This window comes from Eptesicus fuscus, chromosome 11 (genome assembly GCF_027574615.1).
Source record: "Eptesicus fuscus isolate TK198812 chromosome 11, DD_ASM_mEF_20220401, whole genome shotgun sequence".
Classification (NCBI taxonomy): Eukaryota; Metazoa; Chordata; class Mammalia; order Chiroptera; family Vespertilionidae; genus Eptesicus; species Eptesicus fuscus.
The window spans coordinates 39,193,902-39,482,259 of NC_072483.1; the positions used below are offsets into that span (position 1 = coordinate 39,193,902).

Below are 288,358 nucleotides of genomic sequence, written 5' to 3' on the forward strand. Positions count from 1 at the left end.
TCATTTCTAAGTCTCTTTTCTACTTCCTTCCTTTCTCTTCTTCTTCCATACACTCATGTTTTTTCTTTACATCTCCTTTCTGGATTTCCTACTTCCACATCATTCCTGCTCTTCAGTTCTGTTTCAAATCTTTTACCATGTTCCATCTGAAAGTGAGAGGTAACAGACATCATGGGGCAAATCAATGGTGTCACAAAAGGCCCTTCCTTTGGAGAACACTTACCCTGTTATGGCAGAATCACTCCTGTTTCTTGATACATGGTTCCTGTATCCTTGTGGGCAGAGTAGGAGGAGGATGAACTTCCTCACCACCCCTGACTCACACACTGATGAGAGCCTGAGCAGGGGGAGCGAGGTGAAGGCATCTGTATGGCCACGACGGCAATGTCAGAGATGGGAGGTTGGTTACATGCAGGGGAACTGATCAAATGGCTAAGTTGATCAAGGATATTGGGAGCCAGGTTTCTTGCTGTTAGAAGAAAAGAGAATTACAAATGTGGAAAGGGAAAATGGACCCTGTGGTGATGGACTGGAATCAGAGGTATGGATGTGCAAACATGTGTTTTTCAATATCCTATATAATAAAGATGTAATATGCAAATTGACCATCACTCCAACACACAAGATGGCCGCCCCCATGTGGTCAAAGACGGTTGCCCCCATGTGGACACAAGATGGCCACCACAAGATGGCCTGCAAGGGAGGGCAGTTGGGGGGAACCAGGCCTGCAGGGAAGGGCAGTTAGGGGTGACCAGGCCTGCAAGAGAGGACAGTTAGGGGCAACCAGGCCGGCAGGGGAGGGCAGTTGGGGGGAACCAGGCCAGCAGGGGAGGGCAGTTAGTGGCAAACGGGCTGGCAGGGGAGCAGTTAGGCATCAATCAGGCTGGCAGGGGAGTGGTTAGGGGGTGATAAGGCTGACAGGCAGAAGCAGTTAGGGAAAATCAGGCAGGCAGGCAGGCAGGCAGGTGAGCAGTTGGGAGCCAGCAGTCCTGGATTATGAGAGGGATGTCTGACTGCCCGTTTAGGCCCGATCCCACTGGGCAGTCAGACATCCCTTGAGGGGTCCCAGATTGGAGAGTGTGCAGGCTGGGCTGAGGGACACCCCCCCCACCCCACGCACGAATTTTGTGCACCGGGCCTCTAGTTTATAGATAATGTAGAAAATAGAGATGTAAATATGTGTGCACACCTGCACCCACATCCCTCCCCCTCCCACACACACATCCCCTAACCCTGTTCACTAACAGGGCTTGGGAACAGTGACATATCAATATAAAAAGTACACTTAGTGACCAAATATTACCTTCTACGTGCCATTCTTCAGTAAAAGGAACCAGGACTCTTTGGCGAAGTGGCTGAATCCAGGACTAGAAAGGGAAAGTACAAGATGAGCTTGGGGCATCTGGTGGTGCCAGAAAGCAAGGAAGTGCTTAAAGAATAATGGAAACATGTCTTAAAAATACACAGAAGTGCCCTGGCTGGGTGGCTCAGTTGGTTAGAGTATCACCCCGTACACCAAAAGGTCTCAGGTTTGATCCCCAGTCAGGACACATGCCTGGGTTGTGGGTTCAATCCCTGGTCAGGGCATGTATGGGAGGCAACTAATCATGTTTCTCACATTGATATTTCTTTTTCTCTCTCCATTCCTCTTGCTCTAAAAATCAATAAAAACATATCCCCAGTGAGGATTAAAAAAGTACACAGAAGCTGGCTTGTAAGGGGAGCCACTGGCCAAATTGGGGGCAATTGGAACATCAAAGCAAATAATAATTATAACAGATTAGACCCCATTAACTAAAAGAGGAAATCCTGAGCCCATACATAAAACAGTAAATGAATCAATTCAAAGTGTGAGCAAGTCCAGGGTACTTATGTGGTTACAAAGCTCCTCCCCACAAAATATTTAACTGCAAAGTGGGAAAGAGTGACTTTATAGTGGAAATGCCAGGCAGGCACCACTTTAATTAAGTGATCAAAGGGAACCCCTTCGGTAGGGAGATAAATAGAAACCCTTCATCACAGGATGGAATGCAGCAAGGAGAACAAGCTCCACGTTGGCCGTATTCCTGCCAAAGGTGCAGGGCCAACGGAAACTTCCAACGAACTGACCTCAGCACTCGGCTAACTATCTGGCCAGGAATCTTCAATTGTGTCCAAGTAATGACCATCAAATAGAGACTGAGGAGTTATTTCAGAATGAGGGAAAGTAAAGAGACACGACAAGTAAATGCAACGCATGATTTTGAACTGGAGCTTTTCACTACAAAGGACATTCCTGGAATAACTGATGAAAATTGACTGGTGTCTGAGGATTAGATGACAGTAATGCACCGGTATTTTCTTTTCCGGGTTTTGATGGTTGTATTGTGGCATTGTAGGAGGAGGTCCTTGTTTGAAGGAGATAATGGAGCAGTGGGGTCAATAATTGGCTCTCAAACACATCAGGATAAAAGTTCTTTCTATTGTATTGTACTTGCAACTTTTGTTTGGATTTTTTTTTTAAATGTTAGGAAATAAATAAAAAGGCATAAGCATCTTGGGGAAAAAGAGATGTTATAAGGTTAAACATCAAATTGCCATTCATTGAGGAGAAAATAAGAGAACTTTTGTGTTTATGGTGAGCCACACGGACTATGCCTCAACATCCCTAGAGTTCCCTATGATCTCTCCTCAGCAGGTAATGAAAAGTGCCATGATTCTACCTTAACTCACAGACCTTGCTCCGGAGGAGTGCGTGCCCGCCCAAATCAGCCAGCCACGGACTTGACCGCATGCTGCTGCTTCCAGAGAAATGGGAGACTGGACAGTGTCTTAGGTGTCATCTGAGGTGCTCAGGAAGCAGGGGGATGACTTTGTGGGGTGCATTTCTCTTCTTATTTGAGGGGCTGAACGTGAAAGTGAAAGGAGCATCTAGAATGTTTGTGATGTTTCAAAACAGATCTTGCCCTTCAGAGTCAGAGCAATGGGCTTGGTGACAGGAGTAAAGTACATCACGTAGGAACGTTTGAGAAGAGACTTAACTGAAAGTGTCCATTATGAGTCTATTACCTCACAGTCACTACGCGGTGCTCTGATGCTTTGGTGTGCTGTCCTTGGCTTTCATTGAAACACCCTGGGAAAGCATCATTGTATTGGCAGGAAAATGTGGTAGACACCGCCTGTGTCCCCTTTAGGGGTCCCTGTACAGAACTAGCAAATACCATCTTTCTCCAGAGGATCTGGGAGGCTTTGCTCCCTTTGGTGAGAAGAGCTATAGATGTATGTACCTGTCTCCCCTTTCACCCTGGCTGCCAGAAAACTCAAAATTATTGAGGTTCCACTAGAGAGATGGTGGAGGCCTTCTGGTTTGCAAACTTTAGTCTGTGCTCTTCGTACCTCTCTTTACTGTTAACCTCCCAAGCCCTTATTTTAAAATTTGTTTTATTGGGTTTCCTGTAAATTGCTTCAAAATTTTGTAAAATACAAGTTTGTGAAATAAATAGAAACAGAAAGTTATTGGACGAGTGAAAGTTGAGGGAAACACCTCCTCCTCTGTGAAACTAAACTAAATGTTAGGAAGAAGATCATGCATATAGCAAGGATGTTAAGAAAGTTCCCTCAGTGCTTACAAGAAAATAAGAGACAAATCGGCAGGAACAATATTCATGGTCTCGGGCATGTGCCAAAGCACAGCATGTGATGCAGAGGATATGAGAGGATTCCTACGGAAACTTTTGGGAAGAAAGTAGAAACTGTGGGCTTTTAAGATATAGTGGAGGGTGTCAGAAAACTACACAGTTGTTTGCAAATCCACAGCCTGGAATGTGGAGAACATTTGACCAAGGGTAAAATAAGTCAAAATGACATTATTTGGAAAGTATCCTACACCCAGCTTGACTGAAACAAAACATGATACATATTCCATTATTTTCAGAGCAGTAGTGACAAAGGAACATCAACTCCTTGGACATCTGCCCCAGGTCTCCTCCTGGCAAGACCAGACCTACCAAAGACTTCATCTGTCTGCCTGCCAATTACACCTCTCAGAAGGCAGAGCAACCAGTGAGCAAAAAGGGCTGCTTTGGAGTGGTTTCTGATCAGCAAAAAGGAACTGGTTAGTAATGTGGCAATGAGAAGGCCCTCAGGAGAGTGTCATTGTAGTCTTGGCCCCCTCACATAAGTCCCAAAGCTCATTATTTAGAACAGACTTTTGTTACTTTTCTTCACAATATTGTCACTTGTATGTGTGTCTCCTCATAGAATGTTCCTTGAGGACTGGAACCACATTCTGTCATCTTTGTGTCTTCTGAGATCTGGTGCATTATGTTTTAAAAACAAACAAATAATCAAATATGCCAGATGGGAAGATAACACACCAACTTGCATAATTTCAGGATGATCTGACAACAATCTTTGTTAAAACTTCCTTTTCCCGATTATAAAATGTCATTATAGAAAACTGGGAAAATTTGAAAAAGTATGAGAAAACACAAACTTCCCACAATCTTTCTACCTATATAGCTAAGCATTTTTAAAAAAAATCCTCACTTGAGGATATGTTTTTATTGATGAGAGAGAAACATTGATGTGAGAAACAAACATTGATTGGTTGCCTTTCCATACTTGTCCTGACTGGGAATCGAACCCGAAACCTTTTGGTATGTGGAACAGTGCTCCAAGTGAGCTGCACTGGCCAGGGCTACAGCTAAGCATTTTGAATTACCGTTCATATTTAAGTATTGCTTCATAGTTATGAGCATACTACTATTATGTACCTAACACTTTCCCTTCACTTTATATCCTGAGCATTTTTCATGCCATTAAGATGTCTTTATTTTTTAAAAATATATTTTTATTGATTTCAGAGAGGGAGAGGAAGAGAGATAGAAACATCAATGATGAGAAGAATCATTGATCGGCTGCCTCCTGCACACCCCACACTGGGAATCGAGCCTGCAACCTGAGCATGTTCCCTGACCGGGAATTGAACCTCCTAGTTCATAGGTCGACGCTCAACCACAGAGGCACACTGGCTGGGCAAGTCTTTATTTTAAATGACTACATATTTCATTTTGTGTCTGTTATAATTAATCATGACAAAAGATAAAACGACATAGGGATTTTAATTGGCTGCAAGTTTTAAGAATTGTGGTGTGCCCGAGAAGTCAAAAAGGAAACCATTGTACCTCTAACAGGATGGGCTGAGCTGGGAGGTAAGTGAAGACTCAGGATCCCTTCTGCGAGTTCTGGGTTTATAACCCAGAGATCTGTGGAGTTTTTCACACTTGAAGAATGACCTACTCATCTCATTAAAAAAATTATTTTATAAGTGGTCACATATTGAAATAGACTTTTGGTGTACAGGTCCATGGATTTTAGCACATAAATTGTGTAACCACAATTAGGATATAGAATAGTTTCAAAACCCCCCTTCCCCCCAAAAAAACAAAAACAACAAAAAAATGCTCCTGTGCTATATACCCCTATAGTCACATCCTCCCATCCCTTCCACTCTTGGCAATCACCGATACTAGTATGTTTCCCGTCACTATACTTTTGCCTTTTAAAGAATGGGAATGACCGACTTACTCCACACAGAGGTCCTCAAACTACGGCCTACGGGCCACACGTGGCCCACTGAGGACATTTAACCGGCCCACCGGGTGTTTTTACTGCCGCTGCCTGTCCTGCTTAGCAGCCGACTTAGCAGTGTGCATAGGAATTTGTTCATAGTTTTTTTTAAACTATAGTCCGGCCCTCCAACGGTCTGAGGGACAGTGAACTGGCCCCCTGTTTAAAAAGTTTGAGGACCCCTGCTCCACAGCATCTCAGTTGGCAGAAGTAAGGATGCTAAGTAGAAGTTACACAGACACAATTTTGACTCCTTCCTTAAGCAAGTTTGAGAGCTGTTCCCAAAAGGATGCCAGGTGAGGTGGGAAGTGCCCCATCACTAGGGGCATTCAAGCAGAGAAAGCGCCTTCAGGGATACTAGAAGGTAGGAGATATCTGCAGCGTATGGTTTATGATCTGTATCATGTATAAAGGAACAATTGAGTAACTAGATAAAATCTCAGTCTCTAGGAGTCACATTTAAAAAAATGAATAATAGCGTTAAAGTCTGTTTAATCTAAAGCCACCTGTTTTCAATTCTGAGCAACTCCAAAATCTGTCAGCACTTTCATGGGCCTTCGAGTCACGAGGTCTGGTAAGGCTTTTGGCGTCCGTGTGCCTTAAAATCACATTTAAGTTACTCCCCAGTATGGGCAACAATGGTCTTGATGAGAAAGCTGCCTGCATTGGGCAATGGTGATTATCTGCGCATCAGTTCTTACAATTAGCCCCCAATTCAAGAACCCTGTGAACCCCAGGGGTATAGGGAGGAGCGCTGGGACTGTGAGGCTGGGACAGAAAAGGAGGCACACTTCCCTCCTGCCCCATTTCTCTCCCTCCGAAGCTTGCAGATTGAATATCCACCAGCAGCTCCCCGCTTCAAGGCCACAACCCAGGGCTGCCTTAGAGCTCACAGTTGAAGAAGAAAACAAAATCCTCCCTCTAGTGGCTCAAGTTAGAACACCCTCTGGCCCGACAAAGACCCAGGAGACACTCTGGAGCCATTTCACAGGGTTGAAATTCCATTGCCTGGCGGTTTATCCCACACGGAGGGATGGGCACAGGGCACTGCCACTCAGCTGTGCCAGGAATCCTCGCTGGGAATCTGGGCACTCACCTTGCAGCCCCCACTCCCCGCTGCCATCTGGCATGGCCACCAGTGAGGGCATCAGCGTGCTCCTTGATGACTTTAGTGGTGACCTCATCACATTGCTATTTGAGGAGAAGGAACTGCCAGAATTTTCTTAAACCCTGAGCTCGGGGTTTTCCTCCCTCCTCATTTTCCATTTTCTGAAGCTTTCTGGTGATTGGGGAGAGTGGTGCTGGTGACATGTCCATAACCTCTCCCCATGAGGGAGTGGGATCTCTTCCTTTTCGGCTATTCTAGTGCAGTGAGAACACCATCAATCAGACCTGAACCTCTTTGGAGCCTCCCTCCGCCTGGGAGGCACCGCCTCTCTCCTGGTGGACACTTAATCAGTATTTGTGAAATTCAAGAGCGGGCACTCAGGCTCCAGTGGATTTACCTGGCGCCAATGCCCATGAAGGGCATGGATGGTGGTGGTGGGGGAGGAAACAGGAATGCCAGGAACCAACTGCCAGAGCTTCCTCCCTCCCTTCCAAGCCAACTCAATTGGAGGCTGATCCCAGCCCATCTTAGACAACGGGGAAATCCTGGCCCCTGACGATGACCAAGTAGCCATGCCTTTTAGCAGGTGTTTGTCCCCAAAGGCTCTGCACTGACTCTCTCTATGGGCATCTTTCTGAACCATCATCACCACTTTGATTTGGTCCATCTCTTTGGCACAGAAAGGTGATCTTGAGAAAGTGCTACTAGTTTCTGTGTAAAGGCAGCCACTGGATGTCCCAGGACTCCAGCGACAGAAAGCCTTCTTAAAATATGAGAACAAAAATAAGGCCAACAAAACTGAAGGCGCTTTGGTTGTTGGTCACACGGAGGAGGCTGGGACAGAAAGTGAGGTACACTTCCCTCCTGCCCGGCATCTCTCCCTCAGAAGCACTGGGTATCATCAGAGGACCCTGTCCTTTTCTGAGCCAGCCACCGAGGACCAGGCTTTCATGGCGCCAGCAAGGGAAGTGCTCTCAGCCCCACATATCTAGTTCATAGTCAACATCACCTACATTGCAGGGAGCGTGTACAGGAATGGAGGGGATGGATATTTTTCTTGCTCACTCCTTTCACCACCAGGACAGAGAAAACGAATACTGGACAGCTACGCTAAAACACTTAATCTGCCTTGGGTAGAAGGAATCAATTTCCTGTATTAAGTGCTTCCCATAAAACAAGGGTTATGGGAACGAGTTCTCCCTCCCCCATGAATGCTGCACCATAGCCTCCTACTGGGAACAGCCAAGGTCACTCAGGAGGCCCACAGCCATCAAGGCATGGATAAGATCATCTTAAAAACATCCCGAAATCCTTACCTGGGGGCTTGCTTGATGGGACTCAGTTTTTATTCTGTCCTCCTTGCTGGGCAATGGCAAGCAGTGCCACAGTCAGAGGGCAGCAGGAAGGAGGAGGAGGGACAACAGACCAAAGGTGCACTTTTGCTGAGATGAAATGTGGGGAGCTAATGGTTGATGTCTCTGGTCCCTGTACACAGATTTAAATAACCCCAAAGGGCATGGAAAGGTTTTTATAACTCTTTGGAAGAAAATGTATTTCAAGTACACACTGAATCTAAAATAATTTTCAACTCACTTTCAAACCAACCTACTGAGCTCAAGGAAGGTCATCTAAAACTCTGACACACTTTTAATCTACTTAAAAAAATGGACAGGAAAAATAAAATTTCAGATGTTTTTTATTCAAAGGTTCTCAAAAGAAATAAAACAGAAAAAGCTAACAATCTGATCAAATGTACAGTTCAAAAATGTCTTTTGGCGTTTAACAACAAGTCCTAGGAAAGAAAACTACAGAGTTATCTTGAACCGGACAAATAAGTTACCACTGGCAAGTTTGTGGCACTAGTAAAACAAAATAAAAAATTAACTCTCTTGATCATATAGATATCTCTATGAAAATCTTTTTTTTTCAATCTGTACAAAAGGTCTTTCTTCATAAATTAATTTTTTTTTTTATAATTTAATGGCTGTCTACTATGTGATGTTTAACTGACTTTTTTTTTTTTTTATGTACAGAGGTTATGTTTCCCAAATCTTACCCAGACGAGTATGGCACTTAGTTCAGACATTTCTAGCAGCAGATTTGCCCTCCCCTCTAACTGAACTATCAAATTTCTGTCTTAACTAATGCAAAAATATCAAGTAGTGAGAGACCCGGGTTTATAAATGTACTAGGTACACGGAGGGCACTGCGTTCAGTCTGGACTTTCACAAAGCAGTAATATTCCAGGGAGCATAGAACCAATAATACCACAACTTTAAAAAAGGAAACAAAAAACAAAAACAAAAACACATTTTTCTTATGACTACGTAATTTTCAATAGAATCTACACTTCTCAGAGCAGCAAGGACTTTTGAAACTATGAAATGTCACTGACATCTAGAATCAAATACAAGCATAAAATTTAAGAACTAAAAAATACTCGAAAGAAATAACTGCTTAGCCCTAGCTCCTGAGCTAGGAGGATTTGGTCTGTGGAAACAGGGAGGGCCAGCAACCTGTCCCAGCACAAAAGAAAATAGACTCTGAGGTAGATAACTGATCACACACAGTTGACCAGACAAGTACACAGTTTTGGAAGACAACTTAATTTACCGTTGCTTTTCAAACGTATGCAATTATCTTAATAAAAGAGCTTTAATAACAGTGAATCATCTTGTATGTACTAAAGTAGAAATAACTGTGTATTTATGAATCAGGAATTTCATAGTTTCAAAATTGTTTTTTCTTTACACTTAACACTTGTAGTGATGATGTAAAGTGTGGCACTGCTTGGATCCAAATCTTCCTTCATGCTTTTTTGTTTGTGTGTGTCCATACATCAATTAAAATTATAAAACCTAAATGCAAAGGTACAAAAAAGGCACATTCTCCTAACCGCAAACTGGTCCGGCAAAAATAAAGAGCACAGAAGATGTGATGCTGAGACAAGTTGGAGCTACTGGTTACTGGCTCTTCGGTCTTTGGTGAAGTTACCTTTAAAAGTGCCAAGTAATTTTTATTTCTCAAATTTACGTAATAGAGAGAGGAGAGAGAGAGAGCTAGTAGCCAATCATTTTGCTTCTACCCATATCTCAGCTTAGGTTTGAAGATAAATCCTTACTTTCAGCTTTTGCCATTTAGTCGCAATACCAACATTTTTCTGTTTGCCAGATCTCAGGCCTAATTCGCATTCTAAAGCACTATCATTAGTATAAAGGAAGGACAAAACATTCGGGGACTCCCCTCCCCCACCCCCCACCCCCAGTCCCAACACTACCTACACTAAATCTAGAACATCAAGTTAGGTTGTTTTTTTTTTTTTTTCCTGAAAAAAGGCAAAAAAGACTTTACATTGCATCATACAGCAGATATCCTAAATCAGTCAAACTATCAGAGGAAACTGTTGGCATACAGCCATACAAACAATTTACCCTATTAAAAGTTCCCCCGTCAGAAAACGTGTTTCACACAAATCGTTTTTCCCTTCTTGCATTTCACTACCTTACACATTATGTGAAAAAATCATTAAAAACACCTACTACATATTTAAAAAAGCCAAAATTTCAGCAACTTTTATTGACTACCTTTTAAAAGCCCTATGCTGCTGTTTTACAAGGCATAATAGACCAGCTCATTTGGTCAAAGCATTCTACATCATTAGTTTGAACTAACTTTTACTGAAACAGCTACAGCATCAAAAGAGTTAAGGCAAATTGGAATTCATAGAAAAGGATAAGACACTTCACACTACATTGAAAGAAAAACGGAAAGCGAAGAAAAGAGACACGGACGGCAACACTGAATTACAGCAACACTCGCACTGCAAGCACAGAACACCGTGGGTGAAGTCGGACTAGTGAAACGTCAGAAAGCCCATTTCATACAGCGGGAAAGAACACAAATTAAACACAAAATGAACAAAACCACAAAAATCCGGTCATGCACTTGGATAAGTCTTCATGGTCTTTGTGCATACCCAGAAAATTGAAGTTTTCTTTTTTTTCCATTTTTTCTTTTCTTTTTTTTTTTTTTTTCCTTTTTTTGCATTGTAACATTTGATAAAAATCTTTTTGTTTTTTTGTGGGTTTTTTTGTATTTTTTTTTTTTTTTTACTAAAATAAACCTGTTCAGGGGAACAGCTACTAGATGAATTTAAGGGTTTTATGCACCTTATAGAACTTATAGCAAAAATAGTTTTAGTTGATTTCATTATAAATAACGTTTTCAAGAACCTGTGCAAAACTGTCAATAATTTCCTAAAGCACAATTGATCAGAAAAATCCATGATTGTTCAGCCTTCACACCCTTCTTCATGTAAGAACACCCTTCTGTACATCTGAAAGAGAAAAATAAAAGACAAAGGCTTTTGTACATTTGATAGAACACACCACAGAGCTTTGTAATCTCTTTTTGGTTTTAAAGATAAAGGTGTTTAGAAAAGGCTGTGCTAATCCCTGGCAGTAGGCCAATAAATGCAAACTCTGGAACTGAGGGTCACTTTCTACGCTTCGAGTCCAACTTTGAAATCTGGGACCTGCAACATACTTTCGCCAGAACAACGAGAAACCCAAGTTCCGTCCACTTATTTTAGTGCAATCTGCATGGTCAAGTAAAAAGGTGTGAGATTTGTGGTCCAAGTGAGAGCTGGTAATGCAACCTCTCAATCTAAGGATACTGACATTAAACTCCTAAGTCAAGATATTGCTAACCTTGCAATGCTAGATTATGCAAACTCTTGTGCTATATATCCTTGAGCTTGTGAACATTAAAGTAAGATCAATGTGCTGTAGGACAAATTTGATGCCTGTTGTTTTCTAATGTTACACATTTTTGGGGAGAGTTAAGAAGGGAGAGTACATATATATTCGACTTCAACATAAGCGCCTTTTGGAAACAATACTTAATTGCACATCCACAAAAATCACTGCTTTGAACATTTTGATAACACTGGATTCCTTAGCCATGATCACAGCAGTGTGGGGAAATCTCAGGTACCCTAAGTACCATTTTGATAAAAGAACCATTATCTTTTTTTCTTGACCTGAGCCCTACAGTGATGGAGACCTCTCCCTCATACCTCACAGTTACTTATTGGGTTGAAAGGTATATGGAGAATGGTCATTAGACGTCTCTACAGCCACCTGCTGCTGACCACTCGCCTCCTACAACAAAGCAGAACAGATGAGACATGTGAGCAATGAGATACAAACGCTGCTACCCAGGTCTGACTGAGTCCAGCATCTTCAAAACAAGCACTCTTTAAAGTGATTTTTTTAAAAAGTGATTTTCTTAGGGTTATGTAGAACTTTCAAGGTGAATTATTTCCCTAAGAAGTTCAAATATCTGGTAAACCCAAAAAGCCTCCCACCCCCACATTTATGAGTTGTCTTTTCAAACGAAGCTACAACTTATCAACCAAATCTCTTATCCCTTGGGGCCAGATGTGACTTGAAATTCAGTGTTTTCAGATTTTAGGATCTGAAATATGGTATGCATATGCAGTACCTCACTGAATATACACAGTGGGGGTCCAGGGCTGTACCTCACATTAACAGGTCTGCACTGGAAGATATAAATATGCACAGTAAGTGGAGAAAAGATTTGTGTCTTGCGTAAGTTTGGGTTGGGTATTGCTGCAGGTCAAGTTATTTGCTAAAGTAATTACAAAGAGAATTTTTTGTTTTAATGTTTTTTGTGTATTTCAGAATTGCAGATAAAAGATTTTGGGTTTTTGTAACTATGATTGTCAATAATTGCACAAATTTAAATCGACCAGATGCAAACAAAACAACAATCATCCCCCTCACTCTCTCCTTCCCACCATATTCAGCCACAGTCCTAGGGCTGCTTCTGGAATTGGAACCTATGGGATCTGCTTGGAAGGTAGAATTGATTGAGTTGATGAATTTCCTTGGAATTTTAAGGGCACTTTGCTGGAAAACGCTATTTTGTCCAAGCTTAATTCAAATCTTACTTTAAATGTCAGACTTATTTCATGTCAATATTGTATTAGTATCTTCCATAACAAGAACTAGGAGTTATTTAGCTATACAAACTGCCTCTATGAAAACAGGTATGGTTTGTTCCTCATCCTGTAAAAGTTTTGAAACATCATTTTCAAGTATCTTAATTATAACTGATTGTTTTTGCAATTATTATGATTGATAGAATCTTTGGTACTAGGATTACTGACTCAGCTTTACCTTAATTTGCCTGCAAGTACCATTTTACAGGAGACAAGATAGAGCCTTGAAAGGGAAATGAAATGTGTTACAAGCTTGGAAAATGTTTCTGGGAGTCTTGCGGGGTGTGGCCTGGATGTCACTACACTAATTTGCATGCAGAGAATGATGATTCAGAGTTAAAAATAACTCTAGGTATATACTCCCTCTAAACTGAGATCTTTATGCAAATGTTTGACTTGATCGATTTTTCTTTGAATTTCATCTAATTTACCCATTTCTGAAACTATTCATTGCCAGAAGGGTCAGCACCAACCTCAACAGGAACTGCCGTGGTCTGCACGTGTGTGTACTGTGGCAAATAGGCTCCTTGCATAGCTGACGTTGCAGGCATGTACTGAAAAGAAGAGTATGGTCAGGATGGGCCAGGACAAGCCATGCAAAATTCTGAACACTTGGGGAATTTTGAGGTGGGATGACAAGTATTTGGAAGTCTCAAAGAAGAAATTAAATAGGCTCAAAATTTAATTAGTATGCTAACATCAATGTATCATATGAAAGGCAAAGCGAATGCTTTCTCCTTTTTGAATTTATCAAAGTAAAAGTCCCACCTTTCTTGGAATTTCCTAACAAAGAAGCACGTGGGTGAAGATCATTACGGTTTCTTATCCTCAATGAACTTCATTAATGTTCTATTTTAAAAGCTCTCTTCTCAAAGGGCCTCATTATTTCCCAGAAGCCTCCTGAGCTTGTATCCAGAACTGTCTCCTTAAGTGGAGACCCAAGGGGTAAATGACTTACTAGATCTCTAACAGGCCACTGCAGAATAAGAAGTGGACCCTTGCTGACAGGCATCCTTTTCCAAAGGCAGGGGAGCTTTCTAGTCAACCTCACTGGAGGTGAGTGGCCCGTTTAAGCCTCCACAAGAAGCTGCTGCTAGTTTTGAGTGTAAGTGGGGAAAACACCCTAATACCCTTTGTTCTTTTAAGCCACCATAGATATGGTCTGACTTAAAAGCCCTTGGTGGTTTTATCCAAACACTACCCATATTAACCCTGGAAGTTAATCGAGTGTGATATCAGCTCAACTTCAGTGCCCAATTAAGTCAGCTAGACTCTGGGGAAATAATTCAGTAGAGAGATCATGATTCAATGTCCCCAAATTCCATAAAAAACTTAAGGGAGGAGAAATCCCTGGTCTTTGCCACCATGTATCACCTTCATCTTTTGATTCAGGAGACCAGGTCTGCCAGGATGAATGAACAGGACTGATTACTGGGGCTGGGTGTAGTCATGTACGGGTGCTACATTCTGGTAAAGAAGAGATGCTCAGGGGACCAACTTTTAGTTCATCAACTAATCAAGAAATATCTGAGTATTTACTATGAGGAAGGCAATGAATGTGTGTGGAGAGGAGGTGTCAGGAGGTCAGACATATCGTTGACATCACAGAGCATGTGACTGAGAGGGAAGACACAGGCTGCATTAATTTATACTCTTCTCTTTGCCGAGACAGATGATATTAATTTGCCACCTACTGTTCCGGTGTTGCCTAGTGACAGATGACTCATCTGCTGGGCCAGAGGGTTGATCATAGATGCGGGCTGTAGTGACATGGTGTGCTCCATTGAGGGAGTTAACACGGCACCCTGGGAAGTTGGAGACAAGAGCCATGTAAGATACATGTTATGACAAGAGGGAGAGAGTTAAAATTCTGTAATCACTTTTTGCAAAGGAAATGCCTGTTTGTTGAGGAATGTGAAACAAAAATAACCTCCCCTCAAATTTTCAAATGGCATAAATTACCTCCTTAGACTCTTCTAAAGTGTAGTTTCCTGAGACTTTTTAAGGAGCACTCACTTCATGGAAATCCCTGTATTAACCACCTCTCCCTTTACCTTCACTTAACTATGAAGCAAAGCTAGTCCAGCAGGAGGAGCTGTAACAGAAAATTCAAACTATTTTTGGCTGGCTGGGTTACAAAAGGCTTACTTTTTTAAAATACATGGCAGTGGATGATTTATATGGCCACAAAATAATATGCTATATTGAATATTATAAATACCGTGTTTTATTTAAAAAATGTTCTATATAGAGAGTCATTTGATTCAAGATCAAGATCAAGATCACATTCTTCATTCACTCAGTATTTCCCAGCACTTTCAACTACAATTTGGGGCCAGGACAGGGAAACTGATTCAGATATAATGAATAAACCAATTTCAGATTATTTGACTTCCTATTTTAAAATTCTGGTCATTAAAAGTAAAATATAATTAAAAAAAAAAAACAGAGAGGAGAGGTGGGAAAAATCACCAGTCACCCACTCTCTCTCACTCAGTCACCCACTCTCTCTCTCTTACATCACTGTGAGCGCTGTCAGGCTCCCACTGCTGCCCAGATTCTAAACTTGGCATGTTTTTACAGAGTTGCAATGAAGGTACATAAACAATTTCATATCCCGGGTTTTTGCTTTTCACTTAACATTTCATTATAAATATCTATCTAAACTACTGCATAACTGTCATTATCACAATTTTCAAAGATTACATAATGGTACACTGATTGCATAAATCAAAATTTAATTAATTCTATTTTTGGATCTTTACATTTTCTCTAATTTATCCTATATAATATTCTTATGGATTATATAATTCCTCTCACTTTTGCAATCATCCAATGGCCTGAGAATACAATTATTCTAACACTACAAACTTAATGTTAAGGTTTTGGCATCACTGTACGGGACATATCCCCTAAATACAGTTATTTATTGATATTAGATGCACAACTGTGGGCCGAGATCGATGTGCAGGCACTTTAATTCTGGCTGCAGGCAGTCCAGATCTGGTGGGAAAGGAAATGAATCCTCAGACAGGAACCTTCTGCACACTACCGTCTCCTTAAAGGTGTTCAGCTGAACTATGTGCAGTTTTGGCTCTAAAAGTTGCCAAGAAAATATAGATGTGTCAGAAATAGTTTATTGTTAATACATTTCATAAAAAAATTTATGAACCAGGAGGGTCACGGTTCGATTCCTGTTCAGGGCACATGCCCCGGGTTGCAGGCTTGACCCTCAGAGTGGGGTGTGCAGGAGGCAGCTGATCAATGATGCTCTCTTATCATTGATGTTTCTATCTCTCTCTTTCTCTCCCTTCCTCTCTGAAATCAATAAAAATATATTTAAAATTTTTTTCTTTTTAAAGGGTTAATTGCATCATCAGAGTGTGTGTAACATAGAAATGACTCGGAAGTCCAGAATATGCTGAAGGAGGTTCCTGCTCATTTTTCCCATTCATCTGTAGGAACTACTATACCACGAAGCCCCCAAATGAAAAGTGAGTTCATTTCCAGCATTTTACAATAGGACAGCACTAAGGACCAGGGACATGGACTGCCATGAGCGTTTGTGTATGTGGGGGTGTAAATGTGCACACACGAGTTGGCATGTATATATATGTGGATGTATGTGTGCATACAGAAACATGTGTGTTATGTAGATACATAGCACGGAGCTTTTCTCCTGTGTTATTAACTAACCAAGTTTTATTTGCTTCTTCAAAGTCATCTCAGCAACTTTCTATTCAGAACTTATCCCTGGTCTGCTGTTTCATACACATGATCTTACCTTACATAGTGTCTTCTCTAGGTGATAGGAGAGAAATTCCTGTCTCATCTTAAGGCCAAGAAGACTGTGCTCTTCCCAACCAACTGATCTGTTTTTATCTTATGAGTACTGAGAGCTGTACTGCTTATCAAGTCCCATTTTGTGCCTGGCCGGTGTGGCTCAAGGGTTGAGCATTGACCCATGAACCAGGAGATCACAGCTTGAATCCCAGTCAGGGCACTGTCTGGGTTGCGGGCTTGATCCCCAGTAGGGAGCCTGCAGGAGGCAGCCAATCAACGATTCTCTCTCATCAATGTTTCTATCCCTCTCTCCCTCTCCCTGTTTCTCTCTGAAATCAATAAAAACATATTAAAAAAATTCCTATTTTGCGTTAGTTATTAGAAAGCTTAGGGCCAAAGGTGTGGTTTTCTGATGGCAAGCATGGAGGTCCAAAATGGGCATTCTTAGCCTTTTTTGTGTGCGATTTTGTTCTCCACCTTTATTTTTTCAATGTTAAAAAAGACATTTCTTTCTTAAAAAATTTTTTATTACATTTTTTTATTTTATTCATTTTTAGAGAGAGAGGAAAGGAGAAAGAGAGAGACAAATATCTATGTGAGAGCAGAACATCATTCCGGCTGGCTCTTGCACGTGACCCAGCCAGGGACTGAACCCGAAACTCCGGCATGTGCCCTGACCGGGAATTGAACCTGTGACTTTTCAGTGCATGGGATGATGCCCAATCAACTGAGCCATACTGGCTACGGCTATTTTTTTTTCAACTTGTTAAGCCCATGTTTTAATTCAACAATCTAGATTTTATGTATTTTTGAAAAACACATTAAAATACACTAATAAGGTGAAGGATAACTTACTCAACTAAAAGAAATATATTGTATACATAAGTGCAACAAATGATCATGTCACTAAAGAAATCACATTTATCTACCAAAGGAGGTGTTACTACTTTAGTATTTATAGTTTCTGTGGAGAGGCTAAGAAACTCCAATAAAAATCTCTACATCCATTTTGAACACTCTATATTTGCATTAAATAGAATGTAAAAAATGAGGGTTTCATCACAAGTGCTGAAAAAAATTAGCAATTAAAAAAAAACACCCTTATAACTTAAAAAATCTAAGAAGTAAAAAAGGTAAAGAAAAACAAAATAAAAATAATTTAAAAAGTAAAAAACTCAACTTAATGATCTCCTACAGAACTGGTAGGAGGAAGAAAATGGTGCCCTGTCTCCAATATGATATATTTTAAGTTCTGACAGACTGCAAATTTAACTTGTTAACTACCAACCTGTTTTAAGACAAAGGTGAGTGAGCGTTTTACAATGAGCTTATGCTTTCACATATTACATGCTTAAAATCCCCCAGAGAATGGTTTTAACATATACACGGTTTCCTTTCAAAGCACAAAGCCATTATGATGGAAACTTACCGGGTGCTGTAGGATATATGGTTGAGGTTGCATCCAAGAAGGACTTTGCACCTGGAAAAGGGAGGATTTTGAAAGAAACATTGATTTCCATTGGAATGCTACCTATTTCTCTAGAACTCTTTTAATCATGTTAAAATCTACAGAAGGAAATTAAGGAAACAATACTATCAATGATTAAAAAGATTATTAAGGCAGTTAGAGTTCTTGGCAAACTGGTCACTCTGAATAGGATGAAATGATTATTTAAAACAAAATTCCATTTGCCCACTTAACAAGTATTTACTGAGGTGTGTGAGTATCAGGCACCAAAAAAGAAAAAAGGTGATAAGACATGGGCCCCACCCTCAAGAAATTTGCTGTCTAAAGGAAGGGAGGTCAACAAGTAAAGAACTCCAATCAATAGTGAAAAGTGCTATCATCCAAGTATGAACTAGATGCTTCAGGAATACAGATGAATGAGAATTAATTCCAGCACATCTTATTAGAAACTAACTCATAAAGTATGTGCTTATTTAAAAAGAATAATCAAATTTAATCCCTCTTGGATCCCCGGACATTCATTAGGTTTTAGAAATCTCTTTTGGCGATCAACAATTTCTAGCTAGTGTGGAAAATAAAAATCTGAAATTCAGATTTAGAAAATGAAACTTCAGCAACTAGATCTTGACATTGACAGTCACTAGGGCATCCACACAGTAGACCCTCTTGGATTGAGAAATAAGATGTGAGAGTCAGGTTTTGTGGCAGAAAAGAAAGCAGTCTGCCGTTCAAGAGAAAAAAACAAAAACAAAAAAACAAAAACAAAAGTAAAAACAGTCCATTTCTTGATGCCCAGAACTTCCCTGAGACTATGTAATTTTTAGAATACGTTTCAGTCTATAATTCTTAACAACAGAACCCTCCTGTGTCTTATCCCCTGCTGTTAACTTCAGAGGTTCTATAGAGAGGATACGAGGGGAGAGTCATGGGGGAAGAATGTATTAGGAATTACCTTGATAGCAGAGCCCCGATACTTGTTTTCTCTGGTTTCCTTTGCCACCTAAGGCAGATCAAAGTTAAGTGCTTCTGCCTTGTTAACATTTCAGTTATCTGGACTGCAGCCTTTCCCCATCGGGGTATTGGTGGTTTCTTGTGGATGCCAATTTCTCAAATCCAATTGTATAAGCATATGGTGGTTTAGTGGAGAAAGGCCCACTCCAACACGAGTACAAGGCCTTCACTGAATAAATCACGGGGAGGCGAGCAGCTCCATAGAGACCCCAATTTGGGACAGATGCTCCCATTTTTTATATGTTTCAGTGGTCTTGATAATCTAATAAAGCATTATGGGGTTAGGGAGCTATGACATCTAAACCAATTTTCTTTTTTAAGCAGCAAATCAACTGCTGTCAATGACTAGTCCTCATTTTTCCCTAACTATAAAATGGGAATAATAATCTATGTTCTATGATTTTCCTTTTCTTTTTCCCCTTGATTCTTTACCCTTGTTTAGGTCATGGAACCCAATGAAAAACTGATGAAAGATACAGACCTCTTCTCCCCTCCCGCCCCCCCCCCCCAACTAACTGCACACACACAAGCAACATTTTGCAAACAATTTAAGGGAATCACAGAAAGACCATTTAAAGCTCATCTGCTGACCCTACCAAGCCCCTGAACTGATGGGGTTAACAATCAGTCTTTGAGGTTATGGCACTGAGTGTAAGGCAAATGAAAAGAATTCCACACGTATCTTAGGAAAACACAGAATGCCTAAGGAAAAAAAATCAGGTCTTTGAAATGAAATGTTGTTTCTAGTTAGGCATATCAAATTTATTACAAACACTAGTCTCCTGATTTTTTAATTCTATGAAACAGTTCTGTGGGCAAAATGTTCAATGCTTTTATAGAAAAGAGGTGGTGGGGAGATGCATTAAGAATTATATCTACAGCAGTACACATTCAAATTATTATGCACAATCTTTCATTCGCCTGAGAATAAGCTTACTTGTGCCTATTTTTATTAATATCCATAAATGGCAGAGGGCTCCAAGTTCAGATAGTTAAGAGAAGACTACCTTTCAATATCGAAATTGTTAATTAGGGAATTGTTAATAATTAGGGAAAACGCACTAGAGCAGATCTGAGTTTTACATAGGCACAGAAAACATAGAAATCTTAAATTCAAAATAATTAGAGAGGCGTTAAATGAGTGAATATTTTGTCCAGCAGATTGAAACACCAGCATAGGTAACATAACAACCCAGAGAGATAAAAGAAAAAATAAGAGACAATTCAGGGAAAGGAGGAGGAAAGGACCTGAAAGCTGAGGGAGGCTGTGAATGCGATTTTAAAATTTCAGTTTTAGTGCATTTGATCACTACTCTTCGTTATTCAAAGCGACTTTCATGTTTTTAAGCAAAACCACCTTTATGATATTGCTTATGCTGACTGACCTATTATTTTTAAAAAAGTATAATGAATATATTCTCATCAGCCAGCTAAACCTGCACATTAATAATGATGATAATCATCGCTATCATTTATTGATTGCTAATGATATGCCAGGATAATGTGCTAAGCTCTATACATAGTCTCATCTAGTTCTTATGACAAGCCTATGAGATAGAATCTATTATTATCCCCATTTTAAAGATGAGGAAACTGAGGCTTACAGAAGCAAAATAAACAGTTACTAGATACTACAACCCCCTAACCCCAGAAATCAGGACTACAACATTCCATTGTTTTAAAAACAAGAATACACAAGAGTTTAGTTTAGTCATACAGGATCTCAACAGTCAACAAAAGAGAACTATATCCCTACACGTCTGTAATAGAACCCCATTATAATGTTCCTGTCTGGGCCAATGCGGCAATCCAATTAGAGGCATTCTGCTACAGAGAAATTGTATGTACACACTGGGTTCACGAAGAACAGAAGCTAACCCTGCAATAAAACCAAATCAGTATTGTAACAAGGTGCTTAATGAGATCTTGGTTCTAAGTTGGGAATTTATTTAATATAAAGCCTTCTCACAAAAATAACTTAAACAGGGAGTGACCTCCTTTTTTTTTTGCCTACAATTTCACTGTATTGTTCATTTAATGTTACCTAATAGAGACACATCTTTATTAGCATGTTTACTTGCTATTTTGTTAGCTCCTGCTGATAAAGAAACAAAGGCAAGTGTGCAGACCTATTCGATATTTCGCCTGAAGGCAATTCTCTTCAAGCTTTAATTTCTGGGACATGGGGTATCCAACAGCAGGGCTCACCGTGGAGGAAGTACTGGGGTTCATCCCAATTCTGAAATGCTAAGATTTCAAGGACTGACAACTGGAAACCATTTTCCCATTTTACATTCTCTTATACATAAAAAGTAAATCACTCTGTCAAGTAAAAAGCAGCTTATTCTAAATCGGTATCCAAGCTACATAACATTTGACTTAAATTGCATTATAAATGTTCAAAATTTTAAGACACAAAAATGTAGCAAGTTTCTGTACTCTTGATGAATCCTAATGGTACAAACCTGGTAGGCAGATACAGGAGATGCAAGATAGGGTGCAAGAGAAGTTTGAGTGATCATTCGGTTTGTAGCAATACTGTATGGTGAAGGGTAAAATCTAGAACAAACACAAAAGCCTTTATTAAGTAATCCTTTAAACAGACTATTTCACGGAACAAACGTCTGATATTTTCCACCTTTACATTTTCCCTCAAGCCATTATGTATTTATCTTAATGACATACCCGTTCTGTATAGCAGCTGTGGTTGGGTCGTAAGTAAGTGTCATTCCAGCCTATGGGAATGAAAAGAAAGAGAAACATCTGCAAAGGCACAATTAAAAAATTCCATTTCTTAGAGTCAGGACAACATGAAACAGTGATGGTTTAATAGCATTTGATAAAAGTAGGAGTTTCTGTTAGCAAACACAGTTATAAACTCAACATGAGAATTAAAGCTCTAGATCTGCACTGTCCCACATAGTAACCAATAGTCACTCGCAGTTATTTAAAGTTAAATAAAAAATTGAGTCCCTCCGGCATCCAAGCTACATTCAAGTGTTCAAATAGCTACACATGGCTAGTGGTTATCATTGGTCATATTCCAGAACATTTATTTCTACTGGATGGCATTTCCCTAGAAATTCTTGAACCAGTATGCTACTTTGAAAAAACAAACAATTTATTGAAAATAAACATGGAGAAATGGAAGCCCAATATCTTAATTAAGGAACTGAACTTTCTTTTTTGTTAAATAAAGAACATTACTCAAAAGAATTAAGCAAAAAAAAAAAAAAAAAGAGAGAGAGAAAAGAAAAAAAAGAAAGAAAATCCCTCAATGACAAATATACTGTTTATTTTAATAATGTTATTTAGAATGACTTCTGAATAGTTGTAAATGTAAACCTCTCTCAGAATCCATGGCATTTGAAGTGCTCTGTTACTTGATGTGTAGTAAACATAGCTGTTTCCACCATCTATCTGTCCATCTGGCGAATTGTCCCTCTCTTAGCACCATTTCCACTGGGAAAGTTTTAATTCGACATTATGCGGATTATTCCAGGAGTGTGGCGGCCAAGTTCAGATAATGCTTGTGTAACTAGTCACAGGCTCTCACAATCATACACCCACACTAAAGTTTCAGGAAAGAACTTACAAGTCTCACCTCTCCTTCTCTATGCCATGGTCTTCCATTGGGGATGTATTTGTTGGGGTTCTGTCTCTTCTTCTGTCCTCCATCCGCAAACTTACACAACAAAGGTTCTGTTGGAGCTGAATACACAGGGAGAAACAATATGAAACCAAACTTATGTGTGTGTGTGTATACGAAAGACAATGTGACTGAATTGCTTCTTTAACAGCAGCAGTGTGAGTGCTGTAAGGGAACTAATACAACACTTTAAGGAAAAAGTTTGCTCAGACCCTTGTAAGATTATCCACTGGTGACAAATATATTAATTATTATTTTCAAACCAGAGTGTAATGAGAACACCTGAACAGCAATTCTGAGGACACGTAAAAATCATTTGATTCACTTCTGCCACTTAAGTGTAGATACACTTTTTAAAAGTTTGGGCCCTCTCCAATTCCACCTCTATAAACCTCCAAATGTAAACATGGTTATGTCCATCCTCTCCTCCCCACCTTAAAAAGGCTCCCATAATTCCTCAGAGAGGCCTTCACTTCCCCAGAAGAAACATGTTCCCCCTTTGACCCCTCACATGTATTTTTATTCATCCTGTTTATAACTACTGGCGAGTGTGTTGATTTGTTTGGTGTCTATTTCCCTTCAAGAGTGTAAGCTCCACGGGGCAGTGACATCTGTTCTGTTCATCGCTGTATCCCCAGAGCCTCAGGGTCTGGCACGTTATGGGTGCTTATTACATCTTGGTTCCATCAATGCATTTGTTTGGTTTTGGGATACAGCATTGAAGACAGCTGTTGGGAGAAAGCTGAAAACCTGTGAACACCCTATCTCAAGGTTTTTCTGTGCCTTTAATCACCCCACTCAGTGTGCTTTACTCTATGTCCACATCATAAGATGACCCAAAGAACTCAAGAACACAGGAAAGCAAAGGATGCAGGGATACATACACATGAACTAAAAAGACAGAGGAGAGAGAGAGAAAGAGAGAGAGAAGAGAAAAGAAAAAAAAGGGCGGCGACAGAGCTGGCCACCGTGACTCTTCTCTGCCTTTCTAGAATGGAAACAGCAGTGTATTCCTGAAAATGGTGCATGTTTTCTGTGCGTTTCTCCTTAAGGCAATAAAGGCAATCACACCTTCCTGTCTGGCTCTCACATTCCATCCTTTGTCTACTACAGAACTGTGATTACTACTTTCAAGTTCTGTCTCAAAGTTAAATAACCATGAAGAGAAAAATATTACTTGTGGAAAATTTACTCCTTTCTCCTTTGCCTCTTATTATCCTAATTCATCTCTCATTTTATATCACTATTACCCACCCACTAATGACAGGGTGGAAGCAATTGTGTCTTTCAACACTTCTCTGCCAAAATACAAAACACAACACAGAATCCAACTGTAATTCCTTCTCGGGGGCTGTCTAGGCTGTAGTTTGGCACGATCTCCTCCTCTCCCCTGTGAGGCCCACTCCACAGGATGTGCGGGAATGTGAGCTCACTTCTGAATGACAACTGTGCTGTGGGTACTAGGAGGTGAGAGCAAAACCATGAGGCATCTGGTGAGAATCCAGGGAGCCTTGGCCCTACCTTTCACAAAGGGGTCCTTTGTTTTCCTTCTGACTCCTACCACACCCCAACTCCCCCAGGCTCACCTGAACAAGGAACTTCCATGTAAGGCAAACTGGGTGTGATGGAAGATGGACTGGGGCCAAATCCTAGACAGTAGATGAGCTACTCTCTTTAGTCTTTAAAAAAAAAAAATTGGCTTTTAAAGTAAATGATTGCAATGAAGCAATGAAGCAAGAGAGCTTTCCAATCACTGATGGTGCTTTTAGTTCTACAACTAGGCCATATAGGGGCAGATGGAAACTACTAGGGCCAAGAGAACACAGACATTTGAAGCAAAGGAGGGGATAAAAAGCAAACCCTGCTGAGATGTGAGTGTCCGTGGCCTCAGATGTCTCACCTTGACTTCTAAGGACAAATCAGGAACTTAAACAAAAGAAGCAAAATCTCACTCTCCACAGATCTGGAAAGGTCCTTATGGCCCTAAATGTTTTCTCCAATGACATCTGAGGTTTTAGGATTCTGCTTTCCCATAACCTTGGAGGGCAGGAAGAGATAATAAATTCTGTGGTTGTTGGCACTTTGTGCAACCTCATGTTAAGAGGATGCTTTTATCTAGAGGCAGTATAAAGACTAGCTCCTGGACTGAAATTTAAATTAAAAAAAAAAAAGAGTTTGCTTGGCATGGAGAATAATACAAATGAACTATTTTCTTCCATTAGCGTCATTTCTTCCAGAGAAAGAAGGGGACCAGTTGGACTCATCGGCAACTTCACTACAGGCTGAATGAAAACAGTTGGTCAATCCCTGGTGAGTGCTGAAACGCCACATCTGTTCAAAGGCCAAGTGTCCCTGTCTGTGGTCAGGTGCTTCCAACACATTTCAATTCATCTAGAGTACCCTCTGTCAAAAAACCAAAATAATCTCAGGTAACAATAAAGTCTGCTAAAAACATAGAGGAGTCCCCAGCAATATCAAATCAAACTCTAATGGCTTCTTTCCTCTATTAAAAGTCCCTTTGGTCTGTTTAGCAGGTGAAACGTTTTTTTTAGTGCCCACTAAGTTTAAGGTATAGTGTTAAGAACTAGGGATACAGTGCTGGGTAAAATAGGCTTGCAGTCTAATGGGGATGAGAGTGTACCCAACCTTATGGAAACCCATTTGCCATTTATGACACAGAGTGCTGTTTTCAGAAATGTTATTTTTAATAAAAATGCCACCCAGAAGTGATATACTTGATACAGGAACAGCTCCAGTTCTTCTTTTTTTAAAACTATGTTTTTATTGATTTTTAGAGAAAGAGGAAGGGAGGGATAGGACAGAAACACCGATCAGCTGCTTCCTGCACGCCCCCTACTGGGGATTGAGTCCCCAACCTGGGCATGTGTCTTGACCAGGAATTGAACCAGTTGACCCCAGCACGGGACAACCCTCAACCAACTGAGCCATATCTGACGGGTGCTCCAGTTCTTTTACAGCTGGTGCTCCCTGCGCTTGGATGACATTATGAGAAGCAGCTTAACCCTGTAAATCCTCGATGTCTCTTATTCATTACAAAGAGTGTACCAGGTGCTCCAGGAAAGCAACCATGTGAAAATTTCTTTAAGACACTAATGCCTGTCATTAAGCTGAGCAAGGGTTAGATGATTTCAGTTAAGAGTTTTGAAATGAAAAACAAACACACACCCAGATCTATCATGATCCACTTGTTCTTTAGTGTATGTAAGCTTGTTACAAAATGAGAGATTCTTATTTGACTGGCATATCCTGTGGCTAATTCCAAACCAGGGAATAGTCTTTAATTTGCTTGTTTTTTGGAGCCTAATACACAGGTTTCAGGTATAAGATTGGGAGACACTATGCCATGTCAGTTTGTTCTACAGAGTGGTCCTTCAGGTGGCCTCTGATTGCTCTTTATAGAAGGGAAATACCGAGGAGGGCTGGCATGCAGAAAAGGAAGTGCCATGAATACCAGTGTAGACTGTGACTAATAGGTAAGTTTGGGTATATTATGTTAAAAAAGTTAGTATGAACTGTCAACCCGTAACTTCTTTATGGTCTCCTTTCTAGATTAGCAACTCTTTACCTTGATGCATAAAAAACAATTGTAGAAAGTTCTAACATGATTTATGATTTTAGATGTATTTCTGCGTTAAGGTGATATAAAAAAGATAAAAAGTTGCCCCTAATCAATTTATTTTACCAGATTGTGTACCTCAGATTTTACCCCAATCAACAGTCTGTAAAATATAAACTGCCCTAGACCAGTGGTCGGCAAACTCATTAGTCAACAGAGCCAAATATCAACAGTATAACGATTGAAATTTCTTTTGAGAGCCAAATTTTTTAAACTTAAACTTCTTCTAACGCCACTTCTTCAAAATAGACCTGCCCAGGCCGTGGTATTTTGTGGAAGAGCCACACTCAAGGGGCCAAAGAGCCGCATGTGGCTCGCGAGCCGCAGTTTGCCGACCACTGCCCTAGACAGAAGCGTTTCCTTCAGTGTGAAACACTAACCCTCTTCCTTTCTGATAAAGTGAACTACTTTCAAAATCTTCCTTTAAAAATTTCAACCTAAGCAACCTATTTTTTTTTTTTTTTGGTGAGATCTTTCAGGTCAGATTCTCTTCTTAGTATCCAAGACAGAAAAGTTACTTGCTTGTTCATCAGAACCAACAGGAACATGTACCTCCAAAAGTTTAACTACTGTCGCATAACCTTCAGCAGGCAATGCCACACAGGCAAACACTGACCTGACCTTTCCTGGCCCCTCTCAAGAGCCACCTGGGGTAACTGCATTCCTGGATTCTCCAACGTGCCCTCGACAGGGCTTTGCAAGCGGGATGATCTACAAATGTCTGACTGTGGGGCACTCCCATACCTCCCCTAAAGGACGATAAGCCATCTGGGTGATCCCCAGGATGACTCACTGCACATCTCCACCAAGCGGCTTCCTTATCTCTCTTTTGAAGCTCAAACGCTGCAGTGATTTATGCTCCAATATCTCCCCTTGATACCCACACTAAAAACCGCTTCTAAAATGCCTGCTCGGACTAAGCACCAAGCTTCTGATTTGCCCTCCTGGAAGTCCTCACATCTCTAAGTGCTCGGAGGACTCAAAACTGTGGTTTGTAACAGAGCGGACCTTTTTCTCACTGAGTTCTAACAGCTGGAGAAATGGCTACGTCCAAACAACCATTTTTCTAGGTATGTAGCATTTTATCCCAATCAGCATTCTATAAAACACACACAGCCCTCGATAGAAGCTTTTCCATCAGTTGTAGAAAACTAGCCAACTCAGCAACTGCAATTAGCTTTCTTCCTGATGCTGGTGCCTACTTTCAAACTTCCTCAACTAACAACATGCAAGCAACTATCTGGGACTTTTCTTTTAAAAACTCAACCTGAGGATCTAATAAAAATGACTATTCATTTTTTTTCCGGTGTGTGCGCACCAACGACATCCCTTCCAGTTTTAGCCCCTGGTTTCTAACCAAATCCTGCTGCCCCGCTCAATCACGACTCAGAGCTACAGATTCTCTCTACAGATGCCCATCCTTCCACACCTCTCGGTAGGTTTCCACCTCTCCTTTCCTGCTTTTATATCGTGCTTCCATCTCCCACTCAGCTTTACCTGGCAGTGAAATAATAATTCAACAATATTAAAGTCAGGTTAAGTAAAAAACAAAACTGTAATCCTTTCCCATCCCTCTAACATAAATATTTTACTATTCTATGTTTACTACTTTTCTAAGTCTGTATTTATTTTTTCATATTTGCAATGTTTAGGTCCTTTTCTTCCACCATTTCCATTGTGGACCTTTCGCTACCTTTTTAGAGAATAATTAACAAATGGTTACATAATGTGCTATTTGAAAAGGGATTGCATAGAGTTTCTCTGTTATTATAATACTGTGTGAACATCTCTGTGTGTGTATAATTTATCTCCCCAATCTCAGTGCCAACAGCTGTACTGGTGGTCAGATTGTATGGTGGTTGGAACACTAGCTCTGGATTAGTCTCCCTGGGGTTTGCATTGACTAGCTGGTGACTCTGTGCAAGTTATTTAACATTTCTGGTTTCATAATCTGTGAAATGGGGAGAGTAACTTATTCCAAAAGATTGTTACCATTAACATATATAAAGTGCTTTGGCCCTCAATGCATATCAGCTATTATTATTACTGCTACGATAACAGGAGGAGCTCAGATTTTAATAATGGTTCCCCCTCTTGCCTTTGAATTACTAAGGTAACTACCTTCTCAGGAGAGGGACTGGGTTCAGAGGTTACACGCTGGTGTGTTTCCCATTGAGATTTCATTCTGCGGGATTTAACAAGCCGGCGAGCTGCTGCCTTGGCTCCACATAGAATGGAAGGAGTGCTCGAGCTGTAGCTAAGGATGAAGTTACCGGCAAATGTTCTTCAGAAAACAGTTTCATAGTAACATCTATATCCTCCACCCAAGATCCTTATGCTTTCATAACATTTTTCTCCATTTCTTATTGTTCCTCCCTGGGACAACCTGATAGCAAAAAGGTGTAAAACTGATTCGGGGAATCTGTTGCAGGCTGGGTGTGATTAACGGCGACAATGAAGCCAGCCCCATCATAAGCCTGGCATAACAATCAATCAAACATCTTCAGCTAAAACACCGGCACCTTCCAGCTGTGGTCCCTTGTCACTTTTTAAAAATTGGACTTTCCTTCCTTGGAATTTTAGATCTGCAGGAGGGCGCTCAGCCCAGGGCCAGCCAGCACGCTGGCTCTTGTGGCAGTGACTGCTCAGAAGAGAGCAGCTTGGAGAGCACAGCACACCGGTGCGTGCATTTACACTGCTCTGCTGTGCACACGGGGTGAGGGACGTGTGAGCAGATCCCAGTCTCAAAGGTGTGATCACAATGTCCTCAAAGGACTAGGAGTTCGCACATGTCTTTGTCCTACAAATGCCAAAACTCTGTGTGTGTTTTTCCGAGTAAAACAATGCTTAAGACAAACATTCAGAGAACAAAATGGGCAATAAAAACCCTTGAAGGATGTCCAGTCTTTTTACTAGAGTCGTAATTTTTCTTTTTTCTTCCAAACATTACTTTTTCTGCCTCCTGGCTTAGGACAATGCCCTAACACTATCACCTAGACATACAGTTATGAAATGTGGTCAGAGCTGTTTTTAAGCCCTGCTGGGCACACACCCAATCAGAAAAGTCAGGGTAACATAGAAAGCAGACGTAAAACAGTCTTTGGATGGCGTGGGCCAGCAGTCACACACGCACTTCACTGAAGTTCCTCCATGACGCAGACAAAGCTTGAGCGACGTGGCGGAATGATCTAGCTCAATACTGAGAATCTAGCCAGCACTCCCATACCCAGTGACTGCACACACTTTATTTTTAACTCTCTGCCCTTAGCGCACAGGAACCTATTCAGACTCCATTAATGTCATGGAAAGGTCCAGAAAGAGAGATGGTGGTCACACTACCTCCTGCAGCACTGAACTCATATGTGGCCTTTGTTCTTATGAATGTGTGTCCTCCAGAGGCAAAAATAGTAGGTACAGGGCAGGCAGCTCGAGGACAGCTCAGGCAACAGGCCATGTGCATCAGCTTCTCAGAGACTGTACTTTCTGCTAGGAAGGTGCTGGAAGAGGAGTCTTTAGACATGTCTCTGAATCATGGCCACGAGTGACAGTGTTTTTGACTTGGGACTGTCTCTTAATTTGGACATCAGTTCTATCCAAGTAAAACTTCCACCCATTGTTTCTTCTTGTTAATCCTCCCGAGGATATTTTTTCCACCCGAGGATATTTTTTCCCATTAATTTTTAAAGAGAGTGGAAAGGAGGCAGGAGGGGGAGAAACATCGACGTGAGAGAAACACATCCACTGGTTGCCTCCCACACGTGCCCTGACAGGGGCCGAGGATCGAATCTGCAACCAAGTTACCTGCCGTTGACCAGGCATTGAACAATGACCCTTTGGTTCGAGGGCTGACACTCGTAACCACTGACAAAACCGGCCAGGACCCCTTGTTTCTGATGCTCACTTTGTGGGAAACCGCCACCACGCTAACGGTCCATAACAATAGAATACCGTATTTATCAAGTAAGTATTAAGTAGTTATTTCAAACCTCTACGGAATTTACGTAGATCTTTCACAAAGAAGTCGTTGGTTCTTTCACCCTGGCTGGGGACATTCTCGGCATATCTGACTTCCTGGAAACCAGCTGCACTCAATACCACAGTAAATCCAAATAAAGGATGAGGCTTCAACATTTTCAGGGGATAAATGAGAGACTGGGTGGGAAGGATAGAAGAAAAGACCTCAAGAGCAATTGTTTTTTGTAATGTAGATTTATAAAGAAGAACGTGCTATAAAAAAATGATAAAGCCTCTTTGAAAATATGGTAACATCAGACACAAAAGCTCCAGATTTTTAAAAACCAATTTCAGAATACAGATCACATTAAATTCGTGACGTGGATTTTTACAGAACTGTAAGCACGTATTGCGTTATGTAGCATGCCCCGGGCCAGGGTGGGGTATGTCTGGCACGGGGGAACCCAGCCCCCCACTCTGGGATGAACAGTGTGTTGGCAGAAGGATGGGAAGCAAAGGCGATGTGACAACTCATGTGTATAGTCAACCTCCTCCTGCTTAGCCATCTACAGACTTTCTTAAGAATGTCAGTCAAGATGAGTTCACTGTACAGTTTGCTAATTTTCATAAAGAGTCTTTTGGGGACTGTGCCGAACATGGGTTTCTTCTCTGTACTTGGCTCCAATGTCACAGGCAGCCTGCCAGTCGTGCAAGAACCTAGGTACTCTGACAGAAGCCATCCGGGTAATTCTGCTTCTGCTGGCTAAACACTCGCATCATTAAATAAATCACCCTCTGACCATATTTATGAAATGTTATGTCTGCCTAGCAATGAGCCTACATTATTTAAAGATTAAAGTGAAGGCTCACTCAATGTACCGTTGCCTGCCAATATGCTTGTTTTCAGCTGGTTCTACTGAAAATAATGTGCCCTCCACGGAGCAACCCATGTTTTGGAGTAGCCACTCAGGTAATCGCAGGGAGAGAGCAGCACCTGAATGAACAGACTGGGTGTCGAAGAGGATTCTCATTTTCTATATACACAAAACAGAGGGGGAGCGATACAGACAAGTTGAAAAGCGTTTCAAATTCTGTTGTGGGTTCTCAAATCCACTGGGGACTTGTTTTTGGGAAAAGCTGAGTTCATTGGGACAGTGTGCTTTCCAAGTTCTACAGTGTGCGTTTCAAACCGCTGCCGAAATGTAGTTCAGCCTTGTTTATATGCAGAAGGGTATCCCAAAAGGCCCTCCAAAGAGCCATGACTATTGTGATGAGCTCCACAGGAAGGACGTTTAGCCCCACTTGGTAACCTATACTGTTACAGGGTGATGCACAGGCTTCCTGGGCCTGGCACAGAAGCAAAACTAACACACAGCCCCTGCAGCCAAGGAACCTGCCGTCTAGTTGGGAACCAAGACCAACACACAGAAAAGATCATTCAACATTAGAAAATGCCACAAAATTACGTTCTGATTCAGAACAAAGAGAATGGACTTGACCGCACAGCGGCCCCCCACCCCCCTCCAAGAGATGACCTCGATGGAAAAGGAAGGGTCTGTTTCTTGTGCCTCGTTTGACACCTGGCACACCTTGGAAGGAGCTATTTTCTACTCGTTGCGAGGTACAGAGACTCCTACAATCATTCACGTGTGGTTTGGAAATCCAGGCCTTTTTTTCCTTGAATGGGTGTGACCAATAAGCTTCAAAACCACTTCCAAGAAAACAGTTAAAGGATACAACCATGGAGTCCTTCAGAGAAAAAAGGAAACTGCCCAACCTCCACCTAGGACACTCCGAAATCTGTTCCACTGGGGGAACTGGTAGATCTTATCTCAGACTGATAACAACATCAAAAACAAATGTGGGCTGGGGCGTTTCTTTTCTCAAACTTTCCTTGTCGCACGCAAGAATAAGTGGTCACAGTTGGGTGGGTAAGCAGCCCTTCAAAGAACGAATACCACGGGGCTCTGGCTGTGCAAAAGGATGACAGGGAAGTGAGGAAAACACCAGGGGGCAGTGCCCACAGGGGTTAATGAGGAGGCCCCATCGGGCAGGGTTTGCAGAAGGTGCCCGAGTATGAAATTTCTCCCTTGTCTCTACTTGGTTGAAGGGTAAACATTCCTATTTATTTTCTTTTCTTTCAATTCAGGTGTTGTTGATGGAAGGAGAAAACCAACTTAAAAAAAAAACAAGGGGAAGCTCGCTCACAAGGCTGAGTTCATTGGAATAGTTTATTTCCAGGTCTTTTTGAATATATTTTATTTATTTCAGAGGGGAATGAAGAGGGAGAGATAAAAACATCGATGATGAGAGAGTCGTTGATTGGCTGCCTCCTGCATGCCCCCCACTGGGGATCGATCCTGTAACCTGGGCATGTGACCCGACTAGGAATGGAACCATGACCTCTTGGTTCATAAGTCAATGCTCAACCGCTGAGCAACACCGGCTGGGCTACTTCTAGGTCTTATAGTTTATGCTCCAAACCTGTGCCTGTGGCAGTCCAACCTCACATACAGCCACACAACCCGTGTGCTGTTAGGTTTTAGTATGACAAGATGAATATAGTCTGCGGTATCACATGTACTTATAGACAAGTGTTCTATGAAGTGAGTGAGACTCAACTGGATATGGAAAATTAAAGTGAATCCCTTATCACAATCAGCAGCCGTTCAGTTAAAGATGGAACTTTGGAGCGATAGCAGAATAAATACTGATACCAGTTAAACTTCTGGTTTGTGGTCAGCCACTAGCACGCTAGCTTGTAAACAGGTAGTATTGTCTTAGTGAAGAGTCTAGTGAAATTCATACAAAGCCAACAAACATTTATTATTGCTTAGTATGGTCTAAGTGCTATGCTGGGTATGAAAACAGAAAGATGAGAGAAGTTTCTGCCTTAGAAGACCTTCCAGTTTAATGGACTAACACATGTAAACATGTTAGATGCTATGATACAGGTGCATGTCCTTGGGGTGCTAGGCAAACAGGGGGAGACCCTACTGGATCAGAGAAGGCCCTCCCAGGGGGATGCAAGCTTTGCACAGTCTTGGAGAGCGAAGAGGGGACGGCCAGGTTAAAGGGAAGCAAAGGGACCTGAGAAAGTGGAAACCACGTAAGAGAAATGGAGCAGCATGATGTGTTTGGAATACCATTTCTAGTTCAGCGATGGAGGAGAAACGGTGAGGCTAGGGACAGAGGGAGGCAGGACTGAAGAATGAGGCAAGGTCAACCTAGGAATCCTGATGTGCCTCTAGGAATCCTGATCTTTTTGCAAGGGGAATGTGTGGGGGCGGGGGAGGACTTTTAGCAGTCAAGTGACACAAGGCCTATATTTTAGGTAAGTCCCTCTGACCGCTGGCAGGGATGACACCTGAAGGAAAGGGCTAGAAACAGGGCAGACAAGCAGGAGGCCACTGTAATGGCTTAGGGGAGAGGTGAGGGGTTACACTACACCAGTGATGGGCAACCTTTTGAGCTTGGTGTGTCAAACTTCGCCAAAAAACTGAGCATAACTCGGGTAGTGTGTCACTTTGAGGAAAAAACATTATTTCGCAAATGTTTCATCCTCAGGAGCAGCAAATGTTTCATCCTCGGCATGCGGCCGCCTCAGCGGCCGCGTGTCATCAGAAATGGCTACGCGTGTCAGTGCTGACACGCGTGTCATAGGTTTGCCATCACTGCACTAGACAGTAGTAGGAGGGATGGAGGGGAGACAATAGATTCTAGAAATAATCAGGGTGAAAATGTAAGGACTTGAATGACTTTGTGTGAGAGATGATAAAAGGAGGGGTTGGGGGTGCCCAGGATAGTCAGTCCTGGGTTTCAGGTTCGGGTGCCTGGGTGGATACTGGTTACACTCCCAGAGGTAAGGAACACTGGTAGAGGAGTAGGATTAGATGGGAAGGGGCGCAAGTAGATAAAACCAAGGTGAGTGAGGCCAGCAGCCTGAAACTCAGGGAAAAGCCAGGATAAGCAATGAATGTCGGAGAGTTATCAGAATGGAAATAATAGCTGAAAGCTTGAGTGGATGAAATCTAGCAAAATCATGAGCCAAAAATGGAATTGAGGGAAACAGTAATAATTAAGGAGCAGAGGGAAGAAAACAAGCACACAAAAGAGAATGAATTAACATGAGATGGGAAGGAACTGGAGAGACAGCTAAAACATCAGGCAGAGGAGGACACATTTCAAGGATGAGCTAGGGATCAGCAGTACCAAAACCAGGAGGCAGACCAACCACAGAGAAGACAGGGAAGCCTCCAGGTCTGACCCCTGGGGGTAAATGTTAGGGTTGAGCTGTGTTCCCTCCATACAAAAGCACCCCAGAATGTGACCTGTTTAGACATGGAGTCATTTCTAAAATGTGTTTTTATTTATTTATTTTTTTATTGAATTCACTGGGGTGACACTGGTTAATAAAATTATACAGGTTTCAGGTGTACAATTCTATAATACATGATCTGTATACTGCACTGTGTTCAGCACCCCAAGTCAAGTCTCCTTTCATTACCATTTATCCCTCCTATACCCTCTTCTACCTCCTCCCAACCCCCTTAGACAGAGTCTTTAAAGTTAAAATGAGGTTCTTAGGGTAGACCTGGATCCAATGACTGGTGTCCTTATACAAAGGGGAAATTTGGATACAGAGACAGACGCGCCTAGAGGGAAGATGGTGTGAAGAGGCAGAGAGAGAAGACAGCCATTCACAATCCAAGGAGCAAGGCTGGAACAGATCTTCCCTCCCAGCCCTCGGAAGGAGCCAGCCCTGCTGACACTCTGATCTTGGACTTCCAGCCTCCAGAACTCTGAGATAATACATTTCTATGTTTAAGCCAACCAGCCTGTGATATGTTGTCACGGCAGCCCTAGCAGATGAATACAGTAAGTCTACCACAAGGAATTTCAGTTGTACCCTCGGGGAAAAAAGTCAGCTTGGAGAGAGTTGAGGTGGGCATGGAGACCTGAACAATCTGAAACACAAATGGACAAATTTCATTATTTACTAGAGGCCCAGTGCATGAAATTCATGCACGGTGGGTGGTTTCTCAGCCCGGCCTGCACCCTCTCCAATCTGGGACCCATCGGGGGATGTCCAATTAAACCAGTAGTCAGACATCCCTCTCGCAATCCGGGACAACTGGCTCCTAACCACTTGCCTGCCTGCCTGCCTGATCACCCCTCACCCCTCTGACTGCCTCTGCCCGATTACCCCTAACCCCTCTGCCTGCCAGCCTGATCGCCCCTACCTTGCCCCCCTGATCTCCTGATCGCCCCTAACCTCTCTGCCTGCCTGCCTGATCGCCCCTAACTGCCTCTGCCTGCCTGCCTGTCTGATTGCCCCTAACTGCCCTCCCCTGCTGGCCTGATCGTGCTCCCAACTGCCCTACTCTGCCTGCCTGATCTCGCCTCCAACTGCTCTCCCCTGCCGGCTTGGTCTCACACCCAGTTGCCCTCCCCGGCTGGCCTGATCTCCCCTAACTGCCTCTGACTCAGCCCCCACCACCATGGCTTTGTCCGGAAGGAAGTTGGACATCTGGAAGATGGCCGGTTGACCTAGTCTAATTAGCATATTACCCTTTTATTAGTATAGATAGATTATATAGGATAGGATTGCTTAAATGCGGGGTGGGGGGGGGGAGCTTTTTCAGCAGGAGGACATGCTCTTGGCAGACAAAAACACATAATCCCTATATCTGGACTGATAGCCAGACATTTGCACTATACTGACAAACTGGTCATTAAAAAATTGAATCACTTTCTTACACCTTACACCAAACAGCTGTTGCCCTTAAAACCTCTCCTCAGCCCCCACCTTATGTTCTGCCTTCACAGTTCACCCAGATTTGGTTTTGATTGGTCGGTTTCTATGCCAGTCAGCGTCAAAAAGCTCCGCCTCCTAGGCAGCCATTGGCTCCTTGCAATTCACCCAGATTTGGTTCTGATTGGTCAGTTTCTATGCCAGTCAGCATCTCTGGGCCTATCTCCGGGCCTGATCATAGAGGCGGGGCTGATCAGCAGCTGCCCCAGGCTGCTGGTGAGCAGGCTGAACTGCTGACCTCTGGGAGAGAGAGAGAGGCTTGGCTGCTGGCGAGGCTGGGAGAGAGAAGCAGGGTCTGATCACCCTTCTTCTCTATCTGGGCCTCGCCAGCAGCTGCTGCTGCTGCTGACCAGTCCTGCCTCTCTCTGTCTCCGAGAAGTCAACAGTTTAGCCCGCTCGCCTGCTGTGCGCGCAGCCTGGCATTTGGTCGAGCCTCCGGTTGTTGTGGATGTTATGACCCTTGGCTCTTTATATATATATATGTATTTGCATAAAACAGTTTATAGTTTTGTGCTTTTAAAAATGTCTATGGTAGTTATGCTCAGAATTTTTGTTCCTAGTATTATTTGTGTATTTTCTCCAACAACTAGTTTTGCCAGGTATCTATTAGTCATTAAAAAGAAAGGTTTTTGGTTTTGATGAAAAAAAGAATAAAAGCAAAAGACAGACTGAAATTATGAGGAGGGGCTACCTGGCCGAGCAAGGTCCCAATAGGATGGGATCAAGGACACAGCTTTGAACCCTTGGTCCTTGAGACTTTGGAGGAAGGGGTGGGGAAGAAGGGGAGGCAAGAATGGGTGTGAATATAGGTCTCCCTGTTGGGAGGAAGCAGGAAATTGATGATGGCATTCCTGATGGGTGATCTCAATTTTATTCATCAAATAGGAAGGGAAGTCATCTGCTTAGCCTGGGGGTTAGGAGTGAGAAGGGGACTGAGCAGGGTGAAGAGCTTCTTCTAGGGAAGGGTGAGGAAGCTGAGTGAGGACCAGTGACCCTGAGGGTCTGGTCAAACGAGACAGCCATTCCCTGCCCAGAGGTAACAGGAGCAGTAAAAGTGGACTGCTGTGGGATTAATCCAGTTCAACCTTCTGCCACGCTGGTATGACCATGGTATGAAGTACAAGGAAACTGAGGATGCTGCTAAAGAAACAGTTTTATTGTTAAAACATTGGAGACCAAATGGGATGGGAAAGAAGGACCGATAAAAAGTGAAAATGGAAGAATCCCTTTGTATGTCAGATCCAGTTTCGTGGGAATGATAGTGTGGTGTTGGGATGAAAAGCTACAGGCGTGCGGTGTTCTTGGTCACGACACCACCAGGCAGAGCAATGGGAGGAAGTGGACAGGAAGGCCATAGGAGTTGAAGTCAAGACGCTAAGTGGGGGAGGAGGTAACAAAAGCAGAAGCTGGGGTAGAAAGTGTCACAATCCTCAGCTGTGTGACTGAATGACAGGTTTGTTGAGGGTGGTGATAAGGTGGATTAGAGGATGGCTTTTGCATCCAAAGAAGAGAGGCTTCTTATGGCTTTACCAGTCAGACAGATCCTTAGAGCTGGGCCAGCTTCCATTTCTATTTAAACAACCAATGTCTGCAGAGAGGTGAACTTCTAAGTCCTATTTGTAGATCCAAAGAAATAAACTTTAAAGAGCTAAATGAGTGGGGGTTTTTTTGTTCGTTGACATAAGTCATCATGTGTTGAAATTGTACATGTATTATATAAAAAAGACCACTGATAACATTTTAGACAACATACCAGAAACTCCAGGTGGTGTCTTAATGAACTTCCCATTAAAATGACCAATAACAGCTTCACACTTTTCTGTTGATTCCATCCTATATTTATATAAAAATAAAACAAATATTTAGAGGTCTCTTAGTTTTCAGTTTGTTCTGGGCATGTGAAATACATTCTTACAGGTTTAGTGAATGCAAATAAAATGGAAAAAACATGTGAATAAGAAGTGGGTTTATCCTATCTTTATCTAACTGTGGCTTATATACTTCTATAGTAAAAAAACTGTTAACGAGTACATTCTGAATTACAAAAGAAAAAAACACCTGTATCTAGATTGTTTAAGACCAAACATACCAAATGTATAATTTTTATCTACTTGTTGGAAAACTGACATTCAATACACAATAGCTTTGTTAGTCATGATATTAAATTAAACACAAAAAAATAGTTTAAAACACGAGTGTATTCACTGTTTGCTAGAATATTTTAAAGATGGCTTTTCCCTTTACATGATCACAAAATGAAAGGCTCAAAAGATTCTATAAGAACCAGTGTCAATCAGAGGATGTAGAACCTTATATGGTTTTTGTATTCGCTTCAAGTTTAAAATTAAATTTAAGTCAATTATGTACCTTCCCTTTAATCTTGGCTTTGGAGGCATAATTAAAGGATGGAGCCTAACTTTACAACTTATTCTTCATCATCTGCAGGGGGCTAAAAACACTTGAGAAACATTTCAGGGGAATTAAGTGATTTTGACTTATGCTTCTTTAATGGAAGAAACACTGAATTATCTATTCAAAAGGCGCTACTCTCCCAGACTACCCAGAGTTACACCCAGGTTTTAATGGGTAATAATAGTTTTAAAAAGCAGTAGAACTTAATTGGATTCCATCTTTGGGTACAGAAATAAACTACTTGATCCGCTTTTAGAAGAACACCCACAGAGGTGACAAGTTTTAGATGGCACCGAGCTTTTCATTGCTTCACGAGGATCCTTTTAGCCAATCAAGTGCACACTGGAGAAGCTAGCCTTAGTGACTTTCGGCTGCAGAACATTTTAGTTTTATTATGAAACTAGAGGCCCGGTGCACGAAATTAGTGCACGGTGCTGTGTGTCCCTCACCCCAGCCTGCGCCCTCTCCAATCTGGGACCCTTCGAGGGATGTCCGACTGCACGTTTAGGCCCGATCCTACCTACTGCTGGCTCCCAACTGCTCACCTGCCTGCCTTCCTGATTGCCCCTAACTGCTTCTGCCTGCCAACCTGATTGATGCCTAACTACTCCCCTGCCAGCCTGATTGCTCCTAACTGCCTTCCCCTGCAGGCCTGCTCACCCCTAACTGCCCTCCCCTGCAGGCCTGGGTCCCCGACAACTGCCCTTCCCTGCAGGCCCAGTCCCCCCCAACTACTCTCCCCTGCAGGCCCAGTACCCCACAACTGCCCTCCCTTGCAGGCCTGGTCCCTCCCAACTGCCCTTCCCTGCTGGCCACCTTGTGGTGGCCATCTTGTGTCCACATGGGGGCAGCCATCTTTGACCACAGGGGGCAGCCATCTTGTGTGTTGGAGTGATAGTCAATTTGCATATTACTCTTTTATTAGATAGGATAGAGGCCTGGTGCTGGGTGGGGGCCGGCTGGTTTGCTCTGAAGGGTGTCCTGGATCAGGGTGGGGGTTCCCTTGGGGCGTGGGGCAGCCTGGGCAAGGAGCCTGTGGTTGTTTGCAGGTTGGCCACGCCCCCTGGCAACCCAAGCAGAGGCCCTGGTATCTGGGATTTATTTATCTTCTATAATTGAAACTTTGTAGCTTTGAGCAGAGGCCTGGGCAGGCAGGAAGCTTGGCTTCCTCCATCGCCAGGGACAACCCAAGCCTCCTGCTCGCTCTGTGGCCGCAGCCATTTTTGTTGGGATTTATTTATCTTCTATAATTGAAACTTTGTAGCCTTGAGTGGAGGCCAGGGCCGGCTAGGGCGGACGAGAAGCTTGGCTTCCTCCATTGCCGGGGCAACCCAAGCCTCCTGCTCAGCTCCAGCTCCGTGGATGGCCGCCATCTTGGTTGGGTTAATTTGCATACTCGCTCCTGATTGGCTGGTGGGCGTGGCTTGTGGGTGTAGCAGAGTGGTGGTTAATTTGCATGTTTCTTTTTTATTAATGTATATTATCTGTCCTAACAGAAAAGGCAATGGATTAAAAGCCAGAAGACCTTGCTTCATTACTTGGCAGCCCAGTGACAATGAAAAAGTCCCTTCTTTACATCAATTTTCTTATCTGTAAAATAGTAAACAATGCTTGCTTTGTTATCTCACAGGTCTGTGGGAGAACATGTGATTGACCTCAAATAGGATAATGTATATAAAAGTAAAATGTCAGCAATTTTTCCTCCAGAATCAAAAGTAGTACTATAAGACATATAGACATTATCTGTTACTACACAGTATCAAGTTCCTAAATAATGCACCATGTAAAATAAGTTCTTGTACATGGGCTTTCAGATTAGAACTATATAACAAATCAAACCTCCTTCTAATTAAGATTTTTCCTTTGGAAACCAAATTAACCACTACACCAAAGTATCCTTCCTAGGGAGGAAGGGAGTAAAAAGTAAGATGAAAGGAGTGACGGCACTTTAGATCTATCTGTAACATTTTACTCCTTCAGAAAATAATCTGAAGCAAAATTGTAAGATGTTACCATAGGTGTAACAATTGGTGCTTACACAGATGTCATATCATTGATTTACTTTTTTGAAAGTTTGAAATATTTTATTTAAAAATCTAACAATGTCATTGATTTTACTGATGTTGCATCAAATTTCTATCTAATGAGAAAAATCATACTGATTTCTGTACAAAATTTAGGAGTTGGAGATTGCTATTTTGAAGAAGTCATAGACATCCTGATCTAATTAATAAAAATATTAAGGACATATACTTTCAGAAAATTGCTGTTATAATATTTCCTTGCCCTCAGTCACTAAATATTAGTGTCCTTGGGTTCAAAAATACAAATAAACTTGCAAAAGATTTGGAAAAATGAAAACCAATATTTACACACTATTTTAAGTTCATGGTGCAACTAGCTCCCATAATCCTGGCTTAAATTCTCTTCTTGCTCAATATTTATTTCCCAGGAAACTTAGCAGAGCTATGGTTGTTAGCATAATAAAAATAGGAAATCGTGCTTACCTAGCAAAGCCAACGCCACGACTTGTACCACTGGAATCACGTAGTATCCTTGTAGAAATAACTTGTCCAAATGGTTTCAGCATGTTTTCAAGCTCCTGCTCATCCATGGACAGTGGCAAATTAGAAATATATAGGTTGGTAGGATCTTGTTCTTGTTGCTAAAACGGAACAGAGAATTGTCCATTTCTTCCCAATATAAGGTGAGATATGTTCCCACACCTACTTTTATTTAGCCACTCTCTTTGCTCGGGTAAGATCATGGGAGCTACAGAACACCCAAGTCACCGTAGACACTTGAAAATAGGATCTGAAGCCTGGACAACCTGTGCAGGTCAGACATGAGCCGACGGAGCCTTTCTTAGCAGATCTGGAAGTGGAACTGCTGGCAGGGACGCTGAGCTGGAGAGGATCCTCTCGTGGAACCACAAGTTTCAGCTGTCCGCGGTACTCCCCAAAATAACCCACCTCTGCTCTACTACTATTTTTAGGAGTCCATTTCAGGCCACTATTGCGCAGAAGGCGATTACTGCTAATCAATCCAGAGACACATGTGAGATTCTGGACCAAGTCATCTAAAGCCCAGTGCGGCTCTGCCCCAAATCCCCTCCTCTGCTCCATGGCAGAGTCCTTACTACTTTTGAGCTGTGATCACCATCAGGAAAAGGAGAGCTCCAAAATGAATGACAACAACAAAAAGAAAAAGCAAAGCCATACAAAATGATAAACTCTAGGCAGATCAAATTTTAGAATCTGGGTAAAATTAAACTTTAGAACAGATGGGGAGGAGGGTTTGCTAGGTCCTTGCTACTGAAAGAGGGATCCAGGGGCCAGCAGGGATGGCATTACCTGTGTGCATAATAGAAATGCAGAATCCCAGGCCCCAAATCGACACATAACCAAAAGCTGCATTTTAACAAGATTTCCAGGTGATTCATTTGCATATGAAAGTTTAAGAAGCAATAATCAGGTCATTTCCTATTCATCTTTCCTTTATTGAGATAGAATCAGCTAAAACCAAAGATATATAGTAGAATATTCTGAGAACCGGTAACTGCTATGTATAGGTAACTAAGAGTATGAGGTTCAAATCGTCAGGGAAAAACCTATGACTATGGGAATATTTTCCTACCAAGTCAAAATTTACCTCTGCAATTGTGAGATTAGGGTAGCCTTAATTTTAATTTTAAATCAGGCTTAATTTTAAACCAGGTTTCCTTTGATCTTATTAACCAACTAGAGGTCCCTCAGCCTGGCCTGAGAGGATCTGGCTGAAACCGGCTCTCCTACATCTCTCCCATGGGTCCCGGATTTCGAGAGGATGGGGCGGTAATCGGGCTCCTTCCTCTCTGCTTCTGGTGCGTCCCCTGAGAACTGTTACTGCCAAGTGACCACAGCTCAGCAGCTCCTGCGTTGATCATCTGCCCCCTGGTGGTCAGTGCATGTCATAGCTACTGGCTGGTTGGCTGGTCGCTTAGGCTTTTATATATATATAGATTGTACCTTTACACACTGAACTATGCAAGCTTATGCTATTTCTTTAACACATTGTGAACCAGTAGTTTTATTGCTAGCTTTACCCAGTGGCCAGATAAGTTTCTATTGAATGAGTACAAAAAACGTTTTACATACAGGTTAAAGGCACGCTTTAAAATTAAATACCCATTGCATTTTGAAGTTATTTATTATATATTCTTACAAGCTAATATCTTTTTAAAGAATTCTCGTGATTGGCCACAAGCCTTAGAACAGAAAACATGAGAATTCTTGTAATCCGTCCGCATCAATAAGCACTATTAGTGAAGTATTAATTGATGTTTTAGCTTTAGGCAACAAAATAGCACACTCATTGTATTTTAGATTTCCAAAATGCACAGTGCTTTAAAAATATATGGGAAGCATAAACATGTTTGATTTGTACAAAGTCTCTACTTTCAAGTGTATCCTAGCACAAATGAACCTCGAAGTGAAACTTTCCCTTTATATATAATCCAGTAAAAGTGAACATTGATTTTTCTGGTAAAATTTAAAATAACAATCTGGTATCCAGAAAATGATAAATATCCTGGTATTCCCAAGAATTAAAGTTATCAAAGACTGAGAAACTATGGGCGGAAAGTACTGTCCCTATGACTTCTTGGTTCCGACAGACAGCAGCATGGAGCCAGGCTAGTTGCAAAGGTACTGAGAGCAGGATCCCAGCCTGGTTGCCCCAGACTCTCAGGGGTGTGTCAGTGTGGTAGGGTCCAAGAAAACATTAAAAATTTTCAAATGCTCAAAAGCAAGCTGAATAGTTATCCTCTTTCACCCTTCCACAGACTAAACCAAATGGCAACCATCTTTGCCTTTAGCTGTAGATAAATTCAGTGTGGCATCACTGATTATCTTATGCTGAGTAAAACCTCCTAATGACCATTACATAAAGTGTGTCTTTAATGTATAAAAATCAAAAGTGATTTGTTTAACAAGTGCATGACAATAATAAGATAACATATTTCAAAATATGTGGAGAAGCAAAATGGTCTTACGCATTCAAGTTTTCAAATTCTTCTGAGATGGATGGGATGAGTGGTAAAATCCTATTTCTACTTCACTCACTACCTCCACCAACTTCACCCAATTCATCACGAAGCTCCCTGATGAGCCATTTCATGTGGGTTCTACCCTTCCAAATCCCCACGTTTTCCTTCAGTGCTAAAGACAGTGTTTGTTCCTACGGAAGTCGGGTCTTTAATTGGCCAACATAGAAGGGGTCCGCCCTTTCTGTCTGAAGGTGGGTATTTAGGGGCCCTGCAGCCTAATACTGCTAATTGACACTGACAGTGCATCTCACACAACCCAGACTCACCATAAACTCTGACTCCAGTCCTGTCTCCCAACAGTTAAGTCGGGGAGATAAAAACACAGGTAATGAATACCATGATACAGATGTGTACAAATGACTGTGGAGCACAGATGGGGACCTTGTCTTAGGAAGATTAGGGAAGACTTTTCAGAGGGCATGACTCTGAGCTGAAATTTGAGAAATGGGCAGAAGTCACGAGGCTGAAACCCGATTGGGAAAGGCTACCTAAGGAGTTTGATTTTACTCTGTCAGGGACGGCTACTTAAATGTGCCCACTGAAGCAATGCTATCAGCAGGGAGAGTGACTACGTATCCTGAGGGGTATGTAGACAAGGGCCAAAGTAGCTTTGCAAGAACAGCACATTTTCTTTGAAGCCTTGTGCTTTTATCTAAAAGGAGGAGGGGGGGCTGGGGGAGCCAATTTTGCAATCTACCCCTTAACTATTCAAGTTTGTTTTAATATAGAAAGAATATTTCTGTTCTAATACTTTCAAGTAATACTCATACTCCAGGGAGATAAGCCATGTTTATCCTGTGATTTCATGTACTCCGGTGGGTGAGGGGGGAGTAGGAGGAAGGAGGAACTGCCGACCACATACAGCAGTTAGAAAGCCACACTCTGAAAATGCGAAGCATTTGGAGGCACAGAGTAATACGATTAAACCTATCTAATTAGAAAGATTTCTGAATCATGCTTAGTCAGATTCAGAATACAGGTGGGAACCCCATAATTAAAGAGCATTAAAACACTCCTTGGGCAAAGATATGGCATAAAAAAATGTTACATAAGAAATATATATAATAAATATTGTGGGCTTTCATTTTAAGTTATAATCATAAAATCATAAATGACTAATATTTAAGAATTTCATAGAATTTGTCATATGTGAAGTTTGTTAAAAGGGCTGACAATGTAGGTACTACTTTCTACATCTGTTTTAGAGTTGCTTCTATTATTAAAATACAAAAAAAATAGTTTTTAAAGTCTTGATTCACCTTGAAAGTTTACCAATGAAGAAAGAAATAAGTGCTAAAATCAGAATCCAGGAAGAAGTTGAGTTCTTAACCCATTCTTTGATAAATAGTGAGGTAGAATAGAGTAAACACAAATAAATATTTTTTATGATTTTAATGTATTTGTTTTCAATAGCAACAACTCAGTTAGGTTTTTCATTTGGGATGACCCTTAGAACTAATGTCATTTAGTGACCACACAGTTACAATAATTAAAAAACACACACAATATAAAACTCCAAGCTGGCAGCATTGGCTACAGAAATATCTAACCCTCAAAGTGTCCATGCATTCTAATTACCCTCCATTCACAGGAACAAAACATACAATATTTGTAGGAAGTGGGGGGTTGTTCTTGAATGAGGGTAATTTAGTTTCCTTAAAATCAGTGACAACCATAACTGTTTTATTACATCAATGCTATGTCTGAAAAAACAATTCTTCTATAAATTATGGGTGGCCAAACATAAAAATGGGGCCAACAGGCCTCTTTATGTCCATGGAAAGGGTTCAATGGCTTCTCTAACAAGTAGAAAACTGGATCCCACATTGGCCATGAGAGGGATAAATGGCCACTAATGTTCATTTGAGTAGAAAAGCAGGACTCGGACGTCCCGCGTGGTGTAAGGCACTCAGTCATCATCTGAAAGAAATTAACAAAAACCTCCCTGTGCGTGTGGAATGGTTCCTAAAATGCAAGAAGGGGACTTGGCAGGAAGACCAGACATCTGTTTTCTCTTGTACTGAATAGGTTCACCAACCAGCAGATCGCTTGCTGCTCGCGGGCTTGTGAATGCAAACTGCCTGAAGCATGGTAGGCCTCAGTGAGGAAGGGGAATTCAGTTCCTGCTTCTTTGACTGCCTATTTATGGGGGCGGGGAGTGGGGGAGGGAGGGTGGATGCAAGGTACCACCAGCCATGTTACATATGATGATCTGCTGACTCCAAGCTGGCCTTAAGAGGGAGGCATTGCTGAAAGGCCTGCACAAGTCACTCTACTAACATATCACTAATGCTGATTTGAGTTTTATGTCCTTTTAGATCATTATCTGAGTTTTTCTCTTCTTTTCATAGATTCCAGGTGTTTTATTTTAAAAATGCACGCATTTGAAATAAACGCCAAGTGTAACACAAACAGGATTGGCCTTTGAGACTTTGGGAAACCTTTGGATAAATATCATCAGGTACTTGATGGACAGAGATCATTTTATTATTTTTAAATGTCCCATTCTTAATTCTCGATATCTGCCCATCCTGGAAAGAAAATTTTCCTCTCACTTAATTGGCTTCTTTAATTAAGAACATAACAATCATTCAATAGTTACCATATGCCAGGTACCAAATAAGGCACTGGAAATTAAAACATGTAAAAATAGTCATTGTTGTCTAATGCTTTTTTTAAAAAAAAGTATGTTCTCCTTGATTTTTTTTTTTTTTTAGAAAGAGAGAAGAGGGAGAAATAGAAACACTGATCAGCTACCTCCTGCACACCCCCTACTGAGGATCGAGCCCCCAACCTGGGCATGTGCTCTGGCTGGGAATTGAACCTGGGACCTCTTGATGCAATGGTTGATACTCAACCACTGAGCAATACAGGCCAGGGTGTCTAATGCTCTTTATCGGCAGTTTTGCAATTCAGTGTTGAGTGTGTGTAGAGTCCTTTTTCCACCCAGGTAGCTAATGTGTCAAACAATATATCCTCTCTTACCACCTGGATGGCTCTAGTAGAATGCCCCTTAATTTTTTCCTGACTATGTAACAAAACAAACCTTTAATACATGGGAGTGTGAATTCTCAACACCTTACAGCATCCTGATCAATTCCCTAAAGGAAAGTGGACAGTGATGAGCCCCTTATTACCCAACCCTAAACTCCTTTTAAAAATTGTCTCCAAAAAACTGTGTAGCAGGTGTTCCTTTTTACCCAGGCAACATGAAGGGGCTAAGTTCAGTCCAAATACTCAAATCCATGGCTCAACGGTATAGATCAATGGACTCTCTAGCATATAAAATAGCTTTTGTAACTTTGATGATATAATACCAGAGAAATCTGATCCAGGAAACTCAGTCATCCTACAAAGACCTGAAGAAATTCCTAAGGTGCAGAAGGTTGGCACACTGCCAGTGGCTCTGAACCTGTGTATGGTTCTTTCCCTACAGATGACGGAGGAAAGGGTCATTTTTCTAGCCTATTTACAGTACCAAGCCTCCTAAGGAGGTCTTTGAACAGTGCTCATTATCAACTCACAGGAAAGCTGGCATTCCAAGTACACGGTTGACATCCATTACATCCAGTCCAGTTTTGACTAACTGCATTGTAAAGACTTCTTCAAAACAGTATATTTAATAAACTATCCTGCTTAACGGCACAGACACTGAAAAGATGCGGAGGTAAGTGCAGTCTAAATAAGGCCTCTACATTTGTAGCTGGTTGTTAAATAGGCCTCTTTCTCCGATTCAGCAGAGGACACAACACAGTGGGTGAAGGGCACTCCCACATTCAGTGAGAAACCAGACCACCTAAAGAGAGTCTGCCAAGAGCTGGCTGAGACCTGGCTTGGGACTTTCAGCTGAACACCCACCTCTTGTCTGTCTCTGAGAGGCTGAAGAGGCTGAGAATGGAGAGGCTGAGAATGAACACAGCTGTGGAGAGAAACACAGTAATGGCTGGAGTCTCACCCTGGGGGCTGCTTCCTATCACCACCATTCAAACAAGAGAGGCTTCCACAGACCGTCAGGGGGCTGGAACTGTGTTCTGTGGGACATGGCGGATCGATGTCCAACTTGAGCTTGAGGAATCTAAAAGGCTAGTTGAAGGGCCCTAATAAATGTTGTTGGGAAGTAACTACTCTCCTATGGATAACTGGCAAAAACGTAGTTCAGATGTGGGCATGCAAGGTAGAGTTGGCCCAGTGTTGTGTTAGAACCTCCCAAGAAGGCTGCCATGAAGAGTGAGGAGGTCTCAGGAGAAAGCAGCTGAAGACAGACCCTTACAGTATTGGGAGCTGAGGCCAGCAGCCTGAGGACATGTATTCTCTAGCTTCAAGGGACCAGAGGGAAAAGATCAATTGGGGTGGCGATGGTGGTAAAAGGCCTCTGAAGAACTCCCGCAGTTTTGAGGGTGGGATGCTCTGGAGAGGTTCTCTGGCCAGAGAAGCCAACACCAGATGACATAACTGTCAGGTCAGGAAGCCTCATCTGTTACTACTGCTCCACACTAGAGGGGGTATGGGACCCATCACCACCCATGGCTCTCTAGCAAATTAATCAGGATACTGTAAGGTTTTTAAAAGTCACATTGCCATATATTAAACCACAGCTAGTGAGCGAATGGAAGAGTGGGAAAAACACAAGTTTGGGAAATAGGAAAGAAACTAACCATATCCCATTCCACTATAGGCTTACTGCTCTGAGCAGACCTTAGCTGGGGGAAGGGAGAAGTGTTACCATTACACAATACCCCAAATTTTGTCAAATAAACAGGACTGGACAGTAAGTAACAGGCAGCATACATTTAACATCAGTCATGTGTTCTTGAAAATCAGACATTCAGCATCAAAGGTTAACTAGAAACCCGTCTTACATGATTTCAAATAGGAAAAAAAGTTATAATGCATAATACATTAATTACAACCCCCAATTTCCTAAAATGTAACTATTTACTTTTTTGTTTTCCTATTTCCTAAAATGTAACTAATTACATTTGTAAATCTCTCTCTGAGTGTGTGTACACACACAGAAAAAAATGGTTATGTTGGGAGGTCAACCTTTAAAACATTGCTTCCTGAGCAGTCAATTGCTTTGTAAAATGTGATTTCTTTTAGAAACGGCAACATCCAAGACACACATTTCTTCAGCCGACTCAGCAGTTTCAAAACACCTACACATGATTTTGGTACTTAACTGTGTTTGGAATGTAACTTGAGACTTTCCCCATACAACATCTTATTTAAAATATTGTATTGCGGTTGGTATAACTACATACAGAAACAGATGAAAATGTACTGAAAGTTCATTATGTTCCATGAAGTTTGTATATGAAAAAAATCAAGAAGCGTTCTACCAAAAAAAAAAAAAATTATCAGAAAGACCTGAAATGAATGAAACAATTAATGGGACTTTTTAAAATCATGAGAGTGGCCAGAAAGGTCCTGGAACCTGCCCTGGATTTTATCCGTGAGAGGAGGAAGCAGGAGCTTCCTGGTGTGATTTAAAATGGCAAAGTAGAGGAAAAATTAAACATTCTACATTATAGAGTACAGGTACTGCATCTTCACAATTAAATGATCTAAAACCTCATAATCCCCATCTTTCAACAATGTCACAGGAAACTGCTCTATGTTATAAACAAATAATCTGAAAATCCTGATGCTTACTATTTACAGTTTCTGTTTAACTACCTACTCTGAGTTCAAGAAAACACAAAGTAAGTCCAACTCAATCCCAAATTTTACAAACATTAAGTGTTCAAGGCGTACTTTAGAAAGGTGACACCTTTCACTAATTCCTAAAATCTTTATTTATGTTGCTGCCTTTAGTCCATGTAATGCTCTAGCCTGGAAGCTGTAGATATGTCCTTCAATATCTATGTTCTTCTCAGGTAACTTATCTCTTTACCAGAGTCCCTGAACTGCATAAATCCTCTTTCCTTATGGAAATCTGACTGCTCCTTGGGGAATGATCACAGGCTACTACTCAGCAGTAGCACAGGACAGCACACAACTCCTTTCCTCTGTACTTCAAGAAGCCAGATAATATACTAGTAAAATTACTGACCTTTTGAAAAGAATGTACAAAATCTCAAACTGCTGAGTTTCAGGCTTGAAAACATTTTCCAAATCAATTCCAGGACCACAAATGGGGGAAAATACATAATTATGTGAATAACTTAATAAGTGCACTAAAGGTGCCAGGTATGATATAACCTAAGCTTACACGCAGGCGAGAAAGATGAGGGCATACATATCACTTCAACAATATTAGTCATGTAGATAAGAGTAGATTTATATCTCATAAATAACCAATGTCTAAAAATGTCTGACTTTTGTACAAATTCAAAACAGTAACTACCGCTTATACTGCGTAAAACTACTATTGAGGATGTGGAGTTACGGGACATGTGTCCAGAAGTAACCGTGGCTGGCTGGGATGGAGGGGAGAAATGTGAATGGTCATAGGAAAACAACCTGTCAGCTTCAGAACCAAAGTCAGGGACCAGAGAAGTGATCGCTGGCTCTCAACTCACCTTTGCCATTTGAGCTTGAACCCCACTAGCCTTCAGGGCGGACACAGCTTTCTGAGCAGCGGCAGGACTGTCAAAGTCAACAAAACCGTAACCTGAAATGCAAAACATACTTCGTGTTTAAGCCATTATTGTTTGATTATGTGAAGAGGGAAAGAATGACTCCATTTGGTTTCTGGTGCAGGCAACAAAAAATGAAAACCATGACGACCCGACGGGTCTCAAGAGCGGCAAGGCAGCAGGCATCCTCCTCGGATGGCCTTCCCTGGTGTCTACCACGGTCAGGTAAGTTTCCCTTCAAAGTAAAGACCCAGCTTTTCTCCTTTCCAGATCTGTTTTTCAGGTGTCCTATATTTACTGACAAAAATGACATCTAAGTTACCAACCAAAGTTAAAAGAAAGAAAAAAAAAATCAACTTCAGAGAAATAGCATTTTCAATGATTTGGTAAGAAAGATGAAGCCATGTACGAACCTTACAGAGGACCGAAATAAAATGGTGTTTATTCTGTAGACTAAACTTTATTTTTCAAAGAATTGAGTACAACCCTTAAACACCCAAATATAAAATAATCTAATTTTTAGAACCTGGTTAAAAATATCCTTACTTGTTTGCCTAAAATACAGCTCATCATGATCTCCCTTCAAAACAAAGGGAGGAAAACCTGCCTCTAGATACCCCAAATTAGCTGTTTACGTGGTTTATGTCCTAAAGTCTAAGAACAAAATAAACAAATAATCAAATACTCTCCTAAGAAAGGCCCTGGTTCAAAGCTCATTTATCCAAAGCTATATAAACATTTTTAACAAGCTGGTCAGTTATTTTCCCTGGCCACAACAAATCCAAACCAGAAATTAGAGAAAAAAGGAGTTGGGTTGAAGGTGGGACTACTATAAAGTAAATACATGGATGGTATTTATCAGTGAAATTTAGTAAAAAGCAATAAAAAAGGAAAACTATACAAAAACAGGATTTACGCTGCTTAAGAGCCATCTTTCCTGATTCAACCAATCCCATGAGCATCACTGTATTAAAATAGGCAATCAATGATTTTTCACTGTGGCAACTCTTAAGTTATTGAGTAAAGGTTAAATTATATTTAACATACTGTTTAAAAGATCAGGGTACCAGGAAAATATACCAACAGAGATTTTCTAGAAACTCAAACCTATTATTAAATCAATTTTATTTTAGAGAGAGAGAGAGAGAGAGAGAGAGAGGAGTAGAGAGAAACCTTGATTTATTCCACTTATTTATGCCTTCATTGATTGATTCTTATGTGTGTCCTGACTGGGGATTGAATCCAAAACCTTGGCATATTAGGATGATGCTCTAATTAACTGAGCTACCTGGTCAGGGCTTAAATTAATTTTAAATAAGAATATTTTTGTAAAAGAAAAGCACTGTTTGGAGGTTGCATAGAAGAGGGGCCAGTCCTATAATTTATTTATAGATATTATAACAGATACACACACACACACACACACACACACACACACACACACACACACTGAGTGGCCAGATTATTATGATCTCTGAATGCATAATAATCTGGCCACTCAGTGTGTGTGTGTGTGTGTGTGTGTGTGTGTGTGTGTGTGTGTGTATTAGAGGCCCAGTGCATGAATTTGTGCATGGGTGGGGTCCGGCCAGCCTGGCCATGGGGAGGGGACATGGGCGGTGGGCCGGCCTACCTGCTGGTCGAACTCCTGGTCGAGGGGACAATTTGCACATTAGCCTTTTATTATATAGGTCATACACTGAGTGGCCAGATTATTATGTGTTCAGAGATCATAATAATCTGGCCACTCAGTGTATATACAAGACCAAACAGAAGGCTCGGAAATAGTTCGAAGACCAGTGTGCAATATTAGTACCAAAAATATTGCCTAGTAACCAAGTAAGTTGTAATGAAATGAAGTAGACTATCTGTTATAGAAATAAATGTTTTAGGAGAGATGAGTGTTAAAGCTAAAACAAGCAGCAGTTTCTTTCTATTACTTGGAATGGGACTGAAATAAGGTTTAATTTGACTTAGAAGTGGCAAAACAGCCAGGTTGGGAATAAAAAGAGGCTGATCCTGGTAACAGCAGAGAACGTTCCTCAACTGCCCAATTAGTAATCAGGTTAAATGTATTTTGGGTGTTTTCTAGAAATCTGCTGTTAGTGTAACTCTCTTGGGAGACACACACCCTCTCTCTCTAACTTGTACACATATTTTATTACCAAACACAATGTAAGCAGGTCATAAATGAACACTCCACTCCACTGAAATGATGTAACTCCTGCTGATGGATGTTTAAATCCCCCCACCCCCAATTTTGCTGGTGTCATTAAATTATGATAAATGGAAGATCTCAATATTTATGTTATTGCAGTTAAAGTTATTATCCTCTCAACTACTATTAGTATTCCTTTACCTGTTATTTTATTTATTTATTTATTTATTTATTATTTATTTATTTATTTCATTGACTTCTTACTGAGAGGAAGGGAGAGGAAGGGATAGTTAGAAACATCGATCAGCTGCCTCCTGCACACCCCACACTGGGTATGTGCCCGCAACCAAGGTACATGCCCTTGACCAGAATCGAACCTGGGACCCTTGAGTCCGCAGGCCGACGCTCTATCCACTGAGCCAAACCAGTTAGGGCTGTTATTTTCTTATTAGGAAAACCTATAGTGGTTGCATTTTATTTAATTGTTTACATCCTTTTTTTTTTTTTTCCAGTCACATTCCAATTGTTTCATAAATATGAGCTGAAAATAAATATAATAAGCCTAAAAATAACCTAATGCTTTTCATTTTCTCTTATGTTACTGTCAAGTAAACTAAAGGCATATAACTTTGATTTACACAGGTTCTACGGGTTTCATTGACTGCACCATGGGAATAGCTATGTTTTCTATTTTTGCTTTGGCATCTAGGAAACTCAAGGCCATTTCTGTAGTAACTGTATGTTTCCTGCTCTTAGCCCTATTTTTCCTTTGGTATGACCCATTTCTATGTGTGAGCGTGAGTGTGTGTGTGTGTGGTGTGTGTGTGTGTGTGTGTATTCTGATCTTATACACATCTCTGTAAGCATTAATAATCAATCAGTGTCCCAATCAATCCTTTGGAAGTTTTTTAAGGAGGATCCTGAATGTGCCATATATATATAGTAGGCCCCCTTTATCTGCGCTTTTGCTTTATTTGCGTGTTTCATTAAACATGGTCAACCATGGTCCAAAAACATTAAATGTAAAATTCCAGAAATAAACAATTCATAAGTTTTAAACTGCAAGCTGTTCTGAGTAGCATGACAAAATCTCATGCTGTCCTGAGCCATCCTGCCCGGGACATGAATTCTGGCTTACTCTCTCTCCTCTGGCTTACTCTCTCACTGACCCACAAACCTACCAGGTACCTGTTGACATCTATTCCTGAAGCCTGTGTGAGACAGAGTCCTGAACAGTTTCTATCACATCCCTTCACCATGCTCCCCTACCTCCCAGGCAGTATCTTAAAGGTTTCAATACATGCTGTATAAGAAATCAGCTCTGAATTATTCCTACCCTTATTTCAAAGCCCATCAAATCTCTCTACTTGTCTTTCCAATTGTTATGGATTTGTATTATGACAATATGTTAGATTTAGCATTAGTATTTTTTTAGTCATACCTTTTCCAGACTGTGTTGAGCATTTTGGGGAATTTTGGTTTCTATGGAAGAGGGTCTCATTGGAGAAGAGTGTACATAGCAGTCTTCAGTGTAGGGCTGTCCTGGAGAATTCAACCAGGGAGGCTTCTGGGTCCTGTCCCTCACTTATCTAGGGCAGCTCTGCTTTTAACACACTGTAAGACTCCTTCCTTCCTTCCTTCCTTCCTTCCTTCCTTCCTTCCTTCCTTCCTTCCTTCCTTCCTTCCTTCCTTCCTCCCTCCCTCCCTCCCTCCCTCCCTCCCTCCCTCTTTCCTTCCTTGGGGTGAAAAGTAGGGTAAGGCTATAAAAATATCTAAAACCACTTGTCTACTTTGATTTTTCTCTTGGTTTGAAACTCATTTTTGAGAGATCAGCTTCCTGTTTTACATGCAACAGTCCATTTTTCTTTATAAAATGCAAAGATTTTTTTCTGTGTCCCTTGCTCTCCCAAGTCATTGACAAATATGTTAAATAAGACTAATTTTGGCAATTCAATGTAAACATTTCAATCTAGAATTTAACTCTCTTTGTTTAATTCATTAAAAAACTTATTGAGTACCACTCTACTTAAAGCAGCTCTATTCACTGTCCTAGGGCAAAACTGCCTTAATGGGCCATGTTGATTAAACATGGGCTTAGATACTTGCAACAATAGCTCCTTTAAATTTAGGAGCTTTGAAGAAGAGACAGAAATACAATGAACCACTTCAAGCCTAGATTAAAGGAAATGGCTGGCTTCTAAGGCCAGGCCCTACCATAGGGTTCATTTACATTCTTTGCCTTTTTCAAATTGTGCTAAGCCACAGCAGTCACCACTACTTGAAAAGCTGGGGTCTAATTAACGAGAAGATTTGCCTTCTCTGCCTATTCCTGTCAACCTGATTTCATTCATGGGGTCAGTAGTTAGACTCAAAGTCAGCTGACTCCATTCTTCCCCTTTCCTAGAAATCACATGCCTATTGTTAAGATGCTGGATCATTAAAAGTCAGAACCACGGAACATCAGGGCTGCCTACTGTAGACGCCTCTTCCAGCTCATGAGGCTGGATGAGCTCATCCTAATTACACAGAAAACTGAAGGTCAGTGCATCAAATTAATGCAGCAGCATATTTCAAAGGGGCGTATGACCTCCCCTCCTTATTACAGTTTGGTCAGTTGAAAATGGTTTTCTCCTCCCTGCTGCCAATATTGTCAACAGGCATTCAGCAGAGAACAATTGGGAGTATTGAAACATGTAATTAAGTACTGCTTAAAACTACTCTATTCTAATTAATGGAGCCAATTTGCACAATATGTAATCTTTTCAGTTCTTTAGTCCAGTCCAGTGGGCTTCAGTGAGCGGCTCTAATCTCCTCAGGCTCAGTAAAAGAAAGCTATTTTCTAACTCCACTCTCCTTTAAGAGCAGGGGCTAAATGCCAACCAGTATTTTGCAAGTTAACTCCACTGGCGTCAAATCTGGGATTCTGGCAAACTGCTAGCTGCTGCTGGGTTTCCAGCCAAAACTCGACCAGGACAAACGTAAGCAATATGCTGACATTGTGCAAGACGGAAACTGGGTGACATGTAAGATTTGGTTTTTAATAAAATGGAGGTATTTCTGAAACCAAAGATCAGGTTTACAAATCCATCATTTTCCTAAAGCTACGGTTGAGCAAATTATCAGCCAAGGAAACACACCTTTGCATTTGTTCGTTGTCTTATCCAAAATTGCCTTCGTGGAAACTATTTTCCCATATCTAAAAGACAAAAAGGGGAGAAGAAGTTATAATCAAGGAACGCTTATTAATGTCCAGAGAACACACATACTTTTTAAACATCTGCAAATTTTAAAGTACAAAACGTTCTTTACTAGGGGACAGGAAATGAGAATCCTAAACTCAAAACTGAAGTTAAAAAAGGGATCGGCTAGTCCTCCCATTGGAATATTTGGATTATAGTTTGATGTTTAGCTTCGAGGAGTGAGGTACTTACCTAACAATCCTGAGATTTTTTTAAAAAGTGGAATGTGAGCTCTATGAAAAATAATTTCTGTCCTGGCTAGGCGGCTCAGCTGGTTGGAGTGTCATCCCATACACCGAGAAGTTGTGGGTTTGATTCCTGGTCAGGGCACATACCCAGGTGGGAGGCTTAAGCTCCGGTCATGGTGCCAATAGGGAGCAACCAATCGATGTTTCTCTCGCATCACGTGGGTGATTTTTATATTTTATTAATCCTCACCTGAGGATACTTTTTCCATTTAATTTTTAGAGAACATGGAAGGGAGGTGGGAAGAGAGACACTCACATTGATGTGAGAGAGACACATCCATTGGTTGCCTCCCACCTGCACCCCAACTGGGGCCTGGGATCGAGCCTGCAACCCAGGTAGATGCCCTTGACCAGAAGCGAAACCAGGGCATTTCAATCTGCGGGCTGACATTCTAACTACTGAGCAAAACCGGCTAGGGCTCACATGGATATTTTCCCTCTTTCTCTCCCCCCCCGCCGCCCGCCCCACCTTCTCTAAAATAAGTAAAACAAATGAATAAACAAACATACATACAAATTGTTCTAGTGACACTATGTTTGTGGTCAAACACAAAACCCAATGCAAGGCTACAGAATTACTAAAGGAAAATACTATGATCCACACAGCCTTTAAAACTGATCATGAGGGGAAAATGCCTGCACTGTACCCATTCATTTCGGTTTTGCAAACAGCACTACGCAGCTCCAGATCATCACAGAAAGGTGCATTTGCATGTGTTTAACACATTTGATGAATTTAACACAGCTCTTTTTATACCTAAGATTTTGATAGCTATTCGTAAATAGTTTATTCACACTTCTTTTAACTCGGTAATAATAATATATCGCTAACGTGCATTGTATGTATGCAAGAAATGGACAATCAAGAATAGAAAACAATGGATGAGAAATTAAGCATTAATGGTATAAGGATTTTATGAGAATGTGTTCAAATTCCTTACTGTACAATGGAAGTTGGGGGAAAGAAGGACAAAATTGAGAACATTAAAATCTAGTCCACTGCTATTGAAAATGAAATGGCAGTATTGTTGAGATGTATGTACTAATTCCCTACCCTTTCACAGTGACCAGACCACAATGTAAAACATTGCTACCTATGTTTGACTTCTAGAAACTGAGAAAAGAAAGCTTTAAAAATAGTTCTTAAAAGTTATTGGGACTTTAGGTAACGTACATAATTTACTTCGTGTATCTGAGACTCACTTCCTCATTTATACAGGGTAAATTCCAAAATTTTACTTCTTTTTATATATATATATATATATATATATATATATATATATATATATATTTTAAGAGTTTCACATTTTCTCTAATATTGCTTTCTCATGATTGATTTTGAGGATTAAAAAGAGTCCTAAAAGTTTTAGAAAATAAAAAGTATCTGTGTAAAGCATTTTAAATCATTTTGAGTATTGTAGGTTTCTAGTTCATGCACTGAAGAAGCTGAAATTCATTTATCTAGACGAAACAAGTGGCTTGAGCCACCTCTCTCCCTCAGTTAAATTTCACTCTGTGTAATCATGTAATCAAATGATTACTAAGTAGGCATGAAAGTAAAGGTAATTTAAGGTTCAAATGACAATTACATCCAAGGGGCATAATGCTGCACAAACACCTTTAATTCCCCGTAGAGATTCTGAGTATTTATAGCAACCTTAACACAGGTCACTGAGCTTACAAAAAATAATTTTAAAAAATCTGCAAACCAGAAAAAAACACATGATTTAAAGACCACCTTTTAGCAATCATTTATCTCCCTAGGTTACTTACATGCTTAATATTTACCCACACTCTGTCACTTGTACAAGTTTTAGCTAAAATGTTCTCAGATTGCGTCCCTGCCTTCTACCTTTCCAGAAGTAAGGAAGAACGTTGGTATAACTCCAATTTAGGATAAGGGCTTTGAGAATCACAGAGATTAAGAAGCTTTGCTTGAGGTTGCAGAGTTCATGGTCTTTTGTGAACCAAACAGAAAAAAAAAAAAGAAATTTAGAGAAGGTCAGAGGCTGGCCTTCTCTCTCCTGGTTCTGCTCTCCCCACTAACGATGGAAAAGATGAAGCCATGGAGAAAGGGAATGGGGGAAGCAGGAGAAGAGAAAGGACTCTTGGGAGCACTGATGCTCAATCCATGCCACTCCCTTCTGGTTTGGGTTCTCTGATCTCTTTGCTACATTTGACATTACTCTTCATTTCCACATCTAAGTGACCAGTACCTCTCTCTGCCTCTGCCCTCTCCTCGGACCTCACCCACCTCTGGGCCTTCTTTCAGTGGTTCTTGGTTCATTCAGCATCCTCCTCTCCCTCCTTAACCAAATACTTTCATCACATTTAGTATTCCAGTCCGCAACCCTTCCTAATCCTAGGACATTCATACAACTACAAGGTTGTAATGAACACATATTTGTGGAATATGTCCATTTTTCCTTACTAACCACCACCCCTCCTCCGATTTTTTTCAAATCCCATCAAAGTGTGTGCTCCCTTCAGCAGCACATATACTGAAACTGGAAGGATACAGGTAAGGTTAGCATGGCCCCTGTGCAAGGATGTCAGGCAAATTCGTGAAGCGTTCCACATTTACAAAAAGAAAAAAGTCCCATCAAAGTTTCAGTTTTTGTCTCTTCCTCTTTTAACTTAAATATCTGAATACTTTATTAAGATAATTAAATATCCAGTTAAATATCACCTCGTGCCCACTGTTTTCTAAATCCCATCCCAAAGAACCCCAAACATCTTTTCTTATCTCCCCCTTTTTTTCATTTGATGGCGAGACATCATCTACTCAGACATTCCTGAATCCAGGCAGTCAACAACCCTTCTGGGTTTTGTCTCCGACATATGCCTAATATTAGCTCCTTCCCTTCACTGTGCCTAGATCTCTGCAAGGAGCACAAGCTAGTTTTCCTCGCCCCCAGTCTCTAGTCCTTCCAACCCTGTCTGCTGCATTCATTTACCTTACACATGTCCCTCATCCCACCCATGCTTAAATTTGAAGAACCAGTTCAAACACTGTCTTTTTATGAAACCATCCCATATCTCCTCAACCACTTAGTTGGCCATTTTATAGGAAAACCAGAAAGAGGATTATATTTACTCAGTTCCAAGTTGTAGGCACAGTGTAATTATAATCTTACTTAACGAAGTTCACAGCAATCTTATGAGGTAGTTTCTGTTACTCCCATTTTTGCAAACAGGAAAACAAATGCTCATAAATGTTTTGAATCTTGGGTCTCGTCTATAGCCACAAAACTAAAAAACGAATTGTGTTTAAGTTCTCACTGTAACTTATCAATAAAATAATTTTGAGAAACAACGTTTTCTTTATACACACAGAGTATGAAAGGAGAGGAACAAAATGGAAGATTTCTTCCATTGCAGTATTGGAATAGATTTTTTTCCCCCAAGTTGTTTTTGTTTTAAACACGAGAAATAGACATGTAGTAGATGGTTGAAAGAGGGATAAGTGTGTGTGTGTGTGTGTGTGTGTGTGTGTGTGTGTGTGTGTGTAGAGCATAGACATTCAGAAATGTATCAGTTTTACTTTCTACTGTGGTTTTCATCATGATCTGTGGTTTAAGACTGAAAGACCATGACTACCCAGAAAGTCAGAAGACAGTTTTCACTCTGAGGAACTTTTGCATACTGGCCTCCCTGCAATCTGATGGATCAGGAAGATGCTTATCTGCAGTTACCAAGGGGTGTGCAGGGGTTCCCTCTCCTAAAATCTCTGCTTTTTTTGGGCCATCCACTCAGTTATACCACTCACAGCACAACAGGTTCTCCTTAAAATACCTGGAAGACTTAAAACTTTCCATCACTCAGACTCTGCCTCAGTGGGAGATGCTGTCACCGTGTTGTCAGGACAGAACAAGCAGTTCTGATGATATGAGAAAGGAGCTAGAATACAGAGAAGAACTGTCTATCAAATGGCACCTCAAGGAACGGAGAAGAGGTGGCAGGGTTCAGAGAGGCCACATTTCCCCCTACCAATTTTAGTGCGGTAAGACTTAATACGGTGGGACAAGGGATGGGGAGGGGAGGAGAACATGACAGATGGCTAGCAGTTAGTGTAATTCTACTGCTGATCGGCCTGTAAGAGTAGCAGATACTTGGATAAAAACTCATAAAGCAACTGGATTTTCATAGCGCCTCCCCCCACCCCCGTTCCTCTTTTCAGCTTAATTTATAAAAAAAACACAAAAAAACAAACAAACAAGCAAAAGACATTAGGTAACGGGACATACAATGTATTTGGAGAAACAGGCCTTCTGATGTAAGAGTTCACACTCTCAGAACACCAAGGAGATGTGTACCCAAGAAAGCAAGCTGTAGAATTTTATGGGGAAAATGTGAATATAAAGATTCTTTGGGCTTTATCCAGCTTCAAAGTAACAAGTCTCAGACCACAGCCCTGACTACCTAAATATACTACTATTCTTTGCTAAGAGTAGATAATCCACTCCAGAGAAAGTTCTGACAGTAAAAGGATAAAGAGTAACTAAGAGACTTCTACAATAATTAGAATTTCAAAGGGAGAGGATAACAAGTAAAAACTCACATTTAAACCTACTGGCCCAAGTAAAGTTGGCTGATAAAACCTTTTGCTATGAATCTACCAAAATTTCTTTTGTTTGCACCAGGACTTAAGTCATCCTCCCCCTACCATTTCCATTTATCGCTCTTCTTTCATTTGCTATAATATAAAATCTAAGTATATTTTAGTTTGCATTTAGTAAATAAAGCTTAATTTTCTCTGCTACCCCATTATTTAGTTCCTCTTAAATTCTACCTTCTTGTTAATGTACTTTAATTACAAAAGAAATGCATACTTATTGTAATTAGAAGACACAGAAAAGTAGGTTGAAACATTAAAATCACCTGACGTCCTGGATATGAATATTTAAACATATTGATGCAAATCGTTATAGATTTTGTCCAATGTGATCACACATGTGTGTGCACTGGCATGCGTACACATATACACATTCATTCCTCTGCCAGGGAACTTGCAGCTTTTGAACATTCCCAGTTACAAGCCAAGGCTCTTCAGAGTGGTGTCTACTCCACCTACCGCCAACAGATGGCGGTAATGGTTGGTAAGTTATTTTAATATTGGTCATTCCAGTGGTAAATTCATTTAAGGCACCATGGACTCAGCTGCAGTATTTGTTAGTTTTAGAATACTGTAGGAACATTATTAAACCTGAAAAAGCCTAAGTGTGTAGGAAACAACAGTAAGAAGTAGATACTTACAATGTAAAACAAAAAAAGATTTTAAGACTGAAAGAGGGTAGGATACTGCTCATGGTTTTGTTTGTTTTAATAGCTGAACTGTCTCTGAAGGACACAGAGGAACTCACGCACCCTGTGCGAGATGCTGTGCCCATGCAAATGACAACACAAGAAAGAGAGATGGGGGAGAAAAACACACACACAAAACCTCTGAGCGTGTGGTTCTCAGATGAGCATCAACACTGGAAAGCCATGCATGACCTAGTGAGTTAATTCAGGGGAATAGTAAGAGCAACAGCTCACATTTACAGCTTTTATTTGATGCCAAGCACTGTTCTAAGCGACTTAGGTCATCTATTTAAAGCTTCACAACAGTCCTTTGAGTAGGTACAAGTATGACTCCTACTATGTAGATGTGAAACTGACTGGATATGGACCTACTAAAGCAGCAAAGATGGGAGGTAGGAAGTCCGCTTTGGCCAAAATGTTGACTGACATCTGTAGAAACTTTGGTCACCAAACACAGATCGGTCCAAAGATTCAAAGTAATTCCCATCTTGAGTCTGCACAGCTCCAAACCAGTGAAGGGATGAGGGCAGACTCAAGCTGCTACGGTCTCCAAGACAGATGGTGATAATTCAGAAAGGAGTCACGTGACTTTCTGGGTAGACAACTGTTCTATTTGGAATAGGAAACCCACCAACAGAACATACAAACATTATCAGGGAGGCGGCGGCACAAATGCCTTTAAAGCTTAAAAGGAGTAACTCATGCATCTATTTGGTAGGAATGGATTTGGGGACTCAAAGCCAAAACTCTTGTAATTTTAGACTTGTTGGGGGAAAAGAAAAAAAAAAACAAACCCCAACACATATACATATACACTTACACAAAAATGAGACTGTCTATGTAACTTTCTAACTTGCTTTCTCTGATGCTTTATTTTTTAAATGGCCTCCCAGGAAAAGGGGATCTCCTAAAATGTGCTTTAGCTCTTCTAAGAGTGGTTGAATTGGGGAAGGAAAGAAAGTATAAATTATGTGTATTTGTTTTGCTGATAGAAAAGTTTGTTGGAGAAATAAAAATAATGAAAAAGTAGAAAAGTCATTTATCCTTGTATTCTGAAACCTCACTACCTTGAGTAATTCTGCTGGATACATTTACTTTATTTAATTGGAATAGGAAGTGGTAAGCATTTGAAGATAAGATACAAGACATGTAAATTTTAAAATTAGGCAATCAATACCAAAAAGATTTTCTAAAGCTTTATCTTTTTGACCCTGGATATTTTCAATGTTTCTAGAAGACTAAGTATTAAATATATTCCACTTTTCATTCCAGTAGTTTTGGCTTAACTCTCCCATTAGATAACTTCCCATCCCACTTGTGTTGAATAGCTGGGTGTGTCTGTGAATCAGTGATTCCTGGTCCCTGGGATGGAATAGGAAGTGACATCTTCTGCAGCTGGAACTGGAGCCAGGATTTGAAGGAGGAAAATGCCTGGCAGGAAAAGCTGCCACAGCCCTAAAAGTCAAAACCAAACCTGGCGCTGAAGGTCAAGGAAACACAGGAAACACAAGTATAGTCAAGAAAGAGATCAGACCAAGAAATCAACCCACACATATTTATAGCACATTTCCAGTATGCCCTTCACCATACAGGGACAATCTTTGGGAGAATGTAAGGCATTTTTAATATTAAAAAATAACTAAGAATATTGTGATCTTGTATGGTGAATGCCAAAGAAAGGGGGCAGAAACACAGGATTAAAGGTCAAGTTCAGCAAGAAAGACTTTGGGGAAAGCAGAAATTCAGGTGAGCTATGGAGGACAATACTACTAGTAAACAGAAGAATCCAATGCCACCTGTGTGTGGGAGGCAGTGCAAGCTGAGATTGAAAAGGTCCTTAGGGGACTTGGGCTCCAAGAAAAGGAGTCAGGGAACGGAATGTGTCAGAGGTTTTGCAACTGCAGAATGATATGACGAAAGCAAGATTTTAGTAAGATTAATGAAAATCTTATGGCTAGAATTAGCAGAGAGAGATGTCACATTTTATGTTATTGTTATTTCTTTGATCTCTGACTCAAGCAATGACACTCAAGTTCAAGAAATTAAAATGAAGAAGAGCTAGAAGACGAATGGAAAAATTCTAAGGACAGAAAAAAAATTTTTTTAAGACACAGGGCTTCTTTAAAGTAGCCATAATAAGGGCATAACTTGACTTCTGAGAAAAACCACCCATGGTATCTGTGCCATGAAAAGCCGGTGGCTTGTCTCTGTGAATGTAGAGAAGATGGAGAACAAGTACTACCACCACGGTTCACTTTTCTGAGATGCCCTGGAAAGGACAGTGAGTTTCAGCCGCAATCACAGACCTAGAGCTTGCAGGTGAGAGATGACGTAGCAGAAGCTCGGACCATCGTCAAGTAGTTTAACCCTCCGTTAGACTGGTGGCCCTACAGCATGTGAGCTGATGAAGAATAGATTACAGAAGCTTTGGGACGGAATAGCCTGTTTTTCTAGAGAAAATATATATGTCTACATATCTGATTTTTCAAAACATTAAAATTTTAAGATAAACACAACCTTTCAGAATACAAAAAAAAAAAATTAGTAGTTTGCACCCAGTTTTTGGGATTAATAACCTCTTCTGACTAAATTTAGAAGCCATTCCTGCTAATCTGCCTTGTCGACATTTCTGGGTGGCACAGCTAATCCATTATAAATGCTACACAAAACTAACAATTGATGCTGTTGATTGCATATATGCCTTGAACTGAATAATTCATGTGGACTGTACATGAAAACTGCCCCATTAAAATGGCTAAGATGCGTATTTGTCGTATTATATGAAAACCATATACCTCTCTTCTAAATAAAAAGCACCCTGTAAAGCACTTGATTTATTACACAGATTTGCTATTATAGTTTAGTATCAGGTCTATTATGGTCTGCAATCAAAGTAAAGTAGCTTCACACTATTTTATGGTCTTTTAAGAGCACCTCGCACAAAGGGTCATTTACATCATCTTATGACACTATTTTTGCTACAAGCCACTGTACGGCAGCACTTACAGATGCAGCCAGAGGGCCAGACCCAGATTAGGGCTCCTAAGTACTCATATGCCATAGGAAAATGACACACACTGAAAACGGAACCCAGAAGTTTCCAAGTAAAATGTATAGTACCTATCACGGAAATGAATCCCTAAAAGTCTCAAACACTGGCTAATGTCTAACTTTTATAATGAAGGCCATTTGATGATAGAAAGCGGTCTTTTATTTCTAAATTGAATTTATGAACTGACAATGACTGAACATTTCTTAAGTTCTCTTCCTCTCCCAACAAAAACCTGCAATATATTTTCTTTGCTTTGATAACCTCACCTTCATGTTTATATAGCACTTCACTTTATTGCTCATAAGGGAGACAATGTTATATTGGAAAGAAGATAGACTTGCAACCAAAGACCTATCCTCAAGTGCTCATCTGACCAATGACCAGCTCTGTGATGCTGGCATCGTTGTCTGGCCTCAGTAACCCTCTCTGTAAAGTGGCATAATAACATCTACCTCACAAGATTATTGTCAAGCGGCTGGCACAGTGCTGGACACATTATAGATATTCAATAACTAATAAATGTTATCCTTTCTGCCATGCCCCTCCATGTAATGGTCCTTCTGATTCTAACCGCTTGAGAGCACTAAACTAAGCTACCTCTTTACCTTAATATGGATGTGATCCTATTACAAAATGTTAAGAAAAGGTAGGCCTACCTTTTCTTTTTCTTTTGTTAATCCTCACCCGAGAATATGTTCCTCCACTGATTTTCAAATAGCGTGGAGGGGTGGGAGAGGGGAGAGAGAGAAACACATCAATTGCTTGCCTCCCACACAAGCCCTGACCAGACTGGGATGGAACCTGCAACCCAGGTACGCCCTTGACCAGGAGTTGAACCCTCAGTGTGCAGGCCGACACTCTAACCATTGAGCAATGTCAGCCAGGGCTAGACCTATTATTTTATGTTACTTGTCAGCACATTTTTTTAGTTTCCCCCCTGAAAATGCTTGGTGTGGAGAATTAAGAGAGGTTGGCTGTGATGGGGAGAAGGGAAATATTACATTTTGCCTTGGAAAACTGACATAGCCTTGTACTTTATACCAATTTAGTTATAAAAACACACAAGGGAACCAAGGTCATTTAGGAGTTTAACATGGGATTAAAAATTAGTACCAATAAGAAAACTATAAAAGGTTGGGGGGGGGGGGGACGGCAGACCCAAAAAACTTAGAAGAGTTTTTTGTTCCTAGATTGTTTTTTAAGTATCTCTACATTTGTTGTTTCTTTTAAAAGAAATCAAAACTGGAAATCTTTTACACACACACACACACACACACACACACACACACACACACGACTGTGTTAGAGTCGGTAGAAACGGAATGCATTAAACTCCCACACTGAAAACCATAAATGACGGCTTCATTCAAAACAAGAACAGCGTGACAGAGGGTAAGAGTAAACATGCTCTCTGAAGCAAAACAGAGTTATCTGAAACTATTAAACAAGAGTGTGCAAATTACCAAGAAAGGTCTCTTGATTCCAACACAAGCTACAGAAGGCAGGAGTCAAATTGGACATTTCCTAGACTGAACACTCACTTGGCTTTGATCCAAAGCACAGCACCAGGGCATTGATTTCCAAATGCAGTCAGTCCATCCCTTTCTAAAGTAATAAATCCTGACTGCCCGCGACCTTGAAAAGCCAGTCTGAAGCACAGACTGGAAACGAAAATATCTATTTTAGTCACTTCGGCTCTAAGAATTCTGGGGATATACTATTAATGCATCACTAGTTAAAAAATACACTTGGATGATATAAGCAAGGGAACGCTACGGTAGCCTGCCAGCACAGTTGATGTTTCTAAACTTAGATTATTTTGTGCAAGGGTCACTCGTGACAATGGTCGCGGCTCTTAGAATGGATCTGATGGAAATGGGTAAATAGGACTCCCACATTGGTTTCCTACTGGTTTACCTCCAAATAAGACTGTCCTTAGACACTGTAGATAAAGATAAGCAACCCCTCCAAAGAGAGAGTAGTGCAGCTCTAAAAATTTATAATCTTTACACTTAAGAAAATCAGAAGGGAATTATCTTTATACTAGAGGCCCAGTGCATAAATTCATGCACGGGTGGGGTCCCGCCGGCCCGCCCCGATGTGAGCCGGAAGGGGGCTGGGCCAGAGGGGGGAGGGGCCATTGGCAGTTGCGGGGGTGCCATTGGGGCTGGATTGGGCTGGTTGGCCGCCGCAGTGGGCACCATAGCGGCCAGTTGTTCCACAGTTCGGTTGCTGGGCTTTTATATATATATAGATGTAAGAACGGAATGAAAGAGAACCAAATGCTGGAAGTTACTTCAGTATCAGTTTTGCAAAATTACCATATCCAAAATGGTGGTTAATATGCCTCACTCTCAAGCTAGCTAGAATTCACTGCATTTTCCAGATGTTCTGATTCTGCCGTGCAAATAAAGGGACTGTGAAGGGAGGTCAGGGCTAAGAGGACTTCTTATTGACATGACCTCATCAGGTGGGAAGACAGGGCCGCTGGGGAATGCTGCATGATAGATTCTGATCTGAGTTAAGTACAAACCACCACTTGCTCCTGGAGGCCGTCTGGGAAGAGGACATTTGGTTTGGATGTGGGGGTAACTGGTAAACAAGTGACTGAGCTGAAGTCTGCGGGTCAGTGTGGTCACTGTCAGCACGGAAAAAAGCCTCCAGTGACGCGCCACAAGGCTCTGCTTTTGGCCAGCACTTTCAACATTTAAACAAGGACATAAATCTGGTAATTGATAGCACACTTATTCAATATGTACATGTCCCAAAGCTAGTGGGGATGGTGAATGTAAGACGTCAAAATTAATACTTTTCAATTATTTCAATAGGCTAGAATGAGTACTTGGCCACAGCCAACACTATAATATTTAACAGGAAAAACGGTAAGTCTTCCATATGTGTTTCAAGAGGGGAAAAATCAACTGTAAAATTTTAGAGAAAGCCTTGGCTTATTCACATGAAAATATCTGAGTGTTCTGATTAGGAACAAGTTCAAGTTCCCTGAAGGAAAAAAAACAACAACAACAACCCCAAACCAAAACCAAAACCAAACAAACAAAACACCAGACTTAGATTACACTGAGGAAAATACATGATCTCCATCATTGAAATAACTTATGCTCTTGGGCCTTCATTCCCAACATCCACCATTATGGGATCATGTCCCCCAAAAGCCCCAGTCCTGTGAACGTGATCTTATAAAACAGGGTCTTTGCAGACATAATCAAGTTAAGATGAGGTCATTTGAGTAGACCCTGATCCAAGGTAGACAGGTGTCCTTACAGGAGAGATATATGGACGCAGACAGAGATGTGACATGTGATGACTGAGGCAGAGGGTCACAGCTGCAAGCCAGCACACTAAGGATTGCCGGCACATCACCAGAAGCCAGGAACAGGCAAGGAAGGAAGGACTCTCCCCTCTAAGTTTCGGAGGGGGCATGGCTCTGCTGACACCTTAATTTTGGACTTCTAGCCCCCAGAACTATGAGACAGTCCATTTCCACCTCCCCATGTTACAGCCACAGCAAACTCACAGAGCTCCAGCTTGCCGGGACGTCCTTATTAAAGTCCCTGTGTCTGCCCTGTTCCACCTTAACCTCCTGACCTTTAAGCTGTTACATCACCTGGGAAATTCAGTGTCATTCTGCAAGCCTCGGTTTAACGAGCTCTCCAGCAGCACCCTTTCCTGACCTTCCCTGGCAGAGCCCTGCCTCTGCACTGTGCCCATGGCAGCGTGTCCCCACTGAACCAGGTGCGACACCCTGCATGTCTGCGTCCCCGTAACGCAAAAAGTCCTTGGACGGCTTTCCTCTTTGCACCTCAGGCCGCAGCACAGTGCCTGACAAATAGTAAACTGTCAAAAATTCAGAAGAAAGGAGTAGAGGAATAAATACATGAATGATGATGGCCTGCTTTTCATTGAGTGCTTCCTACATGGAACACCTCTGTCCTGGACACCTCTCTTTACCTAGTCTGAGCTCTCTCAGAAGAGAGTGAGCACCACTGACAAAAATCTAGAAATCACATCCTCTGAGGAAGGATGCGGCGTTTGCTGCCCCTGGTAGTGTCCAAGCGGAGCCAGGTGACCATCTGGGGTGGGGCCATTCATGCTGCGGCAGAGAAATGTCTCCCAAAACTAACCCGGGAGGACAACACCACCAGTCTGTTAGTGGGAAGCAGGAAAGTAAGTGTGGTGCATTTTTCAAAAAATTTAATTTAAGATTATATACTTTTTACATTTTTGCTATTAAAGTGGCCTTTTTATGAAATAGTGATGAAAGATGATGGTTGTTTCCGGTGTGTCCTTTCTGACAAAATAAAATCTTGATTCTAGATGAGATCTCTAACTGTAACTATTTTTGTTTAGTGCACTGGTCCTTAAAACCAAAAATCTGGGACTTACTAAAAGATGACGGGTTGGTGGGTAACAGGTTGGGATCCCTGCTCTGAGAAGGGGACTGGACTGGATGATCAATAAGATTAATGTCAATAAGAATAACGGTTATGTAGACAGAATGACTGAGTAAAAGACTAATGGTGAAAACACCTTAAAAAAACACACCACACCTCACAGCATTCTATTTATTTTAATTTCAAGTTATAAGCTGAGACAAAACCAGTCCAATAAATTCTATACAATTGTATATGAATTGACCATGCTCCCAATAAAAATAAACATGAAAAAAAATGAGAAGAGGGATCAGGCTTCTGACTAGCTTCCTTCCCTCTAGTTCTCTCGGGGATGCTGCTGAAGTGGGTATTGTTACCTGCAAGGGTGCCTCCTCATACTTACGGCACCTATCCTGCTGAGTCAGCAGAACACAACCTGTGGCTCCCCAGATGTCCGCATTGTACCTTAACCTTGCATGCATACACAGCCAACCTAAAACAGGTCCTGAACGTAAATGCAGCATTTATAGATCCTTACCAAGGTCCTATAGAACCTGCAAAAATAGGATCCTCAAAAGGGAGCCAAAATCCTAGTAATTCTAGAAAATCACTAAAGACACAGTGTCAAAGGAAGTAACCAAAGAGCTTCATTACGTAACATAGTTTATGTACATACATACATACATATATGCATACACATATAATTCTTTTCAGGTAAGTGTAAAATGCTTCCTACTTTAAAGAACAAATGTATCATCTCTGGGCTTCAAATAGAAGGTAACCTGGATGGAAGTGAGTTAAATGTTCCTAGAGACCTGGGCCCTGGGTGGTGGGGATGGGAAGGATAGGTCGTTTGAGCTTGAGTTGAGAGTGAAAAGTAGAAATATGACATGATTATCTCTCCTGTGCTTATTTGCTAAGTATATATTATATATAACCTATATTAGGATCCTAATAATACTAACTCCCACTGTCTTGTAAGGAACATGGTATCTATTTTTAGAAGGTGGATCAAATAAAAGACTCAGTCCTAAATAAAAGTTAAGACCCCTAACTGTTCAGAGATCAGCTTACCAAAATATTTGTTTTGCTTTTCCCTGGGTGGGCCCCATCAGGCCAGTGTCTCTCCCAAACTGTGTCCAGAGGAAGGTGATAATTGCCCCCTTAACACCCAGGCCTTCCCTGGGCGCACTAATTACTCCAGGCCCTGCTTTGTTTCCTCACACAAACACCTGAACGGCAGAAAGAAAGCAGGGAATGGCCTTAAGCTGCAGCTCACTTCCTAGACCAGACTCCATGCCTTCCCAAAGCATGCACCTCAGAGGCAACTGGGCAGAGATGAAGGGCAAGTGAAGTAGGGGGCAGGGGATGGGCAGGAATAAGCACTTTTAGGTCCAGTAAATGACAAATTAAATTTCCTTCTACTGACTGGGCATAAACCACAGTAATATTCAATCACAGAAGAATCAGAGAGACTCTGCAATGGAAATTTAGGAGATGATAACAAACCAGTCTCTTTAAAACCAACAAATCTTTCAGAGAGACGAAACCAGGCAACTCTTGAGCATGAATGGTGAACTCTAAGGAAAACGGGGATATAAAGTGTATCATTTAAAACAAATGAAAACTTGAGGGGTATAGCACCTGTTCTAATACCATGTATAATGAGATGCTGACACTTGAAATTCCATTTTGAGCAATGATGGTAATTTTGAGCATGCAGTTTCATAAATACTTTCATCCTTTTCCATGAAGAATCCTCGATATACCTACAGTAGCTGAAGATTTCCATTTCTCTAACAAGACAATACAGAAGGAGCTTTTGCAGAAATAAAGAAGACTATGTAGTAATATGCTTTAGGACCTCTACAAAATATTTTTGCGTAAACGAATGAATTAACGAATGACGAATTGGTATGCCTAACAAGTGTACGATGAACATGTGGGCAGTTAAGTAAGAACCAGGGGAGAAGCTCTAACGAGTGTTTAGTTTTTATGATAAACTTTTAAAGAATTGTCACACTTGATATTTTATTAAGTCTTTCACACATGTATCTCATCCAAGCCCCACAACAACCTGGAAAAGGAGATCAGTCCCGTTCTACAGAGAAAGGAGAGACTCTGGGGACAGTGACTCATCTACCCACTGCTCTGCAGGAGAAAGGGGGTCAGAAAGGAAACAAGGTGATCCCGTAGGTGCTCAGTGAAAAGGAGTCCAGGTCTGGCTCCTCTTGAAGTTCACTGAGCAGCCACTTCCAGGGACAATGTGTGTTAAGGAAACTGTTGGCTGAAATGGGAAGAGTCCGTCACTAGAGCCAAGAAGATTGGACTTGTGCCCTGAAGAGTGTGCTGGGCCAAGGAAATAATGCAACACAATCCATCCACTTCAGGAAAACGAAACTAAAACATTTAAACCCAAAATTCATCCCTTTAGCCACCATTTCAGGCTAAGTTTAAAGCACAAGTTTTAAGTTTATACTAATAAAAGTAGACACTCAGGGTAGACAATTCAAGGAGGAAAAAACCAAAACTATGGTCATAGAGCCAAACAAAAAAAGCTAAAATGTATACCTAATACTTGATCCTGAAATGGGGAGAAAAGGTATTTATCGCAGAAAGTAAAGGCCAAAGCCCTTCAGCTAATCACATAACAAAAAGCAAAGTAATGAGGATTTAAATCTATCACCCACAGGCAGCAGAGAAAAAAAGATGTCTAGAATCTAAAGAATATGGCTTATACACATTAAGCTCAGAAAAAAAGAAAAACACACACACACACACACACACACACACACACAAAACGGTTTCTGGAGAAATGGTATGTGACCCGTCCATCGCCTGAAAGGGGGATAAGAGTGTGCATAAGCTATTATTTGGGGGGGAGAGGGGGAAATATTTTCAGAAATATTTATTTTAAAGCAACTGAGTGAAAAAATGAGAAGATATAAGGATTAGCAGTACCATCAAGCTCTACTCAGGGTATGGAGTAGCAGGAAGAAGGCAGCACAAATGTCCAGGAGCAAGCAATTCATCAACTGGCTGAGCCTCTTATTGTTACAACCGTGCAGCTAACCTGGGACATGACAATTACAGGGCAGCAACCTCCCAGGGAACTGTTCAAATTGTTGTGTGTGAAAGATGTTAATGTTCTGGAGACAACAGCAACGATCAATTTCTTGACACGCACCAGTTCCTACTCTTGCTAAATGAAAGAAGGGAAGCTAAGGTGTGTTCCAGGTTTCTTTCCATTTGTTCTCAAGTGCAGAAGGCACAGAAGAGATTTTTGTAAACTCTTGGCTAATTGGCCTTGCAATGCTGATGTAACTGCCTCCCAGGTAGCCATGCCAATTAAAAACTTCCCAGTTGAGAAGGACTCTTTCCCCCAGGATCTTCATTATGTGCTTCTAAAACTCCACGTAAAGTGCACTGTTTTTGGTTTCCTTTCACTTCTAGGGCACATCTATGGATTGGTTCCCACAAGATTAATCTGCCAGGTATTCCATGTATTTTAAATTACTTACTCATTAGGATCCTCATGGCTGGCAAAAAGGACCAGACATTCATTAAAAAGATAATGTGGAGTGGTCACCGAGTCTGCCGTATTTCTGCAAAGACTACAGATCAATTCAAACCTGTGTCCAATGTGGGTTAGATTAAGCTATCCTTCATCATTTTCTGTTATTTTACACAAACCAGCTCATGTCAGAGTGTCAAGTTTAGTTGTTTTTCCCTTTTCTGATAGGGATAACACATGATATCAAATTGGATAAGATGATAACTCACAGTGCAAAGAAAATGGCAAAAGAGGCATCAACCTTTGGTAACAGCAAGCTAGTCACACTTGAAGGGCAATTTGGAGCAGCAGCTTAAAACTATTTCTTCTAAGGAAATTATTAAGATGATGTACAAAGATCACTGGAAAATATATAGAAATATTTTAAGTAATCTAAATATTAAGTAAACTACAGAACAGCCATGGGATTGAAAGACCATGTAATTAATGATATTCCGCATCCTAAGTACAGTGGGGAGACAGCCCAGGTCTCCAGCAACAAGGGAACAAATTATTGTATTTTATGAGTTATAGACTATGAAAAAAATGATAGGCACATTCCAACCCCTCCTTTTTTCTTGAAATACTTAGACCAGTGCTGTCCAATAGAAATAGAATGCAAACCACAAATGTGACCCACATATGTAATTTTACATTTTGTGGTAACCACATTAAAGAGTAAAAGGAAACATGAAATTAATTTTAATATTTTAACCCAATATATCCAACATATTACCATTTCAACTTGCAATCAATACAAACATAATAATGAGATGTTGAACATTTTTTTTCTACTAAGTACCTGAGATCCAGCATGGATTCTACACTGCCTGTGCATCTCAATTTGGACTTGTTGCATTTCACGCACTCTACAGCCACACATGGCTGGTGGCTACCCGCAGTGTCCGCACAGATCTGGATGTATGTGGGCTGTTGCCTCTCCACAGTCCAACATTTCTCTTGCCATGGGAAACAGTAGCCTGATACAATTTAAATCATGGCTACACAGTTGGTCCCTACCACTTTAGATTGCTTATGGCAGTTGCTTTAGAGTGGACACAAATTAGGACAATATTCCAACTTTTGCATTCTGAAGTAATTTTTCTAAACTCGCTGTAAGGGAGATAATGATCATTCATGTTTTGGGACTGATCTTTGAGAAGTCTGAATAGCAAGCTATACTTGAAAAGTTCCAACAGTATTTATTTTCCTTTTAACTTACTTGGTAAGAACTGATGGTTACTCTCACAGTATAAATTAAGTCTTGGGGCACACAGCAGAGCCAACTGTAAGTCTTCCCTCATCATCCTTACTCTTGGGGCTTTGAATGAGCTTTCATCATCTACTTTGGGTGGAAGGAATAGCACAGATAACCTAGGATCGCATGTCAGAATGGTACGTATTTTTTTATGATCCTTATGTCAAGGAAAAAATGGGGGTGGGGACAGCCACATATTTATTCACTGTCAAAAAACAAGGAACTGACTAAATCTGAAACCAATTGGCCCTGCAAATCAGAGACCTCTGCTGTCCCAGACATCCTATTTTAACCATATGAGACCACATGATGTTAAGGGAGAAACCAGGACCACCGCTAGCCTTTAAGGCACCTTTCTTGTAGATCATTAAAGGTACCCTCTATGAGAGGAGGAAATCCCTTGGGCGTAGCACTTGGTGACTAAGTGTGAGATGGATTTCAGCCCCAAACACCTCCTGGGCCAGGCATTTCTTGTGCAGGTGACAATGTCCCCAACTGCACATGGGGTCCTGGGAACAATTTCCCAGCTGGTATACAACAGCAGGCATGGGTAGCAAGCTCTAGAGATAGTAATGAATGGAATATGTAGGTACCAAGAATGTGTTCCTTATTAAATATTGTAAAATGGTGACAGCTCCCCTTAGGGACAGGCGAGGCAGAAAAGAAGGTGCAGAAATCCAGAAAAGTAAAACTATTGTTATAAGTTGGAAATTAAAGTTTCCAAAGTTAAGGCACTTTTAATACGAATGAATACATGATGAATTCAATAAAAATGCTTTCTGTAAATCTTTGTAAGATACATAACAAAAAATTCTGAGGAAGTCCATCTAATGACACAAGTGGAAAAGCTGGAGCTTGTGGACCACACACTTTTCCATTCTTCCTTTGCTATAATAGCTTGATTATAACAGAATACAGAATAGAATACTCAATTTAGTTTTACAGTGTGCTGTAAAAAAACATTACAGTACATCCCACTGTCCATCTAAATAGGGTCTTAATGAAAATACACAATAACTTCAAGCCAAACTCATTATCTCCCCCCTTTCTTCCCCCCCTCTACCCTTCTCTCCCTTCCATCTGCTAATCTATCATCTTTTCCTCATCTATATATATATGAAAGCATAAGCAACTGTCCAACTGTCCGACTGGTAGCTATGATGCGCATTACCAGGGGGCAGACACTCAACCCAGGAGCTGCCATGACTTGGCAGCTGCGGTTCTCCAGTGATACACCCAGAACAAGAAAGGAGGGAGCCTGATTCCGGGGGTGCATCACTCGAGAACCACCCTCTCACAATCCAGGACCCCTTGGGGGATCTCGGAGAGCCAGTTTCAGCCCAATCGCCATAGGCCAGGCAGAGGGACCCTACTGGTGCACAAATCTGTGCACCTGGCCTCTAGTATCCTATCTAATAAAGAGGGAATATACTAATTGACCCTCACGCCATCACAAAGATGGTGGCGCCCACAGCCAATAAGGAGGGAATACGCTAATTGACTGCCCTACCCTCAAAGATGGCGGTGCCCACAGCCAATAAGGAGGGAATATGATAATTGACTGCCATGCCCTCAAAGACAGCGGCGCCCACAGCCACAAGATGGTGGTGCTCAGTCCCCTCAGCCCCGCTGGGGCGGCAGGTGTGCAAGCCTGCCTCCGGAGTTCCCCAGTCCCCTCAGCCCCCCAGCCGCCCAGGGCTGTCCCAAGGCGCAGGCAAGCCTCGGATGGTGGCTGCCCAGCCGCCCAGGGCTGCCTGAGGCTCAGGTAACCAGGGCCGGCTGAGGCTTGCGCTGCCGGCAGTGGCAGCAGCAGAGGTGTGATGGGGTGTCACCTTCCCCTGATTGCCAGGTCGCCTCCCACCCCTGAGGGCTCCTGGACTGTGAGAGGGGGCAGGCCGGGCTGAGGGACGCCCCCTCCAGTGCATGAATTTTCATGCACTGGGCCTCTAGTATAATATAATCTTGTAAAGGATAGGAACCACATCTTATCTCTATATATATATCAAAAGCTAATACACAAAGTATCCCCATGGGAGTTCAGCCGGGAGACTGGGAGTTCTATCGCTCACTATGATGTGCACTGACCACCAGGGGGCGGCGCGGAATGAAGGAAGGCCCTGGCCGGCAGCTGGACTCAGGGCAGGGAGGCCTTGGCCGGCAGCCAGAAGGCCCCGATTGGCCCTGATCACCGATCAGGCTTAGGGATCCTACCCATGCAAGAATTTCGTCCACCGGGTCTCTAGTTCATTTATATGTCTTATGCTTTCTATTACAATGCCTTTCACATAATAGATGCTCAATAAATGGTGGTTGAACTGAATGATTTAAAGAGTTAAATTGTGAAAAGAAAAGGAAAGATGGTGGCCATAAGGCACAGACAACAGAATGAGCACGGAGGAATATCTAATAACTACTCAACAGTAAGAGGACAGAAGGCGAGGGAAAGGAAAGAAAGAAACCATATTTGTTCCATGCCATTTGTGACAAGCACTGGCGGAAGAATTTTACATACATTGTCTTACTTAATCCCCCCACTTTATGATTGAGAATACTGCGGTCAGAAAGGAAAAGCAACTTGCCCAAGATCTTTCAGGCAGTCAGACTGAACTAGGGAACAAGGGCTGCCTATGCCAAATCACATTCCTCCTCCTTGTGCCCTCAGCTCTAGGAGGGGAGGCAGTTAAAGAAAAAGCCAGGATGCCAGCTGCATCTACGCTGGAGGACAATTCTGTGCTACATGAGCCAAGTAGTTATCTTTCTTTTCCCTTGACCTGTCACAAATCTCATTCTGTTTTACTGAAACAAGTTTATTTTCATTATGAGTAACATTACAATATGAGCATAAACTCTAAACTGATGATCAAGTTACTTTAATAATATTCAATATAAAATTACAGGAAAACAAATTATATTGAGCCTCTGAAGTTTATGATAACAATGGTTTTGACCCGTTGTTTTTCCTGGTTTCTAATGCAGTTGGAAAGAAACAGATCACAAAGCTATGTTGATGCTCTAAAATCATTTGTGATCTAAAAGTTCTGGGAACAGCAGTTGTAAATTAATTTTTCCGAAAGTGCCAGGAACTGAAACACAGGGGTGTTTTCATTACTCACTGTGGACTGTTCTAAAATAAGGTTCTTAGTAGAGAGTACAAAATAGCAAAATGAATATATATGTTTGTGTGTGTAAACAGGGTCTAAAATGAAAATAGCACAATAACTCCAATATGCCTGGTGTATGCACACATCTTTACACACATGTGTGTGATGCAATTAAAAAAAAAAGATATATATGAAATAGCCTTTGTGACTAAAGTAAACAGCAACAAGGTATAGTTAGTAAAAGACCAGTTCTTAGTTTGTAGCTTTTTTTTTTCTTATTACAAAGAACTATATATAAAGGCATTTATTTTATTATCTTTGGATTGGTGATGTGTGAACCATCATTAGTGCTCATTAAATATTCACAGTATTCAGAGAGAAATGGAACCATGTCCTTGTCTTTCAGAACCCTGTACTGCTTAGGTTCTCATATCTCAATCAATCATTCATTCTTATTCTCTCTCTTTCCTCCCTTTCTCTCTCCCTCCTTCCCTCCTTCCCTCCCTCCCTCCCCCTCCCTCTCTTTTTCTCATGTAGCTTTGATGCTGTGTTATGTTGACCTTATGAATCAGGTAAGGTTAACTGAATACACATATTTTAAGTATTGACAAACTGTAGAGAGGGGTTCTTTAACAATGGGATTACTTTTGATTCTTAGCACCTTCTTTAAACTACTGTATATATATATATCTTTTCATTTTTCATGAACATATATTATTTTGGAGAAAAAATATTAAAACATACCATTTTCCTTTGTGTAATGTATTAATGGATCAACTATTTAAAGAATGATAGCCAAAATATTGAAATTGTCTCATAAGTCTATCATCTAAAACATCTTTAATTCTGTTGAATCTCACTGACAGCTTTAAAAAGGGACATCTTTGGGCTATGTTGTTATGGTGAATATTAGAGGCCTGGTGCATGGATTCATGCACTGGGGACCGCTGTGGGAGCGCCGCTCATCCTGGTCAGCCAAGTGGCTGTGGACCCGCCCTCTGAGCTGCTGCTCCTGCTGTGGGAGTGCACTGCATCTGCCCCCTGGTGGTCAGTGAGCATCATAGCAACTGGTCGACCGGTTGTTCTGGTCGTCCGCCCTTTGGTCGCTGGGCTTTTATATTATAGGTGAGATTCTGGAAGACACTAGAAGTAAGAATTCCCAAAACATACTCCCAGAAGGCCCAACACTGGCTTCTGCTTCCTCAATGAGCAACCTAGTAACAGCAGAAACACACCAGATGACTTGGCACAGGGAAAAGAAGGAAAGAAAGATCTCTAAAGAAACAATGATAGAAATTATAGGAGGTTTGAGAGTATGAGGAATCGACAACATTCAGGAAAGATCTAAAGCAGGTGCAAATTCAACAATAAAGAGATGTAGAAAACCAGAATTTTCTGACACGCATTATAAAGATAGGCAAGCTACCACCATCCAGGACCACCCGCGCCCCCCCCCCCCCTCATACCAAGCCAAACTTTAAAGTCAGAGCTAAAGAAATTAGTAGTATATGTCCATCCCTTAATGAAAAGGTGAAACTTCTAATTTAATCTTTTAGAAAACTTGGACACTTATTGGCATGTCAGTAGGTATAGCATTTTTAAAAAAACACTTGCTCTTCTAAAACACATGTAAGTCTTAGAAGAGTGATATCCCTTCAAGCTAACTTAAAAACCCAACTATTAATAGAGTCATACCACAGATAACGACCCTTAATCCAATGATTAGGAACAGTTTCACATTTTATTCACATTTTTGCTATTATTTCTCTCCTTCTGTGAAATGTTCATTTTTAAAAAAATAATGTGATTGGAAAATTAATTTTCTTAGAGTTTTAAAACTGTATGTATGTGAGTGGGTGAATAGACAACTAAAATTTTTAACAAAATTGGTATAAGGTTGAATATGTAAGTACTGAATCTTTTATTGTGATAATTATTTTGCATAGCCTCAAACCTTCTTTAAAAACAAGATCTGTAATGATTATAACACGGTTTAATGGGCACATTATAAATACATTAATTATTTGTGAACATTTAGGTTGTTCCCAAATTTTTAACATTATAAATGGCACTGTCATAAACATCCTTTTACTGGTATCTTCACTCTGCCCAGCACCAACCCCTGAGAGTCCCAGGACCGACACTGAAGCTGACCACTTGGTACCATTATCAAGGACAGAAAGTCTCCATCTTGACAGCCCAAAAGGGACAAGGGAATCCCATGTTCACCATGAGGTGGGGAGAGTTAAGGGTCCAGGAAGAAATCAAAACTGAAAAACCAACCATAAATCTAGTGACAATACCGCAAAAAAGCGACATATGAATTAGATAATACCTGAGAATATTTTCCCCATTTTTAGGGGTACCTAGAAATGGGTATCCCTAAATACAGAGGGGATAGGACAGTTGAGCTATACTGCCATCTGTTTTCTGTTTTAAATCAAACTAGTAAGGTACATTACATGTCCAAATAATTTTATCACACATCTCAAATTCCCTTCCATTTCAAATCTCAAATAAATATTTGAGTAAATGAATGTGCGCAAGATCTAAAGTTGAACTTTTACTGCCAATGTAGTTATATGTTTTCAACATTTACAACTAAATTAAAATGCTTAATGTGGTCCACTAATAATACTGAGAAAATGCAATCCAAAACTTACTCTCTCTAAGAAAAGTTCAGTAAACCTGGTGAGGCCTTTTTAAACCACTTGTTTTATCTAGCAATGACATGTTTCATTTCACAATCTTAATGTTTGATCTTAAAACCTAGTAAAATTGCCTGTGAAATCCAATGACAGTAGCATGTTATTCAGAGGGCTAATTAAGATGCCCTGAGTTCTGAGCAGCTGTTTTATTATTGTCATTTATAGAAATTTGTCTTACATATCTGACTCTTTCTCCTGAACGAAAATGGCTTCTATTAATGCTTGGCATGGTATTATGAAACTTTGGGAGACAAAATCATCTTAAGAGTGGTCAAAAGGAAAAAATTTCCAATCCTACATAATCCTATATATATAATAAAGAGGTAATATGCAAATTGACCATCACTCCAACACACAAGATGGCCGCTCTCATGTGGTCAAAGAAGGCTGCCCCCATGTGGTCAAAAATGGTCACCCCCACGTGGACATAATATGGCTGCCACAAGATGGCCAGCAGGGAAGGGCAGTTGTGGGTGATCAGGCCAGCAGGGGAGGGCAGTTGGGAGGGACCAGGCCTGCAAGGGAGGACAGTTGGGGGTGATCAGGCCTGCAGGGGAGGACAGTTAGGGGCGACTAGGCCGGCAGGGGAGGGCAGTTAGGGGTGACTAGTCTGGCAGGGGAGGGAAGTTAGGGGCAATCAGGCTGGTAGGAGAGCAGTTAGGCGTCGATTAGGCTGGCAGGGGAGTGGTTAGGGGGTGATCAGGCTGGCAGGCAGAAGCGGTTAGAGGCAATCAGGCAGGCAAGTGGTTGGGAGCCAGCAGTCCTGGATTGTGAGAGGAGTGCATGTCGAGGTGTCCCAGATTGGAAAGGGTGCAGGCTGGGTTGAGGGACACACACACCCCGCCCCCATGCACGAATTTTGTGCACCAGGCCTCTAGTTATAAAATAAATAAGTCCTGGGGATATAATGTACTGTATTGCATGGTGACTATAGCTAACACTACTGTATTATATATTTGAAAGTTGCTAAGAGAGGAGAACTTATAAGTTCTCATCACAAGAAAAATAAATTTGTTACTATGTGTGGTGATGAATATTAAGTAAACTTATATGGTGATTTCACAATTATATATATATATATATATATATATATATATATATATATATATATATATAAAATCATTGTTGTTCACCTAAAACTAATATAATGTTACATGTCAATTATATCTCAATTAAAAAAAAATCACCTGAGTGATATGTTCCTATATATGTTTTAACATATAAAGAGACATCACCAGTGTCTCTTACAGTTATTGAAAGATGCAAAATGTATAATGCAAAGAAAACCAAGCTGAGATTATTCTTGAGAGCCATTACATTCATTTGTTAATAGTGCCTGACACCTACTTATTTAAATCTCCTAAGATTGTTCAAGCAGCATTATAGCAGAAATAGGACATGTTCTTAGGGGTCAGATATTCTTTCTACCCTACAGCATCCACATCATTGTTCATATCAGAGTCTTTAAAAGGCATATGTCAAGTTAGCAGTAAAGAAGGAAAAACTATTTTTAGGAAGAAGTTTTCATTGTCATCACTCCACTGCAATCCAAACTGGAGATCTTCAAGTGATAGATGAAAAAATGATTATCTCCCAAGAATTGGAATAAGGGACCCAAGAAACCATCACACCTCATGGAAACTTACTGATGAAATCAATCCCTGCCAGAATAGGCCACGCCCAGAAGGCCACTGCCTGGGTTTAAAATGGCCACTTCAATCAAATGTAATATCCATGGAGGGGCAAAGCACAGTTCTCATAGGGCTAATAATTCCTCTTTTTGTGGAATCTTAATACAGGACAGAACCCGATTTCCAGTGAATATTCCTAAAAGCAAAATCAAGACTGTCTATTTCAGCATTTTACAAATTCTTTCTGGATGCCATAAATTAAAAAAAGAAAAACCCCAAGTGTAAAATCCACATTAAAAGGACACACTGGTTTTAGTGAGCATTTTAGCATGAGCCACAGTCAGCCACATACTGTTGTCTTCTTGTAGCCAAAGTACAGCAGTGGCTCTGTGCTAGGTCTGCATGTGGAAACTGAACAACTTCAACAGGGCCTCCTGTTTCGTTATTAAACCTATTGGATTACTGGTTCTAATTAAGGGCTGTGTTACTGGCGACCACACAGTTATTAATGTGCATTACTGCCATTATAGGAAGTTGTGACCTCCACTGTGAGTCACCTGGAGTAAAATTTAATTATCAACCAGAGAAAACAGGAGTAGGGATGATATAAAATGGCTTCTTGTGAGGCATCTGAGATTGTAAAATACTGTTTTATAATTTTTGCTTTGACATTAAAATAATTAAACTAAAGCTCTTTCTAAAACCTAAAAATAATTCATTCCTAAGGTGAGACCACAGTGTTTCTGTCCTAATTTTCATGTGTGCCATTAATTCTGCAAATCCTTTATACAGTACATTTTTCATAGTACAAGAACAGAGCTATGAAAAACTGGATTTACTGAATGAAGTTAAAGTGATTTTAAAAGTGTTGTAGGGCCCTGGCTGGGTAGCTCAGTTGGTAAGAGTGTCATCCCAATACGCCAAGGTGGCAGGTTACATCCCCAATCAGGGCACATACAAGAATCAACCAATGTATGCATAATTTCAGTGGAACAGCTATTTTTAGGAAGGAAAAACTATTTTTAGGAAGAAGTTTTCATTGTCATCACTCCACTGCAAATCAACGTCTCCTCTCTCTCTCTCTCTCTCTCTGTCTCTCTCTCTCTCTCTCTCTCTCTCACTAAAACAATTTTTTACAAAAATTAAAAATAAAAGTGTTGTAGAACTTGCCAATGTATGTTTTAAAACTATGTATTTATTTCCTATCCTATCCTTTGTTGTCAAATGCTCTGAATAACTTGGAATTAAGGAAATGGTTGCTATCACTTAATAGACTTTGTTATTGTTAATCCTCATCTGAGGATATTTTTTCCATTGATTTTTAGAGAGTAGAAAGAAGTGGGGAGGGGGGAAGAAAGAGAAACATCGATGTGAGAGAACACATAGATTGGTTGCCTCCTGTACATGCCCTTACCGGGGATGGGTACTGACCTGCAACCGAGGTACGTGCCCTTGACTGAACCCGCAACCCTTTGGTGCACGGGCTGATGCTAACCACTGAGCAGCCCTGGCCAGGGTTGAACTTTTTTTTTAACCTTAAAGTTTTATTTTTAAAAAAGTCAACATGAAATCAATAAAAACTGGTCTATTTCTGATATTTTCATCACTAATTATCTCACACAGTCTTCACAACAGCCAGTAAAGTAAGTAAAATAAATAACTTGTGAGAAGCAATGTTGGGTGGGGCAACAGATATAACTACAAAGGCAATAGTTCATCCCTCTTGAAAATTTAACCTAAGATCAAACACCTTCCTGAGATACTTCCAGTATAGCTTTACTCAAAGGTAGAACCTGGGTTGATACATTTTTGCATTCCTTTCCATGTCTATGATGTTCTACCTGCCTTGATGAGCATTTTGATTTATAATTCTAACAATATATGTAAACACTAATGGGTTCTACGAGAATGCAAACAAGCTACTCAAAAGGAAGAGGTCAAATTTTAATTTTCAAGAGGCAAATGTATGGGGATGGCAATACATTTCACAGCTAAGACACTTCACCACTACTTACCGAGTGCCTACTACATGCCAGCACTCAGTCCAGATGCTAAAGAGGACAGGTATATAACAGGTGGGTAAGTGTTAGCTGCAATGGCTACAGGGATCTCTTCTTGATCAGCTTAGTATCATCTCAGTTTGCCCTCATTTAGTACCATGTCTGACACACAGTGGAGGCTCAAATAAAAGTTTATTAAATTGAACCTAGTATGCAATGACTCCCCAGACTGGACTGGTGATGCAACATTAATCCTTAACTTAAAAAGTCACGACAACAGAAACATCCATCTGAGAGTGCCCACGGGGTTAGGTGGTCAAAATGACAGCTAAGATATGTTTCTGTCTTTTAAAAAACTTTAGAATGTTAGTATTCTATCCTTATTTTACTAAAAAGGAGACTAAGTTTCAGGCAAATTTGTCCAAGATTACACAGTAATTTCAGTAGAACGACAGAGCAAGTAGAACCCCTTTCCCTTCCCATTGTAAAACCCACAATGCTAAGCTGAGTAATCTATACTACATTAGGTCCTAATGACCAGCAGACAAAAACATAAGACAGTAAGCAGCCCAGAAAAGAGGGCTATACCGTACATTTTCATCCCAGAAATAGGTTATAGTGAGCAACTGAAAACATGGGAGAGGGAGGTAAGAGTGAGTTATCAATATTCAAGGCCAGGAAGAGCAGCCCATATGGAGAGGCTGGTAACCACCAGCAGGGGACACAGTGAAGAGTTCTAAGGGAAAGCAGGGGACCTGGAGCAGAGCTTCGAATTTCACATTCCATATGACATCATTTCCAGTTTAAAGATGAAAAAAAAAAAACACACGAAGCTTAAATATTTGGTGCATGCCTGACGGGCAGCTTAGAACCAACCCTGGAAACAGGTAGGTAGGTTCAAGGTTTGAAATCAGGTCTCTTCATCTAAACTGACCCCAAATCATATGCATTGTCTTTTACTTATTCTTGGAGAGGACAGCCCAACTAAACTGCATGCCTTTAAATCCCTTGAGAAAATTAGGGGAGTTCCCCATGGGTGGGCAGAATGAGAACAAATAGTTTGCCCGTGCTTATGCTGACTGGTTAAAGCTTGTTCTGACAGTTAAATACTTTGACTGTCACACTGGAAGGGGATGGTAAGCGGTAGCAATAATACTCCCTCATAATGCCCTGTGTAAAACTTTATGAAGGTTGGACATCACTTTAACAGTCCAGGCTATGCCAAGCATGGTATCAAAATTAGTATCTTACGCAGACAGTGATTGTTCAGAGTAAAGGACTGTTATTAACTTTACCTTGAATCTCCAGCACCTACTATAGTAGGCACTCTCAAGAGATAGCTGCTGAGTTAATACATTTTCTCCAAATCTGGGAAGACTTCTCCAGTCTTCGTGTCTCCTCAACCACAGGAAATCCTCCCATGCCTGTCCATTCATTCTAAAAAACATTTAGTTAGAGCTTCAGCTCTTGACCTCTTCTGCTGAGTCTTTACCGTTCTTATCAGAGAACTGTACAATACTTTAACTCAGACATGCCAGCCTGGACAAGGTGTCAGGAATACTGAACTCCTGGTATGACGGGCACCGACCAATCAGAAGGCACAGCAGCCAGTGGACATTCCAGATGCTGAGTGTAGGTCCTGAGCTAGCCTGATCACTCCTTCTGAACAATGATCTGCTTTTGTAAGATGCACATTTTATTTACCAAAATTATATAAAATAATAACCAGATCATATCCTTAAGATACAGACAAATCACAGAAAATATTCAAATCTCCTTTCCTCTGTTTTTAAATTTAACCTAAGTTGACCTGAATTACCATGTTGTAAAACTGGCTTGGGCTTCTATTCTCTGTCCTTTCCTCCTAAAGACATATTAACCAACACATGGATGGGGTTAGGGTAAAAACAGCCAGCAAGCAAGAGATACTACACATTAACTTTCTCAATGATTAACACTATGACTGAACCATTCTTTGTTTTAAGCCATTCATAAAAGACTTCAAAGGCAAAACAACGCAATGGAAGAACCCAGGAACAGAAGTTAGTTGTCTTGTGTCCAATAATCCTCTTAACACTATAGAGTTCTGAACAAAATTCCTTAAAACTGCCGTCCAAGAAAACACCAACAAGAACTGCTAATTTTCATTTGGGTTTGTTATCATTTTAAACTAAATGTAATTATTATACAGAATTCTTTTAAAAAAGCAAACTTTGCAAAAGAAAATTCATAAAAATAGATCCTTTCTTATCACAAGTGAAAAATAAGGGTAACCCCATTGTCAGAGGCTGTTTGTGCTTTAACTTAAATCATGTAAGAAATAAATGTAAGAGAAAGAATGAGTGACTTTGAATTAAAGGCATAAAATTGCTTTTAGTATTAATGTAGACATGGAACCATGGTTGTCTTTTCCTAAGGACCAGCAATTAATTACTTAGAATGGTAAAGCAATATTGTATTGGCTCTGTAGTTACAATAAATTCAAATAGTTTAAAGATTCAATGAAAAACCCAAAATAGTGCTCACAAGACATTTCAAATCACATAAACATCAAAGTGAACACAACCTTGCACACACATAACATTCTCGAACAATAATTTTTCACGTAATGCTTATAATACCAGGCTGTGTTTATTTATTTAAAGAGCATTTTTAAACCTTATTTTTATTCCCAATGATAGCATCCATATGATATCCAGTGGTAGAAGTGGATAGTTACAATAATGGATTTCACTGATGCAAGAGATCAAGCAAGACCACAGAATCTGAAAATTACTTGGAGTGTGGGAAGCCACTGCTTGCCGATACGGTTACGAGAGTGCACTAAGGAACGCAGAAGGCCAACGGACCTTGGGCATTAGCAGGGCTGATGCTAAGCACCGATTGTTGTGTTGAGATAGTGGTGGCTCAAGGCAATTCCCTAACCTGATAATTCTTTTACTGTTTACCAAACTTTACCTTTGATATGCCTGTATGCATTGCTAAAGGGAAAATGTATATTCAAGTAAATAAAAGGCAGACCAGGCCAGAATTCGGGGTGACTATTCAAGAAAGAGGCTCCATCTGGCCCCCAATGCCTTCTAAATTCATATTTCTTGTATAGCATTTTCATTTATGTGTCGGCCCCTCCTTCAGATCCTGAACCCCACCGTGCAGGTCGCGGCATAGAGTAGAATGGTGGTGAACATACGTCAGTTTCCTCACTGGAGGTCATAAAGTACAGACATAAATAACCAACCCTGAATATTAGGGGTAAAAACATCTAGAAGGGCTGTCCACCATTTTCATCCATGTGGAATGTGCAGTTTTGAGAGTTACATTTCTATTTATCTCTAGCATCATATAAAAACACTTTCACATATACTATCACATGAATCATACCACTGCTAAACTAAAGGATTTGCTGCGTTTCATGGGCAATATCTCAAATCTAGCAAACAGCCCAGCAACTGAGGCCCCATACCTCTGATCTTGTTTGTATTGACTGTTTCATCCTTTACGAAGTTCTTTCACATTCATTATCTCAGTCTTAATTTAGAGTTCATGACTGAGAAAGGAGCTAAAACAAACAGCAACAAATCAGACACTGTCCATTGCATGAAGAATGGTCAGGGGCACATTTCTGAGCTTTGTGTGCCTAAGGACACATTGAAATGTACCTAAGGACAGAACAATGGCCTACACAGTCATTATCTCTAATTGTATTACCTTAAACAAGTTTTTCTAATTGTGATCCAATTAAAGAATGCCATCAATTCCATTAAAAATGTAATGTGAAAGGAAATCATTATATAAATCCATCCAAAATCATTATTAGGTATGTTTTTGTTTTGTTTTGTTTTGTTTAAAAAGCATGCACATTTGACCCTCCAAATTTTCCCTATGAGAATTTCAAAAGGTGTCTTATTTAAAATATCCTCTTACCAAATAAATGAGAAGATTTCTAGTGCCTATTTTCTCATTATTTTACTCACATAAGTAAAAATGACATTTATCCACCGGTATATGCATTCAAACATATAAACTTTTGCATGTATGTGTGTATATATATATATATATATATATATGTATATATATATATATAAACATATATACATGTATGTACATATGCATGCATGCATATATACCTGTATGTTCTAGGAAAAACTTATTAAAAGGCATACCCCACTGATAAAACAAAGGTAAAAATCAATGGCAAGGAAGACAGGACAAAGGGAAAATGAGGCAGGAGAAAAGTGGCTTACTGACTAAGGTCAATTGTTTCAAGTGCCTGACTTCTCATTGGTGGCTGAGCCTGAAGAGCTTGTCTAAGACTATCAACCAGCACTGATCAAACAGAGCAAATGACCCGGAGATCCAGTATCTGATTGACAAGAAATCAATCATAGGCAGCCCTTCATCACAAGCACAGTTCAACAATAATTGGTCCTACTGATGACTCTGAAATGCAAGTGCTAAGTGTAGCCTAAATCAGATAGGAAAATGTATTCCATCGTATCTTACTGCTTTCAAAATTGACAATGCATATAAAATATTCATATAAGGTAAAACTCAATAATCAAAAAATGGAATTAATTAATATAAGGTATTTCTTGACTAAACTGAAAAAATGGCCCAGTTATTGGTTCCTTGGAGATACAAACCCCTGGTTTGTTCATGTGCTTTAAGCAGAGATATTAAATATTAAAAAAAAAAAAAAACTGAAAAAAGCCAGGTTTCAGTTCCCTAGAAAGACAGAGAGTAATCCTTTATTTCTCCCTTTCCTTGGATTACAGAGCTGGAAGAAATCTGCCAAGGGCTTCAAACAGCTCTCATGGTACAAGCCAACTCGGATGCACTGCCAGTGGTTGTGTTGTGTTGTGTAGGGAAGGATTCTGAGGCCCAGGCCCAGCAGGAAAGAGTGTTCTCGTTTATTTATCAGCAATTCTGCCAGGAAGGAGGAAATGAGGCAGCCTCTTGCTACTTCCGTGCTTATTCCTCTTCTCAGTTTAATTTGCTGATGTTATCAATGAGGACCTGAAGGCTGAAAGTGGTTATTTATTTATTTACCATTTCTTTTTAGATTTATTTATTTGCAACCTGCCTTATTACAAAAATTACTTGATGTTACAGAACTCTACATATATGATAATAAGCATATTAAAAAACAGGATTAGAAAGATATATAGGAAGGAAGGAAGGAAGGAAGGAAGGAAGGAAGGAAGGAAGGAAGGAAGGAAGGAAGGAAGGAAGGAAGGAAGGAAGGAAGGAAGGAAGGAAGGAAAGGGGAAAGATAAAGTTTGTCCCTGTGGCAAGTTCAAAAGCATCCACTGTCACCATGGCCTTTCCCAGCACTGAGTAATCCACATTCACTGAGATTTTAATTGCTTATCTCAGTGAGTGTGAGTGTGAGTGTGTGTGACACACAATTATACAGGAATAGCCCCACGTTTGGCTATCAAGAAAACAATACTTCTGCAATTAGACAGTTGGGCTCATATCTGGCTTCCCTTTGTGCCATATCAAAAAGCATTTCATTCATTCCCTCAAAAATATTTATTGATACTTGCTTATAATAAATAAACAAAAACAAGTAAAACACACAGTATGTCAGAGGGTGGCATTTAGGACACTTGATTAACCAGTTAACTGCCACGCGTCTAAAACCGGACAACATTGGAATTTCTTCCATATGCGCTGGAATATTTGCAAATTTGTTACCATAACTTCCTTTACAAACCCAGAGATGTCACTAACAAGTCTGATTTTAAAATTGGGCGACCAGAGTTGATATGCGAGGTTTGCAGCTGTAGACGCCTGTGTGGCGTGTGGAGGAAAGTCCGCCGTTTATGGCATACAAAGGGTTAAGTAGCTCCAGGAAAGGGGTGTTAAGATTAAGAATGCCCAGGTGAAGTGGAGACTGATTAAGGCGAAGTTGTTGAGAAGAACATTTGAGCTAAATCTTGAAGGAGGTGAGTCAGGAGGATCAGGGAGGAGCCATGCAGGTAAAGGAAGAAAACACATCCAGAGTTGGAAGGCAGAAGCAGGCGTGGAGGGCTTGAGAACCACCCAGGAGAGGACCCTCCATGGCTGGAGTGAAGTGGGAGAGGAGAATAAAGGGAGATAGGTCAGAAAAACAAAGGGGAGAAGCGGCAGATGCCATAGGGGTTTTGTGGTCATTGCCAAGACTTGTGAAGGACATGTAAAATGAAAAGGCCCCTTGGGGTCACCAAGCCAGGACAACTGAGCTTACCTGGATCTGGAGACAGGGCCTCCTGTACATTTTGTGCAGATGTGGGCAGCAGCAGGGAACACAGATTTTAGGCACACACCCAAAGATGTTTATCTTTATGGCTCATATTAGTCCATAACATGAAAAGACCTGCTCAGATTGTGACATATCCTGGCAACCGTGTCAGTGTGGCAGCAGCACTCCTTAAGATCATGCTGCAGGGGAGGTTCAGAAAGAAACAGCGATACAAATGGAGCGAGGAGGGGTGACCCAATTTGCTGCAGTCAGAGATTACTTATGAAGTGTCACCTCCTCATTTCTCACCAATGTGGCTTTAAAATTCTTCCTGCCGGACATTGGTTAGTGGCAGACCCAAAGAGGAAACCCAGGTCTAGCAGTCGCAGAAGCCAGAAAACCATTAAAGCTATATAATAAGATTGGGGTAGGAATGAACCCTACAAAGAAACAGAGTCAATGCTGAAAAACTTAGAACCAATAAGTCATTACTGTCTATGCAAGCCCAGTAAAGGCTGTGCTATTAGAACAGACATCCACGAGAGAAAAGCAGAGGAGAGGAGGAAAAGAATCTAACAACTGTGGTACGTTGACCTACTTCCAGAAGAAGAATGTTCCTTCAAGTTCAAGTCTGGGAACTTATCAAGGAACAGGTGGCCTGGTGCACGGATTCGTGCACATTGAAAGGAAATTAATTAGAAGGTGGCTGGCCGGGGCGGGACTGGGAGAGATGGGCCGGACACACCCTGGAGCCAACCTCCCATGGTCCCTCCCCTGGCCTGCCACACCTGGGGTGTCACTGCAGCTCGAAGGGCGTCTGTAGTCACTGCAGCTCAGCAGTAAACCAGATTCAGGGCTGACATGGCCCCAACAACAACATTACCCATGGGCCGAAGGTGGAATTGCATGGCCCTACGAGGAATCGGGCTCCCGCCTCTCTGGTTCCGGGATGCATCACCCAAGAACCACCACTGCCAAGTCACCGCAGCTCGGCAGCTTCTGCGTTGAGCCTCTGCCCCTTGGGGGTCAGTGCACATCATACCTACTGGCTGGTCAGATGGTCAGATGGTCGCTTAGAAGATTTAGAAGCTAGAACCAAATACTTTAAATTGTGATTTGTTAAGCCACCAAAACATAGGTGAAACAAACTTTTATAGCTAAAATAGATATTTAGGCAAGTCTTCAAACATTAAAAAGAGGAACAATTAGTTCAAGGTCAAAGTGAATTCCAAGTGAGAATGGGGTGGTCAAATAGAGAGCATGAAAAACATTTGTCTACTAGTATACCTCTTTCCAAGAAACTTTGAGACTGCTGACAAAAACTATAAGCGACATCAGAAGACAGAAATATATATGGAGCTCAAAGTGAAGGGAAAATAAACCTATCAGAAGTGTCCATCTAAGAGTTGCTTAAAATCATGATTTTGCATATTTGCTGATTTTACTGTTTACTGATAGCTGGGGACAGCTGTAAATCCACTTATGTCTTTACAAAGCCATGAAGAGAAGGGACCAGATTTTCCTTTGCAATGGAAATGCCAATAGATATTTGTAAACACCAGCATTCCCAATGAGCCCTTTGGATAAAATCCACACTACAGTTAGGCTCTGAAGAGGTGTTTTAGCAATGCTATCAGTTTTTTGTTTGAATTTTATTTCTTAGCCTTCCGATACAAAAACAAACAGGGAATGCAAGCAAATTCACTGTACAACATATTTCAACACACCCCTAACCACCTTCATATTAAGTCGCTTCAAGTGCAGACGCTGGACAAATGCGGCCCTGCCATCTCTTCAGGTACATTTTTACTTCTTAAAAATGAGTCACTGATTAGGAAAGCTGTAACTCTACATGGGCATTCTGGAAACTCAAGCCCGCACATGTCCATTCACATAAAATTATACAAACAACCTACACATATTTCACACTCAAATAAATCACAGGCCAAGAGCAGGTACAACTAGTTAGCATACACCCTCACCGTGGCCTGATAGCCAGTTGTACAATCATAAGCTGCCTACAAGGTGAGTCAGGATGAAGTGACATCACTAAGACTGGTACTGACGATTTGCTTTAGGTGCTCCTGGTCTGAGTTTTATAGTTATCACGAAGGCTGTAAACAGCTGTATTATTTGGGATTCAATGTCAAAACAAAAAATTCCTGGTCCTTTCTAGCTTCTGAATCAGATTAATTCAAGTGGATATTAAGAAGATAAAGTGAGTTGTTAAAAAAAGTGTTACCTTTGGCAACTACCTGCTGATGAGAATAAACATTTTTCCTAATACTGTGCAACTAAAAGGAAATACAGAAATACCTGGATATGCTAAGTTGTTGATACTATATTGCACCTGCCATCAAGCGGTTCTAATCTCAAATGTTCAAGTTCCTCAAAACTGCCTCCCTGTTCTCACCAATGCATTTTATTCATGTTATAAATTTGTATTTATAAAACATTTTAAAACTACTACTTCGAAATATTTGTATGTGGAGTTCTCTTTAAGGTTTCACTTGACTAAGGGCTTTTGCACTAAAACCTATCTAAAAGCCCCGCCGATGAAGCTGTCCTGTCACAAATGGGAAGCTATTGATCCCATGAACCCCTGGAGACTGGGTGGGGCCTGCCACTTCCAGCCCGGAGAGCCTTGCCGTTGTTGACACACCAATCTAATCTAATCTAATGTAACCTAATCGAATCCCAGTATAATCTAACACCAACACTACCCTCTTCTACGTGCGCCACGACAAGGTTGGGGAGCTCCGTGATGAACAAAGGCACTATAAATCCTTCAGGAAATTCTTCATAAATCTGATTTCTTCCCACCGCTTTGACAAGTGCTGGCGGCGGAGGGGACAAAGTTAAAATTCTTTGGCAAAAAAACTGAAGTGCAGATATTTCACGCTCATGACGAAGGGCAGAACTGAGGGCAGAGTTTACATGCACACATGCAAAGTAGAGAGGCAAATCAAGATAGGTGGGTGTCTGGGGAGACAATGGGATCTATTCCCAGGCCTGCCACCTCCTAATTTTGACTCCAAGAAGGTCGTTTAACCTTCTCTGAGCCTCAGCTTTCCCAATTAGAACAGGAAGGGACTAAATCAGAAGCTTTGAACTGGGACTGAACATCAGAACCTCCTGGAAGCCTTGAAAAATACATGATGTTAGCAGTCCCATTAACCCGTGCCAGGAAATGTTCTGAGCACTCTGCATGTATTAACCCATTTAGTCCTCACCAACACGGTGCTGTAGGTACTGTTATTATCCTGATTTTACAGGTGAAAAAACTGGGGCACAGAGAGGTTGAGAAATGTGCCCAAGCACGTGGCAGAGCAAGGTGGGAAGCTCCAGAGCCCCTGTGCTCTTTAGAACAATTGCACGCTACTTTGCCTCTCTCCATACATATCTCTCAGACTCTTCTGACTCAGAACCTACTGAAGGGCCTGGGCATGCACATTTTATTCTGGTGAGCACTCCTCGTGAACAGCCACAGGACTAGAAGAGATGTAAAGTTCTGCAATTCAGACTGAAGATGAAAAAAGTGCAATAAACTTTTTAGCTAAATAAATGCTCAAATTCTTTTGCCTCAAAAGTCTGAGTCAAAATTAAATGAGTTTGGCTTTTAACAGCTAACTGCATGGTATCAGCCAATAAAAAGGATAGTGAATAAGGACATAATAGGAAAAATTTAAGAAACACAATGTTATCTAGCCAGCTTAGTAAAAGGATCACTATAAACAGATTAAGTATTGGAGCAAAAACTTTGCCTATAAAGGGGAAATACTATTTTCATAATTTATGGCTTAAGTTTGGGGGTGAAGATGAAGCATTTTGGAAAATCCCTTGGAAAGGATCCATGCTCCATGTCCAAATGGGCTAGCAGCCTAATTTGTTTCTGGGACCATAGATGACTGCCTCTTGTTTCACCTTTAAAAAAAACAACACTGTCCTTATGCCATCAGAAAGTGGCCTTTTTAAAGTTAGAAATCTAAAACTATGCATAAAAAATGCTGATACTCCAAAAAATGTTGGTTTTCATGCAGGCTCCTTTATTGACATTTGATGTTTAGTAGAGGCAGGAAGATGCTATGGCATAAAGAGAAAATGAGAAGACCAGTGATCCCGATCCCCTAGACAAGTTAGGTAAGGTTAAGTCTGGGATGGCCAGCGATCAGTGAGTGCACAGACCACAGACGGCCAGGAGGAGAGAGGTCCATGTCCCCTGGTAGAGCGTGCACTTGGTCAGGTTTGTTTGTGTTATGAGTGTACTTCCTCGCTAATTCTAGACACCCCATTTAGGGACACTGTCCTCCTCTCCTCCCTCTCAGTCCCAGGGCTCTCTTACAAAATCTCTTCTCAAAAGTTTCCAGTCTGAAGCCAAATGATCCCACCGAGGGAGTTTCAAAGCAATCTATTAAACAAAAAGCAACTTTTTAAAAAAAGTTTGAGCCTCTAACACTGAACTATAAAAATTTAAGAAAAGAATTACATGTTGGAGGCATACACAGGTCTTATCATTGCTGACAGGAAGGACTATATCAACGGAAAGTTTCTCATACACAGTATTCCAGCTGACAAATAAACATGTTTAATTACTAGTCTCTCTTGCGCGCTGAAGGCTCATCAGTGTGGAACGGATGCATTACTTCTTTCCATTTAATAACCATACCAAAAGCACATAAACTCATAAAGCAAACACGTACTCATCTGAAAAGTTTCCTGAGAGTGGGTGAGAATTTCCAGGCAAGAATAAAAATAAGTCCTTTCTCCTAATCCCCATATCTGTTCATGGTACCAAACTCCCAGTTTCCTAGATGCAAACTCTTACACTCATCTTTGAATCAGCTTCCTCCTTGGGTCCACCCTCTTTTTCACATTCCATCAAGGGCAAATCCTGTGGCAGTATGTGTCACCTCCCTTCCCACTGAAGTCCAACCTTTCCTCCGGTGTCAAAACTCCCCATGATATAGTCCTTGTGAGGACCAGACAGGACAGGCGGCCAGGCTCACCCTGGCTTCAGACCTGAGCTTGAGCTACTTACCTGCCTGAAGACTCATTCAAATGCCAAGCTTTTCCTGATGCCTCACTCAGATGCAATCACTCCCTATTTTGTAGCCTCTGTAGAACTTTCTCTCACATGAAATATCCCACTCTGGTCTATATGATGTGTGAAGTTTGTGTTCTATTATAAGATAAGAACCAACCTCGAGGTCAGGAGATGTGTCTGGTACAGTGTCTAGCAAAATCAAAGGCAAAATGCTTAATAAATAATGGAATTCACCACCCACTTCTACTTGTTTATTTTCTCCTCAAAAGTGGTCTTATGTTTTAATCAGATTTATACTTGTAATAAAATTGTGATACTAGTTTGTGCCTATAAGTTTCAAAAGTAATGTTGTCTGGATTTGTCAGACAGAGATTCCTAAAATAATGTTTCCTTTTGTGTTCGTACTAACCCCCTCAGGCTTCGAGCAAATGACAAATTATGCATCTTCTCTATTCTGTATAATCTTGGGAGCTGCACACCAGACAGCTAACCAGGAGCTGAGTTTTGTATAACCAGCTACGTTAAAGGAGATTACTTTGTTAGATGTCAGGAAAGAAGAGTTCCTCCTTTATCCTCCTGCCTTTACTTTGAGCTTTTCATTCTATTGGCTATTCAAGGGTACTTAAGGAAAGCTGGTTTTTCTAACAAAATCTTGTTCAATCTACCATGTCTGAATATCTCTTTTAGGGTCCAGGAGAAATGAGTCTTTTTGTAGCCTGTGGCAAACGGAGGAAGAACATGGGTGCTGCTGAAGGGAGGATGAGGATAATGAACTGGCTTCCTGAGTATATTTGGGGAGGTAGAAAGCACAGTGAGGTTTAGAGTACGGGCTCTGGAGTCAGCCTGTCCGAGCTCAAGTTCTGGCTCCACCATTATCAGCTGTATTAGCCCGAGCAATAAGAAACCCATTTCACCTTCATTTTTAAAACAGAGATGATAATGCTGCTCATGAAGTTGTTCTTAGGATTAAATAATAAAACATTTGGCAGTTACTGGAACACAGCAAGGAGGTGACAAAGGTTAACTGCTAGCATTATTCAGGTATTTACACACACCATACAAGATTTTTTTTTGTGTGCAATGATTACTGAATGAGATGGGGAAAGATAAAGGGAGAGGTTGTACATTGCTAGGATACATAGTAACCCGATAAAGAAATTCTGAGTCAAATCAAGCACAACTGCCAAATAAAAATTTTAGAGGCTTTTATTCCTGTCACTACCTCCCCCTTCATATATGATGGTTAAGCACCTCCATGCTACAGAAATCTAAGGTTCATAACAAAGGAACCTGGAATGGCCATAAAAGAAATCCCATCTGCTCTCACAGAGAAGCAGAGGATGGTCCTTAAAAAATTCTTGTGGTTATGGCCATTATCTTCAGTGCTGGCTTCCCAGTAAACTTTTGCTAATACTATTATTAAGACTAGTCTGCCAGCAGCTTCTGCAGGATTTGAGCGATATCTAGGAGGAGAGCTCTTAATCATGCCCACGAACAACAGAAAGAAATCCTCAAGAAGAAGGTCAACAGACAAGAAGGAGGGTTGGCTAACTCTCTAAATACCCATGCTAACCAGCAGATTTTACCGTGAGGAGAAATCAGAAAAGAGACATAACTGAGATCATCTGCCAAAATACCAAATGCACGCACACAGTAAGCACTGGAGATTTCAACTACTCATGGTAACACTGAAAGTACTGGCCTACAGTTACGTTAAATTTTGCTGCAGCATAGATTTGAATCCTGCACACTCTTAGGCAGAGGGCAGAGAGTCGGGTAGCCAGGAAAGAAGCGCAGCCCATCATCCAGGGTCCATATTTCCAGGAGGTTTTGCTCTAATTGTGTGCCAGTAACTCTCAAGAAGGATTAAATATTGTGTTGATTTCTGATAAATGCCCACCCTCTAAAGAGAGCCAAAAGATAGTTCTAATGATAAAAGTGAAGAAAGAGCAAAGAGAGGTCTAAGAAAGAGATGGTTCTCTATGGCAAAGTAGGTAATCGTGGGGAGTATTTTTGATGCTAAAATTATTTTTTTTAAATTCTGGGATTTTCAAGTCTTCGGACCATATCTTGGTATGTCAAAGATCTACTGTCCATAAAATTTCTAACATGCCAGAATTCATTCATACCAAGAAAGGAAATGAAGCAATCAACATGAACAAGAAATTATTCTATACGGCTTATCCAAAAGATGAATAGGAAGGTTTAGTTAAATACACTGTTGCTCCTAAACTCTCAAATCTGTTTTGACTTCTACTTTAAAAAAAATACCACAAAGATGATGTATTATGCTCAGTCTCCAATGCATCACGTTTTACTCTTTGGCTGCACAGAATCTTACAGGAATACTGTAGACAAAGAGGGAACTAAATCACAATTAGTGACTCCACATTTTGACCCAGTAGATTGGGAACAGGGGTGTAAGAGAGAAAGAGAGAGAGAAACATCAATGTGAGAGAGATACATTGATCGGTTGCCTCCCATACATTCTTGCAACTTTCTGGTGCACGAGATGACACTCCAACCAACTGAGCCACACTGGCCAGGCCGGGCATGCCTTTTTAAAAGTCTGATTATTTTCACATCTTAGATCACACTTTTCAGCAAAATGCCCACCTTTGTCTAAGTGCTCATTGAGTTATTTATTATGTGCCATTCTATTATGCTAGCAATATTAGGAAAAGCCAAGTCCCAGAAACTGTTGCTATTAGTATTTTGTGTATTGAGAATCTTCTAGATCAATGAAGAAAGAACTCCTGAGAGGTAAAAATTAGCTGTTTTATAGAATAAAAACAGTTGGAACTTAAAAGAAATCCTATTATTTATAATATAAATAAAATCTGTATATGGGAATAAGCCATATAGTAGTAAAAGAAACAAAAATGGTATGCATTTTCCATACTTAACAGTGGAAAACACATCCTCTTAACTAATTTCACTTCTGGGGAGGATTAAAAAAAGTTGGCAGTCAATAAAAAACACTATTTTATTTTTTATAAGAGAAGAATTATTCTGCATTTCTGATAACTTTTATTTCCCTATCTTTCAAAGGAATCTGAGAAAAATTCACCAGATATAGATTTCAGTACTCCTATAAAATGCAATTTAAAAAATCCTAAAATCTTAACTGGCTCTGGAATACAATATAGCTCAATACATCAAAATCTCAATGATCTGAGATATAGTCAATACCGAAGAAAAAAACGATTTGTCTTTCATTGTTGAGTTAAATACACCACTACCACCATCACACTAAGACACTACCTCAACTTGCTTGGAAGACAGTACTTGAAGGGTAAATTACACCTTTAAGAGAGACATCTCCTTTTATCAGCTTCTAATTCAACCCTACATCAAGAGCTTAGGGCTGGTAAGACTCACAGCCTGACTTCAGAATGATGCTGAATGTAGGCAATAAAATCTTTAGTCTGCATCTTTCATGTCTGTATAGCTAGACTACTACAGCGTGGAATCCATGTTGGGTATGTATATGTGTGTTTCTTTTCTAAAATAAATGCAGTAACTCTGGATACATTCAGGTTTCTTGGACTGAGTCCTTAGGGAATACCTGAATGAGTCTGAGTCACCTGGTTCTAAATTAAATTCTCTCTTCAATTTGAAAGTGAGAAGCAGATCTCTTTTTGGGGGAATGATTTTTCCTGTTTCATCACAGGATCACGGTTTTGTTTTGAATGTAATATCCTTTCATTTCATGTAGTTCTATAAATTCCAAAGGACTTCATGTTTACCTGGGATTTCAGGATATTGGGTCTGGCAAGCCCACTGTTACTTTCAGAATAAAACACTGAAGTTACCTTCTTACTTGGGTATAAGTTGATTAATATTCTTCTTACTATAATGCCTTCCCTTTCAAATTTTACCATTAAAGTAGGCTAATCATTATGGAATAGAAGGGATGATCATTTTATTCCAGGGTAGAGGAAAACAAATTTCAACAGATAGACGGCTTAAGAAAATTTAAAGTTACAGGGATAAATGGAGATGTATAGAGAAAAAATATAATCATTTCAAGCTGTCCACTTTCTTGATAGGTGCCCTACTTCTTTTCCTGTCTCTCTGTCTCATTTATTACAACTCAAGTTTTTCCTTCATTCAGAGATAAAACCTTATATATAGTCATTCTTTATCATGCTAGAGTCCAGATGCTTCTAACTCCAACACACCCTCTCAGCCTTCCCTGTTCCCAGCGCTCTCTCGCCTTCCCATTTCTATCACTGCCCTGGGGCAGGGCCACATCATCTCTTCCACTCCAAGAGTTATCTCCTCTGTAACGGAAGAAAAAACCCCAAGCCTTTTGCTTGTTACTCAAGGTGCTAACGATGTGGTCCCAACCTCCAGCCACGTTTTCCTCTATGCCCACACTTTCCACTCTGGTCACCAGGCGCCCTGGATAACTAACAATTGCTGAAAGGCAGCTAGTGGAGCAAGAAGTGTTCCTTGTGCTTTGTAGACCCCCAAGCACTCTCACACCCCTTGGGCTCTTCCTGAGGCCTGGAGGTCACAATTATTTCCACCGTGCATGGAATTTCCCTGTCCTTTAAGGTCAAGGGGTCATATCCTCATTGATGAAAGTTACCCCAGTCACCTGGCATCGAGGTTAGGAAAGCCTTCCTCTAACTTCTCACTAATTATAACATTTACTTTATTCTGTCCTAAATTATGGTTGGTTTTTTTATGTCTACCTCTGTCGATTTGTCTTGCTTTTCTGTTTTGTCTTTAAGAGTTGTACTGTATTCAAAAGAATAAGGAAACTTGCAGAGAACAGAAAACAAAGGAAAATAAAACTGCATCGGATATTACAACCAGGGTAACTGATTATATTTCAAAAATATTTCCTTTCCATTAATAATGGCTATAATGTTGTGAGCTAGATTTAATTTACTGCACTTAGAAATAAATTAGATCTATTGAATGAAAGGGGGGAAAATGGTTGACCAAGGTTGGTGTGGGAATGAGAGAAAGGCTGTATGAAGTGCAAAGAGTGGAAATACCTCATTTTGTTTTAATAGCAATAGACTCTTTTTCTTTTAGAGTAAGTTGTTGATACACTTGAGTTATCTAGACCTGCCACGTGATGTCATTAAACAATAAGTGCTAAGCTCCCTAACCAATGCCAACTCACGCATTTGCTCCCACCGCAAACAGGAAGAGCGATGAAGCAAACTGCATACAGATACTGGCTTTAAATTTTCAGAAAAGATCGTTTGAATACAATGAAAGAGTTTATATGCAGTAGTCATTATTATGACAAGAAATAAATCAGGGACGGGCCTCAGGATGCTGAAACTAGTCTTTTGCAAGTACCAAAAAAAAAAAAAAAAAAAAAAGCAAGCCTTCAGGAGGAGGAGACGGTTATGTTAACATAACCTACTTCCCATCTTTCCTGGCTTTCAAGATCAGAATGTGTTTGGGTATTTTTAGTTTTACATGTAGGATTACGTACAAAGTAAGTTTATTCCAGTAGAAAGGACTTTGAGGAGCAAAGGCACATGCACAGGGGAAACTAGTATTTGTTCAATGATGACTGTGTTCCAGGCAGGGACCAGTTCCTTTCCTTACATCACTTAATTTAATCCTAATCACAACCGCAACCACAACCTCATGATATAAGCATCATTTCACCCATTTTACAGATTCCTGACTGAGAATTAGGTATGTGTCTAGCACTCTCTGGGGTACCAAAAACTTGCCACCCTGACCACCAGGACTGTATAATCTAGCTGAAAAATCTGTGAAGATGACATATCAGCATTCCATACTGTCACAGACAAGTTTCTAAATAATGTGCAGGCACCGGGAGAACAGAATTATATGGAAATAAGCTGCTGATGGTGACACATAAAAAGAAATAGATAGTGTGGTTCAAGCAGGAAGGAGGCCAGGTGAGTTGGACTTGGCCTTGAAGAATCAAGAAAGAGACCTGGAGAGGTACCTGAAGTGAGGCAGCAGGAGGAGCGAATGGTGTCCACCTGTCACGCGGTAGGAGGGAGGGAGGAACCCCCCGATTCTTCTAGTAGTGAGGAGGAAGAAAGGCCTGAGAGGAAGCTGAAGAACTGGTGACTTAGAGGACAACCGGAAATAGTCAACGACTGCTCGAAAGTTTCAAGTTGAGGAGAGTGAATCTGGAAAAATGACAGTTCAGAGAGGAAGGAGGTAATGTTGAATTTGAGGTGCTAACAGGAGAGATAACCCTATGAGAGGGTGAGGCTACAGAGGAACAAGACAACTAATATCAAAAGAGCCAAGAGCTGAGGAGGAAAAGTGGATGAAAATGAAAAGCCAGAGCAGAGAAGGGAGAAGAAAGGTTGGGAACTTGACGGCAAAAAGCAAAGGGTTAAATTAAGGTGGCAAGAAAATGGTAGCAATGAGAGCCCTCAATTCATTTTCCAGAAAATTCACCTGAGAAGTCTGAATGAGAGAAACAAAATGGTAACAGAGCCAACTCAAGTATTTGTTTACTTTTTCAGAAGGGAGTTAAGAATGTCTGAAGATAAAGAGGCAATAGGTAATCCTTCTGTTTCCAAGATTATTTCTTCTCCTAAACTTGCTGGTTCATTGTACTGATGTACTCTTTTTGAGTTGATAACTTTTTAGAAACAGGAAGTGAAGCTACAGCCACCTGGAGTAGTCATGAGATCCCAACAAGATTTCTCATACACATTTCACAATTGAGAAGTTAACTAGAGCTGGTCGGCTTCTTTCAATAAATGCTCCTAGAAAATGCATCTCCTTCCCCCTAGCCAGGTGGCTCAGGTGGTTGGAACATTGTCCCATGCACCAAAAGTCACAGGTTTGGTTTCCACTCAGGGCACATACCTAGGTTGCAGGTTTGATTCTATGGGAGGCAACCGATCGATGTTTCTTACATCGGTCTCTCTCTCTCTCTCTCTCTCTCTCTCTCTCTCTCTCTCTCTTTTCTTCTCGCTCTCAAATTATTAAAAACAAACAAAAAACATATCCTTGGGTGAAGATTTAAAAAAGTATACTTAAAAAATATTTCTCCTTTGAGCCCACATCACCTTAGCACCATAACCACTGTCACATCCCTATTGGTCCTTGATGCTGCCTCCTTCCACAACCTAAAACTGAAGCCCTGTCCTCTTAACTTAACAAAGTTGATCCACATTTTCCAGCATCCTGAATCTCTCTCTGACTTGGGGTGTGGCTGCTTTTCACCGTCATATCCTTTGACTTGTCATTTCTTATCACTTTATATCAGCCTTTTCACTGCCATTTCTTCTGACACTGTAACATCTGTATATTCTACTCCCAACACAGCTTTTAAAAAATATTTTTTGTTCTCCTCTCCAGTTTTCACAATCTTCATGCCATTCTTGCCTTTAGACTTCATGCATTATTTGCACAGAACCGGGTCACTATTATATACATTCTTAGGTATCTAGTCCCATCTTTCTGTTAGGTAACCCTCTAAAATATCCAACCCCCTAGAGACCCAAATTACTTATTCCAATTGTCCTGCAATTAACCACTCAGGTTAATTTGAAATTACTAAATTTTTATTTCTAAAATGTCTTTCTTTTTTTAGGGCTATGAATTTACACCTATCTTTTCTGAAAAGTTTCTGATACTCACTTTTCTAAAATCTCTAAATATGTCCACTGGGTTTTTGAAGCTCTAGGATGAGTCACTTTCCCATAAGATTCTTGTCATTTCCATGTCACCAACTAGTTATTCTTTATTGGAAACAATTAAGTCTGAAACAGGAATGCCATTGCGCACACATTCTCTCTCTCTCCATTCTAAGACACAAAACTGTCACCAAGTCAAATCTGGCACTTATGAGATGCTCTGTGTTCAATGGAATGAAGCTCTTGGCAGATATTGACACAGAGTTCTCTCTTACTGTATGTCTTGGCTCTGTATAATACATATCAAGAAAACTCTCACTTGAGTTAAACATCAAACATGGGGTTTTGCAAATGATAGGAGAGAATGAGAGTGCTATTGATAACAGCAGAGAGTGATGTTTACCCACATTAAGAAAATCCACATACATCAAAGAGACCAACAAATAAGGAATGAATTTTCTAGGAAAAATTGTAAAATGCTCTTCTAATGCATTTGGAATACAGTTTGATTCAATGAAAAAAAAAATTGCTGGTTCAATTTTTCAAATACATATTTACTATATACAAAACATGACGTTACTCTACCATTTAATGGTGATCGAACTCTATCTCCTTGGTGTGAAAACTCAGCTTACATGATTCAAAACTAGGTGAGGCACAATGTGTCATCTGAACTTCTTTTCCCTTCTCTTATACCTCAAGAATTTGAGGGGTAGCTTCATTCTGTTTCCTACAAAGTTGTATTTTTAGCGCCTTAGACTTTCCGGCGCTCTATCTACCTGTAATTATGCTGCAAAAGGAGAAGAGGATGCCAGTAAAGGCCAGCAGCAGACAAGACAGCAGAAGGCCTATTTGTGGTCTTGAACAGCTGCAGTAGGGCAGGGCGTGCCTGGCAAAGTTCCCTCTGACTCCAGGGCCAGGCATGACCAACCCTAAGAGCCAGACTTGCTTTCAGAATAGTCCCCAGCACAGGACATGATTTCACTGTCCTAGAAGCGAAGGGCGGCAGTCAAAGTCCAAGAGGGATGATCAAAAGCGTTAACACAAGGGAAGCACAGGGAGGGAGCTAAGATGATGTTCACAAAGCTCTTCAGACATAAAGAAACACCAGCCACTGTCCCACCCTCCTCTCTAAAACAAGACAAAGCGAAACCACCACCACCACCTCCGTATGGAAGGCTCGAAGTTCCGTTTAGCTCCAACTTGGAAATACTAACCAAGTAAGTTCTGAAAATGTTTTTTCTTAAAATAAGAATAAGTCTAATTATTTTATCCAGGATAACAGAAAAATTGATGCTATTGATCAGACGTTTAGAACTGGGAATATTTTTTTCAGGGAATGGGAAACATTCATTAGTGATGTCTCCTTTCCCAGGTCTGTAAAATCCTTTTTGTAAGGGACCCTTACTGTCTTTGGATAAATAAAAGATGCTGTTCTATGTGTAGGCTTTTACAGCTCAAAGTGATCAAAGGCCTTTACGTCTTTACACCACAGTCCTTGCACTGCACAGTGCTTCTGGCTCCTTGCTTTAAATGAGTGCTTCCTTACTTAGTGAGTTCATGTATCCGCAGCAAAGCAGCATATTTATATCCTATCGACAACATGAGCGTATAATGCAAACTTACTTTGGAACTGTACACACGTGTGCCCACCTCTCCTCACAAGACTCAGAAAGGGTGGCAGTGAGAACAGAAATAGGAAGGTGGGGAATAGAATTCCCAAGGAGATGAGGGTGAACAACCAGGCCACAAAAGTACAGGTGGCTAATGAACACAGACTACCGTTTCCTGGCTGGAATGACGAGTTTTACACGTATTTAGGATAAAGATCGGCAGGACTACCTTTCTGACAAACAGTGACAACTAGAGTTGCTGTTATTATGTGACCAATTGGCCCCTAGATGTGCTCCCACCAAAAAATGAGCACTCCTCTACAGGACCGAGCTACGCGTTTTTAAATAATGCAGACGACTTCTCAAATGTCAATGAAGTCAAATTCTACTGAGAAACTGCTCCAATTTATTTTGTTACCTGGGCATTCTGGTGACGTTAATGCTGACTGGGTAAGTCCCCAAGGACTTGAAATCTGGAAACTATCACTGTGTCGATAATGAGGATTCACAGATCCATCTTGTACTGAACCTCTCTTAGAACACAATTTATATCACTCTGCACAGTAATCGGATCAAAGAAGTATTTAGCTGCTAAAAACAATAGGAGCCACTGCTACTTACGGCTGACACAGCTTCACCAGGTCCTGGTCTGTGGTGTTGGGAGGCAGTCCTCGGATATAGAGATTCGTTTTGCTTAGCTGATCCCATCCTGAGTTGCTGCTGCTGCTGCTGTTGTTATTACTGCTGGTGGTGCTGGGGCTGGGAGGGGCCATGGGGTGGGCTGGCACCAGAGACTGCTGGAAAACAAAGAGGAGTGTTAGAAAGACTCTTGAAGGAAGGTATTTAGCAGCGTTCAGAAGCTGTTTGACCTGCAACATGAAATGAGGTTACCAAGATATCAAGACAGATTTTCTTAAGCTACTTTAATATACTATAAATTTTAATTTATACCTTAAAAAACATGTTTGTCCTAAAAAACAAAAAACTTCTCCCTTTCAACATGAAATCACTAATAGGATTATATTCAGTAGAATATTCTGATGGGCACCTTAAGTATGACCGAATTTATGTAAGATTAATTTAGTCACACATTTTAAGGAACATACCTACTGAGACTCACAATTAACTTGCATGCAGCTATGTGGTAATATTTTAATATACAGTAATTTAGAAATCACTAGACTTTTGAAAAGGTTTTCACATTCTGAAGAACATCTGATTGAAAGTTGCTGATAATTTTATTAAGATGACTTGGGGGAAAAAAAACACACGATTACTCTTCAAGTGTCAGAAAGTTAAGAGTCCAATCAAGATTATCAAATAAGGAAAACTTCACCTAGTTCTAGGATAGGCATACAGTTTCACTGAGACATCTGGGTAAGACTGACAGGAGCTCTGCCTTTGGCTTTGGCTAACCTAGTGGAATTTAACCCCTGTGAGAATGGTGAAGGAAGTATCAGGAAACCTCCTCACGCCTTGCAGCAAGCAACATCTTTAGTAAAGCTTGCAACCAGGGCTCAGTGTGGTTTCACAGTCAGCAGCCACTTAGGAAGAATGACTGAAACTGTGCTCACACCAGATAATTTTCTGTTAACCAATAGAAAGCAACCACAGCCTCCGCCCCGACGCCACACACATGACTTTTGAGGAAGTTAGATGGTTCAGTTTGAGATGGAAGTGAGCACACCCCAAGGTGTCCTCACAGCAAATGCTCAGCAGCTTCACAGCAGGACAGAAATGTTTTCACCTCACACCTTCTAAATAACAAATATACTAACCCAAGGACAGCACTTAGGTTTAGTAATAGCTTGAAGATTAAACAGACATTCAACCCAAATGTAAAATCTTACAGCTTGATCTTTACTAACACAAACAAGAAAATTAGGCATCTCTAAGACACAATTAAATTTACTTTGGGAAGTTCAAAAAGCAGACCCCTTGCAATAAATGTGACCTTGCATAATCTCAACTATCCATGATGGACAGCTGGCTCTGCAACCAGTTTCTGCCATGACCATCCTAGTTCGCCTGTATCACAACACACTGGGATCCCCATTAATGTGACACGAAAGCATTTCGCTTCTTTATGTCCTACTAGAGGCCGAGAGCACAAATTCGTGCACTGGTGGGGTCCCTCGGCCTGGCCGGTGATCAAGGCCTATCAGGGGGCTGGCTGGCCAAGGGGAGGGACTGTGGGAGGTTGGCCTGCCAGTACCTCCCACCCCCATTGGGGCCCAGGGGCTGGGACCATGGGAGGTTGGCCAGCATCTGGGCAGGGGGAGGGGCCACAGGAGGTTTGCTGTGGGATCACACTGACCACCAAGAGGCAGCTACTGCATTGAGCGTCTGCCCCCTGGTGGTCAGTGCGCATCATAGCGACTGGTCGACCAGTCATTCGATCATAATGGTCGCTTAGGATTTTATATAGAGAGATACTATGCAGATGCTACTTCTCACTGTCCAGGGTCCTTGAGTCCAAACACCGCTTTTTTCTCGATTCCTTTATTCTAATGCTAACTGTGTCGAGTCACACTCGACATCCGAGTGCAAAAGGTTAACAATAGTCAATGTAAAAATAAAGGACGAACCTGAACTGGGAACATCAGCATTGCTTAATCTAAGACAAAACCTGCCTGAGATCAAATCCCATTAAGTGTCTTTGATTTATTAGTAAGTCATTGAGCTCCAACCCTTTCCTCTCATCCCTGGCTTTCTCTAAGGGACAGCGAAGCTGGGTTTCTAGACGTAGAACTAAGAATAAGCCCTGTCCCTTGTTCTGCCACAGGTGGGACCTCAGACCCCCAGCCATGCCACACACAGGCCTGTGTTTCTTCTCCAAAGTCACTCAGTCATCTGCTAGCTGCTACCTGAAATTAGCCAGGCGTGCCCTATTTCTCACTTCAGCTAACAGAGGTGCTGGGAAGTAACACAGCAGCCTCTCAGTCCCAAGCCTTGGATTTACACAAGAACTTGTAGCTGTGGACAACCTAGGCAAGACTGAATTTTTTTCTTAAATCATCTGTGATGAGTATCCGAGAACCTGTCCTTGCCACAAACCTCACCGTTCTTCACCGCAGGACCCGGTATGTGCCGAGCAGCCGGTAGGGGATGACCCGTGGTCACCATGGGTAAGGCCTGGAGAAGTCTGAAGGAAGCCGTGGACCAGGGCCCTCCTCTCCTCCGAGGGATTATACCAACACAAAGCAAATGGACCGTCACGCGTTTCAGAGATGGCATTCCTAGTCTACATCAGCTCTAACCTCTGCTTTGCTCTGGGATGGAAAGTGGAGGGCCGGGTGTGGACCATACGATTAAAAGAAACATTTAAAGGTATGATTTATGTGGAGTTTATTTGGACATGAAAGTAGCAGGTTTTTATTTATGTATTTACTTCTGGCAGAAGTAGAAGCATGATTTACTTCTCCGAATTTGCACAGCTGATTTAATGTGTCTTTGACGGGCCTCCATATTTATTACAGTAATATTTTCCAACTCTGGAAAGTAGGTGGGGAGCATGAGGTCTGTCCCTCCCTGCTTCCCCTCTGGTCTGCCCTAAGGGGAAAGAGATCTCCTAGTACCCCATCCCAGGTGGGAGAAGGGGTTTCCTGAATGTACCCGGAGGGGAACCGACTGACATCTGGTGAGAATCCTATCCAGAACAAGTTCAAATTCAAACCTTATCCTAATGTCAACTATTCCTCAGAACTCGCTGAACACAGAGAAAGATATCTGAAAGAGAGAAGCACTGAATTATTCTAGGTTGTCAACTTTTTATTTCCCGATGCAGAAATTTTTTTTTATCAAAGATTAAGTTTTTAGAACTTGCTGAAAATAAAAATTTAAGTCCTGAAAAAGACCGGACACATATTCAAAGAAGAAAATTCATACACAATAAAGCTAAGTACTCCTAAAAGTTCAGAATGGGTTAAGGATAATTCTAAACACGTGAGTAATAATTTCTGTCATGTGTTGCCTGCTTAGTATGTGCCAGACATGGTGCCAGCTGCTCTGTGTGCATTACTTTCCTTAATCCAATGAGGCAGGTACATGATTGTTCTCCCATTTTGCAGATTAGGAAACGGAGTCTCAAGGCGGGGTTAAGTAATGTGCCAAGACCACACATTTAGTAGGAGGCAGGGTTGGAATTTGAACCCAGGTCAGGTGGATAATAAAGCCGGAACCCTGACATAGTACTCTAAATGGCATCCCAAACACTGTCTATCTCCTAAAAGTCCTATTTGTTGTCTTCAAATTTCTCTAACATGACGATACCATTGGTAGCTATGTTTTCCTAAGAAAAGCAGTCAAAGGTGCCTTTAAATTAATTTAATGAGCAAACAGCTTGTGTGTGCGTATGTGTGTGTGTATGTGTGTGTGTGTGTGTGTGTGTGTGTGTGTCTGTGTGTGTGTGTTTAACAAAATTAGCTTAAATAGGTTAGTTTTTTTAAAAATTTTACCTTATTTATCTTTTCATTAATAAAAAGTCCGGCGTATTGAGGCTGAACAGAGCACTTTAGGGAAAGCTCAAGGTAACCAGTAAAGAACTAGACCCTCCCTCCCAGACTGAAAAGCACTGACAAGTCTTCAGCTGCAACTTCAGCACCGGATCACCTCAAAGCAATGACATTTTGTAGTTATGCCTCAATAGCACAAATGTTAAACTTAAAAAAAAAAAAAAAAGAAAAAAAAGCTTACAAAGGGAGGACTTTTTACCAAACTCCATTTTCACCACGGGTTGTCCTTTTACGTTTTGCCTCTCAAAGCCCCCAAGCTACCCTGTAATTTGAGAAGACACCCCTCCCTTTCCCCTGGCCCTTGGATGAAGTCTGATTTACTGGTACTTAAATTCACCTAATTAAGGAACTGGGGGGGGGGGGGGGAGAGAAGAGGGATACTATGCTAAGTGCTGACTCATCCTAGTACTAGTAGTCTATCTCAGAGCACAGCAGTCTATCCCAGCCTCCTCCGGCCCAATTTCACTGCTTCAGGTCAGAGAAACAAGCTATCTACCAAAGATGCCCATCCAAAGGCAGGGGAAACGAGCTAATTCCGTTTTCATGGTAACATTTATGGGGGATTTAATTTGCATGCCAAAGTTGATAGAAAAACAAAGTCAGTGGTAAATAAATGGGGTGGCTCCATTAGCATTCCCTGCACAAGTGGGTGTGGGCACCAGCAGGAAGAGAGCTTGTCAGCAATCAGGAGGACTTCCTGTGTGGAAAGCACTCAGGGAGGACTTCCTGTGTGGACAGCTCTGAGGCCTCCATCCCGCCAGGAAGGCCCACGCGCCTCCTACATTAAGAGACAGGATGATGAACAACAGGCACATGACAACTATACCCACAGCAAATCTTTCCCTCTCCATCACATCATACCCAGTACTAAGCAGTCTCTTCTATACAAATGGAAGCCTAAAAGTCTTTTACAAAAAAAGGCAAAAATTAATCATGTGTGAACTAAAATGTAATAGCAACCATGTGCGTTACTATAGATGTCTATTCAGCAAAGACAATAAAAAATAAAGACCTATCATAAATTCTATTGTCTCATTTCCTTCCTATTTCTAATAAGCTCAAGAAGAGTGCTCTGGCCAATCTTATAGCTAAAGCTGCCCTCTCCCCTCCCCCTTACTTAGTAACTTCCCTAAGAATTCTAATACATTTTGAAGAGAAAGGAAACCTACAATCTGCCTTTTCATTACCCTCATGTCTTCCTGAAGGTCATCACCCTTATAGTTTAGGAGGGCTATAATCCACAATTTCATCCCCACCCTGCCACCTCCTCTACAGAGAGAGAGAGAGAGAGAGAGAGAGAGAGAGAGAGAGAGAGAGAGAGAGAGACCACCTTATCCAGAAGCAGCAAAATAATCACTACAGTTGCTCCTGAGAACTGACAAAAGTTATGGAACATTGTCATTTACACTGGGATATAGTATAATATCAAGCCTGGCATGAACTGAGTACTATGTAAAGATACTATATACTGTACTAATTACACACATTGTTCCTCTCCATAAGCTTTTAAGATGTGAAAGAAACTGAACAATTTAAGGGAATTATCTAACAGGAAGAAGGGAAAAGGATCCAAATGAGGATATTTTCTTTGTTTCCTTTTAGAGACCTGAGTGGCTCAAAGAGGGCTAGGAATAGTAGCTGAGAAAGATAAAGGGACAGGGAGCTGAGAAAGTATACAAGCTGATCAGTGTGGTGGTGGTGGGGGGGGGGGGGGGGAGGGTGTTAATGAGAGATGAGACACTGGTCAAGAAGCAGAAGTTCTTCCGGGTAGGTCAAACTGAAGAGACAGCACCAATTATATTAATGAAACAAAAGTGCCTCTTCACACATACAGGTCCTTACTTTTCCATAACGTGGGGGAAGGACAAATGGGCTACCATCATTTAATCCCACTTGATGTTAGGATAGCAAAGCTTAAAATCACATGGCCAACTAGTTAATAAAACTGGTTCTCATAGCTATATACAGGCCGGGGGGGGGGGGTACTTGAAATATTAGAGGGACCACTCTGTAAAGTATATGATTGTCTAACCACTATGTTGTACACCTGGAACTAATACAGAATAATATTGAATGTGAACTATAATGGAAAAAAAAAAGATGGAAAATTGTATGTTATATGTTTTTCATCATTATAATAAGAAAAATGGTTCTTATATCATCACTGTCCCGTTTGGTGACAAACTTTGCAGCCTCTAAGACTGTGAAATGGAGAAACAGGTTATTCAATATTTGTGGTTGGATTACATCTGTCAGAGGAGAGGGGTCCATATTGTTGGGTTGGCTCTTCAAATATAATCTATAAACAAAAATTCCCAATAGATTTCACACTTCATATTCTCAAAGATGCCTCCCAAAACTGATCCCTGCATGTAAAGCTACAATCTCTATATAAAAATATCTTCAGGTTAAAAAAAAAAAAAAAAAGGGAGGGGGGGCTTATCTTAAATAGCCTGTGGATACAACATGGCTGACTCAATGGATAGAGACCATGTTGCAGAAATGAAAATCAACTTTAACCAAAGGGAAAAGACCTTAATTAAAACAACTCGCACAAGCTCTTTGTGGTGGAGGTAGTGGTTGTGAAGGAGTAAGAAGAAGAAAGGGCAAGCAGGTGTTGAAAATCCATGGTAGAAAACATACCACAGATACAACATGTGATTCCTGAGGTCAAATTTCCCTTCAAGGTTCCACCAAGAAACTACATTCCTTATCATTCAAATATCTTTTAAAGATCTGATTCTGTGCTCCTGCATGAAAATCAGTTCAATTGTGCCATTCCCTCCAAAGGTCTTCCCAAGAACCCCACTGATGTCCCAAGTTGCCTACTGGGAACTCTGGGCCAAGAAACACACAAGAGTTCTTTTCCTGTTTGCTCCTTCTAGTTTCTGTAAAAGCATTTATAAGAGGGGAGATGGATAAAAACCAACATGTAACCTCCACAAATATATAAACTAATCTTTGACAAAGGAGCAAAAGCAATACAATGGAACAAAGATAGTCTCTTCAGCAAATGGTGCAGGAACAACTGGACATCCATATGCAAAAAAAATGAGTCTATACAGCAACCCTACACCCTTTGCCAAAATTAGCTCAAAGCTGATCATAGACCTAAATGTAAAATACAAAAACTCCTGGAAGATAATAAGAGAAAATCTAGATGACCTTGGGTAAGATGCCTTTTCAGATACAACACCAAAGACACAATCCATGGGGGGGAGCGGGGGGGGGGGGAGAATTGATAAGCTCAAGTTAATTAAAATTAAAAACTCTGCAAAAGACAATATTAAGAGAATTAGAAAATAAGCCACAGACTGGAAGAAAATATTTCCAAAAGACATATCTTATCAGGATTGCTATCCAAAATATATTTTAAAAAATCTTAAAATTCAACATAAGAAAACAAACAACCCAATTTTAAAAATGGGCCAAAAAACCTTAATAGACACTTCACTAAAGAAGATATACAGTCCTAGCCAGTTTGGCTCAGTGGATAGAATGTCGGCCTGCGAACTGAAGGGTCCCAGGTTCGATTCCAGTCCTGGGCACATGCCCGGGTTACAGGCTCAATCCCCAGTAGGGAGTGTGCAGGAGGCAGCCAATCAGTGATTCTCTCTCATCACTGATGTTTCAATCTCTTTCCCTCTCTCTTCCTCTCTGAAATCAATAAAAATATATTTTTAAAAAAGATATACAGATGACAAATAAGCACATGAAAAGCCACTTCAAATCATATGTCATCAGGAAATAAGAACTCAATAAAATTTTAATTTAATAAAAATTAAAACAACAAGATACTACTCACTATACACCTATTAGAATGGCCAAAAGGTGCAACACTAACACCACCAAATGCTGTGGAGAACACGGAGCAACAGGAACTTGCATTCACTGCTGATGGGAATGCAAAATGGTACAGCTACTCTGGAAGAGAGTCTGGGGGCTTTCACAAAACTAAGCGTACTTTTACCAAATGATCCAGCAATCACACTCCTTGGGATCTACCTCAAAGAGTTGAAAATTTATGCTCACCCGGGGTTCTGGGGAGGGATGAATGAATATTTAGAGCACAGAGGGTTTTTAGGGCAGTGAAAACATTTTGTATGACATTATAATGGCGAATACTGTCATTAAACATTTCTCCAAACCTATAGAATGTAAAGCACCAAGAGTGAACCCTAAGGTAACCTATGACACTTAGAGTGAACATGATGTGTCAATGTGTGTTCACCTTTGGTAAAAAATGTACAAGTCTGGTGAGTGATGTTGATAATGGAGAAGACTATGTATGCGTGGGGGCAGGGGTATATGGGAAATCTCTGTACCTTCCTCTCAATTTTGTGGTAAACCTAAAACTGCTAAAAAAAAAAAAATGAGTCTTATTTAAAAAACACACAAAACCCAACATATAAATACCAGACTGAAGGAGTTAAATACAAGTCATTCACCAGAAAACTGGAGGGTCAAGAAAGGAAGTGAGGGGATTAAGCAATAGGTTCAAAACTTCCTTACCAGAAAACACATGCATTAGGAAGGAAAAGCTTTTAACAGTGGGCTCCTGGCCTTATCTACCCCTTAACTGCATATAATAGGGTAATATGGTACAGTTTCTAAAAATAGTGAGAGTTCAACCAAGGGAAGATCGGGGACGAAGGAGCCGGAGACAGAAAGGTTGCAGAAGGCTTCACAGAGGGGCTAGACAGCTGAGAGAGCTGAATATTAATGACAAGCCATTATGAATAAGAGGAATGGCAGTCCTGAAAGGGGTGGGTGTGAGAGGAGAGAAGGAGACGACAAAGATACAGACAAGGAAGGGTCATTCTTCATGAAAGTCAGTGGGGAAAGCACACACAATCGTGGTTGGTTCAGAGGATATGCTAGAACAACTTGATTTGGGGTGGGGGGTGGGTATTGGGAAGGTAGTAGGATAACCTAGAAATCGAAGACAGAATATGGATAGGATGTCGTCAAATATCACTGTACAGAGTCCCTGAGGGACAAAAGAGAATTTAGGATGATAAACAATCCTGGCTGGCATGGCTCAGTGGTTGAGAGGTCAACCTATGAACCAGGAGATCATGGTTCGATTCCCGGTCAGGGCTGGTGAGGGGTGTGCAGGAGGCAACAGATCAATGATTCTCTCTCATGATTGATGTTTCCATCTCTCTCTCCTTCCCTCTTCCTCTCTGAAATCAATAAAAATACATATTTTTTTAAAAGATTATAAATGAAAAGGACAACTGGTGGGGAACATAAAACTAGGGAAATTCTTTCCCCTCCTCTCTGTGAAAAGGTACACAGAAAAGAAATATTACTGGATGGGAAAATCTGGACACCTGGATTCAAATCCTGCCTTGGCCAGGGATGTCACATCTGGGAAGCTCAGTGCCTTGGCCAGGGAATGTCACATCTGGGAAGCTCAGTGCCGCACCTGGAAACGCACAGGTGAGGCTGGGTGATTCTGAAGCTCCCCTCCAACTCTCACAGCTAACACTGGAATAAAGGCTCCTTGCCATCTCCAGCTAAGGCCTAGCAAGACGAACACAGCCAGGACCTGTGTTCTCTTATCTGCCTGCCAATAGCCAGAGAAATGGAGCAAGAGGTTAAACCGGCAGACCAGGAAGGAAGGCGTACGGCGCTTCACGTTGCGGCAGGAATCACACGGCCACCCGCGCAACCACTCAGGCCAAGCATGGATTCCCTACTCAGTCACAGATCACTACGAGGAAATATTATATATACACGTGCTATACTAAAATCACAGCTAAAGCTTAAAGGAGCAAAACAAATTTTATTGACGTAATATTCAGAGTTCCTGAAACTGGAGTGTTCTTAAGGTGAAAATATTATAGCTGAAATTACCTTAATAACTCAGATCTATCCAGATTCTTTGCTGGTTAATAGCCTGGCATCTTGTTGTTTCAATGCGTAATCAGTGTCAAAAGGTGCACTGCACGTTCTGTTTACTCTCTTATCTGTATAAGGACCGTGCAATCGTTCTAAAACCACCTTAAAGCTCAAAACAAGAAGCCAATTACATCCTAAGCCGCCAGCTATTAGAACGCGGAAAACACAAAACCCTGCCCAACTCCAGGTGCAAGCACTCGTCTGGATTCCGAAGGCAGGTGTGTGGAAAGCGCCTTTCTCCTCCTGAGCCCCACGTGGGGGGGGGGGGGGGGTTTCAGATCCACACCAGTTTTCTCCCTCAACACAAAGCCTTGTGAAGGGGACAAGAATGAACTCTTCTCTTCCTTTTTGCTCAAAATAAGTTGAAAGAAGAAAACTTCCTACGGGAAGTGCAGGATCACCTTTATCAGGACAGTTCAGAACACCTCTGCGGGCTCTGCGTTTCCGGCCTCACCCAGTGAGGTAGGCTCCCAGCGTCCCCAGCTTCCTCCCAGCTGTTCTGTGAAAGGCCATGCACAGCACAGTCCGTATCTTCTCCCAGTATTTCTTGTAAGTAAAGAACTACCGCTGAGACTGCAGAAGCTTCAGGGTGGAAACACTCTATTTTTAAATATCCTTTCTTCACATCAAACAACACTTATTGAAAGTATTGTAAGTTGATTAACTTAACATTAAAGACAGAAAGATTATGAGTCAGCTTACCCAAAAATAAAACTCCAAATGAATTTATTCAAGTTAATTAATTAAATTTATTTTTTACATGCAAGGGACATGTGAATGAGCTTACAGTATTTCGGGTTTCACAAATTAGCTCCTAGAGGAAAAAAAAAAAAAAAAAGCATGATCTGTACTTTCAGGAAACTGAAAGAGTGTATAAAATCTCCTCATAAAAATTTTAAAAATGAAGTCTTATCTGAGTGTTGTGATGTGTCTACAACCAAAGTAAAGCATCAACAGAAAGAAGTTTTCAGTCGTAAAAAATGAACGATTATATGTCTGTCTCATGATAAAATCCAGCAGCTTAAATCTGATGCAGCGTGGGACACCAGTACAGAAAAGCTCTTTATTTCATATCCCTGTGTGTCTGTGCAAATGTCTCCATGTATGGCTGTGTGTGAGTGAATAGAAGGGAGTATGTAGACAGTTGTCTCTGAGAGACAAAACAGTGTTATTGTTTTTTAAACTTTTTTTTTTTGCCAGAAACCCACCTAAAAAATTAACTTTTTGCCTGAGATTTCAATCCTGTATACACACATACATACAGAAATGAAACAAAAATGTTGTGTTATTTTCCTTTACCGTATGATATGCAATGTACCCTAATATTATCTTTCCTTGCTGGAGAGCCTATTAATATTACCACTTGCAGTTTAAAACACAGTGGTCTGCTGCCTTTCTCAAACTTTGATGAGCACAGGAATCACTTGCTTTGTAAAAATGCAGATTTCGACTCAGCATTCAGGTGAGGCCAAGATTCTGCAGCTCTTGCAAGCTTGTAGGTGATGTCCACGCACAAAGCAAGACTCAAGGCACTGAGGATATGTGAGGATGAATTTCAGTAATGTCCCTTTCCAGCTTTAAAAAGGAAAAAGCTGCATCTATTCACAAAATGAGATAAAAAATCTTTGTTCATCTGATTTCCAATCGAGTATCTGCTCAGAATCACAAAATGTTAGAGCTAAGAGAGACATCAGAGATCATACAATTCAATAATTCTCCACTGGAGGTATAACAGAATCTTACGATAGGTCTGAGGAGTGGAGGTGGGGGCAGTATTTTTATTTTTATCAGAGGGCTTGGCTTTTAACATGCTGAGAAACACTGATCTTATCCAACCCCTCACTTTTCAGGAAACCTGAGGCCCAGAGAAGTCAAAGCATGTATATATATACTGTATATATATATATACTAGTGGCCCGGTGCTCGAAATTCATGCATGGGGGGGAGTTTCCCTCAGCCCAGCCTGCACCCTGTCCAATCGGGGTTTAAACTGGCAGTCGGACATCCCTCTCACAATCTGGGACCACTGGCTCCTAACTGTTCACCTGCCTGCCTGCCTGATTGCCCCTAACTGCTCTCCCCTGCTGGCCTGATTGCCCCTAACCGCCTCTGCCTGCCTGATCGCCCCTAACTTCCCTCCCCTGCTGACCTGATCTCACCCCCAACTGCCCTCTCTGCATCGGCCACCACCACCATGGCTTTGTCCGGAAGGAAGTTGGACGTCCGGAAGATGGCCGGTTGACCCGGTCTAATTAGCATATTACCCTTTTATTAGTATAGATAGATTACAGGATAGGATTGCTTAAATGAGGGGGGGGAGCCTTTTTCAGCAGGAGGAAATGCTCTTGGCAGACAAAAATACATAATCCCTATATCTGAACTGATAGCCAGCCATATGCACTATTCTGCCAAACTAGTCATTAAAAAATTGAACCGCTTTCTTTTTTTCTTTTAAATATATTTTATTGATTTTTTACAGAGAGGAAGGGAGAGGGATAGAGAGCTAGAAACATCGATGAGAGAGAAACATCGATCAGCTGCCTCCTGCACACCTCCTACTGGGAATGTGCCCGCAACCAAGGTACATGCCCTTGACTGGAATCGAACCTGGGACTTTTCAGTTCACAGGCCGATGCTCTATCCACTGAGCCAAACCGGTTAGGGCTGAACTGCTTTCTTACACCTTACACCAAATAGCTGTTGCCCTTAAAACCACTCCTCAGCCCCCACCATAGGTTCTGCCTTCACAGTTCATCAAGATTAGGTTCTGATTGGTCGGTTTCTATGCCAAGTCAGCGTCAAAAGCTCTGCCTCCTAGGCAGCCATTGGCTCCTCGCACTTTACCCAGATTTGGTTCTGACTGGTTGGTTTCTATGCCAGTCAGCATCTCTGGGCCTATCTCAGGGCCTGATCAGAGAGGCAGGGCTGATCAGCAGCCCCTGTGGAGGCCCGGAGGGAAAGAGAGGCGTGGCTGCTGGCCAGGCCTGGAGAGAAAGAGAGAGTCAAGGGCTGATCAACAGCTGCCATGGAGGCTACGAATCAGACCCTGCTTCTCTCTCCAGGCCTCTCTCCGGGCCTGATCCACAGCTCCCTTGGAAGTCAGTGCTGGGTCGCTGTGCCCACAGCAGCGGCAGTCAATGCTGGGTCCCCACGGCAACCCAGCACTGACTGCCAGCACTGACTGCAGGACTGACTTCTGGTTGGTCAAGCCTTCGGACGTTACAGACCCTGGGTTTTTATATATTAGGATATATATATCTCCAAGGTCATACAGCTAATTCAAGGCAGAACTAGGTCTCCATTCCCACCCCTACTGTCAAAAAGCACTAGCCCTTGTTTGGCACAAACATTGTAGCAAGGATGAAAGTACATGCCATGTTTTCTAAAAGAGTCTTAAAAAGGAAACTTATATGCTAGTCCTGTTCAGTCATCATAGAAAAGAAGGTACCTATTCTGTACAGCCTCTTTTATACCTGGCATTCCATCCACCTTGTATTTTTAGATGACTTACTTGGATGCCCATGTCTAGTCTATGCTAGACAAATAGTTTCTTGCTTACCCCCCAAAAAAAGTAGGGTAATTTAAATATATAATTCTTTAAAAATTCTTGTGAATGCTACCATTTCTATTTTTGTGTTTATAATAAAAATTTGTGAATAGCACCCGCAGTCACTACCTGTATCTACAAGAAGATAAAAAATTCATATTATTATAGCACTTTGTGGCCTTTCTGTCAGAAATGTACATTCAAGGTCAACTGACAATTTAATGGGCTTAGATTAGAAACCTTTGAAGAATCACTAGAATTGTCCACCCACCATCTCCAATTCTGTTTCCTTTTTTTTAAGAAAAAAGTTATAAGAATTCTCCTTTCCTGTGTAACAGTGCTGGCTATTATCCTGAAGCATCACAATAACTATACTCATATGAACAGGCATGTGGGCCCTGCCCCCAGCAGCTGGCCAGTATATTTGGGGAACTGTTTCTCTTTTGACCTGATCAGCATTTCCCCAGTTTTGCAGGGGCAAGTTCTCTGACATGTCAGACTTCTCTTGATGGATACTACACACTTAGACGGAGTACGTGCTCGTGCCAACAGTCCTCAGGTTCCTCCCTGTAGGGAGCCAGGCCCTGCACTACTGCCCAGTCACTACGGGAGTGATGCTATCATCCTTGGAACACCTAGTGCCCTGGAAGCTAACCAACCCAAACGCTGGCACGGGTCACTCCTCTCTTCATCCTTTCTGAAAGATAAACTGAAGAACTTCATTCTGCGGTAAGCAGAATCTGGGAAACAGTTTCAATATTTACGTAAACCAGACGTGGCTTTTTTTTTTTCCCCCCTTTTAGTTTTTAAATTATTTCGCAATACTCTTGATTTAGAGTAGGGAGTTGTTGCTCAAAAAGAGAAGAAGCAAAGCTATTCATCTCCCTGGATATCGTTTTGTTTTCTTTTGGTAAAGTACCTCAGAAAGCGTCTGTCTCACTACTCTACCAAAATGGGCCAAATGTCCACATTGCTGGTTATGGTCAGAGGGAGCTTTTCCAAGGGAGCCTCTGTGTGCTTGAGGGGCCTGGTGTGGGGATCACACCCCCACAGCAACACGGCACTGGCCCTACACTTGCGTTTTACCCACCCTTCTTTCTTCTCATTTTACTTAGCTTCATTATAGTATAAAATAAAATATATTTTATCTTTTCTACACATAATCAAAATATGCCATCTTTCACTCTCAATCCCAACCCCAGATTAACCTAATTTACTAAGTGACAAGTACCCAAAGTGAGTTTCAATAGTCTCTGCCCTTTGAAACGCACAAAACAAGAAGACAAAACCATCCTTTCCCACCCCACACAAACACGTTTATGAAGAAAACTGTGCCTAAATGGGAACTGGCTTTGGGCGACTCCACACTCAGTGACCAGTGATGAGGGACCAGCTCTCTGACTCCATCCCACCTAATCCGAAGCAGCTAGTAAGCATTTCCAGGGCAGGGAGGGGAACAGGCTGGAGCCCAAACACTGCCGTGGCCCCCAGCCCAAGCAGACAGGAGCCAAGATCCAGCCGTGGCCTGCAGCCACGCGCAGATCACCGAATTCAGCGAGCAGAAAGCCAGAGAATCGAAACTTCAGAGCAACCCCAACACCGTCAAATCAGTTTGCTAAAGAAGAAGAAACGCAGGATGGGAATGCAGTTTATAAATGTCTATTTCTCCAGGCAGAAAACACACCTCCTAAAACTCAAGTCTTTCAATAGTTCCTTTACATTTTGTACTAGATTTAATCTAAAAAACAGTACTCTCTGCCCAATTTAAATACCAGAGCATAGAACAAAGAAATGAATGAAAAAGCATAGGGGGGGCGGGAGGGGGCGGTCAGAAGCAGGCACCATAATTTCTAGCATGGGAAAAATTTAGGAACGAAAAGGCACTCTCGCTGCCTTTTTCTACACTGTGATCAGTCAGGACGCCTGAGGAGTGGGTCCACACCTCACCACACAGAGGACACTGGCTGCTATTCTGCTCTGCCCTGCAGCCCAGTAGTTGCTCCAGTTACCAAAGAATGGTTCAAACTAAAACATCACCCTGCTTTTTAGAAGAACCAAGCAAATTAAAATAAGATACGAATCTAAAGGATCGTTTAATCCTGCCTGGATACATTTTTTGAAAGGTCATACATAAATCGTAAATATTGAGGCCAGATTTATCCATAAAATCATGAATAGGTTATCTTACTCTGCTGTCCCCAGAAATACATGCAGAAACTTTGCCTGTATTATAGACTCTAACTTCATCTTCGTTTTTTATTGCAAAATCCAATCTTACCTTGCATAATAGCTAATGTGCAAATCCTTGCTAGCTGTTATCCTTCTAGAAATAGACCAAATGCCAAGAACAGTATTTTTCTCTTAATTGAAAGGGGTAGGTTTAGCTAGCTGTCTACCCATTTTAGTTAGGGCTATCTCTAATACTTTTCCTCACTACCAAAGTAATCTAGGCATTCTTTTAAATTACCCAAATAAACAAAAATCGGAGGGGAAAAACATTTTAAATCATGACAACTTATTGAACACATTATTTTCCCCAGAGATCTGAGTGTCGTCATTCATGGTACTAATCGCTAACACTGTTGAGCAGTTACTATTTTTGAAGCAAGCTATGTACTTTCTATGTATTCTTTCATTTAATCACAGCAAGGTAGGTGTGATTATCACCATAACACAGATAAGAAAACGTAAGTGAAGAGATTTTCTCCAGATCACTAAAGAGGTGGCGGTCTGGCGGTGACATAGGTCTTTCTGACAACCTCTTTAGGCGCTAAGTAGAAAAGAAAATGGGGAGCAGGGAGGTGTTTGCCATTAAGTTTCACTGTATTGGGGGCCTTATTTGATACACAATTGCACTACCTCAGGCTTTTAGAAAAAACTAATTTTTGCCATGAACAGTTTACCTATGTCATAGTTTCGAAAACCTTCCTAACGCCCATCAATAAAACATTACCAAAAGGTTTGGCTCAAGACACCGGTTGCAAAACAGTGAAACTAAGTGACATGTCCCTCCAATACCAACAGTGCAGGTTTATTAGGAAGGAATATTGCTAGAGAACAGTAAGGCCACTTGCTTTCCTTCAGATCTTCTCAACGTACGGTATTTTAATCTCAAGAAAACCTTAACATTTTCCACTATACTATTTCCACGTTCGAATTAAAGACCACATCTCGCCCAGGACCCTAGGAGCCCCTCGAGGACACGTGACCACATCCTTCCCCGTTAGAGCAAGGCACCTGGTCCAAGAGCTCTTCTGTGTCTGGCGAGGGAACAAAACATAGACTGGCATTTGTTACAAAGCATGTCACTGGCGCAGTGGTTAAAATGCTGTATGCTGAACAGCTCTGGGGCAGAAGGCGGTAAAAGAAGTCAGCGCAAGCTAGATGGTGGTAGAGCCCAAGTATTTTAGGAGTTTGACATCTAGAGAGAAATGCATCAATTGTCTCGTTTTCCTAGCTGGAATGAGATCTCCACTTTCACAGAAAAGCTACTATGTTTCCTCTCTAGACTAAAGCATCTGTGGAACAATTTCCCAACTCTCTGACAAGTAGACTTTTAAATTCCTAGTTTAAACTTCAAAACACTGGGGACACTAAACAAATTATGATTGATAGTGAGGATTACAAGTCAGAGAAAAAGTATGAGTCCTAATAATCGTAATCTTATTGCCTTTGGATACCTGAGATATGTGGGTATCTGTCTTTTCAAAACAGATTTATCAGAATTACTATAAGCCTTCAAGCAGATGTCATCACTTTGGGATCCTCTTGCCCTTGGTGATGGCCACACATCTGGTCAGGCAGTTGTTATTCATTCTGCCTGGGACACACTTTATTAAACTCTCAAAGGGAAAATGACACCTTCACTCCAAATCTTTTAATTGATTTTTGAGCTCAGAAGTGCAAAACAGAGTTATTTGGGACTAACTTCTTAACGGAGTCATCTGAGTGGTTTGATAAAATTCTTTCACACGAATCACAAACCCACCCACTTCCAACTCCAGCATGGCTTTAAAAAAAAAAAAAAAAAAGGCAACTCCTTGAAATCCACCTCATCTCTTTCAAAAGTTAAAGGTAAGCATAGCCATCCTAATACAATTCAACTGTGCATCATCTGTGGCAAGAAATTTAAAACTTACAGTTTGTGCAAGTACAGTGATACATGTGCATCAAGCTACGCCGAAGTTAAAATACAAATGCGGACCAAGTGGAAAGCGGCTGTGTTCGTTTCCTGGGGCTGCTGCAACCAATCACTACACACGGGGTGGCTTACAACAACAGAAATGTATTCCCTGAGCTCAGGAGGCCAGAAGCCTGAGATCAAGGTGTCAGCAGGGCAGTGCTCCCTCTGAAGGCTCCAGGGAGAACCTTCCCTGCCTCTTCCGGTTTCTGGTGGCGCAAGTCCAATCTCTGCCTCTATCTTCACATGGCCATCTCTCTGTGTGCCTCTGTGTCCTATCTCTTTATTAGGGCACAGTCACGGAATCTAAGGCCCACCCTAAATCCACTTGAATTTCATCTCAAGACCCTTAACTACTTGTATCTGCAAACATCCTAAATCACATTCTGAAGTTCTAGTTAGATAGGAATTTTTGACAGACACCATGCTTTCTGTACAAGTAAAGGCTGATTTTTAAGAAATGTTTTAATTTGGAGAGAGAGAGAGAGAGAGAGAGAGAGAGAGAGAGAGAGAGAGATCAATTTGTTGTTGAACTTGGTGCATTCATTGGTTGCTTCTTGTATGTACCCTGGCTGGAGACTGAACCCAGAACTTTTGTGTATCAGGACAATGCTTTAACCAACGGAGCTACCAGGCCAGGGCTAGCGGCTGATTTTTTTACTTTCCGAATCTTACTTTTAAAAATCTGAGCCACGTAATCAAAACATGTATATAAAGTTACTGTACATAAGCACCCACCAAGTGTTAATAGCCATTAATTCTTTAACCATAATTCAATCCAGAAGAAACTTAGGGGGCATCTTGTCCTGCCTCATACACAAAGATTTTTCTCTATGGCACAGAGATTGGGGGTGAGGTGGGGAATCATGACAATACAGCAGATGCCATAATTTATTTCTAAAACATTTTTAATTGCTACAACATGTAACAAGTCTAGTCTCCCCTTCTTTGATTCAAATTTACATCTTTAATGATAACTATTGCCCCCATCCCCCAAATGGTATTCCTTTAAACCTCCAAACAAATGTCAGTATCTGAATAATTTCTTTTACCTAGACCACTTCTAGGGATAAGGAGGGCTGAAAGGATGATTCTGAAATTACATGCCTGAGTTCAGACTGCACTGCCGCTCACTCACTGTGACCTTGGGCAAATTACTTGACATCTCCAACTTTCACCTCTTCATCTGTAAAGTGAGGAGGATACCCTCTATTCTAGCTCACAGAGTTGTTGTGAAGATTGCACAAGCTAATTACTGTTGAGCTCTCAGCCAAATGCCAAGCTTGTAAGCAGCACTCGGTAAATGTCAGCTGCACTTGAGTTCACCTTGCTCAGGGTCCCTCTCTAAACTTGGTATCCAGTTGGCCACGAGGGCTGTGCCCAGGACAGGCACTACCAGTTCTAATCTTAAAACTGACTCATACAGGTAAGTAGCTTCTCAATTCCCCTCCTCCTACTCGAGACTCCTTTGCATAGCCACAGTTAAAGAAAGAAATAGAGCAAAATGGAAATGACCCTGTGGGTTCAAAAGTGGAAAATGCTGCAAAAGGCAGAAAAAAAAACTGGATTGGGGGGGGGGGGATTGCCCAGGAGAGGCTCCCTGGAACGGCTGGCCTGATGAAGCCTTTCATAGTCCCTGGACTTTTTCACTTGGGTTCGTTTCACTACTTAAAATTCCAATGAGAGATGCATTTGGGTTAGGGTCCCTCTTTAAAAATTCCCAAACTTCCAGGATATGATGTGATAAAACAGTCATCACCTAAGACTAAGCAATGAATTTTATACGTCATAGACTTTTATATGTGATGTACAAGGTTCTGTTTTTGACAAATCTTATCACAGGACATTCACTGTCTGGCTTATCAAATTCCAAGACGAACTAACCTACCTCTCAACCTCCTGGGACAAGCATCAGCAAGGGAATTTAAAGATGAGGCTATGTTTCCTTACAGGTGCCTAACTTTGATTATTCTCAACCTCCAGAGGAGGGAGGGTGCAAAAGGCCACCCAATTTACATTTTTCACTATGATTATTGGGAGAGAGCAAGATGTTTTCTTCCTCCATCTAACGTACCAGGGGACAGCCTTTGCTCACAAGAGACTCAGAACTGAAGCTGGCACTACCAGCTCTAACGTTCCCTTAGAAGACTATGGTCTTGGGGGCTAACCTGGGAATCTAATCACTGCTAACAACACTGCCGTGAGCAAACCTGGGACCCAACCTACCAAATACAATGTTTCCATAAAGAAAACATGTCCTGATTTTTACAATTTCCTCTTTGGGATGAACTTTTGATGTTTATGCAGCAGGATGATTTTATTTCTTAATCTAAGTATTATAATTGTATTAAATGTAGGCAAAATTACACCAATGGTCTAAGCACCTAAATCAGTTTGTTGGCTGATCCTCATTTCTGGCCAAACCAACCGCACATGTCATTTCACCTATCTAGTTATGTTAGATTTTCCTCAGCATTTTTCATGGAATTGCAAGATTTTATAATGACTTATTCCGATTAACCCTTCTTTTGTTAAAACTTGGGCCTGCCTTCCATTGTGCTGGTATCTCTTTGCTAATTGTCATTCTATCTGGATCACCATTCCTCCCAGCTGGATGTCATCTGAAGAATTAAGAAGCATGTTTTATATGTGATGTACAAGTGGCTGTTTTCCACAAATCTTATCCCAAGACATTCACTCATTGTCTGGCTTATCAAATCCTAAGACTAACCCACCTCTTGTCTTCCTGGCTGTTTTTCTCCTCTGGCCATTCAATAGACTACTTATGGTTGTTAATGCAGAAATTAAATATTTCAAAATGTTGTCATTTAGCTGCAGTAAATGGGGTTGGGGAGGTGGTAATGATGGGGAAAAGGCTGAGGCCAGTGAGATTATATTACAGTAACTATTCTTTTTATCCTAATGATTCTTTTTTTGCACTATTCCCTTAGGATGGATGAATAAGAATTCGGTAAATCTCTAAAATTTAGCAAGAGCTTTTAATGATTAAATGTTGCTTCCTAAAATTAAGGGTAACTGGCAAGTGTGGACCACAGTAAGCAAGCACTGCACGTGTAAGGAGCTGGGGGCCACTGTCTGATGGACCGTCCTTCCCTTGCCTCTGACTGCACAGCCGTGCAGCTGCTGAGGAGTGTGCAATGGGTGAACCCCAGAAATATCCCGTCTCTGCTGCAATGGCAGTCTCGCCCGCTCCGTGTGTGCAGCAGAGATAGGGAAGAAAAAGGTCAACGAAAGAAAGAAAATGGAAACCCACTCTATCACACAGTTTGGGGGCTCTGAGATGCTCAAGAATATCTCCTGATTGCTATGTCCTCCCCCAACAAGACACATAGAGCATGTCCTGGACCCCGCCCGCCCCCCCCGCCCCCCCGCACCAACACACACACACACACACACACACACACATACACACACACACACAGGCAGTTACTTGGAAAACATGCATGGCAAAACCTCAACAGGAAAAAAAGAAGCAGCTTTCCATACCCTGGATTCTAAAGAGTTTCGTCTGGTCCCTGAGGTTTATGGCTGGCCGCGGCATCTCAGCTGGCTCAGCACATCTACAAACTGACCTTTGAAACTGTTTCCAGTTTCCTGCAGGAAGTCAGAACGGCTCCAATGCATCAGCCCAGCTAGTCCAGTGCTCTGGCCAACCATACTTCCAAGGGACGTGTGCTGTTAGCTTTCCCGTCAGCCTTCAGAGATGTGTCCCAGTTTTTCTTTGGACCCAATTTTGACTCGGTTACTCCTAAATTTGTCATTTTCTACTTGGCACCTGTTACATTTCCTGCTGGCATCACCACTGGACTTTAGAAAATAGCTTATTCCACATCACTGAGAAATTCCCACAGGCAGAGCTTCCCTGAGGAACATTTCGCCCAGGGGTCCTCAAACTGCAGCGAGCTTCTCCATCACTTAGGAACCTGAAGATGCCGCTGTTGTGTCTGAGTGCTCCCGAGGCAATGGAACTCAGTAACGACCATTTTTAATGCACATCCCAGGAAACTCTGAGGCAGACGTCCTGGGAGGGCACTTTAGGAAATGCCCATGTAAAGGGTAGAACCAAGATCTTTGAAATTCAGAGGCCCTGGTGTCACTCTGACCCTGGAAGGTGTACTCTATGGTCTCTAAGCCGATCTGAGTCTTTAGGACATTGGGCTTCCCCACCCACGTATACCCCAGCACTCTGGCTAAGATTGTGCCACTCACAAAGCAGTTGCAATCTTGTCCCTTGCTCCCCACGGGGTCTATCTTTTAATTCTTCCAAATGACAGCTGATCCTTTGACTTGCCAGCAGGAAAGGCGTCTCCTGGTTCTAAGACAGGGCCCTCCCTGGCCACACCCTCCAGATCCTCTTTTGCATCAGCTGATCAAGCAAACTCCCTACCCCTGATTTTATACTTAAAAAAAAATAAAAAAAAATAAAAAAATAAAAAAATATATATATATATATATATATATATATATATATATATATATATATATATATTATCGATTTCAGAGGGGAAAGGAGAGGGAGAGAGGGATAGAAACATCAATGATGAGAGAGAATCATTAATCGGTTGCCTCCTGCACGCCCCACACTGGGGATTGAGCCCTGACCAGGAATTGAACCATGACCTCCTGGTTCATAAGTAGATGCTCAACCACTGAGCCACACCAGTTGGGCTGATCTGACACTTTTTACCAACCCTTCTCCAGATGTGAGAGATTTTCATGGCTTCTCACTAACTGACACAAACAAGTGCAATGGCCAGCTCTAGGTTAACAACTCCACATATTTCACTGGGTACAGGCGAATATAAAACGAACTGCTTGATGATTCCTGGGGGGGAGGTGGGGTAGGAAGGAGACATCTACCGAGACCCCTCCCCCGCCACGCAGGGACAGGAAAGATCTTTCTGTTCCAGTTCAGTCATGGAGTCAGTTCCACACGTGTTCAATCCCTACTTTAATTTATGTGACTACCTGTAGCCAAAAATAAATACATAAATAAAACTCAGAAAGTAGTTGATTTTGTAAACCCAAGGACCTCATTGGGGCAGAAAGGTACATTCCCTGACACATAGCACTGCCAGTCGCCCAGAAATTTTTGCTGAAATAATGACATATAAGTATTCACACCCTGGATGCGTTTCTGAAAAATTCTACATGAGCAAATCCATGTTTTACATGCAGTAAGGAACTAGGACTTTTAAAAAAACCCTGAAAATAAAACCAGCAAATATTGTCCTCCTAATAAACATGTAAACCATTATGCTACATAAGCACTGTCCTGCAAAGAAATACAGGTTCCAGTGCTTGAAGGCATTAAACAGTCTAGTTGTTAATAAGAAACACAACCCACTCCAAAATGTTAAAGAACAACTCAGCAATTAAGCAACAGTTATATATAATGAGGACTCCTTTTGTAAAGAGAAATAATAAATAATTTGGCTGTTAAAAAAATAAAACTGGTGCCATCTGAGATATGTCCTCAGTATTTTTTTTTAAAAAAAAGGAAAAATGAGAATTGAAGTTCCACCTCTAATGGAACATATGAATATTTTAAAATTTTTGTTTAAGACTCGAGATGCTTTGATAGCGCTTCACATTCCTACTGAACTACAGCTCTCTAATAGCTTTCAAAACAAACTTAAAAATGGCAAGAATATTTCTCTGTACTAAGGACTTACCCAATAACTACAGGAACTCGCTCTCATTCCAGGTCCCCAGAGGTAACCTGATGCCTTAATGGATAGTGGCGCAACTCATCCCCTTCTCAATAAAAAGGGCATTATTGCTTCCCACTCCATCCACACACACACACCCCAACTGAGATGTGGTCGATGGAAAACCATCACATCAGAATTCTGCGCTAATGTAACAGCAGAACAGCAGAAAAGGAAGATCACACAGATCACCTTCCTGGAAGAGGTAGACCTTGAACCTTAACTTTAAGAAGAGAGGAATATGAACTTGACAAGGAGATCGAATTCGGTGTCCCTTTGTGATAGGCGAACAAAATGTTTTGAGGCAAGAAAAGGGGAAAAAACAGACTTCAAGAAGCAAGGAAAGGATGACTGAAGATGATTTGACTTTGGATGGTGGGAACACAGTGAAATATACAGATCTTGTTGTAACACGTAAATCCATACCTGAAACCCATATGATCCTAGTAATCAACTTAGTGTGTGTGTGTGTGTGTGGGTGTGTACACGTGTGTGTGTATGCTAGTAAAAGGCTAATATACTAAGTGTCCCTCCAACCGTCCAACTGGTCGCTATGACGCGCACTGACCACCAGGGGGCAGACGCTCAACACGCACTGGCCATTTACAGAGAAATGGCACCGCAAAGCTGGCCCTAACAAAGCAACACATGGCTTCCCCCAAGTGGGACACAGGCCCTGCCACCACCCTAGAGCAACAGCCCACCAAATCGCAGCTGATGCTGCTGAGACCCCATGGCGCAAAATGTGGCCCACAGCCCAGCCCAGCCCAGCCCAGCCCAGAAACGGTGGCTGTGGGCGCCGGGTAATGACATCATGTAGCAATGCCCGGCCCGGCTTCCTCTCCCTAGCAACAGGCCATTTAACAATAAACAGCACCATAGACCTGGCGTCCACAAAGCAACACTCAGCTTCCCCCAAGTGGGACACAGGCCCCACCACCACCCCAGAGCGACAGCCCACCTGACTGAAAAGAAATAAGAAATGGTGGATCTTGAAAATGACTTCAGGTTTTCTCAGTGAGCAGAATATAGTCAAACACTGCTGCAGTTAAATATTTTACCCTTTGTTCTCCCTCCTGCGTGATCTACAATAATAATCTGCTTCATGTTGATATTTACTGCTGTGTTGCTGACAATTACCTGAAAGAGAAGTTGGGGTGCTTCACTGGGCTGGAAAAAAATCATAAAGCAGGTCTAATTAAGCAAGTTTATTCTATATACATATATATAAGAGGCTAAGTTGACTTGCGCATGCGCAATACATATAAAGCTTTCACTGGTGCCAATCACACACGCATGTTTTGATCTATCATTGTTGATTGTGAATTGGGTTGACACTTCTATTATGGAGAAAGGGCAAATAGCGATATTAAAATTGTTCTTTTAATTAATTTCCTTTCAACATGCACGAATCCGTGCACCGGGCCACTAGTTCAAAAATAAGAAAGAACCAAGGAAAGAACTTTTGGCTGGAATGGCAAGTATGGACTTGGGCAAAGCCAATCAGGGACTGAGTAGTTATGCAAGGTACTTGAAGATTATGGTTGAAATGGATGCTTCCATAGCTATTTACCTGTTTAAACTATGTCTGTAAAGAAGTAACTTTCACCCTGCAGCTTAAAAATAAAACATAACATTTCCTTGTATGTTATGCACCACAGGACCACCAGTATAACACTTCTGTTATAAAAGCTAATGTGACCACAAGTGAGTCATGAAGCATTTTAACGCTATTTTGGGTCTACCAATGTGTCCATAAGAAGTTTCACCCAAGGTGAATGAATATTGGTACTAGGTTGGTATGTGTTAAATTATGCCCCCCCTTCAAAAAAAAGATACAGTGGAGTTCTAACCCCACTATCTTGGAATGTGACCTTATTTGGAGATAGGGTTCTTACAGAGGTAATCAAGTTGAGATCATCAGGATGGGCCCTAACCCAATATGACTGGTATCCTCATAAAAAGGGAAAATCTGCATACAGAGACAGACACACAGGGAGGACGTCAGGTGACGATGAAGCTAGGAGACAGGCTGGAACGGATTCTTCCCTGCCACCCTCAGAGGGAGGATGGCCCTGCCAACCCCTTCAACTTGGACTTCTATCTTCCAGAAGTGTGAAAAAATTAATTTCTACTAACTCAGTTTGTGGAACTTTGTTATGGCTGTCCTTGCAAACTAATATACAGGTGCATGAGTAGTTTGCTTGGGCCATGTTGTTCTGATAATTAGGAAAACAAATTTAGCCACAAAATTTCTTTTTAAAGAAAAAAATTAACATTTCACCCCTGGGATGCTACTTCTGTTTTACCATGGCTCTTTGTTTCACCACTTCAGAATTATGGCCAAGTCTTAGGGATTGAAAATATTAAAAAAATGACCAAAATATATAAAATGACTAATGATTACATAGATACATGAAGGATGCCTCCCCAAATAGAACTAAACCAAGTATCTTGTCAAGATTGAGCCTTTAATCCAAAACCTTGTGATCCAAGCTATAAATCAGGCCTACATTCACTTGGTTTTATTCTTTGTCTGCTCTATGTTGATAATGCTAATAAGTACCATTATTATCCAGTTAGAGTTTCATTTTCTTCCATTCTTTCTGTGCACCTTTTGGTAAAAGAACCATCAGACAAAGGACTCTACACACCCGGGGTCTGCAAACTACTGTCCACAGGCCAAATCCCATCCGCCACTTGCTTTTCAAAATAAAGTTTTTGGAAAACAGCCCTGTCCATTCATTTATGAGTTACCTATGGCTGCTTTTAAGCTACAAAGGCAGTGAATTGTGACAGAGACCTTATGGCCTGTATAAGCCTTCACAGAAAAACATTAGCCGAGCCCAGTCTATGAAATGTACGAGTAATTCCCATGTAAACCTTGACTGATTGCTTCCTTTGTCAGCAATCCCAAATGCCACAGGTACTATTTTCCAATCCAACTCCACACACTGGACTAGCGAACAATGAAAACAGCAAGGGGCTCTTAGAAACTGAAATAGTACCTTTTTTGCTTGAATTTCTCTTAATACTCTCTAGTTTTTTCACATTCCTTTTAAAGAACGAATGAAACCAAAATTGGCAATAAATTGATGCCAATAACATGGAAGTTATACTTCCTTTTCTTCTCAACTCTGCCTTAGCACCCTAACGAGTAGCTGAATACAGTCAATTAACTGGTACAGTAACTCTAAGGTGACAACCAACACAATGACAAAATTGATCAGCCAACTCAAAATCTTGTTTCTATTCTGGAATCAAATTAAATACACCTAGAAATAAAAGAGTCTAAATTCACGTGAATTGGAGCATGATAGCTACAGGTTAGACATGTTCTTACTATGTACTTCTTAAATATCAGCACCTCTTAGAGCACTGATTAATTTCTACATTACATAGTTATTTACATAATTGTTTCATTGCCCCTTTTAGACTACAAGGTTAAGAATAAGATCATTAACTTGTTATTCCCTTCATGGCTTAACACAGTGCTTGGCCCATAATGGGCTCTAAAATATTGATTGATTGAATGATAATTGAAGCTGGACTTGTTTGAAAAGGTCCAATCTCTAGTCAGGATATACTATGAGTTCTAGTCCTGGCCTTGTTACAAATAAGCTACGTGATGTTGAAATATCCTAAAATAAATTCGTGGAAAAGCTGATCTCCTAAGGCCCTTTCAGCACTAATATTTTATTTTATGCTTCTTTTGTGATACACACAATATAACAGGCATTATTTCCTATCACTTCATTTAAAACACTATGTCATGTCAAAGGATTCATTCAGGGTAAATTTCTGTGAAATAATCAGTGAGGGTCTCTGACAGACACCCACCCATTTTCTTCAGACTCAGCAACTAAGAACCATAAAATACATAAAAATAGAAATGCTCCAAGTGAACTATTAGTGTCTGAAATAAATCTTAATTATCACAAAGGGCAATAAACTGGTCATTCAGATTTTTCAGGAACACACAGCAGCGTGTCCCAGACAGGCATTCATCACAGAAGTGTTGTCAAGTCTTCACCATCGTTGCTCTGCACAGGAAGTTAACCTAGAAACCACAGAGCAATTTTTACGTGCTGCAGTAAGTCAGGCAGGAAGGGGCTAAAATATGCAAATTCATCTACCCACAGCCAATTTACATGAAGAAGACAACAATTTAGAGGGCAAAAGTACATTCATTAATAATTAGAAGGTGTGGGTTTTCTAGATCACGGATATTTTAACCTAGATTGATTTCCCAAGTCAGTAATCCTGGTTTCATAAAGGCTTTAAGAAACAATAAAATAGGTGGGAAAATTAACCTTAAGAGAGGAGAAATTAAAAATGAAGATGATGATAGCTGGCAGATACTAGTTTGTTGTGTCTGAAAATAACACACAGCATACCATCCCACACAGCATATCATCCCTAAGGGCCTACTTGTTCAGAGAATGATTAAAAAAAAAAAAAACTCATCTGAAAACCCTGGTGCAAGGGCGTGCCACACTGGGAAGCCAAGACTTGTAAGGTAGAATGGTGGAGCACTAAGACTCAGAAGACCTAGGCTGTTCAACCTGTGAGATTTTGGACAATTCATTCAGTGTCTCTGGATTTTAATTTCCTTAAGGAAAGGGGTTGGAAGAACTAATCTCTAAGATCCCTTCCAATCTAAAATGCAAAATGCTCCTTTAAATAAGTGTTTCCCAAACTGTTCCATAAAATGCATTTAGTAAATATTCTAGGTCTAAATGGTTCCATAATCAAGTAATTCTAGGAAACAATGACATACTAGTACATAAAAAGTGGGACAAATGTTTTTACTGCACACTTCTCAGAGACTTTTTAATGCTAATTTATACTGTTATGCTCTAAAAGAATTCTACATAGTATGTAGTGTTTCCCAAGTTTCTTTGAACACTGAATATTTTAATTCCTGGAACATTTTCAACATTTAATAAAAGCCGAGGATCTTAGTGAACACAATTTGGGGAAAGCGGCTTTAAACAATAAACTTCATGAATTTAAAATCAGATGCTGAAAGAAGCAAAATGCTCGCCTAAGACATTAAGGCATCCATTTCAGAAACCATAACAATGTCGCTACAGTGTTTACATGTCACAAAGCCTTTATCTTACATAAACTCATTGACCCTTCACTCTAGGAAGTCAAGGGTAGATATAAGGATCATTTCCATTTTACCAATGGTAATAACTGAGTTTCCCTTCAAGATCTTTCTCATCACAAAGTACTTTCTGCTAATGAACAGGATGATCACAATCTTCTAACCATCACTTCAGGCTTTCCCTGACTCATCCTCCAAGATCCTGTTGTGTAAACTGACTTGTCAGGTGCCACCCCAAGGAAGGAGGGATGCAGAAAGAGCACCTGTGCCAGGTAATGCGTTAAGTGCTGTCACACATGACATATGCGTTCCTCTAATCATCTCAATGACATTGAGTAACTATTAGATCTACTGTTGCCACTGAGGCAATTAATTATGACCCAGAATGTTGAGGAAATGTATTCACAGTAATGGAACTAACAAATGGCGAAGTTGGCATCAACACCCGTGTCTACCTTTTTTCTTCAAAAGCAGATTATGAGTTCATTCTTGCTGGTCCAGTGGAGAGAGAGAGAGGCCCTAGAGGCTGGGTATAAACCCTGGCTCTGTACCTATCTGCTCTGGGATTTGGGGTAAACAACTTACACTGTTCTGATCTGTGCAGCAGGGGGGATAAGAGGAAATATCTCAGGGAGGTGTTGTCAAAGAGAGAAAATGGGTGTAAAAGTCCCCAGGCCTGAAGGTCAATGGGGGAAACAAAAGGAGACATATGTACTACTATTTGTAATACTTTACACAATAATAAAAAAAAAAAAAAAGTCCCCAGGCCTATGCCTGGTTTATAGAGATTGCTCAATAAATACTAGTCCCTTGCTTACAAATTTTATGAGGAAAAATAATTTAAAAAGATGTCCAGATGCTAAATATAAACAAGGGCAGAGCAAGAAATAGGTGTATCTGGAATGGGGAGTGAAGGCTCCAAAGTAAAGTGTGGTGATGATAAAGGCATCCCATTTTCTACACTTGAGTGAAGGAGGGGCCTAAGTGTAGGAACTAGTACTTACTTCCTAAAGAGCATTAAAAAGAAAAGAAGTTTTCATCGTAACAAAACTGATATGTGATGAAGTTGGGATCCACACCCTTACGCACCTTCTTTTTTTTTCTTCTTTAAAAGCAAGTTAAGATGTTTTGAAATAGTTTGATGGTATATTTTAAAACTTAAGTTGGGCTTGTGGTTCAGTTTAAAAAAATAATATTTTATTTTGGTTTGTGGTTCATGGCTGGTTGAAGTCTGAAATATGATTTTATTTACACAAATAATATAACAGTAGTTATAAGGGAAGTATAAATTATACAAGAGCCACATCTTAATAAATTTTACCACTGAAGCGTTTAGGGCATGCCAGCTAGACACATACGTATTATCTCACTTAATCTTCCCAACAAACCACAAGGTAAGATCCTAGAACTACTTTGCCTTCAGAACCTTTTATTTTTTTAAATCTTAATTTTTCAAAGTATTACAGATGTCCCCTTTTCTCCTTCTAGCCCACACCCCCACCGGCCCCTCGGCCTTCACCACACTGTTGTCTGTCTTGATGAGGGTATTTCCTCTCTGAACTCTCCCCTAGCTTCCAGGGACTTCCCCTATGTTCCTGCCTGTTCTCGAAGTTTCTTCTCTCTCTTGATTTCACCAGTCTCCTTAACTTTTATAATGCCCTCATTCTTCGCACCTTTTCACCTTCCCAATGCCAAACCTTACATGAGCTCATTCCCCAGACTCTTCCCCTCTCTTTATTGTTGGAGAAGGGTCCAACTCTCTTGCAGACTCAAGACCAATGAACTCCCAGGGGACATCATATAGCTTTATATGATGCCCCTTTATTCCTCTACTAGTGTATGAATGCTCACCAAATCCCTGGAGCAGTTATTCCAAATCTTTTGTCACACTCTTTACGCCTAGAATCCCATCTTCCTTTTCCCTTTTTAAAAATCTTAACAAATGGCCTAGCCTCTTTACCGAAATGTGCGCTTTTTAAGGTTGAGCATACGGTTCTACAGCAGCGGTTCTCAACCTGTGGGTCGCGACTGCAGAGCCTAAGACCATCGGAAAACACAGATATTTACATTTCGATTCATTAACAGTAGCAAAATTACAGTTATGAAGTAGCAACGAAAATAATTTCATGGTTGGGGGTCACCACAACACGAGGAACTGTATTAAAGGGTCGCGGCATTAGAAAGGTTGAGAACCACTGTTCTAAGACCACCAGTGGGTGCTCAAAACTGTGGATAGTACAAACCCTGTATGTAATATGCTTCTCTTATGCATACACACCTATGATAAAGTTTAATTTGTACAGTAGGCACAGTAAGAGATTAACCATAAATAATGATAAAATAGAACAATTATAATAATACTAGAGGCCCGGAGCATGAAATCTGTGCACAGGTAGGGTCCGTAGGCCTGGCCGGTGATCAGGGCCGATCAGGTTCCCCGCCTCCTCCTTCCCTCGCTGACACCGCACAGTTCCCCCCTCCTCCCCGCCTCCTCCTTCCCTCACTTCCTCAGCACCCCGCCCCCGCTGCCGGTCGCCCGCCATGTTCTGCACCTGGTGGTCAGCGTAGGTCATAGCGAGCGATGGAACTCCCGAGAGGACACTTTGCATATTAGCCTTTTATATAGATAGATAGATAGATAGATAGATAGATAATAAGTTATGTGAATGTGGTCTCTCTCTCTCAAAATATCTTATTGTACTGTACTCACCCTTCTTGTGATGATGGGAAATGATAAATTACCTACGTGCGAGGTGATGAGATGATGGGAGGTGAATGACAGGCATTGTGGAGTAGTGTGAGGCTACTACCGACCTTCTGATAATATGTAACAAGCACTTCATGGCTTCTCTCTGGCATATCGGAATTGCCAGCATCACTGCTCTTGCTCTGTGGGGCCATTATTAAGTAACACAAGGGTTACTTGAACACAAGCACTGTGATACTATGACAATGGATCTGTTAACCGAGAAGGCTACCAAGTGACTAAAGGGCAGGGAGTGTACACAGGATGGGTACATGGGACAAATGGATGATTCACATCCAGGGCGGGCGGGAGAGGGCCCTCCATTTCATCCATCTGCTCAGAGCGGATTGCATTATTTATTTCCGCAATTTTTCATGTAACATTTTTGGACTGCAGTTAAAACCGGGGGTAATGGGGGACTCTTGTATTTCCAATAGCTTATTACTTGGCCTTTGTCCCCCTTTACCTCAAGGGAACATTTCCCAGAGCTGACCCTCTAAGAACTCTGTTCTTCCTGGGTTTCTGTGACACTCTCTGGATTCTCCCAATATTTTGCCATTTCTTTCCCTTCCTTTGCCAAATGCTCATCGTCCTCCTTCCCACTACAGAAGCTGTGTTTCCCTAGGTCTGCCCCAACTCCTCTACACCCATTCTCTCCTGGAATGCTTTACTGTACTCCCAATAACACTCCGATTGTGCCTGAGGAGGCTCTGAGCTTCTTGTACTTTTAACTGCTTGGTAGAAGTTTCTGCCTGGGATGGAAGGGAAGGGGGTGTGTGGTAAGGTGGGGCTCATGTGGCCAGATTAAAATGGCCAAACCAAGCTCATCACTTTCCTCAGAAACTGTTTTATTGTAGTAGGATGAGTATGCTAACCTTCACCATCCTACCCGGCCATCTTCCACACTGCTGTGGAATGGAAGTGGGAGATCTTTTATCATAACCAATACACTTGTTACACTCTAGCTGTTATAGACAACTATATAGTTATAGATGGCGTGCGTGCATTATCAAGAGAAAGACTTACTGCATAAATGCTCCACTCAAAAGAATGTGAGCATTCAGGCCAGAAGGGAAAAATCTATGCACCCAAGTGGCACAGCCTCTACAATGACGTTAGGGCAATCCCAAAGGAGCAGTAGAAAATGTTTACAACCATCTCCTGGACCCAAAATGAGTTCTGAAAGCGGTTCACACTGTGGCACTGCTAGCATATGAGGCTGGACAATTCTGCCTGATAAGACTGACTTAGACACCGAAAGGCCCCTTTGCACCTCTCATGCGTGGACACTGAGTATCAAAAGAATTTAGCACTCGGCAAACACGATCCCCTTCCCATTTATTTTACCACCTAAAAAAATGTAGGCAATCCCTGTAAGAGAAGAGCTGGGTTCTTCATCATCACAGGCCAGAGCAAGCAGGTTTGCAGTAACTTTTCATTTTCCCAATCATTTAAGACTAGAAACCGAGGACCGTTTTACCAAGACCCTCCCTTCCCCATCCAGTCAGTCACCAGCCAAAAATCTTGTCAATTCTTGCTGTAAATATTTTGTGTCCGCTCCATCTAAAACCCTCCACTACCACTACTCCATTTTATAGCTCTATTTCAACAGTGGCTACGCCTTCTAAACTCAGGCTCTCTTATGCATTTTAGCAAGCTTGACCCTATCCCCCCTGCCCACCACACACCCCAGTTAACTGGAATTACTCACTATTCCCCTAATAAAGCTCATGTTTTCTATGTTCAAATCTTTGCTGTGGTGTTCCTTCTGCCTGAAATGTCACCTTCCATGATGCAAGCGACGATCCTGTCTGCTGAGTTGGAAATTTTGGCATCGCCTTTAAGTCCTCCTTCGACACACAGTCAGTTACAAAATCTTTCAGCAGGCGGGCACCGGTCTCTCTAGCATACTGATAAATTCTCTGAACCTCTTCCTAGGAAAGAGCTAACGTTTGCAACATTTTAATACAATTAAAGGGGCTTTCACAGACTCCAATGTCTAATAAAATCTGGTTGTTCCTGATGCCTACAATGTAAACTGCCTTTTCTGGGGTCTGGTTTCCCTGACCAGCAACAGTGTGATCCCTGCACGCCACCAGGTTACTTCCTGCAGAAGGACGTCTGCTCCAGAAAACACTTAACTTACGTTACACATTCAATAATTATTTATCACAATGTTTCCGAGTCTCTGTTAAACTTTCAGTTAAACAAAAGAACATGTCCACTCCCTGGGAGTTGGTCTGATCCATCTGACCTATAAAAGTTAAGAATGCAGCGGAAGTAGAGACAAAGTTGTTTCTGGAATATTTGACTAAGGTAGGGTTGGGCTGATCATAATTGATCTTCCAAAAACAGATAATTGATCTTCCCAAAGGGTGATTTTTAGATAGTTCCCTGAAAGTGGAGAGACAGAGGTCTTGTCTTAGAACAGAGCTGAAAGGAAATCCTAGGCAATGGGAATGGTGTGAAGACAAAAATGGGATGTAAGAACCTGAGGGATGCCAAAACCGGTTTGGCTCAGTGGATAGAGCGTCGGCCTGCGGACTGAAGGGTCCCAGGTTCGATTCTGGTCAAGGGCACGTACGTTGGTTGCGGGCACATCCCCAGTGGGGAGTGTGCAGGAGGCAGCTGATCGATGTTCCTTTCTCATCGATGTTTCTAGCTCTCTAGCCCTCTCCCTTCCTCTCTGTAAAAAATCAATAAAATATATTAAAAAAAAAAAAAAAAAAAGAACCTGAGGGACTACAGAACAATGGGGCTACATATTTGCACCCAACCAACACAGCAGCAAAACAATGAGACTTTAGCAGATTTCTTAAGGTGGCATATCCACTGATACAGTAAGGACCTAACAAGGCAACACAACTTTCCTTCTCTTTCCTTCACTCAACCCCCACCCCCAACTCTCCCTTCCTCCCTCCTCTCTCCTTCCACCAAAGTCTTGCAGCCTCTCTGGGGCACACCTAAAACTCCCCTGACGGGCTGGCAATCCCCCTGGTTACACACACAGTAACAGCAGCTCGCAACGTGCTGACATTATCTATCTATACAGTGCATGTCTTACAGAAACCTGCACTGCCCCATTATAAATTAAAGAGCCTGTGAGCAAGTCACCCCTCCCAGGGCACTGCCCTTTCACAAAGCTGACACTAAAAAGGAAGTACGTGATAGAGACAGTCATGAGTCTTCATCATAAAATAAACCCAAAAGATTCTGACACAAGTAATAGAACAGTCTCGATTCTTTCCCCCCCAATTTAATACAGAAATTAAACATGGGGGAATTTGTCCACAAAACAGCTACATTTGAATGCAGCTATTAAAAGAAAACAGAGACAATCGTGGTAATTCCTCAATATTTAGAATAGTTACTTTCCTAAAAAGTAACCGAGAACATGAAATTCCACATATATAGCTACACTTTCCCCTCATTGACGCATATAGATAAGCTGGTGTTCTTAAAATGTTTTTAAAAAAGCACAGGCCTGTTTAAAGTACATATAAAATAGGAAAATACTAAGTTCATAAACACAGAAACGGCCCGAAATAGGTGATTTCCAAAACGGTGGCTTAGGATTTTGCAGTAAAATAAGAACAGAAATTCCTAAGAGTAGAAGACCGCATCTCAAAGCTCAGGAAGAGAAGCCAGGGTTACCTACATGCTACTTGCTGAAGTTCTCCATGACAGGAATACCTTGGGTTTTCACCACAATTTTTAGACAATTAAATAATGAAATTTTCTAGATTTGTTTTTCACTACGTTTTCCTTGATAACCAAAGTACTGTGTGTTCATTGTCTGAAGCAAGGGGGACTAGAAGGTTGGGAAAAAAATGTAAAGAATCATGAAAATAAGTCCCTTATGATCTTCCTACCAACAGAGGGAAACATTAAAATTTTGACATGTTTTCATCCTATCTATTTATAATGCATTTTGAGACTGTATTATTGTATTTGCAATTAACAAGTACAAATACAGGGTGGGGCAAAAGTAGATTTTTTTGTGTGAGTTTGCAAAACACAGTTTATTCTCGATTATTATTATTATATTATTTTTCATACAAATAACTATAAACCGTCTTTTGCTTTACCCTATATAATCATCCCTAGTTTACATTATATTGCTTTGAAACTCCATATGTTTGTTTAAATGAATAAAGTTAGGATACCAATCTGTATAACACCATTCAATAAATGTTACTGCTGCCATTCAATAAACGTTAAATAACAAGAGCTGCATTGATTCATTATTTTAATGCAGAATTCAGTTTGTTCCATTTAATTTTTCACCTTGTTCCAACTCCAGGAAATGCTTGCTTCCTTCCTCAAGGTATATCTAAAAATTTACAGAGTCTTTAGAATGTATTAAGCAAAGCATTCTTTACAGATGCAAGTTTAAAACAAACACCTACAGATATCCAAGGACCAAAAGGAATGTTTATTTTTCTGAGTAATGCAAACAGGGCATTCTTTAAAAACCAAATATACTAACAAGACAAAGAAAAGAATTCAGGAAGTAATTGTGCATACACTAATAATCAAATTTTCAAGCAAATGAAAAGATAGCATTTTTCATCAATAAGGGTGAGCAATGCTCTTTTTATCCTTCTCCAGTCATGGATGGGCATAAGATCAAGAATAGAGGATTGAAAGGTGTTTTTTTCCTCAAGGAGAAGGCATGCTCTGCTAAGACATTAACACAGGAACTGCTGTTTTAAAATCTAGTGGGATTCACTGTTATGCTTCTTTTGGTTCAAATGTGGTTGAGACTCTTGTTTTCAAGCTCCAGGTCTTCATCCTTTCGGATGCTGCCCCACTTTCGGGCTGTCAAGGTCTCCCAGGAACACACCCCGAGCCTCCCAGGACCACCCGCTGCGGCCTGCTCTGTGGGGACATTAATAATAATAACACCTTAGAGGGATTAACAACAACAACCCTGTGGAGTGGGCACTATTATCTTTACTTAACAGAAGCGGAGGCTTAGCCAGGCCAAGTGAAAGAGAAGGCAAGTGGTAGAGCCAGACCTTAAGCCAGGGTCTTTCAATTAGATCGAGTGATAGTTTACAAAGTTAAAATGTGAAATCTGCATTATTAGCAGGGCTCAAGGAATATGCGAAGGGGCATACTTTTAAGTGGAAAAAGTAGGAATGAAAAGGGTGATAATTATGATTTTTTTTCTTTGTTTTTCAAAATTTTTAAAATTATTTTTATTGATTTCAGAGAGGAAGAGGGAGAGAGAGGGAGAGATAGAAACATCAATGATGAGAGAGAATCATTGATCAGCTGCCTCCTGCACGCCCCCCACTAGGGATAGAGCCAGAAACCGGGGCATGTGCCCTGACTGGGAATCAAACCCTGACCTCCAGTGCATAAATACATAGCTTGACACTCAACCACTGAGGCACACCTTCTGGGCGATAATTGTGATTTTTATAACTAGTTTTAAAAAGTAAAGTAAGTTCCCCAGACGTAGGGTTGCTGGATTATATATATAGTACCACATAATATTTGTGACATTAACACTAAAACATTGTTTATCTGAAATTCAATTGAAATTGGCTTCCTGTATGTTATCTGACAACCCTCAAGTAAGGGCCTTTATGAAACAAACAAAACATTAATAAATTACAGAGCTACAATTCCCGAAGCTGAAATCCGGGATGCTCTGTGTGCCACATGTCTTTGGGAGGCCAAGTCGAGGGAAGTGTAGTGAGTGGGGCTACAGCTGTTCTGGACTGAGCTTCCTTCTCTTTTTCCTGGTAGCAGACACAGCCCTTCACTCCAGAGACCTACCTTTCATCAACCAAGCCATTTAAATTCACTGACTCAGAAATTCCTCACCCTTCTCCACTTTATGTGGATGTTGTTAAGATTAAATACAACTGAGATTACGAGGGGATATCGTATGTATCTTTAAATATTTATTGGCCGAGTGCTTTGGAAATACAGTCTCAGAAACTTGGACCAGACAGACTCTTCCCCCACTACCAAGAAAGGGCTTGAAAAGTATTACAGTGTATGGTGAGCCCAGTTGAGAGCAGTCTCTAAAACAAAGAAAAGAACAAAACCAAAAACTGTGATCAAAACCTGAAGTGAAATGTAGTCAGATGCCAAAAAGGGTGCCTAGCAGAAAACCTGGATTATCACCCGCTGGAGAATCCAGTACCTTTCAAATGGCTGTGGATACATATTTAAAACAGAGTTACATGAGCTCATAAACTGAATCACAAACACATGGATAGCCTAATACAAAAACAGGACCTTAGTGATGCATACCAATTTAATTTTCTGCTAATTTCCACTAAACCTCCAATCTCTGTGGCTTGAGTATGTTTACCTTCTTTTAAAAAACAACAAATTGGGACTAGCTCAGACAGTGTCCATTTAAATATTTCTATGCCCAACTTTAATCTTCAAACTGTAACAAACCCAATATACTACACATAAATCACTGTGAACAGAAACTGCTTGAAGAGGATTAATCAACAGCTTTGTATGTCATCCTCTTAACTGAATCACTTGAATTCTTCATGTGCAGCTACACCCAGTTAATCTTCCAGAAAGCAGCAAACTATGTAAATCTACTTAAACTGGGGAGATAAGAACTTCACTTGTCAAAAGTTAGCAACACTGAACAAGTACACAAGAAAAATATACACATCCATGAAAATTCTTGCACTCACCCCTCTACCCCAAACCCCATGGTAAGCCACCAGAACACATTACTTAGCAAAAAAAGGGCTTGTGACATGCCATGATTTGTCTCAATTTAGCAATAATCAAGCCTTGGATAAATTTCATTGGCTATGAATACTGTGTGCCATGATTTATTATAAATACCAAAGTGTGTGTGTGTGTGTGTGTGTGTGTGTGTGTGTATCTATATAGCTATATCTATCTATCTATCTATCTATCTATCTATCATCAATCAAAGCCTAAGGGACCCAATGACCGAATGACCGAACGACCGGTCGCTATGACGTGCACTGACCACCAGGGGGAAGGTACTCAATGCAGGAGCTGCCCCCTGGTGGCCAGTGCACTCCCACAGCCAACCTCCTGTGGCCGGCCAACCTCCTGCAGTCCCTTCTCCCTGGCCAGCCAGCCCGATCGACCCCGATTGCCAGCCAGGCTGAGGGACCCCACCCATCCACGAATTCGTGGACCGGGCCTCTAGTATGACATAAACTGAGTCAACTACCTCAAAAAAGCAGTTTCAAAATGGAAGTAGGGAAACATGGAGAGAGACATAACTAATAAAATAATTTTAATGGAAATTCATTTTCTGTATTTAAAGGCTTTTCAGCATAAAGCACTTTTTCTTTCGAAACACATGAAAATATTTTCACAACTACGAAAGTCCTGGCAAATGGTTTTGTTTGGGCTGTGGGGGTGCTGTTTTCATATAATCAGACGGGATTTGCTTAAGGAATGTCATGTACCTGAAAGTCACAGTCAACAAAAATAGGACATTTCTCCACTAAGACCTGAACCAACAATCCTTGTCTAGATACCGCTTACTGGGTTATCACTCCACTCCGAAGCTTCTCACTTTGACCTGAGACGACCAGGTGTATTTCTAATGTGTGCTGAGGCCTGTGATGCAGGAAAATCCTGTTTACCCTGGATGAGGCCGGAGATCAGAGCTCCTGGATGCCCTGGATACACTACCCGGCAGGAAGGGGGTGAGCACCACCCACCTCTCCTTTAACTGAAACTGGTTGACTCCTATACGTGGAAAATGTCAAGTTTTAGGAACAAATTGTACAATCATTCAGTAGTGGCATATTCTGGCTTCAATGCTGCTTCCAAATATCACAAACCCACTAACCATATCATCATTCATTTACATCATCCTTCACCTCCAACCTCACAGCCTCTGCCCTCGCCCAAAAAAAGGTGGGAGGAATCCCTCACCTGGACTTCGGAGACTACAAGGGCGATGGGCAGCCCGTCTGGGCTCTGCCTGGGTTTCTATTGAGGTGTGCCCGAAAGCAGGCAGTTACATACAGTATGGTGGTTTTCGGAGCTTGACGGCCAGGGTCCAAATCCTGGCTCTGTACTTTGGGTTGCACAGACTGAGGAAGTTACTTAAGCAATGCCTCAGTTTTCTAAACTGTAAAAGGGAAATATTATTATTACCTGCCTCATAGGACTGATAATTAAGTGGGTTAACCCACCAAAAGTACCTAACATAGTAACCAGCAGGCAGGAAAGTGAGTGCTCAATGATGGTTAACGACTACTATCACATATATACTAGAGTGTGTATACACACACACACACACACACACACACACACACGTATATATGATTCAAGTGCGATTCTGAATCGGAACGTTTTAAGTATTTTTAAGTATTCCTCACATTCAACTTTTTCCCTCAGGTTACTTATCTGTAATCAGCTCTGACAGCTGATTATATATTTTCTGGATTAAAATTCAACTGCATTATGCACCTAAAAGTTACCTATTCTTTCATCAAAATGAACACACTAACATGAATCGAAAGATGCAAGCTGCACATCACAAAACCTCTGAAAAGGCGTTCATTAGCCTTCCCACTTAGACTAAGCCGGGTGAGATCACAAAGTCACTCCTGGTAACCAGGTCCCCGTGCTGGAAGTGTGCTTTTCCAGTGAATGGCTCAACACCAACAAAAGAAACCTTTGAGTCAAATACCACTGGTACCCGGGGTCTTGTGTCTGGATAATGCCTACACATTCGTTTCTTTCTCTGCCTATAGAAAAAGAAAGTCTGTTTGTTTTTCTGATTCAGTCAGCCCTTTTAGTCTCGGAATCTAAGGAGAGCCCCATGAAAAGAAGAGCATCTTATCAGCGTGCTCCAGGCCAGCAGGCTGTCCCCCTCCACACACAAAACCTCCAGCCCCTCACAGTCAAGCGCCTCACCCTCGGAGCTTTCTCCCCATTTCAGAGCCAACACCCCACCGGGTTTTGACAACAAATAAATGAACACACAAGGCCTTTACATAATTAGCCCGTCTTTTCAGGGGGAGTGAGGTGGGTGAGGGAGGAGGGTTCAGGGTAAGACTATTTACTGTAAATTGGCTTCATTTATGAAGTTGAGGTGAGTGTGCTGGACCCGAGGGCATTTATTTTAAATGAGGCCACATGAAGTTTAGAGATGCCTGTTTCTGAATCTTGACAATTTTAGCATAAACTTCAGCCAGGTCATAATACTGATCCTTTCTTTCTTTCTTTCTTTTAGGAGAGGACTTTTCTTAAGCCCGGTAAAAGTTCCACTGACTTGGACAGCAGGGGCATACAGATCAGGGTGTGTTAACTGCCTTTTTAAGGGAAAATTAGCAAGTAAAAGAACCTAAAAACAGAAAACAATACTTTTTGACACTGTCACTATTTGACAAAATGAGCCCTACTTTCAGATATACTTATGCTAGAACATAACCTCCCCCCTCCCTTCCCAAAAAATGACAATGAGAATAAAAAGGACTAAACATGATCAACAAACCGGAGAACGCCTTCAAGAAAAGCCACCAGGCATCACTGTCATCTGTCATGATCTTCACAGAGCCATGGTCTGCATGGAAAGATGCAGTTTGCTTGTATCATTATTGGGGTAATAACTTAATTGATTTGTCTCAGTGGCTAAGGATGTAGACAAGATATTTATTCTGGGAGAAAAATATCTGCAATCATCTTTATGTTTCCTCGACAAGCATCTTGCCACTGACCTCTAAATCAGTTTAACCTTTTCTAAGCAGACCTGCACATTTTTTACATAATTTAGAGGTAGGTTTTGTTATTGCTGCTGCTGAAAGGCTCCGTGAGATATATCACAACATGGCTTCAGTACCCTTCTTTTTAAAAACAAAGATGAAAAAAAACACACACACACACACACAACACAAAAAACCAAAACAACAAAACAAACAAAACACACACACACAAAAGGCTGTAGCTATAAGCTCCTAGCTCCACTCCCTCTTCCCAGCAGGGGATTCTGATCTAACCACTCAAGTGCCTTTGGAGTTCAATCTGTTAAAAAATGTATGAAACTGCATTAAAATACGAAAAGGCATGTGTATGACTCAGGCTTATCCAAGTATCTCTGCAACTAGATGTCACAGGATTTCCCTGCGCTTCTGAAAACTGAAAACCTTGAGAAAGTGACAGTAGAAGTTCCTGTTTCTTTTTTAAATACACCAGGGAGGGGGGCGCGCGCGAACACTCACACACACACACACACACACACACACACACACACACTCACACACACGGGTCTTCCGGGTTTCCTGCGAATCAGGCAGCTTCTTTGAGGTTTCAAGTGAAGACTGTTGCAAATCCACGTTACGACTTATTCTCGTACTCTTCTACACACAAAGGTTTCAGGGAAAAAAAGCCAAACTTGTTGCAGAGCTGGGCGAAGCCCCCGGCCCGGCGCGGCCAGCTCCCGCCGCCAGCCCCCTCGGCCCCTTCCCCTGCCCTCCACGTCCCTCCCGCCCGGCCGGCGGGGGCGAGGGCATCTCCCCGGCTAAGGTCACCGGCCCGAGCCGGCCCCGCCGGCTGCCTCCTCCGGCAACAAGGTCACCGCCCAACCCGGTCCCTCCGAGGAGGGGAGCCGCGTCCGGCCGAGCGCGGCCGCCCTTTGTAAAGCGGAGCCGCCGGCCCCCGCGCGGCATCCCCGCCGCCTCACCTGCTTGCGGTAGGGCGTCCTGCAGTGGCTGCTGCCCCCGGGGTTGCCGCTGCTGCTGGGGAAGATCATCGCAGCGGGCGCGGGCGCGGGGCAGCCTGGCCGGGCGGGGGAGGGCGCAGCGAGGGGGCCGGCCGGGGCCGCGGCCGCTCTGGGAACTCCCTCTCGCCGCGCGGCGGCGGCCGGCGGGGGCTGCAGCTCGGCGCGGGCTCCTCCGCCCTCCACCTCCCGACTCGTCTAAAAGTGCGGCGCGGCGGCGGCGGCGGCGGGGGAGACTCGGACAGCTCGGGCGGCCGCCGCCCTGCGTGCCATGGACGGGAGTTCGCGCGCGGAGCTGGGGCGCCGGGGACTCTCCGGGCGGCAGCGGAGGAGCAGCGCCGCCGCGTCCCCACCTACCGTGGCCTCAACCACCGCCCCGAGAGCGCGCCGGCCGGGGGCGGGGAGGCGGCCGCGCACCGCCCCGCGCCGCGCCCAGGCCCACCCGCGCCTCCCCGCTCCCGGGCTGGGCGCCGCGCCCGCAGCCCCGCCGGCCCGCCGGCCCCCGCGCGCTCCCTCCCGAGCTGGGGGCCGGGGCCGGGGCCGGGGCCGCCGCGCGGGCCGGGGAGCCGCCGGCGCCCCCGCTCTGGTGCAATGGTTGGGTCTGGCTCCCCGCATGCCGCACATTCCTAGGAGTAGCCACCCCCTTCTTTTCTCCCCCCCCCCCCCTTCATCTCTTTGCCTGAGCACCCGAGGCAGCTCTGCACCCCGGCTCGAAGCCCCTTTTAAGGGCATCGCTTTGGGGATCACTCTGACACCTGGGTTAGAAGCGAACGGGTCCCAGGTCTCCTCCTCTCTTTTCTTTCATCCTTCCAAACTACCACTGTCCACTCTCCCAGAAGAGGTGCAGGCAATCACTCCTCCTCCAAGGAACCGACCAACCCTCCATCGATCCTCCGCAGATCCCCGTCCCCCCCAATTCACACACTCAAATGTTAGCGGCGAAAACAGGTCTCGACTCCCCAAGCCCTTGGCCCAAATAACGCCAGTAATGTTCCATACTTCGTTTCTCTGCCGGCGTTTACAAGTTACCTTCAAGATGACAATATCAAAGGATGAAAATCATTTAAGGCCATCGGTTTGGTAAGCCTTCCGGAAGACGGAAACGGTACAATCCTATGTGTTAATTATTAGAAGCGACACAGAAACTGAAGAAAAGAAAAAAAAGGACAAAAGGAATAGTTTCCTTTGTTTCCCAGCTGAAATCATCTCAGGTGGCTCAAGACGCCACTTCTCTGGATCACCTTTGCATTCGTGTGTCAAGCCTAGAACCTACCATGAAGAAGGCCCCTAAAACAAGTCCCCCAGGCAGAGCCCGCCTTCCCTGGACGGGCCACTAGGACAGACTTGACACTTTCAAGTTGGCCCTTTCCAAGGTATCACAGGGAAACATCGCCTCGGTGAGTTTCACAGAGTTCTTCCTTGAATCTGGTCTCTAACACCTTCCTGGAAAGGGCCATCTGCCCTGATAATGAAAAATCCTAACTTGACTGAGAAGTAAAGGCACTCGACTTCTGGCTGCCAGAAGGAAAAAAAATTAAAGTTTTCCCTATGGAAACCGAGTCGTCTAGCAAAGCTGTGGCCATTCAAGGATTGTCCAAGAGCAAGAAACTGACACGTATCCACCCTAGATATCCTGCCGGTGGCCTGCACGCTCCCAGTTGCTCCTAATATTCTCCCACAAAAGTGATGAGAAGTAGCAGGTCTCACCTAATCAAAAACAACTATATACACAAGGTATGCATATAATTCCCAATTCTTTCATAAGAAAAGGAAGCAGCGCAACAAAAACAAAAACTTATTCTGGGCACAGTCCTAGGCACACAATGGTCAATTAAGAACTTGGTAAAATTCACAGAAATGTACCTATCCTTTAAAGTGCTTTAATAAACACAGCACAGCTAACATTCCATATATAAGCAAGAACTATTTCCTACTACTCCATGTATTTTTAAAAATATGTTTTTATTGATTTCAGAGAGAGGAAGGGAGAGGGAGAGACAGAAACATCAATGATGAGAGAAAATCATTGATTGGCTGCCTCCTGCACGCCCTACACTGGGGATCGAGCCCACAACTGGAATCGAACCCAGGACCTTTCAGTCCGCAGGCCAAACCGGCTAGGGCTACTCCATGCATTTAGAATTGTTTTGGCTGTCCCTTTGCTGTCTCCTCTCACTAGGACCCTTTATGGCACGTTATCAACCACAAGTATAAAATATAAGGTTTTAGGTAGAAGTGTTCAACTTCTAGGTGCCTTTTCCTGAGAACTTAATGCCCAAGATCCCCACAGATCAGACCTGTCATCTTTGGGGGAAATTCCACGGACACATTCAGTTGTCATTACTGGTCTCTTAGGAAACCACAATGTAAACCACAAAAGAACAGTGTAGAGTAATTTTTCTATGGCTGTTCTCTAACGTCATAATACTTTAGATACTGTGCTAGGCTGTTAAGGCTTGACTTGATACCCTCCAATAGATTTACAACGTAAGACAAAATTTCAAGTGATTAATTTTAAATTAGAATATGAAGAGAATTGTAATACTAGATAATAAAATATACCAAGAATATTAAATGAATAAAGGGCACTAATTTTAAGATTAAAAAAAGGTATCTATCAACAAAATGTAGTGTTCTATAATGGTGAATGACATAATAGGAAGAATACAAGCATACATTACAAAAAAAAAAAACAAAACCACAACACAATGTCTACCAGCCAGGGTTCAAAAGCTTCCGACTTACATGGGTGCTACACTCTTAAGCAAAGTATCACAAAGAAAGGGGAAGGCAGGTTTTCTACCCTCAACGATTAATAAATGTAATGAAGTAACAAAAGTTCAAATCATTCCAACATTAAGAGAAAAAGAGAAATATGAAACCACGTGTGTCTATATTACCAGTTATAGGTAATCCACAAGTGCATAGTTGTAAGTAATTTCAGGGATGGGTCCCGGTGAGGTTCGTCTGGAAAAGTTTACTAAGCTCTGAAACAAGTCAGTTTTAAGACAAACAATGTTAGGAAACATTCCAGAGAAACTGCAAATTATGGTAAGAACTGGGGTTTTGGAATCTGTCTGATACATGCTCATCCTCCTGAAAGGGAAACCGAGACTTTGCTGCCGGTGGTCCTCTATCACCCTCCTCCCCCAACTCAGCTGATGGACTAAGTGGTGGGAATATGACCCAAGGGCAGCCGAGCCACGGACAAGCCAGTGACCTATGACATGCCTGGGACTGAAAAAATGAGCAGAGCCAATCAGATTCTCACCCTGGGAATCTGATTCAGAAAACTCCAAGATCTGAAACAGTTAAGAAAGGGACAGAAACAGCAAGAGTGCCGGGGGTAGAGTTGAGGTCACAAGAGCCAAAAGCATATGCAAGCCAAGGTTATGAGGAAGCAGAAACTATGAGTAAACAGGAAGCTGACTGGCAGCAAGCAGAGAGTCAAAAGATGCCAGGAGCGGTGAGCTCCTGGCCATTAGATGATGGAGGGAGCCAGAGTCCCTGGTGCTGCTTTGGCTCTTGAGACTGACAACAGCCCCTCCATGTGTATACTTAGCCACCCCCCCGCCCCTTCTTCAGATAATTTCAGTGAATCTGGATTCTGCAATCCAAGGAACAAAATTAAAACAGCCAAACAGATCTAGCTCCATATTTCAGCTTCCCACTTACTAGCCATGTGGCTTTGGGCAAGTTAGTTAACCTCTCTGAGCCCCAGACTCCTCACAGATTGTCATAAGTATATACACAATACATCAACAAAAGTGCTAAACTCAATAACTGGCAGCTGTTATTATTGTTTTTCCAGGTTTTACTGCGGTGGTTGGTAGGTTTCAGTGGGAGTACTGTGTAAATAACTGATGCTCAGTAAGCCTGGCTGACCATCAAAGAGCAGAAGCAAGGGTGTAGCTGGAACTGACAAGAAGCAAAAAGAGCAAATTTGGGTAGGGGGAGGCCATCTTTCCCATAACTGTTGAATAGCCAAGTGAAAATGCTTTGTAAGGCTGTTATACCACATACCTAACTTTAAGAGGTTATTAAAAAAATTAAAAAAAAAAAAGATCTGGTAAACTGTTTCAATAGCCTGGGTGCACTGAATTTTTCTTCTGTATTTGTTTTTGGCCCATTTCCTTTAATGAAGTTATGTGCTGGACTAGGGCCATACCTGTATGGATGTGCAGGAGTAGACGAATGAGGACAATAAGGTTGGAGCCATCAGCACCTGTGGATGCCTGCAATCAGGTAGAGATGAGACCTGTGGCTTGCAAGCGTTTGTAGAACTGGAATTTGAGAATCTGAATGTAGGAGACACTTGTTTCATAGAAACAATTTGAAAATGGGACTTTCATTTATAAACCTTTCATATCTCATTTCACTTTCACAACAACCCTGTAAGGTTGGAAGGGTTATTAGGCTCCATTTACTGATGAAAGGAAGTTAAGTAAGACCGACTGACCTCCCCCATAGAGCTAGTAAGTGGCAAGCATTAAAATCTAGACCTAGATAGGGTTAAAAGACGGCTGTCCTGTGCTCCTTCAACTCTATAATGCTGTGCCTCCAAAAAGCCTTATAAATAATGCTCTAATTCCCCGTGAGTACTAGTAACCCCTGTGGCACCCGAGTTGCTCTACACTAATAATGCAAAGACATTAAGTGATAAGTGCCAGCCAAGTGGTCTAGACAATTATGTGCTACGGAGCCCACAGGAGGGAGAGATCAATACAGGATATGTAACGGGCGTGGGAAGCTCAGCTGTATAAATGTTTTGTCTGAGGGACATCCAGAAAGAAGCACTGTGCAGATAACCTGAAAAACAGAACTTGAGAGAGCGAGTCGGGATGAGAGAGGGTGTAGATTTGGGGCGGCCACTGCTGAAATCATGGCTAATTGATATACTCCCAGAATGAAGCAGATGATGAAAAGTCAAAAGGCTAGAAGACTCCCCTCCCCCAATTCCAACACACACATTACTGAGCCCCATAGAAGAGAGAAGCCTTTGAATGAAATTACAAAGAAAGTATGACGGGAAAGCTAAGCTTGGAAAGAAGAAAAACAAGATGGAGGCAGAGAAGATGCCCAAAGAGATAAGAATGGCACAACTCTATCCACAACAGAACACACCTACAGCAGGCTCCATCCTTCTGTCACTGCTACTACATTCCAGGCACCTTTTTTTATTTGGGTCAGATTAAAACAGGAATTAAAAGGAAAATTCATCCAACATTATTTCAAGTTACAATCTTTAATGAATAAAACATAACCGCATAGTATTAGTTAGTGTAAGCAGTTCACACTAAAAAATCATTTACATTTAGAGCCTCTATTGCTCACAAGGCCTGTGGCTCCTAATGAGAGAGAGAGAGAGAGAGAGAGAGAGAGAGAGAGAGAGAGAGAGAGAGAGAGAGAGAGAGAGAGAGAGAGAGAGGAGAGGGGAAAAAGAGAGAAAAGAGAGAGATGTTTTAAATTTCTGTTCTTTCCCAGTACAAAACAGAGTTGATAAAGTACTCTATTTCTAAAGTAGCAGAAATATTTTGTTATTTACTCTTTTCTTTTTTAAAAAATTTATGATTCTTATTCTAGACTCAAAGGCTCCCTAGACACGTGTAAAATGAAACCACTATAATAAAACTATAGCTCTGTAGCTATAATCCTAGAAGGTATATAGAAAACATAACATAGACATATACTGATGACTTTTACCAGAAGCAATATTCTGGTAATTCCTAAATCGACCCTGATGAACAAAAAAGAAGAAATGGGCTTTACCCTACTGTGCTTCTCTGCAAGAACTAATACATAATAGCTCTCATTTATTAACTACTATATTCCAGGCACTTTCTCAGCGCCTCTCTCTCTCTCTCTCTCTCTCTCTCTCTCTCACACACACACACACACACACACACACACACACACAATAGAGAGAGAAAAGAATGGTTATCTCATTTTACTGAAGAGAAAACTGAGACTCAGAGGTGTAAGTAATTTTCCCAAAGCCACATAAATCCAATACACAACAAAGCTGAAATTTGAACTCAGGTCTCTCTAACTCCAAAGTCCTCTCCCTCTAATAATACTAATAATAGTTATTATTACTATTACTCATAGATCAAGTCCAAACCCCATCCATAGGGGAAAACTTAAGAGCCCAACCCCAGGTGTGCATTACAATCTATCTGACCTTGGGCAAGTCACTTAAGGATATGGACTTATACAGAATTTCCATTCAGTTGAATATGAAGGCAAATTATCCAATATAAGGATGTATAATAATAGCACAGATATATATTCTGGCCCAAATTAGCTCCTAATCTCATTTAACTGATAGTTGTTAAGGTGTAACCTCTCTCTTGCAACCAGTTTTATTTTCTGGGATCGTTGGTGGGATGGAGTTGGGAGAGAGGCAGAAAGACAATCTTCTAGAAGCCAGGATGGTGATAGGTGAAAGGTATTTCCTGAATCTTGAACTGGAACTGAAAACATATTTTCCCTCAAAAATAATAGGAAACCATATTAGCAATCAGCTTCATTATTTAACCCATATGCTTATAGATCAATTAAAATCCTAATCACCATTTAGGACATTTCTCCCTATGGCAAAACATCTTCCAAATTTGAAACAAATAATTAACAATCAAATTTTTTGGATATAATCTGCTCGTAAATTTTATTCCTGCGAAACAGTTAATAAAATTCAATGCTTTCTCAAATTCCTGGCAAAAGGGGACTCTGTAAGTTCAATTTATTTTTCTGTTTTTGTATAAAAACAGGCACATGGGTTTTTATTCTTTAAAAAAATAAAACAGCCCTGGCCAATTTTGCTCAGTGGATAGAGCGTTGGCCTGTGGACTGAAGGGTCTGGGGTTCGATTCTGGTCAAGGGCACATGCCAGGGTTGTGGGCTCGATCCCCCATGTGGGGCGTGCAGGAAGCAACCGATCAATGATTCTCTCTCATCATTGATGTTTCTATCTCTTTCTCCCTCTCCCTTCCTCTCTAAAATTAATAAAAATATATTTTAGAAAATAAAACAAAAAGAATTGGGCGAGAGGCTATATGAACTAAAAATTCAAGATGTTTGCTTTGGTTTGGTTTATATAACACTGAATTTGTATCTGTAGATCAAATTCTATAAGAGAATAAAGGAGAATCAACTAAGGATGGGTGCCTCAATTCTCTATATTCTATGTGCAAATCTAGTATTGGAGCTGTTATTCTCCATTTCTGTAGCAAGCCTGTAAGAAAATAAATGCTGACTTTCAGAGTACATAACGATAATTCAACAAGTTTTCCATGAATTACAGTAAAAATTTACAGAGTATAGAAAAAAATATTATTAGGTGATTTTTGAAAGTGCAGCTTACCTAAAGAGACAGGAGTAACAAAATCATCTACTGGGTGTTAGCAAACTATGGTAAAGAATAAGAAATGAGGTGAGGAAGGTAGGGGCTGATGTGCTGTGGAAATCACATATACCTCTTGCTATATGACCTTGGAAGAGAAAGAAAGTACTTAGGAAAGCAATGGAATTTGTGGAAAATTAGAACAACAAAAAAATCTAAACATGAAAAGCAAAATGCAAACATATAATGACTATCTCCTTGCCATGAGTAAAAATAATTACTGGAATGATTACTTCGACAGTACAGGGTGAATAACTGTACCTGAGACAGACAAAACCATCATAAAAGTTAAGAATGACGAAAGGTCATTCCTAAATGTCTGGGGGACATAAGCATTGTCTACCCAAACCTGGATCCTTAGCGCAGGTTAGGTTTTAATGCAAAGGAGAAGGAGGAGGAGAAGACAAAGAAGAAACAGGTTCCCTTTCTCTTCAGTTGTCAGACTTACCATTAAATTAGGTCTATTCCACCTGAAGAGGAGGGTAATATAATAATTAATAATATCCTTTCAGTGGGATGCTTAAAAGCTTTTCCTTCTCCACTGAATTATAATATCAAAGTTAAAATAGGAAAATATAGAATCAGAAATGAATTTCTATTCAGTTGAATATGTATGAAGGCAAACTTTTCAACATGAGAATATCTAGTTAAGAGTTCTGAAATGGGCTACATAAGGAGCTTACAAAAATTCCCCACCCTTGGTGTCTTTAAGAATGACTAGTTCTGGGTTATTTAATAAACTTAACACATGGGGCCAACTGATGACAGACCTGTGGCAAATTGATACTCCCCAAGCGAAGAGAAGGCGAATGAGGAAATTCTGATGTTGTCCTGACAATATGACTGATCATGACATCAGCAATTCCTAATTCCAAACTATAGAGAACACTCCCAGAATGCTGACAACACATTACACAGATCCTCCCACAATCACCCTCCTTCCCCTCCCAATCACAAGTGTGATGATGTTTCAACCGAAGGATTATTAAGCATTAAAATCCTGTTAAACTGTTTATAGTTGGAAAAGGTGCCAAGAGGAAGAAGTAGACAACTTCTGAAGCTACTTTTCAGAAAATACATATGAGAGAGAGACCTATTAAGAAAATATATGTATTTTAAATATTTTATGTGTATGTATATTAATGCATAGAAGCAGAATGAATGTCTAAAATGTTATAATGTACAAAAGGCTTTATTATACATGATCTCATTCAGAGAGGGAAGCAGGGCAGGCAATTCTACACTTTTTTTTAACAGGTGAGATAGCCTCGGGTAGGTTAAACAACTTGTCGTAGGTCAATGAATATTACAATAATGGAATGAATGCCAGTGTCTCTCCATGGACACTGTGACCAATAATAAATCCATGCCATCTATCCATATTTACCCATATCCCTAGAAAGTTCTCTGTTAAACAGCCTCCAAATCTGAACCTATCATCACAGTTCTTCTACCCCAGGACAACAGTCTGTGTCTTCTGTAATTGAAGGGTGCTTCTATACTGCCGCACCCATAAAAATGAGGGTGGAGTCTTATTTTGAGGCTTAATAAGCTTATAAAGATTACTTAAACTGTCTTTAAATCCCTAATGAGTTATTTAACCTATTGTTCTACATAGTAGTTTTGTTGGAGGCATGAATGGATGAGGGAAGCTGGTTTTCATATTCACACACATATACAACAAATGGCAAAAATGATAATCTTCACCCTCTTTTCAAAGCAATGATTTTATCTGAAGCTAGAAAGAGCTGAATGTAAGCTATGGAGTCATCAAATTTTAGAAAATATACTTTACAGATTATATTAAACATAGTGAATTTGAATCCTAATCTTTATATCACTTGGGATCATAAGAAGGGCTGTAATGAATGTTGCATTTTGTATCTGTATGCAACTTATTAAGGAAATGGGCTTCCATGACCGAATGGTTCCTTTACCCTCAACTATTACTGTTGGAATAAGTCTTCTTGCTTTACTTTTTAGGGAAAAGGGAATTGTCTTATTCATCTTTCTGAAATCAGACATCTATAAATATTTGGATATGAACTGTACGCCATGCACTCGAAGATGCTACTGATTACAAGATACTTGACAATTACTGAGATATTAACATTTGAAAAAACGGACAACAGTAATCATAAGGCATCATAAATCATAAGATGCAGCTGATCTCAGATATGTTGAAATGAGCAAAAGGTAAGTCTTAGAATCTGTGCAGTATGGTACACAGGTGCATGGAACATGCGTGCAAACACACCCACATGTTTTTCTTACTCATGGCCTCCGCTTGAGAAATATATTTTTTTCAAGCACTCATTTTTAACCTCCTAAAGAACAAAGAGCTACTAAGTGGTTACAAGTAAATGCCTCACACACTCAGTTTTTCCAAGGAGATCTTACAACTAGTGGGCACAGTCTCTTTCAGTTAGAATGAGAACTTTACCCTAAACTCACTAGTTTGCAAGGCACGCCTTGCAAAGGAACAGGTTGGGCTGCTGCTTTCCTCCGCATCCATCCTCCCTCATGCAATCACATCAAGTTACACCCACAGTGTTTTAGATATACAATGCATTCGGATAATAAGAAAGGTTAAAGGGAGATGAATAGAAATCTGTAGATATTTATCAGACTTCACTCCACACTTCTTGATATTGCTGCTTTAAAGTTGTCCGTTGCAAGCATAATTTGTTAACATTCATCCTAGACTGTTATTTTTTTTTAGTGAGTTTCAGTCACACATACACATGCAATACATACGGACATACACTCAAAAGATCAGTCACCATTGTCGCTCTGGCACATAGCACCAATTCCAGCCTACGAGTCTTACAGATTTCCATCTTTTGGCAGGCACTGGAGTGCCAGTTCTCAGTCTTCCTAAGGCTTCAGACAGGAAAAGTAATTTTTACGTCAATCAGATATATCAGATAAAAAGACAAATATCTAAACTGGCTATCACAATCCTTATATCTGATATGAAACTACAAAGTGAATCAAAAGCAGTAACTTAGCAGGTAAGATGACCCCATTGTAGAAAGCAATGGTTCTCACTTGAAGCAGTGACTATTAGCAGATGGTAGTACCTACTACTTCTTACGTGTTCAGGAATGACTAGTTCCCTTGCATTTCCACCTTCTTCCTTATGTAACTTCCCTTTTAGTCATCTCACTGCTGGTGTGAAGATAAAGCTGATATGAAAAAGTGAAACAAACTGGTCAATTTATTAACCGACCATGGGTTGGTCAAACTGAAGCTTTGACATTATATATGAATTTCATTTAGCTGTCATGTTTTCTTTTGCTATAAAATAATATTGTAATTGATTTCACATGGAAAACTATTTTATAGAAAATATTAACACATCAAACCATTAACAGAACCCATGTCCCTACCTCAGAGCCTGGTACACATTAGGCATCCAAATATGAATGGATGAATGAGTGAATGAATGAATGAATAAATAATATCTTTGAAATGCATGCAAATCCTATTCAAACAGATATTACTTCCTAAAAGTAAAACAAATGTTTGATTTTGAGATGTTAATTAAATAACAAATTATAAATTACAATTTATTAAGCAAACTTCTTCACATAATTTAGCACATGGCTAAGAGATTTTCCTAAGTGATATAATTTGATCTAAAACCCCAAACTTACAGGTCCTTAAACTCCACTTCAAGAAAACCAGCATATCCACTTTGTTTCTATGACTAACATCACTGCATGCTATCAAGTCCTGAAATTCCCATCTTTCGATCTCTTCTGCACTCTTATTATCCTATATAATAAAAGGCTAATATGCAAATAGACCGAACTGAGAAACAACCAAACCAAACAACCGGTTGCTATGACATGCACTGACCACCAGGGGACATGCACAGAACATGGTGGGCATCGGCCGCAGTGGGATGGTACAGCAAGTGAGCAGGGGTGCCAGACCAAGGCAGGGCGCCAGTTGCTATCATTGGGGTGAGCCTCTGGTGGTTACTGAAAATTCTTTGCTCCCACATGCCACAGTCCCACCAGGCGCTCGCACCTGCTGCTGGCACCAGCCCTGCTCACACCCACTGTTGGCGCCCGGCACTGGCCCCGATCGCTCAGCGCCATCAGCAGGTGGTAGCGGTGGCTGCTGGCCCTGATCACCCCTCAGGCTTCTCCACCTCCCCCTGCTCCTGAGGGGTGATCAGGGCAGCAGCCGCTGCTTGCACCCACCACTGGCGCCTGGAGCTGGCTCCGATTGCTCAGCGCCGTCAGTAGGTGCTAGTGGTGGCTGCCGACCCCAATCACCCCTGAGGGCTTCTCCACCTCCTCCTGCTCCTGAGGGACGATCAGGGCAGCAGCCGCCACTTGCACCTGCTGCTGGTGCCAGTCCCAATCGCTCCACGCTGTCAGCGGGTGCGAGCGGGACAGGCACTGTCAACGTGTGTGTGAGCGGTGGCAGTGGGAGCGGGGCAGGTGGCAGACAAGGGATGGGGGCCACAGTAGGAGGGGCTGGGCGGAAGCACAGAGGATGGGTCAAGACCTGCCCCTGTGCCCACTCCAGCCTCGCAGCCCATGGTTCCTTTCAAGGTGCACGAATTCGTGCACTGGTCCCCTAGTTAATAATAATAGTATTAAATAACAGCTGAGTGTGTAATTTGTGCCAGGTATTGTAATAAGTATTTTACAGGCATTGTCTCATTAATCTTCATACTACCATTATTCTTCCCATTGCAGATGTGGAAATTTCAGCGTCCCTTCATTCTCTTTGTAAGTCCACTCCTCTGTTCTGTCAGGTCGCCACAGTCACCAAGACAACAACTGAACACATTTCACTTATTTCCAACCAATTTAAATCCCCAAATCAGGCCACACCATATTTCTAGTACCCATATTCCTTTGATTCTTTCAGATGAGCACTTTAAAAAGAAGAAGAAAAAGGGCTTTTTTAAAATTGATTTTTATTTTTAGAGAGAGAGGAGGAAGAAAAGGGAGATAGAGTGTAGGGAAGCACGGGACTTAGTTGAAAAGTCTGTAAGGAGGAAACTCCATCGATGTATTGATGGGCTGCTTCTTGCTGGGGATCAAGCCCAAAATCTTGGCATGAGCCCTGACCTGGAATTCAAAGAACAACCTTTTGGTGCACAGGATCATACCCAACTGAGGCACACCAGCCAGGGCTCAGAGGAGCACTTTTAACCACCAGGTTTTTCTATTCCTCCTCCTGAGTTGCTGACAACTGCAAATCGTAACAATGCTCGTTGGCTTCACATAAAGTTACTTAAGCTTAGCATTCGTTTTACTCATTTCCAAGGGGCTCCCTACCCCATCCCACGTAGAATTAATTCCAAACCTTTTATTTTCCCCCTCAAACTCTCAATCTCACTCCTCACTGTCAAATAACATGGCAGACATCATTTGACATTATTTGCATGAAGACTCAAATATGTGTCTGTATGTATATGTGTATGTATGTGCGGGGGAGTGTTTTTTCCTTGGTCTTCTTCTCTGCTTAGTAGTAGAAATGTTCCCAGTTCTTTTCAAGATGCAGGTTTCTATTTGTATCCTTGATTTCAAATGAATTTCCCTATTACTTACTCTCCCTATCATCCTCACCTGTCTTTCCAACCCAATCTCTCTCTCTCTCTCTCTCTCTCTCTCTCTCTCTCTCTCTCTCTCTCTCCCTCTCCCTCTCCCTCTCCCTCTCCCTCTCCCTCTCCCTCTCTCTTCCTCTCTCCCTCCCTCCCTCTTTTATTTCTTTTTTATTTACTTAACATTTTTTTACTTTAAAATATATAAATATATTTTCCTTTGGGAAATTAGAACAACAGATGCAATGGCATTTCTTTCCCCTTTAAACCAACTTACTCATTCTTTTCAGTCCTAACAATATGAAATGCTTCTTTGAATCTTAAGCTATTTTATGCCTTCTGTCTTTCATTGTCAGAGTTCTGAAAAGACCACTTATCAGTGGGAGTTTGTAGGTCTTCACTTGCCATTCTAGTTCAGACCATTCTAATCTGGCTTTGGCCCCTACCACTCACCCTCAACTGCCTCTTAGCTAGCATCCATCCAACATGACTTAGTTCTGTAACTCACCTTCATGAGATCCCAATATGTCTACTCTTTTGGTTGTCCTCTTTGTTCCCTTTTCCATATATGAGTTCACCCACAACTAGCACTTTAGTCATCGCCCAGAACAAAGAGGTCCACATCTAGAGAACCAATCTTGGCTTTTCTCCGTAGGGATCCACACTCGTGGATCAAACTTCCTTGAGCCTCCATTTCCCCTGGTTAGCATTCACTGCTCTCTCTCTCTCTCTCTCTCTCTCTCTCCTCTCTCTCTCCCTCTCCCTCTCTCTCTTCCTCCTTCCCTCCCTGATGCCACCAGTGAAATCTATATTTTGCCTACTATGGCAACTTGTAGTGTACTTTGCTTACACTTATCTGTGTGTTTCATTGGAATCTAAGCCTGTTAAGAGCTAGAGTTCTAGCTCACTTTCGGGCATACAGTCTCAACTCTATAAGCAAAAATTTATTTTAAATTTATTAACCTATTTTAAATTTATTAACCTAAAAAAAAATTTAAAAAAAGAAAAAAATTGCAATTTTCATAAAACCTAAGAGAAAATTATCCTCATGCTCATGTAGCATTCTTACTATTTTGTTTTGTTTTCACACAGAAGGTATTCAGAATCTGAGACCCACTTTTTCTCTAATGAGGGAAAATACTCTCTAATGCATTTGGAAATGCTGATTATTTCCAAAGTGCAGTTGGAATAAAAGGAATAAAAGCCCATTAACTGGGGACAGTCATGCGGTAAAAGGAAAATGAATATTGGACATTCATGCTTCAGGAGGGAAAACGCTGCAACTGACTTTAAACTGCTTTTCAGGTTCTTCTCCAACCCAATTTTTAGTTGAAAATTTTTTAAAAGAAAAGAATAATGCACATTTGGGTCTCATGATGTTTACCATCTATATATATAAAAAGCCAATGACCATAACGCCATAACGACCATAACAATCGGTCACTATGACGCCCACTGTGGCCAGCGTACCTCCCGTGGCCCCTCCCCCCTGGCTGGCCCACCCCTGATTAGACTCTCCCACCCCGATCAAGGGCAGGGCCAGCCAGCCAAACACAGCTGCCCACCCCCCTGGCCAGCCCCACCCCCAATCAGCCTGCTGGACCATGATAGGTTTGCAGCCCTTCCCCCCGGCTGCCCTGCCACTGATTGCAACCACACCCCAATAGGGGGTAGGGCTGGCCGGCCAACCTCTCACAGCCCCTCCCCCAAGCCAGCCCTGCCCCCTATGAGCCCCCACCACCCTAATAGGCCCACAGCCCCTCCCCCAAGCCAGCCCTGACCCCTATGGGCCCTATCACCCTGATAGGCCTGCAACCCCTCCCCCTGTCTGGCTCCACCCCAGATTGGCCTCCCCACCCTGATCAGGGGCAGGGCTGGCTGGCCAACCACCCATGGCCCCTCCCATGACCAGCCCCACCCCTAATTGGCCCCCCAACCCCAATCAGGGGCGGGGCCCACAAGCCAATCTCCCACAGCCCCTCCCCTCAGCTGGCCTGGCCCTGATTGGGCCCCTATCGGGCCGGGCCAGCCGGACCCCACCCATGCACAAATTCGTGCACTGGGCCTCTAGTATATTCATTAACTATTATAGACATGGCAGAATCTAGGAAAGATTTTACAGAATGAACTTCAAAACATCTCTTTTGTGTTAAAAACAAACAAACACACACACCAAAAAGCTAAGAAAGGAATGAAGAATTGAGAAATCTTTCCTGGTGTTTATTTTATACCCTGAACAACCAAAAATCCAAAAGCTAAAGATGAGCAGTAGGGAATTTAAAAAATGAACATAGAAGGAATAGTTGTCTTAAGATAACCAAAAACTGGCCAAACCAGCATGGCTCAGTGGTTGAGCATCAACCTATGAACCAGGAGGTCATGGTTCAATTCCCAGTCAGGGCATATGTAGGGTTGTGGGCTCAATCCCCATTGGGGGGCATGCATGAAGCAGCCAATCAATGATTCTCTCTCATCATTGATATTTCTATCTCTCTCTATCTCTCCCTTCCTCTCTGAAATAAAAAAAAAATTAAAAAAAGATAATCAGAAATTGATAATCTATTCACAGACATGTAATTAAGATATGACAGCCAAAAAAAAAAAAAAAAAAAAAGAGTAGTCTTCAGACCCATATTAAAGATCTTAATCTTGGTTCCTGGGTACAATATGGTTAACAGAATAACTACTTCACTTCTTGGCACCTCAAGTTAAATTATCTTCATCCCTAATAATACCTATAGCTGCTTACATGGGGCAGCATGAAGTGGGAGGATTTAAAGGCAGTTCTATCTTTTAATGGGATAGTCCAGACTCTCAATTTTAAATATATATACTTCAGTGCCTATGTAAGCAAATAATTTCTTACTGTTATTACAGTGAATTCTTTCTAACCCAAAAAGAGGTAATCAGGTCCCTTAAATTTTTCAAATATATTTTCTGTTACAGCTGTCTTTTAGTTATTGTATATCTTATTAGCTCTTTTAAAGTTTGATTCAAAAAGAAGATAACTTACTTTTAACATTCCCTAACAATGTTCCTCATCTATTAATTCAACCAATATTTACAAGGAGCATACTATAGTCAAACTGTTGAGTGCTGTGCATAGATAGGGAGGCCATGAGGTCTCTGAGGGGCTGTGACTAAGCTGGAGTTGGGAGGAAACAGAAACAATGAGAGAGGAATCATCACTTGTAATAGTGACTCACAGGGCAGGGATTTTTAACAACTATGAGACTCACAGGAGTGGAGGAATAGAGATACCAGCAGATAGCAAAAAGCAAAGTAGCCAGACTCAGAAATCTGCTCAACAAAGAGCAACTGGGTGATAGAAATGGAGGAAGTTCAAGAGGCAAAATTCAAAATTACAGATCTTGAATTTGCGAGTTGAACTGAGAACAATCATCCAGTTGGTCTGCATGAGGCCCGCGGCCACTATGGTTCCTGCCAATCCTGAGGCCTGGAAAGGCAGCTTTCCTGGGTTCCCTGAGGTCTGGTCTCATAGCTGAGTTTCTGATGCCCTTATATATTCTTTGAACAACTCCACCCTCATGACTTAACACAAAGAGTAGTGTGTCAATATTACTTGCAATCAATAGCATCTTGCTAAACAAATACTAACACCGTTGTATCCGAAACTACTCTTGGAAGTTAGCACTTGGCAACATCAAGTCTTTGCAAGAGGAAAATAATTTTATGTCAGATAGTACCACCTGCTTATTTAAGACAAGTTACTAAATTATGTCTTTCAAATCATTTATTATTAACAAAATCACCCTAAATTGCATGAAATGATCAGCAGGTACTACATTCATCTTTCTTATCATCCCAATTAAAGTGTTGCCTAATATCCAAAAAGAACCACAAGTTTCTCATGTACAATCTGACCTGTCTCAAATTCTTTAAAAGGAATGACAAGATATGCCCCCCCCAAAAAAAACAAACAAACAAACAAACAAAACAAAAAAAAACACCCAACATACAAATTAGACTCTCCTTCATCAAACTTAAAATATCTTTAATGTTGATATATGTCAATGTCTCTAAAATAGACTATCGTTTGATATATAAGAGATAATGTTATTTGTTGCAAATTCTCCTAAAAAGTGTATATAAGATGCACTGTTTAAGTCTTAGGGATTCTGTTTTGGTTTAAGTGTGCATGTTTTAAATGAAAGGAGGCACTTTTCTGCTATTAGAAACCAACAGATATTTGGTAAGGTGGTCTCAAGGGTTGTGTTATATTTAGGAATGAGCCCTTCCTATCCAGATTGGTGCCACTGCCTCATTCCTGGTGACCTCTAAACAACCCAGGGTCACAGTGGCTTCTCTTTAATTAGTATCTCACTAGAGGAAGGAGAGCATGTCGAGGAAAACAATGCACGAAGACATTATGAACAAGGGTCTGCAGGGCAACTTAGAGATTTGTTTAAGGAATGAAAGTCAGTCGACCTCCCTTTCTGTTACCAAAGTAATGCTGAAAATGGTTTTGGTTCCTACAGATTGAGAAGGTTGGGATTTCTATGTATGATTATTAATTCTGGTTAATGTGTTAGACTTTCCAATTTCAATTTATACCCTTGATTAAAAATTCTGCATTCATTGTTTAGACAATATTAGGTGTACCAGTTAAGAATGCAGATTTTTTCAATAGATGGAGTTACACATATGTTGATATATATGCGATTTGATATGTATGCTGTTTTGTTGTATTGACAGCAAGCTTCAAAACTTCATATGACAAATTTGCTGAAGGTGTTAACGTCATAGATATTTTTAACGCTTAAAAATGTCAAAGTTCATGCCAAAAAAGGAGCATTTGCGGGAAGTTTTACTCCATTACTTTATTTTGAAGAAAAAGTTATCATATACTCTGGGAAGCTTATGGTGAACATGCTCCATCTCAAGATACTTGTGAACACTGGTTTAAATGCTTTAAAAGGGACAATTTCGATGTGAAAGACAAAGAACGTCCAGGTCAACCGAAAAAGTTTGAAGACTAACCATTACAAGCATTATCGGATGAAGATGCATGTCAGACTCAAAAACAACTTGCAGAAAGATTAAACGTTGCTCAGCAAACAATTTCCAATCATTTACAAGCAATGGGAAAGATTGTAAAGGAAGGAAAATGGGTGCCACCTCAGCTGAATAAAAAACAAATGGAAAACTGAAAAGTCATCAGTAAAATGTTGCTTCAATGGCACAAAAGAAAGTCTTTTTTGCATCGAATTGTGACTGGTGATGAAAAGTGGATTTATTTTGAGAATCCCAAATGCACGAAATCATGGGTTGATCCAGGTCAACCATCAACATCTACTGCCAGGCCAAATCACTTCGGAAAGAAGACAATGCTCTGCGTTTGGTGGGATCAGGAAGGTGTGGTGTATTATGAGCTTCTAAAACCAGGTGAAACCGTTAATACTGATCGCTACTGACAACAAATAATCAATTTGAACCACGCTTTGATCATAAAATGGGCCAGAAGACACGGCAAAGTAATTTTGCTTCATGATAACGCATCATCACACACTACAAAACCAGTTAAAGATACGTTAAAAGATCTTGCCTGGGAAGTATTAACCCACCTGCTGTATTCACCAGACCTTGCTCCTTCAGATTACCACTTGTTCTGATCAACGGCACATGCACTTTCTGAGCAGCACTTCAAAACATACAAAGAAGTGGAAAATTGAATGGTTTGCCTCAAAACAAGAAAAGTTCTATTGGGACGCTATCCACAAATTGCCTGAAAGATGGGGAAACGTGTAGCTAGCAATGGACATTACTTTGAATAAAGCACTTTTGAAGTTTCTCTTGAAATTAGCGTGTTTTCTTTGATTGCAAAATCCGCATTATTAACCGGTACACCTAGTAAAAGAGTGATCCATTAAAAAAACAAAGGATTCATTAAAAAACTGAACCATCTGAAGCATGATTCCATTAAGGTTTAACAATATCCAAGTTATATTGATATAGCATTTTCTTTCTTTAAAATAAAGAAGTACAATTTTTAAAAGAGTAAAAGTCAGTAATACCTACCTCAAAGATATTTTGAAAACAGATATTTATATGTATGTGTATATATATATATATATACTGTATTTTCTGGCATATAAGATAACTTTTTAACCCAGGAAAATCTTCTATATGCCCAGTTGTCTTATATGCCAGAAAATACAGTACACACACACACACACACACACACACACACACTAGAGGCCCAGTGCACAAAATTCGTGTACAGGTAGGATCCCCAGTGGCTGCCGGCCCGGACTTCCCTTCCCACTGTTGGTTGGCCGGCCCCACCGCCTGTCGAACTCCCGGTTGAACTCCTGGTTGAGGGGACAATTTGCATATTAGGCTTTTATATATATATCCTATATAATAAAAGCCCAGCGACGGGAATGGTGGAACGACCAGAAGGACTGGAACAATCAGTGGCTATGACACGCACTGTGACAGCCAACCAGCCTGATCCAGGCCCCGATTGCCCCCCTCCAGCCACCCCCCACCCAACCCCCCCCCCCACCCTGATTGGGGGGCGGGGCCTGCTGACCAATCTCCTGTGGCCCAATGGGCCCCAATGGGGTGGGCCAGCAAGACCCCCACCCTTACACAAATTCTTGCACTGGGCCTCTAGTATATATATATATATATATATATATATATATATATATATATATATTCAACTATCTTATGAAGCCAGGAACAAAAATTATATTTAAACTAGAGGCCTGGTGCAATAAGGTCCCTAGGCCTGACCAGTGATCAGGGCCAATCCGGTTCTCCACCATGTTCCGCACCACCCCCTGGTCATCAACACATATCATAGCAACTGACTGAACTCCCCATCTCCCGGTCGAACTCCCAAGCGGACACTTTGCATATTAGCCTCATATATATATAAATATAATAAATATATGTATTAGGCTCACTACAATAAATGAATGAATAAGTTAATGAATTAATAAAACTGAATCAAAAATAAATTTTGCCTAAAGTTCAGGAATAACAATTTAAAAATTTTGAATTGGACATGTTGATATATATTTATGTATATCTCTATCTATCCATTTAACTATATTTGAGTATATATACATAGATATAGATATATGTACTATAGATTACATATAAATCTTCCATATAAATCTAACTCCAAAGGAAATCACATTCTCAAAATAAAGAGTAAAATTCTTGAAAATTAAGACAGTTGTGTATGAATAAGCCATGTTTTTAGATTATTAAATCATCAGTTGAAAATACTGACACTGATTAGTTGTTTCTATTGGGTGCTATTTACAAGAAATCACCTCTGCAGGGTGCCTGTATCCAGTTTCATAATCACATAGTACACTCGCCCTACAGAGTTACGTCCCAGGCAAGTGTGCACGCTAAGTTGAATTTCATTTTCTTCAGGAAGTGACTTTTAGTCAAGATTGAATACAGCTGTTAGCACAGACCACTGTTCCAAAAACATTTCTATGAGAACTGGATTGAAAAATGAAAGAAAACACCATTTAAGAGTTGCAAATTCACTTTCATTATTCAAATCTGAGCAACTAAACAGGAGAGGAATCTTTGGTCTCAGTTAGCTAAAACAGGTTTTTAGAAATATTCAAAAGAAAACATGCAGCGTGGTTAAAAGATGGCTGTAAGACTTTCCATGTACTTTTGTAACCTCTATATTTTAATAACCAGATCCCCAGTTTGTTTATAACAAATTTAGTGCCTCATTTTTGGTTTCAAAAAAATCAGTGTTATACTAACTATTTTTTTCTTAAATTCCATTGTCTAATACAACTAGTTTTTCTCTCTTTATATTCGCAGAAATAGAGCCTGGCAAATAAAGCAGGGCCTCACCAGAGGAAATGCTGCCAGCTAAAAACACCGGATGTAATCGAGACCACAGGAGACACATACTTGGTTATACATGTCGGACTAAAAAGAGGTATTGGAAAGAAACAAAGCCTAACTTTTCATTGGATGGCTTCGTTGTTTTCGTGAAATCTTACTAGTTCATAGTTTATTCCTAAACAAAACAAAATCTGTAGGAATTATTCTGATAATCCTAGGTTCTGCTTTCTGGAGCTTTAAAAGGAAAAAAAAAAAAAATCTATGGATTCTTACCACCATCCTTGGCCATTCTATCTCTGAAAGAAGAGAGGGAAGAGGCCCAGAGTGCCAGACAAGACAACGCAGTGCAAGGAACTTGGATCAGCTTCAGCAAATAGTTGAGAAAATAGCATTTTGTAAGAATGTCATTTCTGATGTCTTTCCTTTTTTAAAGAATCGGAATATGTCTGTCTGTAAAAGGACAGATAACAGAATAAGTTAATAAGCATTATTAACTGTCTTTGGTGGTAAGGTGGGGATAGGAAAACTCCATTTACAAAGTCCATAGTAGCTGTTTTTCTATTCCCAGCCTTTGACCATTGTACTTCCTTTTGTCCAGAGTGAGGATGACAGTGACGATGAATATTGTTTCCCCACTGGCCATGGGAAGCCAAATGTGAACTTTTTTTTTAAAGAGGAAAGCATAATGCTTTGGCACCTTTTTTTTTTCTTTCTTTTTTTGGCTGTCAGAACTTTCTAAGCTTCACATTTCTATAGCTACCTATTGCTCTCTTTCTAAATATTTCTGTCTTTAGACAAAACTTAAAAATTAATTTACTTTTTGATCAGAGAGCAGGATATTTTCCTTGTCAAAATATAATACTTTTTACTTAAGAGCTTGACTGATGGGAGCAGTTAGCAGTTCTTAGACTTTAAAAATTAACAGGAAGTCTTTCCATTTTTCTTCATGTAATATGATCAGTGTTCCTTAAGAAGGCAAATAGTTCTCATAAGGGATGAGATAATCCTACCATAACTCACACAGGAGAAAGCACAGATCTCAGTAAGAGCAAGTCATTTTTGAAACCGTGTTGTTATATATGTCAGCCATGTTATTATTTCAAGCAATCTCTGAAAAAAAAAAAAAAAAAAAACTTTTGCCACTAGAGGGAGTTCAAATTTTAACTTCTGAAACAATAAGAAGTATGTTTGTAGTCCATTTCTTTTTTTTATTAAACAATAAGACTGAATCAGGAATTCCATTTTTTAGGGATATAGTTTTCCCTTCAACTAGAGTAACTACTCTTGAATATATTTGATGGTTATCATGCACAGCACATTGATACTTAAAATGTTAATCTCTGGTAGCAGTGCAGGTCAAGAGTTTGGCTCTAATTGTTTATTGATCAAGAACGGAATCCGTAATCATCAAGCTTTACTTAATAATAATTGTGGTAGAATGTTCCATAGGTGCTGCCACAGTCCCTCTGCATATGCTTCCCCAATGTGACTTTGCCCTCCTCATACGAAAGCTGAAACCTATTTTTCCTACCTCTGAATGCATTGGCCCAGAAGAATGCAAATGTGCTGAGTGATTTGCTAGTCTAGGTCTTAAGAGGCCTTCAGCCAACTACCATGTAAAGAATTCTGAGTTGGTGTGCTTATTCAGGAAGAAAACCCACATGGAGAGAGAGGTCCTGCAGAATGAGAAGCCTAGTAGAGGGAACAGAGGCACTCCAGCCAGGGGCCTGGCAACTGCAAAGCATGTGACTGACCATCAGAGACATTCCAGCTGCAGCCAAGCTCCCATAAGAAAATGCTGTATCTCTATTTTTAAATTCTGTATCTAGTATTGCAGTGATTACCAAATAATCAAGCACTGACTAAAACTATTCTTTCCAGGCTGGTTGGTGGCTCGGTGGTTGAGCTTCAACCCATGAACCAGGAGGTTGTGGTTCAATTCCTAATCAGGGCACATGCCCAGGCTGGGGGCTCAATCCCTGGTAGGGAGCATGCAGAAGGCAGACAATTGATGATTCTTTTTCATCAGTGATGTTTCTCTCTCTCTCTCCCACTCCCTTCCTCTCTCTGAAATCAACAATAAAACAACATATTTAAAGAAAATATATTCTTTCCAGTGTTGATTTTCAGTAAGAAATGATTAAACAACTTACCCATTTCTATCAGTCCTAAGGATTCAAAAAGCAAAAAATAACCTTTCTGGACCTGTGCCCCTTTATGTATGTAACACCTTAGTTTTGTGTTGATGCGTAAGAAAAGCACTGGCATCTTCAATCAATATTATAAACTGGATTTTTAAATGTGAAAAGATCCTTAAAAAATTCTTGCCTTCCTTGTTCTAATTGCATAATTGCATTCACAAATTTTACAACTCTCTGAGTTTCAGCTAAACATGATAATGATTAGACATCTAGCACCAGGTCCTTTGCATTTTGGTCCTCCCACCCCACCTCACTTTCCCTCCTCCAGGCTTACTAGTAAGACTGCTTATGATTGATACTAGAGGCCCAGTGCATGAAAATTCATGCACTGGAGGGGGGTCCCTCAGCCCATCCTGCCCCCTCTCACAGTCCAGAGCTCTCAGGGGATGTCCTACTAATGTCCTCTGTGGGAGGCGACCTGGCTGATCAGGGGAAGGTGCCACCCCCATCACCCCGCTGCTGCTGCCACTGCCAACCGCCGCAGCCGCCAAGGTGTTTTCATCAACATGGAGTCCAGTCCCTTCACCACGAAAAAATGACAAATTGCTTTAGGCATTTTCAAGATGTCTCTTTCATAGGATATGGCATTTCTTTCTTTCTTTCTTTCTTTCTTTCTTTTTTTTTATCCTCACCTAAGAATATTTTTCCATTGACTTTTAGAGAGTGTGGAAGAGAGAGGGAGAGACAGAGAGAAACATCAATGTGAGAGGGACACTTCGATTGGTTGCCTCCTGCATGAGCCCTGACCTGGGCCCCGGCCAGGGAGGAGCCTGCAACCTAGGTACATGCCCTTGACCAGAATCGAACCCGGGCCCTGCGATCTGCAGGCCAAGGCTCTATCCACTAAGCCAAACTGGCTAAGGCATGATATGACATTTCTTAGCCCCTCCAGCAGTGAACCTTCATTTTTTCCTCCAGGAGTGAGGTGGAAAAAACCTAGATCACCTTCTTGGATTCTTATTACCCAAGTTACCAAGTACAATGCGAGTGGCGTACCGGAAGCTTAGCCAATGCGCAGTCAGAAAAGGTGTTTTGGGTGCACCTCATGCACAGAGGGGGGACTGCCAGCATACTGCAGCTGGCAGGCCCTCTTCTCTCTGGGCCTGCACCATCCGTGGCTCGCCTCACCGTGCACACAGTCCCCTCCCACCCACCTGCGCGGAGCCTCCTCCTGAGCAGTGTGACGTTACGGCGTCCCGGACAATTTGCATATTACCTTTATATATATATATATATATATATATATATATATATATATATATATGTATATGGACACACAGTTCCAGCAAATGAAAAATGTTGAGATTTTTCCCTTTGACAGCTAAGTGTTTAGGGCGGGGGCCAGTGTTGGGTGTGTCATGAGAATGGTTTCAGAATTCAGGAATGACCTAGGTCACCTAGGCAACAGTCCAAGATTAACTTGAGAGGATGCTGATTACTAGAAGTCCATTTTTCAGAATAAACCGAGTGGTCCCTGTCCAAGATAGAATAGCATTCAAATATTGAAAGCCTGGGATCCAGACTGGATCAACTTTCTCATCAGTTTCTTTTCTGAGGAGGCATCTCATTACCTTTTGGTAAAGAGGTTCCAATTACCTGTATAAACCATGCCACTTCCTCTTTTCCCCCAACAGTCACAGTACAAATGAGGATAAGTGTAAATGTAAGTTACAGAAGCTGGAGGCTATTAGGATTTAGTTAAGTAAAGATGCAGATTAAGCATCTTCTATTTTATACCTTGCATAGACTGTTTCCTGATCTTACAGCTAAAAACCAAACCCTTCACATGGGCCACAAATCCCTGCAAGAGTTGATGCCTATCTACTCCCCCAGCACCATCTTCCACCATCTCTTCTTCACACTCTAAGTTCCAGGTATTCTGGGTTTCAGCTCTTCATGTCCGCAAGGCCATCTATCCATCAACACCTTTCAGACATGTGGTTCCCTCGGCATGGAACCCTCTTCCTCTGCCTTTGCCTGGTTCACTCCTAGCACACTTACATCTGCTTTTCTGGACTAATCAGGTTGTAATTTATATGATTATTTCCTGTCCATCCTCTGATGAAACCTCCTTGTGAAAAGGGGGGGTCATATCTGTTTTGTTCATGGTTTTCTCACCAGTGTCTTGAGGTATTCAGTACTATTTATAGGATATGAATCTATTATATTCAAGGAACTTAATATATTGTTAGGTTATATTATGAGAACTTATGAAGGCAAAAAGAAGAATTTGACAGTTTCAATAAGAAAGAGACATGAACGAATGACCAAGTGGTAAAGCAGAACCTGATCAGTAACAATACGATAGAGATCTAACATCCAGTGAGAGAACAGGGAAAAGGAGACTTACCAAGAAAAGTCCTTAAGTCAATCCAGGTATAAGGAATGCAAAATGCTTGGGGTGGGGAGAGCATGCAGGCCATGCAGGTAGCTTGGGTGGCTATGTGTCCAAGAAGGAGCCAAAGCTTTGGGGAAAGCTAGGCTTGCTGCAACCCTGCAGGGAAATCGTTGTGACATGTTGACGTGTCATGACAGTGACTGGGAAACTCTGAGGACAATCAGTTCATTTAATGGCTTGGAATTCTGGACAGATATGCTAAGTATCCTGTTCAACTACCTAGAACAAATCAGATTAGGCCTGAGGCATCACCCTTATTATGGAGTCCTCAAGCAATTCACATCATGTGGAAGTCCAGTGAGATGAGCTATGGGAGCTCCTTTCTGCAGTTCATGGCTTCTGGCTGATTGGCCAGATCTCATGGGTGAGTGCCTACTCTCAATGCTTTTGATATGAAGATGGGAAAATATGCTTAAAACAAGTCTGTTCACAGAATTCAAGTTTTCAGCAATAAAACTTCATTTTTAGTTTCACAATGAAAATTACTGAAATTGGGCTCATGTAGCGAATACTAAGTGACATTAAGGTGTATTTCTGTTCCTGGCTTGGCATAAATTATGTCAATGTTAAGGTGATATACAGGCTTCCATTATGGAAGACACACATTTGGTAAACCCACACTGCTTACACAATTGTTCCTGGTTCTGATCCGAAGAAATGGCTTGGTTTTGAAGATTATTCTTTTTTATATCACATCTCCTTAGAGCTATCATAAAGTCTTCTTAGTAACTGTATGTCGTAAATGAATTTTAATTCCCTAGAATATTTAAATATCAATCTCTCAACATGAAACACTATCATTTAAAGCAGTTTGGAATATCCAGGAACGTGCCTGTGCAACTAGACTGTGCTTCTTAACTACGGAATTGTGCAATCCTCGTTTACTTTGGGTTACGTGATAAGAACTCAGCTCCTACTCATTTTAATCTCACATTTTTATAACCCCTTTGTTTAAAGTCAATATTTTAATTGGCATATATAAAGATCCGAACATATCTTGGATCAAAAATTTTGTTTAAATTGAGGAAAGGGCACATATTACTTCAAATGACCTAGATATGAACATAGTGGCCTAATTTTCATGTAGGAAAGCAGTTTGTAATAAAGTGAAATTTTCAGAAGTAATAAAAAAACATCCCTCAATAGAACAAGTGTAGTCGCTGGCTCATGAGAAGTATTTTAGTTATCACATGATTCTAGTCCACTTAAAAAACAGATGCAGCTACCTCTACAAGCACTCTTTTGGGCAATTAGTATACATTAAGTTCAAAGGCATTACTAAAGTCTTACTCTAGTCCAGTGGTCGGCAAACTCATTAGTCAACAGAGCGGCAAACCGCGGCTCACGAGCCACATGTGGCTCACGAGCCGCAGTTTGCCGACCACTGCTCTAGTCAATAGTTCCAGTCCATCCAGTTACCAACTTTTTCATCAACACTCTTAAAAACACTGCACATTGGACATGAGTTTGATCTCTTCCTTTCCCATTGCTCAACCAAAACAAACAAGCATGAAAGAAAGAGCCTTTGAGGAAGACAACAAAAGAAAAAAAACAACACCATGAGTTAGAAAACAGCCTATAATAGTGCTATCCATTAGAATTTTCTGTAATGACGAAAATGTTCTACATGTATACTGTTCAATATGGTACCCACTAGCCACATATGGCTAGTATGCACTTGAAATATGGCAAGTGTTGACAAAAAAACTGAAACTTTTTTCTGGCCGGCGTGGCTCAATGGTTGAGCATCAACCTATGAACTAGGAGGTCACGGTTGGATTCCTGGTCAGGGCATATGCCCGGGCGCGGGCTCAATCCCCAGTGTGGGGTGTACAGGAGGCAGCCAACCAATGATTCTCTCTCATCATGGATGTTTCTATCTCTGTCTCCCTCTCCCTTCCTCTCCGAAATCAATAAAAATATACTTAAAAAAAAAAGAAACAAATTTTTATTTTAATTAAAATTTAAATAGTCACACATAGCTGCCAACTACCATATTAGACAGCAAAGTCCTATGTTTTGCTGAATTCCTGAAAAATGAAGAAGCAAACTATTGAATACCATCAGTTAAGTGTGGCAATTATTTTATGGCTAACAGGAGTCTAGAATTATTTTACCTGATATTTATGGTTAACAGGAGTCTAGAATTATTTTACCTGATAATTACCTAATGATCTTTTAAAATTCCTATTAAATTGATCATGAAAAGAATCTTTAACCACAAATAACTAAAAGTACTGTCTAGAAAGGTCAGAAATGATAGAATCAGGGAGAAGGGACAAGACCAATCCTGAGTCGTGTGGTTACTGTTCTGCCATGTTACCCAGCTTTTCCAGGGAATGAGACATTTAAAGAAGACTGGCCAAAGCAGTTTAGCCTGACCTAAACTCTCCACAAAACCTGCAGAACCAGGAAGAACTAAAAAGAAAGTTAGGTCTTGCTAACTCTCTCTGGAAATGATTGGCATTATTTTAAATGATCTCTATGCCTTAATTAGATATCCTACTGCAAATACCCTCTAATGAGACTCGAGCCTCTTGAGAGAAATACATATTTATATATACATATTTAATTGAGTTCTTATTCACTTGTTTTGGCATCAACATTTCTTTTTTTCACCCAGTTATCATAACTTATATATGGCCCTGATTACTTTTATTCACTTAAATGTCACAAACATTCCCTGAGGTAGGTGGAATAAGAATTATTTTCTATTATTTTCCTCATTTTGTGGATTACAAGAAAGGCTGGGAGTTAAGTAACTTGCAAAAGGGACTAGAACATCAGACCTCTTGTGCCTATTCCATGCCTTTTAGTGACACCTCATTTAGCTCCATCACTGCCACCTCCTTTCTTCAGAATATTTAATACATGAATCATGCAATAAATTTTATGATCTAATAACTGGAATGCAATTATTGAACAGCAGATTTTTATATTCACCAAGCCATAGACTAGTCTTTATATTAGGGGGAATTTAAAAATATATTTTTATTGATTTCAGAGAAGAAGGGAGAGGGAAAAAGAGATAGAAACATCAATAATGAGAGAGAATCACTGATAGGCTGCCTCCTGCACGCCCCCTACTGGTGATCAAGGCCACAACCTGGGCTTGTGCCCTTGATTGGAATTGAACCCGGAACCCTTCAGACTATATGCAGACGCTCTATCCACTGAGCCAAACCAGCTAGGGCTATTAGGGGAAATTTTACATTAGAATTCCAGCCTTACTTTTTCTTCTAAAAAAAAAAAAAAATCACTTATTTTCAGTATCCTCTCTGGCTGTGAGAAAATGGGCATTCACCACTCCTCCAGGAAGTAGGAGGAAGTAATAAGAAGCGTTGCATGGTCAACTAAAGTACAATAATGGGAAATCTAGATTTACTAGTACTTTCAGAACTCAACTAAATTTCCTAATAATCAAGAATGCATTCATAGCAGTATCCCAAGGATTTAGTTACAATGTGTAAATAAATGTTCCATCAGAGAGTCAAGTTATTACTTGATAAGCATTGATAAACTGAGAGGGAGGTGTAGTGGGGAAGACATTTCAGTCAACATTATTGGATTTATAAAGTCATGTCCATGGAACAATCCATCAAGAAAGTTTTATAATCTTCGTTGTAGCAGTCCACCTCATTGGTACAAATGAAAATCGGCAATTTTTCTAAAATTGTCCCTTCCGATTCAAGTTACATTGATAAGTAACGGTGATAGATATTTTCCAATGGCCACCATCAATTCCTTCCCTTTCTGTACTCACATGCCACCCCACCCATCAAAAGACGGAGCCTATCTCACTTCATTCCATCTGGGCTGGCATGGTGACTTGCTTTGACCAATAAAAACGTGGTGCAGGTGATGCTGTGCCGGGCAGCTTCTACTCTTCCCCTTGGAAGCCAGCCACCATGTGAGAAGTCCCACATCGGAAGACTCCAGCCCTGTGAGAACGGCCAGGTTGCCCGGGTGGAGAGAGAAAGGAATAGTGAAAAGCAAGAGGCACCGGCTATTAAAAGCGAAACCTTTACAAGCTTCCAGCCCATTTAAGCTGCCAGTTGAGTGCAGCTGAGTGAATGAGCCCAGCTGAGTACAGCCCAGTGCCCCACCCCAGCTGATGACATGCAGAATAGCCAAACCCTCTCCAGATTTCCTGAACCTTGAATCCTGAGAAAGAATCCATTATTACTCTTTTAAGCTATACAGTTTTGGGCTGATTTGTTATGATGTCTATCCCATGCTTTATTACCAAACTTGCTACTTCTGTTTTTTACTCTGAGTATAAAGAAATGACTTCGAATTGTCTGTTGTCCATTTTCACTCCAGATTAAACAGGGCTGAGCACAAATGTCTCTGAGGGTGTTACTGGCATGGAGAACGCCCACCCTGAGCTCATCTTGGAGGTTTCCTGCTACACTGGTCTCACTCTGGATGCCACCACCAAGTGAGAAGAAAAGGAAGAGAGAGCTTTGTAACAGTCCCTGGATCTGTAGCATATATTTTCACTCTGTTCAGAAAGAATGTGTTCAGCAAAAGAATCTTTAGCTAAGGCTTATAAATTGACATTTGAAGGTTGATGAAGAAAAATAGGCAGATAACACTGAAATCAAGCAGCCAGGCTGGCCATCTCTGGAATACGTCCTAGAATCGTACCCCTGCCCCACTCTATTTGTTGGCTTTTCTCTTTTACCATGAATATTTAATTCAGCAATGCGATAAGAACTTGAAATCACTGCAAAACATAAGTAGATAACTGCTAAGTTTGCACATTAATCTTCTTTGCTTATGAAGGAGAGAGACTGCTTTGTTTCCCTACAATGAAATGATACTGGGAAAATATTTTAATAGACAAAATAAATATGAATGGCATGAAAAGAAAACAATAGCTAGAAGTCTAAAATGCTAAAAGGGGTAGATACCCTCCAAGGTAAAGCCTACTGTAGAGTTCCTAATCCACTGAGATCGAACCCTGAAAGAGTGATGCTAAAGGGGAAAAAAACTTACATAAAAATAAAATAGAAAATTGGCAACTACTACCCGAAAAGCTATTATCTGAGACTTTCATCGTTACCCTTAGTGACACCTCATTTAGCTCCATCACTGCCACCTCCTTAGTTCTTGTCTAGTTTGTGGCTTCCACCTGATCCTTCTAAAGGTACTCTGGGGAGGGAGAGGTGCAAAGCACAGACTGCTCTCATTTCTCTTGCAGTTTCTCCCAGCACAATTAGCAAGCATGGTATATAATCCATAATAAAGTCATATATAATCCATAAAGCAAAGTCCAAGCCTCACTCAACTTGAAAAATTGCCAGTTCTGTCAAAAATGCCAACACTCTAATCCAGTATTCACTATACAGAATCTTCATCTTTCCATCAGTATGTGCAGGAGTCACAGATGTTGAAATATGAACAATTTTTGTGGCTGACAAATGAATGCTGAAATGTCTACAACTATATGAATAAAAGCAGTTCATAAATATGACACTTCCTTCTAGGTCAACCTCCCAAAAGTTTGGTGGACATTGCCTCACAACATTTTTGCATCTTTAGAGCATACTAGAGGCCCAATGCAGGAAGGTTGGTGCAAGAATGGGCCTTCCTTCCCCTGGCTGCCGGTACAGCCTTCGCTTGGGCCAGAGCCGCCTTTCTGCCTTCCCACACTGCCCAGAGGCCCGGAGCGGCTGGGGTGGTGCAGAGCAGCTGGGGCAGTGAGGAACACCTGTGTCATTGCCATGGCGACGATGCAAGCGTCCTGCCCCTGGCCGCTTGGTGCCTGCATATGCAAATTAACCCACCATCTTTGTTGGGTTAATTTGCATACTCACCCCTGATTGGCTGGTGGGCATCATGAAGATTCGGTCAATTTGCATCTTTCTCTTTTATTAGTGTAGATAATAGGAAATGTTCCAACTGTGAGGACTATAGGTATAAAAGAACAGCCCCCATCACATGCATACACATTGCTGTCATTCAGAAAAAGTCAAAAGCATGGATTATTAAAGGGACCCAAGTGATACTTTCTAGTTTCTCTAAAACCAAGTTCTGATTATAGCCACATTAGATACTTCTCCATTTCAGGGATTAAGGGTAACAAGAAAATTTCTATGAAACAACTGTCAAGAGTCTGACTTCAGAAATGGGGGAGAATCACCCTGTTCTTACCCTTTTATGCCTGTGATCAGCTGAGATTTCTGTCAGGACCTGAACAGGCAATAAGAAATGCCTTAGGGCCCTGCTCCTCCCACCGCTGCAGGAAGGGCTACGAGTTACTTTGATGTTGCTTCCCATCAAGTCCTTTTTGCTTTTCAGCAGCATTGAAAGCACTCACAAGTCAAGAATACTCTTTGAGACCGTTATAAGGTACTCCGTAGAGAAATCAAGTTATGTAAAGTCCATTGTTTATGCAGATGAAAGCCATCTTTGGAGGATCAATGCTTTCCGGTAACTGGGAACATAAAAGAATGCTCCTCCATCAGGAAGGCTGACCAGATGGATCAGCCCTCCTGCCTGAGGTGGAACCCAACACCTCTGGCTTCAAGAAACCTGGTCCAAGGAACAATTCTGACACCTAAAAGCAAACCAGCATCCCTGACTTCAGGATGCTTCCACCTCAGCTCTCCCTTCAACACACACCCACTAACTAATCTTTCCAGCCAGTGGACTCCCAAACCAAGGAACACCAGAAGTTTCCCCACAAGGATCTCCATGTACCACCTTCTCCACTTGGGTGAAGTATGAGAGTCCGAATCTTTGAGACTGGCAAAGACTGCCCCCACCCCTCCCACTCGCCCCCCAAATCTGTTCATTCTAAAATGGCCTCCTCAGTGATGTTCCTAGATCTGCTTGCACAGAAACTGCACTTCCATTTCCATTTCCTTATGATGACTCCAGGTCTTCCTCTCTAATAAGATTCTTTTGAGAGGTTCTCATAGTTCAGGCATATTTGTACACATTGGAGGCAGCCAATTTCTTCTTCTTCTAAGAAATTTCCCACATAACATTTTCCCACATCCTCTAGGCTCCCATTATGGACTATTCATCAGTCTGCAATCATCTTGGTGCAGGAAAACAGATTCTTGTTATTTAAAAAAAAAAAAAACTATAACTAATATAGGATAAAATACACAGATCTTACATTGTTTAGTTCATGACACTTGTATACACCTGTGTAACCACCACTCAAACAAGATGCAGGTCATTTGCATCCCTAAGAGAATTCCATCATGCCCCTTTCCTGTCAAACTCCCTCTTCAATCACTATCTGATGTCCACCCCCAAGTCAGTTTCACCTGTATTTGGATTTCATGAAAATAAATGAATAGAATAAGCCCCCCACCCCCTTTTTTTTTGTGTGTGTGACAGGCTTCCAGAATTCACTCAGCATGTTTTGGAGATTCACCCAGGTTTTTGTTCAAACCAGTAGTGTTGTTTTTATTTTATTGCTGAGTAGTATTCCATTATAATGGAATTTGTGTATCCATTTTCCTGTTAATGAACACTTGGATTGTTTCCAGTTTGGGGCTTAATGAATGACACTGCTATAAACATTCTTATGCAAGTCTTTTATAGGCTTATAGCTTTATTTCTCATTGGTAAATACCTAAGAGGTAAACTGCTGGTCCTATGACAGATGTCTGATTGACTTTACAGGACTGTGCAGCAGGATCCCCAATGTGGCAAGACAATTTTACACTCCCCCTTACGACTGAGAATTCCAGGTGCTTCTACATTTGGCATTGGCAGTGTTTGTATTTTTTTTAATTTTAGCTATTCTAGCATCTCATTGTGGCTATAATTTGCCTTTCCCTGATAGGTAATGATGTCCAGCACCTTCTCTGAGTTTCTTGGCTCTTCATATATCTTCTTTTGTACAGTACCTGTTCAAGTCTTTAATTGGGGTGTTTGTCTGTTTCTTATAGAGTTGTAGAAATTCTTTAAGTATTTTTGACTCAAGTCTTTTGTCAGTTGATACCTGTATATTAATTTTCTTACAGGTATATTTTGGAGAGCAGAAATGTTTAATTTTAAGGATGTCCGATTAATCAATTTTTAAGTTTATGATTTGTGCTTTTTGTGTGGTGTCCTAGAAATCTTTGCCTACTCTGAGGTCACAAAGACATCTATGTCTTCTGGAAGATTTATGATCCTGAGTTTACATTTGGGTCTATAATCCAGTTCAAATTAATTTTTTAGTATGGATATAGGTGTCAAAGTTCATTTTTTTCCAGAGAGATTGTTTCTTTTTTAATTTTCATTGGCTGATTTTTTTTTACTTTTTATTAAAATTATTGAGGTGACACTGGTTTAAAAACTATACAGGTTTCAAGTGTACAATTCTATAATACATCATCTATACACTGTATTATGTGTTCACCACCTCCAGTTAAGTCTCTATCCATCACCATTTGCCCACCTTTACCATCCTCTACTCACTGCAAAAAAGATAGTTTCTTGATACTGTATTTCCCCATAGTTTTAAAAATATAATTTATAAACACCTTAGTATTCATGTAAGTTGTACATACCCATACCATGCTGGTTTTATTTCCTACTGCATTCAGTATTCTAGTAAAACTGGCCATGTTAATACTGAAAAGTATTATAAGGATAGATCACTTAAACTGTACATCATATAGTAGCTAAAGACTATGCTACTTAAATATTTCACTTTAATTTTTTTTAAAGCAGGATTTCAGATATCAAAAGACTCTTAGGTTTCTAATTTTAGGTACAAAGTCTTATGATTTGACTCAGAAGTACAGCTATTTAGAATGAAATGTTTGTAAATGTAAAATATCCGTGACTTGTTCATGTCCTAAAAATGGAATAGGGAGGTAAGCAATGGACTCCAATCTTGCATCAAGAATTCAGAAGGCAGGAGAAGAGAACTGCTTCTTAAGTTAAAAGAACTCATGGACATTTCTTTCTTGCTTTTTTTCCTTCCTTTCTTTTTTTAACCCTGCCTGCCAAATAAAAATAACCTTGATCGATGCTGACAGAAAATATAGCTCCTCTTCTAGACTAAGAAAGAGAAAGGAAGGACTGGAGACACTCTGATAGTGTGTGTTGCAAATGTTGACAAATAATTTATTATTTGAAAATCTTTAAGTGCACTTTCTGCACCCTCTAATTCAATTTAAATTCCAGGCAGTGTTCACTTTAACACAGGAAATAGAATATTGGCCAATGAGTTAGGCAACCGTACCTTATCTGTAGAGCTACTGGTAAGTTGTCAAATGTTTTCTACTTAGCTTTACAAGACACTAAATAAAATATTTTTGACCCCAAACTCCTTATAGGGAGAATCCAAAGATTATTTAATTTCTTATTACAGATAAAGTCTCTTGATTTCTAAAGTAATAAGGTATCCAACTATGTGTTCTATTTTTTACTGTACAAGTAGGAAACTCTGTGTTTGCGGGGCGGGGGGTGGATAAGTAGGAAAATGGGATAAGAGAATTCCTTTTTCTATGGCTAGGAAAATTACTCTGCGCTTGCTTCTTGGTAGAATGTGCACAATGTCATCCTGAAATCTTAAGTGGTAAAGAAGGTCCTGAGTCTGTTTGAAGAGCAGACTTTCTTCAGTCCTGGGGGATGGGACAGGATAGGGAGGAGGTGGGGAGACCAAATCAACACTGATTGGAACAACTTATTTATAAGAATTTTATAAAATAAAATATACTTTATTCTCTCACATTTAAGCACCTATCAAGATTCATGGGGAAAAATTTCAAGGCATGCTGTGAATTCCCAATGATAGTGATCATTTGACATGTAAACGTAAAGTACTTGGAGACCACATATCAAATCACAAATGTCTTAGGTCAAGCATAAATATTAGATATATCTAATAATAAGAATTAACATGTATTTAACACTTAGTAGGTGCTATGTGCTAAGTACTTTGCATGTCTTAACTTATTTATTCAACATAACAAATCACAAAATAATTACCACTTTTATTCTCTGTATGCAAACATTAAGAAACAGAGAGGGTGGTCAGTGTGCCCCAGGTCACATTCAAACTCAAGCAGCCCGACTCTAGAGCTCACTGATTATGTGCTATGGACTGGATTGTGCCCCCCCCCCAAAAAAAAATGGTATGTTGGAGTCCTAACTCCCCATGTGAGGTTATAAGGATGGGGTCCTAATCCAATAAGATTGGTGGCTTCTCTCTCCTGTGGGAAGCAAGGATAGACCATATGAGCACATAGCAAGAAGGCAGTCACCTGCAAGCCAGGGAAAGAGTTCGCCCCAAAACCCAGCCAGGGTGGCACCCTGACCTCAGACATGCAGCCTCCAAGAACTGTGAGAAAACTAACTTGTTTTTAAGCCACCTAATCTATGGTATTTTGGTACAGTGGCCAGAACAGACTAAAACACTATGGAAATCATCTCCGCAGAAATTACCAAATAAAGGGCGATTCAAAAAGGACACAAGACCTACTTAGTGCTTTGCCTATCATTTCTTCTCATACTAGTAAACTTGCCCTTGTCCCTCTTTTATCAGGTACTAAAAGCATCTGAGAAACTGAAATCTTATTGGATTTTATCACTATAAATACTCATAGATTTTTAAAATATATGCATCAATACATGCAAGCTAAGACATGTTAACTATATCGATCTTTGCAAAAGAAACATAAAAGCTTCTATTCAATATAAATGTAAAAGTTTTTGGTAGGGTTTTTAACATAACTAGATTTTCACGCAATGACTCTAAGAATGAAGTGGAATAAGAATTAAGACCTTAAATGGCTACTGATATGGTGTTTCTGATTTATTAAAAATAATTACAGAGCATTATTAGCAATGCTAAATCTCTAGCATTTCCATCTAGTGAAAGAAATTATCAGTGTCTAAAAGTCTTTGTCAACTCTAACATCTATAAACATTTAAGTGGTATTGAGCAGATTCTATAATCTGATCTGCTTTTAACTGTGGAAATCAATGCAATTATTAAGAAGCTAGTTGAATAATTCATGTTGTAAGAAAAGGCCTTCAGATTAGCCATAATGTGTTTGCATCTTAATGGTATTTTAAATAAAGTTGTGTCTTGCTACAATGCACATTTGGTAAGCAAGATCAATCAATCTCCATCCATCAGTTCAGAGGCCGCGACGAGAAAAATTCTGACAGTTTCAGAGGAACAGTTGAGCCCTTGGCTTTGATAAATAAGGGAGTTAAGGGAAAGTTTCTTCCCCCAGTATCTCAGAGGAAGATAGTATCTGCCTTTTCATTCACCCCACTGCCTTGTTGTTGGGGCTGACATTGGAGATACAACTCAGTGATATCATTGCAAGATCTTTTAGCCATGTTAAACGGACTAAATGCCTATTCATCAGCCCCAACACAAAGTGTGTATTATGTGTCAAAAGGTTAGCTCTAGGTCAAGGCATTTGTGCAAGCACAGTTTTCCCTCTTTAGAAGTTTTGTTTTTATCTTATATCATACATTTCCTTGACTTTGCAATCAGGCTGAATGTAAGTAAAGCCAGCCTTCAAAGGATATAAGACTAGTAGCAAAGACCTTCAACGTCCCAGCCTCATCCAATACTTGAGAACCACCTCCATGACAATACCTCCAAGCGGTAAAGCCAGTCTATTTCAACCCCTCCTGTTCATGAAACGCATTGCCATCGTCTGCAGGACTGAATGACTGTTCTTTAGAATTATGACAGAAAGTTCTTCCTTCTGCCGAACTCAAATCTGTCCCCCTTCCCTTCTACCTATTTGTCTTATCTAGCCCTTTGAGGGCACTCAGTCAAGTATGTCCCTCTTCCACCTGCTATCCATACTTGAAGGTAAAGATTATGGCCTTTCCAAGTTCCCTCTTCTCAAGCTAAACATTCCCAGCTCCTTCACTTTTCTCATGTTCTAGCAATGCCCATGGCCACATTAGCCTCAATGGAAGGGTCTACATTCACGAACGTTTGGAGACCACGTACATGAGAAAACTCACTAAGCATGCCCATTGTTGAAAAATTTCTCTATTATGACAAATTGCTTCTATTATTAAACCTTTTACCAAATCTGGGTAAGCCCCTTTTCTTTATTGCTTGAACATCATCATTATACACTCTATCTTTAGGCTTCTTTTCCCTCAGGTCTAGATGGTTCTCCGCCCTTAGCTTGGCCCACAAAGCTCTGCATGATCTGTCCCTGACTTTTCTCTCCAGTCCCGTCCACAAGTCCTATCCTCCACTCCTGCTACACCCTGGACACACCAAACTGCTGTTCCCTGAAAGTCCACGGTTTCTCCCTCCTCAATGCTGTTCTCCACCTGCAACATTCTTCCTTCCCCTCATCACATAACTAACACTTTAGAGCAGGGGTCCTCAAACTTTTTAAACAGGGGGCCAGTTCATTGTCCCTCAGACCGCTGGAGGGCCGGACTATAGTTTAAAAAAAAACTATGAACAAATTCCTATGCACACTGCACATATCTTATTTTGAAGTAAAAAAACAAAACGGCAAAAACACCCGCATGTGGCCCGCGGGCCATAGTTTGAGGACGCCTGCATTAGAGGGCCAGGTATCCTGACAGTGGACAGACAGTATATTAATCGATATAGATTAACTGCTATAAAATTAACCTTCAAAATTTAGGGACTTACTACAACAAAAGTTTATTTCTCATTTATATTCCAGTCCAATACTGTTTGGGAGGGACACTGTTTATAGGTAAGTGAGTGATCTGCACACAATCCTCCAAGGACCCAAGATCCTTCTATCTGGGCAATGCTGACATCTTCCACACCGGGTCTCCAAGGTCATCTCAGAAAGGGAAGGAAGAACGTGAAGAATTATATGTTCAAGCCATCATGTGATGATGTACATCACTTCTGCCCCCGTTCCATTCACCACAACTCAGTCACAGGCCTCCTCCTTACTGCAAAAGAAGCTGGGGAGCCCTAACTGGTTTGGCTCAGTGGATAGAGCGTTGGCCTGCGGACTGAAAAGTCCCAGGTTCGACTCCGGTCAAGGGCATGTACCTTGGTTGCGGGCACATCCCCAGTAGGAGGTGTGCAGGAGGCCGCTGATCGATGTTTCTCTCTCATCGATGTTTCTAACTCTCTATCCCTCACCCTTCCTCTCTGTAAAATAATCAATAAAAAATATATTTAAAAAAAAGAAGCTGGGAGTGTAGCTGGCAGAGGAAACTTGAAACAGGGCTGCTGAATCCATAGCACTACCTCCAGATGCTTCTACCTTATTCTCCATGAAAGTCTATGGTTTCTGATCTCAGTGCACTTACTGCACTGGATGGGGAAATTAAGTAAATTGACTTGTTTGTTTCCCAAACTGAACTGTAAGCTCCTGGAGTACAGCAACGTGTTTTTGTCACCTCTGCATTGCTAGCATGGAGCACAGGGCATTCCTGCCACAAATGTCAGTTTATAGGTGTGAGTGAACGGATTAATGAAGGAGTCTTGGCCCACTCTTCCTACGATGCCTGACTAGCTTGCTGAAATCTCAAAGACCCAGAGATCAAGATATACTAGAGCATGCCTCCTCTATGCACAAAGGGTCAAGAGATGCTACAGTGGCTCTTATAGTGGATTGGATGATGCCCTTGATAATTAAGCCTTTTCTTTTTCCCCTCGACTGTGAGCTCTCCTAAAGCACAAGCTAGGTCTTACTTATCTCTGAATCCTTAGCACTCAGCACTCTCAGAAAGTGTCTGCTAAATGAAGGAATATAAAATACTGTTATAAGTAGGATAATCAGATCATAGGCTCCATTAACCTTAATTTCATGCCAACAGTAACAAAATTTGATATCAGGACCAGCCAAGAAATGCCAAAAAAAAAAAAAAAAAAAAGGTTAGCTTTACTATGGCTCATAGCAATTATCTTTATATCCTTTTATAACACTGATTTTTATTATATTCTTTTTATAACATCACCTCTAATACCTTTTAAAGCTCAGAATTTTTTTTGAAAAAGTTGCATTAATTTTTAAATAAAGAGAAATGGTGGAAATCACATAAGCATTTGAATTTGACAACCCTGACCCCAGCTTTTAATAGTGGTGGTTTCTTCTGCAGATGTAGAAAGAATGCCTTCTTCCCTTGAATCGGTTCATCACAAACTGAGATATCATCATTAGGAAACTGAAAAAGCAGGAAAGGCTGTCTTCCCTTTCCCGTCTATAAATAAACAGAAGGACAAAGATAAAGACTGAAGCAGCTCCCAAGCCAATATTTTGAAACTCGTGTTGACCTGCTTTAAATGCCTTACTTACTGTGACCACTTTTTAAGGGGGAAGGACCTCAACTATGTCTAAAGCTAGAAATTACTTGATAATGTGTGTTTCTTTTCTTGACACTCTGTATTAACTGTTAAAAAAAAAAAAAAAGCCAGAAACTTTATACCTACTGGTTTTTATCAAAGTTAATATAAACATTTACTCTCTGGGTGTTGGATGTTGTGCTCAATATACCCCAGATTAACCTGCCGAAATGAGAGTGTTCCTTCTCCCGTGCCTTCACAGTTCTTATCGCTTGGTGAATAAAATAAAGGAGCAACAGGTCCAAAACTAACACAAAAATATATTTACCTTAGAATATACAGTGCAACCTACATTTGAATTAAAACGTAAACATCAATTATTCATCCTTTTTTTGCATTAAAGAAAACTCAAGTTTCTTTACTGGTAATTTTCAGATCGATTTAATCCCCAATCCATCAGACATAATATAAAAATGAAACTTTAATGCAGCATTATCTTGAAAAATCACCTTCTAGGATCTCCATTTAAATTTTTTTTTTTCAAATTATAAAGCCTTAAAAGCTCAATGAAAATCAGACCTATAAAACCCGAATCAAAGCAAACTTGGACCCTTAAAAGAAACAGCTCAGAGAATCTGAACATCAACCTCGGCAGGCCTGGAGTCCCTGCGGTCTAGACTGGCATGAGGATGAGATCTAGATTAAGGCCTAGAAAACCAGATCAGTTATAAGACGGCTCCATGGAATAAAGGAAACTGAGAAGAGATGGAAAAGAGCTGCGTCCAGTTTGATCTAGAGGCCTCTAGGCTTCAGGCATTCCCAAAGTCCTCCTATCTCAAGGCCCCAGGCTGTCTTGGAGCCCAGCTAACAAGTATATCCTTCCAGCCTGGGTGCCTTCATCAGGTCGGTGTACCATGGGCTTAGACCAGTGGTCGGCAAACTCATTAGTCAACAGAGCCAAATATCAACAGTACAACGATTGAAATTTCTTTTGAGAGCCAAATTTTTTCAACTTAAACTTCTTCTAACGCCACTTCTTCAAAATAGACTCGCCCAGGCCGTGGTATTTTGTGGAAGAGCCACACTCAAGGGGCCAAAGAGCCGCATGTGGCTCGCGAACCGCAGTTTGCCGACCACGGGCTTAGACTGACTTCACTACAAAGTCACTGTCAAGAGGTTGGCTAGCTGAGCACCCTGCTGTGTGTCCTGCAATCACAAAGCTAAGCATTGGAGACACAGCCAGGAATACGACAGACATGCAATGTGCCCTCACGGGGTGTACAGTCTAACAGGGAGATCCCCATTACCAAACAAGTTCTAATGTGATCCAAGTCTCCTGGGAGAAACGAGGAGCTAGGAGATCACATTCCAGGGGTGCCTAGCTTCGTCAGGCTTGCGGAAGGCTTCCCTGAGGAACTGGTGAGGAGTGATATTTGCACTTGCTCAAGTCACTTAACCTGGCAATGCTTTAATATCTTCAACTACAGAATGGGGTAATAATGGCATGGAGCATACAGCACTCTTGTGAGGATTAAATCAGATAACAAATGAAAGAACTAACCACAGTGACGAGCCTCTGGAAATCATTGTTATTATTATGGTGCTTATTATTACTACTATCATTGGCCTGAAGGAGTAAGACAGGTAAAAGGAAGGAAGGAGGGCCATAAGAGGAACCATTCCAGACAGAGGCAGAAATCTATGCAAAAGGCTGGACACACCCAAAAGGTGTGCCCTCCCCCCAAGGCCCCCTCTGAAAGATAGAATTAGGACCTACAAAGAAAAAAGGTAAAAAACTAAAGTATTTCTACAAGATCCTTCTGGATCATTTTCAAAAGTTTCTCCTCATCCTGATCATCCTAAGAGCATTCTCCCCTGACTCTGCTTTCCCTTCCCCATCCCATAGTGTAATCTTTATTCTCTTTTTTCTGCATTTTCCAAATTATCTCTATTAAGCACGTATTACTTCCACAATATAAAAAAAGAAGAAAAAAAAAAAAGAAGAGAGATACTTTTAAAAGAGATCCGGTCATTGTTTCCCTTCCCGTAACAACCTTATAACTTCTGCAAAGTTTGGCCATTATTCATTGCCCTTTTCGTCCCTTCCCACTCACTCAGCAGCTAACTGTCACCACTCCATTGAAACGGCTCCCCTGGATAGAATTCTGGCATTATGCTTCTAAAACACAGATCTGCTCTCTCACTCACCTGCTTAAAACATTTAATGGCCTCTTAGGCCCTGTGCAACATCTAAACTTCTTAGCAAAATCACCCTAATGATCCAGGACCTAAGCCTCATCTATCTTTCCAGTGTCATTTCCTGCCAGTCTTCATTACTCACCCTCTCTCCACCCACTCGCAGCCACACAGAACTCCTCACCAAATTTCCTGAACACAGCATGGGCTTTGAGGTCCTCTCTGTCTTGGCCCATTTGAGTTTTGCTGCCAAGAACAACCTTCCAACCTTTTCTCCATCTCCCAAAATTCTAGTCCTCCCAAATTCAATGAGTGTCAACGTCATCTCCTTTATGAAAGTTCCTCCTATCCTGTCCACCTCTCCCCAAAACACAAGCCCTTGGGAACTATCCCCACATGGCCCTCCAAGGAGTTAGATACATGTTTATCTCTCTGCTCATGTTCCAAGTTACATTAAAGAAGTTAATCTAATTCACCTGTGTGTATAGAAGCACCCAGGTCAAACTGAATAAATGGTGTGGGTTATTTTTGCTCAAATTAAAATAATAGAATGATATACTGATGAAACCTCATGAAAGGTAGAACGTTTAGAGCACATCAGAGATAGGAAAGAAGCGAAGACAACACATGCAGACGGTTTCAGATCTTTATCCTTCTCTTGCACTCTTAACCTGAGCACTAATTTCAGCACAGTGTTGAGTGGGCGCTACCTGCATGGAACTGTGCTGGCAACTACAGGTACAGCTGTAAATAAAACAGAATCTCCACAGGCTCACGATCTGCTTATGAGATGGATGCTAAAGACACACGCAAACACACAGACAATCACAAACTGTGGGAAGTGCCACAAGGAAAAAGAACAGGAGACCAGGAAAATAGGGCACCAGTGAGGCTCCAAATTAAATCTGGAACCAGGAAAGGCCTCTCTAAGAAAGGAACTGTGACAATGAGAAGTGAAGGCTGAGGAGGGATTAACCATGTGAAAAATGGGAGAAAGAGCATCCCAAAAGAGGGACAATGTCCTGGAAGGTCCCCAGGCAGGAGGGAGCATGGAGCCTTAAGGTTAGAGCGAAGGATGACCAGTTTGCCAGCAGCCTGATCATCCTAAGAGCGTTCTGTCAAGAGCATTCTGTCTGCAGCTGGCCCGTGGCTCCTCTAAGGTGTGCTGGTTCTCTGAAACAGGCTGCATTTTCTTCTAAGGGGACCCATAAGCCATTGAAGATTTTAGGCAGTTTTGGGGTGGGAGTGGGGGCGGAGGTGATGGGGTCAGATTTACATATTTAAAATATTACTCTGAAGTGAGGAATTAAAATTTCTTTTAGGTAGAATTACTAGGCAGATGGAAAAGTTCTTCGTTTATTTGATTTTCCAGTACATTTAAGATAATAGTTATTTGAACATCCATCATTCAAATATTATACTCATCAGTCAAATATTTGTCTCTGCTCATTCTCAAAAGTGAAACCCAAACCACCCCTGTAGCTCTTATTTCTCTGAATAATACACTTCAGGTGTACAAAGTTACAGTACAGACCCTAGTGCCCAGAATGCCACACTGTACGCGCCAACAAATGTTTAATCTGAGCGATCATTCCAAAGTGTTTAAAGCCTCTTGTCAAGACAAAGACTAATATCTGAGGTTGCCTGAAACTCAAATTTTTCATTTTAACTGCAGTGGTAGACTTGGCCTTTTCTATCCAAGCCCATGCTTTATGAATGGCATGTAAGAGATGGTGAAGGCTGTAGTGTTTGTTTAGAAATGTTACAATCCTCTCTGCTGAGAACAAAACCACTCAAGTGACAATTCTGTCAAAAAAAAAAAAAAAGTAGATAAAGCACAGTATCATTTTTAGAATGCTCTTGTGACATTTTATTAAACCAAAATAAATGTTACAACAAGAAAGAGGGAGCGGAGGGGAGAAGAGAAATATAGTTGCAAATTGAATAAGAACTACAGGAACACACTTGCACACTCAGTGTATGGACGGTGGCCAGCAAGCAGCAATGTGGCATGGGTGCTACTTAGAGCCTGGGAAAGAAAATGGTGACCATGCCTGGAAAGGACACCAAAGAAATAGCCAGCCCGGCCGGCATGACTCAGTGGTTGAGCAGTGACCTATGAACCAGGAGGTCACAGTTCGATTCCCAGTCGGGGCACATGCCCAGGTTGTGGGCTCAATCCCCAGTGTGGGGTGTACAGGAGGCAGCCAATCAATGATTCTCTCTCATCATTGATGTTTCTATCTCTCTCCCTTTCTCCCTTCCTCTCTGAAATCAATACAAATATTTTTAAAAGAAAAGAAATATCCAACATCCAGCCAAGATGAGAAAGAGAACAGAGGGTAAAGTATAACCTGCACACACAGCTTAATATAAACTCCTTGTCCAAGCTTTTCATATTATTCAATATAAAAACAATTTCTGGAAAAAATCAATGAAATAAAAGGAAATCCAGACCAAAGAAGGGAGTAGAAACAAGGACCTTCAGGTAATGTACAAGGAGTAGGACTTAATGGCTTTAGAAAAATAATCTTGTAAAGGTAAAATAGTTGTACATTAATATAAGACCACCAATAATAAAAGCTAACTTTTATTTAGCACATACTTTGTATTAGATCCTGTCATTTCCACAGGTTATCTGATTTAAACCTCTTACCAGCTCTATGGTGGGTAGGAACTTTAATTCCATTTGAAAGATGAGAAAATTGGTGCTAAATCCAATATCATAAAACTAAAATGTGAATGTGAGGTCAGCTCAGTCAGACCAGAGGTCTGCAATTAAATTCCAGGTAAATTTTGCAATTAAATTCCAGGTAAGTTTTGTTGTTGTTATTTTTTAATCTAGATAATTAAGGCTTAAATAAAATACAGTAAGGATTTTCACCTTAGCTCTTTTAAGAGAAAGTTTTCTAAGTCATACTGTAGACTTTCCTTCTTTCTTAAAGGCAATATCCTGATCATAATTTAATAATAATTCACAATATACCGAGCAGAATTGAAACAGTAGCTGTCATGTTCTGCCTTAATAGCAACCTCAAGAGGTACTGAGACATGAAGGACTATTTGTTCATACACAAAATGAGAGCCAAATGCTCTTTGAGCTGTTGCTCTTCTTTTATATTGTCGATTCCTCCCTGTCAGGTTATTAACTCCAACTTCTAGCTGCTGTAGGGGTATTGAACTCTAGCAGCAATCTACCCGCCCCCGCCTCCAATTCAGCTACTTCTGCAACCTTCTCTTGCTCCATCCACTGCCTTCTGAATTCCAACCAGTTCAATTCAACACACCTTTATAAAGTCAACTGTGACCTGTATTTGTTCTCCGTGGGCTACTAGTATTTTATCAACAGTAATAGCAAAGATACCATGTCAAACCAAGAAAACTTACACTTCCTTTCCAGCAAACTTCAGCTAGCCAGTTCTGAGGGACACATCCTTAACATAGGATGAGAAGACAGACAATCCTGTGAATTAACAGTGGTACCCTCATTTTACAGAGAGGTCAACTGAGGCTCGGACATTAATCAGCTCGGGCTTTCACACTCATAAGTAGCAGAGCTAGAATTTGAATGGGATCATTCTTCTTTAAGGTTCACTGCCACAAACGGGAGGGAAAAACACAATTTCATGCAGTACTAATGGCCTCGAGAAGTAGTCCCAACGTTCTTTGTCTTTAATGCAGGGTAAGTATTGAATGATATCACAAACCCACACTGACATTACAAGACAGGATTCGCAGCACAGACCAGAGGTTGCTAACCAGGCAATATACCCTATGTGATCAGCTGGGCAATGCTGCCTATGCATTAATCCCTACCAGCCCGGATGCCACAATTTCACACATCATGTGACTTCCTCAGTGATTTCCTGGCACTCTTGGGTGCAACCCACCACGTTTAAGGCAGTTTATTGCATAAGAATAAAACCACTGTGCAAAGTCATACAGGTTTCTTTAATATGTACTAAGTATCCTTCAGAATAAATATATTGCTAGCATCCGTGTTTGCACATCATCACACTCAAGTTTTACGGATCACCTTATTCAGGCATCTGACGCAGAAGCCCATTTATCTCTTCTAGTAGAGCCAATCCTACTTCAGCCTGGTCGTCCAAATTCACTTACTTATTTAACAAATATATGTTAAGTAGGTACTGGGCTATTGATGCTCTGTGCTACATATTATGCTAGATGGCAGGACAGAAGTGACGTTTTAGAGTATATAATTCTGGGGACTTAGGCACAGTGACTGTAATTGGATTAACGTATATTTTCATTTATTCACAATGATCATTAAAATTTTAAGTATTTTAAAAGTAGATCAAGAAACTTTCCATACAAGTTGTTTCACACATGAAATTACTTTAAACGCATTTCCTTCCAATTTACCAATACTTAGAGTTACTGAAGTTAACACCGAGTGGGGAGGTCTTCATGCAGCAACCAAGCCCTCCCTGAAGGACTTCCTGAGACCTATAGTGAGAACTATTGGTCACATCTTGGTGTCCTGGATCTCAAAATACATAGGCAGAAAGAAAAGCTTTCAAACACAAAGGCCGATAATACACACGGACATGCACCGAGCTGTGGAGAAATGGCTCTTCGATGGGGCAAGCCCTTTGTTTCATTCACTTCAGAGTCAGGCTGTCTTAACTCTTTTTAACCACAAATCAGAGGCACTCTGGCAAAAATGGCACCAGCTAAAAAAGCTCCTTAGAAGTTCAGACAGCACCTTACTGATGCAGCTTCGGAGATCACATCTAATACCTACCAGGTGGGTTAATGTTTTGGGGATGCAATTACCTTCTGAGATTGTTCAGCCTACAGTTGATCTGCGTTTATGCTCCAAACAATCCTGTTACTGGAGTGTCTCTATCTACCACACTCTAGTTTCCATTCATGTAGATTCAAGCTTTCTTTGCCTCCTTTCTCACACTGGCATATTTATTCCTATTTCCCCCACGTGCCTACTCGCCCAGGGTTCCTAAGTTGCTGTCTCCCTAGGAAAACTCTAGCTAGTAGTCTTCCCAAATACGTGACATTTAATTTCATCTTAGAAAAATAAACTAGACACCACACGAAATTTTCGCTGCCGTGCTTCTTGCGTATGAGATTTACATTTAAAATGCTTTCACTTGATCCTCTGTGATCTTTTTAATAGCACAAAAGCTTAAAAGATTAAATGTACTTCTGGAAAACTTTAAGTCCATAGTTCTTAATAGCAGATTGCAAATAACTGAAAATGATACATATGTTGATCTTTAAAAATTTCCAACAGAAGCAGGATCCAACATTAGCATTATATTTCTGGCTTATTTTAAAACATTTTTCTCTTTCTTCACTCATTTATCATTATTAACTGTTGACCAAAGTTGTATATTATTTCACATGTTACATAGTTATTCTTATTGTCTCAAGTGATCAGGAGGGCATTTCTTGTTCTCCTCAAAAAAAATAATTTATTCCACTTTTCCATTACTTGGAAAATAAAGTTTCAGAATACCGCCTGACACTAACACTCAAAGCACAGCAACTGACTTACTGGACAGCTGAGATAAGGTCTAATACGCTTATCTCCTTTCTAAGAGATCAGTTCGTCAGTGTTAATCGAACCCAATGTGCACAAAGGCATATATTAGGAGAGAGGAACTTTCTCTAAACACCACTTTACTTCAAGCCTACGATTGCTGAGCCATGGGAGAATTTATGGCTTTTCCTACACCAGCATCATTAATTGGGAAGAATCCTTAATTACAATCCAACACACAATTAAATCCATTAACCTTGTAGATAAGTCAAAACAAATCTCTGGGCCCATTGAAGGTAGAGTCTTGCTGAAGCAGGTGATGACCCCACTCTACCCGCAACTGTTCGTTCCATCCTTAACCTGAAGCAAGGAGTCAAGGTGAATGTCCTTCTTCTGGTCATCCATTTTGGGAGTGCATCAGCTTTTCTATGGGGAGTAGAAAGCTGAGGCCATGTGACGACTCTGAGAGGCATCACGTGAGAGAAGCAGGAGAAGGAGGAGGTGGTGACCACGTCTAGTGTCACTGCTCAGCATGTCACCTTAAGGTAAGGAGGTCACAGCTAGGGCTCCACCATGGACAACTTACTGATAAGGACACTGCGATTAGCGGCTGCATCTCCATTGGGGTTAACAAAGAACTGCTGGGTTTGGCCACAGGTCCGTCAGCTGGCTAGTGATCAAGGGCAAGAAGCTCAGGAGCAGCGGCTGCAGCCATGCTCACTCCCGGTTCTGTCACAGGCCATCAGACAGCCCCTTGCTTTTTTTTTATTTTTCTCTTTGGCTGTTTTTCTCCCCTTTAAAGCTGCCCCTGACTCAGCTTATTCTGGTTTTACTAATGTTACACCCCCCTTGAGTGGGTATGTGAGGTGGGGAGGAAGGAGGTTGTTTTCTCTCTGGTCCCTACACTCCTTGATGAATGACCATCGCCACCTCCACTTCCCCTTCTGGTGACCTTGTTGGAATTCTTCTAAAGGCATATAGCTTCCTCTCGTTCTCTTTGTTCTTCATCCAGCCTCCTACAATGAGTTAAATGAGCAGTGATGCTTACTATCATCATCTTAGAACATGTGCTTTTGCTTTTTGAACCAGGGATCATGCTCTGATGGAAGGAAGCAAGTGCAAATGGTGGCATTACAAATGTCACAGAGAGGGAGGGTGGCTGTGGCCCGGCCCACAGCTCTAGAACTCACTGCACTCCCAGTCAAGTCAGTGGAGGCACAGAGTGTGACGTCCCCTTCCTTTCCTTTAACTTCTGTAAAGTCAGCACAATAGTCACTGTAGGGCCAGAGCCTGCACCTTTGTCACCTCTGGAAGTAGAGCCCCTGTGGCTGGTCTGGCTTCGAGAGAGCTCTGGGTCAGTGCTGACTGAGTGCACAGGGCCACCGAGACTGTGGAAGACATCCAGCCCCGGCTCCCATCCATCACTGCCACTCACGCCTTCCTCCCTGAGTTATAACCTCCGTTTTCACTGCTCCATACTCCATTAGGCCCACACGAGTATTTGCCTACAGCAAATGACTCAGAAATTCTTCCCAAATATAAATTTTCAGTAGAATCTAGCAGGAAGGGGTCAGAGAAAGGAGAGTTGAATTTCCCTTGGACCTGCCGCTCATTTTCTCTGAGGCATTAGCCATGTGGCCATTTGCTTAGCTGTGAAAGCATCCCCCTGGCTTGTAGGCAGCTAAATGGAATCACCATTGTTATCTTCTTGATTTAATAATTTCAATCAATAGTCAGTTTTCTATGACAACGGAAGGGAAGCAGCAGAGCAGATGATCCACAACAATAGATCATGGAAGTTATTATTATTGTTTTAGCTATTATTGTTTTACATGCCCTGCCCCCATTAATTTTATTCCCAAGCTCTCCTCTGCTTAGCCCGCTGGGCCCCAAACTTGGATGTGCACCAAATTCATCTGAGGGAGGATATTCAAGTGACCTGAAAGCATATTGTGTTGTGAGGAAAAATCAATCTGTTTGGTGCCATTTATCACAGGTAACTGGCAAGTGGACACTCAAGAGTTTGTGCTTAATATTTACTGAGTTCACAAATGTGCTAAGTGCTCTACTGAAATAACAAGGACATGATCCCCGCTCTCTGCTCCTACATATGCCCTTTGCCCAGAGGTTTCAAGGTAGCCACCCCGAGAGAACCTTCTGTAGACCTATAATTTAACATATTACACTGGTCAGATTAAGGCAGAAAAGGAAGGAGCTGACAGAAGAGAAAAAGGTGATTTTTTTCTAACAAGGGCAATGAGTGGTACCCATGAAAAAGATTTTACATCCAGATGGTTTTTGAGATTCTAGTACCAGGTAAGTGGAAATGATACTCTCAACAATAAAAATATTTGGCAAGAAAAATAGAGAATTTGGGCAAAAGAGAAAGAACATCATATTAGCCATGGTCATTTGCTATCTTTAGATGGACATTTCCGTTGAAGGATGAAAATCTGAGATGAATGGAAAAGATTTAAGGTGAAAAGGGCAGTCTCACTCTTGCTATTTTACATATTAAAGGAAAAGCGAAGCAAGGCAATGGGTTCTTCCTGCAGAACTGAGCAAACAGAAGAGAGAATAAAACATGATCCATAAAACTAGTCATATTTTTTGTCTTCTGACAAAACCAGGGTTTCATTTCTGATAACAATCGTTTCCACATAAAAGAGATGATATCTTTTCTTTAAAAGCGAAAGAGAGAGAGAGAGAGGTTTAAAAAGGTGTTCCAAGTGGTCAGGATGAGTAAGGTGATTCTTACTCTATTTAATCCAGAGCCTTTTGTTTTATAATATGCCTCTCAAAAAGCACCAGTTCAAGCTACTCAGAGACTAAGTTATTGGGCTGAAAAATTATTACTATATAGTTTTTTTTCAGCCAGGATTGCTTTTTTAAAAAATTTATTGATTGGTTTTCAGAGAGAAAGGAAGGGAGAGAGAGAGAAACATGGATTGATTCTTTCATGCGCCCTGATCACTGATCAAACCTTGGTGTATAAGGACGATGCTCTAACCAACTGAACTAACCGGTCAAGGCTTCAGCCAGGATTGTTATGGGGGTTTAGTGACCAGATGCACTTCAGTGCAGCTCATGGGCAACATAAGGGGTTTTAACCTAACGTCTCCTCCTATTTGATTCCATGGCTATCTCCTTTTTTCATTCACAAGTGTTTTGTTTCGCATGCTGTCTTCTTTTCTCTTCTGAGGTTACAAAAAAGAACACGAATTTCACAAAATTAAATAGCAGTTAAGCCATCCACCATGAACTCAAAAAGAAAACTCCCACTTTGCATATGTTGCTAACTAAATACTGGAGCCTTTTTGAAAGAACGTGGAGCATGAGCAAAGACAGACCTTCAGGGGAGCACCCAACACACCAAGACCTCCCACTCACTCCCAGAAGCACTCCTCAGAGAAGCTGGCCCATGAGCAGAGGATTGTATGCGGAATCACAGGAACCTTTCTAAAACAGAGACAAAGCCTATCCAACAATCTAAATAGGCATCAAAAAGTGAATGGATATATTGTGGTATAAGACAGAAAACTACAAAGCAATAAAATGAATAAAACAGATATATATGTAATCAGCATGGGCATTTCTCAAAAACATAACTTTGATTTAACAGAACTGCAGAATGATACTCCAGAATACATAATGATGTCATGAGTGCAAATTTAAAAACATAATAATCCATAAGTTGTCCTATTAATGTATATAAATGTAAAAAAAAAAAAAAAAGGAAAAGGAGAGCAGGCCATTGTGCTCAGTGGTTAGAGCGTCATCCTGTGCACCAAAGGGTCTTGGGTTTGAATACCAGTCAGGGCACATACCCAGGTATCTGGTTTGATCCCCAGGTCAGGGCACATACTGAAGGCAACTGATCAATGTCCCCCCCCCCCACCCCTCTCTCTCTCATCAATGAAAAGCACATCCTCAGGTGAGGATTATAAAAAAAATATAAGACATGAACATGAAGAATAGTTTCAAAATTCACAATGAGAGGTGCCCTGAGGAAGGAGAGAAGGTAATATTTTATTTCTTGAATTAAAAGGGAAAAAAAGAAGGTAAAGCAACGATTGATATGTTAGGTAGATATATGGGTTCCTAAGTTATTCTCTGCAGCTTTCTGGATGTGAAATTGACTTTTAAAAATAGTGCAGCTTTGAATACCTTTTATTTAAAAGCCATACATTCTCTTAAAGTCATTCAATTGCCCATTTACTCATGAATTCAATATATATTTGTTAAACGTGTCATTAAACCTTGGATATAAAGAATAAGATCCTTGCCTTTGTAAGGCCCACACAAATGGACTAATTCCTATTTAGGAATCCTGTCACATTCCATAATGTATACAGTAAGGAAGGGTTTCCATTAAGTTTGAAATTGCTCACAAGTAACTGCAATGTGCTTATTTACAGAATAGCATGCTACTATAGGTCCAGAAATATAATTGTCAATATTTAACTTTAACTATCTTCTTGCCAAGAGTTTTTGAAACGTCACTAAAGCAAATGAGTTTTGAAGATGTTCTAAAGTGAGTTATTATCAAACAGACAATCACAATGACAAAAAGTCAAATATGTTGATTTTTCCTTGAAGGTTTTCCAAAGAGACAGATTAATTGGCCAACCTGTCGCTGCTAATGACAACATATGTGATAGAGTGAAACTTGAATTTGGCATAATCACTACAATGGCACTTTCAACATCTTATAACTCAATTCTGTAGAAATTCAAGACTAAAAGTCCTGTGCATCTTGTTTTTCTCTGAGGGAGCTGTATATAGTCTTTGAACAACAAGCATATATTGCCAGCTATATTGAAAAAAACAAACAAAACAAGCCCCAATATTGTTGGTCCCTCCAACATTATTGCCCCTGTCCAACTCAATCCTACATTTTTCATTCAACTTTTTTATTTGATAAAGATAAGAAAGGCGCCACTTTTCTGTCATCCCTCAGGCCTGCAGTCAGGCTATGCTGACTGTTACTTACTTTCAAAGAGGGACCAGGTCTACCGGTGAGAAAAAGCCAGATACTAACCAGAGCAGAGCCAGTGTCAGGAGTAAGGAATCCCAGCGTGAAATCATTACAGCAGGGTTGGCTCAGGAGCCAAGTGAGAGGACTGTGGAACAGAACTCTCTCTTTAATGCTTTCTCCTAAGAGCACTCATCAATCATCAGAGTTCACAGCAGAACCCATCGGATTGGAAGGCTGGTTCAGATTACCCAAACCTGAGTGTGGGTCTGATCAGGCAGTAGGCAACAGACGCAGGTAAAGAAATTAGGCCTTGGTAAGGCTACAGGTATGTGCACACACACATACACACTCTCTCTCTCTCTTTTGAATTTCAATCTTTACTTAGTAATTTTGAATGTCATAAACTAAAGCCCTCACAAAGCTTCCCTCTCTAAGTAATTCTAACACTTATAAGAAAAGTTTTTTGTTAGCTTAAAGTGTATTTGTGTGTTATTATCATATGGTATATATACACCCTAAGTGAATTATTATAATTTTATTGCAATTTGTTGTAATCCCAAATGAGTCAGCTTATGTCTGTCAATCATGCCTATAAAAACAAATTTCTAAAATCATTTTCTTTTATGACATGAAATGTTCTCAGATTATATTAATTTCTAGAGAGTTTCAGAACACAACTATGCATACATATAAAATATTGTGTGCTTTCAATTGATGCTTTGTCAAATTCTAGTTAAAGACAAAAAGATTCTAAATTGGACATCCATTTGAAAATGAGACAGCAAAGCAGATGCATGGCTAATTTTAAGATGTTTAAACTTGAGAATTAGATTAGCGAGGCCTTAGCTTTTGTTTTTATCTGAGGTAAAAGTACTCATTTCTCAAATGTTAGCATAGTAGCCAACACCAGCATGTATACCCCAACACACACACACACACACACACACACACACACACACACACACATACAACCACACACAAGCAGAAAGCACAAACTTCAAGCCTCATGGCCTACAGCTATGATGTAGTCAGAAGCAGCATCTGCTTTTAGTTGAATTCTATTATGTGTTGTTTCTCTATTGTGAATAAATCACTTAAACTGAGTCTTACTTAAAAAAAAAAAAAAAAAAAAAAAACTAGGTAAAGCTCCGCCCTCAAGTGAAATAATGAGGTAGAGTGAAATAGTTCGGCTTTGAAGTCTGACACAGGTTTTAAATCCTGGCTCAACGCCTCCCCTGTTGTTTGGCACTGTGGGCAGGTGCTTCACCTCTATGAACCTCAGCCTCTTAAATAAAATGGGATAATAATAACGATCTGCCACAGGTTGCTGTGAGAACTAAATAAAATAATTTCATGAAATAGCTGACAATAGTAGGCAACAAGGAACTGTTCATCCTCTTCCTCCTGTCTCTTTCTCCAAAGAAGAAGAGAATCACCCGAGGACAGGAGCAGTAAGTATTGGCAACACTCACGAAGGGGAGAAGGAATACTCTGTTAACAAGTGGAGACTGTAACGGGAGGGCATTCTAGTCTGTACATGTGATATCAAAGAGATGGGCTAACTGCTATGACAAATGCAAAAGGGATGCAGCTGACCAGTAAATCTGTAATGTAGAAGGTTGGCCAGAAAGGGTATTTCATGAGCGCTAATGAGAAGAAAGGACTTCTGATTAAATACCACTCAGATTCCTGATCGTTATCACTTGAGTACCATCTCAAAGTCAACTTCAGGAGTAGCAAGGAACTGTGATGAAGTAACTACAGTGGGACTTTGTTCCCCAAACCCCAAAGAGGCTTAGCAGAAACAACCCTGCTAAGACATTCATTGTCATCCAAATTGACTCATACCTTTGGGTCCACAAAGGTACTGTAACCATCTTCTATACAGAATACGATTTCTGGACCTACAGGCGGCCAATCAGCAGAACCTCTGTCTGGGCTTTCAAATGCCATGGATCAGCTGGATAATTGCAACCTGAACAAGAACGACATTTCAACAAACCTAAGATGCCATCAACAACGGCTACACCTCTATTCAACATACCCCTTAGAAATAAAACATGGTCCCACATGAGGAATCTAATGGAAGAATGTTACAGGAAACGGAGACACCAAAGGGGTCCCATTCTCTGGGGAAGTGCAAACAAGAAATAAATTTGCCACACTGAAAGAGACAACAAGGAAAACTCCCCTGAGAATTTGAACTACCAACTGCCACTGCATCCACACTACCAGTGCAGCACAACAAAACCTCAAGCAGAGAATTTAATTTCACGTGGTCTCAGACTGGTAATGTCCCCAGGCGGCTATCACAAATGAACACAAATCCACAACCCTCCTCTGGAGGAACTGGACTTTAATCCAGCCTGATGGCCCCTCAAACACTATATATATTTCAGGGAAGTTGAAGTATGTGTGCATTTGGAATGAAAGAAATGGCAGTAGCTGTGTTCTTAAAAAGAACAAGATGATATTATATATAGATCTGGGTCATTGGACAAGTATTTATTAGTATGTGCATACCAGAGGTTTCAAAACAATTGAAGGCATGACCCCTGCTTACAAGCAGCTTACTAACAATCTGTTTGGGAACACAGATTCCCGTTTCTATCTCATTAACTTCTAGATTGTTTTGCCAGCTTGGTTACAGTACTGTCACTAAATGGTTACAGGGGGAAATGCACACACACTCCTCCATCTTGGCTCTGCTTTTTATGGTCTAGCATGAAAGAGTGCTTACATACAGTCAGCTTAATAAAAGTAAACTTATTTTAATTCTTTCCAATTCCAACAACAACCAAACCCGCCCCCCCCCCAAAAAAAAAACAAAAACACACACACACCAAAAAAACGCAAAAGACTTTCTGATTACTTTGATTAGTCTTCATTCAAAATAACAGCATGTGGGATATCCCATCTTGATCATTTGATCAAGCTAAAATTTAGAGCATAAGTACATATGATTAACTTCTATCTTGGGCAGGAAAATCTGCAGAAATGTTATCCTTAAGGATTTTTTTAAAAAATACTATAATGCAAGGCATCATAAAAGCAACTTTTATTCATTAATTCAGCTTTGAAAAGGGAACATCTAATTTACTAGTCAAGACAGATTTGAACTTTTGTATGAAAAGAGGTATGGGGTTAGGGTAATAACAGCTCATTGAAAAAATGATTTGTTAGCATTAGTTCTTGCCCATGATAGAGTTAATATTTACCCGTGCTGGGAATGTTAAGTGTACATATGCCAAAACCCAGCCCCAGGGGACCCTTACACAGAAAGTCTCTGATGCCACTTCTTGGGAAATGCTCTGTTACCATCACCCAAGGGAACACAGGTTTCTCCTCCAAACACAGAGCCACTTGGCTTCATGTGGTTGTACTTTTCTTACAATGCCCTCCTCCCCACTCTTGGTCCTTCAGCCCTGCATGTTCAGAAAGTCATTTAAAATAGGGGAAAAAAATGATTGACTGATAACTGTTTACAAGCAAACATAAAAGAATCTCGAGGAATAAACTACATACAAATTAGACTTATTATAGGTGTACACTCTCAAATTCCACATGGTCTGGCTCATGTTTACACACTAGATCATTCCTTCATGGCGTTTTCAGTCTCCTTTCCAAGTCTCTCAACCTTAATTCAAACCAGAGTCTGCCTCCTTGGACGTGAAGGACCCAGAGGTTCTAGCCTAGATCTGTTTCTCAACCTCTGGGTCTTTGTTGCCACCATAGCCCTGACTCCAGGCTTTGTGGGATTCTGCCCTTACAAGTTATGTGGCCCCTGATGGCAACTGGGGTCTGCAGGACCTTGAGAGCTTCCAGCTGTTTTCCAAACTCTGGTAGGTTCAGCTTCTTCCCAGTTGGACAACCCTCCACAAGAATCACTACCCAAAGGTTTCTAATTGCCCACCTTGGCCCCCACTACCCCACAGACCATTTATCTTCAGGGAGTCACTAGTTTGACCATTTATATCCAAATCCTCTGTGTTCTCTCAGAACCTTATTGGTATCCCTGTAACTTTCCCTGAAGCCACAGGCTTATGTAAACAACTCAGAAAGTATTCTGGGGAAGCATGGAGAGAGTTGTCACAAGACAGCATGTATAATTATAGGGAATACACATTCTGGATTGTAACTCCACAGGTAAGTAGAAAAGACATTTCAAAAATAAGTGAAAATGAAGTTAAGGAGATAAAAGCTGACCTCATGGTGAATAGATAAAACAATGAAAGGTCGGGGGATGGCAAGGCTATACATTTCTGAATGAAGAAATGAGAAAGAAGATTTGTGTGTGGGGTGTGTGTGTGTGTGTGTGTGTGTGTTTTCAAATATATTTTTATTGACTTCAGAGATGAAGGGGAAGGGAAAGAGAGATAGAAACATCAATGATGAGAGAGAACCATTGATCAGCTGCCTCCTGCATGCCCCATACTGGGGATTGAGCCCAAAATCTGGGCATGTGCCCAACCTGGAATCGAAGTATGACCTCCTAGTGCATGGGAAGAGGCTCAAACAACTGAGACACAGGGGCTGGGCCAGAAAGAAGATTCTTAATAAAAGGTGATTGGCCTATACTGGCAGCATGTGAAGCCTAATGTAGGTAACTATGATGTTCACTGAGTGGGGGCTCCAGAGCCAAGGAGATAAAATGACATGGATAATATTTTTAAATCCATGAGGCTGTGGTTGGGTGTAGGTGTAAAAGAAACACAAATCCAAGCTGGTGTTCTGCTTGGAATAGCTCCACATCACACTCCCCAAATATTATGTTGTACACCCAATTTATTTTTACTTTCTAGCATATGTTAATGAACTATATTATAGACTTGTCAATATAAAACAGTCACATTATTCATTTCCCACAGTGCCTAGTACATAAGTATTTTCTTCATTATATAAAAAGAGACAATATTTATATAATAAACTTGTTCTATTTTTAGAGCACATCAATTTGTTGTTCTCTTCCCTTTTACTATTGTTTACTCTAACTTAAGCTACATTCATACTTAAAACTATGTGTACTTTAACAATAGTGGTTTGTATACATATAAATTCCTTGGAACAATGCCTTCCTGGCACATCCTACCTAATAAAATAGTAATATGCAAATTGACCGCACCTTCGCCACCCCAAACCACGCCCACCATCCAAAGCCATGCCCACCGGCCAATCAGGGCAAGTATGCAAATTACCCAACAAAGATGGCGGTTAATTTGCATACACTGAGGGAGGGAGGAGTGAAGACTGAAGACAACTTAGAAGGAAGATGGAGGAAAAGCGGAAAGCAAGATGGCTGCCAGAGGGAAAGCCCGGGCGGGGCAGGGCGGAGCGGGGAGGGTGGCAGAGGTGCGCGGGTGCAGGTGTGCGGGTGCAGGTGTGGCGGCCGCCAACAGCGGCGGCAGCGGCAGCGCATGCGGCCGCAGCGGCCACTTGCAGGATTTTTCCTGCAAATGGGCTACTAGTAGTAAATATTCAATAAATGTTAGCTGTAATCATTATTATTTTTGTCATTAATGTTAATAACAATTTACCTTGCTATTATGAATTCTAATTATATCATAGCTATATCTGCCAGGATATTCCTACAGCTCGGTAGATGGATTTACATAATGCTTGAGTTTTACAATGCAGGATTCCAAACTCAAACAATTAATTAAAAAAAAAAGTAGAATCCCTTTGATTAGATCGCTTTAATACACATCACAGGCACATCTGATTTTGTACTTAGAACATTTTTATGATCACTAGTGAAAGAGTTGTTTAACACTAATTTTGTTTAAAAGAATATAGACAATATTTCAGCTTGGGGAAGGAGATGTTCAAGAAATCTGGGACAAGGTTCCCACAGAATCCACTTTAAAGTATATACAAGAGAAATCTTATTATGTTTAGAGTTCCCCCTCACCTCATTCTTCATGTGTATGCTGGGTTAATCTCTCTGAAATGTTGTCATTCCTCAGCTTAAAACTTTTAAAGGTCCCCCATTGCCCAAAGGATAAGGTAAGAACTTTCCTCTTGCCTGGTCTTCCTTCGTGGCTCTGCCAGGATCTATCCGCACTGCTCCTCCAATCCATCCCAAACACAAGGCTGTTCTGCCACCCACCTCCCATCAATCATTATCTTTCTTCTAAGGATGAGCACAAATGTTATCTCATCCAGAGCTTTTCTGATCTCCCCTGGACAGAAGTGAGGTTTGTTTCTCCAGTTTTCTGTAGACCACTCCCCTCATACCATTTGTGGCCCGCATCTTAGGTTGCTAATGGCTATTGATTATTCACTGTTTCCCCTTGTTGTACTGTACTCTCTCCAATAGAGGGAATATGTCTTCGGACCTTTGAATCCTCCATATGCCGAATTAAGAATATCTGTGCCAAGAACTTTATTATGGAAGGAAATTTAACAAGAAGCCCACAAAGGAATCATGACATAATTCTTTTAAGCTCCAAAAATGGTCTCTCTTGGACTCATGTCTGGCTTAGTTTAACATTTGGTGGCATTTGAAAGAAGAGGTGCACATTAAAACACCCACATCTATGTGTAACACTCTACTCTTTAATCACACTGAGCTGATAAGGTTGAGCTGTGGGGAAATGGATCCAAAGGTGACAAATTATCCTCTACATCCATTAAAGTCAGCCTAACACAGCCCATTAACCTATCAGTTTTAAAGCGGAACAATGTCTGGGAGTCACTTTGGACTATCTGAAAGGAAGCAGCCCAATAGGAACCACAGCCCAACAGAATAATAAATAGTGGGCATAAATAGTTACTTAATGGAAATAAAGTAAAAAAAAACAACAACACAACTAATCTTACTATGTACAAAATTCAAGTGCATCTAAGTTGCTCTAGGAAGAGGTCATTATTGCCCTTCCAAACCAGCAAAACAGAGAACAACTAAACTGATACAAAGAGCAGAGATATTTCCATGAGAGTATTTTAAAATCAGGATTCTTTGGTCTGGAAAAATATTAATTTGAAGGAGATATATTTAAAGCTTACAAAATGGTTACCAAACTTATTCCTCAAATTATGGAAAAATAAGAATAGAATAAACATTTGAAATATGCATTTCTTGAAACAAACAAAAAGCCAGTAGTACTTCACAAATGTGTGTGGATCACATCACTCTCAAGTCTTAAACACAGAAACAGGCCAAAAATGGCCAAAGCACACTCACAGATGATTGATTCATTGGTTAGTTAAGAGAGATTTGGAGCATTTAGTTGACCCCAGCCAACTGACGAATGCTCTGAAAAGTCCTTCCCTTATTTCCAAATGTAGGGACAAAACCATGTTTAGAAAATCCTTTGGTCTAACTCGACATAAACTTTCATATATTCTGATTATAAGTCTTTATTAGAGAAAGGAAAGGAGGAAAATGTGTCTGTATTAAAGACTTTAAACTACAAATTCCATGCCAGAGTTAGGGGGAAGCAAACATTTCATCTTATAAATCATATTTCAAATAACCTTTAATTTTTTTAGGTACTCTAACAGTCATTCAAATACCATGCTGCAAACCCTTCATAAGTCAAGTTGAGAGTCTTGGTTGTTGTTGTTGTTATATAACAGGTCAACTTTCTGTCAAGCAGCTCAAACCTCTCCAGAAACATGATGAACAAATTCCCAAATTTTAGACAACAGACTAGAAAACAGAGGCAAAAACAGATGGAGTCACTGGCTCCAGAGACCTAAATTGAGCTCAAATCTTCCTTTTTGTATTGTCATGCAATATAGCTATGCCTTATTTTGGTGTTGCTATACAGTTGTTTTCAGAATTATAAAGCCAAACATCTCTGGGAAACTTACAGGTAAAAAATTACTGTAGAAAAACCCAAAATATATATTAAAATATATGTTTACGTTACTTAAGGATAGCACTATAAATCAATCTCTTAAATATTTCCACTTAGCAAAAAGAAGTACTTGCTTCAGTTGTGCATCTTTCCCTCTTATTGTTGCCGTCAAGGCCAGTTTCAACCCTTCTTGCCTATTACTATTAAATTGGCCTAATCTAACTTCAACAAAACATGGATGTGGACTTAAAACGTGGTCTGTGTTTGGTTTCATTTTAACCTATGACATTCTGTTGTCTCTTTGCATTTGTTATTTTAAGTAAATGTCTGAAAGAGGAAAGCAGGAAGTGCATTTTGTGTTAATTTCTAGCGTAAAGTTAATTTCCAAACAAATAAAATTCACTTTGTAATAAATTTAAACACAATCTCCCTTATTTACATAAGCTTACATAAAAGTCCAAAGAGCTGAGTGCTTAGGCTCAGTTGCTAACAAAATAGAAGTATTACATTCTTTGACAGTCAAAGAAATAATTCTCATTCAGTGATCCCTTTATTATTGTTATCTTTAGTTTCCATGGGGGTTTATGTGAATAGAATAAAATAAAATTTTAAAAAACCCTGCATGCACTTAGATAGAATTACAAATGAATGTTCTCTATTCCTGTTTATGCTAAGAGTTCCAAGAATGACTATCATGTGAGTATAATGGCCGTCTTTTAGCGGTGCTGACATAAAAGGGCCGTTCAGCTGTGTTGTTTAATTGTATATATTCCAATGCTAGGCAACTCTCCAAATCTTATTGTAAACATTGTATAAGGCTTGTAAGTTCAGCAAAATAATGGAGTTCAGGCTTTTTATAGTTCACACCAAGTGACAGTTGACTTCTCTTTCGGATTTTCTATGTTGTTTGTCATGAGGAGTGCAGACTGCTTTGTCACATAAAACAAGTTGACATTTGGTAACTGTCTAATGCTATGTTCTAAGGGTGTCATTTTCCCCCCATTAACACTGACTTAGTGCAGTGTTTTGTTTCCAGGTCTATAGATAAAGGTAATCTGGTGTATTAAGGTTGGAAATACATAATATATAATCAGTTGCTCTACTGAACAAGTAGTAAGAATATTGATTATAATGTGAGAGCAACAGAGAGATTTTGTTAATTTGATGGGAATAATTATTTAAAAGTATTTCTAGGCAAAAATGTATGTGTTTGTACACTTGAAGTAGACATGGTCTCTGTGCGATGATGGAGGAGGAAGGACAGGCAGAGAAACACCGAATAAAAGGTAGTACATTCGGACTGTGAGTTCTATAAGTATGAGGCTCATTTACTGTTCAATGGACATTGTTTATACATTCCAGACTTCCATCTTATAATTGCTCCAGGATTTGTAAAAAGGAAATCTCAGCAGGATAGCAAAATTTATTCAAAGCAATCGCTGCACATAATTGGTATAAAATACCAGAACAGTCTGCTTTGAAAATGCTTTTCTCAGCAATACAGACTCCCACCCCTTCAACTCTCTTTCTATATTCAAATAAAGTCTGGCTTCTCTCTTCCATTACTTGAATCTTTCCTTCCGCTACCCAGATAAGATTATGTTTTAAAAGATCCTATGAATTTTCAACACAAATTATGTGAGAAACTTCTTTGATGCCCATTTGGTTTTATTGGTGTTTACCTGGTTACTATGGCAACAGGTAAGCAGGAGGAACTCATGTTGTGGAAGAAAGCTGGTTTTATCTTATTATTTTCACAAAACTATGAGTTAATTATATGTTTTAGCACACATAAAAGTAAGTTAAAATTCCACTTGTGTTAGTATCTCAAGAACTCAATTAAATGAACAAAAGAAAGAAAGCTTAAGTCTGGATAAAATATACAAACTTGAAAAATACATTCAAGGAAAATGAGTCACAAAGTGTGGCATATCCCATACACTATAACCACAACCTTCCTTCATCAGACCATATTATTGCCCTATAGCTTTGGTTGGGCTTTGACAAAATTCCTTCAAAAGTGAAATGCAAAGAAGAAAAATAACTGCATCTTTCTATCTAAAGTAACATTTTTCATTTTAAAAGTTATTTCAACAAGTCCTGTTTGTGTATTGATGAACAAGCTTACAATAGCTTGTTTAATACCACTTTAAAATGCCATTTATAGGATTTTAGCAGATATTGCTTTACTAATATGAATAAGAATTTATGGATGATTTTGTTGTTCTTGGAAGAGAAAAAAAATTCCCACGAAACTGAAAACATCACCTCTCAATATAAAGAATTAATAAATGTTCATGAGTGGTTCAACAATATGAATGGACTAATGCCACGGAATTGTACACTTAAAATATTTCAAATAGTACATTCTAAGTTTTGTATATGTTATCACAATATACAAAACAAAAAACATTCTTGAGTTTGTACAGGAGCCATTTTAAAAATTTGTCAAAATGAACTTAGAACTTGTTCCTTTTAAAAGGCACAGTCTTGCCCTAACTGGTTTGGCTCAGTGGACAGAGCATCGGCCTGCAGACTGAAGGGTCCCAGGTTCGATTCCAGTCAAGGGTATGTACCTTGGTTGTGGGCACATCCCCAGTAGGGGGTGTGCAGGAGGGGGCTGACCAATGTTTCTCTCTCATCAATGTGTCTAATTCTCTATCCCTCTCCCTTCCTCTCTGTAAAAAAATCAATAAAATATATTTTAAAAATAAATAAATAAAAGGCACAGTCTCATATGTAACTTTTATGTCCTATTACATACAGATAAAATAAAGCACAATGTGAAAAGGGTAGGCAAAAAGTAGACTTGAGTAGAATAAGAATAATCAGAAAATAAATATGAACTTACTGCCCCGAAAAGTATTTTCAGTTGCATTACAAGTAATATGTCATATTTATGATATGATAATTTGTCTGTCCTTATGGAATAATTATGAATTCCAAGTGAGTGTTTTGTTTTGTTTTTTTCTGATTCTGAACTTAACACAGATTTCTGAAGACAGCTAATAGGAAGAAACAGCATTATGAAAAGGGCCAAGAGAAGTCTCAGGTTTTTTCATAAAACTGAATAACTATAATACATACATATACAATAAAGCTAAGAAAATAAAAAATATAAAACAAAGTCACTAAATATCAAAATCTTGAAGAGAAAATATATATGCCTTTAATATATCGTCAGATATATATTTTTGTCTAGCTGTGTACATTAGATTTCCTATCTTCATTCTTTTAATATCTTCTTTGTAACCAACTGATTATGCATAAAACAACTAGTGTGGTAATTAAGGATCAAATATCCAGAATAACTACATCAAAGAAATAAATGTATTGTTTTTTTAATTGAAGTAGACTTTTTAATGATGAGAAACCACAATGCACTCCTTTTAAATATAACTCAGTCTAAACGAATACAACCTACATTTGTAAAGCATATATAACTATCTACATATATATATATGTGTGTGTATGTATATATACATATATATATAGACACACACACACATATATACACATATATATAAAATAGCCTCAGCAACTGTTACAGCAGAATGACCAGAACGACCAATCACTATGATGCACACTGACCACCAGGGGGCAGACACTCAACGCAGGAGCTGCCCCCTGGTAGTCAGTGCACTCCCACAGAGGGAGCAGCAGCTCAGCCAGAAGCCGGGCTCATGGCTGGCGAGCACAGAGGCAGTGGCGGGAGCCTCTCCTGCCTCTGCAGCAGGGCTAAGGAGCAGCAAGCAGAGCAGTAAGGAGCGAGCAGGCGGACATCCCCCGAAGGGTCCCGGACTGTGGGAGGGCACAGGCTGGGCTGAGGGACAACCCCCACCACCAGTGCACGAATTTTGTGCACCGGGCCTCTAGTATAACATAAAAGGTTTCCTGTATCTTTTGCTTTGCTTTCATTAGCCTAGCCTTAGGACCTGGTTCATCTGAGTTGCTTTGGATTTCTCTTTACATTCTGGTCACCAGTATTTGCTGCATACCTATATATGTAGGCTAGCAATCTGAAAATACAAGATCCAAATTCTTACTCCACAAAGGATTTCATACAAGATTAAATCAGGGAGCATATATTTACTTACCAATTAACCATAGCTGCACTGTCCAATATGACAGCCACTGGCCACATGTAGGTAAAATTTTTAAATTCAATTCCTCAGTTGCAATAGCCAAATTTCAAATGCTTAATAGCCCCCATGGGGCCAGTGGCCACCACACCAGACTGCAGATGGAGACCATTTCCATCATCGCAGAAAGTTCTGCCGGACAGAGCTGCACTATAGGATTGCTCTAAAAAGCATGCTTCCGAAATTTACTTGAAATGAGGTGCTGCTTTGGATTACTTTATGCCACCTCAAAATATTTAATGTCAACATTTGATTAGGTGTTTTCAGTATCTATATAGCATGTAAAGGGAGATACAACTCCAGTATCAGCTCATTTTCTTACAAAGTTATCTAATATCTATAGCAACAGGCCTGGCAAAACACTTTAGCAGGTCCTCACTAAACACTATTTAGTTCAAGTAATAATGCAGAATTTTAAGAAGGCAGTAAGTAGCACTGTTATTTAAATGAAGCAAAATTATTAAGATAAGTAGGAAGCAGCTCTTAATTTTTTCAACCAATATTTACTGAGCCCCACACCTCTGTCTGCCTGTCCTCCCCTCTCCACCCTATTCTGTGCCCTGAGAAGCTGACCCATAATGCCTTGCATCAAAGGGATCCTCCTCCCTCTAGCTTCCTATAGGTTCCAATTGGAGGCACTGGCAGGAGATTCCAAGGTAGGAGGAAAGTCAGGAATGTCTGCTCAACATGGGTTGACCTTGGTCCTCAGCTAAAGGTCAAGCTCCTCTCAGGCAGCCCTCTTTACAAAGCGGGTTACACCCCTCTAGGTTCTTGTCACCGTCTCTACCCCTAGCCCTAGACCTTACTTCAGTGAAGGTGCCCGTCTTTTACTGGCCTCAGAATATGTCATTATCCCTTCTAGGTTTCCTAAGTCCTGCCAACACATTTGTAAATATTCTTATTAAACATTCCCTAAATACCAAGTTTAAGTATGCTAAGCATGTTTCCTGTCCAAACCCATACAAATATAATCACGTATGTTTTCAGACACAGGTCTAGGCCCTTAGAGAACTCCAGCTAATCCAAAGAAGCATAGTTCCTAGAAATGTAGCCCTTTTAAAAAAGTTAATTGCTTTTCAATAATAATGCCCCATCCAGATGATATTCAAAAAGTTACACTAATAGAGTAGAAATGTTCATTTTAATGGGCCCTCATTTCTGCACAATCCTATTTACTGTATTTAACTTAAGACAGTCATCAAATATTTTGGTTTTGTACATCATAAAATGCTTATACGAAAATGACAAACTAGCCTAACAGCACTAATAGCCTGTCAGACATGAACTCAGAGTCTAATTGTAAAGCCAGATATTAAGAAAATTATTTAGGTAATTTAGCCCATTTTTATCCTAATCATGTATATATTTTTCAAAAATATGTGTTTATTCATTTCAGACAGAGGAAGGGAGAAGGAAAGAGAGATAGAAACATCAATGATGAGAGAGAATCATGGATGGGCTGCCTCCTGCACATCCCCTACCGGGGATCGAGCCCACAACCCAGGCATGTGCCCAGACCAGGAATGGAACTGTGACCTCCTGGTTCATGGGTTGACACTCAACCACTGAGCCACACCAGCTGGGCTCATGTATGTATTTTAAGCAGAAGCATTCATTTCTTAAAAAAAAAAAATCTGGCTTCATATTTCTCTTTATCATGTTAGAATATAAAAGATATGAATTCAGTTTAATAAACATGTATTAAGTACCTATTAAGCATTTTAATAGGCACTAAAGCGAACAAGATACATTTCTTGAGAATCTTATATTCTTATAAAGGAGACCACAGGAATACAAATTACTGTTAACAAAATACTAATTAACTGTTACTAAATATACATACAACTTCATGGGTGCTTTTACCCCCGATACCTTTTGATTGTTTTCAGTCTTTTCCCCCAACAGGTAAATTATATTAGATTACAATGTAAATTTATTATACAGTTTAGTCTAAATGAAATGTCACTTAATGAAAGTTTAAGTATAATAAGAAAAGGAAAAATCAAATTAGTAAACTCTCGTGTCTCCATTTTTTAAACATCCTAAAAACGAAATTTTATAAACTGCCTAAGAGTGAGCATATAACCAACACAGAATTTGATATGGCTCCCTCAATTTGCCTGTATATTCTTAAAATGTGGGTAAACTGTGCTCAACAGCTTCATAATATGTTGAGGAAGTTAGATTAAAGGTTCTAAAATCAGAAATTTGTAGTTTAGGAAGTCAGCTTGGATCATATTTCTTGGGATAATAATTATTCATGTGCTTATTTAAACCCTAGCTTCCTTTTAGACTTTATGTCACCCTGAATATGTACCTTTTTAACTTAGACTAATAATGCACATGACTTCTAAGGTGTCAAGCATGCCCATCTTTCACTGTTGAATCTTAAATAAATACAGGAAATCCTAATACAAGGCTGCTGCTGTGTTTTAGGAGAATAATTTACCCACAAATATTAACAGCTAAGTGTTTTGGATCATCAGTTGTTTAAGATGATTCACTGGATCCCACCTGAGAGAACTTTCTAGCTCAAGTAATCAAATGCTCTGTAAAAAGGCACCCTAAAATGTCTAAAAAGGCATGCCTCTCTCCGTCTTTAAACATAGCACCACACTGGAAATGTTGCCTATAGCATGTGTCAACTACTAATGGCAACAAAGAAGTCAGTTTCCTTACAGATCACATAGGGGCCCTAACATGATTTTCAATCACCCACAGCCCTTTCTGTCACTTCCTTCCATACAGCCCACAACTTCCAAAGTTCACAGTTACGGTTACACACACTTACAGGAGGAAAAACTAAAGGTCTGAACCAATCAGTGCAGAGGATTCTTGAGACAGTGAGGGAAACACACACACACACACAGCCAGTTATCATTGTACCTTTATTCAATCATTCCTAAGAAGTTGGGTGTAAATCAAATATAACAAAATAAACTAATCCTTTCCAACTGACTTAAGAAATCATTTCACAAACTATTTTCCTTAATATCTAATTAACCTTTAATAAGCCATGGTTCCCGATGACTTAACTTTAAATTATACTTTCTGTCAAAGGCTTAGTGACCTGTAATAATAATCTTTGGAACATGTAAATGAATTAAGGAGGCATTTTCTCTGGCGAGTCTCTTTGCAAACTGTGAGAAATCATCCTGTTTCATTTGCTTGATATATCCCAGTTTCTCCTGTATTCAATCTCCATAATGTGTAACGTATAGCCAGTCATACTGTTTTCAGTGCACTCAGAGTGTATGAACCCTAACCGCAGGAGAGAAAAGCTATGTGCAAGTGACACCTGGGCTCGTTGATACCACCTACTGCGCATTTTGTTTTTCCGAGGCTCTCCAAAAACCTGACCAAAAACGAAGGTCCTGATGCATAATTGTATGGTGAGATGATGAGTACCAGAAGTCTTCAACTGTGTTTAAATGTCTCATGAAAAAAAAACAAGAGATACTAGAGACTAGCATGGAGTGCTTGGCCTTAGAAGATGGTTCCCATCTGAGTGGTGAGCGAGAAGGTGGCTTCAGCAAACAAAAAGGTGTTAAATCAGAGAGTCTCTAACAGGTTACAGCAGGTGGTGATGGCAGGATAAAGAAAGTTAGCAAGAATGAAGTAGTCTGGAGTCTATCCAGCCAGTGTGGGAAAGCTCCAGGCATGCTAAAAAACGTGAGAGAGTTTTGGCCCCAGACCCAGGGCTATAAAAACAAAGACCCTTAGGAATGTGGTAAAAGAAGGATCCAGAAGAAGAACAAAACCATGGACAGACTGGATGCTATGGAGGATGAGCAGGGCCCAACTATAATCTGAAAAGTTGGAAACATTAGAACAAAGCAGACTCAGCTCTAAACACTGTTCTGGCAAACCAGGAGAAGTGCCTACTAGTGGAAGGAAATGCAGACGTCTGGCCAGCCCCTGCTGGGGTGAGCTCACCCAGAGTGACCACCACTGATTCCTGACTGGACACCAGCTGGTGACGCTGGCCCAATTTCCACCCCAGGTCAACCTCTGAGATAAATTTCCTGGAATGCTGCTAAAGCTGTGTGTGGCCTCCCTTCTTCCTTCCTCTTCAGGTCACTGCGCTGACTAGCTGTGTGAGGTCAGGCCTCCACCCTTCCGATTTCTGGCCCTCCTGCCACTCCTCCCAACGCTCTGCCTCTCTAGAGGTCGACTCTGGTTTCTTCACTTTGGGTAGCTTTCCTCATCTGTACAATGAGTAGCCTGAACCAGATTATCTTAAAGTTCCTTCCAGTTCTAACATTCTATGATTCTTGGATGTTATAAATTCCCAGAATCCTAAAATTTAGAGTTGAAAGGAACTTCAGAAGTCATCTATTCAACCTCCTGCTCAACCTAAGCTAACCCAGCCAGAACTAATAAGCTTTGAAAGTTCTATGTAGTTGTGTTTGGCTGGCTGAATACAGCAATAATCAAAGCTTTAAAACCTTAAAGCATGAAATATATATATATATATATGATTTTTAGAACATCTAAGAAAAAGTTTGAAGGAGCTGAAGCCCACAGAGCAGCATGTTCTATTGCTTAGAAGTCTGTATCTACGCAGCATTCCCAGGCTTTGTGTTTTCACAATATCCAGGGCATATTAAACAAATCACAAGGGATGCCAGAAAACTCTCCAAATACAACTAATTTTCAATTTATTAGTATGTTTGTAAATATATAAGACAGGGTGATGAGATGTCACAACATCAAATAAATCCACAAAAAGAGAATAAAGAGTATAAAGGAGAACGAGTCATATTTCATGATGCATTCAAACAAAACCAGAAAGAATGCCATCTGTTCTAAAAGGGTAAATTTTACTTAGTAAGCTACTTTTCAAAAAAAAATTTTTTATCTCTGATAATAAATAGTCTCTTTCCCTCCTCTAAAGAATTATTTTCTTAACAAAGTCTATGCCGATTATCACACTACAGATCTTGAAGCAATTATTGGATGTATTTAAGAAATGAGCACTTAAAACAATAATAATTACCCATGTGTTTTATTATGAATCACTTAAGAGTGGTAATTTCGTAAATAAATAAGAGATATATACTTAGTTAGGATAATATCGATTCTCCCAAAATTGATGTATGGATTTAATGCCATTCCAATAATAATCCTATCCATTTTTTAATGGAAATTGATAAACTGATTTCAAGATTTACAAAGAAATGCAAAGGACCTAGAATAGTGAAGACTACTTGGAAGAATATACACTTAATTTACTGCTACAAAAATTCAAACCATGTAGTGTTGACACAAAGATACATACAGAACAAAACAAAGAGTCCAGAAAAAGAAAGACCTAACTGTTGTTACCTGATTTATAACAAAGATGACACTGAAATTCAAAGGAGAAAAAGAAAATGTCTTTTCAATAAATGGTGCTGGATCATTAGATATTCATATTGGGGGAGGGGAGGACAAATCATGACTCTATCCACACCAAACACAAAAATTAATTAGAAATGGATTGCAGGCCTAAATGTAAAAGATAAAGAAAATATAAGTCTATTTCTTTCACCAGGTGGGGGAAGTTTTCTGTCATTATTTCTTCAAATAGGTTTTCAGTATCTTGCTCTCTCTCTTCTTCTGGCACCCCCATAATTCGGATGTTGGTACCCTTGAAGTTGTCCCAGAGGCTCCTTACACTATCTTCATATTTTTGGACTCTTTTTTCTTTTTTCTTTTCTGGTTGGGTATTTTTTGCTTCTTTGTATTTCAAATCTTTGACTTGATTCTTGCGATCCTCTAGTCTGCTGTTGGATCTCTGTATATTATTTTTAATTTCAGTCAGTGTATGCTTAATTCCTAGTTGGTCCTTTTTCATATCCTCGAGGTTCTCATTTAATTTATCGGCCTTTTCTAGAAAATTCTTGAAAAACCTTATAACCGTGGTTTTGAACTCTATATCCAGTCATTTGCTTTCCTCCATTTCTTTCATTTGTGACCTGTTTCTTTGTCTCTGCATTTTGGCTGTTTCCTTGAGTTGATAGAATGGCTTTGTGTGCTAGGTGTCCTATAGGGCCCGGTGGCTCAGCCTCCCCAGTTACCTGAGATAGACACTCTTGGTGCACCCCTTTGTAGGCTGTGTGCACAGTCTTGTTGTAGTTAAGCCTTGATTGTTGTTGGTATCACTGGGAGGAATTGACCTCCAGGCCAATTGGCTGTGAGGATCAGCAGAGAACCCCAAACAAAAGGAATCCAAAGAGGACCACACCAAGATACGTCATAATTAAAATGCCAAGAGCAAAAGACAAAGAGAGAATATTAAAAGCAGCAAGAGAAAAACAGTTAGTTACCTACAAGGGAGCACCCATATGATTGTCAGCTGATTTCTCAACAGAAACTATGCAGGCCAGATGGGAGTGGCAAGAAATATTCAAAGTGATGAATAGCAAGAACCTACAACCAAGATTACTCTTCCCAGCAAAGCTATCATTCAGAATTGAAGGTCAGATCAAGAGCTTCACAGATAAGAAAAAGCTATAGGAGTTCATCACCGCCAAACTAGTATTATATGAAATGCTGAAAGGTATTCTTTAAGAAGAGGAAGAAGAAGAAAAAGGTAAAGATAAAATTTATGAACAACAAATACATATCTATCAACAAGTGAATCTAAAAACCAAGTGAATAAAAAATCTGATGAACAGAATAAACTGGTGAATATAATAGAATCAGGGGCATAGAAAGGGAGTAGACTGACAATTCTCAGGGGGAAAGGGGTGTGGGGGTGCGGGAAGAGACTGGACAAAAATCGTACACCTATGGATGAGGACAGTGGGGGGGGGCGGGGGTAAGGGCAGAGGGTGGGGTGGGAACCGGGTGGAGGGGAGCTATGGGGGAAAAAAAGGAACAATTATAATAATCTGAACAATAAAGATTTATTAAAAAGAAAATATAAGGATATATCTTCATGACCTTAAAGGAAGCAAAGCTTTTTTAAAAGATACAAAAAGCAATGGTCATAAAAGATGGGTATACTGTACTTCATTAAAATTAAGAACTTCTATTCATTAAAAGACACTAATCAGACAGTGAAGGGAAAAATTGAAAATAGGAAGAAGATATTCTGATACATGTATCTGATGAAGAATTTGTATCCAGACTATATTTGAAAATCTATAAACCAATAAAAAAATCCAATATAAAAAGTGAACAAAATGTTAAGCTGTAAGTTATGTGAATTATAGTCAATAAAGCTGTTATTTTTAAAAAGTGAGCAAAAAACTTGAAAGACACTTCACAACAGAGAATAGCCATTTGCCCAATAAATTTATGAAAAAAAGCTCAACATCATTAATCATTAGGAAAACACATTATAAGCTAATACCCACCAGAAGGCCTACACTTAAAAGGACTGACAATACCAAGTGTGAGGGACTTGTAGAGTAATTAGATTCCTCATGCTCTGCCTGGTAATATCTACCAAAGCTGAACATACACATATCATACCAGCTCCATAACCTACCTACCAGTTCCTCTATTATGAGTAAGTGCACATGTTGACCAAATGATATGAACACAAATAATTATAGCAATTTTATACATTATAGTCAAAATTTTAAAAAATCCAAATACCCATTAATAGAGAAATAAATTGTGGTCTATTCTGTGATAGAACACTACACAGCATTTAAAGAAAGAACCAACATCTGCTGCACATAACAACAAGGATGAATCAAACCAATAATGATGCACTAAAGAGGCCAGACACAAAAGGAGGTATATTATAGGACTTCCTTTTTATGAGGTACAAGAATAGGTGAAATCAATCTACAAAGCTAAAAGTAAGACTGATGGCTATTTTCAGGGAGTACAAACTGAGATGGGGTATGAGGGTGTTTTCTGGTTGTGGGAAATGTTATAGAATGACCTGGATGGCCATTATATGAGTACTAGAGGCCCGATGCACGAAGATTCGTGCAAGAATGGGCCTTCCTTCCCCTGGCTGCCAGCACTGCCTTCGCTCTGGCCCAGAGCTGCCTTTCTGCCTTCCCACGCTGCCCAGAGGCCCGGAGCGGCCCGCCCCACCCCCGGCTGCTCGGCGCCTGCATATGCAAATTAAGCCACCATCTTTGTTGGGTTAATTTGCATATTCACTCCTGATTGGCTGGTGGGTGTCGCGAAGGTACGGTCCATTTGCATCTTACTCTTTTATTAGTGTAGATACCCACTTATTTAAAATGTGTGCACTATACTGTGTGTTCCACCTCAATAAAAATTTTAAACAAAGAAACAAGTCAATAAAAATATTCCATTGTGCTCCATGATGGCACAAATCAGGTCTTATTTACATATTCGCACTTTCCAGGGCCTAATACAATGCCTGCTCAGTTTGTTGAATTTAATTAAACTGGCCAGGTAGTTCCAACTACATGACCTTAACTAGATGATTTTAGTATAATGTCTGAGTTATCAATAGTAGAACTATAGCTGTGGGCTTGCTTCCTGTAGACTCCTTTTAAATTCCCAACCTATTCATATTTTAAGTATCTGGCTTATCCCCACCCCCACCCCCCACCCGCCAAAAAAAAAAGGGAGATAGGATCATTTGCATATTGAAAAGCAACCCTATTTGCAGGGTTTAAACAAGATTTAAATAAAAAAGGCAAAGGAAAAAGAAACAAAGAAAGGTACTGCAGTGGCGCCCTAGAAAGCAGATGTTCATTAGGGCCCAGACACAGATTACTATCACAATGTACTTATCTGAACAAGCTCTCCTCAGACCACACAGTCAAATCAAATTTTGAAGGCTCAAAGGATGTGCACTGAAGAACATCCTGTCCTGCTGAAACATGAATCTGAATTTTGTGGTAGAGACAGAGGGGTAGAAAAGAACACTGGATAATAACCCACTATCATTTTAAATCCTGCTTTTATATCAAGTTATAATCTATTCTTTAAAAAACAATCAACATTTAATATTTCTGCTATTAAAATTTAAATCTAAGGAACATTACCAAGAAACATTTTTTTAGTCTTTTACAAATTAAAAACACACAATACTTTTGTGATTATTTTTAGATAAAAAATAGTTTTGTGAAATATTCAAGAAACAGAAAAAGTGGTTATGAATACTGGTAAAGTATGGGTGAAGAAAAAATGGAAATGTCTTACCATTTCACTATGCCCTAGTTACATTCCAATCTCATTAGATACATACATTTATCATCAAAATACTTTCTATTATGCTAATTATGTTCTCTTTTATTCAAAGTATTACATCATGTCTGCGCTTCTTTAACACACTTGTACATTAACCAATAACATTTTTATTTAAAATTTCCACATAAAATTGGATAAGGAATCAGGAAGAAAATCAAATTCAAAGAGGCAATTGTTGTTAGGAAATTCTTAATCATAAACTGTAGCATTAAGAGGTAGTAAAGAGTTCTTTAGCAAAGTAAGTCAGGCACACGTGGCCCCTAATTCAGGCTAATGCAGAATGAGCAGCTTATATGTGACAATTACCCTGGCAGATCCATCCCGGGCACCTACACCTGTGGATGTAAGCCCAGAGTGGCACTAGTCTTAGTGTGCAGGAAGAGTACTTGAGAGTATGAGTTGGGGAGAAGGGAGAAGAAGGAAGGAGTGAGGGGAGAAGAGGAAAAGGGAGAGAGGAAACACTTCGCAGGCTCTTAGATATGAAATATAGGAAATGAATTTCAAGTTCTAAATAACTGACAAGTGAACTTTTTGGAATCAAACCTGTTGGAAACACAACTCACTTGTAAAATAAGGTATGCCCAATCCTTAAACAAGTCATATAGAGCCCCAGAAAAATGCCATCTGTCCAGCTTTAGGATTTTTGCTCTAACACTTTCTCTGGCAGCCAAATCTTTCTGTGTTGTTGTTTAATAAAAGTATGCAAGTGATCAAGTGGAATGAAAGCTACAAAGAGACTGAGATTAGGAACCTTTTTCTTAAGACTTCCATTTTTAAAACAATGAAATTAATCAAAGCTGTGCTTTGGGAGACAGGGGTGGGGTGGGGGTGGGGGGAGCACGGGTGGTGCAGAGAGGCTCTTGGGGAGTATTTCAGTTAATGACCTGAAAATAAAAACTGGTAATTTTTTCTTTTTATAAATGTTTGCATTAGTCAAAAGCCTGTTGGTGATAAATCCAAATTGCTGTTGAGAAGACAAAGGAAGATTTACTTTTTCTTATAAACAAATATTTTATCTGAGACTTTATTTTATAAACTATGAAAATATTTCCTTGTTATTCTATAGGTAAAAAAGGGTTTAGAGGTTCTCCAGTAGTAGAAACACACTTCCAATTGCAACTCTCAAAATCACCATGTTTAAAAAGTGTTAAATATGGTTTTGCTCAGTGGATAGAGTGTTGGCCTGTGGACCAAACGGTCCCGGGATGGAATTCCGATCAAGGGCCAGTACCTTGGTTGTAGGCTCCTCCCCGGCCTGGGTCCTGGTCAGAGTACGTGCAGGAGGCAACCAATCGATGTGTTTCTCTCACATTGATGTTTCTCTCTGTCTCTCCCTCTCTCTTCCACTCTCTCTAAAAGATCAATGAAAAATATCCTCAAGTGAAGATTAATAAAAATATAAAAATAAGAACATAAAAATGTATTAAACAGGGAAAATAGTATAGTGTCATTTGAAGAGTTAAAGATAAATGTAAATTTAATCTAAAATTCATTTTGGCAACTTTGGTTTGCCCTAAGACTCTCAAGTTAATAGCACAATATTCCATGATATATCCAATTCTCCCATTCTAATGGTTACATTTTTAATTTATAAAATAAAACTGGTATCATGTAAAATGGGCCCACACCCTTGCAGAGCTGGAATATGATGCATTTTTCCTTCAATATCAGTAAAAAATATTTTTGAGACCTCTGAAATGATCTAATTTTATTACACAAAACCTTTCCCTGAACCCACTCTACTTGGGACCCGGCAGCCCAATAGCATGTGTTCAATGAGCAGCCAGAGGGACTTGTTCCATGTCCCACACTGAGGCCTGACAGAGGACAGCATGACTCCTGAAGGACTGCGTTCCACTTGCAGAGGGGAATAGCTCAGTTTAAAAGAATTAAAGCTAGATGATGACCAAATAAAGAGAATGAACAGCTACTAGTATGTCCACGAAAGATGAGGAATAATAAAAAATCTGTTATTTTCTAATGAAACCCCAGCTCACATTAGACACATTATCAATGTGTAGTTTGCAGGCATACAGTGATCAAATCAACAACATAACAAAACTCCAAACTTAATTTTTTCCCCTTTGCCATAAACAAGGCTAACAAATTAAGAGAAAAAAAAACATCATTTCAAAATGGTTTAAAAAAAACAAAAGTAACATTTCTGGATAACCATTATGTCATCATTTAAGATTATATTCTCAGACTGTCACAACCCTAATAAGTTGGCCTATGCACATTTATAGCCATAAAACAGGAAAAATAGCCCTGGCTGGTTTGGCTCAGTGGATAGAGCATCGGCCTGCAGACTGAAGGGTCCCCTATTAGACTGCAGTCAGGGGCACATGCCCGGGTTGCAGGCTCCATCCCCAATAGTGGGTGTGCAGGAGGCAGCCAATCAATGATTCTCTCCCATCATTGTTGTTTCCATCTCTCCCTCTCCCTTCCTCTCTGAAATCAATAAAGATATATTAAATTTAGAAAATGGAAAAATAATAATGTAAAATAAGGTAATTAAGTATGAAAATCTGAGGGGAAGAAGTTAACATAAAGTACTAAAAACGTTAACTCTTTAAAATTCTAAATACTCATAAAGAGGATAATGAAGCAGAATAAATACAAAACAATGCTGATTATCAATTCAAAAAATTTTCATTCACTAATCTAAAGCACAACCTCTTTCTAAAAGTCACAGGTTTATTGTAGCTTTAATTAGCACTTTACTTTTTTCTCACAAAATGCATGCCACTGTTTTTAATCCCACATATAAATCTCAGTGTCTTCTCTGTCGCTAAGACCCTTGGGTGAACTATTTTGTAAATATTCTTGGCTTATTTCTGACCATGTCTATTCTGTCTTCCCTAGCAGATGGTGAGATGCTGGAGAGCAGGGGCCAAATACTATACTCCCTCACCTTTCCCAGCGGCAAGTGCAGAGAATTGTGCTCCGGGGTCACTCAGGAAATATGATCGATTGGTATTTTAGCTCTTCATGAACCTCCGCCATTTTCCAACAAGCTACCAGCTTACAACTTAACCTAATTCCAGAATACAAATGTTACAGCCAATGTCGGAAATCACCCACCGGACATCGAGTTCTGTGCTTACAGTACCAGATATATAAGCAAGTTAACTGTTCATATTAGCCTCTAAGCTCTCTTTTAGAATCTAGGTTTCATATTCATCCTCCAGAAGACTGTTCTCCATCCTCTAAAATGGCAAATGCACTCATTTAAGAATTAGCCAAAAGACAATGTATGGAGAAGGACAATGTTCAGTTTTATACATTTTCTCCCCTAGGAGGTCTAGGATGTTTATCTTCACCCTTTCCTTTTTGTCTCTCTTTTTCTCGTCATCTGTGACACACTTATTTTCCAGTGCTTGTCTGAAAAATTAAAATATTCATATAATTATGTTAAGGAGTCTAGATGCACCAAGGAAAAATAAGGAATTTGGTTATGGGAGACATGTTCAGTTTGTTCTTGGCTTAGCTGTCATCAGGGAGAAAGGGAAACCTTTACACTTTTCCCCTCACGTCGAACTGAGTAAGAAATGTTTAGTTTTGTTATCGAATTTGTGTATGCGCTCAAATTTGTGTGTGCTCACACATGGCTTCTAAGACATTTTGCTGTGTGTCATCTGACCAAACTAGTGGTAAACATCTGTTATCATCCAAGTGCTGCGTCTTAGGAGGCACAGCCGACTGCCACCAGGTTTTATTACTTATTCACAAGCAGAAGCCAGAACATTTAAACTCATTCCACATGAAATCCCCAAGCCCAAAGTTCAATCTTGAATACTATGTGGATTGATTTTTTTTTTAATGTTTTCCTTTTTTTGTTAATCCTCACCTGAGGATATTCCTCCCACTGATTTTGAGAGAGAATGGAATGGATGGGGTCAAGACTGAGAAACATAGATGTGTGAGAGACAATGTGTGAGAGACACATCAATTGGTTGCCTCTCACAAGGGCCCTATCAGGGCGGGGATAGAACCTGCAACCCAGGTACATGCCCTTGACCTTGTGGTCTGTGGGAGGACACTCTAGCCACTGAGAGATACTGGCCTGGGCTATATGGTTTGATTTTATGCCAAATATTATGACACTGCATTTAAATCCCTGGCATATCACACTACATTTTCTTTAAAATAGGCTATGTTACACTGAATAAAAGAGCACCTTACATGTTCCCACTAGTCCTATATTAAAAAGCTAGAAGGCTGAATGTCACATTTAGGGTTATGCAACTCAGTAACTGAGAGATAACTATAATTCTGAACACCACAAGGACAGTTTATATTTTCATTATTATCCATTAAATGAATAAATGTTTGTTTTGTTTTGTTTTGACCAAGTCTGAAATACCCTGGAAAAAAGGGGGCTTTTCTTGAAAATTAATCAGGAAAAAGTTTGGATTGTGTTGGTTGGGGCCAGTGAGAGAAGGCAAAGACAGGCTGTCACCAATTCATCACATATAGCATTTCCCACCCTCAATATAACACTATGAGATTTTTCTCTGACACCTTACTTTTTAATAAAGATTGAATAAAAAGGCACTTTTGATTCCATAAATGAAGCATTGACCAATTGATTTGTGATTCATTTTAGGGATCTTACTCGAGTCATAAAACATTTGAAAGTTTTATTATAGGAACAAAATAAAACACAAATCTAACTATATTGAGATTTCATTAAAAAATTAGGTTGGATTTATTATACTTGTAGATTTTGGACTATGATTATTTTGCTAGTCTAGAAAAATTTTGCAGGTACTTACACTGAATAATAATAGTTACTAACAAGCATTTATTTAGCACCTACTGTTCTGTGAATGAAGCAAGCAACTAGGGAGGTGTTGATACCCTTTGAAGAGAGACTAACAAAGGAATTGCAAGACCATGCTTGGGAAAAATAAACTTTTGTGAACTGAGCATCCAATATCAAACAAACTAGACAAGAAATTTTTCATCTTTAAGAAGAATGAACGATATTTAAGTGTCCATGTCATTTTCACTAAGCCCTTATCCTTTTACTCTAGATCTTCCTCACAAGATTTTTAGTCATTAAGCAGATATAGAGAGGGGGAAATTTTTTTCTTTCCTGGCAACTCCCTCCTGAGTCAAAGGAAAAGAAAAAAAAAAATCCCTTTGTCTTTAGTTAGACCCATAACTTAAAATTTCTGTACTCATTAAGTATGCTGGGGTAATTTTACAGTTACAATAAACCAGTAAGCAAAATACAAAGTCTGAGCAATAAATCAGTAAAGTTTTAATTTTTTTTTCTTAAAAGTGTAATACATGGAAATTGCCCATATCTGAATTTAAATTCAAAGCCAAGATTGCCAAATATGTAAGGTATATTTAGTTATACTGGTACTAAATGACTGAATACTTTCTTACTTCTCTTCACTTATCTTTTCCTGTTCCCTTCTAGTAGCTTAAAATTTGGCTCCCAAAATATAAAGAAATGATATGCATTATGGGAAATTCAAAAGTAATAGCTATCCAAGGGGAAGGGTGCTATAATACTGCATTATAATTTTAACATTTCCATGACCTTGATTCTCCCAACACCACTTCCAGATAGCCACAATGCCCCACTCACCTAAGGAAATAAGGTGTATTCATTGTGTAAAATATGACATTACTGTATTGATACATTTAAGCAAACTTTATTCACCTCAGAAATGTGGTTACTTCTTAAGACACAAAGCCCTCCAAGTCTTAAGATCCTACTTCTCTACCTCCAACCCACCTTAAAACGCTCCGTAGTTCTATGTATCAAATTATGACCCCAAATTTCTGGAGAAACAAATTGATACAATATTCATTTGGCTACAAGTAAGTAGAAGTTAAGGAATTCAGCAAAATGTGAATGCACCCTGAAATTCAACTCACATGAACTGTTTTGTTCTAGTAGCCTTCATTAATAGAATCCTAAATTATATTACTTATTATTTTCCAGATTTTGAATCTCAGTTCAGGTATGTTCTTTGGCATACACTTACACCAAATGGCTCTAAAACAAACTTATGTTTTAGAAACAAACATTTCTTTAGCATAGAAAAACAATACTGCTGTATACATAAAACTTAAAAACCAAGCTTTCATTATAATATATTTTATAGAAACATTTTGATAACTATAAATAAAGATCACAAAATTTGTCAAATTGCTTTTAGCTAGCACAAAAAGTAGGTACATGAAATAAATAACATTTTGTACTTCCCTTTCTTCAAAAGACAGAATAAGTGCTTCAATTCCCATAAATATTTGCATGCATTCAATGGCAATAAGGTAAGTTGTAATATATTTGAAATAAGTAGACCATGATTGAAGGGTTGCTTTTTACCATAAGTGAAATTAATACATCCATTGTATAAAAATGTTTAATACACATCTTTAGAAAAATACACTGAATTATCTGTGTAGCTTCAAAGTGGATACCAAATTTAATTTTTCATAACCTAGCATATGTCATTTAATATAATTCAGAAAATCCTTTAGAACAAGATGTGCTTATATAGGAAGGTATATCAAACTGCATCTTAGAATGAGTCTGTCAGGTGACAAAGAGCACCTGCTGTGATAAGACCATCCTGACAGAGAGGCAAAAAACACAACAAGCGTGTAAAATCAGGTTACTTGAAATCTATGTTGCTCTACACTAAGGAATGATGAAAATTTCACAATCTCATTTCCACCCATATCCTGCACTTCCAAAGCCTCCTCAAATGTACTTTATGTTTAATGCAGCCATGTTATTTTCCAATGATTTCCTCTTTCTGTCAAAGAGCGAAATATACCAATATGGTCACACACTGTCATACAGCTCCATATATTTTTGTTGTTGTTGCTAATAAAATGTACAAAGTAACCAATAGGTTTTTTTACGGGGAAAAATTACTAAATAAGTTTTCCAAAATAGACTCCGATTGAATGATTAACACAAGAAAAATAATTTGACAATGTGAACTTTTAAAAGGATAACAAAACTCATTTTCAAGGGCCATGTTAATTGGTATCTATTTCTTCTGATGAAAAGAAATCCCATCTGTTTGTTCTTCCTCAGTTTAAAACAATCACAGCCATCTCTTGATCAATGTTTATGGCAGATACCACTGTGTAAATGACCATGCCATTCCTCAGTTTTTGATAGAGCTTCCAACCAGAAGTTTCAAAACAACTCTGACTAGTAAACATATCACTGTACTGTAAACAGTGATGTTTTCTATCCCATACTTCAGGAAGGTCAAAACGCACACACAGGCAAGGATCATCACTATAGACAACAGATTCCAAGTGAGTTTATTAACTCTTTAGGTAGATTAGGCAACACTTGTTTTAAAACTAAAGATCAAAAGAAGTCTCTCTCTCTCTTTTTTTTTTTAAATGATTTGTACTACCATGTTACCAGCAGATATGTAAGGGAGAAAAAAGAGGACTATGTGTCCCGAAATGTGATTATCTAAAATCTGCAACTAGTCACTTTACATTTTAGGAGATGCCTCTTTCTGAAATAATCAAGATACTTTACAATAGGGAATTTACATTTAATTATCAAATTTTAATACCATTTATATAGGTCAAGTGAGTATATATGTCCTTCCCCGGAAACAAAGAGATTCAGAGTAAATAGGATTTCAGATTTCATAGTAGCAACCGCAAGATATGTTTTGAGAATGTCATTTACTGTAACACAAATCAATATTAAATGCTTTATGCAGGAAGCACACTTTCAGAAAATGGGCCCTAAAGCTTTCTGGGATCCGACCCTAATTACCAGAGCAGGCTCTTGCCGTTTGCCTCTCTCTTCAATTATTTACGGGGCAAAAAGAGCCAAATGGTATTGCATTAGCTATATTAAATGCTACGCACTTGGTTTCTAACTTACTAATGGTACATAAAAATTACTAAGGTGAATGTGCCTGTAGGAACAGGCCTTTTTTCTTTACCTGAGTGTACATATTTATTATTCATATAGTTAAGTGTTGACTGGGCTGCTCTTTAGCCACCCAATGCTGCATAATTTAAACAAGTGCATCAAGCATATATGCTATCTAAAAGGTAGTGCATTGATTACACCTCAAAATTTCTTTGCACAACTCATATTTACAATGTAGCTCACACACACAAAAAAAACACATGCATCTCCCTCCGGCCCCTGAAAACAAATTTATGGGGACCACACAGAAATGAATAATGGCTATCCTTGCTGCTACCATCTCGCTGCTTTCTGGTGACCCAAAGTAAAGTAAGAATGGGGCGGGGGTGTGTGCTGGGAATGAAGCCCTTGAGGGCTAGGAAATGCCGGGTCTCTGTGCTGACAAGTGTCCTTTTGGACAAATACTGTTGTAAGTGCACAACGTGGACCACCCGCACTGTAAGAAAGAAAAGCTTATCGAGGTTGAATCAGAGCTTCTTTGCACCAGGCCAGAAATGCCCTCTGCCGCAAGCAGGTCGTGATTACAACCTCCCAAAGAAAGTTCAGACACTGCATCCACATTCGATTCTTTTGTGATCTAGAGGGCTCCTGGAGTCCTGACAGGAGATGCTAATTGCTGTAGAAGGCTGGTGCATCCAACGTCCACCTTCCCAAACTGTGGGAGAAGCTTCCAAAGCAGTGAAATCCTCACTCCTCATGGATGGATATATATATATATATATATATAAAATGAGGTCAGAGGGCATCCAATTATTGTAAAATTAAGGTAGGCTCATTAACCAAGTACCCAGGGTCCCTAGAAAGCCAGTGGCAATTTGCAGGGCTACACGTCATCAGCTGGGTTACCTAAGAATATGCCAAGGCCACTTTGGAGAAAGCACCGTTGGAAATCGATCTGTGGGAAACACACAAGGTAGTATTTTTCTAAACTAAATACAAAGTCACTTCTTCCTCTGCCCTGAAATCCGCCCATTGTCCCTCCTAAGCAAAAGCTACAGGGAAGATTAAAAGGGACATCAATGAACGCTGTGTGGACTTTGGCCACTTTCCTACCCAAAACACCAGCGTAAAAGTGGAAATCAGTAACCAGGTGAAGTGCCACACCGCACAAAGATCAAGGCGAGGGGCGGCGCTCAGGGCCGGAGACGGGAGGTAAACGTCCCGTCCCCCCGGCTCCAGCCCCAGAAATCGCTCGCGCGCGCGGGAGACGAAGGGGCGTCTCCGGGAAGCGGGGGGCTCCGAGGCACTCCAAGGGAAGCCAAGAGTTACTACTGGTCGCAGGGCGGGGCCGAGGAGAGGGGGTCGAAAAGCCGCACAGCCAGCGGGTCCCACCAGCGCAGCAGCCAAGCTCGGCGAGAGGCTCGGCAAGGGGCTCGGCTAGGGGCGCCGCTCGGCCCCGCGACCCTCCCTCCTCCGGGGCCAGGAAGGAGCGGGCGGCTCTTTCCTGTCTAGTCTCTCCCCCCGCGGCTTTCTGTAACTCGATCCCGCACTCCGCTCCCCCGGCAGCCGCCGCCCAGCGCGCCGCCCGGCTCTGCCCAGGCCGGCGCTATAGTTAGCAACCTTCCATCAACTCCGCCGCCGGCGGGGTCGAGCGCGCGCCCCTCCCGGGCCCGAGCCGCGCGCCCCCGGGTCCCCCACCCCAGCGCTCCTTTACCTTCGCTTGAAGATACTGGGGGTAGTAGTAGGTGGCGTACTGAGGGTACATCTGCTGTTTCCACACTTTGCCCATGAAGCTGGAAGGGAGCCTGCCGTGCAGGGTCGCGGGCACTTTGGGGTTTCCAAGTCTCGATCTCTCCTGCCTCTCCCTTTCCGGCGGCGGCGGCGGCGGCGGCGGCGGCGGCTGCCGCTGCTCCACCTCCCAGCCCGGACGAGAGGTCCTCCTCCTTCTCCTCTCCTCCTCCTCCTCTTTCTCTTCCTCCTCCTCCCAGGTAGAAAGACACTGCAGGACGCAGAGGGCACCCCGGGCCGGGCGCTCCCAAGGAGTTGCCTCCGGGAGCCCGACTGCTCCGGCACTGCCAAGGGCTGGCGCGCTGGCCGCTCGGCTCGGGCGAGCAGGCTGAGCGGGGCTGGGAGGTGATCAATACAAGTGGAAAGTGCGGCGGAGGTGGCTGCGATCGGTGCCAGGCGGCATCTGGGGTGGGTGCGCCCGATTAGGAGAGGGGAGAGGGGCTGGCGTGCGGAGGCCGTGGGGGAAGGGCGGGCGGGGGCGGGGCTTGGGCGCCTGGAAGCCGGGACCCGCAGGAGGTGAGGGCTGAGTTTAAACCCCTCCTCACCTCCCAGACCCTCCCAGACTCGGCGATTGGGCGCGCAGAAACCCCGGGAGCCCAGATTTGCTTTGTGTCGGGGTGGAGGTGGAATTGGGGGACCCTGCTTAAGAACTGTGGAGTGGACACCTCGTTTGCTCTCACGAGTTTTTAGCTTCGTCAGGGGGAGGGGAGGCAAGAGGAAAGAGGAGGAAATCTGATTTATCTCTCACTTCCCTCCGCCCAGTGATTTCTTTTATTTTCACAAGGGAAGGAAAAATGATTTAGTGCCCAACCACAAGGCTGGAGTCGGGACACCTGGGTTCTGTTCACCCCTTCCCCCCCCCCCCCCGCGCCCCAGGCCACAACACTGCTTTTCTAGGTGACCTTGGGAAGGTTAGTGTCCTTCGGTTTGGTTTTCCCAGATGTGAGAGGTGAAATTATGCCCTCTGCACAAGGGGAGGCAAAGCTTGGAGACACACGCGCGCACGCGCGCGCGCGCGCGCGCACACACACACACACACACACACACACATACACACGCACTCACAACAAATAGACGGATCCTTCTAAAGGGGAGATACCGCTAAGAGGCAGAATGTTATTATTAGAGGACACAATATAGACATCAGCTTTTCTCTGCCTCTTTCTAATACTGCCAGTCTGTCAACTCCCACTCAGGAGCCAGGAAACTCCCTGAGTTTGGAATATTTTAAGGCCATTTTGAAAGTCACACTGGCATATTGTTGCAGTGTGTTTCAGTGACATACAAAATCAATCTCTCTCTCTCTGCCTCTCTCCATCTCCTGGTTGTCACAGCTCTAGACAGCCCCAGACAGCATTGGCTCAGTTCACTACCTAGCTGGATATAATTTAATGGAGTTAATTGGTCCCTGAAGCTGCCTGTAGAAGACTTTTTATATTCTAGCTTAAAAAGAGGTAATACCAAAATGTACAAATAGGATAAGCAAGAAAGACTCCAAATTGGCGTTCTTGCACATCTAAGAAGGAGAAATAAAAAATTCATTTGTTGTTAAATAGAGCTTGATTGCTTTGTTTGGTCGTTTTGGTTTTCCTGAGAGTCTGTTTCCTTAACAGCACGAAGGTAAACCAGAGTTAAATGGAATGCATGATTTTGCTAAACAGTGACAGTTTTATATGATTACATTTCAAAACAGGTTTACTTTAAAACAATGAAACAGTGAACTGAAACCTTTGTAATCTTTATATGATTTAGACACATTTCTAGGTTATACATTTTGACAAGACAAAATAAATCTGAGTTCATCTGAGAACATTTTGGATATTCCAGGAGGCAAATCATGTTATCTTAAATAATACTACTACTAATAATAATAATAATAGTAATAATAATTAATTTATGTGAAATCCTATAGGGACACTAGTATTTACTGAGCTTCTGTAACATTGTGGGCACTGTTGAGGTTCATGTTAATCTGAAGGTTGCAGTAGTTAGCTGTACAACTTTGAGCACTTAAAATAGTTCTCTATATTGTTTCATTGTGGAACCCTTTAATGTGTTTGAGCAGGGAACTGGTATGAACTAACCCGTGCACAGACTAGGAAGGATGATTTGGAGAAATGACTGAGGAAGGGAACAAGTTAAGAACAATCTCAGAAGTTCTAGGCTTGAGGTGATAAGGGAAATTACCAAACTTAGACTGTTCTACTTTGTTCTGGCTGATGAAATTCAGCCTGTTTTAGAGAGCTCAGAAGCACACCCACAATTACGTAGACACTTGATTTATGACTGAGTTGGTATTACAGAGCAGTGGAGAAAGAATGAGCTTTTCAATAAAAGATTCTGGGTCAATTGGCTATTCATATGGAAAAAATGAAACTGGAGCCTTTCCTCACAAAAGGGGAAGAAAAAAGTCCAAGTGAATGAAAGACCTAGATGTAAAAAACAGAACTATAAAGTTGTTAGGAAAACATATAGGGAAATACCTTTGTAGCCTTGAGGTAGGAAAAGATTTCTTTAATAAGGTGACCAAGAGTGCAAGATGGATCAATTTGACTGTATTAAAATTCAGAACACTGATTCATCAAAGGACTCCATCAAGAAAATGAAAAGGCAGGCCACAAAATAGTTATTTGTAATCTATATAACTGCCAAAGCTTAATGTGCACAATATATAAAGGACTCCTTGAAATCAGTAAGGAAAAGAAAAACAACTTGTTAGAATATGAGCAAGAGCATGAACCTGTGCATTTCACAGAGGAGGAAGCACCAGTGTCCCTATAACATGAAAAGATGCTTACACTCGGTATTAAAGGAAATGCAAACCAAAAATGATAAGATTCCATTTCTCTCTCAGCAGACTGGCAACAATTATGCACTTTGAAAATATTAAGAGTAGGTGAAGATGTAAAAAGGGGGGAAATCTTAAAAATACTGCTTACTGGTTAAAGTAAATTGGTACAACCACCACTTGAAAAAACCAATTTGGCTTTACCCAAGTTCATTTGCATGTGTGCCATGACACAGTAATTCCACTTGCAGGTACTAGTATATACCTCAAAGAATTTCTTCTATATGTGCACCATGAGAAATATACAGGATTGTTCATAATATACTAAAAATAACTCAAATGTCTATCAGCTATAGAATGGATAAAAAGGCTGTGGGATGTGCATACAGTAGAACACTTGCAGTGGTGAAAATAAATATACAGCTAAAACCGTCAAAATGGATTGTTTCAAAATTGATGTTGAAGATGCAAGTCAACATAAAACATGATTCCATTTGTGTAAAGTTGTGTAAGAAGAGGTAGTAAAAGAAACTATAAAGAAAAATAAGGGGATTATAACACAAAATTCAGAATAGAAGTTATCTCTGAGGAAGAAGAAGGGACAGGTGTTCAGGGAGAGAACATAGAGGACGGATTAGGGATGGTAATGCTTCCTGGTTTGCACTGGGTTGTGGATCTGTAGAAACATATTTCAGTATTTTCCTTTAAGTGATTCATAGACTCTTTTGTATGTTGCTGTATTTTGTACTAACACATTTTAAAAACAAAACTCAGTTTTTCATTTTAATCACGATCATTTTCAAACAAATACAAAAGTAGAGAGAAGAAAATAATGACTGCTCTGTTCTTAACATCCAACTTCAACATTTATTAGCATACTAGAGGCCCAGCGCGCGATTGAAATCGCAGGAGGAGGCACCCTGCGGGGGGGCCGGGACCCTCGCCTGACTCGCAGCGTCCCCTGGCCCCTTACGTGTGTCCGCTCCAGGGCCGCCCGAGCTGCCGTGCCGGCTCGGGCAGGCCCCCTGCCTCTGTCTCTATCTCCGCTCCAGGCCTCACCTGCACGCTCAACCTCCTCCTATCTGGTTGTGACCCATTACAGAGTCCCAGCCTAATTTGCATATTACCTCTCTCTCTCTCTCTCTCTCTCTCTCTCTCTCTCTCTCTCTATATATATATATATATATATATATATATATATAAATATATATATATATATATATATATATATATATATATATATACACACACACACACACACACACACACACACACACACACACATACATTGTCATTTGTATTTCACACACACATTTTTTATTTTTCTGGAGTGTTTTGAACCAAATCCTAAACATAGAATCATTTCACTTGCAACAATTTTAAAAGTTCTCATTTGTTAGAGGTAGCTATTAAAAGACAAAATATCATAATCATATCTAACAAAATTGACAATAATTTGTTAAGATCAACTAATATCCAGTTCTTGTTCATTTTTCTCCAATTATCTGAAAATCACTTTTCTGTAGTTCATTTGTTTAAATCAGGATGAAACCATGTCCACATATTAAATTTGGTTGATATATCCCTTAAGTCTCATTTAGTATATAAAAGTTCACCCGCATACACACACACTCACTTTTTTTTTTAAATATATTTTATTGATTTTTTACAGGGAGGAAAGGAGAGGGATAGAGAGTTAGAAACATCGATGAGAGGAAACATTGATCAGCTGCCTCCTGCACACCCCCTACTGGGGATGTGCCCGCAACCAAGGTACATGCCCTTGACCGGAATTGAACCTGGGACTCTTCAGTCTGCAGGCTGACACTCTGTCCACTGAGCCAAACTGGTTAGGGCACACACTCGCTTTTTAACTTGCTATTTATCTGTTAAAGAAATTGGGTCACTTGTGCTATAGAATTTCCCACATGGCTGACTGCAACCTTGTGGTGTCATTTAAAGTGATGGTTAGGTCCAGAGGTTTAATTACATGTGACTTCTTTTTTTTTTTTTTTTTTTTTTTTTTGGCAAAAAGTACTTCATAGGCCTAGCCAGTTTGGCTAAGTGGATAGAGCATCAGCCTGAGGACTGAAAAGTCCCAAGTTCGATTCTGGTCAAGGGCACATGCTGCAGGAGGCAGCCAATCAATGATTCTCTCTCATCATTGATATTGCTATCTTTCTCTCCCTCTCCCTTCCTCTCTGAAATCAATAAAAATATATTTTTAAAAAACCACTTCATAGATGGCGCTAAACACACATAAGTAATATGATATGCATCACATCAGGCGACATATAATGTTTGGTTGTCTCACTTTTAATGATGTTAAGATTGATCAAATATTCAGATTATATTGGTCTGACTTGTCCCTCGTTTTAATATTCATGAGTGTTACTTCAATTTATTATTTCATTAGAAATTACAAAATTGGCTGAAACCGATTTGGCTCAGTGGATAGAGCGTCGGTCTGCGGACTGAAGGATCCCGGGTTTGATTCCGGTCAAGGGCATGTACATTGGTTGCGGGTGCATCCCCGGTGGGGGGTGTGCAGGAGGCAGCTGGTTGATGTTTCTACCTCTCTATCCCTCTCCCTTCCTCTCTGTAAAAAATCAATAAAATATATTTTAAAAAAGAAATTACAAAATTGTGGTTTTTATAATTTTGTCATTCCTTCTGTACTTATTAGTTGGATATTGTCAATGATGAAGAACTTTTCCCCTTCAACTCTGGTTAACTTGAAATACAATTTGCACAGAAAAGCAGGATAAATTTTCTCCTGTTTGCCTATTTTCAAAGTAATGAGTTGATGCCATAGGAAACTCCAAAGCCAACCAGTTTTAAGTAACATTCTGAACTTGTGAATTTTTATACATTTGACTTGTTTTAATCCATCCCAATCATTACTCTTGTTGATGCTCAAACTGTTCCATCTTTAGCCAATGGTAGATCCTTTGAATTGGTTCTTGTGTTCTTTTTACCAGATTCCAATAGTCTTTAATAGACTTGTTTTTTGCTTCCCAGCATCCTAAGATCGTCCCAGGTTCTTGTGCAGTTCACGCTCAAGTCTGGATCAGCTATTTCTGTGAGAAACCTTAGCTTGCTCTTAAAACATTAAAAAAATAATAATAGCAAATTATTTAAAACTAGAGGCCCAGTGCAAGGATTCCTGCACCAGTGGAGTCCCTTGGTCTGGTCCTGCGGGGATTGGGCTGAATCTGTGCACTGGGCCTCCGACATCCCCTGATGGGTCCCAGATTGTGAGAGGGTGCAGGCCAGACTGAGGGACCCCCACCTGTGCAAGAATCTGTATACCAGGCCTCTAGTATGTAAATAAGATTTTTGGTTAATTTCTTCCCACCCTCCCCTCTCCCCTCTTCCCTCTGAGATTCATCAGTCTGTTCCAAGTTTCCATGCCTGTGGATTGAGCATCTTCCCCCTGGTGGTCAGTGCATGTCATAGCACTGGTCAAACGGTCGAATGGTCAAGCGGTTGCTTAGGCTTTTATATATATAGATGTGTTCTTCATACTTATGACATTTAAGGGGAGATGTTTATGAAAGATTTTTTTTTAAATATGTTTTTATTGGTTTCAGAGAGAGGAAGGAAGAGGGAGAGAGGGTTAGTAACATCAGTCAGCTGCATCCTGCATGCCCCCTACTGGAGATCCAGCCCACAACCTGGGCATGTGCCCTGACCAGGAATTGAACAACAAGATCCTGGTTCATGGGTCAACACTCAACCACTGAGCAACACCATCAGGGCTCATGAAAGATTCTTAATGGAATGTGTGCCAAGATGACCCTTAGGAGAGCATGAACTCTTGAGTGATTTTCTGCAGGAGAAGGTATACATTTATACTTTCACCAATGTTTAAGAAGCATCCTGTACGTGCAGCACATTGGGGATACAGTTGACTTGGTGTTTGCTTGCACAGAGCTTATGATCTAGTGAGAGAGACAATGATGAACTCTATGAAGAAAACAACTGGATAATGGGAGAAGAGAACCTTTGTGGGAGTTGGGTTAGAAATTTCTAGTAGAGTAGTCAGGGAAAACCACTTGGAGGAGCCATGATGAGTAAGAATGAGTCAGCCATAAAAACCTTGTGTGAGGTGAAAGGTGGGGCATTGTGTCCCTGCAGCAGCAGCAAGTTAAAGACTTTGAGGCACAAATTGTCCCATCTACGATCTACAGTCTGGTTTCAATCATAACCAAAGGTAAACTTTTTTTATTACAGTTAATCAGAAGTGGACCAAACAAATTAGCACTGATTAATGCCTTTGTTCTGTTGCCATCTGCCTGGGAGTACTGAAATAATTGAAGGATAAAATTAGAAAATTTGCTACAAAAAAGCCCCTGTGCTAGAGCATCAGTGAATTGGAAATGGGATTTAGGTTCATCAGGATGACTGCATACAAAACTTAGAGAGTGATTGCCCTGCCAGCATGGCTCAGTGGTTGAGCACTGACCTATGAACCAGGAGGTCACTGTTAGATTCCCAGTCCAGGCACATGCCAGGGGTTGCAGGCTCGATCCCCAGGGTGGGGCGTGCAGGAAGCAGCCGATCAAGGATTCTCTCTCATCATTGATGTTTTATCTCTCTCTCCCTTTCCCTTCCTCTCTGAAATCAATAAAAACATATTTTAAAAAATGGAGAGTTATTGATCTGTGAGTATTCTTACTTCCACACTGGGTAACTAGGTGATATCTGCAATACATTTACTGAACATTTAAACCAGAAAAGCCACATAATATTAGTAAAGTGTAATTATAATTGACATATATGGTAGAGTTCTTAGAGGGTTAAACAAGTGAGAATGTAGAGAGAAGGGAACCAGTGGTTATAATTTACAATGAACTTTTGTCATGAATAGGGAGTTGTTTTACAGTCTTCAGGGAAGGTTATGTACAAATCTTCTAGCCTGATGTTTCTCAAATATTTAGCCTCAGGCCATATTTTGTGGAGCCCTGTCAAAAGAAACTAAAATCTTTTTTTTTTTTTTTAATTCTCATCCAAGGATATGATGTTTTTATTGATTTTTAGTGGGAGGGAGAGAGAGAGAGAGAAACATATATGTAAAAGAGAAACATTGATCAGTTGCATCCCATAAGTGCCTGAATCCTAGGAATGTTCCCTGACCAGGAATCAACTTGCCACCTTTTGGTGTATAGGACAACGCTCCAACCAATTGAGCTACCTGGCCAGGACATCATTATCTTTTTCAGTAGTAACATACTTAAATAATTTTTTCACCCAAATTAAACACAAATATGAAAAATTTCAGAATGTGTCCTTATCCCCCAGCAGAGTTTGAGAAGCACTATTTAATTCACTCTTTTTAAAATCACAGCTCATAAATCCCTTTCTGACTAGACCCTTCCCATTATTCAGATTCATTTACTCCCACTACCTTACCTCTTGGCTTGTAATTCTTTCCTCTTCCATGTCTGCTCCTTCCAACCCTCACCATATTGTTGTACAACTCCAACTAGCTTTAGCTTTTTCTGATCCATGTGCCTAGAACACCTTTCACCCTTTCTTCACCTGGTCCACTCTTAACTCTTTCCTTTAGATGCGGCTCCACTCCATCAAGACTTTTTTCAGCTCCCAGGTTGGACTGAATGCCCTTCCCCTGGCACCCAGGCTGAATCTCTTTCTGAACACCAATTATCCAATTGTATGCAAATTCATTGGAGGCACATAGAAAAGTGTCAAGACGAGGCCTACTCCAGAATTTGTGGTCGGAAATGGTGTTTAAATGCTCAAAGGTCCCTTCCAAATTAGAACTCAGTGATTTTGTCATTTGTAAGAGTGACTGTATAATGAGCACCCACTCATCCCCTCCTTGCCCCAGGGTATTTTAGACCTCTTAAAAAAGGAACACCAATTTCAAACAGTAGGTATTCAACTTTAGAAAACATCCCACCAAGAAGTGAATTAGACAAAAAATATACATAAGTTTAAAAATGTTTTGATACATTTATTAATGAGGGCTAAAATTGGTAATAGTTGAGGAACTCAGTTATAGTGAATATTTAATTAGGTTTATGAATGTAGACTACTATGTCCTAAATTTAGCAAGTAAGACATTTTGTTAGATGCTGCTCTCCAAGAATGTGGTGGAACTAAGGACTCAGTTGACCATCAAGTATGTATATCTCTCCCATCAGTTCTGCTTGGGATGAGTGGTTCATACAGAAGCTTTCATCTCTATCACCACACCCTATCTGACTTAGCTGAGGTGACCAACTCCACAAAGGGACAGATGAAATAATTTAGTAACTAATTAGCTTATCCTGTAAGCATTTAGTAAGCACCATCAATATGCAAGGGACCGTTTGTTGATGGCCTCTAGAGGCAAGTAAAGACCTCAATAAACCATGGTTCCATTATTTGTACTCATTAGCTGATCGTATAAATGTATTTGTAAACCGATTGCTGAAAAGTATTATTGTACCCTTTGATGATATAAAACCCCAAAATAACAAGAATTTCAAAAGTTAAGGGAATAAGCAGTTGAATGAGAAGGGGAAACATATCTTTCATTTTACTGTCTGATTTCTTTCCTATATAGGCCAGCTACTTTTTGTTAAAAATTTGGGTTTTGTAGAAACCAGTATTTTCTAAAGATAGATTTTAATGTTTCTTCCATTGCTTTCTAGGTTTTTAAAGTGCTTTGATAAAAATCATTTAAAGGAATAATTTTTATATGTTTTAAGCAGACCAACAAAATCATATTATTAAACATGTGTCTACCGAGGGTTAGTTTTTAACTGTAATTTCAATTTTAAAAATAGCCTGATGTCTGCAGCAATATGTATAGACTAGAGGCCCATTGCATGAAGATTTGTGCAATAGGTCTTCCTTCCCCTGGCTGCTGGCACCTGGATTCCTCTGACACCTGGGACCCAGGCCTTCGCTCTGGTCGCAGCAGAGAAGCCAAGCCTCTTCAGTCTTTAGTCTTCAGTCTTCAGTCTTTGCTCAGGCTGGAGCCTTCAGTCTTCGATCTGTACCTGTGTATGCAAATTAACCCACCATGTTTGTTGGGTTAATATGCATACTCACTCCTGATTGGCTGGTGGGTGTTGGGGAGGTACAGTCAATTTGCCTATTTCTCTTTTATTATTGTAGATGCCTGTGAGAGGTAGGCTGTGATTTCATAGTCAGAAGAAGTCAAGAAGAAGTGCCTTGGCTACAAACATTTTAAGGTTCTTTTTTAATCAGAGATGTTTCCAGTGTACTTGCCAATACAAGAATTTCTAAAGTGGTATCAGAAGGGACAGAAAAAAGAGAGTTTGTCTTTCCTCACTTCTTTCAAAAAACCACCTTTAAAGGTAACTATCTAGTAGTTTCAAATCTTAGATGTTAGAGACTTTTTTAAAAAGTATTTAAAAGTGAAATAGAATAATATTCTAAAAATTGAGTTTTAACCAAACAGTGTGTGTGCATATATTATATATGTATATGCACATACATATTCTTCAATGCAGTACTAAAATTAAAAGATGTAGCATGTATTTCTAGATCAATGGAAATATTTAATAAAAATAAAACCTCAAGATTTTATATTTTTTTCACACACCAGGATATGGGTTCTGTGGTAATACTATTAGACTATTAGACTAATACTTGACTATTAGACAAGTGAAGGTGGAAGGCATTGGTAATTCTATTAATTGATGCTGCTGTAGAATTAGAAAACTTGGGGAAGAAAGAAAGCATCATCTTTAGCTTCTTTAGCACTCATGAATTTTTCATATCTAAATTACAGGGAAATTCTCAGGAATACTTTGTTTTTAACACTTGCTATTGTCTTATTTGGACTCTATCACCATCATTGCCATCATGAGTACTTAGAAAATTGTTTTAACATCCTATCTAATAAAAGAGTAATATGCAAATTGACCATCACTCCAACACATAAGATGGCTGCCCCATGTGGACACAAGATGGCCACCACAAGATGGCCAGCAGGGGAGGGCAGTTGGGAGGGACCAGGTCTGCAAGGGAGGGCAGTTGTGGGTGATCAGGCCAGCAAGGGAGGGCAGTTGGGAGGGACCTGCAGGCCTGGTCGCCCCTAACTGCCCTCCCCTGCTGACCTGGTCACACCCAACTGCCCTCCCCTGCTGGCCTGGTTCCCCCCAACTGCTCTCCCCTGCAGGCCTGTTCCCCCCAAACTGCCCTTCCCTGCAGGCCTGATCACCCCTAACTGTTCTCCCCTGCTAGCCTGATCGCCCCCAACTGCCCTCCCTTGCAGACCTGGTCCCTCCCAACTGCCCTCCCCTGCCGGCCATCTGTGGCAGCCATCTTGTGTCCACATGGGGGTGGCCATCTTTGACCACATGGGGGCAGCCATCTTGTGTGTTGGAGTGACAGTCAATTTGCATATTACCTCTTCATTAGATAGGATGCCTGAGATGAAAATTGTACTTGGAATGAGTAACAGCAGCTTAGACACTGCAGAAGAAAAGGTTAGTGAACTTGAACAGAGAGCAAGAGAAACTATCCAAAGTGAAAAATAAATACAGAATACTGAACTGTGCAAATTTTATGAATTGAAATTGATAATTTATGTAAAATTATTATCTATAAATATATGAAAATACTTGTGTAAAAATTATAATAGTGTGTGTTAGAATGTTGTGATAGTGGATAGTTTTATTGCTGTTATTGCTTTAGTTTTCAATATTTATTCATGGCATTATTTAGTACATGCCTACTATGTGGCCTGACACTGTGTTAATTAATAGGGCACTAAAGATGTATTTAATACAGTTTCTGTCCTTGAGTGGTTCTCAGTATTGTAGAGAAAAAAAGACTTTCAAACACATAATTATATAGAGTATGGAGAGCTAAATAAGAAAGAAGCACTTTATTTGGACTGAGGAATTCCAATGAAGGTTCTCTAAGGAGATACTTTTTTTTTTTTTTTTAGCTCTAATTTGTGTATGTGTGTGTGTGGGAGGGGAATTCACTAAGTAAATAGGGATACAACTGGGATGGAATTGGGTAAGAGTTGGAAGAGAATTAGAGAATTCTAAGCAAAATATCAGAATGTGAAAAAGAGTATGAGTATATTTGAAGAAGTACAAATATTTCAGGAAGGCTTACAAATCCAAGTACATGCAGAGGTGAGTAGAGATTGAGGCTGGAAAAGCTTAAGTGAAAGCCAGATCATGACAACCTTATTAGAATACTACTGTACAATAAGTGAATTTTTTCTATATTTCCTGCAAAGGCAACATGTAGAGCCTTGAAAATCACCTGGACTTTGTTCTGTAGGCACAAGGGAGTTATTGAAGGGTTTTATGCTGTTGCACGGTGAGTGACAAGGTCAAATTTGTAATTAGAAAGATGCATCTCAGGCATTTTTTTATGGAATAAATAAACTCAGGTATTTTATCTTTCTTTTAAATATTTTCTAATATTTAGATGCATTTCTCAGTCTCCTATAATTTACTATATCATGCTCAATAAAGAATGTGCTCTACCAAGCTCTTATAGTCCACCCTCCATTTAGCATAGTATCATGTTCTATTATTATAAAAAGGAACAAGACAAATCCACTATTGATTTGTCAGTATCTTTAGCTTGTGTTCCACTGTAATCTTAAACCCATTGGTATTTATGTCTAGGTAGGTCATCATTTCTCTTATTATGGCAACAGGGAATATTTTAATTTCAGGGCGTATGTTAATAATGCCTTTACACTTTTCCAACAAAACATCTCCAATTTATAAAGAAAACTTTCAATTTTTTGAAAAGTGTTAATAATCTTGTCATATTTGTTATCATACTAGAATTGAGAATTTCTCCGATCCCATTTCATCATTGATAAGAAATATTGAACAACATTGGGGACCTAAAATTCACCCCAGTGTGGTAGCTTTCAATTAGATTGACACTAAGCTATTCACCTGCACTTTTGGGGTCACCTTTCCCCATCACATTATATTTCTAGGATTTCATAAACCTTTTCTTGTTTGCAACCTTCCCACTTTAATGGATATTGGAACATAAGCAAGACTATAAATCTGTCTGATGAATTAAATTTTAGTTTATATAATCCTCAATTGTTTCCATTTCCTGCATGTACAATGCAGAATGCAGTGATTATAAGTCATGTAGTCTTTGTCAGGACTTCCCGTGTTTGGTATATATTGTGATTGACACAGCAACGATAATGAAATGCAAGTAATCCTGCCCTGTCAAGATGCTTCAGATGGATTTCCTTGTATTCAGGAGCTGTCTGGCCTATGGGGAGGAGGAAATGTAATCTAGCATTCAGAAGAGCAGTACCTGTACTCTGATGTCTAGGAGGAAGGAAGTAAGTTAGGCTCCTGGGTAATGTGATTACAGGGCAGTGGTGTTTACTGCTGGGGAATCATGAAGGTATTCCAACTCTTTGAAAGACTGGTTTCATAGTGTGCTCAAAGGGTGGAATTAACACCCTTTAATGCATATTGTGCAGGGAGACTAGATTGCCTAATGGGTAATTGGCTTTAGGGGTGGATAGGCAAAGTGTGGTTAGGTCAGGGCATCTTTGGCCCACCAGGATCTTGCAGAAATACAGCCATTTTCAGTAGGCTTCCTGGAGGTCATGCTTACACTTAACTTCCGTAAATATTTTCCACATCATAGCTCTTACACAATGTCAGCCACTTACTAAATGTTATCTCACTTAATCCTCTCAATTACCTTTGTAGGTTACTGTCGTTGCATTTGCCAGAAGACAAAGGTGATGTGAGGTTACGTCCAACCCAAGCCTTCAGAGTGGAGAAATCAGGATTTGAACTGAGTTCATAATGAATGCATTGCGGGTCATTATTTCACTTTAAACAGTGGGTCAAAGGGAGATGTGAATAGTTCATTTAATTAATTTTATAATTAATTTTCAAAACAGTAAATTTTCTGTAACATTGTGTTTTTTTATCTACCCTTATCTTGTAAAAGTGCCTTCTGATTTTGATTCAGATATAATTATGATTGTTATATAGTTGTAATCATAGCAAATGCACAATTTTAAGTTCCACCTTTCTCATGTAACATTTCATTCATATTTTTCCATGTTGTATAGTGTTAATTTCAGCAATACAATCAGTAAATATCAACCATTCAAGAAACATTCTGAATGTAGTAGTGAAAATTAAGACAGCACCATACAAGTGCACCTCACCTTATGAAAACCAGAATTATGAACAAATGAAAAAATCAAAACAGAGGATTAATATTTTCTTAACGAAAGGATTTGATATAGAATTCCTTTAAATAGTATGCTCTCCTGAGTCCCCAGGAAATTCAATTTCTTAAAATTAAGAGTTACACACTTTTGTGAAGCTCTGCCTGAGGCTGGATAATTTCTGAGATCCTTTCTTAGCACCACCGTGACTAATACATTGATTGGGCAAAATGAAGCTACCCATATACTCCAGGTGTTTCTCAGTAATAGAAGCATACAGGAATGAAAGATGTGTTTGCTTCTCAGGCCCTGGTTGGTCAATACAAAGTCGGAAGCGTTTTTCTTTCATTTGCTCCCACAGTCCTGAGTCCAAGTGTTTCTAGAACCTTAGATTCCTCAGGATGACAGGGACCATGTGCGGTCATCTATTCTGGTCCATCCTCCTGCCTCTAGTCGTGACCACACCCAAACCAGCCCAGACAGATGAGACTGTCCTATTTTTAACAAGATCCAGGGACTGGGAGCATTTCTCATTTCCACAACAACCCCATTTCAAATCCTAGCCACACTTTCCACTTAATTTTCACACAATTAACAGTCTCCATGTACTTCTTACAACTCTAGATCTAATAGGAGACATTTTTCATGAATTTCAAATGAAGGGGAAACAGAAAACAAAGTGTATTTTATGTTGTCTGTGGTTTTAGATACAGTAGTATAATGTTGTATTATGTTGTAATGTTAAGATATGCAAATATTTTCTGAAAGACCCAAATTCTGTAAGTGTAATTACATACCTTAAATATTTTAAGACATTTGACTGGGAATATGTGATTATATTTAAAGTAGTTGATAATGTTACATCCCTCACTGAGCCCCAAAAATATTTTATTCTTTTTTAGTGAATTAGATTATGTTTAAACTTGATTATATTTGACAAGCTCATATTTAAAATAAATAATAATGAAAATCACTCTACCTTCTTCCACATACAAAATACAGTTTTATTGTTGTTCAATAAGGAGAAAAAAAATCACTACCATTGTACTGGTGTTTTGCTAATTGCCTCCCATCAACTTTTATTTACTTGTGTTAAATATCAGGAAGCTGAAAATTCTGAAGAGACTTAAAAGGACAAAGATTAGTCAAGGACAAAAGTGGCCTGATCAACATCCTTATTTTTATATTTTGCACACACCCTACCTGTTTGCCCGGCACCCCATGGGCACTTTTCTTAACAGGTGAGGACGTGCTCTCCTGAAGCGTCATGTATTATTGCTGTAGTTTTGGCTGTTTATTTTATAAATTTATTCTACAAAAATAGATCAATTATTTCCCTCTGATATCAACCTTCTGGCTGGCCTACTTTCCTTATTTTCTTTTTCTTGGAAAATTTCTATTTTGAAGATCATAAGTAATAGCAAATAGTCCCCCTTGATCCACTCTTTTTTTGTCTGTTTTCCTTCTTTTTTGGCACTGAGGCTAATATGTAGCCACACGTGCTAGAAAAGATTCTCTATCAGATTCAACCATGCTGTACATGATTAATTTTGTTATGGGCCAAACAGAGTGTGTTTTCAAGGTTCCTCTGGCAGCCACTGTATAAAGTTATGCCTTTAAATCATCTTCGTTTGTGTGTTCTAAAATAGAGTATGTCGTAGTGGGAATCATTGTTTTCTTCCATTCATGTTACAGTATCTCCTGGACTTTCTAAGGTTGTATTTTTATACTTGTGAAAATGGTTAATATCACTTTGACAGGTTGTCTTGATTTTGTTTATGAATCATGAAACCCCCATGACAAAGACGTGGTTTTATTTTTCTTGTTATAAATAATTTTGAAGCAAGTTACATTAGGACAAAAGAGAAAAAGAAGACAACAGTCTGAATCCGCTAACAAAATAAAATAAAGCAGAGAACAAGATATCTTCCTCATCAGGCTCTGGTGAAAACTTACAACCTCCTCAAGTGCATTACAATTTTGTATTTTACCAGCGTTGAGAAGGTATACTAGTATGTTTAACAATTATTACCGAGTGGCTAATAGTCTACAGATTCAGCCAAAGATGTATTCATTGATCATATCAAATGATAATGCAGTCTTTTCATACATGCAGATACCTTAGTGCAGTGGTCGGCAAACCGCGGCTGGTGAGCCACATGTGGCTCTTTGGCCCCTTGAGTGTTCTAACACCACTTCTTCAAAATAGCCTCGCCCAGGTCGAAAACCGACTTCTGCGCATGGGCCACCAAGTTTCAATCGCACTGTACGTGCGTGCCTGCACGTGGTATTTTGTGGAAGAGCCACACTCAAGGGGCCAAAGAGCCGCATGTGGCTCGCGAGCCACGGTTTGCTGACCACTGCCTTAGTGGGTGGGAGTCAGGAGATAAACATATTTGAAATCTTACTCTCTCACTTAATTGCTGTGTGCCTCAATTTCCTCATTATAAAATGGGGAAGACAATAATTGTCCCTATTCATAAATGGTTATGAATAGATAATATTTACTCATGATATTATTTATATCATACATGTATCCATCACTGAGAAGGTATCTAGCAATTAATAAGCACTATACACTGAGTGGCCAGATTGTTATGATCTCTGAATGCATAATAATCTGGCCACTCAGTATACACACACACACACACACACACACACACACACACGTGTGTGTGTGTGTGTGTGTGTGTGTGTGTGTGTGTGTATGAAATATACACTGAGTGGCCAGATTATTATGCATTCAGAGATCATAATAATCTGGCCACTCAGTGTATATGTCAGCTGTTATTATTAATTTTAGAATGTAAGGTGTTATTGTTGCAATGATTATGCTGATCTTAGACATTAGCAAAAGTCGTGGTGTGTGGAAATGAGGAATTCTTCATAGAAATTCCAGAGAGCACAGGAATTCCTAGATGATGAGCAAACACGAGAAAAGAATTACCCTTTACTAAGCAAAGTGACAACTGTTTTGTGATTAACTAAATCTTAAGGTTCAGTTAACTGTCATGGAGAGTCACGGAGACAACTATCACTTTCTTGGGATGTCCAGAGCCAGCCTGGCCTACTTTAGTCAGGATGAATGGGGATACACATTCCGAACTCCTTCTCGTTCGGTGGGACCTGCACACTGCCTTCACTGCACACTCGTCTCCCTCTCTACTTGCCCAGTGGTGCAGTCTCCAAAGTGTATCTGTGTTTCCCACATCAGTTACCGAGTTTCAAATTCCTTCGGATGGTATTGGAACAGTAACAATCACTAGCTGCTTGTAAGAATTGCTTACTTTTAAAGGACCTCCAAGAAGATTAAAATGCTTTCTCATTTGTAGTATTCATGAGTTTAGTAGACAAATAGGTATTGAACACTGGTATGTGTTAAGCAATTGGTATATAAGGATAAATAAATCATCGTCTTTGTCCAGATGAGATTTATAAAACTACCAAGTGTAGTGTTGATTTCCTACATAGCCGATCCTCATTATTATATAGTCTACTCAATAAAACGTGTTTGTAAATTCCATTATCCAGACTTATGGTGCTTTTGTGAGCATCAGTGAACACACACAGAGCATTGAGCAGGTTGAGTCCCCTGTCCCCACGTTCCAGATGAAGCCGAACAAAGCCAGGCTGTGCCTTGTTCTTTCAGCTCTCATTCTGTAAACAGTGTCCTTTTTGCAGCCTATTTTTTTTTTGCCACCTTTTTTGCATTTTTATGCTTTTTGTTGGTGGTTTTGCTACTTAAAGTCACCAAGTAGAGTGTTGAAGTGCTGTGTTCCTAAACACAAGACTGTGATATGCGTTATGGAGAAATTTCATGTACAGCATTAGATAAGCTTTGTTTCGGCATAAGTTCTAGTGCTGTTGGCTGTGAGCTTCAATGTTCATGAATCAAAATATTGTATGTGCATCCAGTAAAAGGAAGAGAAAATTCACCAGTCTATACTTAAGACTGCTCCAAAAAGTGCTACAGTGTATGATGAAGCTATGAAAAGAATAGAAAAATGGCTGAATTTGCATGTTCATGAGATAATGATTTGTTGTGAGGCTGAAAACCAAAGAAATTTACAGTCACCTTACTCAGGGTCAGGAAAATGTTAAACCCTCTAGGTTAGTGTCTTATTATAAAGAAATACTGCATATAACTATTTATGGAAAAATCTGCATCAGATATGTTGTCTTTAAACAGAATAAAACAAGATTATATATTGATCTTATTGGGACCAGAAACTTTCAGGAACCTAACCCTGTATTTCCCTTAGGAGCAACAGCTCAGTGTTCACGAATTCAGTGCTCCCAGTGACTTTATAGAACATAACTACTGTGAGTAACAAGAATCAACTTACATATAAGATGATAGTTTTTGATACTCTATAGCAGTGGTTTTCAACAATAGTGATTTTTGCACTCCATGGACATTTAGCAATGTGTAGAGGTATTTTGATGGTCATGACTAAGTGGAGGTTGGAGGTTGGGAGAGGATGCTACCAGCATCTAGTGGGTAAAGGTCAGGGATGCTGTTAAACTTCCTACAATGCACAGGTGCTATTCGTTGTGAGTCAATGAATCAAAATATTGTAAAACCAGTAAAAGGAAGAGAAAATTTCCCAATCAAAAATGTTCACAGAGCTCTAGCCGGTTTGGTTCAGTGAATAGAACGTTGGCCTGTGGACTGAAGATTCTTGGGTTCGATTCCAGTCAAGGGCACATGCCTGGGTTTCGAGCTCGATCTCCAGTGGGGGGAATGCAGGAGGCAGCCAATCAATGATTCTTTCATCACTGATGTTTCTCTATCTCTCTTCCTCTCCCTTCCTCTCTCTGAAATCAATAAAAATATATTTTTAAAAATGTGCACAGTACCAAGGCTACCCTATACTGAGGCCTGCAAACTTTTTCTACAGAACCAAATAGTTAATATTTTCACCTTTGTAGGCCATGCAGTCTCCATTGCAGCTACTCAACTCTGCCATTGTAGATGATATCAATGACTGATAATACCCCTGCTGACAATGCATGCTGCTGTTTTCCAGTAAACTTTATTTCTAAAAACAGTCAGCATGCTGGATTTGGCCTGGGCTATAGTTTGTGGACCACTCCATGGCAGTGATTCTCAATCTTGGATGCTCATTAGAAGAAAGCATGAGCTTTTAAACGATGGTATTGCCAGGACTCCCCATCCCCAAATTCTGATTTGCTTGGTCTGGGATTGTTTAAAACTCCCCAGGGATTAAAATGTACAGTCAACATTGCAAGTGGTTGCTCTAAAATAGTTGCTGTTTGTGTATTTGAAAGTTGACCCACACAGTGGACCTTATCAGCAATCAGCAGACCCTTTTCTTGCAATCTGGCTTTTGTCCCAGGCACTCTCTAAAAGTCCCCAAATCAATAGCTTTTTATTTGTGCTCATTCCTCTGATCCTCTACAGTTCAGATTTATAAACACTCCATGTTTTCAGGCACCTTAAAACTCTTCACTCTCTTGGTTCTGCTCCTGTATATCTAAATACCCTTCTTCAAATCTATACACCTTAAATATAGTCTCCCCAAAGAGCTGTCCTGGGTTTTTTCTCTGATTCATTTTACCTAGACTGTGTCATGGCTGTACCTCTCTTAATCAATGTTCTCACAACTATCTGTTGGCCTGATCTCTCCCCCAGGGATTGTTTTAGTAGGCCACCTAGGGACTCTATTCTTGGTTTCATCATCGTTTTGCAATTTAGATATGAAAATTCTTATTCATGAAGCTAAGTTACAGTCTTTTCTTCCAGATATCAACTCCCACTGCACAGGAGTTGTTTCATAGACCATGTTAAAAACTATAATCCTTCCTGTGGAACTATCTTACAGGAAAAACAACCTCACAGTAAGGTTATTTGGGGGAATTTGTAACGTACCTCATGCATCTAGATATATCTCAAGCTGAATAGAAAGTTACAAGTGTATACATGTTTAAATGTTATTTAATAAGGATAAGTACTATAAATACCAGTTTTGCATTTATGTCACCAGAACACTCCTGGAGTTCAGAGTTATAATAATGAGACACTCACTCATTGCCAGATATACCCAGCAGATCTCCGCCGGAGATAGGTAACATCCACAAACTGGGTATTGTTAAGAATTTTAAGAAGGTCTGTGTACAAAGGTATGGGCAGGTGTATTTGTTTCCTAGGCTGCTGTAACAGATTACCACAAACTGTGTCTTAAAACAACAGATATTTATTTTCTCACCTATCTGGAGCTCAGAAGTAAAAATCAAGGTGTCAGAAGGGCTGCACACCTTCTGGAAGCTCTAGGGGAGAATCCTTCTTTGCTTCATTAAGTTTTGGGTGGAGGTTGGCGTTCCTTGGCTTTCTTGACTTGTGGCCACATCCTCTAATCTCTGTGACCATTTTTTATATTGTGTTCTTACCTTCTGTCCATGTCCAATATCCTTTGTCTTTCTTTTGTAGGACACCTGTCATTGGATTTGGGGCCCATCCAAAGAGTAAAGGGTGATCTCATATCAAGATTCAAAACTTAGTTACATCTGCAAAGATCATTTTTCTTCCACTTTAGGGATTAAACTGTGGATATATCTTTTGAGGGGGCCACCATTCAACCCACCACAGCAGGATAGTGAGAAACAAACAAGGGACAATGAAACCCTACAAGTTAGTCTTTACTAGGGCTGCAGGAGAAAGGGGAGGGAACACACAATGGAACTTGTAGAGCCAGATAATTAGTAGAGCCAGCAGCTGTATCTGATAGCAGGGAGACTTTTGAAAGAGAATTTCAATGTGTGATTTGACATTAAAAAAAAAACACTGGGGAAATAAATACACAACTTTATTCTCTCCTCATCTTCTTGCTGTTGCCTCTCATTGGTCAAATCAGAATGAATGGCAGAAGAAAAGATGCTCAGTGATGCAGTCCATACTAGAGAAGGGTGGAGAGTGGGTCTGGAGAGGCAAACAGAAAACATCCACATATCAGGACGTTACCACTCCTGATGGGGGAGATAAATGTTCTCAAGTTAGAGGTTCAAATGAGGCTACTTTCACAAAGGCAGCCATGAATTCAGCTTTTTTCATATGTAAAACACAAATGAGAACATATTTCTTTTTTTTCCTTTTTCTGTAATCTCATACCATTACACACTGGTACTGGGAAATACTAATTACTTCTGTGTTTTGGGAAAAGAACTCTAAGTAGAGTACAAACCACCATAGTCTTTCCATGTATAGGAATAATCCGTTATTGTAAGCATCATCCTTATTATTATAATTTGACTCCCTTATTTATATTTCTGTTCTTTCTTAAAAGGAATCTAGGGACCACATGAAGAAGAAATGTATTATAAGGATGATGAAGTTGAAATAGAAAGGCAAGACCATGGAAAAGAGAAAGCAAATATGTCAACCTCAAGGGCTAATAGAGCTGTTGTGACTGGGCATCAAATTTGGTCCTGCCTTCCTGGTGGCCATCATTTATGATAGCATAGTCATATCCACATCTCACTCTAACAGAGCTTTGCTTATCTAGTCATGAGAAACTTCCCACCACAGGACTCCGTAAGGCTGTCTCCCTTTCCCGTTCATGTAACAGTCACATCCTAGCATTACAAATTATCAGAAAATGTAAGAGCTAATCTCTTGTGGAAATAAAAATTGAGGTGTGGAGAAAATACTATAGAATAATACAGAGGGAATAGAAGAAAAGAAATAATGAGGGAAAGAAGAGAGACCATAGTTAAGGTCAATGTAGTTCTTCTAATTGTTAATTATTTTCTAATTTTCTCACCTCTTTCGTTATTTTTTATTTGTTTTATTTAAAATATAATATATTTAGTTGCTAAAATCCTCAAAAAATTCTAGCAAATTGGATTTAGCATTACATTAGAAAGATCATACACCATGGCCAAGTGGGATTTATTCTGGGGATACAAGGATGGTACAATATTCGCAAATCAATAAATGTGATACATCACATAAACATACTGAGAGACAAAAGTCACATAATCATATCAATCAATGCAGAAAAAGCATTTGGCAAAATCTAACACCCTTTCTTGATAAAAACTCACAGTAAAGTGGGAATAGAGGGAATCATACCTCAACATAATTAAAGCTGTATATGACAAACCTACAGCTAACATCATACTCAATGGGCAAAAACTAAACTCATTTCCCCTAAGAACAGGAACAAGACAGGGATGCCCACTTTCATCACTCCTGTTTGATATAGTACTGGAAGTGCTAGCCATAGCAATCAGCCAAGAAGAAGAAATAAAAGGCATCCAAATTGGAAAAGAAGAAGTAAAACTGTTCTTATTCGCAGATGACATGATACTATACATAGAAAACCCTAAAGACTCCATAAAAAAACTATTAGACCTAATAAATGAATTCAGCAATGTAGCAAGATACAAATTTAACACCCAGAAATCTATGGCCTTTTTATACACCAATAATGAACTCACAGAAAGAGAAACAAACAAACAAACAAAACAATCCTTACCATTGCATCAAAAAAAAATTAAGATACCTAGGAATAAACATAACTAAGGACATAAAAGACCTGAACTCAGAAGACTACAGGACATTGAAAAAATAGATAGAGGAAGATATAAACAAATGGAAGAACATACCATGTTCATGGATTGGTAGAATCAACATCATTAAAATGTCAATACTACCCAAAGCAATGTATAGATTCAATGCAATCCCCATTAAAATACCAATGGTATATTTCAAAGATCTAGAACAAATTTTCCAAAAATTCATCTGGAATAAAAAAAAGACCAGGCATAGCCACAGCAATCCTGAGAAAGAAGAACAAAGTTGGAGGGATCAAAATACCAGATATCAAGCTATATTACCAAGCCACAGTTCTCAAAACTACCTGGTACTGGCACAAGAACAGACATATAGGCCAATGGAACAGAACAGAGAACCCAGAAATTGACCCAAGCCATTATGCTCAATTAATATATGAAAAAGGAGGCAAGATCATACAATGGAGTCAAGACTGTCTCTTCAATAAATGGTGCTGGGAAATTTGGTCAGATACATGCAAAAAAATGAAACTAGAGCACCAACTTACACCATACACAAAAAAATGGCTAAATAACTTAAATGTAAGATGGGAAACCATAAAAATCCTACAAGACTCCATAGGCAACAAAATAGCAGACATATGTTGTAGCAATATCTTTACAGACACAGATCCTAGGGCACTGGAGACTTAAGCAGAAAATAAACAAATGGGACTACATCAAAATAAAAAGCTTCTGCACAGCAAAAGAAACCATCAATAAAACAATAAGAAAGCCCATTGCATGAGAGAACATATTTGCCAATGATATCTCAGACAAGGGTTTAATCTCCAAAATTTACAGAGAAGTCATACAACTTAACAAAAGGATGATAAACAATCCAATCAAAAAATGGGCAAAGGATCTAAATAGACACTTTTCAAAAGAGGACATACAGAAGGCCCAGAGACATATGAAAGCATGCTTAAAGTCACTAATCATCTGAAAGATGCAAATCAAAACAACAATGATATACCTTCTCACACCTGTCAGAATGGCCATCATCAACAAATCAACAAATGACAAGTGCTGGAGAGGATGTGGAGAAAAATAAACCTTCTTGCACTGCTGGTGGGAATGCAGACTGGTGCAGCCACTGTGGAAGACAGTATGGAGTTTCCTCAAAAAGTTAAAAATGGAACTCCCATTTGACCCAGTGATCCCACCTCTCAGACTATATCCCAAGAAACCAGAAACACCAATCAGAAAGCATGTATGCAACTCTATGTTCATAGCAGCACAATTTACAATAGCTAAGATTTGGAAACAGCCTAAGTGCCCATCAGCAGATGAATGGATTAAAAAACTGTGGTATATCTACACAATGGAATACTATGCTGCGCTAATAAAGAAGGAATTCCTACAATTTGCAACAGCATGGATGGAACTGGAGAGCATTATGCTAAGTGAAATAAGCCAGCCAGAGAAAGATAAATATCACATGATCTCACTCATATGTGGGATATAATGATCAACATAATTTGATGAACAAGAATAGATCCAGAGACAAATGGCAGGGGAGGGAGAGTTAGAGAGCAACCAAAGGACTTGTATGCATGCATATTAGCATAACCAATGGACACACACACTGGGGCGGTGGGGGTTTGCCCGGGGTGAGAATGGCTGAGGGAGGAGGGGTCAATTGGGGAAAAAGGAGACATATGTAAAACTTTAGACAATAAAAAAATTATAAAAATAAAAAATAATATATTTCAAATTTGTACTATTTTATTTTTAATTATTTTATTATAATATTTAGTAATATATTATAAATTCAACAACTTTATGTGAATTGTTGATAATTTTTGATAAATGTTTATAGCTGTGAAGCTAACATCACAGCACAACATAGAACATTTTTATCACTGCTCAGAATTCCCTCATAGTCTTTTATACTCAATCCCCTCCAGTCATTGCTGGACTCTAGCAACAACTGATCTGCTTCCTATCAATATAGTTGTGGCTTTTCTAGAGCTTCATATATATGTACTCTTTCCTGTCTGGCTTATTTTACTTAGCATAATGCTTTTGAGATTCATCTGTGTTTCTGTAGGTATGAGCTCATTCCTGCTTATTGTTGAGTAGTTATCCATGTTTTGAATGCACCATAATATGCTATCTTCATCAATTGAATGGACATTTGAATTGTTTCCAGTTTCTGGCAATTATGAATACAATTGATATGAACATATGACCACAAATTTTTGTGTGAACATACATCTTCATTTTTCTTGAGTTAATACCTCTTAGTGGGATTTGTTGGTTGTATGGCAGATGTAGGTTTAACTTTATAAGAAACTGCCAAACTGATTTGAAAGTGGCTTTACTTTACCACCAGCAATGAATATAATTATTTCGCATCTTCGTTAACACTTTGCATTGTCAGTCTTCTTAATGTTGGCTGTTTGAGTGTGTGTGTAGGTGGTATCTTTTTAATTTGCAGTTTCCTAATGATTAATATTGTTAAGCATCTTTTCATTATCCATTTACCACTTTTTGGCAAAGTGTCTGTTCAAATCTTTTGCTCATTTATAAAACAGTTTGTTTTTATTATTGAGAACTAAAAGTTTAATTTTCTTTTTTTAAAAAAATTTTGTTAATCCTCACCCTAGTTTTTTTCCCCATTGATTTTTTTTTAGAGAGAATAGAAGGGAAAGGGAGAGACTGAGAGAAACATCGATGTGAGAAAGAGACATCGATTGATTGCCCCCCGCATGTAGGCGGGGGACCAAGCCTACAACTGAGGTACATGCCCTCAACCTGAATCAAACCAGCGACCCTTCAGTCCACTGTCCCATGCTCCAACCACTGAGCAAAACCAGCTAGGGTGGTTATTTTTAATTTTAAAATAAATTCTGATTTCAACAAATTCTTTAGTGAATGTATTCTGCAACTATTTTTTCTCAGCATGAAAAAAATAGTATTACCCATACCATAGAGTTGTAAGACTTAGACTAGATAATTTGCAAAGTTTCTGATACCTAAGAGTAAATATGAATTCTCTTCCTATGTCCTTTTTTCTTATTAATATATTTAAATCCTTTAGAAAAATTCAGAATGATGCCAGCAAGAAAAAGCCTTTTGATGAGTGAGTATATTCAGAACACTAGTGGGGTCATATGAGAAACTATGAAGAATTAAAGAATGAATGGTAAGGATTTAATGAAAAGCGAAGATCATTCTTTCAGAAAATTGGCATAGAAAGGAAGAAGAGTAAAGACAATAGCCTAAGTGAGAGACAGGTTTGTATAGTGGGTTAGCAAAAGAGTCTGGGTTTGAAGCTGAGCTCTACCACTTCAGCTGGGTTTGAAGCTGAGCTCTACCACTTCATAGATATATGAAGATGAGCAAGTTACTTAATCTCTCTGGGAAAGAGCAGGTAAGAGAGGAGTGCATGATCTCAAGGGAGGTAATGAGGCATGAGCCTGGGGAAAAAGCTCAGATTTGCATTTACTAAAAAATAACAAGAGCATGGACCACAAGGAATATTGAGGGATATGTCAAATCAGATGATCTTAATTTTTTTCAATCAAGTGTGATGTTACATCATCTCTATAGAAGGAGGAAAACCAAGGTCAGAGTTGGGAGTTAAAGAAAGTGAAACAGGTGAGGAATAGTCATTGTTGAGATTCAAATAGTGATTTGGCAAGAAAGGCATTAAAAGATTGCCAAAAATCAAGAAGGATATAGTTGAGCTTAGAGAGCATGAATTATAAATGTGTTCCATTAATAGGTTTTTGTGACTTGCTCTAACAATATTTATCAGCCTAGAAGCAGGAAAGAGAGAAAAACAGAACACAATCTACCAAGGGAAGATAGTGGTTTGCAAATCAGCAAACATTTGAGGGATTCCAGATGAATGCATTGTTGAAATGGTCAGTCATTTTAAAGATGTATCTGTACTATGGAATAGTGTGCAGTTAGAGAATGAGCTGCTCACGAGCATGCTTTGTTTCAATAAGTAGTAAAAAGAAAGGATATTTTTAAGTGACACATTTATTTATTTACTCTAGCTTTAAAGATCAAATTTACTTGGAGAAAACAAACAAACAAACATAATCCCACAACCCAAAGGATAGGATTCATATTCTCAAGAGATCTCCCGGGTATTAAGTCTACAGATTACAAATCATTTTCATAGAAGATATTTTTGTACAAATTTTACATGTATTGAGGAGTGGAACATACATCCCTGTTTCTGTTTTAACAAGGGACAGGTTCAGTGAGTGGGGAAAAACCCACTTTTTGGATACAACTATTTGGAAGGGGTAGACTTGAAGAGGACAAAGCCTACCTTTTCATCATCTGAAGCAATTGATTTAAAAAACAAACAAACACCTTTCAACCTTGGACACCTCCCTCTAAAGGCCACTGAGTGACAGTTTTTAAATGGCTGCCAGGATGGACATGACAGTAAGATGGAGAGAAAGTTGAAAATGTGGTGGCCCAGGCATTTCTGTTTCAGTGATAACCAAATGCACACGGAGTTGAACAGATGGATGGGGAGATGTCAAATCGGAAGCTCATCTATCATGGGAATTTTAGATGAGAGATTTTTGAGGTGGAGAACTTTGGAGGTTGAAGTACATGGTCTTCTCATGAGTATCAGAGAATACATATGGGAGAAATAGCAAATTCATTGATTAAGAGATCATAGGGTAAATACCAAAGGGGCATGCTGGGGGTAGGACATGAAGATGCTCACACACACTGAGGAAGACTGAAGTCCCCAGGAAACAAGGAAGAGATCAATACGTTATGGTAGAGATTTCTCAAAGACACTATTTTGTCAATCAATCCTAAAAACAGGTGATAAGTCTTTGTTCAGATGAATATTTTCTTGGCCTTGTCTTGCAACGAATTCCTAGTGATTTTCTATATTATCTTTTATCATTGGTGTCATCTCAGTATTCACAGCACCCACGCCAGGCTCCAGAACACATGAAGTTATCAAAGCTGGTTCTCAGCAGCTTCCTCTTCATTCTCAGATGTTACATGCCCACGGGGGTAGTTCCAATGAGCAGCCTTTGCCCAGGACAGAACAGGAGGGCTGGAGAGAGTGGAAAATGAAGTATTCTTTCCTTCTGCTTCCCATGGGATCACCCTAAGCAACTGCAAGAACAGGAGGGTCTGCTTATCCATATTCCAGTACTTTTAAAAAAAAACATACCTTGGCTTTTGAGTCAAGGTGCTAATTTATGTATTTTACAGATTTGCACTCTCAGCCCCAGAGTTCTTAACTATAAGTACATATGTAGGTAAAAGACCATTTAAGATAAGTGACTGAAATCTCTAAGGGAGTCTATTCCCCTTCCTCCTCCACTTCTAATGTGTTATGAAAAGTGGTATTTGAAGGAGGCACATGGGAGGAGTAACCATCTTCAGTTAGAGCTTATGATACATCACTTAAACGTGCCAGTGTCCACCTTAAAAGTCTTAACATTTATTTAAACAGGGTCGATTTCTTCTTTTTCTATGGAAACAGGCAAAATATTGCCATTTAATATCCCCATTTCAAGTAATTGGCAGCACATATACAAATAACCCAGGGATTGAGGTGTCTGTATTGATAATTCAAGTTTCAAAAAGGGGTTCTAAGAAAATGTTTTATTATTTATGTGGTCCAGACTGACTGTCTCCATTAAATACATTAATTTGGTAATTGCTTAAGTTTCCACTTTTCTTTTCTGGTGAAATCACATATAATATGTCCAAAATGGCTAGAAGGAACCATGGGATTTATGCATATAAATACAGCATTGCTTTTCAAAAAGGACAGAATGTGTTAGAGAACTATTTATATTCTGTGTAAGCTTTGAGTTGTATATATTACATGCACTGAAAATAATTCATTATGAGCATATCACATGGTCTATGCCAAACTAAATGACCCTTTGATACTGATGTCATGCCCATTCATACTAGTAGGAGTTATAGATACCAAGAAGACCAAAAGTTAATGCCAAGAATGCGAGGAATGGTTTCCATGATCATAATGGCACAATTGTCTGAGGGAACAAAATTGAACAGAACTAGAGGACAGGAAAAGGGTGTGGTGTCTGCAAAACTGAAAAACTTTATTCATGGATTCAAATTTATGCTTAAAGTAAATTGGATGTGATATATCACTCTTGATTTTAAGGCAAAAGTTAGAAACTAGTTAAATAGAGATGGAACTTTCCAAGTAATTTGACAAATTCTCCTGTAACTTTCTTTGCCCCACCTCAATTATACTAATGATCACTACTTCTGTCTTTCTTCCCTAAATGATGACAGAATATCCTCCTTTTTCTCCTCCTTTATTTTTAATCTCTGCTTTTGAAAAGTGTCCTTCGTACCCTTTTTGGGACTTTAAGCCACCAATTCTCACATTGCCTTATAAAGTTGCCATTTCCTCCCACACATCTGGAAGAGTCTGTTGGTAGAGTCCATTCCCATAAGGAACTCAACCTAAGAGACAGTTGGGGAAAGAAAATCTTGTTTAAGGGGTAATTCAAAACATTTTTTTTGTCTTCCCATTAGACTATTGGTTATATTTTCATTCTGTTCTATAACCATGATTAAAGCTTCCTTTGAAGTTCTTTATGAACACTGAAAAGCAATAAGTAGCTTTAAATTTATTATGAGTATGTAAATACTCATCACTTAAAGACTTCCCAATGGTACAATTTCACAACTCTGGTGCATTCCAAGGACAGTTTCTTGGGTTAAGTTCAAATAAAGGTCACCGGTTACTTAAAATCTTTCTACGGTTTGTGTGTTTCATGGTATCTAGTTCAGACAGGTTCCTTTGTGTATTTATGTGTGTGTGTGTGTGTGTGTGTGTGTGTGTGTGTGTGTGTGTGTGTGTATGAGTTGTTGTTGTTGTTTTTTGGTTAATGCCTTCACCTTTTCACCCAGCCAACCAGTTTTCTTAATGTTGCTTTCCCCACTACGTATCTAAATAGCCTCTTTCTTACTCTTTATTACTTGGAACCAATTTCTTTCTTCTTTAAGCTCCAGACTTTATGCTTTAATTTGACTAGTTTCTTCATTTGTGGACAATTTTTTTTTTGAGGACTTTTGCCCTTTAATTTGCATTTAAAGTCAGTTTCTTTAAATATTTCAGTTACAAGTTCTGAATAGTGAAGACATGGCAGATGCTGCAGGCTCCCATCCCTTCCCTCCACCCGTCGTCCCCCAGGCTTTATTTCTTCGAGATACAAGTGGGCACTCTGCACTAAATAAATGGCTCCCATGTCAAGTGTCAGCAGCCTCAGGTCTGAATGCAGTTGGATTTAAAGCAATGAAGCCTGGTAGCTTTCATGACAAGATTTGTACATTTAACCATGTTCCAAGGAATTCCAATGATTGTGTCCAGACCCATCGGGCAGTATTTCAGAGGTGACATTGGTCACTTCCCCCGTGTACTGGCATCTTGGGGTTGGTTCCCAGTCCACCCTCCCCCAGACCCGTGCTCTTCAGAGGAGCCAAAGCCCCACTTCCCAAGGGCCATGATGCAGGAAAGAACAGAACTGCCTCTTCAGTCACATGCTCATACCAATGGAATTTAAAAGCTCAAGTCAATCTGAGCCTGTTGTGGACAAATATTTTCATACTTGTCTCCACTCCCAAATCTTATCATAGAGCTCTCTCTCAGAATCCTTTCATCTTAAAAGTATTAAAATTTGGACTAATTGCTTTCTAGACCTGATGCCATTCTAGACATTTCTTTTATTGTGCTCCTGGATACGATGGAGCTACTATATTTGTATCCCACATCTTCCTTTTGATTACTGTGTATCTTGTTTTTGCTGTAGGACATTTTCAAGCAACTGCCTATGAAAAGATTAATGTGATGCAAATGTTCTGGGACATTACAAGTTTGAAAATATATTCTACTCTCACTTCTGATTGAGAGTTTGGCTGAGTGTTGAATTTGAAGTTGCAAAAAAAAAAAAAGTTTCCCTTGAAACTTCCACAAAATGATAAAAGCAAGTTATGAAAATCCCACAGCTAACATCTTCTCAGTGGTGAAAAACTGAAAGCTTTCTCCCTAAGACCAGGAATAAGACAACGTTGTGAGCTTTTGGCATTTTTATTCAACTTTGTACTGGAAGTTTTAGCTAGAGAATTTAGGCAAGAAAATTAAGTAAAAGGCATTCAGATGGCAAAGGAAGAAATAAAACTATTCACAGATAACATGATCTCATATACAGAAAATTCTGAAGAATTCTTCAAAACTATTAGCACTAATAAATGAATTCAGTGAAATTGCAAGATACAAGATCAACACACAAAATTCAATTTTATTTTTATATGCAAGCAATGTACAATCCAAAAACAATCAGGACTACAATTCAATTTATAATAGCATTCAAAAGAATAAAATACTTAATAATAAATTTAACTAAGTAGATGAAAGGCATGTACACTGAAAACGACAAAATATTCCTAAAAGAAGTTAAAGAAGACCTAAATAATGGAGAGAGATAACATATTCATGAATTGTAAGACTTAAAATTGCTAAAATAGCAGTACTACCTAAAGTAATCTACAGATTTAATGCAATGTCTATCAAAATTCCAATAACATTTTTTCCCCAGAACCTCAAATTTATATGTAAGTGAAAAGTAACCTAAATAGCTATAACAATATTGAAAAGAACAGAACTGGAGATTTCCCACTTCCTAATTTAAAAACTTATTACAAACTACAGTAATCAAAACCGTATGATACTGGTATAAGGATAACATATAGATAGTGAAATAGAATTGTGAGTCTAAAAATAAACCCACCAGTCTATGGTCAATTGATGCCAACAAAGGTGTTAAGACAATTTAATGAGAAAGAATAGTTTCTTCAACAAATGGTCCTGGGACAACTGGATATCCATTTGCAAATAATGAAGTTGAACACTTACCTCACTTTAAATATAGAAAATGAACTCAAAATAAATTAAAGACCTAATATATAAGAGGTAAAACTATAAAAGTCTTATATTCAACAAAAAAATCTAATTTAAAAATGAGCAAAGGACTTGAATAAACGTTTCTTCAAAGATGATATACTAGTGGCCAAAAAGATGACCAATGTCATCAGTTATTAGGGAAATGAAAATCAAAATTAAAACTACAATGAGATACCACTTCACAACCACTAGGATGATGATTGGGGGTGAGGTGGGAAATAACAAGTGTTGGCAAAGATGTAGAGAAATTATAACCCTCAATCATTGCTATGGTAAATTTTATGTTACATGTATTTAACACGCGCGTGCGCTCGCACATACACACATGATGTCAGAAGGAGGCTAAAGCAGGCTCCTGTGCAGGTTAGTTTTGCCAGCTTGGCTGGAATATAGTATCCAGTTATTTAGACAAAACCAAATCTATGTATTGCTGTGAAGGTATATTGTAGATGTCCTTAACATTTAATTACTTTAAGTAAAGATTACCCTTGATGATGTGAACGGGCCTTATCCAATCAGTGAATGGTCTTAAGGGCAAAAAAAAAAAACTTTTGCCTAAAAGTGGCATCAACTCCTGCCCAACTTTTCTGGACTGCTGGCCCACCCTACACATTTCAGATTTGCCATTCTCTGCATGTGCCATTTCCGTCAATATAACTCTCTCTCTTTCTCATTTTTATGAGAAAAGATTATCTTAAAATATTGAAACATTCTTTCAAATTTTTGAGTTGCTGATGAGACTCTGATACCGGTCTGCTAATCATTTTTTTTGTACATGACACTCTAGTTCTTCCTAGATAATCAGCCCAGTTTCTTTAGAGAACCGTCAAATTACGTTGCTTTGCATTAAGTGCCTGACTGTAAGCTCTTCCACAAGGAGGGACGGGTTCATTGTTAGGCATAATCATCTGGAAATGATTCCTCAGTGTTCAGCCAGTCTTCATCCCCCATTCTCAGTCCTGTTTGGCTGCACCTCTCCTGGGTTCCTCCGATGCACTTTTCCATGTGTGTCCTGAGGTGGGGCTTCCCTTTTTGTCTTCATCAGTACACACTTTTCCAGCATCTTTTCACCAGAAATGTGTAGCCATTTCTTGTCAGCTGAAAACTTCTCCCTCTACTTTTCCTTTCTTCTTGAGGGATTATACTTATTTTTTTTAAATCCATTCTTATTTTAATTTTACCTCAGGAGAGTGAGTTGTAAAACACATGTGCTCAGTTACCATTTCGAACCAAAACCCCCAATTTTTTTAAAAAAAGTTATTGTAGTCTGAATTCTGGGTTAATTCCTAAATTGAAAATATTCCATTGAATTTCACCACCAACTTACTATTTCATCTTTCCACAATAGTAGTGGCATTTAATTTTCTTCTTTTAAAAACTAGTTTTGTAATTGTTTACCAAAAAACCCAGTTTTTTTATAAATTAGAAAATAAGAAAAATTCCAAAAAAGAAAAAAAAAAATCACCCAGTCTTTTTTTTCCCCTCCTCTTTGAAATCAGCATGTTCCCTTTTCCAGTTCTGTTTCTATCCATTTTTCAGATTCTGGTCTCTAAAGACCAGTATACAGGTGACAAAGACAGAATTTTCTCATAACAGGCGGGAAAAGAATAAGAACACATGTTAATTTTTATCTCTTCATAGTTGATATTATTATAAAGTAAGTAGTGATAACTGTCTTTATAGCCAAAACTTTGTGAATATTATTACCTAACTTCCTTAAGACAAATTTTTAAGAAATTCAGACAAAAGAGGCAGGGACACTTTTAAAAGTCTTTCCATATGTATTGCCAAACTGCCCTCTGGATTGGTTGTCAATTTAAGCACAGGGAGCAGTGTTTGATAATATGCTTTGCTCCTCATTTTTCTCAACACTGACTGTTGTTTTTAATTGTTTTGTAATTTAATAGGTAATAAGGGCAATATCACTGTCTGATTTTATATTTTTAAAATTTACTAGTAAATTTAATTTTTTCATACATTTATTGGCTACCTGTATTTTTTCTTTTTTTAAATCAAATTGCCCATTTTTGTGGGGAATGCTTATTCTTTTCTTTCTTTCTTTCTTTCTTTTTTTTTTTTTTACTGATTTTTTACCTTTGCTCAAGTTTTTATTGAGAACCTATTATGTGCCAGGCTGTTGGGGATACAAGAGTAACATGTAAACCTTGCCCCTCTGGAGAATATATATATATATATATATATATATATATATATATATATATATTTTTATTTTTTTAATATATTTTATTGATTCCAGAGAGGAAGGGAGAGGAAGAGAGAGATAAAAACATCAATGATGAGACAGAATAATTGATTGGCTGCCTCCTACACAACCCCTCTTTCCCCCCATGGGGATCGAGCCTGAAACCTGGACATGTACCTTAACTGGAATCGAACCTGTGACCTTTCAGTCCACAGGCCGATACTCTATCTACTGTGGCAAACTGGCTAGGGCTGGAGCTTATATTTTAATGGGGACCAGATAGATAATATATTTGATATATGAATAAAGTATGTGGTAGGTCAGATGGTAATAAGTACTATGAAGAAAAATAAAGCAGGCAAGGTAAATGTGTCTGTAGTAGAGCCTCTGAGGATCTACCAAGAAGGTGACATTTGAGAAGACATCTGAAGGAGGTCAGAGAGTAAGAATTTAATTTGGGGTAAGAACTTCCAGGAACAGGGATTAGTAAGTGCAAAGATCCCGAGGTGGTAGTGTGCTGGTCATACCTGAGGAGCTAAAAAGAGACTGAGGAGGCTGGAACTGAGCGAGGAAGGAGAGCATTAGGAGGAAAGGTCAGAGAGGTAGGGATACATGTGTGGGGGCAGATCATGCAAACACTTACAGACCATTGTAAGAACTTTGGTTTTTACTCTAAGACAACAGCAAGTTATTGGAGGGATATGAGAGAGGAATGACATGCTATAATATACGTATGTTTTGAAAAGATATCTCTGGTAGCTGTGTGAAGAATGAGCTACAGAGTGCAAGGGCAGAAGCAGAGAGACCAGTTAGGAGATTATTCAACAATTGAAAAGTCAGGTGGTTATAAGTAGTAAGAAGTGGTCAGGTTATTCATAATTTTAAAATCTATATTCAAGAATGAAAGCTATCTATCCATCCACCCACCTGCCTGCCCTTCCACCCATCCATCCATTCATCCGTCCATCCATCATCCATCCATCCCCTATTTCAGTAGTAAAATTTAATTTAAGAATTTAGATTTGAAAAATGTCCATATTTTTCTATGCTCCAAAATGGTTCAGGTAGCATGGAAATTGTATATTCCTTGAGGTTCAAAAACCTTGCTCATGTGACTATCTGGACCCTAGCTTTTCTTATAGATATGATTTTGATAGTCTTTCATATATCCTCCATGTTAGTAGTCAGTTGAAATCATCTTTCTTTCCTGAGTCAATATTGGTCATTTGCATTTTTCTAGAAAGTAATTTATTTCTTTGAGATTTAAAAATACGTTGCTTTGAGTTATATATATCTTCTTTATGTTTTGTCTATCTTTTGATACACCAAATAGGGGGGTGTCTATTTTACTGTATTTATTTCCCTCAATGAATAAGCCACTCTTAAATTTCTTTATCTATTTACTCTTTTTTTAAAAAAATTATCTTTATTGTTGAAAGTATTACAGATGGCCCCTTTGTTTTTTCTTTGTTTGTTTTTTTCCCTTCTTGACTTCCTCCACTCATCTCTGCCCCTCCCAGGCCTTCACAACTCTATTGTCTGTGTCCACGGGCTATGCATGTATACATATAAGTTTTTAGTTAATCACAGAGAGAGGGAGAGAGAGAGAGAGACATTGATTTTTTTTTTTGTTCCACTTATTTATTCATTCATTGGTTGATTCTTATATGTGCCTTGACCAGGGATTGAACACAAAACCTTGGTGTATCTGGACGATGCTTTAACCAACTGAGCTTCAGGGCCAGAGCCTCTTGATTTCTTGAATTAAAAAGTTTACTTTTTTTCTTGCTTTAGCCATGTTCCACTGATACTGCTATGTCATATTCTCATTATTGCTCTTTTCTTAGAACTTTCTACTTTCAGATTTGTTCCAAGAGTTATAAATGTTTTTAAATATGTTTTCTATTTATTTCTGTTTTGAGAGAGAGAGAGAGAGAGAAAGAGAGAGAGAGAGAGAGAGAGAGAGAGAGAGAGAGAGAAACATTGATGAGAGAGAAACATAATTGAGTGGCTGCCTCCTACATATTCCCCACAGAGGACAGAACCCGCAACCTGTGCATGTGCCCCAACCCGGAATTGAACCGGTGGTCTCTTGGTTCTGGGGTCAATGCTCAACTGCTGAGCTACACTGGCAGGGCCAAGAGCTATTTTTTAGTGGTTTCTGTTTTCATCCTAAAATGTTTGTTTTTAAGTTTATACTTTTGAAATTAATTTCTAGTTATGAAGATTTGTGTAAAAAAATGTCTTGTATGATTCCTGTTTTGTTGGAATTCACTGAGGATTTCTTTATGACTTAATTCATGATCATTTTTATAAAGTTTCCATGGGTCTTTACATAAAAAACACACACATTATTTTTGAGTACTGAGTTAAATTTGTAGTCACTAAATCAACCTTATTGATTAAATTATTTATACTTCAATTTCATAATTTTGTGATTAATATATCAAGACAGATATTTAAGTCACTACATTTACTGTGTTATTTACCTTTTTACTTATGTATTTTATTTGAAACATGTAGATTTATGACTGTTAACTTCTTTGTTGATTGTGCCCTTCATTAGTATAAAATCTCCTCTGGCTATTATGTAATTATCTTGTTTAATGTCTTTTTGCCCTGAATTCTACTTTGACTAATATTACTATTGTAGTCAGTGCTTTCTTTTTGATATGTATAAGGCCCCATCACTTGGCTGTACCATATAACTTTAGCTTTATTAAAAATCAATTGAAATAAGTCAATATTAGTAATTTAATTTTTTCTTTAAAAATCGTGTTACATTATATACATTTTACTTTTTTAGAATTATTTAATACAATTTACATAAATTCATATGGTATGATCTCAAAATATATGTTTGGAATGGAAAATAAATAATATGAAACAAAATTATTTTAAAAAATTGGGTGTCAAAATAAAATTTTAATAATGGTAATAAATTATAAAGATGCTTTCAATTTATTTTTGGTATTGGTTTCAGAAAACGTTCTGTCACAACTTTTGGTAAATAAAGTAAAAATTACAAACAGTAACATAAGCATGGGTGACAATGTTAGGAAATTTTATATCCATAATTAATTATTAGGTGAAATATTATTATTGTGTTGCTTATTCCGTTTGTTTTCTGACACACCCTGAAACAAATGGAAGGGGAAAGGGGATCTCGATCATATGAAGTGTCCTTAGAACAATTAAGCAGATAGAAAGGTGGGATGGGTACCAGACAGAGATGACCAATGTCCACTGTAGGTACATCTTTATAGGCATCTTAAGATTTAACACAGAGTATTATATAAATGCTCATAATACATAGTGTACTTAAGGGTAGAGGGGTTAAGTGACTTCTCTTAATTAAGTAATCACTAGAACATCTACACCCTGGCTCAGATCCATATTCGGTCCTCCTCTCTGCAGGCTGTGCCCTGGGAGGCTTACCCCATGCATACTGCTTCACCCACTCTTCCTAGTCAACAGGTTTCTGCAAGAGTTCAGCCAGTGGGAGGCACAGACAGAAGTGTGGGGGAAGAGGAGGAAAACGTTTGAGTATTCCCATCTCTGCTCGGCACTGAGCAGTCCCTTCTTCCTTCCTGGCCTCCAGTAATACCATTTTCTCTCCTTCTCCTGCAGGCCTAGAGGTGGTAATGGTGCTAATCTCTGGGTCCCTCAACACAATTTATTGGTCCCTCTGACCCTTCTCACACCTCTGTAACTTCTCACTTCATTAAAATCTCATCCGGTGAATCATCTAGATGGAATTCTGTTTTCTCCCAGGATCCTGACTGATACATTTAAGCCAGGGTTCTTTTTTATAAGCAGCAGAAAGCAACACAGTTCTCTAAACAGAAGGAGGAGGACGAGGAGGGGGCAGGGTTGGAAGGATATCAGGGTGAAGAGAATTAATGGGAAGCTTGAGAAATAAGCTTAAAGAGTGGGCAAGAGCCCTCTGGGCAACAGAAGCCACAATTAAGGTCACACTGTGGGAATGATCTGGCTCACACACTTCTGTTTTTGAGATAATCTTGCATTCTCTCAAAATAATTTTATTCCAACTCAGCATTCAAAGTCCAGAGAGAGGCTGGTCACATGCTTGTCCTCTAGCTGTGATGGGGAGGGGAAAGGGGATCTCGATCATATGAAGTGTCCTTAGAACAATTAAGCAGATAGGAAGGTGGGATGGGTACCAGACAGAGATGACCAATGTTCACTGTAGGTACATCTTTATAGGCATCTTAAGATTTAACACATAGTATTATATAAATGCTCATAATACATAGTGTACTTAACAAGGGTGGAGGGGTTAAGGGACTTCTCTTAATTAAGTAATCACTAGAAGCCCGGTGCATGAATTTGTGTATGTGTGAGTCCCTTTGGGTGGCCTGCAGGGATCGGGCTGAAACCCACAGTCCAATGTCGCCTGCAGCTCCTACCTGCTGCTCCACCTCATCCCAGCCCCACTGCGCCTACCATGGGCTTGTGCCCAATCAGTCCTGATTGGGAGAGGCTCACGCTGCCACAGGAGTGCTCACCAGCCATGAACCCTGCTTCTGGCGCCCTCCCAAGGGGAGTGGCCTTGTGGGATCAGGCTGAAACTGGCTCTCTGACATCCCCCAAGGGGTCCTGGATTGTGAGAGGGCTTAGGCCAGGCTGAGGGACCCCACTGGTGCATGATCGGGCCAGAGAGGGACTGTGGGAGGGCTCCAGGACGTGTCCAGTCCATCTCGCTCAGTCTCTATCTGCCTGACCCCAGCAGCAAGCTAACCTACAGTTGGAGCATCTGCCCCCTGGTGGTCAGTGCACATCATAGTGAGCGGTTGAGCAGCCTTAGCATATCATTAGCATATATGCTTTGATTGGTTATTCAGTTGTTCTAACGTTTGGTCTATTTGCATGTTACCCTTTATTATATAGGATTTGCTCATTCATTTATTGATCTCTCCTGTGTGTCTGCAATTGAACAAGACCTATTGGTTAAGTTATCCAGGATGTGTTTCTTAGATTTCATTTCTTCTACCCAGTATAGGAATGTTCAAGTAGAGCAAATATCCACCTGGCAAGAAGTTCAGAATTTTATGAATCAGATTCACATCAGATATGCTATCATCAGCCTTTCTCAAGAAACAATATTGTCAGAGGCTGCTGATAACCCTCACAAATGAATTTGTTCTCAGTTATCAGGATCCTAAGCCCATATTGAAAATCAATGTTAATTCAAAAATTCTCAGCTCAAAATGCAGCTCGTTCTGAGCTCTAGAAATTGTGCAGGAGAAGGAAAAAGGAATGATTTGTGACCCTAGGAATATACTTTGACAGCTTAAACCCAAAACACATTCAAAAATTTCCACAGTGGCTTTAAAGGTAACCTTGGTGAGGAAGAGCAAAGAATCTCCACTCGGTGAAGACAGGGTGAGAAACACTGCCTAGAAAGACACACAGACTATGTTTAAGATGAAAAGAATTTTGAATTTTACCAGATGAGTGCATTAGGCTTTTGAATATACAATTTAAAATGCTGGCGATAAATATTGAAGAATCTGGAGACTAAATATCAGATTGGTACCTGCCAATAAGCCTCCAAGAGCAATGAGAAGATTCAGCTGTTGTATAAGGAAGCACCGGCTCTGGCTACCCTGTCATCGAAATGACACTCCAGCGACCTCCTTGGAAGCTGGTTTTGGAGCTGGTCCTCGGGGTATAATTATGAGATTCCTGAGCTCCCATGCCACTGTTTGCTAGAAATAAAGGTCATCTAACTCACAGTTCAGCCAGAAGTCTCTGTCCTGAGTTAAGCATGATACAGGAATAGGGAGGCCTTGTGCTTCAATTCACAAATGTATTCCTTAAAAGGAAGCACTGGTAGAAATCATGCCATTTCTCCATTGTTTAATGGGTATAGAAATAAAATGTTATATATTTAAAAATAGCAAATGAAAACTTCAAGTTTATGTTCCAAAAAGAACACATAGGCTCTGAACGATGAAGTCATAGTAAACTGTGATGCCCATTTCTTTAATAGAACTTTAAAAATATTACTTCTAGTCATTATTATCTTCATTAGTCTAGCAGTAATTATGGGACAAAGTGGGACACAATGCTGCCAGAATTAGTTAGAAATCTTAAAAGCCTTATTTCATTTTCAAAATTGCTTTTCGATTTTTTTTTTTTAAAGAAAGTATTAGATTGAGCATATGTGCAGAGAGATTGGTCTTGGGGGAATTTTTGACTTAAAAAAAATCAAATCCACTCTCTCTTAACACTGATGTGAGTTTCAAGGATTATTTCTTGTCCAAAGACTCTTTTAAAACATTTTGGGCCTGTTAGAAACAATTTAAATGATCATAAATGAATATCCATTCGGGGCATTGCATGTGGATCACATTGTTCTAAGCCATTAGATTGGAAGATGGGACCCCTGCCTTCAAGGGACTCTCAATTTTAGAATAAAAAAAAAATAGATTACAGATAACTTGACCTCACAGTGATGGAGGGCAAAGAGTACCAGGCCAGGAGACTGAGGTCCTGGCCTTACCAACAGCTCATCTGAACCTTGTTGAGGTTAACTAAACATGTAGTATCCCTGTTTCCTCATCCTTCAGTTGTAAGGTAATAATATTTACCCTCCTTAACTCATGGGTTCCGGTATGGAGAACACAAGACAATGGCTACCAACATTCTTCAAAGTTCTAATGCATTATTAAATATAATGTTATCTGTATTAGACTTAAAAAGCTGCAAAAGGGTGTGTGTTTCCTTTTAAATAATTTTATCATTGGCATTAAAACAAACTGAAAATCTCTTTTTGGTCTCAAACTGCAGAACTGTGTTTTTAGTAATGACTTAGGGTGTGACTCGGGAAGATAGAAGTTATACCTCCTATAACCAGATGCAATTTGGAATTTGAGATATAGAATAAATAAGGATGTGATAATACCCGGATAATCTATTTGAAATTTATGTAAGATATTGTTGACTTATAGAGAAGAACATCTAGAAAGTCATAGATACTTTAAAGGCAGAAGACACTGGTTTCAATTCCAGGTTCATTCATGATAAAATTAACAATCTTGAAACATGTAAAAAACTTGGATTTCCACAGTTGAAGTAGTTTTGTGCTTATTGTCTTATTGCTCACCAGTGTGTCTCTGTTTCTGTTGCCGTGAATAATTCTGTTCCCAAGTATTTCACATTGAAATTTCCCAAGAGGGGATTGGTTAGGTTCATCAGTCTATTCCGGCGACTTTCAACTGGTGTGCTATGGCACACTGGTATACCACAACAAGTTTTAAAATATGCAATAGCTGACTATTTAGTCAGGGGCACTGACTTCTTTTCTCTTTAGATCATTAAATTAAGAAATGACAACAGCCAACACAACGTGTTGTGAATGAGTCAAAATAATACCTATTTTTTTCTTGGATCGGCACAAACTATATTTTCTGTGTGCCACAGAATTTTAGTCATTAGATGAAAAATTATTCAATATTCAGTGCCCAGCTAGGTCTCAAAGCAGGTCATGTGAGAGGTCACTGGACAGCCAATTGCTGTTCCAATTAGTTGTAGCTGTGGAGGTAGAGTCAAATGATGCCAGGACACCCTGGGGATTCAAGTGCACTCAGTTGTGTGGGAAGTGTAGGAAGCACTAGTTGGGGATGAGAAAGTGGGGCACAGAAGGAAAGGCAGCTAGTAAGGGTGCATTATCAAGCACTGTGGATGACTGGAGTTGAATTCCATAGAGAAATCTGGAAAAATGGCATAAAACTCATGCCCCAGTGTTATCTCAATACCCCAGTGGGGTATTTACATGTCAGCTCCCTTTAATCACCGGTTGAAGGCTGGCTGCTGGGAGGGAGACAGAGGAGGGGTGTTCATTTTTCCATATTTCAGTGTTCACACTTTCAGACCAAGAGATGTAGTTGAACCTGAGAAGACCAGCAATGAAGATGGTTCAGCTCCACTGAAGTGGTTAGGCCTCAGGAATCTGGGTGGGGTGCTGCAGCATTTACTGCACCGGCACTTACATGTAAGAAACCGATCATAGCCACCGTCCACCAGAGAGGCTTTCCATGTGTAGGCGTTATGGCTTGTCCAATGCCATTTTTATTAGGTTAGCATTCCATTAAAATGTTAAATTGAATTTAATATAAGTGGTATTAGATTTTAGCATTTGACTTTTTGGACAACCTTTACTTATACATACAAATTTAAATGCCTAAACCCTTCTTTATATTGAATTGAGATTTTTCTACATTCACTGATAAGCAAATATTAAGCTTTTGTGTGAGAATGCTGGGTGCTTTTGTCTATTGGGCAATTAGTTGACTATTTTATTTTTATCTTTGCCCCAATTTTAATGAAAAGTAGAAGTGTTAGTATTAATCATGCTTAATAAAATAGAGACAAAAATATAAATGATAAAGCAAAAACAATGGAAATCTTTAGTCATAGTTGAGTTTAACCTTTGTTTTCAATTTTAAGAATAAAATTAACAGGAACAAAGCACAAGATTACAATTCAAACATGAGGTGAGATTAAGATTTTTATATCTCTTGATTTCTGAGGACCAGCACCCTTTAAAAAATACGTCTTTTGTTTGACTTTCACTTTTGTGCATGTTGTTTCAGAACTGCACAAAAACAGATACTGGAGGTCGCATAGTAAAACTGCTTTATGAAAAAACAGAAATAACTGAAAATGTTATCTTATTAAAAGTGGGATTGGGCCCGGTAGAGATGGAATGCCTCACCCACAGACCATGCATGTGGACCTGACTTCTGTCAGTCCCACCAAGTCATAAGGTCACGCAGGCCCAGTAGCCATCCAACACTTGATGGCAGGGATACATCTGGGGTTAAGCACAAGCAGGACTGGAGCTCACAAGCAAGCTGTGTCAACAGAGAGCCCACATGTCTGGAGAAGCACCTTAGCTGACACCTGTGGCCATATGGAACTCATTACAACCAGCTGATGAAAAAAATAAATAATCTGAGCTTGACTTATGGCAAATCTGCCCAATTTGGGGATACAAACCAAGAACTCAGAGTGACCTCGAAAGACTATTTACAGAAAATTCTCCCAGTAAGCTAGCTGTTTTTGGGTGATGCAGGATATGGTACAAATAGTGAATCCCAAAGCCTTAGAAGACAGGCAAACTCCCTGCTCTGTAGTGGATCTTGTGGTCTCTGTGGGATCCTGTGTTGGTGGACCTCTGTTAGCCCTCAGTGGTTTGGGCGGGGCTCCTGCAGGCAGGAAAGGCAAATTCAGACCTGGAGTATTTATTTATTCTTGGTAGGACAAATCTCTGGCTTTTCCAGGATGGAAGGGCCCATATAGTCAATGACAGGTTGCTGATGTCAGCTGTCCAAGTCATTTTGTCTTCTTGGTTGGTTAGTGTCTCTTCTCTGGTGGATGCTTTCTAGTGGGTGCTGACATGTGAAACATAGATCTTCATACTTTGTACTAACTTCCATATGTATATCCACATATCTCTATCTTAGATCTCATTGTACTTACTCTTCCAATGTCTTGCTTTTCAGGCGCTGAACATTTGACTATTTTTTGGCCTCTGGCCAAAAAGCTAGACCATTTGCCATGGCCTCTGCATCATATATATTCCACACTTGGGTCACTTCTACCCAAAGTTGATATAACCAGGTGCTAAGAAAGATCTAGAATTGTAAAATTGTTGGGTCATATGATAAGTGTATGTTTAACTCCATAAGATACTGGCCAAATGTTTGCAAAGTGGCTCTAGCTTTTTGCATTCCCACCAATAAAATATGAGAATTACATGCTAACAGTTTTACCGATCTTTAATTTTAGCCATTTTCATATGGATGTGTCATAGCATCTCATTGTGGCTCTAATTTCATTTCCCTTGGAACTAATGATGTTTACAATTTATTCATGTGCTTAATGGTTATATATATATACCTGCTTTTGTAGGTAGCTGTTCAAATCTTTTGCCCATTTTTAAAAATTAGATTATTTTTAAAGTTATTATTGAGCCATAAGGCTTCTTTGTGTATTTTAGATTCAAGAAATATTTTCTCCCAATTTGTGACTTGCCTTTTCATGTCTTTTTTATTTTTTTTTAATTTTATTGATTTTTTACAGAGAGGAAGGGAGAGGGATAGAAAGCCAGAAACATCGACCAGCTGCCTCCTGCACACCCCCCACCGGGTATGTGCCCGCAACCAAGGTACATGCCCTTGATCGGAATCGAACCTGGGACCTTTCAGTCCGCAGGCCGACGCTCTATCCACTGAGCCAAACCAGTTTTGGCGTCTTTTCATCTCTTAATGACATTTTTGAAGAATAAAAGTTTTAATTTTTATAAAGCTCAATTTATCAAGTTTTTTTCTTATGATTTACTAGAGGCCCGGTGCACGAATTCGTACATGGGTGGGGTCCCTCGGCCTGGCCAGCGATTGGGGCCAGGGGGTGGGACTGCGGGAGGTTGGCCAGCCACCAGAGGTTGGCTGTGGGAACACACTGACCACCAGGGGGCAGCTCCTGCATTGAGCATCTGCCCCCTGGTGGTCAGTGTATTGTCATAGCGACTGGTGGACTGGTTGTAACAGTCGCTTAGGCTTTTATATATATAGATGATTTTTGTGTCCTAGCCAAAAGGACTTCCCTTCTTTCTATGCTGAAAATGGTAATAATAATAATAATAATAATAATTAACACTAGCAAATGTTTCCTTATGGTAAAACTTATTTATTCACTAATTTATTTGCCTACCATAAAGTTGCAAAAATTTTTTGATATGTTTTCATCTAAAAGTTTTATAATGTTAGCTTTCATGTAGGTCTATAATCCATTTAGAGATTTTTGTGTGTGTATAATGTGAAAAAAATATCAAGATTGATTTTTCTGTATATGGATATCCAGTTGTTCTAGCACCTTTGTTGAAAAGAGTATACTTGTCACTTTCAGTTACGTTGGCACTTTTGTCAAAAATCAATTCACCATATATGTGTGACTATATTTCTAGGCTCTCTATTATGTTCCATTTATTTGTACCTTTCTTCCTATGCCAACACCATACTGTTTTTTGCTTTATAATAAGTCTTAATTTAGCTTTATGATAAGTCTTGGTCAGATATAAAAGTTCTCCAACTTTGTTCTTCAAAAAAGAACAATTTTTCAAAATTGCTCTGTCTATTTAGATCTTTACAATTTCTACACAAAAAACTTGCTGGTATTTTGATTCAGATTGCATTGAATCTCTATCAATTTGAGTAAAAATGATATTTTAACCATACTCAGTCTTTCAATCCAGAAACATGGTATCTAAATCCATTCATTTGGATATCTTTATTTTCTTTTTACACTTTGTAGTGCATGGATCTTACATGCATTTTTATCAAATGTATCTCTAGGTGTTTCACTTTTTTGATTCTATTTAAATGGAATTATTCTTGTAATTTTGCTTTCCAATTGCTTATTGATTATATGTTGAGATACATTTGATCTTTATATATTTGCTTTGCATTTAGCAACCTTGCTAAATTCACCTATTTGTTCCAATAGCTCCTTTGCACGATTTTTGGGATCATGTCCTTTTACTTCTTCCCTTTCAATATTTTACTTATTTGTTTGTTTGTTTGCTTGCCTGTTTGCTTGTGTTATGGCACTGGCTAGGACCTCCGGTATAATGATGAAAAGAAATGGTTGAAAAGACACATATTTTCTTTTCCTGATCATAGGGAAATGCAATCAGTCTTTTCCTATTAAATATGAAGTTATCTGAGATTCTTAAAGATATCTTTTATGAGGTTTGGTAAGTTCTCTTTTATTTAAGAAATCTTTATTGAGGTATAATTCATATACCATATAATCACAGGTACAACCATCATCACAATCTAAGTTTAGAATATTTTCATTACCCTAAAAAGAACTCTGTACCCATTAGTAATTCCTGCCCATTCTTCCACTTCCTGGCCCTTCCAATGACAATCACTTACCTTCTTTTTGACCCTATAAATGTGCCTATTTTGGACATTTCACATAAGTGGAATCATTCAATAAGTGTAGCCTTTTGTGACCGATTTCTTTCATGTAGCATGTTTTCAAGGTTCATATAAGTTGTAGCATGTAACAGTACTTCCCTCCTTTTTACTGCTGAAAATGATAACAATAATAATTAACACTATTAAATGTTTCCTTATGGTACATTTTATTTATTCACTCATTAGTGGGTTGTTTTAATTTTTTAGGTATTATAAATTATGCTTAATATACATGTACAAGTTTGTGTGTTGACATATATTTTTATTTCTCTTGGGTATATATCTAAGAGTAGAATTGCTAGGTCATATTGATAAAACTACATTAAACATTTTAAAAACTGTGAAACTGTTTTCCAGAGGTTGAAACATTTTACATTTTTACCAGCAATGTATGAGGGCTCAAATTTTTCCATGTCCTAGTCAACACTTACTATCTGTTTTTTGGATCATAATCATTCTAGTGGATATGAAATGGTATCTCATAGTACTTTTGATTGCATTTCTCTGATGACATTCTTGGTGAGATATTTTAAAGAACTTCAAAGAAAATTTTGCTCAGTAGTTTTACTGTTAGTAGTAATAATTTATTATAATTTTAAAACTATTTTACATATAGTAGGGTAAAGCAAATAAGATAATCAGTTAATGTTATTAGGAACCAAACTTTTTAATGTAAGCAATAGAGATAAAAATAGAAAATTAGAGAAGTTAAGGGGGAAAAAACCCTCTGATATCTACACCTGAGTTGAGCATATTGGTATAAACTCCTTATTTCTTATTAAACTACACCCATTGAAATTGTCTGGAATCAAGGCTACTCCAGTAGCAACAGTTATACTTAACATCTTCATCCTGGTTTTTAAATATCTTGGAGGTGAAAGGAATCATCTCCTTGAAAAATGACTGATTCTCAGGCACGTTAACAGGAAAAGTACAAAGTTAGCCTGGGATGTCTTGTAGTCATAGAAAGCAAGGAAGTACTCAAAGACCAGTGGGCATGTGGCAAAAGTATATAAGAACCAGATTGAAGAGGCACTCACTGGCCGAATTTGAAACAATGTTGGCATTAAAAAGAGTGTCATCTGTAACTGATTATATTCATAAATCCATAGTGAAAGAGAGAAGAGAGAACACAGGCCTCATTTGTCACATTGAAGGTGACTTTTCCTCAAATCCTCACTCTGAAATTCTGTAATTAAAGGCAAAGGATAACCATTTACCATGCCTTTTCCATGGATGCTAAAAGTTAAAATCATTACTAGGTGAAAGGTAGTTGTAGAAAGGGTCTTTTTTTTTTTTTTTAACAACGCCTAAATATTCTCTTATTACTAATTACTAAAGGAAAAATAAAATTGCTTTTGCAAGAAATGAATCTGGTTAGCCTTTAACCAAATCAAGTTCAAACGATGTCTTTTTCAGCAAGAGGGTCCATTCCAGGATTATGAGCTGCTCCCAATGGCCATGTCTCTCTAGCCTTCCCTTCCTTTGGAACGCTTTCTCTGTTTGTTCTTGTGTTCCAAGCCATTGACAGTTTTGAAGATTATAGATTAATCTTATTTCAGAACATGCCCCTGTTGGGGTTTGTCCAATGATTTTTTTCATGATAGGACCCAGGTTATGCATCTTTTGCAGGAAGATCAGAGGATGCTGAATTTTCCTCATTGCACACTATCTGGTGTCCCATGAAGTTCACTTGGACCACTATTCATGATATTAACTTTGAGTAATTATTTAAGAGGTGCCTGCTGGATATCTGTACTATAATGTTACTGTTTGTTCCCTTTGTGATTAGTATTTTGTGAGGAGATATTTTTTGAGAGTATGTAAATGTTCCTGTTCTCATTTTATTTTTGCCCACTAGTTTCAGCACCCATTGATATCTCTTCTCTGAATTTTACTCCAACTATTGCCAAATGATTTTCCAATTCCTTCTTTTCATCTACATTTATTTATTTATTTATTTATTTATTTATTTATTTATTTATTTATTTTACTCTACTCTACTCTTTCTCTTCTCCCTATTTGTTTATTTGTTTATTTTTGTCAGTATGGATTCAGAGACTCCTATTTTATTCAGTAACTTGTAAGCCATCACTATCTATTTACGTTGATCCCCAAAATTGTGCCAGATTTGAATATTAGAAGCCCTTTCAAGCCGCCATCTATGTCCTTTTGACATGTCCCATTATTCTTTGAGCATTTTCTTACTTTCTGGCATAAAAGGATATTCTAGGCTCACTTTGTACCCTACCTGCACACTCCTGGAATAAGCCATTTCTCAAAGCAGTTCTGGTTCCTTTCAGTGGAGAGTGATATTTGGAAACCAGGATTTGGGTGCAAACTGTGCTCATGGTCACTGAAGTGTCACTGCTCCCAGGCCCTCTCAGTGGGGGCAGCAAGAGCAGCACAGACAAATCTTTATCGACATATACCTCCCTGAGTTCAAATAGCCCCACTTCCAATTCAGTGCCACAGGATTCATTCTACTTTTATTCTTTCCGTACTTGTATTCCCCCTCTGCATCAGTGAGAACCCATTATCCTTAGACTATTTACTATTTGTCCAGTCACCTGTATGAAGCTAATTTTCTGATCTTGCCAAGATGTCCCTGCCATTCCATATGACATTGTTCTTGAGTGGCACACCATACTGGCTAGCACTGAAACAGCCCCCTTCCCATTCTGATACTGTTCTCATTACTCCCAGCTGCCAATGCGCTTCCCCTCCCATCTCACTTCAGTGCTGTTCTCAGGTAGAATGCCATTATCTACATTGTTTCTTATGACAATGGCAATAATTTTAATGACTTTTCATTATATATGATGCTAGATTTTGGTTATGTATATATATATGTAATATATATCCATAGAAACACATATGAATGTATATGTGAACATATTATACTAGTATACATAACTTTTTAAACATGGAAGAAAGTTTAACTTTGTAAAATACCCTTTTATCATTTATTGAGACAATGAAATAGGATTTCTCCTTTAACCTATCAATGTGAGAATAGATTAATAGATATTCTAATTTTGAACTATTTCTTGCATTCCAAGAATGAACCCCATTTGCCCTTTGTTTAATCTATTAATTTGTTTATACTTTATGCAGTATTTATAAATTACATATTAGTCTGTAGTTTCTCTTCTTGCACTTTGTCAGCTTCACTGTCAGTGCCATTCTTCCCTTCTATCTCCATGCTGAGGGACCACTTAGGACTGCAATGATGTTTTGAATGAAGTCATTAGCCAGACTGATGAGGTCTGGTGCTTTTGTGAGTGATTAATCTTTGAAAACCTTCTCAATTTATTAACTGGTAATTACCTGTTTAAAATATTTTAGGATCAGTTTTTGATAATTTGAATTTATTTTATATTGATTTTCAGATATATTTGTATAATTTTATGTGAAGTATTTTCTTATAATTATTTTGGTTTTCCTTTAACCCATTCTAACTTGATTCTGTGTTTATGCTTTCCTTACACATCACTTTAAAAAAAAAAAAAAAAGAGAGACAAGCTACCATTTTATTCATTTTGTTGACATTCTTAAAGTGATTAGTTTTAAAAATATACTTTTTTATTGATTTCAGAGAGGAAGGAAGTGGGAGAGAGATTAAAATATCAATGATGAGAGAGAATCATTGATCAGCTGCCTTCTGTATGCCTCCCACTGGGGATCAAGCCCGCAACCCATGCATGCGTCCCAACCAGGAACCGAACCGTGACCTCCTGGTTCATAGGTTGTTGCTCAAACACTGAGCCATGCCGGCTGGGCCTTATGTTTATTTTCGTATTTTTTTGTTTCAAAATCATTAGCATATAATTTTGTCTTTAATTGTTTTTGCTTTTCTTAGATGTATTTTCTTATTCTTTTTCTTATCTCTTGTTTTAAATAAGAACTCATTTGTTTTATTTTTTCCTGATAATTTGGTTAATGCTCTGAATTTTCCCTCAAAGCATTGTTTTTAGCCATAACACATGGGTTCTGTCTGATGCACAATGTTTTCATTAGTATTATTTTCTAAATATCCTTTAATTTTAGTTTCTATTGCCTTTTAAGTCAACTTTTAATTTAGTTTTAAAAATAGTTTTAATTTTTAAGCAGTTGGGGATATTTTTCTACTTTAAAAAAATCAATTCTAGTTTCTTTACATTATAATTGGAGAATGTGATATGTACTATTTTTATTTGCTATAATATATTGAAAGTATTTTGTGGTCTGACATAAACTAAATTCCTGTGAATTTTCTCTGGGTCCTTAGAGATGGAATATTCTTTCAGGGTAAAGTGTGGGATATATTTTAAAGAGATTAACATTCAAAAGAGATTTTATAAAATATAGAATTTGATTTTATATCTTTACTTTTTTACTATTTAAGTGATCTGTCATGGATCAAGAGAATGAGTGAACTTCCCCCCTTACTTCTGTATTTCTATTTCTCCTTGAATCTTATGCAGTTTTTGCTTTAATAATTTTCATGCTAGCATTTTTGACATTAGTGATCCATGACAGATCTTCAGATGAACTCTTTATCATTATAAAGTTAACTTATTTGTCTTATTGAATGCTTTTTGCTGTGCTGGAAATTCAACTTGGTTTGATCTTAATAACATAATCACTCTATTAGCCTTTTTTTGATAATTGACTGATATATATGTCTAGTATTTAACCTTGGTTTAAATGTATCTCTTGCATGCAACAAATAGTTGAGTATGATTTTCTAAACCTACCTGATAATTTTTTCTTTTAATAGGTGGCTTTATCCCATTAATGTATATTGCTATGAAGATAGTTTTGGCCTTAATTCTCTTATCTTATATGATTTCTGCTGTTATTGATTTACTAGTATTTTCTATTTTGCTAAATTATCTATATACTACTTTAAAAATTGATTGTGTATTTTCATTTTGATAGTTCAGAAGATTATAAAAATATATTTTTATTGATTTTTAGAGACAGAGGAAGGGAGAGGGAGAGGAACACTGATGTGAGAGCAAAGCATAGATCAGTAGCCTGCTGCACGCTCCCTACCAGGGATCTAGCTGCAACCCAGGCATGTGTTCTGACCTGGAATCAAACCAGCAACCTTTGGTGCACAGGACAATGCTCAACCAACTAAACCATAATGGCCAGGGCCAGGGAATTTTTGATGTGTTTTAAATCCTTTGGTGGTTACTCTACACAGTATTTCATAATATACTTAAGCTTGCATTTTTTTTTTTTTTGGTTTGTTGACTTTTGACACTACCTAGTCCTTCCTTACTATGAATAAGAAAATTAATTTATGTCCACTTCCACACACTTCTCATACAATTACTAATTTTAACCTTTTGCACTCCGATGTCGAGTGTGACTCAACATGGTTAGCATTAGAATAAAGGAATCGAGAAAAAAGCAAGCGAGTGCAAAGGGTTAATCCTATCTAATAAAGAGGGAATATGCGAATTGACCATCACACCCTCACAAAATGGTGGCACCCATAGCCAATAAGAAGGGATTTTGCTAATTGACCATCACGCCCTTACAAAGATGGTGGTGCCCACAGCCAATAAGGAGGGAATATGCTAATTGACTTCCATGCCCTCAAAGATGGCGGTGCCCACAGCCACAAAATGGCGGCACCCAGTTCCCTCAGCCCCACTGGGGTGGCAGGCAGGGCACGGCTGGGCCCGCCCCCAGGTGGGTCCAGCTGCTCTGCACCTGCCTCCAGAATCCCCCAGTCCCTTCAGCCCCCCAGCCACCCAGGGCCAGTCTGAGGCACAGGCAAACCTTGGATGGCGACTGCCCAGCTGCCCAGAGCCAGCCCAAGGTGCAGGCAAGCCTCAGATGGTGGCTGCCCAGATGCCCAGGGCCTCCTGAGGCTAGGTAACCAGGGCCGGCCAAGGCTTGCACTGCCAGCAGTGGCAGCAGCAGAGGTGTGATGGGGGTGTCACCTTGCCCTGATCACTGGGTTGTCTTCCACCCCTGAGGGTTCCTGGGCTGTGAGAGAGGCAGGCTGGGCTGAGGAACCCCCACTCCAGTGCATGCATTTTCATGCACCGGGCCTCTAGTTAATTATATAATTTTCTTTACAACTATAATTTACATGATTATATAAATTGGTTTCTTTTTGAACATCAAATTTACTGAGGTATAATTTACATGTAGCAAAATTCACACTTTTTAAGTGTACAGTTCTTTGAGTTTTGACAAATTTATACTATAGTGTAACCACCACCACAATCAACATATAGTAAAATATTCCCATCACGTCATAAAGTCTCCTGTAGGCCATTGTAACTAACCCCTGACACCATTCCAGCCTCTGGCAACCACTGATCTGATTTTTATCTATAGTTTTGCTTTTCAGGAATGTCATATAAATTGAGTAATCCATTATGTAATCTTTAGTGCCTGCCCTATTTCACTTGGCATAACAATTTTACATTCATCCATGTTGTTGCATGTGTCAGTACTTTCTTATTTTAAGTTGCTAAGTATGGGTATGTCACAATTTGTTTATCCACTCCCAGGTCAATAGACATTTGGGTTGTTTCTAGTTTTTTGGGATTATGACTACAGCTGCTTTAAACATTTGCACACAGGTGTTTGTGTGGACATATGTTTTCACTTCTCCTGTATAAATACCTAGTAGTGGATTGTTGAGTGTATGTTTAACCTTGTAAGAAATTATCTGTTTTTCAAAGCAGCTGTACTATTTTACATTTCCAACAGAAATATATGAGAGATCCAGTGCTTTGACTCATTCTCAATCCTTGGTATTGTCACCTTTTAAAACTTTAACCATTCTAGTAGGTGTGTGATGGTGTATAACTGAGGCTTTAATTTGAACTTCTCTAATGACTAGTAATGTTGAACATATGTTTATGTATTTGTTTGCCATTTGAATCTTTCTTTGGCAAAGTGTCTATTTAAATCTTCTCATTTAAAACAAATTGGGTTGTTTTTCTTATTATTGCATTTTGAGAGTCTTTACATAAACTATGGATGCCCAATCATTTTAGCACCATTTGTTGAAAAGGCTATTCTTTCTCCATTGAATTACCTTGGTTCCTTTGACCAAACACATGGGTCTACTTATGGACTTTCTGTTCTGTCTTATTACCTATATCTCTATCATTTTTCCAGTATTACACTTTGTGGAATATAATAGCTTTATAATAAATTTTGAAATCAGACAATATGTGGCCTTCAACTTTGTTTTTCTTTTTCAAAATCATCTTGGCTTTTCTAGGACCTCATATTTTCCATATAAATTTAGAATCAGGTTTTGATTTCAGTGAAAATATCTTCTGTGATTTTGATTGGTAATTGCATTGAATCTACAGATGAATTTGGATAAAAATGACATTATAATAATATTAAATATGTTGATCCATGAACATAGAATAGCACTTATCACATCTTTGATTTCCTTCATCAATGTTGCATAGTTTTTAGCTTTTTACTGATTATGGGGTGAGGGTAATGTAGACTAGAAATAAAAAGAGCTTTACTTCCTCCTTTGCAACCTGCATGCCTTATATTTCTTTCCCTTGCTGTATTGCTCTTGTTAGAACAATACAACAATATTGCATAGGAACGATGAAAGTGGACTTCCTTGTTTCGTTCCCAATCTTAGGGGGGAAGCATTCAATCTTTCATCACTAAGTACTACGTTAGCTGTGAATGTCATTGGGTTCACACAACTGATCATGTCCCCTTTCCATAAGAGCTGATTTCATCTCTCCCTAACAACTTGTCGATTTTTGAGTAATATTACTTCTAGATCACCTCGGTTCATAACATTTACATTTTATTTTGTAACTCCATTGTTGTTTAGTTTTAGTTCTACTTTTAAGTCCATTTAAAGATATTATTTTCTTTATCTGTTGGTTAGTGAAGTTGTTCTTGAAATTGTATATAAAAATATTCAGATGAATTATATTCTTAAGTTTTCATGTTTGAAAATAGCTGTTATTCTTATACTTACATTAATGTTTCTCTGTTGGTTTTCCCTCCTTTATAGTTTTTGTAGACATTCTCCATTGTTTTCTAGAGTTGAGTACTGCTATGGTGAAGTCCAAAGCTATCCTTTTTAATTATTTTAACCCATCTAGGTGATTTTATTACCTTGACTCTTACAGGAATGTTCTTTAATCTTTTAAGTTTAAATAGTTTGCTTAGAGTGGTGCTTGGAAATTAATAATCACTCAGTAAATGTTAGCTATCTGCTCTTCTTATTGCATAAAGACCATTATTTTATTTTAAGTTCTCTTATTTAATGAAGACCTCTTTAACTAATTTTATGGTAAAAAATTGTGCATAAGTGTTCTTTATCTAATTTTTTTGTTATCTCTTTTACTTGAATTTTTATAGATTTTAAGCTTATTCTGTTTTTAAAAATCATTGATTTCTAAATGATGAGAATTCTTTCTGAATAAACTATTTTTAGGAGACATGTAGGGGATGAGCCAGAGGACTAAGCTGGGGCCACAGTAATTTGAGAAATCTTAGAGTCTTTGGAAACTTTTTCCTTAGCACCTTGGCCTATGGGTATTAGTTGCTTCTGAGATAGTGTGATTTCTTGCTGGCCTCAGAGTGAGACCTGCATGATACAGGACATGTGGTGTGTGTGCGTGCGTGTGTGTGTGTGTGTGTGTGTGTGTGTGTGTGATTTAGATTTTCTTTCCTTCATATCCTTGACTCTGTTTTAAGCACGATTAAGTGTCTGTGATTTATTTTCTGCTTATTTTCTGTTTTTGTTTTATTTTCTTTCAGCTGCTCACTTTACCTGTCTTTCTGCAGTCTAATCAATCAGCTTTGTTTTGTTCTGTTCTTCCTTATTGGTCCCATGGTTCCATTTCTGATTATTACTCAGCTTTGGAGGAGGATCATGTGGTCATAAATAGTATGACCTCAGTCATTTGGAGGAAAGGGACCTAGAGTGTGAACTGAAGCAGTTTCAGTTCAGGGGACTAAGCCCAGGTAACAGTAATTTGAGAAACTGAGAGTTTATGGAAGCTCTGGAAGTCCCAGAACACTTTCTAGCACTTTCTGTTAAGGGCTCTGCCTGTGAACAGTGTCTCTTCCCAGGGGTTTCAGCATTCTCCGTAGCCTCCTCAGATGAGCAGGTTGGCCTTCTCCCTAATAACAACAAAGGTTTTTTTTTGTGTGTGGTGATGTTTCTTTTCTTCATTCCTTCTTTCGTTTTTCCCCCCTCATTTCTATTTCTCTTCAAAGAGCCATGATCACTCAGTGGTTCTGAGCATGAACTCTGGAGGTGTCCTGCTCCGGCCCATTTCAGGCTCTGCCACTTACAAGCGATGGCCTGTGCCAGTCACTTAGCCTCTCAGTGCCTCAGCGTCCCATGGATGGTGATAACCACACCCACCTCATAGGGCTATCAGGATGGAGTGAATATTTGTGAGATACCTCTAGCCGTTCTTGGCAAAGAGTAAGAACTGTTTATAAAAATAAACACAACTTTCTGTGGTCACCTGCTACAAAATCTGATTGCTTCTTATCCTCCCTTCTCCTTCCTGTCACCCCGGCAGACTTCTTGTGTAAATGTCATGAGTCAATGTTTCTCACCCAGCTCCACCACCCCCCCACCCCTCTTCCTGCTAACAGGGCAGAGCAGGCATCAGGGATATTCCTGGGCAAACTCCAAGAATTTGCTCTTTCACTGAGGGATCACTGATTGAGCCCCTCAGGGCCACAGGCTGCTTTGGGGGAACTTGGCCTGCTATATAAGACCTGTCAGTCTGGTGTGTCCTCCTGGCCTCTTTCAATGTGGTCTAGCATCTGTTGTCTTGTGGCAACTGGTTTTCCTAGTTTCTGGCCTGAGGTTGTGGTTATGCTACAACTTCATTGGAGATAAAGCCTTTGTCTCTATTTTTATCATTCTTTTTGATGTTTAGGTTGGTTTCAGGGAGGACAGCAAGGGTAGAAATGTCTATGTTAAGTCACCTAGATGTAGAAGTTGAATCAACTTAACTTAAATAGACTTTGTTAAACCAACTTTTAAATTGCTCTTCAGAAAGTACAAAACTGTGCATTTATTTTCTGGATGTTAAGCACTTATTCTTCACAGCTCAGAGATGTTTCACCTTACGTCTATACATTTTAAAACAGTAATTAAAAATCTTTTATTAAATTGCTATATTCATGTAGTTAGAAATAAAATAAGACAGAAAAACCTAATAAAATCCCTCTGCCCTTAACTCCCCTTTCCCAGCACCAATCATTTTTACTTGTTTCTCTTTTGAGGTCTTCTGGCGGTTAGCTTTGGTATATTTCAATGATCAGGAATGTATTTATGTTGAAGTATATATCTTTTGGGTAATTTTGCAATATATAAAAAAGTAGAGTAACGAATGAGAATGTTAGAACGTGTTCCACGAAGTGCTGTCACAAATCCTCTGATAGAGTTGCACTGTCTGAATTTTAGCTGCAATTTTATTAAACTAGCCTCACATGCATACTTCTTATCATTTGCTGTCAGAGTAGATTTTTTCATCTACCATCAGACCGATTCATTGACTCTCAGGTAAATGGGGACACTTTTCCCTGAAGATTACCAGTGTAGTCTGTTCAAAAGTTTTCTCTGTTTCTCTGTCATTTCTCCTACATTTTAGTCAGACATTACCTCCCTACCCAGATTTACTTAGAGTTTTCCTGAAAACACTTTAGCACACTTTTAATCTTACATTAAAAAAATATTGGTTCTTTGATTAGTCCTTTGGTAACTTTTTAAAATGCAGTTTCAAAATACTTTATCTACAATCCCAAATGAAAAAGCTCTGCAAACCACAAGTTCTTTATTTTGTGTTTGTTTTCCTGCGACTCATTTGGTGGCAAAACTTACCTGAACTGATTGGAGGAAATATTTATTGCCTCCACTGTTTCATTATGAGGCACTCTCTGTCCCATATGCCACTGAATCTATTACACAATTTAATGTAAGTATACTATTATCTTTTAAAAATCTGAGATATTCTGAATAATTTCTGGCCCTTAAAACTTGGAATAAAGGCTTGTTGACCTGTGTTATAAAAGTAGAATGCTATTAGAACTGGAAGTCTCAGTGTAACTAAATAGGTGAATCCTGTTTGCTAAATATCATCTTAAGTCAACAGTGCTGCTTATATTTGGATCCCATAGTGTCCAGTCAGGAAAAAGAAACCATACTAGTTATTTTACCAGAGAGAATTTAATCTAAGACCTTGGTTAAACAGTTGCTAGAGAGTCAAAAAGCAAAAAGGGGGGTACTGCATTTAGACAGAGGGAGTAATGATAGGAATACTTACCAGCCTGGAGCTGAATGGATGAAGGAAAAAGTTTTGAATTATTAGTACCTAGAAAATTGGACAGAGACCCTGAGGGTTTGAAATTCAAACCTGTAAGGAGGTGGCAATACCTGTTTGAAGCTTGTATGTTTGAGGGGATATAATGAGGTTGATTCTGGGAGCACCAGAAAGTGACAGAGTAGAAATAACTGCTGTTGCACCGATTGTTGGGGCAAAGCCAGCAGGAGGAAATCAGTCCTTTCTCCCTCCTCTGGCCTTCCTGTTCCCCTGTAGTGTTCTCTGTTACTAGCCTATCAAAGAGCCAGATGCCAATGATGAATACACTTTGCAGACTTCTATCAACGGGATTCCAAAGCAGAGTATCGATGGATGTATTTGCAGCTGAGAAGCAATACCTGAGAAATGGACACCGTCCAAATGTTGGGCTATTCAGATCCATCTGCACCTTTCTAAACCAATTTTAATTTCCATACAGAAATAACAACTCGTATATGCAACCACCCCTCGTGCCAAAAAAAAAAAAAAAAAAGTTGTTTCCACCTTCTCCTCAAGAATGAGAGATATGAATCCACAACAGTCAAACTAAATAATATCTTAACATGTCTGATATTTAATATGGAGATGATTATGGTGTCCATGTCTAAGTGAGCTATTTAGAACCTTAAACCAACTAAGGGAGAAGAAAATAACCAAGAGTTACAAACCCAAAATATGCAAAGAAGTGAGAGGTAATCAGAGATTTTTTGGCATCTGGAGGGTCTTATTCTGACAGTCTTGGGTGAAATGAGTCTACTTCTACTAGTCTTTTCTTCTACAGTCCAAGAGACAGAGCCGCTTGTATTGCAGAAAGGATGTGCTACAGAGTCTTTTCTTGTTCTGAGCCCATTCAAAATTTGCAGCCTTACAAGTTATTTGGTAAATGGGTCAAAGAAGCACCCGTAATTATGGTATACTAGAGGCCCAGTGCACGAAATTCGTGCATGGGGGGGGGGGGGGAGGTGTCCCTCAGGCCAGCCTGCACCCTCTCCAATCTGGGACCCCTTGAGGGATGTCTGACTGCCCATTTAGGCCCGATCCTGGTGGGATTGGGCCTAAATGGGCAGTCGGACATCCCTCTCACAATCCAGGACTGCTGGCTCCCAATTGCTTGCCTGCCTGCCTTCCTGATTGCTCCTAACTGCTTCTGCCTGCCAGCCTGATTGATGCCTAACTGCTCCCCTGCCAGCGTGTTTGCCCCTAACTGCCCTCCCCTTTAGACCTGGTCACCCCTAACTACCCTCCCATGCAGGCCTGGTCCCCCCCAACTCCTCTCCCCTGCAGGCCTGGGTCCCACCCAACTGCCCTTCCCTGTAGGCCCGGTCACCCCTAACGTCTCTCCTCTGCTGGCCTGGTCACCCCTAACTGCCCTCCACTGCAGGCTTGATTGCCTCCAACTGCCCTCCCTTGCAGGCCTGGTCCCTCCCAACTGCCCTCCCCTGCTGGCCATGTTGTGCCAACCATCTTGTGTCCACATGGGGGCAGGATCTTTGACCACATGGGGGCAGCCATCTTGTGTGTTGGAGTGATGATCAATCTGCATATTACTCTTTTATTAGATAGGATAGAGGCCTGGTGCATGGGTGGGGGACAGCTGGTTTGCCCTGAAGGGTATCCATCAGGGTGGGGGTTCCCTTGGGGTGTGGGGCGGCCTGGGTGAATCGCCTGTGGTGGTTTGCAGGCTGGCCATGCCCCCTGGTGACCCAACCAGAGGCCCTGGTATCTGGGATTTATTTACCTTCTACAATTGAAACTTTATAGCCTTGAGCGGAGCCAAGCCTCCTGCTTGCTCTGTGGCCGGCAGCCATTTCTCTTGGGATTGATGTATCTTCTATAATTGAAACTTTGTAGCCTGGAGCGGAGGCCTAGGCCAGCCAGGGCTGCAGAAGCTTTGCTTCCTCCATTGCCAGGGGCAACCCTTGCCTCCTGCTCTTTCCAGCTCAGTGGCTGCTGCCATTTCTGTTTGGATTTGTTTACCTTCTATAATTGAAACTTCGTAGCCTTGAGTGGAGGCTTAGGCCGGCAAAGGCAGGCGGAAAGCTTGGCTTCCTTTGTTACTGGGGAAACCCAAGCCTCCCTCCTGCTCTCTGTGGCTGTAGCCATCTTGGTTGGTTTTATTTGCATATTTGCTCCTGATTGGCTGGTGAGTGTGGCTTGTGGGTGTGGCTTGTGGGTGTAGCGGAGTTAGGGTCAATTTGCATATCACTCTTTTATTAGGTAGGATAGTTTCCTTTGATTCCAGAGATTCACAACTTTGGCACTGAGAGACAAAAGCTTAAAAACCAGCACAGTACAGTAGTCCCCCCTTATCCTTGGGGGATATGTTCCTCAGTGGATGCCTGAAATTACAGATAGCACTGAACCCTACACATACTATGTTTTTTTCTATACATAATACCAATAATAAAGTTTAATTTATAAATTAAACAGAGTGAGATATTAAAAGCAA

At 40.1% G+C, this 288,358-nt stretch overlaps 1 protein-coding gene and 1 non-coding gene across 13 annotated transcripts; one reads left to right on the forward strand and one right to left on the reverse strand.

Annotated features, from left to right (window-relative positions):
• Positions 1-8,396: 8,396 nt before the first annotated feature.
• Positions 8,397-229,022, reverse strand: RBMS1 (RNA binding motif single stranded interacting protein 1). 12 transcript variants are annotated; one of them, XM_054722992.1, is made up of 16 exons: positions 145,681-145,725; positions 145,258-145,357; positions 103,894-104,069; positions 55,432-55,490; positions 50,080-50,171; positions 40,980-41,137; positions 37,814-37,893; positions 22,601-22,716; positions 21,691-21,740; positions 21,471-21,564; positions 18,947-18,994; positions 17,956-18,006; positions 14,438-14,548; positions 13,217-13,297; positions 11,796-11,880; positions 8,397-11,054 (listed from the first exon to the last, which is right to left on the reverse strand). In XM_054722992.1, the coding sequence occupies exons 3-15, from the start codon at positions 104,043-104,045 to the stop codon at positions 11,803-11,805; spliced, it is 1,170 nt and encodes a 389-aa protein (XP_054578967.1). In that variant the 5' UTR covers positions 104,046-104,069; positions 145,258-145,357; positions 145,681-145,725; the 3' UTR covers positions 8,397-11,054; positions 11,796-11,802. The 12 variants fall into 12 exon arrangements, with proteins under 12 accessions (XP_054578967.1, XP_054578965.1, XP_008136864.1 ...); XM_054722990.1 differs by lacking the exons at positions 145,258-145,357; positions 145,681-145,725 and adding an exon at positions 228,792-229,015 and having other exon boundaries at positions 103,894-104,066; XM_008138642.3 differs by lacking the exons at positions 145,258-145,357; positions 145,681-145,725 and adding an exon at positions 228,792-229,015 and having other exon boundaries at positions 22,610-22,716.
• Positions 58,259-58,365, forward strand: LOC114230520 (U6 spliceosomal RNA). The gene has a single exon (XR_003616439.1). It is a non-coding gene; the product is annotated as a U6 spliceosomal RNA (small nuclear RNA).
• Positions 229,023-288,358: the final 59,336 nt, after the last annotated feature.

Excerpts from the sequence above, each read along its gene's own strand:
- RBMS1 (XM_028141122.2), bottom strand. The coding sequence starts at position 228,866 with ATGGGCAAAGTGTGGAAACAGCAGATGTACCCTCAGTACGCCACCTAC. Across the intron at positions 41,138-50,079 it reads TTCAAGCTCAAATGGCAAAG|CAACAAGAACAAGATCCTAC; the intron begins GTGAGTTGAGAG and ends GTTCCGTTTTAG. Across the intron at positions 21,741-22,600 it reads GAGAAGGAGAGGTGAGACTT|GCTGGAATGACACTTACTTA; the intron begins GTAAGTTCTTTC and ends TCATTCCCATAG.